The 274,097-nt window shown below is 41.2% G+C and overlaps 14 protein-coding genes and 1 long non-coding RNA gene across 24 annotated transcripts; 8 read left to right on the plus strand and 7 right to left on the minus strand.

Moving 5' to 3' along the window:
• Positions 1-8,705: 8,705 nt before the first annotated feature.
• On the minus strand, positions 8,706-34,368 carry LOC122772481 (WT1 interacting protein). Its single transcript, XM_044030577.1, has 8 exons — positions 32,263-34,368; positions 25,027-25,128; positions 18,278-18,345; positions 15,008-15,070; positions 14,586-14,716; positions 13,876-13,927; positions 13,307-13,375; positions 8,706-10,456 (listed from the first exon to the last, which is right to left on the minus strand). The coding sequence occupies exons 1-8, from the start codon at positions 33,773-33,775 to the stop codon at positions 10,304-10,306; spliced, it is 2,151 nt and encodes a 716-aa protein (XP_043886512.1). The 5' UTR covers positions 33,776-34,368; the 3' UTR covers positions 8,706-10,303.
• Positions 34,369-35,197: 829 nt separating this feature from the next.
• sdr42e1 (short chain dehydrogenase/reductase family 42E, member 1) lies at positions 35,198-37,659 on the minus strand. 2 transcript variants are annotated; one of them, XM_044031124.1, is made up of 3 exons: positions 37,550-37,659; positions 37,040-37,112; positions 35,198-36,742 (listed from the first exon to the last, which is right to left on the minus strand). In XM_044031124.1, the coding sequence occupies exons 2-3, from the start codon at positions 37,099-37,101 to the stop codon at positions 35,644-35,646; spliced, it is 1,161 nt and encodes a 386-aa protein (XP_043887059.1). In that variant the 5' UTR covers positions 37,102-37,112; positions 37,550-37,659; the 3' UTR covers positions 35,198-35,643. The 2 variants fall into 2 exon arrangements, with proteins under 2 accessions (XP_043887059.1, XP_043887058.1); XM_044031123.1 differs by having other exon boundaries at positions 37,515-37,659.
• A 1,412-nt stretch (positions 37,660-39,071) lies between these two features.
• On the plus strand, positions 39,072-42,026 carry si:dkey-78a14.4 (arylamine N-acetyltransferase, pineal gland isozyme NAT-10). The gene is made up of 2 exons (XM_044031125.1): positions 39,072-39,200; positions 40,689-42,026. The coding sequence occupies exon 2, from the start codon at positions 40,696-40,698 to the stop codon at positions 41,563-41,565; it is 870 nt and encodes a 289-aa protein (XP_043887060.1). The 5' UTR covers positions 39,072-39,200; positions 40,689-40,695; the 3' UTR covers positions 41,566-42,026.
• A 1,302-nt stretch (positions 42,027-43,328) lies between these two features.
• LOC122772329 (nuclear envelope phosphatase-regulatory subunit 1) lies at positions 43,329-47,889 on the plus strand. The gene is made up of 6 exons (XM_044030287.1): positions 43,329-43,409; positions 45,023-45,094; positions 45,848-45,921; positions 46,330-46,439; positions 47,399-47,453; positions 47,534-47,889. Exons 1-6 carry the CDS (start codon positions 43,385-43,387, stop codon positions 47,573-47,575), a joined length of 378 nt encoding a protein of 125 aa, XP_043886222.1. The 5' UTR covers positions 43,329-43,384; the 3' UTR covers positions 47,576-47,889.
• Positions 47,725-56,659, plus strand: heatr3 (HEAT repeat containing 3). 2 transcript variants are annotated; one of them, XM_044030285.1, is made up of 15 exons: positions 47,725-47,783; positions 49,628-49,800; positions 50,096-50,183; positions 50,302-50,402; positions 50,652-50,761; positions 51,612-51,752; positions 51,938-52,236; positions 52,402-52,492; positions 52,589-52,743; positions 53,654-53,736; positions 53,842-53,978; positions 54,389-54,477; positions 55,508-55,651; positions 55,733-55,909; positions 56,112-56,659. In XM_044030285.1, the coding sequence occupies exons 2-15, from the start codon at positions 49,748-49,750 to the stop codon at positions 56,223-56,225; spliced, it is 1,782 nt and encodes a 593-aa protein (XP_043886220.1). In that variant the 5' UTR covers positions 47,725-47,783; positions 49,628-49,747; the 3' UTR covers positions 56,226-56,659. The 2 variants fall into 2 exon arrangements, with proteins under 2 accessions (XP_043886220.1, XP_043886219.1); XM_044030284.1 differs by lacking the exon at positions 47,725-47,783 and adding an exon at positions 47,955-48,286.
• A 64-nt stretch (positions 56,660-56,723) lies between these two features.
• LOC122772327 (zinc-binding protein A33-like) lies at positions 56,724-60,068 on the plus strand. Its single transcript, XM_044030286.1, has 2 exons — positions 56,724-58,229; positions 58,322-60,068. Exon 2 carries the CDS (start codon positions 58,334-58,336, stop codon positions 59,975-59,977), a length of 1,644 nt encoding a protein of 547 aa, XP_043886221.1. The 5' UTR covers positions 56,724-58,229; positions 58,322-58,333; the 3' UTR covers positions 59,978-60,068.
• Positions 60,069-61,161: 1,093 nt separating this feature from the next.
• Positions 61,162-67,206, minus strand: LOC122771990 (adhesion G protein-coupled receptor G3-like). Of its 2 annotated transcripts, XM_044029596.1 has the most exons (13): positions 67,144-67,206; positions 66,987-67,046; positions 66,806-66,857; positions 66,508-66,598; positions 65,785-65,916; positions 64,920-65,093; positions 64,787-64,835; positions 64,602-64,693; positions 63,593-63,711; positions 62,530-62,810; positions 62,034-62,136; positions 61,506-61,810; positions 61,162-61,399 (listed from the first exon to the last, which is right to left on the minus strand). In XM_044029596.1, the coding sequence occupies exons 1-13, from the start codon at positions 67,193-67,195 to the stop codon at positions 61,281-61,283; spliced, it is 1,629 nt and encodes a 542-aa protein (XP_043885531.1). In that variant the 5' UTR covers positions 67,196-67,206; the 3' UTR covers positions 61,162-61,280. The 2 variants fall into 2 exon arrangements, with proteins under 2 accessions (XP_043885531.1, XP_043885532.1); XM_044029597.1 differs by lacking the exon at positions 67,144-67,206 and having other exon boundaries at positions 66,764-66,857; positions 66,987-67,009.
• Positions 67,207-71,032: 3,826 nt separating this feature from the next.
• LOC122772225 (multiple epidermal growth factor-like domains protein 11) lies at positions 71,033-156,342 on the plus strand. Of its 4 annotated transcripts, none has more exons than XM_044030026.1 (26): positions 71,033-71,227; positions 89,837-89,897; positions 92,148-92,253; positions 92,736-92,837; positions 94,932-95,032; positions 105,701-105,793; positions 125,794-126,040; positions 127,079-127,199; positions 127,521-127,657; positions 129,436-129,648; positions 130,344-130,518; positions 133,800-133,920; positions 134,779-134,942; positions 135,038-135,140; positions 138,858-139,004; positions 140,754-140,888; positions 146,319-146,447; positions 146,669-146,797; positions 148,365-148,493; positions 149,047-149,175; positions 150,400-150,633; positions 150,932-151,086; positions 151,391-151,460; positions 152,546-152,599; positions 154,820-155,038; positions 155,934-156,342. In XM_044030026.1, exons 3-26 carry the CDS (start codon positions 92,159-92,161, stop codon positions 156,122-156,124), a joined length of 3,393 nt encoding a protein of 1,130 aa, XP_043885961.1. In that variant the 5' UTR covers positions 71,033-71,227; positions 89,837-89,897; positions 92,148-92,158; the 3' UTR covers positions 156,125-156,342. The 4 variants fall into 4 exon arrangements, with proteins under 4 accessions (XP_043885961.1, XP_043885962.1, XP_043885965.1 ...); XM_044030027.1 differs by having other exon boundaries at positions 150,935-151,086; XM_044030030.1 differs by lacking the exons at positions 154,820-155,038; positions 155,934-156,342 and adding an exon at positions 153,828-154,788.
• Positions 156,343-158,850: 2,508 nt separating this feature from the next.
• On the minus strand, positions 158,851-164,303 carry rab11a (RAB11a, member RAS oncogene family). The gene is made up of 5 exons (XM_044030032.1): positions 164,146-164,303; positions 162,729-162,924; positions 162,397-162,590; positions 161,726-161,806; positions 158,851-161,111 (listed from the first exon to the last, which is right to left on the minus strand). The coding sequence occupies exons 1-5, from the start codon at positions 164,183-164,185 to the stop codon at positions 160,975-160,977; spliced, it is 648 nt and encodes a 215-aa protein (XP_043885967.1). The 5' UTR covers positions 164,186-164,303; the 3' UTR covers positions 158,851-160,974.
• A 1,549-nt stretch (positions 164,304-165,852) lies between these two features.
• sh2d7 (SH2 domain containing 7) lies at positions 165,853-168,350 on the minus strand. The gene is made up of 6 exons (XM_044030818.1): positions 168,199-168,350; positions 167,550-167,639; positions 167,290-167,455; positions 166,905-167,147; positions 165,999-166,562; positions 165,853-165,919 (listed from the first exon to the last, which is right to left on the minus strand). Exons 1-6 carry the CDS (start codon positions 168,348-168,350, stop codon positions 165,875-165,877), a joined length of 1,260 nt encoding a protein of 419 aa, XP_043886753.1. The 3' UTR covers positions 165,853-165,874.
• On the plus strand, positions 166,222-177,143 carry dapk2a (death-associated protein kinase 2a). Its single transcript, XM_044030031.1, has 10 exons — positions 166,222-166,266; positions 168,209-168,925; positions 169,088-169,175; positions 171,071-171,292; positions 172,285-172,423; positions 173,316-173,445; positions 174,263-174,338; positions 174,643-174,795; positions 174,900-174,945; positions 176,114-177,143. The coding sequence occupies exons 3-10, from the start codon at positions 169,114-169,116 to the stop codon at positions 176,768-176,770; spliced, it is 1,485 nt and encodes a 494-aa protein (XP_043885966.1). The 5' UTR covers positions 166,222-166,266; positions 168,209-168,925; positions 169,088-169,113; the 3' UTR covers positions 176,771-177,143.
• A 1,526-nt stretch (positions 177,144-178,669) lies between these two features.
• On the plus strand, positions 178,670-225,538 carry herc1 (HECT and RLD domain containing E3 ubiquitin protein ligase family member 1). Of its 4 annotated transcripts, none has more exons than XM_044030394.1 (79): positions 178,670-178,896; positions 182,876-183,852; positions 184,411-184,506; positions 184,600-184,794; positions 185,295-185,606; positions 185,728-185,824; positions 186,218-186,361; positions 186,479-186,606; positions 187,330-187,474; positions 187,964-188,135; positions 188,545-188,679; positions 188,803-188,968; positions 189,463-189,588; positions 190,054-190,275; positions 190,625-190,777; positions 191,663-191,795; positions 192,550-192,741; positions 192,830-193,054; positions 193,584-193,757; positions 193,838-193,952; positions 194,742-194,862; positions 194,945-195,116; positions 195,925-196,252; positions 196,620-196,740; positions 196,837-196,888; positions 198,324-198,595; positions 199,103-199,294; positions 199,457-199,577; positions 199,782-200,019; positions 200,119-200,291; positions 200,437-200,592; positions 200,686-200,792; positions 201,155-201,265; positions 201,340-201,510; positions 201,654-201,893; positions 202,087-202,170; positions 202,381-202,940; positions 203,764-204,394; positions 204,543-204,816; positions 205,443-205,653; positions 205,758-205,924; positions 206,135-206,251; positions 206,762-207,044; positions 207,331-207,452; positions 207,535-207,761; positions 208,453-208,721; positions 209,309-209,361; positions 209,643-209,843; positions 209,941-210,115; positions 210,706-210,973; positions 211,061-211,274; positions 212,208-212,416; positions 212,960-213,087; positions 213,747-213,883; positions 214,704-214,901; positions 214,984-215,114; positions 215,195-215,400; positions 215,786-215,906; positions 216,129-216,275; positions 216,382-216,483; positions 216,578-216,751; positions 216,991-217,290; positions 217,376-217,441; positions 217,548-217,673; positions 217,988-218,126; positions 218,575-218,756; positions 218,860-219,015; positions 219,310-219,432; positions 219,527-219,629; positions 219,838-220,007; positions 220,132-220,270; positions 220,534-220,703; positions 220,952-221,121; positions 221,732-221,897; positions 221,978-222,054; positions 222,745-222,997; positions 223,972-224,124; positions 224,334-224,639; positions 225,251-225,538. In XM_044030394.1, the coding sequence occupies exons 2-79, from the start codon at positions 182,902-182,904 to the stop codon at positions 225,434-225,436; spliced, it is 14,850 nt and encodes a 4,949-aa protein (XP_043886329.1). In that variant the 5' UTR covers positions 178,670-178,896; positions 182,876-182,901; the 3' UTR covers positions 225,437-225,538. The 4 variants fall into 4 exon arrangements, with proteins under 4 accessions (XP_043886329.1, XP_043886330.1, XP_043886331.1 ...); XM_044030395.1 differs by having other exon boundaries at positions 207,535-207,740; XM_044030396.1 differs by having other exon boundaries at positions 203,788-204,394.
• A 1,436-nt stretch (positions 225,539-226,974) lies between these two features.
• On the minus strand, positions 226,975-239,549 carry LOC122772388 (circadian-associated transcriptional repressor-like). The gene is made up of 6 exons (XM_044030398.1): positions 239,340-239,549; positions 237,010-237,450; positions 236,034-236,109; positions 234,099-234,177; positions 229,203-229,317; positions 226,975-228,085 (listed from the first exon to the last, which is right to left on the minus strand). The coding sequence occupies exons 2-6, from the start codon at positions 237,406-237,408 to the stop codon at positions 227,696-227,698; spliced, it is 1,059 nt and encodes a 352-aa protein (XP_043886333.1). The 5' UTR covers positions 237,409-237,450; positions 239,340-239,549; the 3' UTR covers positions 226,975-227,695.
• A 10,790-nt stretch (positions 239,550-250,339) lies between these two features.
• Positions 250,340-255,261, minus strand: LOC122772071 (tetraspanin-18-like). The gene is made up of 7 exons (XM_044029736.1): positions 255,137-255,261; positions 254,621-254,815; positions 254,269-254,343; positions 253,728-253,826; positions 253,468-253,635; positions 252,975-253,058; positions 250,340-252,340 (listed from the first exon to the last, which is right to left on the minus strand). The coding sequence occupies exons 1-7, from the start codon at positions 255,239-255,241 to the stop codon at positions 252,293-252,295; spliced, it is 774 nt and encodes a 257-aa protein (XP_043885671.1). The 5' UTR covers positions 255,242-255,261; the 3' UTR covers positions 250,340-252,292.
• On the plus strand, positions 253,567-254,694 carry LOC122772072. Its single transcript, XR_006360740.1, has 3 exons — positions 253,567-253,850; positions 254,424-254,489; positions 254,627-254,694. It is a non-coding gene; the product is annotated as an uncharacterized LOC122772072 (long non-coding RNA).
• Positions 255,262-274,097: the final 18,836 nt, after the last annotated feature.

Genomic DNA, 274,097 nt, shown 5'->3' on the forward strand with positions numbered 1-274,097 from the left:
TCTGGGAGCAAAAATCTACCATTTACTCAGGGGAACAAAGGATCAAAGGTCAACTTATCTGCACTGTTCCTAACCACAAATCCCCAGACTCTGCATCACCCATTTAGAGTGAAAAACAAACAGCTGGATGAAACAGAATGTGCACTGTCCTCATTGGCACTAACATTAAAATGCATCATTTAAATGAATTTCCTTGATGTTGAAGCAAACCTGGCCTGTGACCCACGGCCTGTTTTTCCCCCGTGAACATGAGGCTGAATGTAATGAGAGGGAACGGATCAGAGAGCACAACATGTGACAGTTGTTGTTCACGATGCACAGATCTATAACATACTCCACCATCGTGTCTGTGTACTCAGTGTTGGGTGAGGACAAAGGCAAAGTTAAGAAGAAGGAAAAAAAAAAATCCTAGACCCCCAGACACTGCTGGGTTTTCAATGCTGTTGCCAGGCAACAACTTTACTTCAAATCTAACTTGTTCTTTTCATCTCTTTGCTTGGAAACCAGACACAGAAAAAAAGTGAGAGAATAGAAAGCCTCCCCACTGTCTGGTCCTGGATTTCTTTTTATAAGTACAACCATCCAGAAAAACAAAACAAAAAAAAAGTCTTTCTCTTATCAGATTCGTTGCAAAGCCATCAATATTGACACATTTTTGCATCAACAAAAAAAACCTGGTTACACTGGTTACACGCCTACAATACGACACTTGATATGAAATAGAACCAATTCCAGAGTTATGTCTCTGCTCCTGCATTTGAAGCAGGTGCGTGAGGCTGAAATAAACACGCAGCAGGTCGGCAAGACGAGGACCCGCTTGGGTTCACTGGATTGCAGAATCTAACGGCAGCATGAAAGCATGAGCACGGCTCTGTATGCGTTCCTGAGATGTTTGTCGAACAATGGCATTGCATCCCCTCACATTCCACTTCATGCTTTATTGGCTGAGCCTGTCAGTCTTTTTTTTTTCTTCTCCTTCTTCTTTTTTTTCTCCACCTCTGGGCCTGTTGAAGAAGTGCCCCTCGGACTGAACCTCGGGGTCCCAACCTGTCCCAGTGCAGTGGTTGCTATGACAACCTCAGCCACCCCCCTGCCATTTCTTGACTGTGCAGTCACAAGTTCACGTCATGTAAGACTCAAGGTTAGAACAGGCGGGGTGGTTCTTTGGTACACTATGTTGTCCCCCCCCCACACACACACACATTCACCGCGCATGAGCCACAGCTCCGGAGGCCGTTCGAGGGTCAGCATCTCGTAAACAAGCTCAGGAACTGCCTTAAAGCAGGAGAGCAGAGTGTGGGTCTGCAGCCAGTTCTGATTCTGACTTGAACTTCACTTGAATGCTTGTATTGTGCATGCATCCAACAATCCTACTCTCCCTACAGACGCCGGAGCCTTCAAGGAACGTATAACTCCTCGGACTAAACATTAGCCATGCAAACACATGACCCCCGCACACACGACACACATACCACAATTCCCAATTTGTGGATGGGCCGTCCTGTGCTCCCAGTCCATTTTCTGGGGCTGCCATTCACAGCAGTGATACAGAAATCCTCCTAAAAAAAGCAAGAAAAAAAAAAGCCACCAAGTCAAGGCCAGCTTCATTTTTCCCATGACTACTGGAGTTATATAAAGATTAACTTAAGTACGTGGGCAGAGCTTGTTCTACTGCAGCATAGGAAGTCAGTAGTACTCCCTTGAGGCTGTAGGGGTCTCCAGCTGACCCCTGATGCTCAGGCTTCATGTTTTACTTTCAAAACAGATCCCTAATTGGTGCTTAAATCCTGAAACACATACAGTAGCTTTTGGGATTCATGTGGAAACAATAATAACTCATGCAAACATTCTATCCTATTAAAATACAAACACAATTCACAATATTTTTTGCAGGAAAACACATTTTTGATGATTTATTTTAGCAGTTTGTGACCAAAGCACCAAACAGCTGGACTTGTTGGTGCCCTTGTTCACTCACCTGGTTGTCAGTCTAGGTTTTTGAATACTGATCGTCCACTGTGGGTGTTTTTTTTTTTCCCTTCACAGCTTCTTCAGAATACACATAAGTACAGATATGCTGACAGACATCTGGCTCTCATTCAGCCTCACAATGTTAGAGACAAAAAAAAGAGAGTACTCCCACACTGATTTCAGCCTGTGTTGATACAGAATATCATAATATTCAGAGGGACAGTTACAGTTAAAATTATCTGCTGTTTCTGACTGTGACAGTGACATCTTTGGTGTTTTATCACCAGAACACATTTTCTGGAGGTGATTTAGTTGAAAACTAATTTTCCATGTCCTAAAGAACATTCATACTTTGGTTGTCTATCTCTTTATCCTGCACATGAGGTGTCGTGGGGGTGGATGGAGCCAATCCCAGCTGATGTAGGACGAAGGTAGTATACACCCCGGACTGTCCAACATATAGAGATTAACATTCACTCTCACATTCACCCCCCGAGTGTTTTTGGGACTGTGGGAGGAAGCCGGAGCACCGTGAGAGAACCCACATGTACACGGGGAGAACATGTAAACTACAGACAGAGCAGCACTCAGTTAAGCTGGGATTCCAACCGGTGAACTTCTGGCTGTAGAAGGCAACAATGGTAGCCACTGTTCTGCCATGTGGTCCCCTCAGGAGCCTTTCAATACTGTATTCCACCTTCCCGAAGTGAATGATTTGACTCTTCACATGCTTGATCTGGTCTGGAGACGTGAGAATGTCTTTCTTTGTTAAACCCTGTTGATCTGACAAAGCTGGGACAAGCGGAGAAACACAGACTTTTTATATTTCTACTGTCACAAGTCAAAATGTACCTAAAATCAATAGTTTTTGTTTTAAAAGAAAGAAGAACCTGATGGCAAAAACAACAAACTGAGAGAATAAACAAACTGCAGGAACTGAATGATGAGGGGAAACTAAACGCGACAGGGGTAATTGAACACAGGTGAGATTAATGAAGGCGGGGCATGTCATCAAGCTGATGGGAGAATGACAGTCAAGTAATCTGCAGCAAGAAACACAGAAAACATAAGTGGAAACAAGATTTTAAAAGTACCTGTCCATTGTCGGTGTGGTGATGTCATCAGAGTGCAGTGGAGCACTTTGCACCCTTGTGGCTTTGTTTTCAGCTGTGTTTAAAAATGTAAAATGATGATGCCTAAAAAAACAAATGTGCAAGTAAATGTCATTGAAACCCTTTTGCTAAATGACTCCTTTTAATCATTTACTAGCAACCAAACTGCTTCCCCCAGAGGAAACTGACGGAGGTCTATGAATTCAGAGGAGCATTGTTTCAGGTGAAACACTTTTGCTGTTGAGTTTTTATCAGCTGTATTTGAATTTCTTTCAACATTTTTACAACATGTTTTTTTTAAATGTCTCCAGTAGTAATGTTTTGTGAAGAGACTCATAACTAGTATGTTTGGGACAATAGCCTGGGCCCCAGGGTGAAAGGCAGCCCCCTGTAAACATTACTTACATTAGTCTACACTCTGCAGTTAGGATTATGTGAGAACCCCCTTCATTTCTATGACACAGACAGAAACCCCTTAATGAAGCCCATTAATGTCATGAGCTAGCTGCCAAAATTCAAAATGTCTTTGTTATTTCAAAACAACATGGTGGTGGATAAGATTGTGTAAGGTTGAATACAGTTGTCATGTCACACGATAGACTTGTAGCAGAAGAAAAATGTCTATTTAAATCGTAACCCCCTTACTTCTAAACTCTAAATGCACAGGCTGTTACTCCCAGGCTCCATATGTAAAAAGACAGATACACGACATGAAGAAGAAACAAAAATCTAATGTCTTGCACAGCAGAAGATTAAGAGCTCTCTCTCTCTGTAGGTCATGAAGTTGTAGATAGATTGCAGTTCTCTTGAAGACGTTTTACTCCTCGTTCAAGAGGCTCATGTCAAGTAGATACACTGGCAGTGGTTTAGTTACTTTATTTATTGCTCTGGATTCATCTGTGCATCTTTACGTCCTGTAAAAAGAAAAGAAAAAAAACATGGATAGAAAAAGCCTCATAATTATTATGTGACTTTTATGGGTGATTTTCAGCTCAGTCAGACAGGGAGAGCCAAACCAGAGGCTACAAGTTTTGTTGCACAAACTGTCAGTAACCAAAGACAGTGAGCGTATGAGGTAATCCTGTGGTGAGCATATTTCCACTCATTTCCTGGCAGCGCAGGAACCTGGGTGCTCCAGAGGGAAGGTGTTCTTTTGTGCACTGTAACAGAGCTCACCTCAAAGCAGGTCCCTGGGGGGCTCCACTACCTCTGCACACACACACACACTGCTCACTGAATCACAGGGTGGTACCCTCCCTCACATAAAGGATGCTTTGTGCCCCAACTCATGGAGCTGTCAACCAACACCAGCGAGCTCCTCACAGTGAACGCCACTATTCCGTCCACAGGAGTGCTCAGCCAGAGAGCCAGAAGACTGCACTTTCATGTACGCCCTCGCAAAATGCATCTCCTTTTTTTTAAACTCATCTCTGCACCGGTGACCTATAAGTACAGGTGCACTCAGTTATTGAAATTTGAGATTAGAATGGAGAAAAGGGCTTTTTTTTTTCTTCCCCCAGCCACTGTGAATGTCTCCTTATCTCCTCCTCCTCCTCCTCTCTTTTTATGACAGATATGGCCAACAGTCATACATCTAATTACCACGAGCCTGTCTATCAACCAAGTATTTCCTATAACTCATGAGACCGGGTGACTCGATGTCTCACCTGTTGTCTCCTGGGGACTGAGCCAAGTATCAGTCATTTAGAAAGCATGGGTTTCACTCACTCACCTGCAGAAACAACAGTGTGCTGCCTGTGGCATCTTCCTGTATTTACATCTGTGAACCAAAGTCACACACACACATTTGTTCGTTTGTTCTTTTCTTTTCCTCGTGTGTGTGTGTGTTTTATGTCTTGATTTGACAAAAGAATAAAAATAAGCAGAATAAAAGGTAAAGAAAACTGACATTTCTTTTTTGCAGTTAGCTACAAAACCACTTTATTGAAAAAGCAGATAATGTCATCTACAGTTAAACGATACGTCCCGATTTTTTTAATACATTAAATAACTTTAGACTTTTTTTCATGTTTAGATAAATAGATCTAGTTTCCTTTATGAACCATCTAGGTAATCAAAAACATTTAGAGATACAAAAGATGTGTGACAGGTGTTGAGATGTGCTTATTGGAACTAACAGTAGGATAAAACGTCTTCTCTCTCTCCAAGTGAAGTTCGACAGAAAAATAAAAGAAAAAAGAAAAACTAGCCTCTTTATGTACAGGGTAACTAGCTGTGTGCTATGCGATAGAAACTGAAGTAGTACTCTTAAAACAGGTGAATTAAGACATCTTTAAAAGTGATACACTCTGGTCTCGTATAGTTTTTGCTCTCAGGTGTCGATATATTGTTCAGTTAAGTCCAGAAAAATGCCTCATTCTTCATGTACAGCACACATGACATGACCAGAACCCTTGTACAAAGTTGAGGTAAAAAAAAAAAAAGAGGCAGTGTCGCACGAACAGTTTGCAGTCCTCGTCTTCCTTTTTCTGCTTTTACAAATATACAACCGAGAGGAGAACACACGCTAATCATTATTACATTCGAAACAATCTCATTACATCAGGTTATATTAAAAAAAAGCACTTTCTGCCTGTGGCGACCCCAGCATTCAGTCTCTGCTTCAGTCCCTGTCTTTGACACATTCAGTAGTATTTATTCACACCTGTGTCAATTACAGTATTACAATAAAAGAATAAGAGCTGGTTCCAGTGTTTGCACCTAACTGTTGGTGATTGCTTTGAGAACCAGACCAGGTGGAGTCTGCTACAAGTTGGGGGAAGGATACTTCATTTCTGAGCGACTGGAGCATTTGCTGCAACATGCGTGAACTTGGATGGATTGTATACGTTCAAACAAACACCAATAGTTAGGAGCAAATGTGTGGATCCAAGAACACGATGGAGAGACAGCGACGTCAAAACCATCACAGGAGTGGGACAGAGAGAGCAGGGGCCACTGTGTTGGATGCTGTGCTGTCCGGCAAACACAGTGAGGTGCATGTGCCACATGGCCCTGCCACTAAAACACACACACACACGTACACATACACACTTTTGACATTTACACATTTAGCACACATTGGTTGTGGTGTATCTGCATATATGTGCAGCAGCTCAGAGTTTTGCTAAGTGCAGGAATGACACAGTGTGTTCTTAAAACCCCCAGAAATTCCCGACATCGTCTTTTAATCTGGCTTAAAACTGTGAATGTTAATTATTAGTTATTGAGTCTCAATCGTATCAATCCCAGTTCAAACAGAAAGGGCTGAGACGACTCTTCCAGCACCACCACGGCTCAGAGTTTTTGTCTCATGTATGTGTTGTTTTACACACATACAAATGTGATTCTAACTGGAATATACAAGCACACACAAACACTCAAAGACGCACACAACAAGCAAAGGTAACACGGTGGTGGGTGGGGGCGACGACTTCTTGAAAACTTGGGTGGGACCAGCAGCTCCAGATTTTCAGGACCGTCCCCACAAAAAAAAAACACAACAGCAGACTTCATGTCAGACCAGAGGCCTGTGCCACACAGTGAAATTAGAGGGTTATACAGCTGTTTCCGGGATTAACTCAGGTTTACTGGCATCACAGAGCTTGTTGGCGTTAACAGGCCGACCTAGGCTCTAAGGCTAACTTCAGAGGATAAGATTAAAAACCGTCAAACAGCCTAATCCCAGCAAATCATCATTCCCACAGGATCCCAGCGTAGACAACTGTTTCCAGCAAATCCTTTGGCCGTTTCAGACAAACAAATAGAGTCCGCCGCCAAATAACTACACGACAGCTGACGTTAAACCATCTCTGCAGACAAGAATAACACGAGGAGACAGTGTGATGGTAAAAACTAAACCAGGTGTCATCTGTAATTAACATCTCTCAAACGTTTCCCACAGTGTCAATTTTAAAGTTATGCTGCTCAGCATCAGGACGTCTGATATCGGGCTCAGAGATTGCCGGATATATAAGCTGAATTCACTTCATGGTACAGGCCCCAGAGTGAGACAAACAAACATACCTGTTCTGTATTAAGTGGATGTTCCTCTTAGGAATGAACTGTTCTCAGTGCTCACGTGACAAAACCAGTAATTGGACAAAAACACACACACACACACACACACACACACCAGGAATCAGTGTCCAAAAGCAGACCCGAAACAAAAGGTATTTGCAAATTATGTAATGCTTCACTTCCACTTTGAGTACCACATTCGTGAAGTCTGAATTTCATTTTGTGAGTTAGAAGAAGAGTTTGATGATTTTTTGGACACATTCGTCTAAAGCAGGGGTGTCAAACATACGGCCCGGGGGCCAGAACCGGCCCGCCAGAGGGTCCAATCCGGCCCACAGGATGAATTTGTTAAAATTTCACACTAATCTAAACGTAACGTCAAATGCTCCAGATACCGTGACTAAATGTTTGTGCTTTTATAGATCCAGTGTGCTGTGTAAATAGTAAATTTAGGCATGTTATTGTTGAAATTGCACTTATATTTCTCAAGAAATTTCATGTTTTGTAAAATTATCCTTCATTAAATGTAAAACAAAGGAGAAAAAACAAAGGAGTTCTTGTTGCTCATAGGTTATTATTCTATTATTTTGCTATTTTTACTGGTCCGGCCCCCTTGAGATCAAAATGTGCTGTATGTGGCCCCTGAACAAAAATGAGTTTGACACCCCTGGTCTAAAGGATCAAAATAAGTTGTGAAAAATCTCCCCTCAGACCTGGTATTCATATTTGTCTCGAGTGATCCGATCATATTCAAGTCTGAATGCTGCCAATTCCACATGGATGTGGTTTTAAAAATGCATGTGGTCACATTCCCGGACGTCTATGAACACAATCCGTCCTCGGTTGACGTCATCTAATCATTTCACAGGATTTTCCGACGCGAGTGGAGCTCCGATTCCTTCAAACCTCTCCTGACTCTCCTCTCTCCTTCTGCATCTCTTGCACACAATACGCACACATACGCAGAGTCTCTCTCTCTCACACACGCACACACACAACTTACACATTTGTACAGTCAGATTCGTTAAAACATATCTTTGTTCTCACAAACAGTCATGACATCAGTGTATTTAAAATACAGGGCACGTGAAGCCTGAGTAAATCTCATGTGGTCACAGGAGACACATCCAGGATGCAAATGAATGCCAGGTGTGAACTCTTGGATCATTCAGGACAGATGTAAATACCAGGTGTGATCCAAAATGTGATGTGTATCTATAGTTAGAACGCTAATTAGTGTGTATGTTTAAGTCATCCTTCCAGATGACATAGCTACGTAGAGTGAAACAAATTTTTATTCACTCGTACTTTGCTTTTACTTATATTTTCAAACTTAGGACATTTACAATAAGTACAATGCTTAAGGTCCAAGCTCAAGCCTGTAATTTGTTAAAGCAATACTTCACTGATTTGCATTTAGCTCTGTATTACTAGAATAGGGGTAGTATTTTTGGAAAAGTGTGCTTCCCAACCTCCGTTTCCCCTGAGTTGAGAAATATCTTTATTATTTTCTTTGTTACGTGCTCACCAGTGACACAGTCCTGTTAGCCTAACTGTTAGCAAAGATGGCGGACACTGTTTACGTTCTGGGAATGAGGTCCCGTCCCCCTACGAGTGGGGGATGGTTAAAGTGGGCAACGCTAATTCCGCACTTTATTAGACCCACTCTTAGAATGTAAACCCTGTCCATCATCTTTGCTAACAGTTATGCTAGTAATACAAAGCTAAATGCAAGTTGGTGAAGTATTCCTTTAAGATGTCTGGGGAAGAACATTCCACATCTGTAGAATATTTATCTACATAATGTCACATACATAATGTCAGTAAAGCTGTTCTCACTGTTCTCCACTCTGCTTTGTTTTTTAAACACATTTTTAGAATAAAATTCAAGCTTCAAATATAAGCACTGAGAACTATTTGACAGTGTATGTTATAGCTGCCCACAGTCAAGAGAGGGAGGGATTATTCTGTGTGAAATGAATGATCTGTTGCCAAATTTGAGAAGTGACCATCACAAGTACTCAAAGTGGAATTAAACGAGTGCAGGCAAATACCATTTGAGCCAAGTCTGCTTTTAAAAAAGCCTGTGGATCTCTGACCCACTGACAGACACGAGGAGGCTTTGTGTCCCGGACAAGAAATGATACGAAAGACCAAAAGTCTTCAAAGACGGCGTGTTTCACCTCTGAACACATCCAGAGCGCAGCAACGACGACAACAACAACAAAAAAGAGACTCTACAACTAGGACCTTATGTGGAAAACATCTGCAAAATATATATTCATATATAAAAGACAATCTATGTGCATCTAAAAAAATTTCTTTTTCTGTCATAATATAATCATTAATTAAGACACTGCTTGTGAATCTCTCAAGGTCTTGTCTAAGATTTCTGAGTGGAATGTCAGTCGGTCCTTGAGCTTGTGCTGCTACGGTGCATCTGTTTTGTTGGGGTGGTGCAAGATTAGGAATGATGAGTCAACAGTCTTCATAGCTCTGTGTCAGGATGCTAGGTGTCCTTTGCATACTCTTTAGCCAGGCTACATGTCAGTGTTAAAGTTAGCTAATAGCTGCACCGGGGAGGGCCCCCCCTTCCCCCCGGCTCTGAAGGCACAGCATACCCATCTCCCTGGTGCCTGTCCTGTCCAGCCGGCAGTGGAATGTAGTGACTCGTTTCCCTGGCCTTTCCCGCCGCAGAGATCGGCAGCACTGGTGAATACACTGCGGTGAACTGCTTCAGTTGGAGCACAGGAATTGGGAAAAGAGGGAAGTGAGGAGAGAGGCCAGTTTGTGCTCTCTCCTCTGAATGCAAAAAAACAAAAACCCTCTCTTTGATGAATGTGCAGAGGTCAGAAGGTGTGACGTCACCAGGGGCCTCTGGATGAGCCGGCGTGTTGGCTTTCAGGGTTAGACACCCGAAGGGACGGGGGGGAGGAGAGGACCACAGATGGAGAAGGAGAAGGACCCTTTTTTCCCAGCCTTGTCATATGACAGCAGGACATGTAGTGGGAGCAGCACTAAGTGTGTTTGCCACGACCTGGCTGTCCAGTTAAGAACAGGAGCAGAAGCTCACATGGCCCACACAGGTGTGTCCCTGGAATTGCTGGAGGGGGCATGAGGGCTTTTTTTTTTTTTGCCCACTAATGCTGTCCCGGATCACCTGGGAGGTAGGGCTTGGTTGCTGCCCACCCTCCTCCCACTCACAGTTCAGTGACATGGAGGGGGTAGTTGGGGGGCGGGTGGGCCGGGACCTGCGACTGCAGTCGGTGGATGTGGCAGCTGTGGCAGAGCAGGTGTCCCTCCAGTGGATAACAGCGGTGGCCCTCCTCGTCGTTCAGCTTGAGACCACAGTCCTTTTAAAAGAGGGACATGAAGACGGAAACGTGAACAGGCCACAGAGACAATCAAACAATCAACAACCAAACCTGCATGTGTGCACGTGTATCATCATTTAAAGGATTAGTTTTCTTTGGACATTATGAAAACAAGTTAAGTCTGACTCGAGGATAAAAAGGCACCTTTAAAGCTATAGGGGGTAACTTTTAAAGTGTAACTAAAGCCCCTCTTCTGCAGCTAACTCTGCCCTGAGGGAGGGAGAGAGTGGAACAGTGAGGGTGATCTGTGCTTCACAAGGTGGAGGGGAGGAGTCTGGGACAACTAGCCCTGTGCTGATTGGACAAGAGGGTGAGAAAACAGTGACGAAAGCATGGACTAAAATAGTCAATGGTAAAATTTGAATGCAGTAGCTGGTGTTTGACCAGAGGGAGGCATTTTAGAGGAAGACTTTTATCCCAACATGTATAATTTCAATACTTTACACTAAACTGTGAAGATTTGAACCTGGATCAACAAAAAACATTACTAGATCACAAATACACTGGTTTTTACTCTTAAAATATGAACAAATATCCGAAACATTGAAACCACTGTGAAATGAGTACACAAAATGCTGATTAAACCGGTCACAAACACACGACCCTCTCTATGTTTCTCAGTATAACAGTGTTTCTGTCTTGTGGCTGTAGCAATATTCCAGCGTGACCCACAGAGTGATGCATTTAACGTTAAGACTGATGGACGCAAGGGAGAAGCATGAAGCGACCAATGCCATTGTGACAGGGAACAGTTCACATACATATTTATAAAGACTTATGAAGATGGATGGTTGGATGCTGAGCAGTTGGGATGCTAATGGGAGAGCATTTTACCAGATCACTAAAGATCCTGAGGATGGCAGAGGTGGATCACTGCCATAAAACACTCACACACAGACGTAGATGATGGAGTCATGGAAGCCCACAGGCAACAAATTCAAGAGTGATCATTTCCTATCAGGTGCTGTCGTGAATCATAACACTGAAGTTTGTATCCAGATTCACAGCAAAGCTCTGATACACGTAACTAAAATGACACTGTGGCATTTTCAGTCATTAAGAATGAAACCAGATTGGCGCAGCAATCCACAATCTTGACTTGTGGATTGTTTGGATTTTCATCCATGTGGAATTTTTTTGAGTACCTCTATTTAATGTCAGTGTCGGTTAGAGGAAAAACAGTATACATATTTCATGCCTTTATGAATGAATGGTAAGGAATTCTCGGCACGTCTGAGGGATGCAGCGACTTGACCACTGCGCTTCCACCATGACTCAGACCCACAGAAACTGCTGAAAATTCATACTGTATGTGAAATAAATTCTCAGGCTACACATGTGAATCTCACTGGATCTCCTGATCAGCAATGTACACTTTCCTCCTCCTCTGGAACAGATGTCCTTTACATTTTAAAACAAGCACATTAAGTTAAAGGCTTTACATCAAGACTAAAACTAACCTTTAAATTCCTTTAATTTGAATTAAATCATGATTACATTCTTTACTTTATGTTGGTATTTCTGCATTGTCAAATAAAATGGACTGATTGATGTGAAATGTTTCTGTTAACCATGTGATGGACCTTCTTCAGGATGATTAATCTCAGGACTTTGCCTTTCCTCTGTCCTGCAGAGGTTGGCTGAATCATTAACCCGCTGCTTACATAACAACATACCATCCACTTCCACGAAGTGGAGGAATGCAAGCCATCCTGAGAATTTCACAGGTGTTATTCCGCCTGTGTTGACAAAAGGGAATCACCCGTTTTCTGAACTCTTGTACTTACAACTCAGAAAAAGATACTCAGAATTGCTGAAGGGTGGCAAGAAATGTCAATCACACATGCGCCGTGTGATGACTGGGATCTCACAAGTCTGGTTTAAGCAACACGTCCCCAGCTGAGTCCAGCGCTCGATGCTGAAATGTGCTTTGTCAGTGAGTCACGGTGTTGTGCTTTAACCTTGAATTGTTATCTGTCTGCATGAGTGTGTTGTGTGTGTCTTTCATTCCACCAGAGAAGTGATTCACCCTCACGAGTACAAAGTCTAGTCCCATCACACCATTTGTAACTATTTCCCACTGTTCACTGTGCTTAAGGGAATGAGTGAATGTGTGTATACAGCACTTAACAAATGTATTAGACAACCACCAAAATAGCAGCAACTGGTAAAAATCAAAATCATCCTTTGTGTTTCGGTAATGCTCTTTAACCGAAATGATATTTTGAATGCTTAAATATAATTATTATTGTTATCCATGAGTTTTCAAATGTACACATTACTATTTCTTCATTAAGATGTCAAATTATAGTTATTTATATTTTGTTTGAGTGGTTGAATGTTAAGCTTGATTCATTTTCTGACTTCTCAGAGAAGCCCAGTGAGCCGGCTCAAATTTGGGTATAAAAAGGTGAATTCAGTTTCTTATTTGCCCTATAAATAACGAAAATATATTTAGTTTTAAACAAGCTTTGGAGAGATTTGGGTTTTCTCATTTTTATGAGAGGTGGTCTAATAAATTTGTCAAGCACTGGATGTCGGACACAACCTTAAGAGTTGAATCATAAGCATGAATCACGAACGTCAAAAGTCAAATTACAAACCTCAAGGCTTTAAAACAGGAGTTTGTTTTGCAACCATGAGACTATATCCATTCCATTTCCATTTCCATTTCACATGTACCATTTATGCATGTCTATATGTGAGCATGTTACACAAAGGGTTCTGGTTCTGACAAGTCTCCAAGAAATCCCCCTTTGTCATTATCAAGTCCACATGGTTGAGCTTTGACAACATGTGTACATGTAGAGTGGCAGAATGCAGACTCACCTCACAGTGGTAACACTCCACATGATAGTCCTTGTCCATAGAAACAACCCGGATGGTTTCCTCAGAGCCCTGGTGACACAAACACAGAGGAAGACCTTTACATTACATCAGTCCAGTGACTCAGTAAAGTGATGGTCCAATAACTGACAGGTCTCAGGTTTGATTCTTGTTTAACATGTTATTTTACATTTTTGTTTTATGTCAAGTTTCATGTCATGGTAAGCTTTCCTGCTGTTGAATCCATTTAGACACTTTACAAATAAGAGATATCACTAAATTGAATGTTTAAAATTGATAAAACTACTACTAATAATGAATAATTAATAAAAATGTGAGTGATCTTGGTGTGAGGCGCGTAATCCTCATTCATACCACCACCAAATGTCTTGACAGTTAACTGAAATTTAACTCTTTTGCTATTTTTTTTAACATTTAGGATTTTGACATTTAATTTTGGTGTCTAGTTCAATACATTGTCGTCTATTTGTTCCACCAGGATGGACTCATGTTTCATCGCTGATGACAGTCTTAAAGTATATGACATGTAGGCATCAAAACATTCTGCTGACCTGTGCTGGAAGAATAGGCTGGTTGCAGGAGGCACACTTGGGAGCGAAAACCCTGTCGTGAAAGAGACAACATAAGACAATTAAAATTTAAGAGATTGTAATTTGTTAAAATTATTATTATTATTATTATAAAATATCACAATACAAGGATTCTGCAATAAGCAATATATCGCAAGACAATCATGTAGCGATACATCACGATTTCGGTCTAACGGAAGACAACAACATTTTAAAATAGATTTCTCTATTTATTCACAACATAGAGAACAAAGTGCATAAAGTCTATGTATTGAACGTGAATGGGGCATCTCTTAGCGAAGCTTCCGCCAAAATTATTCCGCTGTAAACTCCCCCTTCTTCAGCCAGGTAACTTCCACCCACGTTTCCCTCATTCATTTGAACAATTGAGATATCGTTAATTATTAATTAACGATATATCACCAAATCGATATTTTGATCGTTGTGTGAAAATTGTGATACAAACCTAGAACTTAAAGACATTAACATCAGTGTCTGTGTGATGTAAATCACATTGTTATTCTACACGTTTATTTGCCAATTAAAATACTATTACTATACCAGTTCAAACAAAACAATTAAATAACAGCCACTGGAGCAGAAGGGAGCATCCTTCATTTTGTGTCTGTGCAGTTCCAAATCCTGCAGTATCACATTTTAATCAGTGCCGCAAGCGGAGACATTTTCCTTACGTGTGGTAGTCTTTTACACAGTAAATGTTGTTCTCCACGTCCACGGTGAAAGGCACTCCGTCCAGACCCTCTTTGCACACGACGCAGCGGAAACAGCCTGGATGATAGGACCTGCCCAGCGCCTGGAGGATCTGAACACCCACACAGGTGGAAAAACAACAGCAACAGTAAGACTTGAGAGAGAGAGTCACGTAGAATCACCCAATAAGCTACCATCAATCCTTGAATTCCACATTAAAAGATATGTGTCAAGATGAGCTTTGTTTTACACAGTAACTTGCGGTAACTTACACAGGAAAGAAGGAATATTCCAAAATATTATTTCTTTTATCCAGGATAATGCCTCTGCTTGTCCAGTTATATAATAGCAAACACACTCCTATCATGTGGACTCTCTTTCCTCCACGTGATAAAGCTCTTACCATCTCCATGATGAGGTGACCACACACAAAGCACTTCTCCGCCGTCTGCTGGAAACCAGAGTACTGTGGGTGAGACCAAAACACAGGATTCATTATCATGACCAGTAGCACATAAGCTGGCTCGGACTCATGAGTGTGATGCCTGCTTCACCCTCACAATCACCTATAGAGGGTGCTGCTGAGCTCTTTAAATGAACATCAACAGGTTTCCTTTGTCTCTCAGTTGTGTTGTCCCAGCATCATTGACCCACAGAGTCTCACTTAATACATTAATCCGTCCTAAAGTTAACTTCTGCTGACATACAGTTATATTGTTTTCATGGGCGGATTTGTCCGGTTTGGACATTACCACTGTGTTGCGTCTTCACTGGCTGTGAAGTGCCTTCTGTTTTCATTTGATGGCACTTAAAATGGTTACAGCGACACTGACCCGGCTCAATTAAAACTGGTTTACAGCAGGCTTTTGTTCTGCGGCACATTCAAATCAATACGGATTACAATAATACAGAATTAAAAACACAAACCAGAAGAAAGCAAAACATCAAAAACACAAACATAATATGCACACACTACAAAAAAGAGGACTCAAAATAAGCAAGAAATAGCCTTTATATTATAGTTTGAAGTGGACAACACAAGTACTTGCGCTACTGTGGTTACTTTTTTGCAGGAAGTAAGTAGAAGAAATGCAAGAGAAATTGATCGAGTGAAATAGGGCAGTGAGAGTTATTGTTGTGGATTTGAAAATAAAGGATAGATTATTTCTTTTGTTGTGGTAAGTCTGAGCACTGGAGTGTGGAAGAGCAGCGCAGCGATGAGTCCAAGGAGGAAGTTTGCTGCGAATTGTGTATGCTCCGTTACACAGCGTTATATAATGGCTCAGTGATGAAAGAATAATGGTTTTGAAACAGCACAAAGGGAGACATGGTCTGATCTGTTTTATGCATACAGGTTCTAGTCGAGTGTCTTATTAAACTGTAAATATGGTTTAGATAAGTGAGATGTAAATATAAGGTGGGTTTTTTACTATTTTATTTGTATCAAAATGTACCTTCGGTGGTGACATGACATGAGGTTCGGCACCACCTACTGCTTATCTTAAAAAAACTTAAATTTGTTTTATTTTAATTGGAAACCCTAGTCTATGTTACAGGAAACGAACAACCTGCTGATAACGCCTCTTCCTTAAACCTGGACTGCGAGCAGATAATGAAGGTGACCATGTGCAGCACATGTTGACCAGGTGCAGGTGGGAGGTAGCGTGATGGGCAGTCTGGTCCCTGACATCTCCACTTCAGATCTACCATCTGCCGTCAACCCCCCTCCATCACCACCCCTCAGACGCCCTGGGGTGACGGGCCAGACCAACCAAGTCTGAGCCCTAACAGCAACGCGGAGGAAGATTAGTCTCATCTGACCTCGAGCGTCAGTCTATCGCGGAGAGAGAGCCCCTGACTTGACTGTAAATAGCGAAACAGGAATTTCAGGATTTCCCAACAGATCAACGTGTTAAAAAACGAGGGGAAGCTGCCCATAAACAGGAAGCTCTGACAGCAGATTAGGGCATGAGGTTCTTGTTTTGATTATGACGCTGTTATTATAAAACAGTTACAGGAACTTTATTTTGCAAGCTACTTCCCCTCATGTTCACATGTGTGTCACATTTTATTCAAATGCTCTTGATCTATGTAACAACAATCCATACAGTTGCAGAGTATGAAACACTTTTTTTTTCTACGTTTATGTAAAGTTAAAATAATACAAATAATTGGTCTTTATAGCCTTACAATAAGTCATGATTGTGTACTTTAAGCAAGGTCCCTGCTTTAAGGAGGCGGCCAAAGGTATTTTCTTACACTGCCCCTTCAACCTGGAACACTTTACAACAAGATCTGAAGATGTCCAGTTTGATGTCCAGTTTGATTTTCAAGTGTTTGGGAACACTTGAAAAATCTCTGGAAACCTGTTCCTGCTCTTGCATTTTAATGTGATCGTCTTGGCACTTTGATTTTACCGTACTTCTCTATTTCTGTCTGTCCGTAACCAACTGTTGTATGTTTGTCTGAGACAGGTCTCCCTTGAGAATGAGATCTTGTGTCTCAATGAGATTACCTGTATAATTAAAAGTTAAAAAGAAGAAGACGAAGGAGAAGAAAACAGCATGTGAGGCAGTGTTTACATGCTTCCTGGACAGGTGAGGAGTCCTCCATTTGTTACAATCTCACTATTACACGTCCCTTAATTCATACACACCGGACCTTTAAACCTGAGTATGACAATATTCCCGACAGTGATCGTCGTGAGAGCAGGCCCCGCGTCTGCCCTGTTAACCTGGAGCAGATGGACCTGAGAGCTACAGCTGTCCAACACATCTCCTCCCACTCTTAATTGTAAGTGCTGGCAGGCAGCACGTGGGGGTAATTGAACTCCTTTGGGAAATTGGGGTAAATTAGTGTGGATTGGAGGCGTGGTGCTTTGCTTCTAATTGTAGCTGCAATGTCTGTTTCCTCTGGAGGGTTGCAGAATGCAGCGGGAGATCCTAATCTCTTGTTCTCTGCTGCGCCCGCTGCTCATTACCCCTCCACATGGTAATGACAGGGTGCTATCCGCTAATCTCTGGCTACAGAGATTTTCTATTTTGTTTTCCTTGGAAAATTGTGTGTTTCAGAGAGAAGACTGTCAGCAACATCCAGATAAGCAGTTCAGCTCAGCATCAGGAATAACCTGCATCTATACCAACACACATCCTAAAAATGGACTGTGTATCACATGGGCATCCAGGTACACTGGTCATGTGCGTGCCAGTCAGACTCCACCACTGTATAATTTCAGTCTATACGTCATCTCCTTCTACTTCTGGGTCAAAGACCAAAGAGTACATTTTGCTCCATGCACAGAACGCCAAGTCTGACTCCAGTCTGACTAAGTGTATGCACGCAAGAGTAATCGGACTATGAACCGCATTACCCAAGTATGTCATGTAAACATGTTAGTCCGACTAAAATCGTGCTAATCTTAGTCGGACTAACATGTTTACATAACATTAAGAAAACCAAATTATTGGATAGGAAGTGAATGTTGTTTACTCTGAATTTTCAAAAGAAAACAGAGCCAGCAGCATTGTCAAATGTCTGTTTTCCTGGTTTCCAAACACTGGAGTAGTGGCATGCATATCCAGAGTTGAATTTGTTTTTTGTTTTTTTTTTTAATGGGGTGATCTGCTCGTCACGCACCGAAAAACCAATAGCCGCTGATGCAGAGATGACTCACCAGGAAATCCTCCTCGCAGTAGACCTTCCCGTTGACATTGTAGAACGCTTTCCCTCGCAACCTCCTCCCTGGAAAGAAGGACATTCAAGAGTTCAGAGGACGTGCTGTTGCAGAGCTACTTCATGGCCACAAATGTGTGGACAAACACTGTGGCATGTGGTTGGAGATTACATTTTCACACAATGTACAAAACCAGTATCAATAAAAAGAAAGAAGAGCTAAGGACCTTTCCACAGTTCTGTGGACAAGTCTTATCACACTCTCACTACAGAGAATTGTTAATGCCAAGTTGTTGTTTTTGGCAAATTCAGTTGAGTCCAGTGCAAACAGAATGATAAATGGAATTAAGGGCAAACCAAGCTTAATCCACACAAAGTTTGGGACTGCAAACAGAACAGAGGGAAGAAAACCAATAGAAGCTGTTGTGATTTACTCGCTAGAAAATAGTGAGATATTTCACCAGCTATGGGGAGTTGAAACAGTTTAAAGGCAAAGTTTATGTGAAATTTTGACTTTAAAGTTCAGCATTTGTGATTAAAGTCATTTAACTTTCTCTTTAAAGGCAATAGTTTGGAAACTGAAGACTCAACGATCACAAATGTGCATAGTGCTTATACTGTATCACAAAACAAACGAAAAACACGTCTCCTAATTGTTGCTACACTTCTATGCTCTCATGGAGGTTTGTGTTTCTGCACAATAGTAAGTGCTTGTTCTAGAAATCATGGGAAAACGGACATGTGTCGTCATTAAAACAATCAATGTTGGAATACAGGATACTGTATACACCCCTCTCTTATATCTCTCATATGTTACGACTCGGTGCCGAGCAGATGGCTGGCCATACATTCTGCTCATTTAATTACTTGGAGCATTGATCCCAACAGGAATCCATTCACAACCCATACACAATCAATACAGCAGACTGCTTTCCAAACCCTAAAAGCCCCTCCACCGAATCTCTTCCCTATGCTGCCATTGTGCACTGCTCACAGACAGACCAACAATAGTTGAGTGGAAGGAGGATGTCCCAAACTTTGATACATGCACAATCACGAGCAGAGTTTAGACCATTGAAATGTATCAATGTAATGATTATCCAGTAAAACACAATCATTTATCAAGATGTGAGACTTGGTGAAACCTTGGCCACATGAAAGTGGGGTCCAGGCTCAATTCAGGCCTTGTTTCATCACAAACTGAATCAAATCTAAGCGGAACGTTTAGCCGTGAACAGGCTCCTGCAGCCCTCTGCCATGCATCCCTCACAGCATCGCATTTAACAGCAGCCCTGGCAGCGCGACGACGCTTCACCCGATGCAGACGAAGCACAAGGATCTCATAAATCTACTGGATTTGTCAGATTTAATTGTCGTACCCAACTACCATTTTATGGGTGTCCCAGCATGGGAAAGATGTGTGTCCCCACACCATGTCTTTTTAACACTGAAATTTATGTAATCCCTGTATGTCACACACAAACACTCTGTCACAATGCTGGGAGATGGCAATACATTAACACCCGCATAAATGGCTGGAGCGGCTGAGGAATGCTGTCCACACAATAGGTGCGACTTTTAAGAGTTTGAGACTGAGCGGCAATTAGCATTTTGGTAGCATGGAGCAAAGAGAAGGGGGGAACGAGAAAAAAAAAGCAGGACTGAGGAAGGAGCTCCGTGTGATGCAACTCTTAGGAGACACTGTTTTCAAAGCCGCGCGTTTGGAGAGGCCAAACTCGCACGAACAGTGAGACTCTGGTGAACAGTGCAGCAGCAGGGGCTGCGAGGTGTTGCTGTGTGCTCGTCTGTGGCCTCTGCTCTGGAGTTTAGGGTCTGAAAGGTGAGCACAAAGGCCTTGGCGCTGATGACTGTGTGGAGCGCTGCTAGGGGAGCGGGCCGACTGAGCAAACGGGGACATTCTTTCTGCCTGAGGTCACTAGCTGGTCCCATTCAACCCCCTGCACCTCTCCAACACCCGCTTCCCTCACCGAGGAAGGGAGGGGGAGGGCTCCCTGCCTGCCTGCCTGTCTCTCCTCTGGCCTTTTGTCACTGCACAACAAAAATGAACACAATCATTCTTATCACTCTCAGAACAGACTATTTTTCATTTTTTTTTTCAAACATTGAATAAAAGATCAAAAACAGACTGAATGGACGTAAATACGATGGAATAAGATGGTCCATTTTATTAGGTGCACAGATTAATGTTTTGCGCATGAAGAGATGGCCTTCGTCACACTGTTACTGTTGCCTTTCTGTCACTTTAAACCAGTCTGGCCATTCCCTGACCTTTGGCACCAAGAGGGTAATTTGGCCCAGATAACTGCTGCTAACTGGATATTTGACTCTTTTTTCAGACCATTCTCTGAAAACTGTAGTGATATTTGAGCTTGAAAATTCCAGCAGATCAGCAGTTTAACAACCATGCCACATTAAAAGTCACTCACATCACCTCTCAATCCCCGCCCTGACGCTCGGTTTGAAGTCTTCATGACTAAATGCATCGCGTTGCCTAATAAAGTGGTCGGTAAGTCAGCCGTCTCAGTGTGATTTGCAGCGATACACTACGATGACTCTCACCTCTCACTCTACTTGTTCACAGTACCGTGACTAAGGCTTTAAGACCTCGACCTCCGCACATCGTAAGTCTGTCTGTAGCCTCGTGTTTTTCGAGCTTGTCATGGAACTGTGTGTTGGGGTTTTTTTCTGAATAAACTAAACCTGATGTGTAGGAAGACGCTGCCCGATCGAAGAATTTATTTCAATGCATGTACATGCCATGCATTTAGGGATGGTAAACACCACCTGCTGAAATTCAATCAGAACGGGGAAGAAAGGTGATTTAGGTGACTGTGATGTTGGGGTTAGGCTAGTCCGAGTATTTCAGAAACTTAGAACCCTCCATCCCCTCAGTGCAGCCTCCCAACCTACTCACACAAATACACAGAGAGAGAGAGACTAAAGAAGCACCACTGTCTTCTGATGTGTGCTTCTACGATACTGTGGTAAGTTAGGTGATGTATAGGAAATTTCTAACATCTCAATATTTAACAGAGATTGTGATTGCAACCCTTTCTGCTGGTCGTGCAGGAAGTACTGAACGATCCTGTGAATAAATACAAATAAAACAGATTCTAATGATTACGATGAATACGACATCACAGCAGTTTTATGCAGCCGCGCGATGGCGACTCTGCCCACGATGAGGAGGTACTTTATAGTAATGGAAAACCAACCGACCTGTGTAGAGTCAAGCCATGTTGTGCCGAGACTGTGTGGTGGAAGAGCACATGTCAGGGGCAGAGTCAGGCTGCTGCTCAGGGAGCGCTTGATTGCCGTTGGTGGAGAACACGTATTGGGAAGACTGTGAACTCCTACTGAACATCCAGGTTTATTTTTTTAGCAGTTGGATGTGTTTGGTGTTTACAGCCACAGTGGTGCGTCTTTCGCTTTGCCTGCGCAGTCGTTAAGTGAGCGTGACGGGGAAATGTGTCACTCTGTGTCCTGCATGGGAATGTCGCCACAGACACAAAAACAATACATTGCTACACTGAAGGAGAGGGGGGGGGAAACGGTTTGAATGTAGCGGTTTACATTTAAAAGTTACACACTACAGCTTTAAAAAGACTAATTGCAAAGCTACATTATCACCTGTGACACCATCAAATTATTAACTACTATAATGCAATAAGGACTTAAACGTTTCTAACTTTTATGTATTGGAAATGGCATGTAACAGCGATCAAAAATCCAACAATTAAACTTTCAAATTTAGATTTTACGATTGCTTGCTCAGCCCTGGCTTTACTTTCATCCCACCACACAATGTCTGTGCAATGTAAAAAAAAAATGGAGACATTTTGCGTCCGTTTGTGTTTTGTATAAAGTATGCGTGACTGTAAATGCACTTCTCCGTGCATCTGCCGTTTAATGTGAGCCCATTACAGGCTTGCCCCCTCTGATAAGCAGGTCTGGTACACTTTGTGACTGTCTGATTGAGGTCCTCCAGGGAAGGCCGGCTGAAGTGGAGGGGGTAGTTTGCATTCTTGGCCACTGTATGAAAAAAAAGGGTGCAACCATGGGAGTAAGCCAAGAGGAGGGCTCAATTATGCATGGTTAAACAAAGCCCAAGGCTACCAGCGAGCAATGTCTCAGCAAACTCAGCCTCACTTTGGAGCTCCAGACTGCAGGAGGACCCTACTCAGGGGCACTGGAGGATAAAAAAAAAAAAAAGAAAAGAAGAAGAAAAAAACCCAAAACAAACAGGGACATAAGAACACATCCCCTGATAAATCACTGGAGTGTGTTATGACAAGTGCAGCCACATTGAAAGCTTAACTTCTCAGAGGCCTTCGAAACTGTGCTTAAAAGCAAACATTTCCACTCACATGAGGTCAAATGATACATCAGAGTTTACATTACTGATAAACCGTCTTGAGAGGCCAGATTGCCTGTGAAGCCAACAAAAAAAAGAAAGGGACTCAAAGCTCAGCGTGGATCTGTCCTTTTCTATTATTTGCGACAATATCAGTTTGGGAAGTCGACTGCTTTTTTAAAAATCTGGTATATACAGTATGTCAGTCCAAAAACACGCAGAGGTTAATTGGACAATCTAAACTGACCACACCGTAACCACCCCCCGCACCCACCCACCCCGCCTTTGACCCTGTTGCAGCTGGAATTGGCTCCAGCTCCCGGCGAACCCTCATAAAGCTGTCGACAATTAATGAATGAAGGGACAACAACTTTAAGAAAAAGAAGGACTTTTATCTGCGATGGGGAGCTTTGATCTCCGTTGAGGGACTTTGAGCGGTGTGGACGGACTGCACTGATATTGAACGACAAGAGAAAGACTTGAGGTGATGATAGATTTGAGAGAGAGAGAGGGAGAGGAAGAATCCAGAGGGATTAGGGAACAAGGATGAGGATAAAAGAATGAGGATGAGAGTGAAGGAGAACTTTGAAATGCGTTTGGGAGCTTAGGACTGCAATAAAGAAGGATGAGAAGAGGATGAGACTAAGGAGATGAGAAGAACTGTTATAAGAAGGTGATAAAGAACTTTGAACTGTGATTAAATACATCAAGCATTCGGTGTGCAGCCAGCCACAAATTATAAGAAGGAGCTGGATTAACAGTGTTTTTAAAACTCCACGTATGTCTTCTAATTTTGGTGTAAAAGAGGTATAACGGTGTTTAAATCCCACATTGGTATTTCATGATGGAAATGGTTAAAACTGTTTTTAGGCTGCCGAGCATAATCTGGTAATCTCGCAGATCCCATTTTGTAAACATCAGTGTGTTTACTTTTTTTTTTAGATGAAATCTACTTAGACCCTTGAAAACAAAAACACTTTGGATGACACAGATCAAGCACTGAAACACTGTGCATACATTTAACAATGTCAATTAGAACATAATTAAGGCCAAATCATACGTTCTGCATCCACAACACGTATGCAACACTTTGAAGACCCAGAACACAGAAAGTTAAGGAGAGGCCTTTTAGACATCCTGGAAAAAAAAAAGCCTGTTTCACCTTCCAAACAAATCAGAGGCTACTTTTCCACACCGCCCCAAACCCCTCACTCAACTCAAGCAACAGGACACTCAGCATCTGGCCCCACTTTCTTGCCACACAATAAATCAGAAAGTACGTGGCTTTGGTTACATGTAAATTATAGGCGCTCGTTCCAGAGCCTAGGGTGGGTGGAGTGGAGGATCAGTATCCATGCATAGCGCACCTATGAATGGAGTTACCTGGCTAAAAAGCTCTCTCTCCCTATCTTCCTCTGTTTCCCTTAGAAACAGGAGAGGAAGATTGGAGTCCGGTGACAACGACATCCTAACACACACACACACACACACACACACACACAAACACATAGAGCATGGTCTGGATTGGATGAGAATCAGTATTGATTCAGCTGGGGATGTTTCAGTTATCTGGCTTGAGCTAATGCACTTTCACAGGTGCTTCTGACCTGATACAGAAGGAGTGGCTCAGTGGTTAAGACCCTACCTCGTGTACCAAAGACATCATGGTCGCAAGTTCGATTCCACCCCTGGCTAATTGTACTTGATTCCATTGTAAGTCGCTTTGGATAAAAAGCGTCTGCTAAATGACATGTAATGTAATGTAATACAAATATAAATAAAATATGATGTTTATATCAGTGGCAGTGATGCACAATCTATGGAAGCAATGGACAAGTCCCTGTGAGACTAGAAAAGCCCAGAATCAAACAAACCACACAAAATATCCAAATATTTTCGAAGGAATAAACTGTCAATGTAATATTAGTTCAAACCTGACTTTTAAACACATATAAATCCATCTAGACAATATAAAATGTTCCTCTTAAACTCTTAAATGAACTTAAATGCGTCACATTTTTATTTTCTTCAGTATCAAAGTGAGTTAATGTGCTAAAAGCACATTGTAAACATGAAACACTGGGGGCTAATCAAGCATATTTGGAGCATGGGGTCTCACTGAGTGAATGACGTGAAGCAAAACAACAAATTGGGCAAAAAAATAAAACGGATGACCGACGTGCGGCTTTTGTATTTCGCTGAAACTGAAGACGTCAAACAAAGTCCGGCAACTGCGGGTAGTCAACAAGCGTCCGACAGACACAATTCATACAGGACGACAACACTGAAGCTGAAATACAACAAAGATGACCACACATCATTCACCCCTGGTAACTCACAATAAGATGCTTAAAGACAGTCTGTCTCTGACTCACCGCAGGAGCAACAGGTGAAGCAGTTCGTGTGGTACAGGTTCCCCATGGCCTGGCAGGCTTGGCTGGCTCCATACACCCCCTTCCCACATTTGACACAGATACCTGTGAAGACATAAGAGGACAATTATTTGACATTTGCTAATAAATACACTCTGTGTGTAGAAATAGAATAAGTATAAGATTGGAAAAGAGAAAACATCCTGTGGTGACAGAAAATCTGGGAACCATTGAAAGCGCTTCTGCCTTTGTGAGGCTTTTAACTTTGTCAGGTGTACACGATTCTCCGACTGTGGCACAAAGCACTGCAGCGATTTGACTACGCTTAATGCCAAATGTTATTAACTGCAGTATTTGAGACTGTGTGAATATTTAACTAACATGTGCTCCTGAGTGAAGAGACTGTTTGCTACAGTGCGTATGTGCGTCATAAAAATCAAACAATCACCAGACGTGCAGTCCTGGAGACACGCCGGAAAGCTGATAAAACAAAATGAGTCTAGCGAACCCTGTGTGCATTCCTGTAATTATGCGACAGTGAAATCAAATATGTAGCGATGGCATTTGAGCGACAATGAAATACAGAGATGTCAAAGCAAGTGCATCGACAAAGCAGAACATTTCAAACACAAAACATGAGGCAGGAGAAGTAAAAGATGCTCAACTGTGCCTTCAATTGTGAAAGCTAGGAATGTACGATGGCTTTCCAGGACTTGCTGATATTTATGGATGTATGGTGATGTCAGGAAGATCTTTATTTGGGTTTCCTTATAACCTGTATTCTTGTGTTGTAGTCAAGCCCACACGAACAAGAGTGAACTCCAAAAAAGATTTTGAGGGACAAGTTTAACAATTGTTTAAAAAAATATCCTGAATCCTGAGCCATGTCTGAATCCGCAAGAAAATTCTTTCTTGGGCCATAATCGACATCCAGTGAAAACCTTGAATCAAAATCAGCTCTTTACCAATTGACATATAAATAGACACACACACAGCCGAAGACATAACATCCTTGGAGGAGATACAAGGCCAACTAAAACTACAAAGTATGGAAGTATAAGTACTTCACAAAAACATAATTATCCTTAACATTATGAAAACACCATTTAAATAAAAACCCTGCAACATTTAACTAGGTAATTAACCGTGTTGGTCCCATTTCACTGACAGCATCACAAGCAAAAAACGGCACCACTGTAATCAGACACCGATTCAAAAGCTGCTAAAATAACCGGCCGAGGCGGAAAATGATTCATCCTGGTGATTATGGTAAATGGGTCACTGAGAAACCTGATGTGGGATTTTGTCGGGGCTTCATGGTGCCTGCTCCCACCTGTGCACAAATGTTTCCTCGCCCAAGTACAGTGAGTTGTCTGCGGTTGATGACGCCTGACAGGGGAGACTGTGTCATTGGGGATTGGAAATAAACTTTTATCAAGAATCAATGAAAGGCCTTTTACCATTAGACTGCCAGTCCGGAGGGATGTCTGACCTGACCAACTACACGGTGCTGTGACCTCTGATGAAGACACGAGATTGCGGGGCAGAGGCTAAAAAGTATTTGGACGGAGCAGACTAACAACCTCTAACTCTCACGCACAAGACGACCTCCACCGGGGTCACATTCCTGAGGGAGTGCAGGGTCAATGCCTGGGTGGGGTGAGTCCAGGGTCACAGTGACCACAGGACACCAGATCTCGCAACATCCCCAACATGGAGGCTGCACACCTCACACACGGCCTCAGCCCGATCGTTATCTGTACTTTTGTCATTTCTTTTAAAAAGACATAGACGTGCAATTCTGGAAACTGGGAGTTTTCTATGTGATGCAATTGTGAAACTCCTGGGATATCTGAGGCAGTCATTTCTCTTTCATAAATCCTCTGGTACAAACTCTGTAAAAGAACCGGCAGAGGAACAGGGGAACAGGAAAACAACCTAAGGGCGGCGAGTCTCCTCTTTGAACCAGGGGCCTTTATACAACTCAATTAAGCGGGATCAATATCAAATATTTGCATTTTCTGGTGTGACTTAATCTTGTGACTGTGCTTATGCAATAGGTTTCGTTATCTGATCACAATAGGGACTGAATAAGATCTTCATTAGTATGTACTTTTAGCAGACCAGCTGAACAAAGCCGCCAATGATAAATGAATCGTTTTCTGTCACACGTTCATTCTTAGACGTGTGACGGTACAATGTGAATAATTGTCGAATCAGCAAAATCGATGCAGTTAGTCATGTAGACTGAATGCGAATGATGAGCCACTGATGTTCCAACCAAGCATGAGAATGTGGAAGAAAGGGGGATTGAAGTGACTTTGAACATGGCATGGTTGTTGTTGGTCTGAGTTTTTCCAGAAACCGCTGATCAACTGGGATTTTCACACTCAATCATCTCTTCACCTATAAAAATCCCCCCCAAAAAAGGAGGAAATATCAAGTAAGCAGCAGTTCTATGGATTCCATACATGACCAGGCTGGTTTGGACACTATAAAACGGGACCAATAACTCGCAACAATAACTCAAATTCCCACTCGTTATGACCAAGCAACAGAAGACCAAACTGATACTGCCACATTATTAGGTGCCCTATATACAGTACAACACTATACTCTCTAAAACAGTTAATCAATATTTATCAAGTGTATCAACAGTCTCTGATTTCACAAGCACAAACCATTTCATGTTTATGTTTACAAAAGGCAAGACAAGCAAAACCTGAGCCAGAGTGAATTCCCTTTTTTCTTTTTTAAATAAAGGCCCGTGAGCATCGCTCTCCATTATCGCACCAGGTGTTTGTTGCTGTTCTGTTTCCACACTTCCCTTCCTCCCTGGGAATTTTTTCGATGACAGGAATAGACATGAGCGTCTTTTGATGCGGTAATATTGTGTTACTGCTAATTGTAGACGGGTGGAGGAAAATACAGTGCGATACGCATTCCTTCAGTATGAAATGTATATGATTCAGCCTTAAAGACAAGTCCCAGTCTGATTTTGGTGGTATGCCGTTTGTGTATTGATTTGGCCATTTGCAAGTGCTGTTTTTCGGCCACCTGTTGCAACAACACTAAGCACCGTGTGACCTTGACAAAAAAAGCTCTCCACAACTGCTTCAATGCAAATAAACAAAAGTATTTGACGCTTGCATTACAGACATTACATTAGATAATGGACCAGTATCATGACAGCGGTGTTTCTCAAAGTGGAACTTTGGGAGAGGAAGAGCCCAGCACGATTGGGGAACAAGAATGAGAATGAAGGAGAACTTTGACGGCCATAAAGAGACCAATTCTGTTTTTCCAATATACAGTTCGAGCACTAGTTTTTTTTTGCTTTTCCATAGTCACTGGAGGAGTCGTGAGCTCGACGTTCCAACCGGCATTTTTAAACACCGGCAAGAGTGTTACAGCGAGCAAACGTCGGCGAGGTGCAGACCTGTCCCGTGTTTAGTGGCTAATGAGATGATCCAGCTAAATCAACGTCGTGGCAGTTTCACACAGCCGTGTTGTGACGACTCCACCTACGTTTTGGAGGTACTATGAAGTAATGGAAACCGAAACCGAGTCGAGTTGAGTCAAGTAGTGCTAGAACTGGATCATGGTTGGAGAGCTTTGAACTGCAGTAAAGAGGGATTAGAAGAGGATGAGACTAAGGAGATGAGAGGATGAGAAGAACTGTGATAAAAGAACTTCGAACTGTAAACTGTGGAGGGCAGCATTGCATCTCTCTAAGTACAGCCTGTTGGAAATGACTTTTAAAAGAACTGCAGATTAAGAACTTCAAAGAGTGAAAAGAATGGAGGACGACTTCTGTATTTACAGACTCTGGGATCTTGGATGTGTGGAGGGCAGCATTGCACCTCTTAGTGTACAGTCTGCCAGAAATTATTGGAGAAGAAGAAGAGATGGCATGAGTTGTTTTTTAGGCCTAAAATCACCATATCGGTCCATTTGTATTCACTGTTATCATGTGTTATGATAAAAACAGCTGTATAATGACTGGATCCCTCCTTCCTTGTATTTCTAATACAGACTTGGCTCTTTTGCTTTGATTCTTTATCCAACAGTAAAATTAGGACTAATTTATCCAATTTCTTTAATTCACTCCGGGTTGAAACTACACTGGAGTTGTGCTGAGAAGACGCCGGCGTCGCGAGAAAACGACTGAAATCAACAGCAAAGAGACAATAATGTAATGATTTCCACACATGCTCGACGTCTCAAAGAGTCTCATGAGTGAGGATGTGGTTATTATTTTACAAGACAGCAAGAGCATTTCTGAAGTGCTCCCTGTTATTCATTTTAAACAGAATGCTGTCCTGTTTAATAACATGTCCATGTGGCCAGGACAGGAATGCATGTCTGTCCTGGTGTTGCAAGTGAAACAGCATCACTTGATGCACATAGTCTTGTTGCTTTTGAAATTAAACTGTTTTTATCAAAACCAGCCATTTCAAATAAATATATCAAGCTCTGATTGTGCAAAAAAAAACAACAGCCAACATTCTTACAGTCTGTGCTTAATGTGAAATAATGCACTAATGTGAAGGTCAAGGTTCCTGGATTTGATCAGATCAAAAATGGCCACACCGGTTGCTGCTGACAGGTTCTGACGCGTGTAAAAAATTATTCTTCAAAGTTCCAAAATTATAATATTTATTCCTTCCATTCTGTAAACTTAAACAATCCCATTAAATCAAACCGAAACCATTATATGCAGTCAAAAAACTGTATGCTTCTCCTCCTGATTGAGGAACAACCAACACTGCCATTAACCTGCGGTATATCACCTTTGCTTTCTAATTTTCATGTATTGAGTGACCCATTATGACTCAATATCAAACCAGCCTCTGAAGGTATGAGCGGGTTGTGTGAGCACCATCAGTCAAACAATCAGAAGAGTACATTTATAGATAGATTAAATGCAGATTACAGAGTGCCACTTCATGGTTTTTAAAATCCAAAAACATCAAAAACAAAAACATCTGCATGTCTTGAAGAAGTGATTGGAATACTGCAGGTTCAAATTTGCAACCAGCATCAAAGCCAGCTGTGCATAGTCTGAAACAAAGTGGGCTGCAATTTGTGCGTGCGCGTCAAATAGTGGGTGTAGTGCGACACACAGAGCAGGCCAGTGTGCTGCTGTACACAAGTCAGCATGTGTGCGTCAGGCATGTGCATATGACTACTGCCATTATAATTCTGGGCAGGTGATCAGACTTGACCCCCACCAACTATGTCTGGCTCGCCAGCCAAGATCGTGTGCCAAGTGTCTGGTGTTGCCCCCACTCCCCACTGGCTGGTTAATGAAGGGCTTCGCGGGGGAGTCGGGGCAGAATGGTGGTGGAGGTGGAGCGGGGATTGTGGGGGGTGGGCGTCACTCTGCCACTTTAATTCCAGGCCTGTTACTGGACCAGCTGTTGATTCACAGCTTCTTCGCCATCACAACAAACAGAGGCCACACAAGACAAGGGCTGGGCCGGCAGTGCACAGCCGGGCAGTGTAGGACTAGGACTATCCCACCCCAGCCCAAAAAAAAAGCGCGGCGATTAATTTCTCCACTGTTGCTACGGAAACAGAGCAGTCTCTATTGGACCTGGTGTGAGGAGTGTCGGACTGCATTCTTCTGTCTCCCTCTCTCCATTTCCATTTCCACTCTCTTCCTTCTTCCTCTATCACCCCCCCCACACACACACACCTCCTCCTCCCCTACCTCTCCTCTCCCTCCTGTCTTCCATCATCCTCCTCCTCCTCCTCCTCCTCTCACCTGCTTCTCTGGAACAAATCAACAGCTGTCTGAGCCTCACTCTGAGCAAGTGCACTGGCTATAAAACAAGCCACTGTTTTCTGGCTTCAGCCATTTGTCTGGCTGCTAATTCAAAGGTAGACAGCGACTTCCTCAGCACTTAACTGCTGCCGAGGCAAACATATTCCGTCTCAAACTCCCTCATCAAAGAAACACACCACAAAGTTCAGTTCTTGGCAACGCGACGTCTTTTAAACAAAAGAGGAAGACGAAAACCTCTGCCAGCAAATGTTTTCATTTTAAAACGCCTTTCTGTTGCCATAAAAGAGCAACCATTTTCAGTTCGGATGGACCCCAGTGTGGGATTCACATCCCCTACTGTAACTCTCAAATTGCACTTGACCACAGTCTTTACTCCATGCTCCAGAGGATAAATGCATTTTCCACAAACCCAGACCACACGGTTCTGGGTGTCTGCCCTGCAAGAACAGAGGACTCCATTCAGCGAGGTGCAGCACTGAGCAAATTTTACCTCTGCCAAGACAGAAATTAGTGCTGCCCTGCAAAAGCCACTCTTATCTGCCAAAGAGGGAGCGCTTGTGGTCATGTAGCATTTGCATGTAGCATACAGAGCCTGCAGAGGCAACACAACAAAAAAACACTCAAACGAATTTTTTTGTTGTGATTTTCAGTATTGTAACATGGAAAATGATGCATGATATTTAGATACCACAGAAAATAAATCAAAGTCAGTCAGTTACAATACAACAATATCGGGAAATGCTCCCTATATTAGTAGGGTTGGGCAATAATTCATTAACAGTAAATATTGCAAGTTTTTCTTCAATGTCAATGTGAGACAGAACATAATTTTTGTTCTTTTCTAAATGTTGTCAAAAGTTACCGTTTAAGTATCTGTTGTTTTTTGTCTTCAAATGTCAGGAGCAAAATTATTATAGTTTTATTGTATTTTATTTATTATTTCAACACTAGTTTGAGGCGGTTTTGTAAAAATCCACAGGTTTGTTTGTTTGTTTTTTTCTGTGGAGGAGACACTGCAGGGGTTTGATGTGTTTAGAAACACTGTGGGGATGGAGTCAGGACCAGACCATCAGCCAGCACCTTACCCCTCGGGCACATGTGATGAAAACTAAGCCAGGCAGACTTTTCAGTGAACCTTTGGGCTTTTTCCTTGTTTACATGTTGCTAGGGCTGCTTTTCATACCACTTCATACCTATAATTGTCATGATAGTTAAAGTTCTTGGGTGAAAAGTTGAGTAAGCTACTGAATATGATGACATGTATTATACCTGACTGTGTTTCTGCAATGCCTAAATATCATATATGTCTAGATAGAAGATCCCACACTGTATTGTTGTTGAATTGTTGCCCTTCCCTGCATGTTGCATATGTTTTGATGTCTTGTGTAACATCAAATATTGAAAGGTTTCCCTGAAACTGAATCAATCCTGTAATCATTATTACATACCAAAGTATTCCTTTTTCATGTGCATCTCTAACTCCTTCTCCAGCTCCAGGGTGAGCGCCTCCAGCCGCCTCTCCGCCTGGCTCGGCCCACTCTCCCGGCTGGGAGTCACCTGGTAGGGCAACTTAAACCTATGGCCCGAGGAAGTCGGTTTTGAGGACACGCCATAACTAAATGATGGTGATGAACCCGCAGTCATCTCAACACTCCCTCCAGTCTGCGGGGACTGATGCTGCTGATGCTGGGGCTCGGGCACCGCCGACAGCACCTGCAGGTGGATGCGAGTCTGGATCCCGTTGGAGTCTCCAAACTCCTGTAGTAGCGTGTCCTCGTGTAAACTGCTCCCCAGCATGGAGGACCTGGGTGAGGGCAGCTGCAGTTCGGGGTACGTGCTCATTGACCCCCTGGAGCTGCGGGAGCTTCTGGAGCTGTGGCTGGAGATGCTGGAGCGGGGACTGACCACGCAGTTCGCGGTGGTCCCCGGTCTTGCGCTCCCGTCCTGGCTGCAGATGCTCGAGCGGGGGCTCGCCAGCGGCGCTGCGTGTAAAATCGCACCCTCCATATCGTGGTTGACTACGGGCCCGTACCGTGAGTCGGAGTAGCTGGACCTGGGGCTGGTGGTGAAGGAGTACTGGCTGGCCGTGCTGGACCTGGGGCTGGCGTGCCTCTGGTCGTAGCCCATGCTGATCCCGCTGGTGCGGTTGCTGCTGGGTTTGCTGCAGCAGTCGCAGCTGTTGAGGCTGGCCCGCGGACTGGAGTGCTTACTCGTGTCGCTGGCGGTGCTTGCATAACTGGATCTGGGGCTGAGGGCACTGCTGCCCTCACAGTGGACCAAACTAGACCTGGGACTGGTGTACCTGTCCTGACCCGGCACCACCAGACTGGTCCGCGGGCTGCTGATGCTCGACCTCGGACTGGCATGCTTGCTCTGCTCCTGGGAGGACAGAGAAGATGCCAGGCTGGACCGAGGACTGGTGGCGTTGTACCTGCCGTCGTGGCTGCTCGTGATGCACACGCTGTTGCACCTGTTGCCGGGTAGAGCCGCCGGTTTATGGAGCGGCACGCCGTCGAAGGCGGAGCCGGTGCTGTACCTGTGGCCCTGCGCCTCCAGAGAGAACCTGCGGTGTCTCTCCTGTGACGGGCCCGTGTAGCACGGCAGAGCCACCTCGGACTTAGTGCAGCAGCTCTCCTCCCCGTAAACAGCGTCTCTTTGCGGGGTGCAGAAGTCCACGGGGACGGCCCGGTTGCAGTTCACGGGGCGCACTGGAGCCGCGTTGTACACTTTGTTTCCAGACGTGAAATTCTCCACTGTGTGATGCTGCTGGTGAAGCACAGAGGTGCCATTCATTGGCGTACTTTTATGCTCCGCCACCGCCGGAGCCGAAAAGTCTAAATCGGGGCTAATCACCAAGTCTCTCCTCGAGTTGTACATCCCGTCATTGTAGGCTTCGTACAGGGAAAGGTCCTCCATCAGTTTGCTGGCACGGAGTCCCAGTTCCTCCTGGTAGTGCTCCATGTTGTGCAGAAACAAGTTGAGATAGTGTAGCTCCGCTCCGCCAGCCAAACTAGCGAGCAGCGCCGCGGAGCACTAATTGCGTTTCACATGGAAATCAAAACAAAACGCTGCGCTACAGCCGACGCTCATTTACACAAAACCCACCGCGGACCCGCAAACCTCCACCGAGTGCCGCATCGTCTTTCCTCCTCGCTTTGCGCGCTCCGCCGAAAGAGAGAGAAAAAAACAAACTCTTTCTCACAGTTTCAGCCGACGGGGATACGTTTGTCAACTTCAGTTTTTGTTAAGTTGAAAGGTCTTTACAGTCAATGGCGCGCTGCGCGGAGGAATTTCCCCGTGTTGGATTTTCATCTAGATCTGTGTTGCTGCCTCTTTGCCGCGGATTAAAGTAGCCTGGATGATCGAGCACGCAGTAAATACCAGTTTTGTGCAATTCCGAGCACACCAAGCGAGCAATAATGTCAAATAAACGCCGTCTCACGCCGGGGACTCGTTCGCGTAAAGAGGAATGCGGGGATGTAGACAGGATGCGCTGCGCCTCTCTGGAATGTGGTTAATGCTGCAGAGAAACAATGATTGCGACCAACTCAGCAAGGGGCTGCCGGCTCTGAAAAGAGAGGAGTTTAGAGAAGAGAAGGGGACGACTGCATTCATCCCGGGCAGGCACACTCAAATACCACACAAAGGACGCCTCACCTGGTCCGACTTCATACTCTACACCAGGAATATCCTACAAGGAATTGTTAATGTGGAAGCAGAACTATTTAAAACCCAAGTTTATCCACAAGTGGTCTGATCTCTGAAGATAAAAAATAATAAGATTATGATCACGTTAGAAAATGTCCAATTTTGATGGAATGTTATACTTTTATATATCAGTGACAACAGCTGATTTTATTAGATGCCTCAGCAATAGAGGTATCTAATGAACCAAGATTAAGCATTCAGAGAAGGCTGCTCAGTTTCCCACAGCGTCAACACACTCAAGTGTCACTCTTGGTTTAACTTGAGCTATGGCTCAAGAGGTTTTATTTGAAAGCAGTAAGGCTGAAATTGTAAATAAAGGAGCAACTTTCAAAAGTTTTTTATGTGTTTTGTTTGTTCAGATCCAGAAATTGGCCCAAATTTAAACCAAACATGGACTTCATTGAAAAAAAAAAAATCAAGATAACCCACCCAAATAAAATAATTTCTTCCTTGAGCCTACAAAAATGTAACCAAAATGAGTTTATAGACAAACTGACAACATACATGGCCAAAAACATACCCCCTTGGTGGGGGGAATAATAATTATGAGGTCGTATTAAGTGGAATAAAACCCGTAACCTGTAATTCAGGAAGACTCAACACCACCAAACTGTAAATACAGGTTACACAATCTTTATCAAATGTCAATAACACAAACATTCGAGCCAGCCAAACTTGTTTTACTTGTAATGTTTTATTGATTACAATTGAGAAAACAATGTGTTCTTATTACAAAACATTAAAAACAATTACACGTTAAGTCATCATCAACTTTGATCCAAGAGATTGTCTTTCATGAGGCAAGTGTTGTGGAAAACAGAAGGCATTGATAAGTACATATATGTCACTGGATGGGCTTATAAGTTGCTTATATCTGCAATCCTGCAGATACAATGACCAGACTTAATACATTTATTGTTCAAATATTGTGTATTAAGAGTATAACAGCCAAACTACCTCCTTGATGTTCTTTCTCTGAGACCTTGTGTGCCTTTTGGTCTGAATCACCGGTCAGTAATGACACTTTAACAAGACTGGCTCATAAATACTGCATTGTGGTTTTATACAGTGCGTCAGCTGAAAATATCAGAGTGATGGTTTCCTTGTAGAGTGTAACCTCATCAACTGCCAACAACGGGAAGAAAAGACAGAACCATGGCAACAAAGGCAGCAGCAAACAGGATGTTGAGGAGAAACTGACCAAGGAAGGAGTTGTGCGATTGCTTCCCATGGCCTCTGCATTTGAACCACTGCACGACCTCGTTCAGGTTGTACTCCTGGGGTTCATAACCCAGCTCCACCTTGGCTTTCCCCATGCTGAAGTAATGTGTCACACCCGTTTTATACACCTCTGTGCGTGTCAGCAGTGGCTGGAAATTATAGAAGGGCCCGACGAGGTGGTGAATCATTTCAGTGAGAAAGGCGAAAAAGTAAATGAGAGAGATTGGCAGACGTAGTTTGGGGAAGGGATAGCCCAAGCCCTCAATCAGAGGTCTGAAGAATTCAAAATTATTGACAGGCTTGCCGTCTGAGATGAAGTAGGCCTGGCCGGCAGAGCGGCGCTGCTTCTCCGGGGTCAGAGCCTCCGCAGCCAACTCGTGAGCCAACACAAGGTTGTCCACGTGGACAAACTCGACGAGACTGCTGGATTTGCCATAAACAAACCTAAAGATCCCCCTCTCTATGTACCCAACTATCCGGGGTAGGTGCCTCTGTTCTCCAGGCCCATAGATCCCTGCCGGACGCAGTGCACAGGTCCTCAGCACCTCGGAGCTGTCCTTCAGTGCTGTGTCATTTGCTTTGAGCACGGCCATCTCAGCCAGGGACTTTGTTCTGGAGTAGTGGTCAGGGTGGAGATGGAGAGGCAGATAAGGGAGGCTTTCGTCACCATTCTCTATCACTTGTCCTCCGAACACCACGTTGAAGGTGCTGGTGTAAACCAGTCTGGACACTCTGTTCTCAACGCAGGCCTTCAGGACGTGATGTGTGCCTTGAACATTCACCGCCTCTATCAGGTGCCTGTTCAGCTGCTCCCGGCCCGACATGCCATAGGAAGCTATGTGGAATACACAATCCACACCTGCCAAGGCTTTCTCAACCTGGTCATAGTCACATATGTCCCCTTGCACAAACACAATGTCATCTGGTACTTCTTGGAGTGGAGGGACTGTGTCGAACAGAATGACTCGGGCTCCTTTTTTATACAGGGAGCAGGCCAGGCTGCAGGGGAACACAGTTATTGATGAAGGAATTAAACCACTGGGGAAACGAGTCAACCATTTATCAAAATAACATTATAAATATGACAAATGCAGCTCTTCTTTCATGCCTACCACAAGCTCTGTGGTAGACAAATAGCTCATTTGACAGAGATTATGACGCAATACCGCCACCTTGTGTTGGTAAAGTAGAGTGGCAGCATCAGATGACTGACAGGCAGACGGGATCACTGTCTGAACTACATTAAGATTTATGTTCTTCCTTTCTTTTTGAGGTATAAAGCAAACTGGTTCTTACCGATGGCCAAAATATCCACTCCCTCCAGTGATCAGAAACGTTTCTCTGGGTTTGTTTTCCATAGCAGGATAATCTGTGGGATTATGAAATAACAGTTACCTCAACAGATGTGTTTGAAAATACAGCAGCAGCAATGGAAATGTGAAAACTCCTTCAGAAGCAAAGCAAATTAGAATAATAGAAATGTGACACAACATAGGTGAGTTCACCAACAGTAGGATTCCGCTGTTAAATGTGTTTAAATTAATCAGATTAAGGCATTAGTTCTTATGTGCAAAAATGCATCTTGGCTGTGCACTCAGCTTTCATACCTCACCTATACTTTCCCTCTTAACATGTATGAAACGCGCCACGTTCTAAAAAAACATGCAACGTAGTGGAGTGGCGTGTTCTGACACGCGTGGACGGCGTTTAAGACGAATAATGCAAAGTCTGTGAGTCTAAATAATCGTATACATTCACAATGGGTACCGACCTCAACATACGATGTGTATAAAGTGAGTAAAATACCCTCAGGTTGTCCAAAATGTACAGAGGTAGTGATAAGACAACGACACAAGTATGAACTTCCTCAGTCCGGTGCGGTACGTGCTTTTCGTTACGCAATTTACGCAAACCGAGTAAGGCATTTCTTCTTCTTCTGATATAGGGTTTCGGCAGGCTGTACGTAAGATAGAGTAATGCTGCCCTCCGCAGGTGAGGGTAGACATTACCCTATATTCTAATATACACTCTAGACTAGATCTAGTATGTAAATATCTGATAGCTGCTCTCCCAACAGATCCAATGTTCTGCTTTGAACCAAAAATGGATTTAAAGGAAAGAAAAAACAGAAAGTCCAAGATCTGAAAGGTCCTTGAACAACTGTTGCCTTTCACTTTTATATTGGTTATATGAGGGGGAAACAAATGTCTACACTGCTTTATTTTTGCACACAAACATGGTGACAGTGAAGTCAACCTCTGCATTAAACCCATTTTACACCAGTAGAGAATGCACACAAAGAGCAGTGGTGCCTAGCTCAGAGAACCCCTGGTCTTTCCCAGGATTTGAACCCACAACCTTCCAGTTACAAGCACAAATTCCTTTCCTCTTGGCCACATGCTGTCCGTCCGCTGATCACATGCCTCCACAAAACCACATTCACATGTACTTTGTTAGTGTACTTAAGTACAAAATTCACATATCTGTACATTACTTTGTTATATATGCTTCTAGCAACTTGTACTTTTACTCCACTACATTTGCCCTAACTATCTTTATTACTCGTTACTACCAAATTAAATCAGAAGAGTTGAACTGCTTTACACTATAGTTTTCCATTCACTCATCTTTCATATTCATTCACATGCTACAATATGGGGTTAAGTGTCTTGCTCGAGGACACATATAGACTAGGAGGGCCACGAATTGAATCCCTTTATATCTACTAAGTAATTGCAGTAATTACTTACTGTAATTTTTGTAAGTAGTAAATGTACAACAAGTACAGTAAATGTCATATACTTTAAGACTTTAACATAAGTAACAAATTGACTTCAACTTCTACCAAAGTCATTTTCTGTTAAGATACTTGTACTTTTACTTAAGTATCTCATTTAGGTACTTTATACAAGACTGCATGGTCCATCTGGATGTTTCCAACAGGCTGCGAGACCACAGTGTCCCAGTCTCCGTCTAGTTGGGACAGCATCATGTTTTCACCCAGATTTAATAGTTAACCTTTTACTTGATGAAATAAAACCTGCCCTTCTGCTCCTCAGTCCACTCTTCCAGCCACTCATGTTCCACTTTTTCCTCAATGGGACACTCATTGTCCAGGAACTCCACGCAAAAGTAGGTCAAGTAAGTCTGACAACTAAGAAAAGCAACGTTACTTTCAACGTTTGAACTAAAAAATCGCCCTCAGTGTATTCATAATTTCAGTACATTGGTAACTTTTCTACTTAAGTGCACCATGTATTATGGACCGTGTCTTCTTCTTCTCTCGTTCGCATAGGAAAGACACGCCCCCTAAGGCGCGACGTCTCCACCTACTTCCCCCCTGATTTCGCAGTTCACTTTTTTCTTGTTTGCCTTATTTCACATTTCAGTTTTTCTCTCTCTGACACTTGGCCGAGCCGTGGAGACAGAAGGAAGACCGTCGTGTCATTGTTCTGAGGTAAAAGGTTTCTACTCTTGACATTAACCAGAGTCAGTCTACTCACAGGGAGAGTCCAACTCAACTCAAATGTTACATAATTATGGACTAGATTTAAAAACAACCGAAGTTGACCAAATTAAGTGCTGTGCAGAATGACGTCAATAAAAATCTGTGAAATAGATGCACATGAAAAAACAGAATATTATAGCGATACGGTGCATCATACAAGCAGATAAAAACAAACATAACTTCAACCTGAATTCAACACCAAGGTTTTTTTTGTTTTAGTTTTAGTTTTTTAAACCCTACCTTATTCCTACCTATATTCCTATGTGGTTCATATGTACAATTGTCTTTAAAAAGTAAGACATAAGCTTACATTGTTACCTAAAGGGGACTCTAGCAACTGCAAAGCTTCAACCCAGTTGAAATACAAACATTCAAACCTCTGGACAAGGTTCTCAGAACGTTCTCTTTTAGTTGTAAACCACGGGAGAACGTTTCAGTTTTTGGTTCCCTCAACGTTTAGGCAACGTGTTAGGCTTCTGCAGAACTCTGAGGAAACGTTCTCTAAATGTTAGTCTTTGGTTTGGTTCTAACTAAGCTGTGGAGAAACATGAACTAACGTTCTTTGAATGTTTTGAGTTAGTCTGCAAAGATCTCAAGTGTCTGGGAACAAAGGATTTCCCTCTCATATGGAAACATGGAAAGGTTATTGCTTTGTTTACACAATTAAACATATGCACCTTAGAAAACGGGCCTCGGTGATGGGTGCAGCTATGAATAAAAGGCACATATACATAAAATATTCATGAATAATCACTCTTTGAGATTTTTTGGTTTGTTGCCCTACAGGTAACTTTACTTGTTCCAGAAATGCCATCAAGCCTTTACGCCGAGAATGTAGTGTGTCTTGCAAATGCCCTACATTCGACACACCCTTAAGCTTTAAATTAAATGTTGCAGTTGGCTAATGGGAAATTAAAGTCCCTCTTTAAACAGAAAATAAATACATTTTATTGTGCTGCCCTATCAGATAATTAAGTACTTGACCAAAAACTCAACTCAACTCAAATGGGTTTATAGGGCACATTTAAAAACCAAAGTGCTATACAGAATGACATCGATAAAAAAATAAAAAGCATAAAAACATAAAACTTTTAAAAACGCTTAACAAAGCATAACATTTTTATAATTACTTCCAGCAACAATTATATTTGAGCTAAATGTAAGTGAATGAACCTATTGTTCATGCAATGCAATGTTTTACATTAAAAGTGAGGATGGTGATGATAATGATGATGATGGTGGATTTAACAATTCACAAGTTTAATGAACTAATAATGAAGTGTGTGTGTGTCACGACACTTTCACTACATGCCTTAGCTGTACTTGGGGAAAGCAGATTGAGAAGCAACAGTACTCTAAAAATCAAGTCCTTGTTTCGTGTCCTTGAGTGTTGTTTATTAGAATGTGACATTTCATGTAACGTTCTGTATTTTCCAGGAAAAAAATGGACTTGGAGGGGTACTTTGCAAGGATTGGTTTCATTGGCTCGTATGAAGAACTTGATCTTGCAACACTGAAGCAGATCCACAAGCAGCATGTCATGTCAATTCCATTTGAAAACCTCAGCATTCACAGTGGTGAGAGAAACATCATAGACCTAGAGGTCATTTATAATAAGATAGTGGTAAGCAATCGTGGAGGTTATTGCCTTGAAAACAACCTTTTGTTTGGCTGGGTGCTGAGAGAAATGGGCTACAACACAACAACGCTGAGCTCCAGAGTTTTCAACAGCGCCCTCAATGACTTTAACGTGCGTGAAAGCCATCTCATCAACAAGATTGTCATTGATGGAAAATCTTACATAGCAGATGTCAGCTTTGGGGTGTCTTCCCAAATACTGGAGCCTCTGGAGCTCATCTCTGGAGAGGAGCAACACGGGCCAACAGGGATCTTTCGTCTCATTGATGAGGAGGGTGTCTGGGTACTGGAGAAGACCTGTAGAAAGAAGGTTGTTCGTCCAGAGTTTGCTGAATCAACCTTGATCGACAGGAAGCAAACAAAGCAGATCTATTGCTTCGACTTGACACCTCGAGAGGCAGATTATTTCTTTGAGATAAACGACATACTTCAGACAGATCCTGATTCACTGTTCACCAATAAGTCCATCTGCTCTTTGCAAACACCCACAGGATTCAGAGCCCTAATAGGCCTCACCTACAGCGAGGTCACTTTCAAACCTGAGGAAGGGGTTGATGACGTGGACATGAGGGACATAGCAGAAGATGAGATAGAGAAAATTCTGAAGGAAAAGTTCAATGTGAAGTTGAAGAACAAACTGAAACCTGTAAGCAATACAGTGAACTACACACTCTGAAAAACAACAACATAGGGATAAGGATTCCATTTTATAAAAAGTGATATTGAAAGCTGCATTGCCATTTAACACTATGAGATTGTGATGCAAAACTCCAGTGGTGCTTAAAAACAGTTACACATACAAAAAAAACCACACAATAAATAAACAGACATGTCAGAAAGGTAAAACATTCAATACACAACAAAAACATGACTCCTTTTGATTCAAACCTATCTTTGTGAAGATATTTGGACTCAGTGAGGGCATTTTTGGCTGCACTTGATTTTTAAACATGTAGCAACCTTTAATCATTAAAATGTGAAGTGACACATTTCCCTGTGGAGTGTCAAAGTCTGAAAAGAATTATTACAGGCACTAAAGGTATGTCAGTTGTTGAGAGTACATTTTGACACTTTTATCCGCATTTAACCTCTGTAACCTCTGCGATTTGCTGAATAAATCTTTCATCTGATCTAGCATGATGGTGTGTGAGTTCTTTTTTTTTTATCATGAGAAATCCTTTTCCAGGCACAGTCCACTTTCCTAATTCATTTCCATATATCATAATTATCAATAAACAAAACAAAACAATCATGCTGAATTAATATAACCATATCAACAACTCAAGTAAATGTGTGAATGCCAGAACCGGAGCAAAGTAAATGTAAGCCATGAATATTTAATATGACTTGGGTTTTATTTGTACTGTATGCTTTGTTGCTGATTATGATGATTTCTATTCCTAGTGTTATATGACATATAACACTACAATACATTTGCTAATTAGCTCTTAACATTGTTCAATATCTGGTGTGCTATCTATGAACATTTTGCAACATCATAGAAAATAAACAGATCCAAACTCGACTAAGGCAGAAAAAACATCAATAACAACTCCAATGATCTGTGTCTGAAAAGAATATGTAGGAGGTCCGACTCCTACCCCCTCTTTATATTATGTTTTAAACTTGACTAATTTTCAAGCTTTCTGCTTTGGTTACAATATTCATATTCATAGTATTCAAGCAAATCAGAAAATAAAACAATTATAAAGGAGATTCAAAGTGCTCTATCATATGATATGGTATCTGTTTTATATGTTGTTTTTGGGCACTCATTTGAATCTATTCAGGGAAATGTGAACATGTTTTCAATTGATTGTTGAAATGATTACATAAATTTGATTGCTTTGCCTGTAATTTAATAATATTTTATGTTAGTTCTCACTCATTATGTGTGTCAAAAAGCCTCTGTCTCTTAGGTCATGTTGTTTTTCCCTCAGTTAAAGCAACGGTTGGGTGCTGTTAGGTTGGTTTTAAAATTTGTACTGTATTTGGGCAGCTTTGACATCAACCTGATTTTCAGACTTGAGTACATAGCTTAGTTGCTTAATGTACAATGATGTAATTTTTATGGCTAAAGATTGTATTTGTTTTGAAAGCTTCCCCACATTTCCACAGATTATGTGCGATATAAAAGTATGAAGTAAGACAAGATGAATAAATGTTTCTTTCTTTTTTAGTGATTTAGGTGGTTTTCAAAAGGAATTAAACCTATTATAATTGTTTTGTTATGGAAACTGTAAGTTGAAGGATACTGTAGGGACAATGGAGAATTCTGATTGAGTTCATGTAAGTTTGGTTGACTTCACGCTGTCCTTTAAGAAACAGTCCGGCGTCTGCTAATTAGCCAATGGGAAGCAGGGCTTCGGCTTTTTGTTCAGCCCATTTCTCATGTTAGGTCCAATCACGTTAGAGCATCTTTCACTGTGCCATAGAGGATTGGTTTGAACGGCCTGTCCATCAGTGCAGAGGAAGTAGTGGAACAGCCAGACAACATGAATTCTCTGGAACAAGCCGAAGGTAACTAACACTGACTACTAACTAGTTACATTAACGCATTTTAAATGTCCGGTGTTGTTTATAACTACATGGCTGCAATTAGCAAAAACACCTTACAATATACACATAAAGTGGGATTTCAAAGTTATACGCAACGTTGTCATAGGTGGTTAGTCTGCTCTCGATACATTAGCATGCTGGCTAGCTTATATGAATCGTTAGCAAACGTTTTGGTCATGTTTGGACACGTTCATGATTGACCGTAGTGATGGTCAGACGAAGCTTCATGGAGCTCTGAAGCGTTCCAGTCTAATGGTTCACAAAAAGGTTAATTTTACGAGGTTTCATATGCACGCAAACCCCCATGCTAGTCAAAGACTATTGGTAGTTTTATCATTTTCTAATACACTCAAGGTTGTCCTGCAACAGCGCAGCCACGGGCATGACTGTCAAGTCAAATATATGTATTCATCTTAATAAATGCATTTCATGTGTCATTCACATTATATAAGCAACAATTTATATTCGTGTTCAGTGTATTGTGTAGCGGTGGGAGTCACAGGGTACCTCAAGATACGATATATGGGATACATGGTCCACAATACCAATAATATCATGATACAACGATTCTGTGATAATGTATTGCAAAACAATCATATTGCCATACATCACTGTGGTGGAGATTTTGGATTTGTCAGGAGATGACCAATTATGAAGTCTCTGGAGTCTGTGATGACTGAAGTTGAAATACTTTATTGACAGTCACTCAGATCCAAGAAGAACAAAGACTATGTTCTCCTTGGATCTAAACAAGAACAATGAGATGTTAACAGCTAGGCATCTTCTTCAATTCTGCCAGCAATGTCCTGGGTCATAGAATACAACCCACACATCTTGAGACAGCTCCTCTTAGGATAAGATGTCGAGACGTCCCAAGGAAAGACAACATTGGGTTTCTTATCGTCCCCCTCTCTCTCTGCAGATTTACAAATAACAATGAATGAAACTCTTTATGAAAAGCAAGGTTACAGACCTTAAGTTAACTTACTAAGTTTTTAAGTAAGTTATGGCTGGTCAATAGTGGACACAGGATGTGAGTAATTAATCTTAAAGATAGCCGAAGATTAGTGTTTTCCCTTACAATCATGATATGTGTCTACTCAGTGGTTCTCTATTTTTTTCTGTCATTGCCCCCCCCCTCCCCCCCAGAGGAGGTGAGGTTTCAGGGGTGAGGTTGAGAAGTACTGATCTAACTGAAGAAAACAAACGTCTGAAAAGTTAACAGTGCAGGATTTCTCTATTTATTCACAACATAGAGAACAATGTTCATAAAGTCTAAGGGAGATCACTCGCCGTGAAAGACACAAGCGTCTTCACTAAACACTTCCAGGGTTTCTCAAAAGACACTCTGAATCATTGTGCAACCCATTACTAACTGACAGTAATCACTTAGTAACTAATTTGTGCTGAGCGTCAGAGCTGAGACAAACATCAGCCTACAACGTTATCACCAAATAATCTCATGAGTATGACGATTGTATCTCATACATTTTAGACGATGTTGCTCCATTATCTATTTTAAGATATAAAGTATAAAGTGTAGTGTACATTTAATCTGCCCATTTTTGTTTCAGACCTGAAGGCCTTTGAGAGAAGACTGACAGAGTATGTGTCCTGTTTGCAACCTGCAACAGGCAGGTGGAGAAGTAAGTAGTCATCCAGGTCATCGTTATCCAATACACAATGAGTCAGTCGCCACTGTCCAGTCAGGTCCTGTTCAGTCCACTCAGGAGTGTGAACTCCTTAGACCAGGAGTCGACTGTCTACTTGTGCAACCTGGGGCTCTACAACTACTGTAACAGACTGTCAGTGGCAGACTCTCTATCACACCTTTACAGTGAGCACTACCCACTTTTTTTTACAGAGGTTAAAATTTCTGGGTTTCTACCTACGCAGTTGCTACCTTTGCTACTCACTGTTTTGGATAATTGTTGGTGTTAACTTTTGAACCATGGCAGAGAACATGTGTATCTCCTGGTGTGGTTACGTCAAAATCTGTGTTATATGTATTTCTGTTACTTGATTTCAACAAGAGGTTTGGCGATCAAACTAGAGAAAGCGCTTTAAAGAGTACAAACCTCCTTCAAGGCTGCTAAATTTACCATAGTGTCATTACATCCCCCTATTCGACAAGATATAATCAAATTAAATAAGATCAAGTAACGTCTTACAGAAGTACAGACAAAAAAAGATTAAGATAATGAATACCAAATGTTCATTAGAATTAGAGTTTTGGAAGAAATAAAAAAAAAAGTACTTACAAGGTTTGTGTTTTTAAAGAATTCTAAATCTACAATTTAATTTTACACAAAAGTTGGTGCATGTGTAATTGCTGATAAACGGTTGCTATCAATGGTGTATGTGATTTCACAGTGTCTAAATTTTCTGTGATGTTTCAGTGATTCTAATAGTGGTGTCTGTCTGCACGGCTACTGGTGCTTGGAACTGGTTAATAGATCCTGACACACAAAAGGTATGTAAAGTGGAAAAGTGTCTCCTTAACAGACTGAATATACCTGTACATACTGTCACTATTGATCTACACAGCAGAGAGTAACGTCTGTTTTTACGAAGAAATGTCCTTGGAATTACAGCACAGAGACTTTGAATATTAGATGCTAGGTTTTGCCAAGTCCTTCCCAAGGTAGACTAACAACGTCGAAAATGAAAAGTGTAGAAGTGATCCTCCAAAAACATGTGTGCTCAGAGTCACCAATCACCAGTTTATCATCAGATTCAGCTGTTGATCATTTAATGTATTGCTGTAAGTACAGAGTGGTTGTTTTCTGTCTTAATATACTTAAATGTGAGTTCCATTGCTTACCGTAAATAAAATCCACAAACGGGAATGTATTTATATTGATGTCACTCTGTTCCTCAGGTCTCCTTCTTTTCGTCATTGTGGAATCATCCATTCTTCACGATCAGCTGCATCACTCTTATAGCTCTCTTCTTTGCCGGGATACACAAACGAGTTGTGGCACCGTCGATGTATCCTTTCTAATCCCATGTTGCACATGGGAAGTGAACTGTTTATGTCGAGACAAACTGATGCAATCGCAACTTTGCACTAGTAAAGCCAAACAGCTGCAAACCGGTTGTAGTATGACTGAGATCACAGAAAGTCTACAAAAACGTTCAGACGTGAATTGTACTGTACATTTTGAATGCATCTTAAAATGGACTGTTTTTAGCTTGTATTTTAGGAACACATTTCTGGAGTCCGAGTTTGTTGCTCTCCCTTGCATTTGACTCTCAAGACCAGTTATTTCAGAGCCAGACACCATGACTGCACACACTCTTAAGCCTTGTTTCCATCATGATACAGTTTGGTTTGCTACAGTACAGTATGGTATGGTTATCTATATTTGGTAGGCGGGGTGTGCACTTTGTCCGATGGCTGTGTCCGCAAGATGCATATCGTGACGTTGTATCTGTGCACAGGCAATGACATTGAACGTGACGTGATAGACTACAATGGAGGACATCCAGCAGTTAATTTTTTCCGCCCATTTTGTGGCTTTGTATGAGAATAGACTACAGATGTTAAAGAAACACCGGTCGCAAGGGAGTAGCACTTTTCTGTTGCCCAATCCAATGCAAAATTAATTTGGATGCCGTCTAATTAGATGCAGCCTCTATTTTCTCATCATTTGCATATGAACGTAATTACACCCTTTAAAATCAAAAGGGCTTTGCATCCCCTCATGGAGCTTTGGCCCCTCCCAATGGGGTTTAGGACTCCCCAGGTCGTGACCCTCTGCAGTAGATCATTCATTTTCTAAGAGGTTAAAAAAACAATGACTTGTGAATGTGTAATAGATTTGCAGGTTTAGGTTTTCAACACACCACACAATCATTATCAGCTGCTGAACCAAGAGTTTGGACAATGATTGTTGTTCATGTTTTAGCATTACTTGTTGCGATATCTTTGACCTTTGCCTCATCAGTATCGCTGCTCGCTGCCGGACAGTCCTAGCAGAGTACAACATGTCCTGTGATGATGTGAGTACTTTGTCATTTAATGCTGTTTATGCACTATTGACACAAATTGATTAAAATGTATATTTGGGTCTTTTTTACAGACGGGGAAACTTATTCTGAAACCCAGGCCGAACATCCAGTAGCCAGTGGCTTGTGTGGGCGGTTCAGACACTGTTCCTGGTCTTTGCCGATTGCTCGCTGACCTGCATCTACTTGGGCAGTCAGATGTTGTAGTCATGATGGGAATGCATTTGCAGGACTGAAGAAAATAAGTGATCAGGGTTTTAACAGTGTTGCCATGTTGACGTCACCATCGATGCTGCTGATTTACTCACATTTTATCCCGTCAGTGTGAGTTCAGATGTGTTGATTTCTGTTTATGAAGTTAAGCATGTATTTTATCTAAATGTTTCTATTTTTTAAAATTATTGACCTAATAAATTTTTCCAGGTGTGTACATGTCTCGGTTTATTTACATGTTAAGGCAAATGACTGTGGCTTTAAATTATAGTTTGTGCAGATTGTTGCGTTGAGGTTTTTGCGACAGCCGCTTTGCTTTCTGTTAGCAACGTCGTTTTACGGCAAGGAGCAATCTTCCACATGGCCTCGTCCAGTCAGGCTGTGGTCTGAGTGTTTAACGTTGTGTCACTAAATCTGAATGATCGCGAGAGATAAGTGGACGTTGCAATCATAGGTCACACCGAAATAAAGTTATGGGTAAAAGTAGAACCACTAAATTTAAACGTCCGAAGTTTGACGCGGTCGGTTTGACGGTGAACGCTATGAAAGAAGTGGACGATGTGGAGGAAGAACACGGGGATGACGACTCCCCTGCTGCGGAATTACTGGAGAAAGTTAGTAGGAACATTGTCAAGTGTCAAGTGAATGATTTACTGATGTATGTATGTGTGTGTCGTGCTTAATTCTACCTAAGATGGTCTTGAGTGGAGTGAGACATTAATTTAACTGTTGAGTGCGTGATTTCAATCATCAGCCTCCTCATACATGTATTAGTACATGATTTCAATTTGACAACAAGGCCTTCGTGAAGTGGCAGGGGATTGTTGCACAGACAACATGTTTACTTGCCAGAATATGAGACATGGTGCACAAATGACAGGCGATGGTGGTGTGGCACTAGGGGTGGGAATCGCCAGAGACACCAATGTCTTCGTGATTATTATCGCGATATTTAAGTCACAATACGATATTGTGATATAATGAGAATTTGCGACATCAAATATTGCTATATACTCGCACAACAGCTCTAGTGAGCACTTGGCACCATCTAGTGGACTGAAACGTCAATTGTTTTTATTGTAACATCAGTTTAAAAATTATATATTATAAATACATATTTTAATACAATGATTATATATAATAATAGTAAATACTTGGTATGGGGCGGGGGAGTCGTTACAGGGAAATATTGTGATATTTTGCGTGCTGATATCTAACTATTTAACTGATGTCACAGATAAACAAACATGTTGTGTATTAGCACAAAAATGGTGATGGTGCCAAGTGTCCACTCTCACTAGAGCTGGTGTGCGAGTATATCGCAATATTTGATTTCACAAATACTCGGTATATTGCAATATTGTGATAATATCGTATGGTGACTTAAACATGGGGAGAATACCGTGTTGGTGTCTCTTGTGATTCCCGCCCCTAATACTTGATGTTTGAAAAGCAATATAATATCACCACGCATATATAATATCCTGAATTTTTTGTATTATCGGTTATCAAAATAGTTGGCAATTAATTTAATATTAGAATAATACTAAATTACAAATTATGCACTGCAGCTTTAAGATGAACATTTAGTGAATGAGACGCAGCACAAGCAGCATGCATCCTTTCTACAATGGCTATAATTAAGTGACGGATACTTTAAACAATGAAGCTAAGAGCTGCAACCGAGCGTTCTGAAAGGGGCGGGTTTAGCAGGGTTATTGAACTGCTATGATGCTTCATCCTTATGGTATTTTGACCAAAGCATGTCACTGACATGTTCATTAGGACACCAGGGAACTATTTTAATGGGGGAAATAGGGTGTAATATGTCCACGTTAACTGACACTTGCATTACATCTAGGATGATGTTAACAAGTGCAGCAATGTCTTACACTTGCTGGGAGAGCTCCATCCATCAGCCCCCCAACATGCTACAATACTGTATTTCTCTACAGTTGCAGAGTCCGAGTGCAGACGTGCGAGAGTTTGCATGTGCCAGTATCTCAAGGGTGGTGCAGCAGAGCCAGACCATCCCTGGTTTCCTGCAGAGGGGCACAGTGAGGCGCCTGGGGCCCATGATGCTGGACGGCAGCTTGGCTGTCCGAGAAACGGCCACAGGAGCGCTCAGGTGAGTCAGTAGTGAGGCTGTTGCTGTTTTGAATTACAATTCTAAAATCATATATAAAAAAAAATATATACAACAACACATGATGTTTGTACTCGTGTCGTGTATTGATTACCTGGGTTTTACTGTTATTGTCTCATGATGTTCAGTTGTTTATATGTTTGCTCGTGTGAAAAAAGCAGATGACATTTGTGCATGTGTATTGCCTGTTAGGTGTTTTTAAATGTTTACCTCTTAAACACATTATCTCTGATAGCGAGTCTCCTCCGACTGAATGACGAGTATGTCTCCCTGACAGGAACCTGAGTACATGTGGTGGTCAGGAGGTGTGTGAGGACATGGTCAAAGACGACGTCATGACTCCTCTGACAGCGCTGCTTAGAGAGGTGAGAATTCACCACTGCACGTCCCTCACTCTATGTGTTTAGGCACTTGTGTGACCCTTTTAATTAAAATAAATAAATAAAATATACTTAATTCTTGACACTATTGTTTTCTCTTCAGTGCTGTGCTGGTTTTGAGAGTGCTGTTGTGCAGATGAAAGACCAGAAGAATCCAGTGGAGGAGGTAGCTAATGAAGCAGTGAACTTACTCTGGAATCTATGGTAAGACTCAAGCTTGTGTTTTGATGTTTTATTTCATTAGGTTTCTTTTTGCTGAGCGAGTACTTTACACCCATACCACTCACTAGTACGATGCTGTTGTGCCACTTTTCATAGCCAGTCCAGAAAACCACAAGTCCACCTTTTGTGTTTCGGTTCTTGCAAATGTTACCTTATAATAATTGACCCAAAGCTGCTTCAGCTTCATAGCTTTTCTTACATCCTCGTCATTTTCTGTATTTTCCTGTTCAGTGAAAGCAGCAGCCAGGCATTGTCCGTGTTCAACAAGGCGGGTCTTCTGGACCTGGTCGTCCAGTGTCTGGAGAGACATCCACACAATGTGGAACTGGCCATATCTGCCGGTAAGATAAATTAAAGTCGTTTTCACACCTGATAGTCCGCCAGACTTGGTACGATTCGGGACTCGGTTCAATTGGGGATGGAAGCATTCAGTCGGTCTGAGTTTGCTTTCATACTTTTACACTTAAGTACGAACCTTTTGAATAACGTATTCCCCTCCTCGCTTGATTGGCACTGCTGTTTGGACCTGTTACCATAAAATAGTTTGCCTTCAAACAGTTTTGATATTTAGATGTTTCTGCTAAACTCAAAACACTTTGCATGACCAAAATAAACTACTGCTTCAGTCTCTTTATGGCTTGGTTTTTAATGCATTCTACATATGTGGTGAGAGACTTTACACATTCCATTGTTCATACTTGCATGCTCCAGTACAGTACTGCCAATTTCTAACCTGGAAATCTGTATTTTCTGGTTGTATTGCATATTGTTTTGTTCTTTGAGCATATGAATAATACATTTGCGGGCACTGGTGGACCTGCACGTCTAAAATCTAGCAGGTTTACAAAGTTACTGTCTTCTCCGTTGAATCTTTTGTCCAAAACAAGAGTGCACTGCCAACAAGGGCTAGGGTTGAGGATGTCTGACTATCAGTTTGAAGATTTGAAGAAGGTTCTTTTTGTAAACAGTCCCACCTGTGTGTATTTTGCTTATTAAATATTGTTAATTTCAATCATGTATCCATTGCTGAAATGAAAGCTGTATCGACTGATTCAGAAGATATTAACATCCAAATTGCAGGAAAAATGTGTGCAAATGCCTTTAAAGGTTGTGATACACATAGCAGACAGCTTTGTAATGGTAACAAAAACACTATGGAAAATAGTCAAAATAGTCTTTGTCTTCCGCCAGGCCACTGTTTGCACACTGTGACTGAGGACAACCCAGAGCTGCTGTGCAGCATCAACAGCACTGTGCTCGGCGCCCTGGAGACCCTGCTGCTGTCATCTCAACCCAGCATGGCACACACTCTGCTCAGGACTCTGGCTGCAGGTACAATTTGTCTCCTTGTCGTCTCTTTGTTTTAAATTGTTCAAAAGTGTAACATTTAATGTGAGTCATGTTTGGACAGAAATTGTATACAAGTGTGAAGAACCAACACCGCAGTTGATAAATTGAGTGTGATGTTTATTAATACACAAAAATAAAATCATACCTCGGCCTGTTGCGTCACTCAGGGACCCTGTGGAACTTGAAGGGTAATCTGCCTGCTGCTCGTCAGGCCCAGGCTCTTAACGCTGTGGTGGCCACCTTGTCCCAATGCCTGGGTCTTGACACCTGCACGCTCATCCTTGAACTGAGGCAAGCGGAAGAGGTTCGTCACACAAACGAGCCGGCTACGGCAGACAGGGATGAACAAGCTACTGGGGAACTCGCTGTGGAGGAGATGAACGAGGAGGAAGAGGAGGAGGAGGCACCTCAACAGAGGAATGGGAAAGCAGGAAAGGGTGATAAAGATTTCTCCGACCTCCTGCCTGTAAGTGGTACTGATAGTTCTCTGCTGTACGTGCATTGCTGGTCCTTGTTGTGCGTACAGTGAGCGTGTACACTAAACCTAGTGCTGTAAAGTCTCCTTTTCGTCTTTAAAATGTCTTAAAAGAAAAGAAATTGACTCGCATTGCTTCTTGTTTTTTTTGTCCAGAGGTGCAGGGAGGAGCTGAGGGAGGCTACGGCCTTGTTGACAGCCCAGCAGACGTCCTTAGAGATCATCGTCAACATGTGCTGCTCTGACGGTGAGTGTTGTGGACGCGTACAGCAGCACTGGCCCCAGGGCTACTGCCTATGTGTTTATCAGAAATGAATCTCATCATTTCTTTGTGCCTGTTAAGACCCATCTGATGACGAGTGGGAGGAGGAGTCGAGCAGCGACGAAAGCGACGTGTGTCCAGACGGTCTTCATGACGGAGAGTCCAGTCTAATGTCTCCACTGTGTTTGTCAGCGGAGGTTCACGGTGCACTAATCAACCACAGCGTCCCTGAAAAGGTAAACACCCCACGACAGACACCCTCACACCACAGTATCAGACTCAATACAAACATGTGTAATTTGACTGTACAATTAAAATAGAATTGTGATCATTCATTCAGAGTGGGGAAAGATTTAGACATCATTTTTTTTCCCCCCAGAGTTGTGATATTTCTGCCAACTTGATGAACAGAAACAGCTTAAAGTAGCAGTTGCCAATTTACCAAAGTTGTGTGATCTGCAATCCATGGTTTTAAAGACATTTGTCATTTGACAAGTGTCCTGTTTTAAGAGGCTCGGTTCTATTTTTGCCCAGGATTTTATTTTATTTATTTACAGCACTAGCTACGTGAACACTCAAAAATGGTGGAAAAAAAAGAAATGAAAACTAAATGAAAAACACTATATTTTCTACTTGGCCTGATTTGTGTTTATCAGTTGACACAAAAACATGTACCACTGCCCCATTTAAGTTCTATAAATGTCAGACTATCTGATTGATATGATCTGATTTTGCAGCCTGGTTTAGCCCAACACAAGGTCCACTACCAGTCCCAGACCTCTTAGTTACACACCTGTACAGTTCAGGTAAGACGAGGCAATTTATATGTGTAGTACATTTCAGGTAGTGAGGCAATCCAAAGTGCAAAAAATGATGAATGAAAAAAGTTTTAAACTGAGCAGCGATAATGCAGCTGAAAAGGTCTCAACCCATACAAGGACAGTTGAGGCAGTTAAATTGTTTATAAAATGTTCCACACAAAAAAATAAATAAATAAGTATAACTCATAAAATGTATTCACATTAAAATACATTCACCGTTCTCTGGGGATCAAAGTTTCAAGACCCGATTTAAAAAGATTGAGAGGTAGAAGCAGACCTTTCATTCTACGACATATACCGTATATTTGTTCTCTCTTGATTTCAGATCCTCAAAAAAACAGAGTTCCCCACAAAGGAGGCCACAGATGTGTGCCATCAGAGTGCGTCTTGGAGAGGCCTGATAAAAAAGTAATCTAAATAGTCGTCCTCGGCTTCACTCTCTGACAATGATAATGATAATGTGTTCAAGAGTCTCCGCGTTGTCCACTGAGCATACAAACTGTGTTGCTGTAGGATGCGGCGCGTACAGTCCCGGGCTCTGACATGCCTCCACAGCCTCCTCTCCACCATGGACGCGGAGTCTCTGGGAGGACCAGCAGCCCTGCAGGGAGCGGCACAGCACCTGTCCACCTTGGTTTTTGGAGCAGCAGGTCAGCTCACTTTTCCGCTATTCAGTACCAGCACGGCTCAGGCTCGGCTCGACTCAGTTTGGCATCATATACGTCGTTTTCCATTACTATAGCACCTCCTCAACGTGGACAGGGTCGTCGTAGCACGGCTGCTCGAAACCGCCATGGCGTTGTTTTATACGCGACACAAACGCATAAACTAGTTGTTTTCAGTGTACTGACTCATGGTACTGAAACATTTTAGTATCGGCTCAGTCCGCTGGGAACTTCACCCGAGCAGGTACTAGAGTCGAGCTGAGCGGACACAGAAATGGTCAGAGGAGTGACGGCCATGGTTGCATTTGTAGACAGATCACTTGCAGCAGCACAGAGTGTACACTATTGCATCATCTAAATCATTGGCTCACATTTTTGTTTTGTTTTTTTCTCAGAGATATCCAAAGACGAGGAGTTCCTTGAGGCCGTCATCAGTGCCATGCGATCTCTTTTACAGATGATTGTCTCTAAAAATATCCCCCAGGTACAAAACACACTTTCATTTGCATTTAGGGGAGAATTCACACGATTACACCACTGGGTTTGTATTGCACTCAAAGTTGTGTATCTGTCAAGAAAGAGATTTTAAAAGGGTATGATTAATAGTGATATGTAATCTAAAATGCTGGCTCTTACAGTACTGTGCAAATGTCTCCACCAAGTTTTTTGTTTTTACATCTGTCCACTTCTGTGACCATTGGTGTTTGGATTGGAATAATGTCACTGATATGTTAACAAACTCCTACAAACACGTGTATGTGATACTCAAGCATGTCATGAATAATCCTGGTGTAATGGACCTTTTTCACAGCAGATATTTGTCAACACAAAATGGAAGGATAACCACGTTTCATCTATAATATTAATTAAGTTTCCACTCCAGGTGTAACGGAGCGCAGAGGGTTGTGTTATTGTTCACGGTAGATCACACTGAATTCTAGCTGCTGACCAGGAAGCATGTTCACACCTTTCGAAACAGCTACAGGTTGTGAAAATGGAAAAGCACATGTTGCACAGGGTTGCCTTTTTTGTCATTTTCCATATACATTCACTCTTATGTAAATGAATGTAGGTTACAATAAGGTGGAGGTAAATGTCTGTCTTCATTAGACGCACATAGTGTGCACACACACACACACACTCATTAAATGGTGACATTTCTTTGCTGGTTAGATCAACACAGAACACACATTAAACATAATTAATGGCAAGGCAGACTTTATTCAATGATTAATAACTAACTCTGTTGAAATTGTGAAACTATTGTACTATATAATGAACGCTGCTATACTTTTACTGTGGTCGTGCGGCGAGAGTAATGGATAATAAACGGGGAGGGAGGGTGATGGGGTGAGTGTGATTTCATGTGAGCAGCTCGCCCCACGTGCTGTTTTTGTGACCCTTTTATTTCTCCTTGAACGTCTTATATATGTCTTTGTACCACACCATTTTCTGCATCTCATGCTTTGTATTCATATCAAAAAAAATATCTGTGTTGTGTTGTGTTTCTTTAGTGTATGACCCCCCAGCAGCTGATGAGCCTGAGCGAAGCGGCCACCCGCTGTGACGTCGTCAGCGTGAGGGTCAACGCGGTCGCCATCCTGGGCATCACGGGCAGCACTTTAGCCAAAGAGAAAGGCACTGCTGAAACTCTTCAGGTATAATCCTGTCTCTGTTTTTCTTTTATGGGGGAGTATTTATTTTTTTCCTTCCTCTCACGCACTCCGCTCCCGCCGCAGATGATTGGAAACGCCTTACTTCAAGTTGCCACGAGGGACACCGACCTCGTTGTGAACGGAGAAGCCCTCGACGCCCTGTTTGATGTTTTTGCCGATGGCGATGAGGCGGAGACGGCCGCTGCAAACATTCAGTTACTACCTGCACTTAAAGCACTTCAACCTGTCTTTAAGGCCAAGGTACCAGTGATTCATTTCTTCTTACTGAACACCGTGTTTCCAGGCTGCTCAAATGTTTTATGAACATAACCTCTTCTGCACGGTTGTTTTTCTGCTTTATAGCTCCTTACAACTTTCTTTCATGTTTTGTTTCCATCCGTTCATGGATCATTTTCCACGTGTTTAATCATTAAACTAAAACGTGCTCTTGTTTTCCTCCTAGATCCGCAAAGAGGGCAGAGGAAAGTACAGCCCTCAGCAGCTGTGCGTGTTGGACAACATCAAAGTCAACCTGAGGAGATTCATTGGTTATCTGGAGAAGGTGGTGAAAAAATGAGAGCTTTTCATCGATGCATTACTTCCCATGCATTGCTTGGATGCATACAGTACTTCATGCTAGCACAAGCATTGAAACAGAAGATGGTTGTGAACCTGAATGGTATTTATTTTCTTTCTAGTAAACCAAATGCCAAATCTTGGTTTCAGTGTTTATATTCTCTAAATAACGATTTACTTTTGTGAAAAAACAGAAGACTGAATGATGAGTTCTCAGTCACTTTTGAATAGAGGAGATGTGGGGAGCTGAGCTGATGGCATGTTTTGACATTGGTATCCTTATTTTAGCCCCATATTTCTTCTGTGGGATTAACATGTGATGTTTTGCATTTACAGCAGAACGGAGTGTTATTGGTATCAGCTTAACGACTATATGTAAAGAGTTTGCTTCATGGAATCATTGTTTTGTTGAATAAATAAATAGTTTAAACACAATACCTGTCAGTATTCAATCAGACAGTTTAGCCTCTGTGTCACACTAGCTGTGTCTCAATCCTCTCAAGGGTGAAGTTGTCATCTGGATGTTGTCAAAAATGTGTCGACAAATGCGGGCCACGTTTGCCGACCACATCCCTGAAGTTTTTATTTGTCTTTAAGCAATTATAAAAAGTTTTCTAAACCTTTATCACAACAACAGGCTTGATGGAGACGGGGTAAGTGTAAACCAAGCACAAATCTAAAAGAATAAACATAAAATAACCTAAGAACGAAGATACAATTATATCATTTTGAAGCTTACTTAAGTAATTTCAACTTCTCAATTTACATATGTGGATTAAAGATTTGGAGCGAAAAAAGCCTGGTTTATTTGACCTGGTCAAGCCTGCGTTTGTTGTTATACTTAATGGCAAAAATAATCTGCTGTGAATAATTAATATTTAGAGGGTTGACTGCATCGGTTGAATAGTTAACTTACATATATGATGTTCGTAGAAATAGAAAACACTGTCGAAATAGTATTTTATCTCTGTACAAATTGTCTCTCAGCCTGAGATGCATCACATGCCAGGAAAAAAAATGTAAATGATGAGTTTTAATGTTGAAACATGTTTTTTATTGGATGTCAACTCCTCAGCTTTGAGGAGTACTGATAAAAACTATTTCGAAGGTGCATTTGACTGGTACGCGAGCTTCCTCTGGTGGTACTTGGAGGAAAATCAGAAATGGTGTTCTACGGAATATACCAGTATTCATTCATTCATTCATTGTGTACCCCTCTATGAGGGTCACTGGAGGCGCTCTCAGCTGACACAGTGTCCACACTGTGGTGAATTGGACTGCTCTGTATCACAACATGAGATTTTTTTTTCAGAATTATTATTAAGATCCTAAATTTCATGTAACTGCAGCGTGAGTTGGATGATTCTTTTCCATGGTTGCTCGTGAAAGTACAAAGATGAAAGGCAAGTGAGCCCTTTTTTTTTTTTTTAAGGGATTCAAAGTCATCAAAGGCAAAAATCTTTTGTCAAAGGATGGCAAGTGACATCATCAAAGGCAGTTGTGGTTGTTGTCCATTTAAATAGACTGAGTGTAATTGAGTGTTCACTTTGCCAGAGAAAAGCCACGTGAACACAGTTAGAACATGCAAAAACCCCACACAGAAAGGACCTTGTTTTGACCGCGAACCAGAGTCTTCTAGCTGTGCAAGGCAAAGAAGTTTTTTGAAATGTATCAAATGAATTTAGTGGCAATGTTTTCATTGTAATATATTCCTCTACTTCTGCTGAGACTCATTCCGTCCGTTCCTCTTTGCAGTACAACTTGATCCGAGTTCAGTTGCAAATCTGGTCAGTCTTGCCGATCAACTCCTTAAGAAGGCTTAAGAAGTGGACATTATAATGACGCCCTCCCATAGAGGCAGTTAGAGGAGGTGGAGCTACACTGAAAAGAGAAGTCACATCCCCCGATGACAGCTGGGCTACAGTCGGTGTAAGACATTGTTCCTGCAGAGAGCAACTGGGATAAGGTTTGAGACACAGCAGAACAGTCCTCTATATATAAACTGGTGAGTACACAGTTCTTGGTTCTATATATATTTACTCAAACCACTGTGTTGACATTTTCCCTCATCTGTCCCTCCGTTTGACCCTCTGTCAGTGTGTGTTCAACATGACACTTGCTGCCTGTCCGCTGTCTGAGGCGCAGTTTCTGTGCTCCATCTGCCTGGACGTGTTCACCTGTCCCGTCACCATACCGTGTGGACACAACTTCTGCAAAAGCTGTATCACCATGAACTGGAGGATCAGCAGGAAGATCCAGTGTCCCGTGTGCAAGAGGCTTTTCGACACGAGCCTCGAGCTGCACGTCAACTATTTCATATCTGAGATGGTTGATCAGTGGAGAGAGTGGTGCACGAGGGAAACCTCAGAAGATACTGAGAGAGGCAGGGTCCTCTGTGACATCTGCACCGGGACCAAATCAAAGGCTCTCAAGTCCTGCCTGGTGTGTCTGGCCTCGTACTGTGGGGTTCACCTGGAGCGACATCACCGAGTGTTGGCTTTAAAGAAACACAAGCTTATTGACCCGCTCAGTAACCTAGAGGGCAGAATGTGTACAAAGCACAATGAGTTCATGGATCTGTTCTGCAAGACTGACCAGACGAGCGTGTGTCAGTTTTGCAAGGAGACAGACCATCAGTCACATGATGTTCTGCCCCTGGAAGTGGAGTACAAAGGAAAGAAGAGCGAGCTGGGGAAGATGGACGTTGTGTTTCAGCACATGATCCAGAAGAGACAGCTGAAGATGCAGGAGATTCAGCAGGTGACAACGCTCACCCAGGCAGCAGCAGACAAAGAATCAGCAGATGGTTTGCTTGTCTTCGATCTACTGAAGCAGCTTGTGGAGACGGGCCAGGATGAGCTCCTTGGACACATTAAAGAGAAAGAGGACATGACCACAAAAAGAGCTGAGGTCTTCATTAAAGAGATGGATTTAGAGATCTGTCAGCTGATGAAGACAAACTGTGACGCTAAGCTGCTCTCACTTTCTGACGACCACCTCTACCTGCTCCAGAACTTCTCGTCCCTGAGCGCCCTCCCACCCACTAAGGACTGGGAAAGCGTCAGCCTCCATCAGCCAGCTTTTGAGGGAACAGTGGCCAGAGCCGTGGTTCACCTCAGGGAGACGCTCAACAACGAGATCATGAAGCTGCTTCGGGCCGAACTGGAAAGGGTGCAGCAGTATGCGGTGGATGTGACGTTAGACCCTGACACGGCACATCCCAAACTCATCTTGTCTGATGATGGAAAACAAGTGAGTCTCAGTGACACAGAGAAGAATCTTCCCAGCAATCCAGAGAGGTTTTCATACTGTGTTATGATCATGGGGAAGCAGAGCTTCTCCTCTGGTAGATTCTACTATGAGGTTGAGGTTAAGGGGAAAACTAAGTGGGACTTGGGGGTGGCCAGTGAGTCGGCAAACAGAAAGGGAAAAGTCGTCTCCTGCCCGCAGGGCGGCTACTGGGCTCTGCAGCTGAGGAACAGAAATGAGTACGTGGCTCTTGCTGATCCAGACATCGCGCTCCCCCTGAAACTGCAGCCTCAGAAAGTGGGCGTGTTTGTGGATTACGAGGACGGCTTGGTCTCCTTTTATGACGTCGATGCTGCAGAAATGATCTACTCTTTCACCAGCTGCTCCTTCACCAACAAACTCCAACCGTTCTTCAGTCCATGTTTAAGTGACGGCGGAGAAAACTCTGCCCCTCTCAGGATCTCTGATGTTCAGAGAACTACTTTGAATCAGTATGTGATGTAAAAGTTGGCACAATGACTTGATCACTACGGATGTTATGGTTTTGTTTAGGATTTTTTTATTTGTTTTTCAATCTTTGTGTCTGTTTTTTAGCTAACTTTTTTAAAGTGACAGTACAGTTGAACAAACAGAAATGTTCTGTTAATGTTCTGTTTAATTTGATGTGGATATTTGGAGGATGGTGCTCATGTAGCTTGATACAGCTTATTTTAATCAGGAAAGATTTTTTACATCAACTGATACACCACAAGACCATCTGCCATGCTGATGAAATTAGAGATGAGGTTAGGATATGGATGGACTAATGGATGAATTAATTAACTTGTCTTGTTTACAGGTTCAGGTAATGTTTTTAAAGCAGTAGATGAGGTTTACTAATTTTCCAAAATTCAATAAAATACATGTAAAATGTAGAAGGAAATGACGAAACAGGATTTGCTGCAATGTGCATTCTCCTCTCAATACTCGCAAAAAAAGTCTGTTTGAAATGGAAGTGTGCGGGCAAAATGAGCTTCTCACTGGATTCATAACATCAATAAACGTTTTCCCATGAAGTCAGTCATCTCAGTCACTACTTCCAGGTCTTCTTAAATAAGACGTTGTGTCAATGTTGTTCCCATTTAGACGATGATTATGTAAGTATGGCACATATGACTGACCGGTCAGTTTCAGGTTCATTCATTCATCATTCTGCTGCTTTATCCTGCACATGAGGGTCGCTGGAGCCAATCCCAACTGACATAGGGGTGACGTAGTCCATCACAGGGCCACATAGAGACTCAAACAACCATCCACTCTCGCAATTACGGTCAATTTAGAGTTTCCTATGTGCCTAATCCCTAAATCTGCATGTTTTTGGACCGTGGGAGAAAGTGGAGAACCCGGAGAAATCCCACGCACACACGGGGGAGAACATGCAAACTCCATGCAGAAAGACCCTTAAGTATAGTGTATAGTGCTAACCACTAGACCAACCGTTTGCCGAACGTCAACATATGGCACCCACCGAATCGTGAATCTTGGGGCTGTTTCACATGAGTTCACATTCTTGCGGGGGACGCCTCAACCGGTTTCCACCTTAAAATACTCAATTTGAATACCTTTTTTTTGTGTGCAGCTCGTAAACCCGAACACATGTTTCATCATAGCCACCTTAAATACAAAGTTGTCAAGACAGTTACAGTAAGTGATGCATAGTCCTCTAATCTTTACTGAAAAACAAAACAAAACAGAAAGATAGTTATCCAAGATATAGACAGACCTAATATAGGCTATGGATCTATATGCTGTACATATAAGTTGAATATCAATTATTGAAACTAGTAGTCATCATTTTCTGAGAGGAGGACGGGTCTTTGATGGAAGAGTTGTGGTCAGATCGAGACTTGCAGAGCAAAGCAACAGACCACAGGAACATAAATACACCTGGGAAGAGAAAATAATAAGATCAAATAAAGGCAGTGAGTTCTTCGTGTCATAAAAAAGCACAGTGCACACGAGCGAGTTCATGGAGGATCTTGTCCTTACTGACCCTGCAGGGAGTTAAGTATCGTGAACAGGTAGATCCCAGGGAGAGACATGTAGGTGCTGCCTGCTAAGCCCCAGGGCAACCCCAGCACACAGCTGAGGCCCAGCACTGTGGCGCAATCCTTCCATAACCTCGCCCTCTTCTCTCCCTTCTCCTGCTTCCAGCCAGTGTCTCCTCTTACGTGCCAGAGCTTAAACAGCACCAGTCCCATCATACAGGAATTGCAAAGCACCACCAGGCACGGAAAGGCCACGGTCGTGATGAAGCTGACGACAAGCCTCTGAGGGAAGTCTTTGCTCATCCAGCATCTATGAGTTAATGAAACCAATTTAAACAGAAAAAATGGCCGAGAGTCAAAGTTAGAGCTGTAGTTTGCAAACCTTGCAATAATCACATGGATTATGTCCATTACAGTCAAACCATTGACAAATGAGTTCACACGGTGCTGCTCAAAAATAGAGGCAGAATAACATCAGCATCATCATGAAGCGTTAAAGGTTGCCCACTGCATATTGACAAGCCATTACTTACATCTGTGATGTTGAGTTCTGGTTGCCTGAATCCTTGTGTTGCAGACTGTCCTTTCCATAAACACCTGCAATCCCACAAACCACTGCAATCAGGGTGGGAAGACCTGCAGGAAGACAGGAAGGTTGTCACTGAATTGTGCCATTTGATCCAAAAAAGACAGAAATGAAGAGTCAAATGTGTGAACGTTTTGATTTGATAGTGATTTGTTTCTGTTGTATTCTGAGTCTCCCTTTCCTTGAAAGGTGATATACAAATTTAACTTTATTGTTATTATTATTATTGTTGTTGACTACAACTACTCTATACACAGGTCCTTTTCAGTGCTGTAGTAATTACTAACACTTCCTATGCAGCAATGAAACCTAAAGAAAAAGGAAAGAATCAAAGAGAGTCAGACAATATAAACATATAAAACATGATTTAATATCAGGATTTATTCGCCTATAAGCCTAAATGGCAAAAAAAAAAAACTCCATTATTTGTTTACTACACTCACCCCATCCCACCAGGCTGAGTTTGAGCACGTATCTCCTGACGTAGATGTTGAAGACTTGGACGAGGAGAAGATAGAGGTGGAATCCCTCCACGGCCGTCCAGCACAAGGTGGCCAGCAGGGACCAGTGCAAAAAGAAGCCCAGGAAGCGGCAAACCCAGCCCTCTTCAGTCTCACTCAGGTGCCACACCCAGAAGCTGCACAGCAGGAAGCTGAGATGGAGGCACAGCAGTGCCCCGGTCAGCTGCATATGTACACTGATGGCCTTCTCTGGACGCCGCCGTCTGAGAGAGAGAGACAATCACCAGACATGGTGTTATCTGCAATTGCCTGTTCTCAGTCATTCTTCATCATGAAATCATTGGATTTAATTAGTAATTAGTAGTGACAAATACCAAATATGTTGCCCTGTCCTTAGTCTTTAAGCTTCAATTTATGTTATTTCCTTTTAGTCCACTTTGTTAAAACAAACTTCAACCAAATCACTTTGACTGTTCATCCCACATAATCCTATATAACTATGAGACCTTGTATGAAATGCCTGTTATTGAGGTGTTTTGTAAGTAAGTGTAAGCCTAGAGCTAAGGGGACATGTATGTACGTATTATTTTCTTAGAGGGAAAATAATACAATATTCACAAATGATCTGCAACTGTGGGTTCCATATTTGCGGATTCATTCCCACACTTTCATGTGGATTTATAGAATTTAAATTTCATGTCCCAGTGTTTATTACGACCTGTCTTAAATTATCCACACAGATGTTTTTACTCAGTTATTAAAATACCCACATCTTAGGCTTCAACTAACTCGGTGCACGATATACCTGTCACATTTCTGACACACTACACACACTGGTGCGCTTAATAAGTCACCTGCCAATGTTTGAAGCCTCTCAATCAGACTGCAATTAACAGATGGACAGACAAGTGTTCCTTGAATTAAGTGTGTGTGTGAGAATGAATGGTTGTTTGTCTCTATGTGGCCTTTTGCCTTTCACCCTATGTCATCTGGGATTGGCACACATTTTATAATGATTCATTGCACACACACAAATAAAACTCACTGTAGACATAGGTAGATGATCAAGCTGATGACTGTGAAAAAGACGGAGAGTGCTGATCCAATGTAGGTGATATAGGAAAGATTTGTAGAATTAGCTTCATCCACTGACAGCACAGGGTTCTGTCAAAGCAAATAAGAGGATACAGTATAATAACAATTCAACTCGTAATTAAAGTCAGAATTGTGGAGGGCGTACCTCTATTATCTATTACCTTTTTCATTCTGCATATAAAAATGGAGTGGTAACATTCTGGTGCACTCATTTGTAATACATTTTATGAATTTAAGAACATTTAGTTCAAGTGTTTGTTGTTGTTGTTTTTTTTTTTACATTTTTATGCTCTCAGTAACAAAAAGTACCTTTAAAGGTGATAAAAGTTCTGTATTAAGACATAAAATGATCATGATGTGTCATCAGAGATTACATGGTAAACTGAAATGCTGGCATCACTGAAAACATTTTCATTTGCAGACCGCACTATGTTCGTGTTTGGTTTTAGGTCTGTTGCTCCACACTTATCACTCGTGACAGTAAACACTTGGTTTACTGACACACATGTTCATCTGTGGAGGGCCGACAAAAGAGAGGAAGTTAATAGTGACGGCTACCATGGCTACTTCAATATTTTAGGGAAACAAAACTAAACTCTTTCTCTTTGTCAATAGATATTAAACATAAACAGCATTTTAACGGTCTAATGATTCTCAGCTGCTGCACACATTTAATTTGGTAGCACACAAATCTATCTATACAATCATAGAAACTGAGAAAAAGGAAAGAAAATAAAGGTAATTATTATTAAAAACACCAAAATGCAAGATTGGCATTTTGAGATTTTCTCAAAATGAAGCTGGTTTTCAAATAAAATAGTGTTTCAAAAACACCAATAAGATCTACTTTAACTACTTTAGCACTACTCGTTTTCACGTAGACAGGCCTTTATACTTGACCTTGCTGTACATATTTTAAATGGTAATGAAAATGTGTGTAGAGCTAATTATTATTTTACCACAAGCACTGCAAAGAAACTGAGGTGGTTGCAGTTGCAAACAAATGTGTCCCCACTCTCACTGGTGTCACAGCCATCTGTGATCCATTGACCTACAACACACACAAATACAGTTTGAAAATGATCGTTGTACTTTAAGAGAGGCAGAGTACTGTAGGCTGATATATGTACAGTGTGTGGCCCACCTGTTCTGTTCTGTAACTCCTGCCAGGACACACAAATCCCACTTTTCGCCTGAAACATAATCAAAAGTGAAGTAAAAAATTAAGAGAAAGGCAGATCACATTTCCTGCATGTTTACTTGCAGTCATTTCTTACCTGTCTGTCATGTTGAAAGGTTAGTTTGATGGGTTGTGAGAGGTCTTTGACAGGATGGCTCCCTGCCCTCACGAATAGGACTAACCCTCCCAGAGGACTGCCCTGACTGTGGACTGGCAGGTTGGGAGTGAACCCTGATCTTGATCTGGATCTTTTTCTTTGACTGGGACTCAGCTGCAGAGACAATTCAGAAATGGTTTCAGGTGATGAGATTTTAACAATACTGGCTGCAGGTTATTCGGACCTCAGGTTAATGGTACACAGTGGCTGATTATGAGTGTACAAACGCTGGCGCCAATCCCAGTGGACATAGGGCGGAAAGGCGAGGTCCACCCTGGACAGGTCGTCAGTCCATCACATAGAGACAACCAACCATCCATTCTCACACTCACACCTACAGTTCATTTAGAGTGTCCAATTGACATAATCCCCAAATCTGTGGGAGGAAACCAGACAACCCGGACAAGTAAGTAGAGGGCAGTTCTAAACTTAACATAAGAAATTTCTTCTTCATTTGAACTTTTGGAGTCTACCCCTCACATGATATTTAACGTCAGTAAGACAGTCTCCATTGCTAGTTTCACTTCTTCAATGGCATGTGATGACAGTTTTGTAAGCAATGTCGCCATGTAGAGGAAAATAGACAATAAAGTACGGTACAGCACCCGTCTGCAATACAGACCTATACACCTCCACAGCATTACCGCTCATCTATAATCAACTTTTTAAAAGTCATTTTGAATATATGAGAAACATTTTTCTTCAGAGTCAAATGTCCTAAAACTGAAACCTGCATGCACCTCTGTATCCTCATGTGTACTGTGGTGAGTGGATGGTGTTATTTTAGACCTGAATAGCTACTGACCATAAAGTATGTGCTCTTGAACACTGTGGTCACCAGCACCACCTCCTCCTCCTGAGAGCCACCTCCTTTACTCTTCTGCAAAGCTGAGGATGGTATGTGAACCCTGTGCATTTCAGTGGGACTCTCGTCAGCCTAAAAGTTACAAGAACAAACAAAATCATGCAGTTTATGATTATGTATCTCACCAGCCACATTATTAGGCCTAATACAGTGACTGGAGAGGAACCTGATGTGGTCTTTTGCTCTTGTAGTCTACTGTAAGGTTTGAAGATGGTCTTCTGCAGACCCTGGTTGTAACTGCTGCTCATTGCATATTTTTTACTTTTCCATAATATTTTCTGTAAAATCCCAGTAGATAGGCACTTTCTGAAATACCCAACAACCATGAGACGTTCAAATTCCCTTAAATCACCTTTCTTCTCCATATTGATGGTTGATTTGAATGTCAGCACATCGTCTTGACGCGTGTCTACATGTCTAAACACGCTCAGGTGCTGCAGTGATGAGATATTTGAATAAACAGGCAGATGAATGAAATGTATCTGAATGAAGGAGCTGTGAAGTTTGTTTAAAATGATTCGAAAAATGAATGGAAATCAAATTTGTGGACGTGACGATTCAAATCCCATGAGAGTGCAGTGATAAAATGGTTGAAATTCACAACAAAAATGATTATTTCAATTGCTCTGGATTGCTCTCCAGTTACCCAAATCATGTCCTCACCTGTTCAGATACCTTCACACGCCGATGAATGAAGTTCGGCATGAAAAAGCGTCCTTTTCTATCACAAGTTGAAATTAGTTTCTCGTAACAGCTGCCAAAACACACACCACATAATATACTATTTAAGCAAAGTATAACAAAAATGTTGCTATTCATAGGTAACAATATGTTGTCTTATAATAATTCATTATCACATCATTGATTTAGACAGCAAGGAACACATATCTTAAATGGCGTAAGGAAAAAGAGATATTACCCTTCCCTACAGTGTCAGCTTAGCTTCCGCTATATGAGTTACCTGGTCCAGTTGATACTTTGATAGCATTCGTTGAAGACATTTTGACATAAATCTGTCAGTGACAGACAGAAAAAGTCAATAAAAGGTGTAATATAATGGTAGGTATACAAATAAATGATAGAAGTTGAGATCTGACGTGTAAGTGACAGATGACACTTGACACAGAAGGCTAGCTGCTTACGTCGTGTGGGTTTTTCTGTTGCCCCATCTTTATCATTCTCTTTGCCTGACGATCCACGACCTTGAAAGTTGAAAATGTGAAGTTAAAAAGCACACAACCACAAACTTATGCAGCCAAAATGTTGAACAAAAAAAAAAACACCCACCCAACAACTTACCACCACCATGAATTACAGAAAGACAGGAAAGGGTGATGAAAACAATCCGCATTGTGGCGTCTCACTGTGATAACCAGCTCATGCACTGGGTTGTTCTTCGTGTCAATGAGGTCAGTGGAGAGTTTCACATCTCCATCACATGGACGTGCCAGGGCGGACGGGGGGGGAAACAGGAAATGATCAGATGGTTTTCTGTAAGAGAGAAAGAAACAAAGAAAGACACTTGTCGTTAAGATAAAGGATTTCCCCTATGACAAAATGTTCAACATTAAACTTTGCCTTGAGCAAAGAGGAAGTTTCCAAAGGTTAACGTTTTCCTTTACACGCAAGAAAATCATCGAGCACTGACAATGAACAGCTGTGTAGGAAGCAAAACTGTGGCCTGTCTCACAGAGCTGAATGGTCTCCAAATAATGGAGTTAACCCCTTCATTCACTCTGATCTTAACAAGAAAATATGCTACAAAATATGGCTAACATACTTTCCCCATGGCAACAGTTGGGTGACAACCAACGGAATCCATTGAGAGCTTCTTAATTTAATAATTTCATTAATACATAATCAGTCTCCCTTGGTGAAGAATTTAAAAAAAGAAGCACAACATTCCGGAGTAAGATGGAAACGGACACTATTAAAATGTATTCAAGATTTTCAACCTATTTTTGGCAGGGATATATGCAGATTAACAGCGTTATTAGCAATTATAGACTATAATCTATAGATTTTGTCATCCAGAATGATGACCATGATGACCATGATGATGATCAGATTTGACTCCTGAAGTCTTCACAGGCGTTGAAGTCATCCTGTCCTCCATGTTACATCCAAACCATAATTAAATGAGTTCACACAATCCTGGATACGTCTGTATACGTCTCTCTGTGTTTCTCAGTGTAGAAGGTTTTTGTTTTCATGTGCACAGAGCGACACAGGGCAAAGAAGCAGACAGTGTGGGTAAAGTAACTTAAAATAAAAATAACTTTGCTGTTTTGTCTCTGCAAACATGTCTCACTACTGCAAACTGGGCTGGCTGTCACTAACTGTTACCACGGTGACACATTATGAACCAATAATCAAAGGTGTTAGTTTTAAGCATTTTACAAACAATTGCTTTACAAGCTCCTTTACATAATACAGTCACTGACAGAAGTCTTGTTGCATCTTCATATATATATTATTTTATTGTCCTCTGTACATACATTCATATTTTTAATTTTTGCATGCATTTGATCTTGTTTTCTCTTTATCACTACACAATTCTGTTTTATTTTTACACTTGCCCTGGTAACCGTTTGTTTCCCATGTCAATAAAGACCTTTGAATGTTAAATTGAGAGAGTGAGAGAGATCTTTGAATGATGAGCTGAGTTTGAGCTGAACTCCAGACAAAACCATGCAACGCATGCAAACGTCATGTAACGAGTAACCTGACTGTGTCATGTCAGTATTTGTTGACATATACAACACATTTATTAAGTGTTTATAAATGTGTGACTCTTAGAACCTTCAGTTTTCTGAACAGTGGAGATGAGGTCTCATTATAATTCTAAGCAGTTTCCAATCTTACAAATCGTTTTTGCAGCAGAAAAACTTTATGAAGATTATATTTGCCCAAACAATATCACAATATTCTTCTTGCTGTCAACACTTTAGTTGTTACCTAAATGTATTCTTTTGTTGAAAGTTGTCTAGTTCTACTGTTCTAGTGAGACAACTTAATATCCCTCCTTGTCCAAATTGATTCATTTGAGCTGTTCCTCCATCTAGTGGTAGCACCAAGAATGACGCTGAAGAGCCAGCCAGGGGGCGCCACAAATGGGGGAAGAAGAAAAAAAGTGTAATTTTCACTATTATACTAAAACTAGTTAGTACTATTACGGAGAAAGCAAGACACCATTAATTTAACTGCATAGAACACCTATTAAATAATAATACTAATAATGATAAAAAATACTTTCTTAAGTTTCCCGACCCCCTCTCCTCCGGCTGATTAGACTGTACCTGCTCTGTGGGCGGAGTTTTCTGACGTCACCCCAGAGAGAAAGCGTTACCGACCTAAACTAATATCTAAATGACGCAAACTCTCTGGTTCCAACGGAAGGTAAAAAATAAAAAAGAGGAGGAAAGACGTGACAAAGACAGAGGTTAATGAAAGAGCATGTGATGACTTTATTTGTCTGTTAACTAGCAGAGAGTGTAGTGTTAACCTTAACTTGCTAACTTGAACGGTAGTAGCATTTTTACATGGTTTGCTAATCAATAAATAGCTAGTTTTAACGTCAGTTAATGTGACGTTATGGAGGAGGGGCCTAAGCCCTAAATAGTAAAAGTAGGTTACTTTCCCACATTACATTCCTCAGGGGAATTTGTAAAGATTAGATCTATTCAGCAGGTGTTTTGTCTACATTTTTATTGACATCTGGTTATCTAACGTTTGACCTGTATGTAATAGTCAGTTAAAATGTTAACTATATCTTTTCCACCCCTTTCATATATCATAGTTGTAAGCCTAGTGTGTGTTTATAGTGTTAAATTTACATCAGCGTTAAAGTGCATAACATTCATTTTAATCTCCATAAATTAGATTAGATTAGACTTTATTAATCCCACATTGGGGATATTCTCTTCTTACTGCAGCAAGAATGAGCAGGGTTAGACACGTGACAGAATACAATACTATAACTGAAAACTGAAAAGCTATAATAGTGGTTTTATTTTATTTACACTTGCATGTACAAATTAAAATGGGCTATATCGCTGCGCAAATAACACACAATGACCAGCTATTTGTCTACAGACTTCCCTTGCAAAAATTCACACATCCACAATCCAATTATTACCACCAAATTGGCTAGACTGATTGTTATTTTATTTTTATTTTGGCACCATATACCTATGCCTATACTGGCAACCAATGGTGGCTGGTGAATTTTTTTTTGGTGGAGGAATCGTCTAGTCAGTTTACATGGGCTATATAACCACCCACTGGTGATATGCAGTTACCGCATATCTCCACTTGGACACGCCAAAGCACAACAGAAGTTGTGCAAGCTTCTCTATCACTCTTTTGTTCGCATGACATTGTCCATATGTTTGTGTTTTTTGCTCTTTCAGAGAAATGTCTGAATCCAGGCTTGTTCGGTGTCCGGCATCTGAAAGAGGAGGCAGGGGAAACAAAACATGGCCCTGACTTTCGTTTGTCGCTTTATGGCGACGTTCGGCTGGTCGGGTCAGGGTTCTGTAAGCCAAAGCTTTTCTTCTATGAAAGGTCTTATGTTGGAGCAAGAGAAAGGTGTTTGGTGCTTCTTTTTCCATGATGAAACTGGCAATTAAGTGCTGGTAAAGTTACTTACATAGAAGTAAGCGCCCCCTACGACCCTCATGTGATGGATAAAGCGGTAGAACTTTACTTTATGCAAGGGCCTTGCTTTATGGAGGCAATCCTAGCAGCCTGACTGGACAAACTATCCAAAGTGTGTGTTTGATGTTCTGAAGCAGACATTTACTACACAAACAAAGAAGAGTTACATTATCACTTTCATTATTAAGGTTTGGGAAAAGGGAGGGATGAGAGTGCATGTTCATTACAATCTGCAGACTCACCATTAGTTAGTGAATTCTTAGTTCTTACATATTGGACCTTTAAATTGGACTCCCTTATAGAAATTTTGATTATAAATAAAAAAGAAAGAAGAAAAGAAAAAAAGGGTTTTTTTTATGGCACAGAAAAAAAAACACTTTTTCATCTGGAGACATCACGCAAGCCGGATGTGCGGCCATAGTGTTTTTTTTTCCCTCCGCCCCCCTCACAGCGAAGACGGCGGTGTGGTGGGGGTGAGTCCTCTCGCTGCCCTCGCTGCTCTTTGGCTGCGCTGCAGTAGCAGAAAGAGGACGCGCTCAGCTCAAGTTGGCGGAGACAGACTCGCTGCTGAGCGGACTGTGCTGCTGCTCCTGAGCCGTCACCGACGCCGACACCTGCCGCTGTGCTGCGCTGGTCCCAGGTTCACGTCAGTCTGCTCCAACAGACCCTTCAGTCGCACAAAGGCCCAGAGGAGCAACTTTGTTCCGGACGCGTCCTCCGGCAGGTGAGCTTCACACTGCCTCACACACACACACATGCTCATGTGGGACGTGTTTTAACATTAGTGTTGTTTTTCTGAACATTTGTCTCTAAGCTGCTTAAATTCGTCATCATAACTCGAGAAACGTTAAAATCCAACTGCTTAAGAAAGGAATCAAATTTTGGGAATGTAGTAATAATTAATATGAATGGATTTCTGCTGTAAGTTTTTATTTTAGGTGTTTAATTGTTTTTTTCCTTCGTTTTACCCGACATTTTATTTATTTTAAATTAAATAGATAATGTCAGCTTCATAATATACAGGAAAATTAGCTTTTTCTCCTGAGCGTCCTGTTGTTTTTTCTTTTCTTCCTCGCATCTATCCTCAACTGATCAATTGTGATTAAAATAAATACATTTGATGTTAATGAGATGGGTCAGGTTGATCATGGCTGTTTTATTATTATCTATTGATCTCCTGCCCTGGGGCAGGTACTATACACAGGCAGGAGCGTATTGTAAGCACTAGATGGCGATGTTGAGCAGGGCACATGGGCATTTGCAGCCGGGTCTGATTTCTCTTTTAGACGTTGTCCGTTAGTTTGTCTCAGTTTTTAATAGATATTGTATGAATAACAATTGCGTGTATGGACCTGAGCATGCTAATTTTAAGCTGCTGAGTGGAAGTGTTGTTCAATTTAATCAACAATTGAATCGATTATTGATTGTTTGCTAAATTAGTTGCTCACTCTTTTGATAATGGATGAATCAGTTTGAGTGGTTCCCTGATTTCAGCTTCTTAAATGTGAATTATTTGCTTCTCATTGTCGGTAAACTGAATGTGTTTGGTTTTGGAAACACAGATCAACATTTTCTGACATTTATTAAGCAAATTAACTAGATTAAAGATTATTGTCATGCACTAAGTATCAATGCAACATTATTACCAGGAATGAAATTCTTTGTGGTCAGTGTCTGCTCAACTTTACAAAAGGAAAATGGCAATAAAAAACAAAATTTAAATAAATAAAAATTAAGATCTAGAAATGAATAAATTAATTAATGAAGAAAATAATAATCAGATGAATCGATAGTGGATAAAACCTTTTGTTGTTGCAGCACTAGTTCCGTTTATGTTCTCCCCACTGCTCTGCTTCAAACTGTGCTGTTCAACGTGTCACAGAGACATTTGTCACAAACGTGCCCTCTCAATAATAGTAATGCAGCCTCTGACGACTCCTGAGCTCTTACGCTAATTAAATCAGTTTTACTTTTTAAGATGATGCTGTGTGGGTGGCTGAGGTGGTGTGTGTGCGTGTGCGCGCGCGTGTGTGTAAAATCCTGAGGTTGCCAGTGAAGTGTGCCGGGCAAGACAGGCTGCACTGAGCTTATTTGGAGAACAATGTCATGTGATCCAAAAGTTAAAGGGATAGTTGGTTGGTTTTCACTATGAAAATGGCTACATTCACACTGCTCTATTTTTTTATTATTATTTATTAAACACATGTACTCTGCCCTTGATTTGCTGGCTAATTTTTTTTTTCATTGAGACTGCAGTTCTGCTGAGGTTGGAACGATTGTTTCTTGTTAGTAGTAAGATCAACCAAGCAAACAACTGTTGAGGAGGAAATCAGAGGAGGTCTCTTAGTATGGATTATTTTTGATATGGAGCTTAAGTGCTTGTGTGGACACACATTTTTTTGTTTGAAAAATAAATGTAACTTAAAAAAATGTCATAGATGTAACCAGTGGAATTTAATTCGGGGGAGTGAGTGATTTACAAAGCTACATAAACAGCAACATAAAGCAGAGAACATATCTGCAGGTTAGCATACGCTTAAGCTTACATAGATTTTTATCTTTTATCTTTTGTTATTTTGTTGCAGCCATGTGTCTGCTGCTTCTCTGCACTGGAAACTAGGACTATGTCAAAATGGCAGAAGAATGCAATTAGCAAAGCGTGTTAATTATACATTTGTTTAGTTTTGAACAAAAATAATTGCGATTAACAATATTATTGCAATGACTCAAAAAACATGTTTTAATATAATAGGATACATATTTTTTTGGTAAAAAACAATTTAATAAGATCATAGAATAATATAATGAATTAATAAATAGTAAGTCACAAGGAAATATGCAGCTCCCTATAGGCACATTTAGAAAAAGATCTTAAGCACTATATGCTTGAAAGTTGGACTGGATTTTCAAGTCATGATTAACACGATGATAGAAATTCACCACAGTTAACATTGTGAGTGCTTAAATCCCAGTAACCAACAGTATCCAATATATATTGTCCCATCACTAATACACACTCTCAATGTCTGCCAGAAAAATTGCATTTAGATATTTTGGTCCTACAGGACCAAATAAGTGCTTCATACAACCACACTTCAAAAACCTGAACTGCCCCTTTAAGCTTCAGACACCCTCAGTATTTATACTATGACTGCAGTTACATAGTTGTCCTCTCCACACTTTGTTGTGCCGTTATGATTCAGCCTTTTAACACTTAACACAATTCAAAGACTAACCAGCCATCGAGTGTTGAAGTGTGTCGGCAGCAGAAAGCAGTTTCTCCGGGCCACAGTCCTGCTGCAGCTGCTACAAAGCCATGCAACACCTGATTTGGTTCAGAATAGATGAGGACCATACAACGTTCTGTGGGCCACAGTGTAGTTTTGTCTTTGTCCCTGAAATTCAATCATGCATGTGCCATAAGGTTGTTTATCAGTCGACAAACACCTTTCACTGGACTTCCTATTTCCGTCCCCATTTCATTCAAACAGGGTTTTCATATTCATGAAAAAGTCGGGAGCAGGTTGAATTGAAAGAAATGTAAAACTCAGCTGTAAATTGTTTTTCACTGATGCATCAGTCTCTTGTTATTTTGTGTGTGTTTATCGTGAAGGTTAAATTTAGATTTTGTATTTTGGCATGGAAAGGTGTGCAACGTTCTGCATTTTAAGATATCAGGAAAAAATATTACCCATGTAAATATATAGTACGCTCACCAGCCCCCTCTCTTTTAAATATGTGTCTAATAAAATGTCTGGTGTGGTCGTCTGCTGCTGTAGACCATCTGCTTCAAGATTTGACATGTTGTGAGTTCAGAGATGGTGCTCTGTATAACTAGGAATGAGTGGTTATTTGAGTTACTGTTGCCTTGCTGTTATCTCGTCGAGCCTTCGAATGAGTCGGGCCATTTTCATCTGAACTCTCACATCAACGCAGATTTTTTTGCCCAGAGAACTGATGCTCCCTTCATTCTTTTACTTTTTTAGACCATTCTTTGCAAACCTTAGCGATGGCTGTCTGTGAAAATCCCAGTCCAAAAGCAGTTTCTGAAATACTCAGTTCAAAGCAAAAATTCAAAGTAGGCCTACAACTGACATTTACTTTCATAATCGATTCATCTGTCGATTAGTTTCTCGATTCCTTCAGTAATAGTTTGGTCCATAAAATAAATGTTGATCACTGTTTTATTAAACCTGGAAGTTATGATATTCTGAAATGTCTTGTTTTATCCACACACCAAGATTATTCAGTTTTAATTATTTCTTTGTTAAATGTACAAACAAAACAGAAGATATTCATATTTAAAAAGCTTTAATTATTTTAAAAAAAGAACACTCAAACAGAATAATTGATCATCAAAATAGTTGACGATTAATCGAGTAATTGTTTCAGCCCTAGTTCAAACTTCCTGCTTTACAGGGCTAGTAAAGCAGGATGGCCACAACACATGATTGTAGTGTGGTTGGAAGCACCAAGAGGTACCAATGAAAAGAAATAGAGTCGACCTGGATGTTCAGCAGTTTGACAGGATAAACAATTATTGCAACAATACCACAGGGGTGACAGAAGTTACGCACTGGTGCTTTAATAACTAACTACTGTCTGTGGAGCAGGTCCCGGGTAACTACTTTTACCTGAAAAACAAACAGAAAAATAGAGTGTTGAATATATGGTAGGATGGTTTGAGAGATGGAGAAAGATGCTCAGTATATTATCCATCTGCAAGAAAGTAGAAAGAACAACAGTTGAAAAAAATACATTAAAAAATCAAAGTGAAAGACTGTTATTCTGCCTGATGGAGTGGAGAGGGGATGATGGAGCTGACCATTACAGTGCATCATGAAAGCTCTCCTCAAGGCAAAAATAGAAGTAAGGCACATTAGGCGGCCGCTGTAGCATGTGGAGAGAGGGTTGTGGTTACAGCACTGGTGTCATAGCATTGCATGAGGGGATTGATCACTGAGCTTTCAGGACCGTTGACAGGTCAGATGAATGTGTTGGTGGACAGAGCGACGGTGTAGTATTACCTGGTAAAGCCGAGCTGGTTATCATTTTGGTACCAGTGGTTCGACTTAAAGACTTACTACAAAACGATACACATTATTATTACCACTAAGAAAAACACTCATGACACTACCACACTTATTCTTACTATTACTATTATTTTTTATTAGCTCCAGTGCACATTCAAAGCAGTTTGATAACATGACACTTTTACTCTATTGTATGTGTCAGCCTTAATATTGCGGCAGCAGCTGAGCCTTTTTCAAAAAAGCCGTTGAAGAAACTGTATTTATTTATTCCAGAACAAAATATCCTCCTCCTACATAGAGCTGTAGAGAAACAGATGAGTGTCCTCCTGGATTTTCAAATCTGTAAAAGCTGAAAAATTAAAGTCTTGGTTGTTGGATACGTCGTCTGACTGTGAGCACTGTCGGGTCCCTGGACTATAAATCAGGCTGCATATGTGATCAGAGAGTAATGACGACAGCTGGGAGTTTGTGAGATTTTTGGTTGTTTTTTATGGCTTATTTCATTTAATTTAACTGAAGATGAACAGTGGGAATCATCATATTGCTGGGAATAAGTCATGGTCAGAGTTTAATGCTACTGCTTGTTTCTCATTCAGCTGTCAGAGACAGAAACATGTCAGATTGGCGATGTCTAACTGAAACACCTCTGGATGATGAGCTGGGAGCTTTGATTCCCTCACAGATGCTGGATGCATCAAAATGGATTATCCCGAGTCCACAGCAGAACTGTGATGCTCACACTTGCCTGTCCATCATCTGCAGAGTCGGTGTGACCAAACTGTGACAGCTGCTAAACAAAGAGACACGCTATTGCACCGACACTGCAAAAAGTGTGAATTATAAAGATGCAAGATGCAACATTTAGATTTTGAATATGTAATGATCTGTACACAAAACTTGTCAGTCTTTCATGCACTGTCAGGTGGGATTTGTGCATCACATGACATGTGGCATCTGTTATTAAACATGCAGTGTTCTATTTCTCAAAGAAAGGGAATGTCCCAGGTAGATGTGACTGTAGGTACTAAAATTTGGTGGTATCAATTTAGATACCTAACCCTAATTACTGTTTGGATTTAAGATCAATCTTGTGGTCCAATGTGTAGAATTTGGCACTTATTAACGGGAATTAAATACAATATTTAGAATTATCCATCCATCCATCTTCTACCTCTTTATCCTCCACATGAGGGTCTCGGGGGGCGGGGTCACCCGTCCATCACAGGGCCACGTAGAGACAAACAACCATCCACTCTCAAACTCACACTAGAGTATCCAATTTTCCTAATCTGCATGTTTTTGGACTGTGGGATTAAACCCAGAGAAAAACCCACGCACACACTGGGGAGAACATGCAAACTCCAACGCAGAAAGGACCTGGTTCCTATTTAGAATTACGTTTTCATAGATTTACTACGACATGAACCCTTTATATTACAACATATTGGACCCTCTTCTATAGACTCTCTCATGTTGTTGCTGCTTTGTTTGTTAACAAGTTGCAACTTAACCCCTTTATGCCACTAAGTCCTACACACTGGCACTGCAAATATATCATTTGTAGATGTTGAGCGGTAACACATTTATGGCTACGTCTACTTATACTTTCCAAAAGCGAAATGCACAAATTACATCTGAGCCCCTGGATAAAAAGGTTAACCTGAGCAAACAGGGTTTAATCGGCTGTCTCGTGATTAACACAGCTACATAACCAAACTCTAAAACCTCTATATAATGAATGTGTTGCTGTGACCGCTGCGAACATTAAAGCTTAAGAAAGCATTTTTTTTTTTTACTTACCTTAGATATTCACTTTAGAATTCACCTCAGAGCATGTGAAGGTAGTTCCAGCTGCAATCAGCACATTGCTTGATTAGCAGAGTGAAGGTCATCTGTTGGCGTTTGATAGCAAACACTTCAGCAGATTTTCAAATGAAATCAGGATCAGCAGTGTCACAAAGATATGACGGTGAAAAAACATGAAGACGAAGGGGGCGGGGTTACTTAGGTGTTAGTGTGTACAGTACACCACGTAGCTGTGTAGTATACAGTTACTACAACTGCACAGTTAATACAGTATACGTAATCTATACCCAAAGTAGTTATTTATAACAAACTGACACTGTCTGAGGCAGAGGACAGAGCAGGTCACTGCCCTGGGCCACAGACGCACAGCTGTGTTTGATCAATGGATCAATTAAAAATCTGTTTGGAGATTTGTGCCAATAACACATACACACACAGCAAAAAAACGTTCTAATTAATTACTGAAGATTGTTCTTCACTACAAATTACTTTTCGTCTTGTTTTAAAACACTCAATGACAGTTTTCCCTCCGTGTGTGTGTGTGCACAAAATCCGATCATCGGTCATTGCGCTTGGCTCAAATTTATAGGCACATTTTGTCAAAGTAAAAGTTGAAGAAAACTTTTCAACTAAATAAATGTAGGAATAAATAAAAAGCTTCAGATGTTCCATCATAAAATTACTAAGGCTACACTTCCCGAAATTACTACTTGGTCTTTGTTGCCCTGAACATGTGGTGTCAGTCGGTTGCATAGATCCATTTACTCGCTGTCACTGATTCCTGATTTGGCATTTTCAGCTGCATCAGAGGCATTTCTTGTCCTGGTGTCAGGACATCTTAATTAAGACCAATTTAATTATGTGATGTGATATCTGACACTTTATTTTTCTTTTCTTTTTCTTATCTGTTTGAAACTGATAGAAAACCTTCAGTTAAACACTGATGTCAATAGCTGAGCCGAACCTCAGTACATTCCTACCTGCACTCAACTGACTCCAGCTTTCTTCCCTCATTCTTATGTCATTAGCCAGTATGTCTTAGAGGAAGTAGTCTACCCTCTGCAGGGCTGTGTGTGTGACTTTTTACAAATAGTGCTGATGTCTCTTCTTGTGTGTGCCAGCTCACCCAGGAGACTGTTACCACCACAGAAGCATGGCCTCCTGGCTTAACCTCTTTGTGTCTGTCAGTGGACGCAGGGGAGCGATGGCCATGGCAGCTCACATTCGAGTGTGAAGCAGCAGCTGCCAGCGGCTTTGACTTCAGTCATTTCAAACTTACAATGCGAGAAACGAGATGGACTTACTGTGTGTCCATGTGAAGGGAATTCAGAGTTGTCAGTATACGCTTTTTCATCCATTGGCCATAAAAATGGCTAAATTTTCCACTGGAGCCACCACTAAAGGCTAAGCTCCATCTCCTTTGGTCACAAACAATTCACACAAGAGTCATTACGGTAGCTGGGAACAGCAGGGTTTTGGTCTTAAACGTTGTTTCAGTTTTGTCTGATGTTAATGTGATGTTTGGTCATACAATTTAATAAATCCACAGTTGAACTCTGTGGACTCAGTTCTTTCATATAGTATTGGCTGTAGCTTGTAGCTAAAGTGGTATTTGTGCCTTGGTCACTGGCTTGTGCACAATATGGGTGTTTTTATGAAGTACTGACTAAGGCCTTGTTTAGACTGCAGCCCAAATTGGATTTTTAAGAATATCCAGATTGTATCTAGCTGGATTTTCTTTGGCAGTCTGGACACCTGAAAAGCCTAAGCTGATTCAAACCACATACAGAGGTGGTTTTAAATGCGATTCTGATCAGATTTTTACAGAACCGTTTCAATCTAAAAGTCTCGGTCACTCAGATAGGATTTCAGTGTCTTCTGCGTCAATTGCAGCGCGACTCGAACAACAAAAAATGACAGTAGATCCAGAGAGATGGAAGTTAATTGGAGGCGCATAAGACGATCGACACAGTGGTAGACAGTAGTTTTAAAATCAGACGAAAGTTTGTGGCTCCACACAAGAATATGGGACAGAAAGAGGCACAGGTTTGCCTACTTCCTTTTCCAGGAGTGTGGCCTGTGGACACACACAGATGTGGTCACTTAGGCCTTGTTTAGACTGTAGCACAAATCGGATTTGTAAGTGATCAGATCTGATCTGCATTTATCCATATTGACATTGTCGAATGTTCGAAACCACCTCCTTATGTGGTTTGACGCTACAACCCACAGTTGTTTGTATTTATTTATTTATTCATTCATTCATTTATTCATTTTTTTTATTTTTTATTTATTCATTTATTCATTCATTCATTTTTTATTTAATTAATTAAATTCATGCTTTTCTTGTGTTTCAGACCTTTTGAGGAACAATTAATAGCTTAACTAATGTCCAACTATTTTGTTAATGGATCAATTAGCCCAGTGTTTCTGTGATTTCAGTTTCTTAATGTTCTGGTGTCATCTTTGCTCATCTACGGATGACTGCAAACTGAAAGACTTTGTTTACAGACCCCACCTTAAGCTGTGGGCAACGCTGGTCTCTTTTTGTCACTTATTTCATGACATTTTATGGTCAGTATTTGCTCGAGCAGTTTACCACGCGCACCATCTCAGTTTGATCTGTGAATGCAGTAGATACAAAGAACCACAGAAGATCATGGGAAATGTCATTTTTAAAGCCTGGCCAAGTGTATGACACATGATGAGTCTCATGTTCTCTGTATCTGATTTGTGTTTGGTTGTGGTGGATGTGCAGAGTTCAAACGTCCCTGCAGTCACAGACAAATGTTTCCACAGCATAATATTCAACTCTGCGCAAAATCCATACATGGGATTTGTTCCTGATTGAACCTTGTTAAATCTTTGTGCTTCGTCAGCAACTTACTGAGGCTGCTAATCAATGTACAGGAGGATGGGTGTGGGGGATGGAGAGTGTGTGTGACATATTACACGGAGTGAGTTGTGGGTCAGAAACACCACAGTGCCTGCTTCGTCTGACAGCAGTCACTCATGAATCTTGCTGATGACATCACAGTGCTCTCCAGAGAAAACTTCCTGCTGAGATGTGGAGAGTTAGCACAGTTATTCTTTCTGCTCATTGCCTTCCCCTCCTCCTCCCCTCCTCCTCTGTGGCGTTAACATAAGACGGCCTTTGATGCTTGACAGAGGCACCGTGTCCGTCCACTGTCAACGCGTCACTAAAATGCTCATGTGCGTTTCATTTCATTTAACCTTTATTTAAGATATAAAGCAAACTTAAAAAAGAAAACGGTAACAATAGAAACAAAGATTATGCTTTGCAGAACATTCTTTAAGACTGCTGCCTACAAACCTTACATCACCCAACTCTTGTGGGTCGGACTGATATCGGGGCCTATTTGTGCATGCGTCAAGTTGCACTTGACAAGTTACTTTTATTTGAATTCTGAGAAGGCACGTTTTAAAAAAAATCAACGCATGACAAAACCTCAAAACCTGTCACTCCATTCCTTTTATAAAAGGAGGAGTACGGCTGCAGCTACCCACACCACCCACGCCAGTTTGGGTACCACTGTCCCACGATAACGAATAATAGCAGTTCACTATAATCTTGCTGTAAACATCTTCTTTTTCAGCCACTTAAGTTTATTAGTTAAGTGGCTGGAGTGTTGATGGGGAGTCAAACTGATGACGATATACTGCTGTATCTGTATTTTGTCCCACCTCTAGTTTTTTTTAAATATAATCTGGAAAAGACCACATCTTAAAGCCAAATTTCAACACCTGTGTTATCCGTAAATGTTTGTGTTGTTGCAGTGTAACAGGCCCCTTTCACTCCCCTTAATAATTGTACAGGAGTTTAAACTGGGGTAGCCATGTTTCTGAAGATTGTTATTGTGTTTGTGTGTGTGTGTGTGTGTGTGTGTGTGAGACTTGGGTCACATCAAGTATTAATGCTGGGCAGACCACAGCAGTCATTACAGAGCTTGTACTCATTCCGCAGCATTGTACATTGATCCTCTCTTCATTTGCAGGACGTGGGACTGTTTTATATTAATTAACAGTGTGAGATAGTTGGAGGTTTTTTTTTAAGTAATGCAGTGAGGAGCTCAATACATCATCTACCAAAGCAGGTCTATTCTTACGGGGGATTATGTTTCTCATCATGTTGGATGGATCTGTGGTTTTAAACTGGGATTACCATAGCTGAGCAGGAATTCAAACTGATAGTAATGTTTGATTGTACATTTGTTTGTCGCTATAGAAACTTGGAGAACGTGGACACTATAAAAACTGTGTATATGTGTGGAAATGTGCTGCCTTTTAGTACATATCAACCAGCTGTCAGATGCTACAGTACAACCGAGGCTGTAGAGCTGCACAATGTATCATTTTAAGCATCACACTGGCCCTCAAATATTTTTTTGTGTTCAAAAAACCAGGACAGATCTGGGCGGTGAGATTATCATGAGGCAAGGTCCACGTGTGATTCATGTAATGTTCACATCGTCATCGTGTGGTGGATGAAAATGATCGTCATTTAAAGATGCCTCGCCCCCGGATTTTATGACGTGGAGAAATGTAATCTGGCTAAGAAGATACATTTCTCATATCTGTTGAAGCTCTTAGATCAGGAGGCACTTGACAAAGACTTGGCACTAAATACACACACAAGTAACCGTGTGTCTTTGTGATGTTTAAGTTTTGATTTCTAAAGAGCTCAGTTTTATGAAGCAATGTGTTAATCATTAGTCATTGTGTCCATGTCCAGCTTGATTTTAGTGTTCAAGAAAAAATACCTGTGATGGACATACACCAGCTGTGAATTGTCTTCATTCTGCTTAAAATGTACAGCTTTCCTGTTTACATTGACATTGATACATAGAGTTATGCATGTGGTTCAAGCACACAGCCACTGATCTTATCTGGTAACTGCTGGTTAGTAATTTATTTATTTTTATTTATTTTTATGCATAACATGAATGGCTTAATGGGAACATTAATACATAACAGGAGGAAGACTGCACCGCTGTGTCAGATCCTTGAATCCAAATATCAACATCCTGCTCCTCTGTGTACCTCGTGAGACATCAATCATGTACATGTACCACTCACAAACACTTAACCCCAAGTTCCTCCTGATTGTTGTTATAGTGAGGGCTGCATGTACTGTAGGTGAACTCTTTAAGTGGCCATCACTATGAGAAAAGCACAATAGAAATACAGACCATTTCATGGACTGTGGGAGAAGAACCTTGGTATAGTGAGTGTTTGGCAGCGTTTTGGTTAAATGAGACCTTCAGAAAACTGAACAGTAAAATGAGCCGTGGACATGCAGGATTACTATAACTAAGGACTCTGAGGGGGGTTGTAGTCGAGCTGTGATTTGCAAACTGTTGCTTGCAAACTTTGCGTTCAACTTTTTTGCCGCCCGCTATTTTTATAAACTGCTGCCACACTGCCGATGTCGTTGACATGAATGTTAGAGGAGGACTGACTGTCGCCTAAAATGAAATGCTCAAAATTAAATAAAATCACCGGACTTTAATCTATCTGTCTCCAGTGGGTTGGGCTAATCCAAAATACTTAAAACAAGGGGGGCATTCTCTGAAGACACGCTGTTACCTGTGAAACAGGGGTGCTATGAAAGCACCCCCATTAGCACTTGGTACATTCCTCCAGATGAAACCACATTAACCATAGACTGTATGAAATGAAGACACCAAAAAGCCGACCAATCAGAATTTGAGTCGAGCCAGAACGTATCGACTCATAAATCGACCAGTCGAGTGGGGCTTTACAGCCCTACTAAGGACAGAGTGGAGAGATGCATCCTTCTTACTAAGAATGACAGAGAGAGCAGAGTAACATAAAGGCTTAGAGGCGGAGCCATTATACCCTGAAGTGCCACTGTATATCAGTCGCACAGTTGTTGGACATCCATTAGTTCCTGTTGTTGACATCAGTGTAAGTGAAGAAGAGGAGCAGCAGCTCGGCTCAGCAAAACTGCCGCATCAGCAGAGTCATGTCTTTAAGTGAGATGCAGGGGTCCACACTTTGAGATGAGATTTGTGTGTAATTTAAAAGACTGTGTAGCATGTTTACATGGATGATGGATGCGCTTTGCTCGCCAAGCCATCCTCGCATGGCTCGTGTGTGCGGCCAGGCAGAAATGCTTTCTCAGCTGTGTTCCTCTAGGAAGTGCTCTTCATCCATTGTCCTTGATACAAAGAGGAAGCTGCACAACAATATAATGTCTGGTTTTCCTCGGGCTAATTGTACATTAAGTTTGAGTGAATTGGCTCGCGGAGCTGACGTCTGTGTAGCAGCCTCAGTTCTGCCTTTAGTCTGGCGTTTCAGTGAATTTTATTCATTAATATTTTAGCCTGGATTTTTAGCCTGGATTAGTGTTTATGACAGACATTTTTCATTTCATTTGTTTATTATTTTCTCTTTTTATCGTTTTATTCTGCGTATTTGTAAAATTTTCTGGAGTTTGCTGTGGGCAACTTGAGTTAAGTCCAGTCAAATTCACTATTGTATCAATCATATCTTGGAGTGTGTTCACACCAAATTAGGCCTGAACAATTAATCTCTATCTAAATGAAATCACAATGTGAAACATTGCAGTCAGCAAACCACAAAGGCTACAGTTTAATCATTATATTTTGGATTACTCTATGCCAATTAAAGAAGGATAATAAGTATAATGTATGTTGGAAATAAGTCTGGTGTCAATACCAGCTGACATAGGGCAAAGGATTTCTGGATGTCTTTAATGGTTGGTTAGATTGGAGCGAAAGATTACTGATTCTCAAGTTTGAAACATAACTTTCTCTGATAAGAAGAGCCAGTTTTCCACATAGGAGACAGGCCTGTGTGTGTGTGTGTGTGTGTGTGTGTGTGTGTGGTTACCGTGGATAAACCATGATGCAATGCTGTGATTTATGATGACTGTGATCACCGTACAGACAGACAGACAGTATCATTTCATCATCTCCAGTGTCGCGGTAGAAACAGCCGATCTTTTATTACTGAACAAAATGCCAAAGACATCTATCAGATTGCACATTCAACAGCATCTTGGTGAGGACGTCCTCTGCTGTTACACCTGACCCTTATCTGAAGGTCTGCATTCATTTTAACTACAAAGCTTCTGTATTTTTCCTGTTGACTGAAAAAAATCAATAGAATTACAACGAAGGGGCAAATGTCCCTCAAAAGACTAACTTTTTTTATTTTCACTAAGAATTAAAAAAAACTGATGATGGACGTGTGTGTGTACTTGTATTTCTATCTTGTCTTAGTAAGTGTCCTCACTAAGATATACAGAGAGATGTGTGTGTGTGTGTGTGTGTGTGTGTGTGTGTGTGTGTGCATGCATGCATACATAAACTCTAGAATTTCAGAGTTGTTAAACAGACCTTCCTTCACTTGCTGCCCAGGCTCCATGTCACTTTTTTGTCAACTAATGTAACAAACTCTTTCTGAAAAGTCAATGGCAAAATGTAAGGAACCAGAGATGCTCTAAAAGTGGGCTGTTAGAGTCTATTCTGACTGTGGTGCACAACATTCAATCTGAGTAGTTATCTGACATGTGCAGTGTTATTCATTGCAAATGTTCTCCGTTTTGACTCAGATTTATGATCGTCGAAACACTGTGCTGGTCTTTAAATGGGATCTGTAATGATCAGATTTATCTCCCAGTTTAGGAAAGAAAATGTTTGATCACAGTGTGTGTGTGTGTGTGTGTGTGTGAGCTGTGAGCTGTGAGCTCATATTTGAAAACCATCTGCAGGCAATTGCGAGAAGTTCTTAATCAACAGAAGTAACACATCTCAAAGACAGAAGGGACTTAAGTGATTGATTTATTGACGTGGGGCTCCATGATCATCGATACCTTCCCTCCGTCGTGTACTCCCTATCTCCCATAGGTGACCATTGATCACAGCGAGATGAATGGTAAATGGACGGATTAGGGTGATTTCACAGATTGGTGCTTTGTCAATTGAGCGGAGCAGTTAGAGAAAGAGAGATATGGGGTTTTAGTGGGGTTACAGTGCACTAACTCCACCATTAAAATAACAGCTGCTCATTCAGAGGGCTTTTTTAACCAAAGTGTCTCAGTGTTGGTGAGTCAGCCGATGTTTGGACCTGACAATAGCGCTAAAACCATGTGGTTGGTAGCTGCAAGTGTTTGTGCTGGTTCTTTAAAGAATCATTCAAGATTTGTGGAGTGTGAATTGTGGTTGTATGAGGCACTTAATAGACGCGCAGTGTGTTACATACACGTCCGGGGTCAGCGGGTGCAAGCTCTTTGAAAACATGTTTGTCAATAAATACAAAGGGAGTTTAATACCCAGTTGATAGCACAAGAGTATTGAAGTTTGATTTCCAGCCTTACCTGTGACGTACAGATACAGCAGCCATCGTTCAAGATTCAGAGTGTTTATTGTCGTGTGTCAAAAAAAACAGATAAACAGTGAAAATAACAATAATAGAAAACCATAGTCAAATCAAATCAAATCAAATGTGTATCACATTAACATGTCCAACAGGTACAAAACATACAGAACCACAGCATGATCCATCTCACTGTCCATCTCAATGGAGGCGGAGTCAGACGTACACGGCCAATAAATTGATTTTATCCTCTGCATGTGTAGTCTGACTCGGCAAGTTATCCGACTGCCTGCCTTAGTTGGACTACGGCCTTAGCTTGATTAAACTATGCATGTAAACATACTACTGTCTGAAGTATTGTGTGACGCTACAACCACCAACTTTTCTCTCCTTTCTTTTGACAACTATAAACGTCCACTGTGTAAAATGTAGGTAAAATCATTTTAATTTTGAAAGGAATTAAAGACAGAAAAATATATATGTAATGAGCCGTTTATATTTATGAAAGGAGCTGTGTCAACTTTATGAAGACTGCTATTCTGGACCACCATGTTTTTACACAGTGGACAAACTAAACTTCTTTTAATTTTTGATGCTAATTTTCCAAAACACTGGGAAGGAGTGTTTGTTTCACAGATATCAGTAAATTAAGAGGATTTCTACAAACAAGATTAACAAATTAGATGTTACTGATTTTGCCCAACTCCTCTCACATTAACAAGTGAAGATCACACCTGAGTGTGTAGCAGCAGTTTCTTTTGTGTCACGCACACACACAGACACACTGACCTGTGAGCTGCTGAGCTCGGATCACTACAGATCCCTCAGAGATATCTGTGCAGATCGACCGCTCTCTTTCTAGAGTCAGCAAAGCTGTACCTCTGCAGTGGAGCTTAGTGTTGACCCCAGGGGAGCATTACTCGTCGATGAAGCTTTGAGTCTCATATTAAACGTCCATGTGGTTGCACTGTGTTTGGCTTTATTTATCCACTGTAATTTGAAGACCAGAACCCGTGAAAGCACCCAGGACAGACATTTGCTAATTAAACTGTTCGGGGAGAGGACCTTTGCTCGACGTTTGTTATTAGCATATTTGCTTTATGTTATGCTGTCATTTGTTGGTCTGTATCGAGTTGAGTAAATGAAAATGGGACCCCGAGTGTTTTTGATGGAGTGATTTGTGTTTCGGCCTCATAGGTGCAATATCCAACATTGTATATCCCCACAAGATATCAGGAAACAAATCTCAAGTATACTTGAACTTCAAGCTGGCCAATAAATCAATTTTATCTATTCATTTACAAATGTAGTATAGGAGGATTTGTTTTTAATGAAAATTGGTTTTCTCCTTGATTTCCACTGCCAATCCTCCCCGTGGGCTCCTGTAGTTAAGATAAGATCCCTGGAAGTTGGGACGTTCTTTTGAAAAAGCTTGCAGAAACTATATTTTTGCCATTCTGTTCACATACCTGTTTTTAAGGGGAAACTTTGGGAAGGAAAATTCAGAAAAAATAAAAAGCTTGTTCTGAATAATTTCTTTATTTGTAGTGTGTTTTTTAAGAAGGAAAGAAAAATCTATTGAAATCGTAAGTCGAGTGTGAGAAAATCATAGATTTTATTTTAAAGCCATATTGACCAGCCCTACTTGAACAGCATTTGTTTTTGCTGTTGAGCACAGTGTGACAACTAACTCCAGGACGCTGTAAAGGCCTATTCAAACCAGTGTCAGAAGAAAACACGTATGTAACAGATAAAGTAATTTACGAGTGCAGTAAGAGAAGTGCTTGCTCTTTGTCTTTCTGGAGCTTTGGATGAATTACTGTCTGCCACTACTGAGTGGCTCGTTACTTGTTCAAGCTAAGTGGCAACCGGATGTGTCAATCACAGTGTTGTCCTATCGTGTGTCATAATTTACCAACTATGTTTCTCCAAATGGGAATACTAATTAAAAAAACAGACATTATGTGCTATTGAAGAAGACCCCAAACCAGTGACTGAGTCCATTAACTCCTCAAGAAAATGTTGCATAGTTGCCCCCTGATGGTTATTTAATATAGTTTTACTTCAGCATTGGTGTCCTTGAGTGAACCAGATATCTATGTCCACTTTTTAATTAATATTCTATGGTTCAAGCTGAACTTGTGAACTCATAACTTATAGTTAATAGGTTGTGAATGTGAAAAATGTTCTGATCATTTTAAAATGCATTTGTTTGAATGTGATTCATGTTTTAGTGCCGCAAATGTAGCCCTTTTAAATTTTATGTTGGTTGTTGTTCTGTGGGGCTGGTTCTCTGGAATGCAACACTCATTTTGTCCATTAAAAGAAGAGGTGCGTAAACACTGATTCAATCCTCCGTGAATGTTCTTCTTCAAAAGTGAATGCTACATTTTGTTGGATAGACTAATATCAGTAAACTGACTTATCAAACTAATGCGTAGCTCCACATAGTAATTGGCAGTAATAAGCATCGTCAGTATGAGTGTACTGATAACACACCGTGTGTCATATCAGTATAATAATGTAATTTATATTATTATGAATTTGACACATCATTTACAGCTGAGGCCTCCACGGTGAAAAACAAAAACACTTTATTTAATGATGGAAAAGTGACCTTCTTTGTTCAAAAATGATGTCTGTGCTGGAGTACAGTATATTATTTCAACTCATTTGAAAAATTTGCATGACTGCAAGCTGATAATTGAAGTGTGTTCACATTATTTGTGAAAGAATATGACCTGAGTATCCATCTCTAAAAGGCTCTACCCAGTAGGCAGTTGTTTAATTGTGTTTAATTCTGGCTCATATCCTTTTATAGGTTGTTCGCAGCCTAGGCAGTTGTTGCCAATGCTGGAATAGAGACTTTTCCACTGAAGGGACGTGTTTGTGCAGCTGTTTTGTAGAACATCCAGTGGGCTGTGCCATCTCTCTCTCTGAGCCGCTCCATTATTGGCCAGTCTCTCGTCAGGGGCCAGATTTCTCCAAAGCAAGAAACGGAGCCTAGTGGGGGTGCAGAAGTCTAGTTTTCGCTCACATATTTTCATTTAAATTAAGTTATTATTGAATTATTGATCAGTAACCACAAATATATGTGGACTACCCCAAGGACATTGGCTAAGGTCACTGTCTCAGGAATGCCTTTGTGGGAAACTGGACAGATTGGCACAGCTGCTGACTTGCATTCAGGAATGAATTTTGTTAGTTTTTTGTGGCTTAATGTCACCATGGTTGATCCATTATGCTGAGGTGACTGATGTTGAAGTGGGCGGTGGGGTTTTGATTTAGTTGTAATTTTTAGTTGTAATTTTATTGGAATTTTAATAAAATAGTTGGTTATTTCATAATGTGTGTGTGTATGTATGTTCTTGTATTTGTGGAGTTGTGAGACCCAAAACTCGTATAAACCGGATTGAGGACATTTCTTTGGTTAAGGGTTAAGACCTGGTTTTAGGGTTAGGGTTAGAATTGGTTTTAGGTTAGGATTAGGGTCAAGGTTAGGATTGGGAATGGTTAATGTTAGGTTAAGGGGCTAGGAATGCATTATGTCTATGAGTATCCTCACTATGAATGAAGCACAAACGTGTGTGTGTGTGTGTGTGTGCGCACACACCTCATGTCTGAGCTCAGTGTCACTCTGCTTTGATAATGTTAAATTGGGCCATGGGAAAAATTGTTTGACAAACAATAACTGTGTTTCTATTGATCTGCTGCCGCTTTGAGGAGCTGCTTATGCACACACACACACACACACACACACACACACACACACACACATTATATATTCTGTCGTCTTTTCACTTTTCATTAGCTGCAGTGATAAAATATGGCAGGGCGCAGATAAAACCACAGAATTAACTCTTGCTTTCATCTGAGGTAAAACCACCGTTTGTGCTGAAACTGAACAAATGTGAGGAAGAGGATCCTCTGCACTTTTTCTGTCCTTAGGTGAATTGAACTAAAATCTGATGATGATGAAGATGTTCCAGTGGGAATAATTGGAAACAGCTTGATTTTTTTTTACTTAACAGTGCAAATAAAACATGGTTTTATTTCAGAAGCTGTAAAAGCATTGTGTGTAAATGACAGGTGTATCTGCTCATCTTTAGGTGTCCTGAGCTCTGTCGCCGCCTTCGTCAGATCTCAACTCATCCTGCTCCTGTGCTGAAGGTAAGAGTCAGAGTATAATTTTATACTATTCTCTTTATATGAGATGAGTCTTTGGTTTAAACTGAAAAGGACAACATGCTCGTGTGAGACTGCTTTTAAGGGGACAGATGAGTTTTTTGTGTTGTAATATGACATACCTAGACACTGTAGTGAATACAGGCGACTGCATTGCAGAGAAGCAGCTGGGTCAGCTGAGACATTAAAAAAAACAGTGTTTTTAACTCGGTTTTTGAACACGGAAGTCACAAAATAACACATATAAACTTATCGCTACATTTGAATTGGAGAAATGAATGGATGTGTGTTAAAGGACGATATGACAAGCCAGTGATCAGTGATGAGATTCTTCCACCGTCCCAAAATGAGACCAGTGGAAGAAGGAGAGGGCCAGGCAGAAAGTAAGTGGAGAAGATGGACTTCCTGCTAACTACTGTGTTAATTGATTCAAGCTATTTTCAGCAGTAGTCACCAGTTGTTTTTGTTGTGTGTTCTCTGTTAATCATGCGAGTAAACATAAATTACCCAGCGACCACATGTGTGCGATGTGGAAAATTGCTTTCACATTCAGTGTGAATGCACGTTAATCCGACAGCAGTGTCATTGTCATCACACTTTGGTGGACGGTGCTGTTGTTTATGTCAGACATGTTGTTCAGAGGCCGCTCTCGCCGAATTAATCATAAATATAAATGTCTGCAGTCTGTCGCCACCTGTATGAAAACCAATATCCATCCAAACTTGACGTTTCCGCTCACCTAATGAGAACATGCCACCAGTCGTCCACCGGAGAACCTCATCATGTCAGTCCTTCACGGGACGGCGTGGGTGGAAGACTTTGGCTCGTACCACCTCTGTCACTCAGGGGTTTATTCATCATCACCGTGATCCTTGAGGCTTGTCATTGTGAGCACAGCTGAAATGTCCTGACAACCTGAAGAAGTCTTGTGTCACAGCTGCTGCCACACAACACTCTCAGCAAACATCCTTTGTGTAAACACCAGTGAAGACACGGTAATAATTTTGTTAAATTTCCGTCTGTGATTCTCTGAGTGTTTCTGCTCCAGTTTTGTACTTTGACAGTTTTGGTTGAGACTCATGTTTTCCCACCTCGGCCTCTACTGTTGCACCTGATATTTATGTAAAGCAGAGATTGTTGTGTCAGACACCCTGCATTGAGTCACTGCTCACAGACTATTCCCTTTTGAGGCATCCTCAGAAAAATGTTCATGATTTGCTGTTTTTATTTTGCATAAAGTTACAGAAGGTTTGAACATTTCAGTGCCGTTTCCTCCCGACATCCATTCACTGCTGCTCACAACAAAGAAATAACAGTGGATCACGTGTTTCATTACTTTGTGAACCTGATCTCATTCAGAAATCTCTATATTTTCAGCCTGGCTACTTTCTGTGTTCTCACATTGACTTGTTGTTTTTGTATCAGTTTTATCTCACTGATTATTTTGTGTCGATGGTCACACCCACTTTCATCTCCACCACCTGCAGCTGACAGTGATTTAACGTGAAAGCATTACTCTGTTTCAGCATCTTTTGATTTTTGCTGCTGTGTATCGAGCAGCTCGTCAGTACAGTGGAAAAGACTGCAGCGACGGAGGAGGACACCTCTTCAAGTTTCTTTTAAACATTAATAATTTTTTTTTCCTTTCATGAATTACTGCTAAAATAGGACTTTGTAACTTGTTTTAATCACGCTCACGGTTTTGACTCGCAAATGACATTGAAATGGCAATCAAGAGCTCCCTGAACAATTGAAAAAGACTGGCACAACTGACTGTATGTACCAATCATAACTGCTGCTTTTTCCTTTACCATGCAGCTCCACATTTCTTGGTTAGATCGTTTTTACTTCAGTATTAAGGAGAAAATATAAACTTAGAAGCAGAAGCTCTTTTGGAAAGTCTATTGACCTTGATGAATGATAATCTACACATACCTTTATACATGGGTACCATGATTTTTACACTTCCTTCAATGCATCTGTAGCACATATTTGATATTTAAACTTTTTTACCTTTTGTATGTATTTTATTTTTGCATATTGATAAGCAGTGATGCATATTGATGATAAGCAGTGATGTGTTTTGTTGTCTCTCATTCATTGTTTACTGCAGATTTGTTTATAAGGGCACTGGTGTTCTTTTTTTCCCCCCTGATTCATGAACTCCTCATCGTCGCCGTCAAATGCTGTTAATAGGTCATCACACATCTCTCATGATCTCTCTACTTTCCTCAGCAACGAGGACGATGTGGTCACTGCTGCGTCTCAGCCTGTTCGGCTTCATCTCAATGGCATCGCCGCTCAACCCTGACGACCCCAATGTGTGCAGCCACTGGGAGAGGTCAGTGTTCACATTGAAATCCACGGCCACACATGTGGTCCGAGTTGATGTGGTCGATGAGCTCTCCCTGTCTTCATGGTTTCATCTGTCACAGATTTCCATATAAAGGGAACACTCCGCTCAGGTGGGAACACACTGACTACATCTCAGTGTCACAGCTCAGAACAACAGGTGGACATTAATCAAAGTAAAAACCCTGAAAGTTTAAAAGAAAATCAAACTCACGAGTTCAGCCAAAGAATTGATCTCTATGTAGTTTCCTGGCTCTTCACCCCTGGATCAATTCTCCTCATCTTGATGATTCGTCTTTAAGAGCAAACGGTATTGACAGTGGCATCACGACAAATTTTTGAAATATTGACAGATTGGAGAATATTCTGTTGCTCCATCACTGTGGCGCTGTCTTTGCGGTCCTGCCTGTGAATGTGATTATGAGGAAACTGTAGTGACCGATCTGACCTTTCCTGTTTCTGTCCTTGTAGCTATGCAGTGACTGTGCAGGAGTCTTACGCTCATCCGTTTGACCAGGTCTACTACACCCGCTGCACCGACATCCTCAACTGGTTCAAGTGCACAAGACACAGGTATGAAAAGTGTTCTACACATTCCTACTTCTTTTTGTTTTCAGTTAAATTGAAAACTTTGATTTGTCCCCAGCGAACACTTCAAGTGTTCACAGGGCAGTCATAAAAAACACTGTTTATATTTAACATTGCATCCTGGTGTAGGTTTTCCTTTTCTTTCTGTGTGTTTAAATGTGTGCAAATAGTAATCATAGTTTGATTGCATATCATCAGCATCTCAAATGCCCAATACAAATGGTGGAAAATAAAATTATGACATTGTATTTATGAAAAACAGGGAGCAATGCAACAGTGTTCAAATTAAGGTCAGAGAAAAATAATCATGATTAAAAAATAATGACACAGAGATGCATATAAACAGACAATATTACATATTTACATGGCTTGGATGTGCATAAACAAGACATTTGATGAATGTAATAATCATAAAGAATAAATTAAATATTAGCAGGCATTAATATTAAGACATAAACAAGGCATGTACTGTACCCCCACACCACCATGGTCATTCTGATGAGTGTCTGTTGTGTCGACTTTAATGACCCCATTAAGCTTTATAGCCGCCAGTTTAGCTCCCGCGTCTCCGAGCTGAGTCATTGATCCTGATGTGAAATGTCAGAAAACATCAGTGTCCTTGAATGAGTCCCCGAGACGCTTGAGTTATGATCGTCTTTCAGAGGTGGTGGTTTGAACAGATAGGGAGCAGCATGTCCACGACTGGTTCATCAATTATTTAATATGAATGTACTTTCACTGGAAAGTAGATGTGAATTTAAAAAAGTCATACTCTTTGTTGTGATTTACAAAATGATTTCCACTGTAACAGTCTCACTTTCCATTTATTTTCATAAACGGAAAAAAGTTTGCAACTCTTGAAACAAAATAAACTGGAAAAATGTAATTTCTCAAGTTTCGAAGAATTTTTATTTTATACTGATGCGTGCCTGTTATTCATAGCTATTCGTAATCTAGCAGCCCTGTTCTTCAGAGGACGTGTGGCCTTTCACTACAGCGATATGTTGGACCATAGCATCGATGTGTGACCATTCACATAACATAGGGCACATTGCGTACTGTAAATGGGCAACATATATTGTGCTTCCTTCACTTTCCCAGAAAGCAACAGTTTCGTAACAGTGGAATTCAGGGATCTCAAACTCTAGTCTGGTCAATTTATAGATTCACAGTCAAGTGAAAAAAAAGTATAGAAATAACGATATTCATGATGATATTTCACATAAATAGTTCACAATGTAAACATATTTATTATACAAAAACAATCTATTCGAGAAATAACATTATAACTTGACATTAAGTGGCAGGCCACATGAAACTGATTGGGGGCCTGTGAGTTTGAGAACTCCGGTGTAATCATCTCCAAACTTCTGTTTCTGCCTGTCCACACAAAAAGCACTGAAAAGACTTTCCAACAAATGTAGCCAGCCGTGTTTCCAAACTTGTCCAAAACTCTAGTTTCAGTAGCAATGCAACTAATGACTAATTTGATACATCGACTAGTCATCAATTATTGAAATGATTAATAGAATAATCATATGTATAAAGCATGCATTTATTCAATGGCTCCATTTAGTTACTAGTTTTTAAATTTTAGTTTGATTACATCGTTGCCACACTTCATTTAAGGTACAGTTTGTAAGATTTTGTGACACCTAGTGGTAGTTTAGTAGATAACGACCTCGAGATTTGTGCAAAAACAGTGTAGGACACACGATTGTGTCTGGGCCTAGTCCCTGTGGACAAACATGTTCCTGAAAACATTCAGAGGGGCTCCATGTAAGCTATGAGTGCAAATGTCCACACCAGGAAGTTCTCCTGTCATCTCAGTAGTCAAATTTTGAGTGAGTCCATGTGTCTCCTGCAGCTTGAACCAGTTGTCAGTGTTTGTTTCCTGGATGTTCCAGTCATTCTGCTGCTGCTGCTATGAACACGTCTGACCCAGACGATCTCCCGCTTTGTCAGGTTTATCACATTTGTCATAGGTGAATGGCAAAATCTGGAGATCGTTTGGATTGTGGGTTCACGTCCAACAACTATGTGTCTAACAAACATGGTTGTGTGTGTGTGTGTTTGTAGGATCAGCTATAAGACAGCCTACAGAAAAGGTGTGAGGACCATGTACCGACGACGCTCTCAGTGCTGTCCAGGATTCTACGAGATTGGAGATCTCTGTGTCCGTAAGTTGTGTTGACATTTTCTTTTCACTTTGGGTGTAGTAAGATAAAAATCATTCCATACCGAACTGAACCGTACCACTCGGTGGAAACACAGCTAAAAACTGTGTGCAAGTGTACCTAAAACAATTGATGGAATTCTATTAGTGAAAGCGTTCCTAATTTACTATCGTTTACATTATAGTCTGAGCTTGTATATTGTTGTGTTGTTGTTAGTAGTATTGTATCTCCATGGTCTCTTACAAAAAAGTTCCTTTTTGATCAAGTATCAATATAAAAACCAACAAGCAGAAGTTTCTCCAGCTGCAGATGAAATATTTTTATCTATTTTCTGTGTAACAGTTATTTTCTTGTCACCTGTTTTTTTTCTTTTTTTTCCTTTTTCTTTTCCACCTCATACACAAAGTGTCCATGTTTGTGGAAATTGCTCCGTGTTGCTGCATCTCAGTCATTATCTTTTCACTGGCACCAGGCAGTGTTCTGTATCTGCATCAGATCAGTGCAGCTCTGTTACACAGTCGATGAGTTTCGGCTTCAACTTTGACCTCAGCTAGCTCTGAAATCACAGTAAACAGGAGGAAACCAAAACATGAGATGAGACGAGCAGAGAACCACAGTGTGTCTGGTAAAGTAGCGTAGAGTATAATTACATTTTTTTAACTGATTAAATGTGTTGGCACATACAGGTTTATAAATGTAGGTTTCTGGCAAATCACACATTCAGTTTTCTGAATTTCCTTCAGGCAGGCTTTATATGGAAAACAAATGTTGAACCAAACATTTTGAGCTGTCATTTATCCCAACTTTTAATTTTAATCTGTTCTTTACTTTTTTTGGGGTTGGTGCAATATAAGTTTTTGTTAGGGCAGGTGCAATACTGATCTTTCTCGAGCTGAAGCTTTCGTATAATTCTGTGAATTATCTGTCCTTCTGTTTGTCATCTTTGTTGTGCTGTGTAATGTTCCGCAGCTGTTGCTGCACAACATTTTATTTGGGGAAATAAAGGATGTTTGATTTGATCTGATTTTGAAAACTTAAAAAAACCCAGAAAATATTTCTCTTAAATTAGCTTTTTATATATTTTATGAGACTGCAACATTGGATTTGTGGTCAATGGCAAAAAACAACAACATTGCAGGTAGTTCAGCTCACTGTCCCTAATACTGACCATTGATTGTAAGTGCTGTTAGAAATGTTCAGTGAATTTGTGCTTGATGCTCATCCCTGGAAGCAATAGCTTTAATTGAGAGAAGTAGGGGGTTGTTCGTTTTCTCAGTTTTTTCTCGCTGTTATTTAATGGTCTTCTTATACGTCAGTGTTGAGAAATGCCTGATGGTTAAAAAAAAGACTGAGAGTGTAGTCGGTAAACATCTGCTGCTGTTTGTTGACATAAAGATCTATCTTCTTCCCAAGGAAAATCTTTTTTCTTTCTTTCTTTTTTTCTTTTTAAACAGTTTGTCCAATGTACAGAGAAAGTGAGACATTGACAGTGGACAGAGAGTTTAAAACTGACAGGAGGAAGAAGAAGAATGTCTCTAATCTTCATCTTAATCTCAGACTAATGCTTTGCCCTCCTGCTTCTGCTGAACACGTCAATTATCCAGCCTACATGGTAAACTCTATAGAGCAGCACTGCTTTTTCTCATGGTACAGAAGAAGTCAATGGCTCTGCCTCGGGGGGGATGGGGAGTGTGCCATTGTGTGTCTTTAGTTATACATCTGCTTGTAAGATGACTTTATTAGATTGTCCCGGGGATGGAGGCACACTCTATTGTATGACATCGCTCACATTGGCCAAGGAGTTTAAACGCTTGCAGCGACCAGTGATGGTTCGCTGATGCTAACAACCACCGACAGGTCTTTTGTTGTGTGATATGCACAGCGTGAGGTAAATAAAAGGATTCCCTCTTTCCCTCTGGATCAGAGGGAGGTCACGGGGGAAGGGGGAAGGAGTGGGATGTTTCCCTGCGTTTGTTTCCTGGCTGCTTTGTTTATGTTCCAGTTTTGATTTATCAGGTAGTATAACGTGTTTACCTTTTTAGAGGAAAGTGCAGTTTGGGTTGCCTTTTTTTCTGTCTGAACCTGACCTAAGCTCCTTGACATGCAGTTGTTACCATGGTTACCACTTGTTTCCCCAGTTTACAGAGTCGTAAAGAGCAAATGACCATCGAGGCACATATGAATATGAAATATTTCCAGTATAGCATTAGCAGTATCTGGGTGAAAGTCAGTTTAAGAGGATTCAGTGCATCGCTTCATGTTATACTTGCAGATGTTATGGTCTGGCATGTTTTTTGAAAAATACTGGACGGAATGGAACTATTATTAGATAAAGTGAAATCATCAGATGCACTTTTCTGTTTCTTTGATGTTTCTGTTTCTGAGATGAGTGGATTGTGGGTGGTTGATGTTTGGAGGAACTTCCTGGTTATAAATGCACTTCTCTGTTTTGTTTCTCAGGTTTTTATAAAAATATTTATTTGGTCTCACATAAATGTCAAGCACTTATCTACCTATGATGATTTTCTGTGAAAAAAAGTTGAAAAAAAAAAAAAATTCATGAATGTTTTTGGAGTGTGAAATAGAAAGTACATAAAAACACACAAACAAAGAGAACAGTGTCCAAAAAGGAGCAGGCTGAAGTAAAATGTATATTCTCTATTCAAACATTCAGATCACCAGTTCATCGCAGAATTGACAAAGAACCATCCACTCTCACACTCCCACCACAGAGGACAAGGAGAACATGCACATTTCACACAGGAAGTATTTTCAATTAGCATAAATCCACAAGTTACTCATCAACAACTGATGTTTAACCCAAACTAAGTATATAAACAGTTAATCCAAATTCACAATCCAAATATAGACAATCCAAAATAAAAATAACAGTGAAGAGAGAAAGAAAATGTCTTTTTGTATCTCCTAAACTTCACAAACTGAAGTGCTCATGCTCTTCTGTGTGAAACGAGCTCATCTATGTATGAGCTCAAAGTCTTTTATTGTATTTCAGCTTTTATGGATTTGGTGTACATTTAAGTGTTTTCATTTTTATTTGAGGGACAGTGTTTAGGCTTACCTCAACTTTCTCCTCCAGGCATGTGGGAAAGCCTACAGCCTTCCTAGCCTTCAGTTACTGTATCATTAAAACTCAAAAGGTGTTTAGTTCGTCCATTTAAAAATATGATGGTCCATGAGATAGCGGTGAAGAGACGCCACTGAGGAGAAGTGTTGGTCGCTGCTTACGTCAGCTCTCGCTCTCCAGCGTCGGGAGCTTGAAGGGCACTGAGGACGGCTTCAGCATGCTGAGACAATAGCTGGAATTAGGTAGTGATTATTTATTTTGATATCTATTCATCTTGTTGCTGATGTAATCCACCAGTAGCTGTTCCTGGATGAAAGGATTATTCGTGTGTTTAAAAATTCATCAGGATTCTGTGTCTCTGGCTCTCTGGGGTTTCTGCCTGAAAGTGTCAAACAGAACCCAAGTTTTTCAAGCGGTTTACTTGGTGCGTCACATTTACTTATTTTAATGCTTTATGACCATATTTCCATTTTTTTTTTTTCTTTTTCCTAGAGTGAGGAAGGAATGTGTCACCTCACGGCAGTTAAATGTCGTCCTCCACAGCAGCTGGAGATAAAAACCTTTAAAAGCCTTTTTATAGCCGCACACAGGTGACAGCCAGAGGCTGGAGGCGTCGTGTTTTCAGGTCGTCCGTCCCTCCCGTTCCTGTGAACGTGACATCTCAAGAACGTCTTGAGGGAATCCTTTCAAACTTGGCACAAGCGTTCACTTAATCTCAAGGATGAACTGCAAATATTTTGGTGGTCACTCTGACAAGTCTTTTTTCTTTTTTTTGCGTTGTGAACGTGATTCTTCGGGAGAAACTGAAGTGATTGTGACCTTCAGAGGTCAAGGTCTAATATTTTTATGAATTTGATATATTAAAGATGCTATTTGCATGAAATGCACCATGGCATGCCATCAGAGATTACAGGAAATATGTTATATTGACATAATGGTGTTTTGGTGTTTGACTCTGTTAAGCCACCCACTGCCACGCACACAATAATACAGCTCACAGCACTTACCAACAGGATCAAAATCATCTCAACCAAAGGAGAAGAAAAAATAGGTCCTGTAGTGGAGATGTGTGCAGATAAAGACAGCTGAGAGTGGAGAGAAAGTAACTGACAAAAATGCCGGTGTGGATAATGTTGTCCCTCATTCTTATTGACTTGGTTGGTGGATATTTAGCATATTTACAGTCGGTTATTGTTGTTTCCTCTCATCATGTGATAATGCTCTGCTGCTGCTGCAGACACGCTTTCAATCGCTGTTGCTGATACACTTACATTTACCAAGTAGCTTAAATGTTTATTTCAATAAGATGGTGATGTGTGTGTGTGTGTGTGTGTGTGTGCGCGCACATGAATGATGGGTGCAAGTGTGTCGCTGTATTAGTGAATTACGTCACTACGCTCCTGCAATGTTTTGAACTGGGGAAAGGTTGCTGTTGTACATATTTATCACCTTTAAGAGCACTCATACCCACACATTCACCTGGACACATGGATGACCTTAGTAGATTAGGGTGGTCAAAGGTCACCGCATTGTCCCAAAACATGCTTGATGTTGTGAACACATTGTTCCGGGAACACTTCAAGGCGTTTAATTTCAAACTTAGTAGATGAACAAGGTATATCTGTGGGAAGTTTCATAACATAAGTGATCATAATTAAACAATTGCACAACAACAACAACAAAAAGACAGAAAAAAAATAATAATACAAAGTGCAGAGTAATGAATATAGCAATCAAGGCAGCAACAATAAAATCATATACAAGATAAGATAATAAAATTATGATCACAAATACATGAAGCCTCCAACCTTTTGATCAAAAGTTAACAAAACTCTCTCTTTGAACTAATATTTTTTATTTATTGATTTGGTTTACTAATTTAACTTTTTTTTCCATATTCATTTAGGTTTCTTTTTGACCCATTCAAACATTCTAAAGATTATAGATAAACAAACATATCAAACAGCGGGACAGATGCTGAGAGTAACAGGAAGTTCATTCATGTATGTTAATGACACAACAAGCTGTCACCTGTTCACAACACATTATAAATGACCTTATTATCTTTTGTTGGAGTGAGTAAAATTATACAGTGAATTAAAATCAGGCCCTATAAACGTATAGTAAATGAAATGGCTTTATTTGCATGAAGTGATATACTGTTTACACTGATATTTTCCATATCACTAATTCCCCGTTTTTACACCGCATGTGTCACATATATACGTTAGTTGGATGCACACAGTGTAACGTGGTGTTCTTACAGAGACTCAGACTGTGGCAGCTGGAGCAGCTGCTGTCCCTTCAGTGAGCACAATCCTTAGTTTCTTTTCTATTCTGGGTTTAACACCAGGACGTTTGGTATTTTCTTTGACATTTCTTTGGAGAATGACCCTCTTAGCGAGTAGAATTTCTCACAGTGAAGGAGGAAGTGCATCTCCATTGCCACCTTCACACACCCAGCTGTGTTTTATTTGGAGCCTGCCTCTTTCTATTGTGAGCTGGTGGCCAGTGAGTCTTTGTCTGGTCACAATCAAACTCTTGTTTTTCTGTTTTAACTTGAATAATAATTTAGTTGACTCCAGGATTCAGTTCAGTTTTTCCCAGTGTTCTAAATTTATAATGAGTTTGATTTTGTTGTGGCGTTTGCAGTCGCTGTCTTTTTGGTTAGTTTAATCAGGGTTTGTCAGGGCTGCGTGTATTTTACACTTGAATATATATATCTCTTTTATTTCAATGCCAAATTCCTTTGACTGCCTGAACAAAATGAGTCAAATCTCAGATGTTGTAATATTGAACACTTTGTAATCAGTCAGTGACATTAACATACAGCAGCTTTGCTCACTGTTAATGTGCAGCAACAACTCTGTATCAGGCTCATGGTGTTTGGAGCCAAGTGTGTGTGTGTGTGTGTGTGTGTGGCTGACGGTTCTTAATGCAGGAGGGGGGGGAAAGCTATAAAACATTAACACAGTGCTGCTGTAAATTTAGAGACTGTGACCTGTCTGTGGCTAAAACACCATAAAACTCATATTGGCGGGTTTTCCTGTGCTGCAGCACCTCGTTTCACTGCTCTTCTTTTCTTTTTCATCTCATTTTAAATAGCAGCCTCTAAAATGAACACACACCGGTAGCCCTCTCTCCCTCTCTCACTCTGTGTGTGTGTGTGTGTGTGTGTCATTTATGAGATCTTCATCTGTGCCTCTGCCTATATTTATGCACATCAGGCCACCTGGTTCTGTTAAAGGAGGAATCATCTGCACAAACATACAGTAGCTTGAGCTGCTGCTGTAGCTGCTAAAGTCTCGGAGCTGTCAGTCCGACGTCTTCCGCTCGTCCTGATGTAAGATTCGCTGTCATACTCGGATCCACAGAAACTGAGCTGCACAGAGGAAGCGAGATAAAACTCCGACTTATGACACATGCTATAATTAAAAGAGCTGGGTCTTCGTTTTAACTCTACTAAACATCTTCATGCTCCATAGGTGTGTAATGTGTTTGTGCTCTCACTAACGGAATATTTACTGTGCTTCTCATTGTTTTCCCAGCATCAGACACACATCCATGCTGACTTTACACTCTGACAGTTGTTTAATAATGTTGCTGTAACAAACGTGACACCGCATGGAAAAGTCAAAATTTAAATACATTTTTGGGAAATTCTCATCGTGCAAGATCGCTTCAGAAGAAAACCATGAAATGAAGCCTTAAGATAATCCGCGATGTGACCCACAATGGGGAAATGTGCAACCGTTAGTTGATAGTGATACACTCCAGCTATAATCAGCTGACAGCCTGCTGTCCTCAATTTATTAATCACGCTCTAATCACAGCCAATCTCTCACCAAGGCGGTCTATTTAAATAACAATTTGTGCTCACTCATTTCTCGCCAACCTCAAGCCACTGCCACTGGCAAAGCTTTGCTGCCTCCACTCTTCTAGATGAGAAAACGCAGCATCTACCCGGAGGCTGTACGACCGGTCAACTCCATGCCTTATTTGGCACTGTTCTGCCCTGCTTTGCTGCTATGTTTTTCAAACGTGCTGCTCCGTTTTTAATTGCTGCACCAGTTATTTATTACAAATATACTTTTTAGTTAGTTTAGTCAGGTTTTTTTTCAAAATTACTTTTCTTGCTATTCATTATTAGTATTTGTTGTAGGAGTAGCTGCTGGTCCTGAGGCAGTGGCATAATGTAGTAACGACGGGCCCCAGTGCAAGCTTGTACACACAAGTTACTAATAATTAGCACACACATACACACACTGTAAACAGTGTTTATTAAACAATTATATGGATTTTACTATGGCTATTGTATTGGAAAAGTAGAGGGGAGAGGTCAAAGGGGAAGCTATCAGAACCATGGACAGCGCTTAGTTAAGAGTGCTCAGAGGTGAAAACAACACGTGAGTCAGAGCAGAGGAGCTGTTCAATGTCTTTGTGGTGCTGAAATGAGCACTGACTGACAAAACAGGCATTTTTTTGTGCAATAACTTCACAGCAGCACTTCTTTAATAAATAAATAAATACACAAGATAAATACACAATCATACAATAATATAAAGTGTGTAGACCACAATGAGACTAAAGTGAGCTGCAATAATTAAAAAAAAAAAAAAGCACCAGCACAACATACACAAACTGATCTGATAGACAATCTGCATAAATCACATCAAATGATTTTACTGCAGAGGACAGCCTTATTTTTGTCATATATACACAGTGCTCAACAAATTTATCAGACCACCTGTCATAAAAATGAGAAATCATAAATAGTTTAGAAGTCTTTCAAAAATGTTGTTATTTATTTGGCAAATTACAAAGTGAATTCACCTTTTTATACCCAAATTTGAGCCGACTCACTGGGCTTCTTCTGTGAAAATTAATCAAGCGTAACGTTCAACCACTAAAACAAATTTTTCTGATCAGGAATGCAAGCAAATAACTAAAATTTGACTTCTTAATCAATTAGAAATAATGTGCTTCACTATGTTTTCAGTTTCTTTGTGAAAATTCATGGATAACAATAATTAGATAATTAGTAATTAATAATTAGAATATAGAATTTCTAAAAAAGAAAAATTTCAGTTAAAGAGCTTCTACATACTGATGTGTCCATTACAGAAAAATATACAATGATTTTGATAATTAACAATGTTGTTCATTTAGGGCAGCTGTGTCTAATACATTTGTTATATGCTGTCGGTCAAACACACAGAATTAGAACTTGCTAAGTAACATGTCGCACATGACACAGCAGCCCGCCACCATAATCCATAACCACTGACAAAAATGGTGCTTGGTTTATTTCAGTTGTGATGTCCTGCTGAACACGCTGTAACTACATGTATATAAGCTTGTTCACTCCCTTCGCCCATGTATTATTATAGAGGTGTGGAACACAAACTACGTAGCACAGCATAATTTATAAACCCCAGGCCCGCATCTGCACAGGCACCTGCTGCACCACCTATAGCTATGCCATTGTCCTGAGGACAAATTGCATTTCCATGTGCAAACTTGTAAATGAAAATAAAGGAACCTTGAACCTTGAGTCTAACAGGCTAACCCTTTTTCAATTCCTTGCTTGGGCTTTTTTTGTACAAGTTTCCTGCATTTTATTCCCTGTTTGGCTTAGTAAGCTGCTCGGCCAATCCATGGAGCATTTAAAGAGCAGAGGCATCAGCGCCAAGTGTAACTGTATTTCGTGTTGTTGCAATGGATGGTTTAATTATGGTGAGAGTGTTCCTGACTAAACTTCACTTGCAGTGTTGGACTCAATCCGTCTCAGTGGCTTCATGTCTCGTTGTGGACAGAACTCTTTCGTTGTGTCTGTGCTTGGACTTGTCAGATGCCATTCCAAATATGCTTTGTAATACCGTCTAGCGTGCCTAACTCTGCAATCCTCCGTACGCAGTGGAAGCTTCTACTGAAATGCTGCTCATTCTGTGTCTTGTGAACGCATTGCTTCACTCCGCACGCATCGCATGTGGCAGAACTCGAGTAATTTTCATCTTTCTAAGTGTCGGTACCAAGTGCTGGCCAAATCAAACCCAAACCCAAATCAAAGTCATGCAATTATTCCAGCACAGACACCAGCCAATCAAGTTATGTGTATGCGTTAAATCTCAAACAGTATGTACACCGTCCAAACAGAGCTCTTGGACAAGGCTGTTCTCCCCGCTGCAGGAGGCTTTGTCATAAAAAGTACATGCACCAACAGTCGACATTACATCACCATCACTTTAGCAAACTCTTGCTATCCTATAAGGTGTCAATGCAAATAGACATTGGCTAGTTTGGCTCATCATTTAACGACAACATTGTTACCAATGCTTTATGTTTATATGCAGTCTATATTGAAAACACACTGTTAAGGATTTAAGAAGAAATTCTACAATCGATCATCTGGTTGACAGCTAGGCTGAGGATGAAAAGAGGCTCGGAGACAAATCACTTTTTACCCCTTGCACACAAGCGGACTGAGCATTTTAGCCCTGAGTATTCTCAGGGCTGTCCCCTCTGAGAGACTCAGAGGGGACACCTGCAGGACACTGTATTTTTGTTTTTGGAGACAACAGATTTTTAGATGAAATAAAAGAGTGGATGCTATTGTCTCTGAGCTTAAGACACATTTTAAATGAGTTTGTGTATAAAGTTTTGAACCGGTGTTTCACAGTTCCAGTTGTTTGTGCTTTGACAGATTAATATATTCCACAGAGACACGGATGAATCTATCAACACTTGCTGTATGTGTTTATGAATGTACAGACTCAGTTCAGATGCGATGAGATGCTTCCTGATAGCAGCGTGCTTGCCACATTATCAGCTGTGTACAGCGAGCAGATAAGAACGTCCATGACTTCATTTTTCGCCTTGAACTTTTCCAGCTGCTGTAATATTTCACCATGGCTCCACCTTACATTTGGGATCTGTCAGACTCTATCTGCACGTTCAAAACAAATGACTCTATCACTTCATAATAAACGATGCTGGGTTTTTATGGCGCCGTCCACCCACACTCTGTCATTATCCCCCATGGCGATTAGCTGAGAGGCCAGAGGCCACGGCAAGGAGATGTGAGGGAGGACGAGCAGAGGAGAAAGCGTAAAGAAAGAGGGAGAAAATATAAAAGACTTGCGGACAGAGAGAGACAGAGCAATAAATACATCTACTACAAGAGCACTCAGAGGGAGCAGACCTCTGCCAAGGCTTATACACTTCATCATTAAATTTGTACGTTTTGATCCACTGGATCCAGAAGACTTTCTGGATCTGGATCGAACTTTAAGATGCTACCGAGAAATACACATCCGAACTTGTTAAATGGGACTTTTGCCATGGGTGGGTAGATTCTCCAAAATATAAAGGTAGCATTCCTAGGTCATCACTGGCCCATCACAAAAAAGTCACATTGATCCTTAAAATACTGTAGAGAGGAAGTTTTTCTTCTTCTTCTTCAATAAGTTGCACACTGAACGAACTGAAGACATCTGGCTCAAAGATGTTCTTGTCTTAACACCTGTCTTCATGTCATATTTAGACATGTTAATGGTAACACAGTGTCTCCTCCCTCTCTCTTCTAGCTCTGTGTACGGAGGAGTGCGCCCATGGTCGCTGCATCTCTCCAGACACATGTCAGTGTGAGCCCGGCTGGGGAGGACTGGACTGCTCCAGTGGTGAGTTCACTGCCCCTCAGTCACGGCAGCGTCCAAACATGGACGTTTTGTTAGATGTACCAAGATTGTACGAGACACTACATCATGTCCATTATAATGTTACATAAAAACACTTAGGTTTGATTTGATTGCTTTCAGTAAACAATGGCGGGTGTCAGACGTCAGATACTCATCATCTACATACAAACTTAAATAATTAAGTGTAAAATAACAGTTTTTCAAACAGAAAAAAGGGAGAGATTTTATAGTGCCCTCTGGTGGACAACCTATCTGTCTTCGTCTGTGGTGATTCTACACACTGAGCGCTGGTTTTTACTTGGTAAAATTCTGTTTTTGATTGTTGAATCTTTGAATATAGTGGAACATGTATTAGCCCTCAGCCTCTTGCTGTAATTGGTACAATCCAACCCACACAGTGTTTGTCCTGTTTTATTACTGTTCAAAAGAGACTGAGGTCAACCTTAGTGTGCACATCTGCTTTACTGAGATGAGGGAAGGACATGTTGACAGATCAGTGATCCATTCAATCCGGTCTTTGTCAGTCTTTATCCTGGTCTATTTCATCTTTGTCTCTGTGACTCTGTCTCCCTGTGTCCGTCTGTTTGTGTTTTTGTCTCAGACTCTCTTAATCCCTGTCTCTGTTCACCTCCATCTCTGTTTCTTTCGGTCTCCGTCTCCATCTCTCTGCATCTCTGTCCCTGTCATTCTCTCTTTTTCTGTCTATATCTGGCTGTCTCTGTGAGGAAGAGCACAGGTAAAGTTGAACTCTGTCCACTGGTGTCAGGTTTGTTCCGTTCTTCTTCAATCTCTTGTCGTCTCTTCTTCTTTTTTCCTCTCGTTTATTTCAGTGAAGGACACAGACTTTATTTGCAGCGGCGTCACACAGCTGAACGTTGAGACTGAAAATGATTTTTTTTTTTTTTAATGTTTCTGTTAGATTGATCCATGTCAGTGTGAGGACTGAATCCTCTTATCACTATATCTGTCCTGTAATGTGTTGAAGAGACGTTGCACACTGAGACGGAGTCCTGCGGGTTATTGAGCGCAACTTCACACAAACATGACACACATGCATACACTCGCTGTGTTTTATTTTATGCACACTCTCGAACCTGGTTGGAGGAGATTGATCCTGCCGTCTGTTTCTCTAACAACAGCTCGCAGTGATGTCGTGGTTTTGTAAATAACCATCGTTAAGCTCTGGCGGCACGTTGGAACGAATTTAAGGACTCGACGTGTTGCACGGGATCGTGATTGGCAGACAACACCTGCTCCTCTACATCTATCGAGCATAATAATCAGAGGCAGCTGGTACATTTCTATCCAAGCAGGGCATTAAACCAAAGTCCAGAATGCAGGTAAACACGCTTTAAGTTTTATTGCAGTGTGTAATTTAATTTAATTTAATTTAATTTAATTTAATTTAATTTAATTTAAAGGCTTTTATTTGTATTAAGGTCTGACATGCAATCAAATGTCACCCTAATAAATAATAAATATATAGAATAATAATGTCTTGAGCAGAGCGTGACTTCTGAGTGAATGGAGACATTATTGTGAACAGCAGCTCTTTCTGACACTGAGCATCTCCTCAAATAGTTTTCTGTCTGATGTTTAGATTTAGATTGTTTTACTCCCCTAGCCTCCATAGGAATCAGAACATTAGTATTTCTGTAACCTGGTAACCAGCTACAGCTACTTTGCAGCTCTGTAGAGCATGAATGAATCCATCATTTGCTTTCCTTTTAGCTCATTTTTTTAGTTTCGACCTGAGAAAAAAAAACATCTGCTGGCTGTTTAACTGCTGTTTGGTGCTAACATGGGTAACATCAAAGCAGTTCAAAACTGCTCAAAAAGTGAAAAACATGTTGGAGCTGAAGGGACAATGGACGTGATGAGGATAATTTACTTGTTTCCATTGAGTGAGCACATTTAACGCAGAACTCCACTTGAGTTCCCGTCTTCCTTTGTTTTCCAACCCATGGTGAATTCTAAAAAACAAAAGGACACAGTTAGCAGGAGATGACACCAGACACAGGACTGTCCTCTGCAGCATCTCCTGTCCTCTGCAGCATGACCTGCTGCAGATGAGCAGATTATCCTCAGTCCGTCCACACTCCACACAGCTGAACGACTGATGCTCTGCCAGGAGAAAGACGTGGTGGCGATGACAAAAGAGGAGGAAAGAGAAGAGACTTTAATGAAGAGGAAGCAGAACAAGTGGAAGATAAGGAGTGATGATGATTACAGTTATCTTGTGAAGATAAAATGATGATGAAGAAAGATTGTCAAGACCGAGAAGGATGAGATGAACGGAAAAAAAAACATTGAAGCACGGAGTTTAATGTGATAATTGCTTCGCTGATTTAATTCATCTTCAGACTTTTTCATGAATGTCAGACGTGACAAAGTTTATTAGTTCAATTAATAATTTCTTTTAGTTACACTTTGTGAAGAAACATCGTGTCCATATTCAGGAAAAAAAACAGAACTCAAAGAAAGACTCTCCATTTGTTGCCGTAGAAACAGTGAAAACTTTTTTTTTATTTAATGAATGAACTATGTCTTTCAGTTACGATAGGATAAGGTGAAATCACTTGGTTCAAATCAGGACGGTTTATCTGAGGGAGACCGACGTTCATCCTGGTTCATCTCATCTTTTTAACTGATCATACTGCTTTTAAATCTGTAAACTTTTAAATCTACAAATTATCTCATCACTGGATTAAAACTTAAATAAAACTGGAATGAACCTGGATGAAACCCCATACTAAACTGCAAACAAAATGGACTACATGCGGATTAAAACAGGACTAGTACAGCAATAAACCTTGATTAAATCAGAAATGGAACAGATTTGCAACAGGAATAAAACCGGATTCAAACTGCAGTAAGACAAATTTAAGAGAAAGTTTTAATTTCTACTGAAGTGGAGGTTTCTGAGACAAAACCGCCATTTAAAATGAATAATTTTATTCTGCAGTTGCACAGAGAAAATAATTTGAAAACAAATAAAAAAATAGATTTGTTTCACATATTCAGTTTGTCGAGGTCAAGTTCAGTGTGAATGTGCGCTCACTACTGTGCCTGAACTATCAAAAACACTCACAGGTTCACACAGTTATTTATTGAGGATACTGCATTTACTTCCATTTCCATTTTCCATTGGTTATTCCTAACTCTAACCCATATGCAGTTCATGACTAATCCTAACCATAACCTAACCACAATTCAAATCTTGGTCCTTAACCAGTTCCTCAGAAATTAGGTTCTGTCTCATTAGGACAATGTTTTGGTCTCCATGACTACTGACAAGGTCAGTGTTTATGTCAGAAAGAAAAGGTCCTAAAGAGGTAACAAATACAAGTGTATACAGTGCACTGGGCAAAGGTCTTAGGCCACTATTAGATTTGCTGTTTTTACAGTGCTATAATGACTATACATTGTAAATATTTCTCTATCGCATCCAGAAAATACAGTTTTAATATAAAATTTTAGAAAACTGGTTAAATTATCAAGTATTTAGTGCAACCTACCCTTAAACCTGAACAATGGCAGGGCCCTCGCGCTCTTTGACTTGGAGTAGAACCTGTAAAACCCGCGTTTGTCGTTCTATTTCATGTCCAAATGTCTGCTCTGAAAAAGGTCTTACATTTACAACACACATGTGTAAGATTACAACAAAATTAAACAAAGTAAAGACATAAAATAACAAAGCTTGTTGTGCTCTAAAACTTTTGCACGGTGCCGTATACACACACAGTCTGGTTTCCATTACTGCAGAGGACAATACATTGACTTTCATTCATTTCCTGGAGATTTATTCTAACCTTTGCCATAACTACTCCTGTTGTAACCCTAACCTTAACCTAACCCAAACCTTCCACAATGTGACTAATGTGTGTAAACAGAGTTAGATTCCAACACCAGCAGTAAAAACTGGGACACACATACACACACACTTGCCTGCAGTGGCATTTTTGCAGCTTTTCCCTCATGAGCCACATTTCTCACGGGGGTTTTTATGTTGGTGTCCTTGCAACATTAAAGTGTGTGGAGGTGTGCGACCACACGGTGTAGCGGCCTGTCTCATGCTGACACTCATCAGAGTCCGCTCACACATCCAGCACTGTAAAAGTAGCCCAAAATGACCCCCTGCGTGAGTGTGTGTTTCATGCCAGGTTTAATACTCAGCAACTTAATTCATCATGACCTTTTTTTCACTGTTTTCCACTTTGATACAATTTACCCACAGAAGGATAATCTGTATCAAACAAGCCAATTTTATCTTTATAGTTTTAATACACATAAAAATAGAGGCACACCAAACACCAGAGTTAAATAATTTGAATAGCCTGATAATAAATTATAATAATGAGCCACAGAATTAAAATAGATAAATAGAAATAGAAATATAATCACTAATCACACAAATTAGACGACTCACTGATTCCCAGCTGCCCCCTTTTCTAAAAGGCAAGAAAAAAAAGCAATCAGTGTATCAGGGTACAGAAATATGACAAAAGAATCAAATAAAATAAAATAAAAGCAATCAAATAAGGATTTGTAAAATCAATGTCAAGGAAGCCCTTACAATAAAAGCATTCAGTTGTGAAGCAGCATTCAAATGCCAAGTCTTGAGAAAGCACCCTGGAGCTCTCCAGACGCGTGAGACAGTGCCCTAACCGGAAAAAAACCCGGTCATCGTTGAAATGTCAACTTACTTTTGAAAGGCAAGCAGATCTTCTGCCCCGACTTTGACTGCAGGGCTTGTGTGGTGTTTGTGTTAGAATGGGCCATAAAGTCAATTATAAAATCTAAATTATTTTGTAAATTGAACCGGAAGCTAACATAAGAGGAGGCTCTTGTCGGGGTGTTGTGTTGATCATTAATTTATTCTAAACACATCATTGATATTTGCAGCTTTGAGTGTCAGTTTATCCTCAGTGTGACTGGAGGCGAAAACAACAATTATACCAAAGTTTAATTGTGCGATTCAAATTGTCTCTATTAACGTGCACTGAACTGTCACTTTACACATGTCACTGAGGTGTGTGTGGAATTGTTACCTAGCAACAAACAGTGAGGTGATAGTGATGCAGTGACACCAAGCTGCAACTGCTGGCCGGTTAAATAGAAGATCAATCACAAAATGATCAAGATGAAACTCAACGGAATTTAATCTGTGACGTTTAACAATTTAGGACCTTTTCTGGAACATACACTGACCTTGTCAGGATCAGTTTGGAAACCAGAACCTAATTTCTGAGGAACTGGTTGAATTTAGGCCGAAGATACTGTGTTTTCTTAGGTTAAGGGGTTAGGGTTAGCATTATTGGGTTTTGGTTAATGCTTTAGTTACGTTTTACAAAAGAATGCAAGTGAGTGAGAGTCCTTAAAGGTTTAACTGCGTGTGTGAGTGTGTGTCCTCGGTATTACTCATGTTGTGGGGACCTAAATATGTGTACACATTATGGGGTCTTCATCATGAGAACAAAAAAAACAAACAACTCCCCATAACATAAAAGATTACATTAATAGTTATGGTTATGGGTAGTCTCCAGGAAATTAATATAGGTCAATGTAATGTCCTCTGAAGTCAAGGAAACCAGACTGTGTGTGTGTGTTACATGATTCCTCCATTGTTTCCAATTATCAGCACGTACATCATTGATCTATACCATTACACTTGGTCACACATACACACACGTGTGCTCAAACACTGTAGTTTGTCTCTGTCCTATTGCCCCACATGGTCATTACAGCAATAAACATGGATCAATCCACAGCTGAAAATAGACCCCAACAAACAAGCATGCCGTTTCCTCCTGTTTGTTTGAACAGCGTCAAGCAGCTTAACTTGCTTTCCGTATATCGTTTTGTGGCGGTGCAGAAGTCAAGTTCCTTTATCCTAAAGAACTCTTTTAACAAGTGTAACAGGATTCGGTGTATGTTTCTAAATCTTTCAGCGAGAGTCTTTCAACATTTTCTTATATGTGCTGGTTTAATGGTACAGAAAAAAAGTTTAAATTATCTCTGGGTGTGTGGGGAATGTAAAATAAAGCCTTCAGGTTATTTTGTTTTATAGCTCCACCCACAACAACGAACCGCCTGAAGTGTTTGAAGCACTGAAACAGAGTGGGAAAAATCTCAAAACACCAACCTACCCTACAACCAAGACGCTATTTCGGAAAAACGATTGTTATAGTCCCAGCTCTCTCCTGCTCTGGCATTTGCTGTTGCAATCTTCGTTATCATTGTTGCCGTCTTCCTCTTGTGTTTGGAGATCATTTGGTGTGTTCTTTTGGTGCAGGCTCATGTGCAAGCTTTATGCACTCAACTTCTTCTTCTCTGTCTTTGGTGTAGCATTGTTACAGCACCACTTACAGGCCTGGCATATGTACTACAGCGTTGTACTAGAGTCGTTTTTGGCCATTTTATGTGGACGAAGACATTTCCAGAAATACGGAAAACTTTTCATTCTCTTTTCATGTGGATAGGGCCCAAGATTGGAAGGAGAGGACGGGACAGGACAGCTTTTTGTCTTCAGGTGTTCCGCTTTTTGTTTGTTTGAACTTTATACCGAAGCTCAGCACTCCCTAGCTTATTCTTGAGAAAAATCCCCAGAGATCCCAGTGTAAAGTCAGAAATGTTTGCTCACTGAACATGGTGACTTCCATCACTTTGTTAGTTTGTGACTTGTAAAACAACTTGATAAGAGAAAATGACAAGAGGAGATTAGAGTCTTTGTGAGCAGAGATGAAGGAGGTGTGAGGTTTTTGGGGTGAGGGAAAGGTACAGCAGGGACGAACGTGACTTGTTTCTTGAGGAGATGAGTTTTCACCCCCCCAATGACTGTACAGAGCTGAATGGGATAAAGGTCGTCCTTCCTGTGGGAGACAAGAGGGAACAAAGTCACCAAGTTAAGCTCCGGTATGAGCTGATCGGCTGCTGTAGAGTCTGAAAGCCCTCGGGAACAGCATACTGACTGTGTGGCCTTTCATGGAGATTACTTTAGCACCATCACACTCTGGGGCTCACTCACCTGTTATTTATTGTCTCTCGCATCTGCAGGGGTGTTTGAGTTCAAGGAGACAACATCCCCACGGAATGTAAAAGTCCACAGGACATTAATGTGTGTAATGTTTGAACTTAAACTGAAATGAAACAAGAAATTGGATGAAGTAAGAGGGAACATTGCCTTCAGCAAACATTAGCAGAGTTAATTATGAGGGGAGAGAAGATCCCTGTCTTTATCGTCACTGTTTTAGAACCAGATAGATGGTCAGGTCCAAACAGCTAAATCTGGGTGAACCATCTCCATCCAAACTAGATCTCAAACAAGGTCCTAACCAGACCTAAACTGGATTCAGAACCAGACTCTACTATAACTATACACAAATGCAAACAAACCATCCCCAAAATGGACCTACAACAGACCAAAACCAGTCTTAAACCTGTTCTCTCTGTTCTCCTTAACTTATTCCACTCATATTATCGGATTACAACTCTGTACATTATGTGTTGACAGGTCATAAAAGTGCCTTGGCAACATGCTTTGCTGCTGCTTTTGCCAGTTAGCATCAGGGGCACTCTTCAGATGAGTTTGACCTCTGCCACACTGCTGTCTGACACACACACACTCTGCTCGGTCTTCTCTGGTCTGGTTATTACACATAATGTGAAACAGACTTGGGACCCGTGATTCTAGAACACATAATAACCCACAATGCAAACTGTAAACTACTGTAATTACACTGGTTCAAAATAATCTTTACATTATAAGGAAGAACACGCATTTGACTTTGTTTGAACTTGTCAGGGGAAAAATCTTTTCATATATTATTAATGCTCCCTCTGGTGATTGCTCTTAAGACAACAAGCTTCCTCTAAATGTCGTCAGATATGTACTGTGTTGTATTCACATTTCACTACTAAACTTGAACTAGAATACGATTAGAATGTGTCTCTAGCTAGATCAGAATCAGCTGTTTATCACAGATTACGTGATTTCATTATTCCTGTAGCAGCCTCTGCATTAAAACGACTTGAAGTTCAGCTTCAACTTTTCTCTATGGTAAGACACTGTATAGGTTTTTTCACTGCAGTGAGCTCAGTGGTGTTTGGACAGTTGTGGCAAAAGCATCACTTCCACGGAAGCTCAGCTTCTCTTAGTCAATGTAGCAGTGGGTGGGCGCGGATACTGGGCTTTTGCATGATGATGGAACTGTCTGAAAGGTGGAACCAGTTCTTGATTGACCGCGTTGCAGAAACATACTTGACAGCTGAGCCTTTTCTGCCTCAGTCCTGTGTAGATTTTGCGAGGGAAGTTTGTCAACAAATAGCTGGTTGTTGTGTGTTATTTGCTTGGCGATATAGCCCATTTTTTTTGTCCACTGTAAATAAAAATGCTATTATAGCATTTCAGTTTTTTAATTATGTAAAAATGGTTTTAGTTGTTAATTTGTAGAATGTATGTATAAATAACTGGACCTGAAATGAGCTTCCCCTGTTCCAAAGACCAGCAACCACCACTGGTGAATAGAGAGGGAAGAAGAATAAGCAAAAGAGAGAGAAGAAGGCAGTAATGCATTATTACAGATGCCGACTGCCATAAAACACAGAGAACATGAGAACAAGAAACATCCATCACCACAGCCAGACAAGTTTTGAGTCCCAAATATATTTTTTGGTGATGTCCTCCCAAAAGCAACAGGTACTAACACAGACAGGAGACGGCAATCATCTGCATTGTGATAACTCACAGTGCTGTCGCTGCTGTTGGTGTTGTTTACTTATTTGCGCCTTGGATTCCTCATTGTCGTCTTCATGTTGCTGCAATTACTCAGCTTACAGAGTTGTAGAGTTGATAAGAAAAGCATTTATTTGTGAGGTGCCAATGTGAAGGAATCTGCTGCTTTTCGTCATGTGTGTAAAACTGATGACGCGGCAACAGGACCTTGAGGAGTGAATCTCTTACATCTTACAACTACACAATTTCTGTCTCGGGTGTAAAGATGTTGCTGCTCTGAAGGTTGTCACGGTTTTCGCCGCATGACAGCACTGCTTAGCTACTAAGCTAAGCTGCAATTAACCTGTGGCTAAGCTCCTCCTCCTTGGCTCACGACAGAAATGATTTACTGTACGTTGGTGTTTGAAGTGGATATTGTTGCTTTGGCTGCGGATATGGTGACATTTAATTACACATTTAAACTCTGTGGACTCTGGGCTTCTACAGTATGTACTGTAGGCTAGAGCAAAGTTTATTATTATTCATTAAACCTGAAGTAATGTAGCCAGAAAAACACAACGGAAGTCTAATATATAGTTTTAGAACCATTGCTGAGTGGCAGCTGTTTGTATCTCACTCTTCTTGTACTTTGTTCGTCATTCGTGATTACCCTTGTCCTTCTGAACTGTGAGCCCACCGCTCCTCCACCACATCAGCTACTCAGTACTGTGGACACTAGTCCAAATCACCTGAGCTCTGCAAGGCAACGAACTCCTGCTGCTCTTCATTAGCATCAAGCTCATTAGGCAGCTAATACCTGTTGTCCCCATCGGAGGGGGTGGGGTCAGCAGCCATTAGCCTGTCTGTCCTCTGGGCAATTCCTGCTCTGAACCTTTCAGGAGAAAACAAAGAGCGCCGTCCATTACCAGCGTGTGTGTGCGTGCGTGAGTGTGTGTATGGTGTGCATGTAAGAGAAGGAATACCAGAGATGTCTCACAGACTTGAAAGAGGCTCAACATAGGAAACACAAATGGTATGTGTTTGTTTTCATTCTGACACTTGAGCGATAATACACATGGTCAGACATTGATTAACCTGCTCATCACAAACACAGCTTCAACACACACACACATACACAGAAAGTGGACACTGCCAGGTCCAATTAGTGGCTGCAGCAGCATCAGCATGCCCCATGTGTTTGGACTAAATTAATATAACAACAAACTTTTTAATCAAGTTTCACCACGGCGCTGCAAGTTGATCGAGTGTTTGGAGCTGTGACGAGGCGCCGCAATTCAGAAACATGATCCGTCAGCGTTTTCTAAGGTTTGTTTCATTAGTCTCTGTGTGTTTGTGTGTGTGTGTGTGTGTGTGTGTGTGTTTGTAGTAATCTGGCTGCTCATTTGTATTAGGACTTCAAAATAGCACATTCCAGAAAAAAAGTGACATTAAAATGTATTTTTGACTTATCAGATTATAATAATGTAACAGCTCTGGTGTAAATGCACCTCGGGCATGATGACGATGGATTGTGATCCACACTTTGTCAGCCAACATGCAACAAAGAACAAAGAAAGAAGAAGAAGTAGAACAAGAAATTGTAACCTGAGGGTCACTGGTTCAAATCCTGGGACCCAGGCACCCAAACCTCAATGTTTCCCCGGGTGCAGAAAAGTGCTGCTCACTGCTCCTTTGCCTGACTTTGTGTGTGTGTTCACGACTGGTGTGTAAAAAGGACGGGTTAAATGTATGAGGTCAAATTTACTATCACTTATTTGTGTGTGTGTGTAAAAATAATTAATTCTACTTCTAGGAAATAATAACATGACTGTTCAAATCACTGCTGAGTCAATGCAGCAGTGATTTGATCTGCTTAAACCGAGGTGGTGGGGTTTATGCCCTATATCAGACAGCTAAACTAATATTTACACACGACATCCGTGCATTTTGAGTAGAAAAGTCATAAGAACACAGTTGCTCTGCAACGGCAGATATCTTCAGGCAATATTAACGTAATGCACGTAAAGAAAAAAAAAGGATTCCAGTAGTTGAAAATGTGAACATTTGCATCACAACTCGTGAACTCAGCATTTTCAGAAACTTTCCACTTACAATGTTGTGAATACGACATTAGGGGGCCGTTCACCTGGACTCTTCTCGTAAAGTGTAAGCATTATGCTATTTGAGGGCACTATGTTTCATAACAGGGAAGTAACAGCAGAATGTATAATGGACGGTACGAGGAAATGGACATTACCTTACCTCCTGCACTTTCCGATTTCCCACTTTCCTTCTAATGCCATGTGAACCCACGCTGGATGAACTTCACCACAGATGAGCCATTAATCACCACACACCCCTCTCTCTCTCTCTCTCTGTCTTTCAGTCTCTCTCCCCCACGTGCACTCTGATTAATTTCCAGACTAACTTGTTTATTGCTCACTGCCTTTCACCTGCACAATAGCTGCTTTTTCTCCCCACACGGCTGACTTCGCTTTGACTTTGAAAATGGCCTGGAATTATTCATTTGCCGTCTTCCTCCACTTTACATTTGCTCCAAGGAGAGCGGCAAAATCGCAGCCTCTCCACTCTCTTTAAATCCTCATCCATTTCTTCCTCAGTTATTTTGCACTTCAAGCCATTTTGACCTTTCTCAAAGGAGCTTGTGATGCAGGGAGGCAGGGGGAGACGGAAGGTCGGTCCGTTGATTCCTAAACGATCCCATGAAGCCAGTCTGCTCTTGAGGCCGGTGTATGGGCTGAATGAGAGCACATTCAGGTCTTATAGGATATGATGACACTTTACTGTGACTTTATGGAAGTACTGTCTTCCAGGACACACAGCACTCCAAAAAAACTGAGACAACAAGGTGCCAACAAAGTGAAACATAAATTTTGTGCACACACATATACACTGCATAGTCTTTATCCTTACACCCTCTTACCTTTTTATGACATCAATATTATTTATTTTATTGTTTGTCCTTCCACCCTTCCTCCCTCTCCATATATTACCATCCATGCATCAAAGCTGTGCACCCATAGAAGCCAGATTTTATTATTTTACACCTCTATATCATCTTGGCCTGTTTTCTGCCCATGTTATTGTCCATGTCTCTCCTCTCAAAAAACTGTACAATGTTTACAATCTTACCCTCACTTGTCTTGTAACCACTAAATTCCACAATAAAGAGGGTTTATTATTTGGGATGAAATGTGTTATACAAATAAATTTGCCTCGCTTTTGCCCTTTTAAACTCAATAAATAAATAAAGCAAGTAATGAAGACCGATATAACGTAGACAGAGCTAGGTGGAGCTCTGAGAATCATTCCACTTTTGATGTCATGAATAGGACATGAGAGAAGAATCTGAAGGCACTATAAATGCTGCCATGCTAAGGTTTAGTAAAGTAGAATGATGTTACCATGTACACCATCTCGTTCACAGTATTAGGATGCAAACATCGATATAGTTTTTGTGATGTCATCCATTGGTTTGTGAATTCTCTTTTTGAGCCTCCACTTAAACGTTTTGTCCAACACCATCTTGTTTATTTTGCACGAACGGAGATCTTTGCTGATGGACCTTATTCAGACATGAAAGAATACACACGTGAAAAGTCTGATTCACTGACTTTTGCATCGATTCACGCAGTGTGGATTCTCCTGTCGTATTATCTGGACACGGAGATCACACACACACACAGCCACAGAGTATGTCAGAGTTAATTGACACTTGAAACTATGTCATCCATCTCGTCTGCACTAACCCCCACACACACACACACACACACACACACACACAAACACACACACACCTCATTGACCCTGACAGCCCAACAGCCTGAAATATGCTGCCACTAATTAGAATAATTAATTGAAAATAGGAAATCAATGTATCTGAATTAAACATGTGTGTTTTTGTGTTGTGTTGGGTGTGTGTACATCACATACACAACCATACTAATACACACATAGTGTCCTTTGGTATCTGCAACTTTCATCGCCTTGTGTTGGAGGTTAAAAACAAACAGCAACTGTTTTTCTACTTCTGGATTGCTCAGTTGTTTGTCAGAGCCGTGCTCGCCGCTGTCTGATGCCGGGCTGATGGAAACAGTTTTGCTCACTCCGGCGTTGTGGCCATGAATAAAGTGGTATAAAACATGGAAGCTAGGGAATCTGAAAGAAGTGCATAGTTTGAGTCTGAGTTTCTGTGATTTAAAGGAAATATAACTGTATTGTTTTACCGCATGATAATGACTCGGCTATATTCTGCTGCATCACAACTTATTGTCTTTGTTTGCATGGAAGCAACGGCAGCCATTTGTTTGGAATAAATTTAAATGAAATGTTTTTAATAATAGATAAAGTTAACCCAGCGCTGCAGTAAATGCAAAACACCAGAGCCACGATGGTCAAAGTCACGAAAACAGTTTGTCTTTGTGTACGAGTGTGTGCGTAGATTTGTATTTGTCATGTTTTCCTTTCAAAAGATGAATATGTAAAAGCCACGTTGGTTTTAACTATTAACTGGTAATCAATTAGTTATATTGAAACTCTAAAGAACAGCTATTAGTATTAAAAATAATGTTTGGGTTGCCAAGCTGTGAGGTTTATCCTCGTTCTCAGTGACATTACATATGCAGGACTGTAAAGGCTCAGTGCGTGTAGTTTAAATAAAAGTTTGTAGGCATCAATGTAGAATGTACCTCATTATTCTCTGGGCTTCTTTTGTTTCACACATCTGCGGTTATAAATGATGTGTTGTTTTGCTCCAGATTCTCTGGATTCTTCATCAAGATCAGAAATCTGATCCAAATGATTTGATATAATGAGATTTTAATGATAAGAAAAAAAATGAATCAAACTCACTTTGATACACAAAATGTGAAGAGCTGGGTTGAAATAGTGTGTGTTAAAGACCAAGTCCATAGTGTCAGTTAAACATCCCTGTGTGAAGCCGGCCAGCGATGACATCTCCTTAAGTGTATCCACTAAATTAAAGTAGCCGTATGTTATTTGGAAGATGTATCTAGGAAGGTACAGTGTGTGGTCAGTTGGTGCGTGTGAAGAATCACACTGATACTTATACTCTATACTCTATACTATACTCAGAGTTTCCCACAAAAGTTGATCTGTCATGCATTATTCAATAATTTATTAAGCATTAATATAGCCATTAGTTGGAACTTGTTTTTTTAAGAATAATTAAAGTAGTTTTTTAAGGAAGTGCCAAGAACAAAAAAGTTTGAGTGTGGCTGCTGCTCTGATTTTCGACCGCCCGTCCCTCAGCTCCACTTATTGGCAGGTTGCTTCTTGTCGCTCCTGTCCAATCAGGCTGCTAGCCGATCACTCTCTCACTGGCAGCACCGTTAATTTCCTCATCACTTTAGAGCTGATGAGTCCAAGTCAGTCTGAGTTTTTAAATTGATTACTTAGGTCTGTTTGCAGCTCTAAAGTCTGGATGTGTTCCTGAAATCACCCGGAGGTGCCGTATGTGAGAACACAAATGTTTTGCAAACGGCACTCTAGACATTCTCCGGAACTTTTCCTTTCAGCTCCCTAGTCCAATTTTAGGATAATGTGAAAGTGAGAGCACAGCAGGAAAACCTCATAGTGTAAATGAAGGCATCTGGTCCAGACAATCCCCTGCTGTGTTGTGTGGGTAGAGTGAGATGTGTTTAAACTCAAAGGTTGTGTGTTCGGTTCCCGGCTCTGCTGATATGTCCTTGGTCAAGTTGGTCCTGATGGCTATGTTGGCAGCGTGTGAATGAGTATAGGTGATGAATGATAGGCTGCACATAGATGTGCTTTATGAAAGCGCACAAAACTGTAAATGTAAAGCATCCTTTAGTGGTGATCACAACTAGAAAAGTGCTTTATAAATACAGACCTTATTTGAACAGCAAACTATCTGGAACTCATTTTCTAGACATTTGCCCCAAGTTTATGTCTCAAAACACCGAAAGTGGTATCTGCACCGTGTTCAGACAAAAGAAAAAACAGACAAAACACTTCTTCATCCACATCTTTAAATCTGATTGAGCTGGAAATCAACACACAGTTTGGAGCTGCAGCTAATTTATTTCCTCTGTTTGTGAACCAACACTTCAGACAGTTAGTCACACCCTCATCACTGTCACCGAACTGACTGTTAAACACAAGCAGCTTTGATTAATGAACAACACTTCATGCTGATGTCAGCGGTTGGTCACATGTTTTAATATTAATTTAATGCTTAAGAGGTTTTTGTGTTTTTTCAACCCCAGCAGATTTGATCATTATTCTCCATGTTTTTCCTCCTCACTCATGTTACGTCCCACATGACTTCTTTTTTATTTTAAAATACATCACTATTGCCACGGTTGCACCCGTCATCCACACTACCCCAGAGTTTTGGAGCCCCTAAAACAGATCAAGCATGGGAAATTTTTTGGCCACATTTTTGTTTTAGTAGGGCTGCAGTGGACGGGTGGGAAAAAGAAATGTTTAGAACCAATAACACAGTTATCCACAGTCGCTTCCTTATGTGGCTTATATCAGTCACAGCTCCCCGATAAGGTGTAAAAGCTTTTCACATTTAGCTACATCCATGCAACTGACTAAAATGGCATTTTTGTTCACAGCTGATTGTTCAGTTATTGGCAAGAAAAAACAATCAGGAAGTTCTTTGTTTCTGCCTCTCCTGACAAAACTGCAGCCCTGGGCTTCTCAAACAAAAAGGGAGACAGCAGCATTTTCAAACTTTTCAAAACTGTTTTCAGGGCTCTAAAATGCTCGGGTAGGTTAAACGACTGGTGCATCTGAAGCAGACTGTTTGTGTTTTCAAATGAAAATGGAGTCTTGTGGATGTGGTCTTACTTTCAGTTTCAGGTTTGAAGGGAAGCATCCCCTGCTTTATTGTCGATTTGACTCAAATTCACAAAATGGACATCATTCTGATATTAGAACAGAAGCTGAAACGAAACTGATACCATTAACTTCTCAGAAATTATAAATTTGGTGAGAACTAAGCTCATTTTCTTATAAACTTAAATCCAACCCACTGGAGTCACCCCCTGGTGGACAATTGAAGAGATACCAGTTTTCAGGCACATCCACACAAGCATAGCATTTGCTTGTGTCATAAAACCATGAGATTTTGTTACAAACAAGTGGAGACAAGACACACACCCAGCATTTTAAGTAGTAGCTTTTGATTTTATGATAATTTAAATCAGCCATGCAAATGGTGCATGTGTGTGTGTGTGTCGTAAAACAGGAAATGTTTTTATGCGTGCCATAATCTCATCGTGTTCTTCTAACACTGTAGCAAAGTTAATTTTTCTCCGATGTTTTTTTAATGCTCCTCTATCACAGTATGTTACAGCATCATTGTGCTGCCTTGGCGACTTCTCGCTGCTCTGCTCTAATAAGTTAAAGGCAATGAAGCAGCTGCAAAATAATAGAAATATACAACATCATCAGCGGCGAGTAGCCGAAAGTGGTTATTGTCAATACTTCTGTTTGTAACAATGTGTGAAATGAGGGTGTGAATCATGAGCAGAATCTGCAGCTTGACTGAGTTTTATAGTTCCAGCTCAGGGTTTATCAGAACATACACACACATGAATGTGTACACACGTGCACACACATGTTTGCACAGCTATTGTTTTTAGTACACTGCATTGACTTCTATTCATTTATCTTACCTTTACCTTAACCACTTGCTGTCCAGCCTCGTTCCAAATGAGACCCACTGGTCCTGACTGAGCGTTTACACCAGAAAATGTCCTAAATAGATAATAAAAATATATATGTATATATATATATATATATATATAGTTTGATATACATATATATATATATATATATGTATATATGTACACACATGCGTATATATATATCAAACCATTATGAAGTGAGAGGCTCCCTCCACCCGAAACCAAACCTTCTGCATTATTTCAAATTTTACTTTTAAAGAGAGACTCAACTACAGACAGTCAGGAGCTCTTCTGCCACAGTTTATTACTCTGCTGTTAATTTAGTGCAAAAAGTTCTGCTCACTGCCAGTGAGCTGCTCCTGATCAAAGTCATTAGTCACTCGATTTGGACTCTTTGGTGCTGAATAATTGAGGCTGTGAGAGGATAAAGGATTTGACTCACTAGTTAAGAAAAATAAAGAGACGAGGACGAGCGAGAAGAGATAGAGAAAGAGAGCGAGAGACAAGGGAGAGAACAAGAGGAGACATGGAAGGAGACAAGTAAATTAAAGAGTGATTGAGAGGGAGAAAGTGTGATGCATGCTCACAGCTCTGTCCACCACACAACATATGAGGAACGGTAACAATGTGTCTGTGAGACCGCGTCCACGTGTGAAAAGAAATGCTCCTTTCTCCACCTCCTCTGAATTCGCTGCCACCTCCAATGTGTCAACTGTCAGCGGCACCCACTTTCTTCAAGGTGGCACTTTTACTCAAAAATGAACACTGGATCATAAAAGTCAAAGGTTGATATGACCTTACAAACACATTTTTTTTTTTAATAATGACAAATCAAGGGAGGCTCTTTGCATTCCAAAGTGTCTGACTGTTACATCATAGTCTTTGTCAGAACCACATTTCTGGACGTTAATCATTGCATATTGTGATCATGAACTGGTGTCCATCTTGAAACTGATAATGAAAATAATGACGACGATGTCAAAGATCTTTTGTGCGGTGAAGACATTTGTGAAGTGTAGGACCAACAGCTTGAATAAAGTAACACATTAATAAGAAGTTGCAGAGCAGTCAAAGTTCCTTCCTCACTCTTTAATGCTGCATTCACACCAAATGTTTCTTTCGTGCCACTGGATCACTGCATTTTTGTGCAAGTCCAACTGTTGGCGTCATTGGCCGGTCCACCTTGATTGCCTTACAAGCGGTTGTAGCGTTGTTTGCACAATTGGCACGAAATCCAGATCTACTGGCGTCTGCGTTGTGCCACACAGAAGCAGCAACAGTAAGAGCGGAGAACCTCTGTGCTGATTGGCTTTCACAACATTACTGATTTTTCACTTTTCCGGTTTTTAATATATCAATTTAATTGTCTGAAGCTAACCTTTTTGTTTTCCTGCCTCTTTGCATTAACTTTATTTAATCTGAAAGTGCTGAAAAAAACGTGTGGCATTTGATGTGAACGCACCATCAGAAATTTCACTGTCAGAAATGCTACAGAATATACCATCCTTCCATCAGCACTTGGGTCAAAACCTTTCCCCAAAACACAGGCACTCATTGTCTGTGATGGAACAGTGGATGTTGGCTGCACATTCTTTGCCATTTACCTTTGACCTGCTCACTAACTTCTGGTGGTGGGTTATTTGGCTGTGTGCCTCTTTGAATTGTGAAAACTGTCAGCACTCGGCCTCTGGGTGCAGAACTTTGTGTGTGTGTGAGGTGAAGCTCAGCCCAAAGTTCTGAAATTCTGAAAGTTCAAAAATGAACATTAAATGTCCTTCTTTTATTCTTGTCCTCAGATCATTTCCAACCCTGAAGTAATTAACCATGTATGTGTACAAAAGATGGGAAACGTGATAGAAAACCAACCCCACAATCATCCATTAGTAGTTTATATGCTGTCAGACAACTACAAAAACCGTAATAATCCATTTGTTTATTCTAATTTCACATTGTTATGTTATCGTAATGCTAATTGGGGAATTTTCTCGCTGTGTCAGCATGACAACCTGACCACGTGGCATCCCGCATCCATCACGCCACGTGTCACCTCAGCAGGCTGTGTTTTTGTTCAGCGACATTTTAATGTCTCGTCGGGATAAATGAGTGTGAATGTAATTCTGAGATGTGGGACGTTTAAAATAAACTGCTTTGTGTTCGCTGTGTCTCTTCTGGATCACTGCGCTCGGGACTGGGTTGAAAAGCGATATCACATCCTCCTCTTGGCTGCCTCCCATTCACTCCTCCAGTCGGCCTCCAAAAATGTTTTGCTCTGTCTGTCGTTACAGCAGGACGGATATAAGGAAACGAGGTGAAGACTGTACACTTACTGTCCACGTGAAGAGAAGCTGAGTAGGTTAAAGAACGAGTAAAAGAAGTGTTAGATTTAATCATTTTATTTGAATCTATCTTCATTCGCCGCCATCTCCGTGCAAGACCACTGTGACCATTTTCCTCTCTCTCTCGCCGTAATAAGAAAACCCACTGAGGCTTTTAATGTCACAGTATTATTTACGGAGCATGTCATTGAAATATTTCTTGAGTAATTTGTCTGTGATTATAGTTGACCATACAGTATGTGCAGGGTCAGCAATGAGGAAAAAATGTCAGGTAGACAAAGAGGTCTGTGTTAATCAGAGTTTTGATTAACGGGATAGTTCATAGTCTCCCTCCTCGGCTGTGTTTGTGCCTGTGTGGCTTCTGCACATTTCAGGTGAAGGGAGTGCACAGCACAGTCAGCTGCACGTTTCACACCGACCACGGCCATTTTTAGACACAAACTCTGGGGTTATGTAATGTCCAGACGTTCTCCGGAGTTTGCTGTTCACGTATGACGAATGCAGCAAGAGACTGTCTGCGTGAGACACATCCACAACAGCAGGATAATCACCCTTTCACCGACATCAGGACCCACAGCACCACAGAATCTTGGACTGTTGTGATTTGAGAATTGCCACTTCTGCCCCTGAGTATGATAAATGAAAATTTGTTTGCTGTTTTATGAGACTTAACAATATGGCAGATTTGAATCCTTGCCGCTGATTGATCAGTAATGGCTGTGGAAAAGGGAGTTGCCGGGATATTGATGGTTTAATCTCCCTGGGAATTATCTATCTCTCTGCAAAACATTGAGCCTCAAATCACACAAATCTGTGTGTGTGTGCGTGATATGAATGTTCAGTGGTAGCTGTGGTTGTCTCAGTAAACACACATATGATGTTGGGGTCAAAGGTCACTGTGGCCTCCTCCCTTGTGCGTTTTGTTCCAGGGTTGCTTCAGTTGGTCCAATCTAGTTTCAGCAACATTGTGCTAAAAAAAAACAACTCACAAACACATTGTAATGTTAGTTAAATACTGTGGACAGGCATGAACTGTACCCATATGACTGGTGGATGGAGGAGTACAACTGTGACATCACCTCACCATTCTCTCGTTTCTCAAACATTAACCCTCTCTCACACTGATCAGCGATCGATGGATCACTCTCGAGATCCAGTGCCACATGCAGATACAGGTGATAACACAGCTTTCAATCACACGTTGACTCGCATGCTTTTCCCCGTGTCCAGAATGTGAGAGCGACTTCTGGGGGCCTCACTGCACCAACCGCTGTCAGTGCCGCAATGGCGCCAAATGTAACCCCATCACTGGAGCCTGCGTCTGCACCGACGGCTACCAGGGCTGGCGCTGTGAGGAGCCCTGCGACACCGGCTTCTATGGCAAAGACTGCCTGATGGAGTGCCAGTGCCTCAATGGCGCCACCTGTCACCATGAGACCGGCGAGTGCCTGTGTGCTCCTGGATACACCGGAGCATTGTGAGTCTCGAATGTGCCAATTATTACATTATTACACTGGTGGAAACAAAAGATCCAAACACCAATGCAAAATATAAGCAGTGTTTACAGCCCAAAAAGGACAATTTATTTTGGGAACATACTATCTGTACCATTTTTTTTATCAATGGAGCATAATTTTCAATTTAACATGTTTCTTTAATCTCTCATGACACATCATGGCCATTTACTGTCTTAATATAGTAAGTTTCTTTAAGTGGACACTATCTAAAGAATATGGTCACTACAATTCCTTGCTGTTTGGCAGACTTTACAGGAAAATATAGCCAAGTCTGAGAGCTAGGGCAGTCAACTCGAGCTGCATGTGCCTCCCGTCCACATCCTTCCAATGTGGTGGTCTCTTTAAACCGTATTACTTCCACCTCCACCTCTCTCTGCCTGTCATTCAATGTGTCACCTTGTTCCAGCATCACTGCCTAGTTTCATAAGTAATGTCATTTACTGTATCTGCCCAGAGTGACGAGATTGGAGCCCAGACGCCAATCTCAAATATGTTTTCCTGCAGCAATAAACATTTTTAACTTTAGTTGTCTGAATGAACTGAAGTTTATGTCATTCGGTAGACGAAACACTCCCCCTGAAAAAAAAAAAATGTTTAGCTCACAGGAACACAGGAATTGTTGGACTACTGCTGCCTTTATCAGTAAATTTGTGTAAAACTTCAAACAGCACGAGTGGATCAACTACTTCTGTGTGCTGTGATATAAAATCCATGATTTTTCTCTGTGGACTTTGGTGCAGAGTGTGAGCAGTTAACAAAGTGACACAAACTGTTCTGCTGGGAAAGGCCGTACTCTTAAACTGATATACATTTTATTAGGTGAGCTTTATGGTAAGTGGCCTTGTTGTTTTGTCTCAACTCAGTGAGTGTTTTCACCTGTATGTAACACACCGACTCCCTCCTGCAAAATACTGAACCATCCCGGCAATGCAAACCCTTCTACCTGTGTCAGTGATCTCAGACATCACCTCTTCCTTCTCTCTGTCCGTCTCCTCCAGCTGTGAGGAGATGTGTCCTCCAGGGAAACATGGCTCGCTGTGTGAACAGCGCTGTCCCTGTCAGAATGGAGGGACGTGTCATCATGTGACTGGACAGTGCTCCTGTCCCGCCGGTTGGATGGTACGACCCACACTATGTTCACTAAACTCACTAGGAAATGATTTAGCTTAGCTACGGGGAATTATTTGTGGTTTGTGTTTGGCAATGAGGATTTAAATCTTCTACACACATTTGATGTCAATTTCCTTTGAATCACAAACAAAAACTCTAACTTTAGATTGAACAGCACAACAAAGCAAAACACCTTGGAAGGCAGGACCTTCCAAACATAAAGAAAACACACATACATTTACTCCACACACTGAACAAACTAAACACTCTGTCCACATGTGTGATGCTGTGTCACTTTGTCACTTTTAACCTTTTTTTCCTCTTTCTCAGGGCCCGGTGTGTGCGCAGCCGTGCCCATTTGGATCTTTCGGCATCAACTGCTCTCAGGAGTGCACGTGTCGTAACAGTGGCCTGTGCGACCACATCAGCGGTCAGTGCCAGTGCACGTCAGGCTACATCGGAGAGAGGTGCGTTAGCACAATACATTAAGCTCTTACGCTAAGTTTTTAATACAGTCCTGACAAACAGGAACATGAATGATGCTTTTTCTGTATACCTTCTGTTTTTTTCTGTCCAGTAATTTCCTCCATGCACGCTGAAAAAATGTAATTGTTGCATTGCATTTGGGATAGTTAATTCAGGTGTTGTTGATAGTCAAAGTGTGCAATGGAATAATTCAATATAAACTTGTTCTCTCACTTTAACACATTGGGGTTTTCAGAAGTCTTATTTTACAAAAATAAATGATCAAAGTTAAATAAATGTGAGAGGTCTTTATAACATTCACATAGCCTTACATTCATTCATCTGTACGTATAAATCAATAGATAAATTGATAATAATGTAATCAAATTAACAAAGTGCTCATAGCATAATTAGAAAATATAAGATACGGAAAGACACCAATTTATTGAAGCGGATATGATGGTAACTTTAAACCGACTAGGTGCGATAAAGGATTCAAACAGTGGAAAACCAAAGTAATCACAGCATACGTAACTGCAACTTGGAGATTACTTTATGCAAATTATGAAAAAAATTATATGTTTCTTTATAACACCCAAGGTCAAGAGTAAACAATCAAACAAAATTGTACCCTGTTGGAGTATTGGTTGCAGGTCACAGTGATAAAAACACGATTTTGGAAAATGTTATATTATCCCCATGTCTTGTACAGTACTGTATCTGTGTCACTTAAATGAAGAGATTATGCAATCAAAGGACAGATTAAAAACAAAAACATGTACAAAGAAATGGGAAAAAGAGGACCCCTCTACCCAGGATCATTGGCCGCAGATCGTAGAGGGAATTTATATACTACACTACATATACTACACTACACAGGAAGCTCGGCTCCAATGAAAAATTGATTAAATGGACACTATTCAAGACGGAATGGTGACAAAGACCACAGGAAAGACAGTTGATTGAGTAGAAGTAAATGTTTTACACTTATATTAAATAAAAACTTTCAATAAAATAACTGAAGTGACACAAACAGCGTTAACTGAATACTTGAATACAAATTCTGCATAGAACAACAATGTGGGCTGGAGTTTTACAACACATCAGAAATGACAGAGCATAAGCGCAAGACAGAGCTGCGTGGAAACAAGGCGTTATCCAACTTTATCCAGCCCTCCGTTTCCTCTGCTATCACCCTCTTTGTGTCTCTCTCTCTTCATTATTATTCTCCATTGAGCTAAATTATGTCCGTTTGTTTGGGCCAAGAAAGATGAATTAGCCGACATGGATTGAGTTCTCTCCCACTCGTCCACGCTCTAATGGAATTATACGAGTGCGGAGGAAGTGACGCTGAACATAAGTCCCAGCAAAGACGTTTTCATTGACTGATTTGTCTGTTTCTTAATAAACGTACTACGTGTAGAGAATGATGCAGAGACCTGCTCATTATAATCCACATCACCGCTCTGTGACCTTAAAGCTCCACTCAGGTCTGAGTATAATGTGGTTGACCTCATGATGGGGTCGGTGTGCGTGATGTCGCAGTGTGTGTGTGAGGAAATTACGTGCACTAGGGAAAATCTGTGTTGTGATGCTGCAGCAGCAGTGTCACTGGTTCTTTTCATTCATTTTTTTTTTTTTCTGATAATTGACCTTTAAGACGCTGATGTTTTATTCTGTGTCTAAATTTGAAGACTGCAGCTTCTCTGTTTCATGAAACGATTTTTATCCAACACACCTGAGATGACTTCCTCTCACTTCTCCATCGTTACTGCTTCAGGTGTCAGGATGAATGTGCGGTGGGCACCTATGGGCCACAGTGCGCCCACAAGTGTGACTGTCAGAACGGCGCAAAGTGTTACCACATCAACGGGGCATGTCTGTGTAACGAGGGCTTCAAAGGTCCGAGCTGCCAGGACCGGTTCTGCCCCAGTGGACTGTATGGGCTTATGTGTGATAAACACTGTCCCTGTACAGCTTCACACACACTCAGGTACTGACACACACACACACTCTCTCTCTCTCTCTCTCTCTTCCAGACATGCACATGCAGGTTCTGGCACAAAACACAAACACACACATTGAGCTGTGGATGGTCTTTGGAGCACAGTGTGAACAGAAGAAAATTGAGGGGGGAAAGTCTGAGGCTCCATCCACATTTTTTTTTCTTACAAAATGTATAAATTCTGCTCCCGATATGCCTGCTGCCCTCACCACCCTCGTGTTTGTGAGCGCCGAAAAAGAAGACATTTAAAATTGCAGAGGCTCCATTTTAGTTTGAAAAATAAATATAGAATTTTTGTCCGAGTGCGCAGAAATGTATACATTTGAAAACGATGAAGCAGTTACCCACATTCACTATCTAGCCTGGTTCTTATCAGCTCCAACCCGACTATCAGCTGTGAGTGAAATGCTTCATCGTCATTGGCTCCCATCCATTTTCACCAAGATTCAAGATTCTTCTCTAAAACTGAAGAAATAAACTTCCTGTTTACAGTCTGGTGTATGCCCAGTGTACCTGGATGGTTATGTGATACACATTTTCTGTGGAAAGGTTTTTTTTTTTGTGGTGTGAGTTCCTTACCTTACCCAAGGCTCTAACACATAGAGGATGAACTGATTGTAAAGCCCACCAAGGCAAACTGTATTCTGTGCATATGTGTCTTTCATGTCCTTTCTCCCTCTCAGCTGTCACCCTCTGTCGGGGGAGTGCACATGCGTCGCAGGATGGACGGGCCTCTACTGCAACGATACCTGTCCGGCAGGTTACTACGGCATTGGCTGCAGGGAACTCTGTGCCTGCGCCAACGGAGCCGACTGTGACGGCACCACCGGAGCCTGTGTGTGCGCGCCGGGATTTATTGTGAGTTCAGAAAAGCCCACAGTCACAAATGTTGCTGAGCTCTCTGATTTAAAGGCATCATGACATGGCCTCTGCGTGTTTACCTGCTTCCGGTTAAAAGTGAGCTGCAAAGGAGTATCTTGTTGCCATATTGCAACATAGCATGACGACATTGGTCAATCTATGTTTCTGAGGAAGAAGATGATGAGGAGGACACTTCTAGATTGAGAATATATATATGTGATCCAATAAGTGAGGAGAGACCAGAGAAACACAGGCACATCCCCATGAATTGATGTCTGAATAGTAAATCACATCAGGTGAGGGCGAAGCATTGAAAGGATCATACGGTGCCTGATTGGATAAACATTAGTATAGTATAAGTCCTCAAAAATCCATAGCAGCATCTTTTGATATTATGAGGTTACAGGCACCCATGTGACATTTCAAGCAACTGAAATGTTTATTTTTATGGGGTGTGTGTTATGTTAAGTGAATATAAAGTTCTCCAAAAATGTGTCTGTGAGAACCGTAAGCAGTCGTGTTGTCAGGTCGTTCTTCCTTCCATCCCCCTCTCATCAGTATCTCAGGAGGAAGAGCAGTTAATCAGGAACTTGAAGTCAAATGCACAGCATGAAGTCAAATACCTGCAGAATGTCTGCGTGATGAAGAAGAGTTGGAGCTCCCTATCCTGCTCACATGTGATGGTAATAACACGTGGTGGCATTGTTGCAGCAGCAGAACCTGCTGACTCATCCACTAGTATCGACTCGTCAGCTGCTGTTGAGTCGGCACGTTTAGATCACGTGATCAAAGTGCAAACTGCAGGTGCAGAGCTCTAATATAGGTCAGCCAATGTCAGCACTGTGTGTGTGTGTGTGTGTTTGTCATATGTTATCATATTTTCCCCTGGTCAATAGTCAGCATATTTTTAAAAAAAAAATTAAAGCTGAGGTAGGGGATGTATGTTTGAGTTTATTGATAAACACAACATAAATAACTGTTCAGCTCCATGTAGATCAAGTGATTTTCTTTGTCATTAAAACATCTGAGCCGAGGTTTGAAATCTTCGAGATATACTGTAGATGAAGAGATGGTTACTATGGAAACCGTCACTATGTCTGTTACAGTTTGTTATGACAGTGACAAGTGACAGTGTCCTCAGCTTCCACTGAAAAATAAACACTGAAAAATATTTCTATAATTACTGCTGTAGTCAACATACTGAGTTTATCATCACAAACTGTAAATTAATTCTTGTGGGCTGACAAGTGTCTAAAATTATATTTATTATAATTATTTACAAAAAAACAAACAAACGTGATTTTAGTCACTTATGAAAAGGCTCACTTCAACATCAGCTTCAGTGTAAGCCATCTTAAGAACATTGTCACTGCTGTACCCAGCCTTTTCAAACAGAAAACAATAATACGATTAATAATTGTAATAATAGTAATAAATAATAATAATTAAGTGATGGCCACACCACATGGTGATGTAGTGGCTTACACTGTCGCATGTTCTCTCCCTGTGTGTGAGTTTTCTCTGGGTTCCTCTGGTTTCCTCCCACAGTCTAAGGCGTAAATGTGAGAGTGAATGGTTGTCTGGCTCCCTGCAGCCCCGTGAACCCTCATGTGGAGCATAAAGCGGTAGACAATTCATGAATTAATAATGAAGTGTATTAACTGCTTTAAGAACACACGTGTTTCTACAATTTCTTATGACGCTGAAGTATTTTCTACCATCTGAGTGACCATGTGTTTTCGTATTTGTCATGCCAGTAAAATGTAGATCACAAACCCTTTAAAAACATTGTTGAAATGTAAATCTCATCGTGGTTTTTATCAAGAAAAAAAAAGTCACTGTAAAGTCAATGGATTTTTATGTTGGTCTTTCCTGGAACCTGCGTGGCAGCCCTGTATATGACTCAGGGTCCACATAGACATAACGCATGTTTATGGTCAAAATGGAGTAAGTCAATTAAACTAAATATTCATACACTATCATCAAATCTCAACTTAAAAACAGGACTGCAAAGCCTTAGTCATTCAATTTAAGGTCACATAATAATCTGCTGGTTTTTCTTATTGGTCTCACACATTATTTTTAACAAAAAAGTCTTTCATGCTCCAACTATTTAATAAGACCTCTCTCCCTCTCTCTCTCTCTCTCTCTCTCTCTCTCTCTCTCTCTGTCGCTGTCTCTCTCTCTCTCTTTCTATCATTATTACTCTCTCTCTCTCCCTCCCTCACTCTGCCTTTGTGAATATTAGATTAATAAAGGAGCAGGTTGGAAGCAGCACATTTAATTAGCACATTTATATGTTGAAGGTCCTGATCAATGCAGCAGCAGGGTTTGTGGAGCTCACTTTCCCCAAAAGTGCAGCATTAGCTGAGACTGTTCCACTAATGTCAATCTGTCCATCGCGCTTCTCTGACCATGTCCACTTTTGATTGGACGAGCTGTAACATGATATTCCTCAGTGGTGGGACACACACACTCACACATCCATCAGTGACCATTGTCTCGCTCCTCCATAATACATGTGCTTGTTTGTTGCATCTTGCCGTCATTTTTAATGCAGCGCTGGAGTCATAATGAATTTAAAGATGAACTGTGAAGGAGACGCTGGGGAAAACTGTCAGTCACAGCGATGGCTAAGCAGCGGCGGCGCTCTATCCATGAATATGAAGAATGAACAAGTCTCAATCAAGGAGGGACAGAGGCTCACTGCAAACAAACAAAACGTCCTTGCCTTCCTAAATAAATGGAGCAACAAGTGTCATTTACTCATCCGATGACACCTCTCACCCTCTTCATGACCCTGTGAGCCCATACACAAAATATAATATATACATATGTGTATAAAATAGTTAGGTCATATATACTGTATGTGATAGTAATAATATACTATATCACCAAATAGGAGACATAGCTAATAAGGCAATATCATTCTCCGTATAAATGGTGGGAGGACCTGAAGACTTCTGCAGCCACAGAGTAGAGCCATAGTCTGGCATGAGCTACAGAAAATGTCTGGTTTTGTGTTCTCAACTGAGCTCACTTGGACATTATGGGGAGATGGTATAATAAGTTCTGGAGAATGTTCCGAATGGCTTTTACAGGCCTTTGTGACAGTACATTGTAAAATTCCCTCAACCACACAATGACCGGTCACAGCAAGTATCATCTTGACAATATACTAGAACATTCTAATCTGAGATCTGACCTTGAAATGACCTTATGATTCCAGCGTTGAATGCTTGTTATTTATTTGTCTCCATGTTGTGTTTGTGTCCCAGGGTGATGACTGCTACATCAGCTGTCCCTCAGGTCTGTACGGGACCAACTGCTCCTCGTCGTGCTCCTGCCACAACGAGATTTCCTGCTCGCACATTGACGGCTCCTGCACCTGCGGAGAAGGTTCTTTCCCTTTTTCACTCAGCCAGAATGATCAGCAGCTCTGCTTTACATCCCTCTTTATCTATACCTGGTGGTTGGAAAAGCAAAAACACAGAGATGGTGATATTTGAATTGGGTGTAAACCTTGAAACGAGGCAACCGTATAAACCACCACACTGCTGTTTCCACTCACTTAGTATCAGCATCTTTACATTATTTATGTCCCACCGACCCTTGTGGGGAACATGGGTAATTAAAGTGGAGACACATCAGAGGCCGAGCACAGAATCAGAGGCCCGAGAGGTTTGAGCTTCAGGCTGTAAACTCTGATTTCTGTCGAGCAAATATGTGATGACTCTGACACCCAGGGATCATCATGGGTCTGACCATGAAGCTTTGCCTTCAACGTCTTAGAGAACAGCAGAGAGATGAGTGAGATCCCTGTTTGCATCAGGTCAGGGTTAGGATTAGAGCATACAGGGTCTACTGTTATTGACAGGACTCAAATGCAACTGTCAGTCTGACTATCAAAATAGAGGTTGGCTAACAATACACAGAGAAACCAGTGTGACATCAGTCTTTATGAGAGTACTTTATTGTATATTTTGTTTTGCTACAAATTTACAAATATTATAGTTTGAGTTTTGAGCTGCAAAAATGATTTACCAAAGAAAATTCACCACATTGAGTACCTCATCTAAATGAAGGGCTTTAGTTCATGCTGACAAACTGACAGTGGAATTCATGATAGCCAATATATCAATATGGATCCATCCATTCCTGCAGACTGATGGTTCGCCTCTTTCTCCCTCTCCATCTTTATCTCCGACCATGTCTTGGCCTCCATCTTTGTCTGCGTCTCCACCTCTGTGTCTCCAGGTTGGCAGGGCGTGGACTGCTCCATCCCCTGCTCCAGCGGTTCTTGGGGACTGAACTGTAATCAGACGTGTCTGTGTGCCAACGGAGCAGCGTGCGACCCCGTCAACGGCACGTGCACCTGCTCGTCGGGCTGGAGGGGCGAATATTGTGACGAGACGTGTTTTGTGAGTGGTCGTCTGTCATGAGTGTCCCGGGAGTTCGTTCATAGCGATGGGTATTAAAGAAGATCCTGTCTGTTGTGTTGTTGTTGGTACTGTAGGAGGGGTCATATGGACTGGACTGCACAGAGCGATGTGACTGTGTCCACTCCGACGGCTGTGATCCAGTGTCCGGTCTCTGTCACTGTCTCGCCGGTTGGACAGGTAAGTGCAAAAGTCAAAGAAGTGTGGGGGGAGGGTTTTGTGTGTTAAAACAACTTTCATCCTTTTTGAAAGATGAAAGTTGTTTGAAAGTGAAACTTTTTCAACGTGCTCGGACACGTCAACATCTCAACATCTTACAACAATTCACACAGTCTCTTGGGTGTAAGTATCTATGTGACATCAGTGACAAGCAGCTGGAGGTTGAGTCAACATGTACATTCATGTATGGTTTGATCCAAACACTCAGTCACACAAACGAGCGGCAAAGTCAGGTTAAAAACTGCTGTAACTGATGACGTGCATGATTCTTCTTCTTCTGTTGGGGTTTATTGGCGGTTCTAATCCACTTTATTTATATAGCACGAGTTTAAACAAACACATGGTTTTGGATTGGATTGGATTGGATTGGATTGCATTTATTAGCGGTTGACCTAACCAGCTTATGGGTGTGTGTGACCCAGGACTGACCTATGGTACTGACCGTCGTCAAATGCTTCCAGTTCTGAGCTGAAGTTGATAAAAAACAAACAAATTCAACATAAAACTTGTGCTCCCGTTCTTCATTGTAGATTGTTTGCCTCAAGCTTGCTCATGTTTTCCACAGTATGTAGACCAGCTACTTTAGGACTGTCAGTCATGAGCTACATCCAGTTCTGAACAGTTTTGTAGTTGAAGCACTGATGAGGAACACCTGACATTCTGTAACTGAGAATAGTAAAGAATGTGAGGGCAGATTTAGGTGATGACACCATGACATAGATAGAGAAGACAAGTATACCACAAACTACAACAAAGTGCAACCTATAGTGCTGGAAGCTGACTCACATATACATTTATACAAATCAATTGAAAGACAAGTCAATGTCAGTCAATGTGCACCCAACAATGGTGGACATGGCAAAACATCAAACATCACATCAGCATTAGTTTTGCAAAATTAGCGACTCCAGCACCGAGCATCAGACCCGCCTACCGTCCAGCATTAAAGTGACGGACTGTGTTTGACAGGAGAGTCTTTTAGGGGTGGGAAAAACCCGCCTTCTGTCAGCCCTCAAAACACTGGCAGTCCTGTTTTGCAACCCCAAATGGACTTGCTTGAGTTTTCTTGAAGACATTTCACCTCTCTTCTAAGAGGCTTCTTCAGTTCTGAAACCTCTTTTTTTTTTTAACTAATGCCAACTCGGAGAGTTGTTATGTTCGAGTATAGAACTGAACTTGGGTGCAGCAGTGAACAGTAAAATCTGGACTGAAATACGAGCATCATATGACTGAAACTAAACTGGGTCATGTTTGAATATTTTTTTTTTTAGTGACTTGACAGTGAATTGTTTCTTGGATGTTCACTTCACAGCACACTCCATCTGTCTCCACCTCTCTCCACCTCCCTTTGTTTTAACTTCCCATAACATAATGAATAAGCCTCAGATTCTCACTCACTTTATAGCTCAGAGGGGTTTTATTAATTGAGCTATAAAATCTGCCTGCCCACTCTCATATTCTCTTATGCTCTGTGTCGATGGAAGTTTCTAATGAGCTGCAGATATAAAACACAGAGCGAGGGAAGACTATAGGCCCATTTATACTCTATGCAAAAGACGCAGATGGAAGGACCCTTTCGTCCACACTTTGCATTAATTTCCTCTGTTATAATGCGCCTCGCCGGGGAGCTTCAATGATGGATGAAATGGAGCAACACCACCAGAAATCGTGGGGGCAGTATAGAGTCAATGGTCCAACCAGTCAGGAAAACAAGAAAGAATATCATTGCCAGAGTTTACTGGCTTATGCCTGCAGCCAGAAAATGGCGGGTGACTGCCAAGCGTACGGCTTTACTTAGTGACACGCTGTGGGACGTGGCATGTTAAATTCTCGGGGCTATCCGGAGAAGCAAGTTGTCGAAAGTCATGGCGGAAAAATGCCATCATCAGTAATATTCCCCATTCATGGGACAACTTACATTCGGTGGTCTTACATTTCACTGCCGCAAAATCTGCTTGCATTTCTGTCTTTGGATCAAGCACAGTAAAATAACCTCTTCAGGACCTTCCTCAACTGCCTAACTCTCTGACAGACGTCCTTAAACCTGACATGGAGCAGTGAAGTGGTTAAGTTTAGGCTCCTGAAAGTTTTCAGGTCTGTTTTATTCTAATAAGTAAAATGCCTGAGCTCCTACTCATTATCGCTAGATGCTGACTCCACCTGTTTCTCCCTGTGGTGCCATTTTTTTTATGTTCCTTATGATTTAGTCTCTTAATCACATCAGAGAAAAGTTAGGGCTGGTCAAAATTCACCTCTGAGTTATTTTCAGGTTCATGACTTGCGTTCACATTGCCGTTGATGTGCAAAAACAGCCTTTTCACTTCATTACGCTTCATTGTCCCAGATAATAAAAAAACATAAAAACTAAACAGCCATCTGTGTTAAATTTGAAAATATGTTGGTAGTCCCTCCCCTTATGATATAGCACCAAGATCACTCATGTTATGGGGACCTAAATCTGTTTATACATTACTTGTCTTCCTGATGGACAAAAGGCAAGTCCCCATAATGTAAATTATTACATTTGAAGGAGAAGACATGTTGTATGCTTAGGATGAGTTTAGAGTTAAGCGTATTTGTGTTTGAGGTCCAAAAAACATAAAAAACCTAACTTACTTTTTTCAGGGTTAGAGCTGGTTTTAGGGTTGGGATTAGATACTTAGTTGTGTTAGTTAAGGTAGGGGTAAGGTACTAGGAATGCATTATCTCAATCTCAATCCTCACTAAGATATAAGAACAGGTTTGTGTGTGTGTCTGTCTTATGAGCGCTGAGGACTCAACCGGCGTATGTGTCAAGAGTCTCTGTCTCTGGACACACGCACACATGCAAGGCTGATGAAAGAGCGAGACACTTCAGCAAATGATTAAAGGGCAAAATGTCTCAAGCTGTTATGGTTTTTCACTTTACTTCATACAAACTGATGTTTGTTCTGTGACATCATCACCGTTATGATATCATCATTTACTCGCGCCGACTCAGAACGAACAAAAACAAAGAGAAATATAAACTTATATATTTATAAACAACTTGTCAAGAAAATAAATGTCCTTCATCTGTTTTCTGTGTTTAACTGGAAAAACACAAAGTTTCTCTCACTCATTGAATTAATGAGGCCGAACTTCAGCATAAATCTCACGTTCAGTAAATGTAAATAAAATCACATTTTCACAGCATCAAAACTTAACCTTGATGGTGTATTTTACATATAACGATAGGAGTTGGTATCAGTCCGATACTGGATATTGGACAGATAAAAATGAAACAATGCAAACAATCCTATATATTATCACATGCTTCACCATGAACAAAAATGTGAATAAAAATCAACAAAAGCATTTTAGCGGGGACATGTTTGGGCTTTTGTGTCTTTTTTTTTGGAGAACAATATTTGTTACACAGTTGGAGAATTATGTCTTCGAAATGTTCATTATCTGACTAATATTGTTATCGGAAGAAAGTCATGAATCCTGCTGTGATGTGAACATTTTTTTATACGTTTAGATTAGAAAATATTTGCTGGACATTGTGTGAAAACAAGTGAGTGGAGCACCTGCTTTTCACCACCACACATCTGCTGACCACCAGCTCTGGAGGAGAGAGGCAGGGCCAGAGTCAGACCCAGGTCAGACACACTTCATCATAGTGTAAACCTGTGTGTGTGTGTGTGTGTTGTGCAGGTGTCCACTGTGGCAGCGTGTGTAAGGAGGGACGCTGGGGACCCAACTGCTCCTACAGCTGCACCTGTGAGAATGGAGGCTCCTGCTCCCCAGAGGACGGGACCTGCATGTGTCCTCCTGGCTACCGCGGCAACAACTGCAGACGAAGTATGTACGCGCACATCCTCTTAACACAACACAAATCACATTGTCTGTTAAGAGCCTCACACTCTGATTATCGACCTCACAGTGAAACTGCAAACTGTTGATGATCGTCGCCTCTGGGTCCAGAGGATTGAAGCCTTGAATGTCCATCTGTGTTGTATACACAGGTCTCTAAGAAAAATAGACTAATTATCTCTTGGTTCTATTTGTGAACATTTATTTCAGAGCATTGTCGAATTAGTCTTTCCTTCATCACTGCACACACCCATTACTTTACCATTTTACTGTATATTTGAAAACCCATGTTACATGTTCGCAAATCTTACAAACTCACCCAGGGCTTTTCCAAATACTGCTCTCTTCTGGTTAATAAATAAATAAATAAAATAATTTTTTTTTGGTTGGAAACAAAGAATGACATTCAAAATCAAATGTGAAAATTTACCCCAAACATAAAAGACAAGATTTCAAGTTCCAAAGAAATTCAAGTGTCAAGTTAACACACAGTAAATTCCTCTGTGTGTGGAGGTTTGTTCTTGACCTTGAGAACACAAGTACCTGCTAACGGAAAAGTGGTCCTCAGTGAATCAGACTTCTGTCTTCTGGACTCATTTGAATGATGCAAAATAAAAACTCAAGTGGCTCCACCAGTTCTACATTTTTTAAAGCACTTGAGTGGAGTGCACACAACACGCTGTGCCTCAACTAGTGTGTCTCATTTCAAGGTTTACAAGGTTTAATGTATTTACAAGTCCTATTGTGTTTTTGATGTTGTTAGACATTTTGTTTTTCTTCCTCCTCTGTGATGAATCAGTGGTTCACTCATGTTGGAATGTTGATCCCCGGTCCTGATCACTCATTCGCTGACATTGGCTCGAGTTGTTTTAAACTCCACGTGTGAATCAGATTAGAGTCTGTGGCGCGATGGCAAGCCTTTTTAATTGCCTCCTGAAAAAGTTCACACAGAGTGATTGGAGATTGCTTGCTGATATGATCAGGGAGAGGATCTGTTCAAGACTTTTTGCACCTGAAAATCATGGTGTGTGAATCAGGCTTTAGACAGAATAGACTGACTCCAGGATGTAAAACCAAAGTTGCACATTTCTTACAAAAAAGTCCATCTGATATCACTGGAGTTCTATTTAACTCCAGTTAAAATTCTTTCTTTGATTACAACAATTTGAATGTGCAAATAACCACCCATCACATTGTTTGTAATTTTACAACATTGTGCAGCCCTCCTCCAGATCAGAGCACATTGCAGGAGAATTTGAAAATGGATCTTCTGGTTTTTACCCACTGAGACCTTCTTCTGCTCCTGAGAAATCTGAACAAACACGTTGTACAGTGTAATGACCTGAAGCAGCTGCAGCTGTGTGGCGTCCAAGTCCATAACAGACAGACACGAAGAAGCCACTATATGTGTGTTCATGTCTGGCGGTGGACTGTCTGACACTGTTGTTGATGCAGGGATACAACTCACACCACGTCTTCTGTGCTTCTTCCCATCTCTCTGCTCAGTCCCTCTGCAGCTATCTTAATTAGGGAAATCATGTTTGTGAGGCAATGTGATCACACCACCTACACTGAAATCAATTAAAGCCAATTAAAGGCCGAGTTAAAGGAGGAAAAAGGAGTGAGGAGAAAAGAAAAAAGGGATAGAGCCAACAAGTTGATCTCTGACTCACTCACACACACACACACACACACACACACGCTGCTAACCCCTACCTCTGCTTTTGTCCTCTGCAGCCTGCTCTCCTGGTTCCTATGGACACCGCTGCAGTCAGTCCTGTCCTCAGTGTGTCCACAGTGACGGGGCATGCCATCATGTGACCGGTCACTGTGATTGTCTCTCTGGCTACTTTGGCTCCCTCTGTAACCAAGGTCAGTGTCAGCATTTACTTCCTCTTCCCCAAGTCAATGTGGACAATGTGTTTATCGCATGAACACATGACAACAACACGCCTCTGTCACGGTCTGCTGTGACCTGCTGCCTCAGACGACACAGTACAGCGTCTCTGACTGTGACACAGCTCACACATTGGGACACTTTGTAAACATTGCTGTTGTCCCACTGTCCCCCTGTGTTCTCTGAGGAGCAGGTTGTTATCAAACTCTGCATGTTTGCAGTGAAATGGTTACTGTCATGTCTCCACATAATGATATGATATGTTTTCTATGTTGGTGTGTGAGCACATCCACCACAGTTCATGTGTACTAACATATTTTACATAAATTGTCATAATATAAATGATCAAATATGTCCTGTTGTATTTACATTTCATTACTAAACGTTTGATCAACCTTGATCAACTTGTTCATTCAGGATCAGCAAATATATACATTACATACCCCATATGTGCATACATATGGATTCAATCCAATCCAACTTTATTTGTAAAGCACAACAACCACAGTGGATCAATGTGCTGTACAACATAATAAATAGAAGACACAATAAATAAAAGGCATAAAAGCTCACACGAGGCAATAAGATGCATCTAAAACAACAAAAATAAATGAAGAGACTTAAAACGTGGATGAACGTTACAGCCAAACTATAAACCACAAGAAAAAATGGGTCAAATTAGATAAATAAAAACTAAATATAAATATGTACATACAGTATGCATGTATGATCTTGAAATTTTACAATGTTTTTTAACTTGTTTGACCAAAGTTAGTGCAGTAAAAGCAAATCTTGCAGTAAAAGTTGTTTCTATTGACTATCATGCAGACGTGTACATTTTCTTATCTTAGGAGAAAAACACACCTAAAAATGTATGTAGAATGTAAATGTGTGAAGAAAAACATACAGTGTAATCTGATATTGTTTAACAGTTTAGGTAAACAGTTCAAAAACAATTAAAAATGGATCAAAAAGATGTTATGTAAAAAAAAAGAAATACAGAATGCACAAAAGGGGGGAGAGAGGAAAAAAAAAAGTAGACAAATTATTACACAGTCGCATAATAGGCAGGAAAAGTAATCTCCTCTAACCTTTGGTAAGGCATCCCACATCCACAGATGACAAGAAGAGGCTGAGTTCCAATTCAGCAAAATAAGTCATCGAGCTAGGAGAGCAATAAGTGCAAAAGTCGGGCTTTGTAGAGGTTTTTATTTGATATTTTCTGGAATTACGCCATATAAGGCGTAAATTGGACAGGTTTAGTGCAAAACCAAATTGTATCAGAGTCTGGAAAGATTTTGCTTTGTCTTATCCTGGACCAGATTGTGTGACCTAGTGCTTGGAGTCGATTGATGAGGAATGAATTCTACCTTCTCCCAAAGAATTGTGGTCTTCTGTTGTGAATAAAAATAATTACTTTGTTACAGATTATTTTAGATGCCATATTGTCACACTTTATTCCTACATATGCTATTTATCTTCAGGTGTCCTCAGGCAAGTGTGACCACAATCACATGATCTGCCCTTTGTTCTGGGAGCTCTGCAAACACATCTTCAACTCATGACTTTTTCAACAAGCCAAAGGTGTTCACATTATTTATATCACAGACTTATATTTACATAGTTAGAAGGGGAGCCCGCTGCACAAAGCAAATGCCTTGATTTTCTATGTTTCTTTACAAAATGGTGAGAATGGAAAAAATGTGAACCTTGAGCGTCTTCTATGCTCTTTAGTGTCGCCCTCCTCTTCATTCATTCAAAACATCTTCCTGGTGATTCCTCTGTACATCAGTGATTCAGTATGTTTGAACTCCACAGGTTGAAGACACAGTTTGGGTTGGCTTGTTTTGTTTGTTCATCGCAGTTGAACAGTGAAATAAAGAGGCAAACATATTCATACAGTGTACACTTCAATTGGCATAGACTTTATCATGGGAGCATTTGGACAGATTCTGCACTAGTTAGGGACAGTTGGTATGGCTAGTTGGCACAGAATCTGTTAGTGTGTGAGAGTAACAGACCCAACACAACCCCAGTCGCAGTCGAATATCAAAACAATGATAGTTGACTGTGGAAGTTGTGCAGTGTGTTCCCAGCTTCAGATGCTAACTGTGTGTCAGTATTTCGCGCAACCACACTTCAAAAAACCTTCAGCCATCTTCCTGTTACCTCAGTGTTTCCATGCCGTTTAGATCTGCAGGTGTTCATTCTCTCACGGAGATGGTCAGCGAGGTTTGTGCCAAGACGAATTCTAATAGAGACTGTGCAGGAGAATGAAGTAAAATATTCATTGTCGTTAAACAAGAAGACGGCCTTAGTTTTGCCCTGTTTTGCATTAGCCATTCTGCTAGTCACTGCAGCTTTGTGGAGGGCCTCAGATAACTGGATGATAAATCAGACGTCCAGTGCAGAAGCTTGTAGTCTGTGCCTGTTCCCTTGATGCTGGAAACACTTTTGTACAAGCTAATGAGATTATTGACTGGTAAACTCCTAAGGGTCTGTTTCATCTCTGAAGAAAACATCTAATTGTGTGTGTGTGTGTGTGTGTGCATGTTTTTAAGAGCTAATTGTTCAATGAGCTAGAAATGTTTGTGGAAGCTGTCCACCGCTGTGAAATAGACACTTTTCATCTTAAACTTATCATTTGGATGTTAAAACTGATTGCACAGTGTAATGGTGATAGAAAAATGACACCATCCACAGTTGTATTGATCCCCTTCAGTCCACCATCCACATTTGTATTGATCCCCGATAAGTCTCTTTCACTATGTCATTTATGGCTCAAAAGAACTGCATTATCCCATGAATTCCAATACAATGACACCATAGTAGCTTTGTCCTTACCGGTATTTGTATGTAACAATGTAACCGAAACAATTTCTATACTCGCCAACAAGGGTTGCCAACTGTTCCGCAAAATAAGTATTTGTTCCATATTTGAAAGATAAAAGACGTGCTTGATACGGAACGCACGTTGTTCCTTATTCTTGATAATCGAGTTTGTGGAAAAACATGACAGAAAGGATTTGTACGAGGCAAAATGAAATCCTCCTGCTGCTGTCAGACCCTCTCCATCTGTCTGTCATTCATTACTATCCAAGAGAAAATGGCCTTTTAATTTTAATAACTTTAATTGGTCGTCCGATTCACTGTGAGTGCTGTGAATCATGGCAACAGAGACATAAAATTGGGACATAAAATTGGAGACAACTCGGGCGGAAAAAAAGATTTCAAAAATAAAATAAAATAATTTTATCAAGGCCACACGGTTGGTGTAGCGGTTAGTGCTCTTGTCTTTGCAGCAAGAAGAACTGGGTTCAAGAGTCTTTCTGCATAGAGTTTGCATGTTCTTCCCGTGTGTGCATGGGCTTCCTCCCACAGTCCAAAAACCTGCCATATGGGGATTATGGGGACTCTAAATTGACCGTAGGTGTGAATATGAGAGTGAATGGCTGTTTGACTCTATGTGTGGCCCTGTGATAGACTGGCGAACTGTCCAGGGTGTACACCGCCTATCGCCCTATGTCAGCTGCGACCCTCTGGAGGATAAAGCAGTAGATAATGGACGGATGGAATTATTCTAGCAGTTTTTGAACTCATTTGCTTGACAGAAACTTACATAGAACATAGTATTTCTAAATTGTGTGGTATAGTGCCATACTGCCAGTCCAGTGGTAAATCTCCCATAGCACGTTTTAAAAAAAAAAAACCACAAGAATTTACTATATGGACATGTGTACCACATAAAGTATCATGAAGTAGTAGTACCACAGAAATTCTATTGTATTATATGATTGTGGATGAACTCTCAGTTGGAGAGGTGGAACTTTTAATCTAATTCCAGAGTATCATCAATATTGTCATGTTTAATCCTCTGAGGAGCATTGTAGTTGTGATATTTCACGACTGAGTGATCGGACTACAAAGCCAGATTCACTGCTAGGGATGATAATTAAGAGCCGATCAGGGAACACGGTCCCTGTCCTGCTCATTATTTCTGCTAAATTCTCCTCTTTTCGGTCAATATGTCCTGAACAAGCTGTTTATTACTTTGATCCCAATTTTGTTCGATACTACTCATACTCTGGTAACTGTTACATAAGTGGAGGGACTTCATTGAACCTTAACAATGAACTGCGTTGTAGTTTTATTTACAGTAGATAATCTCCCTCCGGCTCTGCAGGGCAGGATAATGGCTGCCACAAGCGCATACCATATTAATAAAGGCGATAAATTTAATGTAAGAGGTGAAAAATGCAATTAAATGCAAATCAGTGCAAAAGAGTGAAAAGTGATGATCTATACAGCTCATGTGATGTGCATCCCATATAATTTCAGCCTTTACAAGAAATCACCCGTTCATAAAATGTTTTATGAAGGTGACTTTGATCTCGATTATGCAATTATTATACCCAAACATTTTAGTATGTTTTGCATCATGAGTTAAATTCAAGTCAAGTTTTTCTGTCTGGTGGCAAATTCTAAGCACTCTTTTAACTTCATTTGCTCACAAATCTGAGATGAACCTGTACACAACACAGAGATTATTACACACATTAGTAGCAATGTGTCGTGTTAATGGGCAATAATCAAAAATCCCCAGAGCACATAAAATATCATCAGGCCTGTCAGACGCCAAGTTAACTACATTTGGTAAAATAAATAAAAAAAGAAGAGTTATTACATCCTTAAGCTATAGGATGTGTTTCTCTAAAATGAAACAAAATGTTGAAAGTGGCTTCTCCATCTTTCTCTGGACAGCAAACTATGAACAGTGTCTTTTCTCTCTTGTGTACTCCCTTAAGATCAGTAAAGACAGCTTTGTACGTCACAGACCTGTCAATCAAATCAAATTAATTTTGATTTTCCAGTAACATCTCTCCGTAACAAATAAAGACATCCTATCTGACCAAGGCCATCGATGCGGACATATTCATTAACATATGGGTAATCTTAATGTGCTTTTTTTAAAGAAATTAAATCATGGATTATGATGTCATTGTTTGGTTTTTCCAGTGTGCTTTTATGGTTTGGGTCAGTATGTCAGGGTTTTGGGATGAATAGTTTCTTTGTCACATTTTGTGATTAAAATGTGATCAAATACACACAGACATCTGTGAGTTCAGTAGCTGTGGCTGTGGTCACAGCAGTTTGGTGCATAGTATCCATCATATGTCAGCTGGTAATTAAATGTGTAATAATATTCATTAAAATATGGGTAACTTTAATGTGCTTTTATAGACGATAAGTTATGACTTGTGGATCATGACCTCACAGGAAACCATCATGGCTTTTATGTGCAGACAGAAGTTCACTCGACCCAAAACATTGCTTTAATGCTTGTTAATAGGTTTGTGTTTGTGTAAAATGTAAACATGCGACTGACTGACTCACGCTTTCCGTAGTGTGTCCCTCTGGGAAGTTCGGTAAGGCCTGTGCCGAGACGTGTCTGTGCACCAACAACGGCACCTGTAACCCCATCGACGGCTCGTGTCAGTGCTACCCCGGATGGATTGGCGAGGACTGCTCCAAACGTAAGACAGAGCTCTTCTCTCACTTATCGAGCAGTCGAGTAAAGGCCACTACTCCATTGGCTCTGACATTAATTATCCATCTAACACTGAGCAGAGCTCCCACAATCACTCAGTCACTGGTGACTAATGGAGACTCAGACTGTCCAGATCCCTGTCACGACCTGTCCTCTGGCTGATGACGTACTGTGGTGTGTGTGTGTGTGTGTATGTTTTATTGGCAGCGTGTCCTCAGGGCTCGTGGGGACCAGACTGCATCCACACATGTAACTGTCACAACGGAGCCCTGTGCAGCGCCACAGATGGAGAGTGTGACTGCAGCCAGGGCTGGACGGGACTCTTCTGCACTCAGCGTAGGACACACACACACACACACATATATATATACACACACCCATCCTTTAATTGCCACAAATACCTTACCTACACTTCCATCTGGTGGCAAATACTAAAACTACATCCCTGAATATACCCTTTCCTGTCTTTTCTGTGACCTGGTACCATTTGATTGTTGCAGCTTCCAGCTTTCTTTGTACAAATCCTCATTACAGAGGCCGAAAGAGAAAGAAAATCCTATAGTTTATTTTTATTCAAAAACTGCCTTCGTGTTTGAACCTGATCCAAATTTGAATACATCAATGGGCCTGATTTAAACAATCTATTGTGTATGGTTCAAAGTATATGGCAGGAGCATATTAGAGTGTGTTCTGGATGTTACACCAATTAAGCCAATCAGTTTTCCCTTAAATGTTGAAAGGAGTGATGGGAGGTGAAGGCGTGCGAGCAGATCCTCTACTACATATTGTACATTTACTGAGGGATAGGCATATGGTCCTTTGCCAGTGGACCGTCTGCCTCATCCGTCTACCGATCCTCTGTCCCAACAACAACTCAATTGAACCGCAGAGGATACGGAATTATTCATTCCGTAATTATTAATTCAACCTGTATTTCACTGATGAGGAGGAGGAGTGCTGAAGCGTGTTTAACCAACAAAATTGACCACCATTGTGTAAAGTCGGTAGCAATGAGACAACAGTGCGCCCGGCCACACCTCAATTTAAGCCCCACACACCCAGGGGTGCACCGATGGACGCAGCATTTGCTACCTACACAATGTGAGCACTAAATGTGAAAATGTCCATTGTGTAAGTTGCTGTGTTCTGCTTTGTGCCACGTGTAACATAGATTCTCATGTATTGTTGTCTGACGAGTGTTGCATTCACTAAGTGTTTCATGTAAATAATGTCGCTTTGAATAGAGCAACTTAGACAAAAAAAAAGGAATCCGTTTAATTTATTAACGCACAATGTCAAGTATCCTAGAACAGCCAACCTGACCTAACTTGAACTGGACCCTAGTAACCTAACTTGGCGCACCCTGTCTTGTACTGTCATGTCCTCACAGGCTCAGGTGTGGAAGGTGTTGGCATTATATTGATGGTTCATGTGTTTAACAGAATTCTTTTCAGTCTTAATTCTGGTCATTATGGTCTTGTTTCCCAAACAGGGGACAACATGACCTCACTGAAACAGACAGAGTAACAATATACAGTATGTACAGTGTGCTAAATAAAACGTTTCAAACTGATTGAGTTTCAAACTGAATGTCAATAAAAATAAACTGTACATCTCTGGGTTTGTCTGTACGTGTACATTTAACTTTCCTGAATGCTGTTTCTGCAACAAGAGGAGAATTTAAAAACAACTGCTTCACACAGCATTTCAGTTCAGCTCAACGTGTTTAAATCTGATGAGTTGTTCCCCACTGTGACAGAGCAGATTAGCCAATCCCTGAAAAAGCTGCTTCCACATGTTCCACATTTCCAGGATTAGTCCAAGTTTTTTGAACAAGAAGTGGAGTTTGTCCTCTTTTTAGACATCAGAGGTGTCTAAACCAGTGTTGTGTCGTCCTCCATAGGTTGTCCCACGGGCTTCTATGGTGCTCAGTGTGCTGAGGTGTGTCGCTGTCAAAACGGAGCGGACTGCGACCACATCACTGGACAGTGTTCATGTAGGACGGGATTCATCGGACACAGCTGTGAACTCAGTGAGTGTGTGTGTGTTCTCATGTCCTAATTAGGCAGAACCTAATTTCTGAGGAGCTGCTTAAGTTTAGGGCTAAGATTTGAATTGTGTTAGGGTTATGCACTCACTGGTTTTGGTTAAAGGAATACTTCATTGATTTGCATTTAGCTTTGTATTACTAGAATAGGGGTAGTATTTTTGAATAAAATGTGCTTCCCAACCTCAGTTTCCCCTAAGTTGAGAAATATCTTCATTCTTTTTTCTGTTACGTGCCCACCATGACACTTGGTCCTGTTAGCGTAACTGTTAGCAAAGATGGCGGACACTGTTTACATTCTGGGAATGAAGTCAGAACCTCATGCAACCACACTTCTGAGCTGTCTCTGTTAACATCCATTTCTTGGCGTTCACAGAGTAATTGGAAGAAACAATAACCCTCGCCTTACAGTTTCAGGAAATGATTGTATTCCCTGGACATAAATATTAAGCCAATGTTTTGTTGAAACAAATGCAGCAGTTGAATGAATCCACCAGTGGGGGTGTGAGTTTAACAAAGTGTCCTGCTTTGTGTGCAGAGTGTCCTGCGGGGACGTTCGGTTATGGCTGCCAGCAACTGTGCGAGTGTATGAATAACGCCACCTGTGACTACGTGACAGGAACCTGCTACTGCAGCATCGGCTTCAAAGGCATCCGCTGTGACCAGGGTGAGCGTTAATGGCTGCTTGTGTGTGGGGGGGAAGTGTCTCAGATGTGAGAGAGTTGGCTTCTTCAGATAAGGCTTCAAATGAATCACTGAAAAGAGTTTTCCTTTTTTTTCTTTCTCTTTTTTTTAGAGTTTAAAAAGCAGTAAGACAAAATTAAAAAAATATGCACAAGATAACGAAAGTGTTTCTATAAAGATGAAGGGACAGAGTTGTGTTTGTTCTACATTTTGAAGCTGAACTTTCTTTTTTCTTTTTGGGCCTTAATTTGATAGAAACAGTGAACCCTCAGCTTTCAGGACACCCTTTTTTTGTGCGTTTGTTTGGATCCTGTTGTTTCTCATGATGTTGCATGTTATCAGTGAGTTCTTCAGAAGCCGTTGCACTGTCCTGTGGATCAACACATTAAGTCAGCGACACACTTCTTCTCTTTAAAAAAACATGGACAAAGTCTGATTGCACCCAAGACCTAAATATCCTCATTTGCCATGTGCAAAAGTAGTACAGGTCGACTGGAATTTGTGTGCGTGTTAAAGGTGTCAGTTTAATTTACCACCCTTTTAAGTCACAAAAATGCCCACTGTGATAAAAACATTGAAATGAATATACTTATTTTTGCGGGTTTTTTTAAACGTAGCAGTGTTGTCGAGAAAAAGCAGTGGTACTGAAGTTTCCTTTTTTCCTGAATTCACTGGCTATTGTCACGTCAGTTCAAGTCAGCTCGGTCATTCCCAGACTTAAGAACGCCATGGCCCAATTTAAAGTCTGAATATATTCTGTGGCGCACCAGAACATTAAATCACAACTTGCATCAGCACTCAAGTTCCATACATATTTATTTCATATTTAATGCATAAAATACCGTTTGAACTTGGCTACAAAATACTCCATAAATTATCCATAATAATTTGTTCCCAAGCACAAAGCAATCTGCAAAGCAACTCTTACAAAAACAACAACAATACAAGTGCCATTCGTAATATAGGGGCCAAGCCTAATCCGGTGGTTCCCAAACTTTTTTTTTGCAGTGATTGGATTTATCCTGCAACTGCTATTATTAAGGTTTTAAATGCACTCTTGACTTGCTGGATATGTACAATAAAGTGAATAAACAAAGTGAATGTTCTATCTATAGACTTATTTCAGCCTAAATGAGTGGTTGATGTTATACCTGTAGTGCTTTTTTTACAAAAACATTGGTTTCTCTTGTTCACACATTTCCCTCAGCTGCTTTAATGATGGAGGAACTCAACCCCTACACCAAGATCAGCCCGGCACAGGCGTCAGAGCGGCAGTCAGCCGGCGCCGTCCTAGGCATCATCTTCCTGCTGCTGCTCATCATGGCCATGCTCGGCCTGGTCATCTGGTTCCGCTATCGACAGAGAGAGAAGGGCCACCACGTTCCAAATGTCACCTACACCCCTGCCCTGCATGTCACCTCCACTGACTATTCACTCTCAGGTGAGATGTTCTCATCTTTATTTGTTTTCCTTTTACTTGCAGGATTCATACTTCCAGGGCGACCTGAGCCACAGCAGCTGCCTCAGATTGATTTTTCTTATTGTGAAGGTTTAATAATCAATGACATTAATCTGTCTTGTCATAATGAAAAGCATCTGCTCCTATACTGACACTGAGTAATCGAAGTATTTGATGTTCCACATTACTTCTCCACTGTCACTCCTCTGGCTCACAGCTGGAGCTTTGAAGTATTTGTGCGCATGTGTTAATGTGTGTTAACATGTTGGCGTGGTGGCAGCAGGGCTACAGTGCGCAGGCCTTCTCTCCTCTGCTGACTCCTCCCCCAGCAACAGCTCTGTCGGACACTGCTTCTCTAACCCAAGTTACCGCACTCTGGGGCCGTGCGGCTATGCTGCACACTACGCCAAGACAGACAAGAAGGGCTCCACCAGGGTGAGTGTCCAACAACGTTAATCCTCCCCTCCAATATTTTTCAGTTCAGACTCATTATGTGACCAGAAAGTCAGTGAAATGTCAACTGTGCGGACTCATTTTAAGATTAGAGATGGATTTTAACTCAGTCACGTTGTGTTACGCCATCAGCACAACTTTGTTATTAACACCTTAGTTATTCAAAGGATAGAAAAAGACTGAATCAGACCAATGAGAATCAGTAGATACTCAAGGTTCTGATATTGGTGTCAGACCAGGTTAAGTGGTGTGTAGTCGCCCCTAACGGCCTCTGTGTATTTTCCAGATGAAGATGAAGAAGCGGCACAGGAACAGCGCTCCAGAGTGGGGAGCTTACTGTAACCTCAGTGAACTCGGTCAGTCTCCTGCCTCCACCTCCACATGCAAACGTTTCTGTCAACCTTCTGTTTTTTTTTTATTATCAGTGGTGGAGATTGAATCTTCAGTTTTCATTTATTCAAGGCTTACGGGGATAGTTAAGGATATTTTAAGTTGTTATACCAGGTAATGGCCAGTGTTACGTTTAGATCACTGCATTCTGTGCACTCACCTAATGAAATCTAATGACAGCCTTCTCCAACAAGAAACTGAGGTTTGTGTCATTTTGTGAACAGTTTATTCCCCCAGGCACCAACATTCATAGAGATAATAGTCGTTTATCCACTGCTTCTTCTGTCAGTAAGTGAAAATGTGTTATTTTCAGTCTTAGATGATTGAAACCCTTCCTTCAGGTATGCATACAGTAAGTGGCACAAACTTACTGAGAGAGGCTAGAGAAGACTAACATCTCCCATGTACCAACTAGCTAAAATCATCTCTTTATACTACAGTGAGGGTGAGTGAGGGGTTTGCAGACTCCAATTTCCAGTAGGAAAGGGGCTTTTGTATTGTGACATAAGGCAGCAAACATATTCTTAAAATACTGTCACCTGATGTCGAAGACATATTTTTCTGTGTGTTTGTTTCTGAAGCTGGTTCCCTCAAAAGTGGGGAACACTTGAGCTCTGTTTATGTGTCCATGCAGCCATGTTTTCACTGAGCATCTGCCTGCCAATGCTGGCTGCTTCTCAGCAAAGGGAGTGCACAGAGTGCAGTCAGCTGTCAACTCACTGACTATAAACCTCTCACACGCACACAAAAACACAGTCTTCATAAAACCTGAATTATCACTTAATGGTGAGTCATTCCACCCCTTTTGCTGCTCCAGAGCAGTGGTGTTCGTCTGTGAGCTCAAATAAACATAAACTTTCCTCCTGTAAACAACACAAGCCTCAAATATCACTAAATCGCACTAAAAAAGTGAGCAACATACAGTATACGACTCCATCACTGACAACACCAGAAAAAAAAATCCCCTTAGCAGTTTTTCACTGTGTGGAATTATCATTTAATGTCAAATCTGTTGTTGTAATGTGCCTTTTCTGTTCTCGTCTCTGTGCAGGTGTTTACTGCATTGATCGTCGTTACAGCTACCACCTGGAGCCGCGCTACAGAGGTAACAGTGTGAGGTGGACTGACTCCACCCACCCAGACAGTTCCCAGCCAATGAACTCTGACCCTGCAAGCTTCATGTTTCATTTTTCCCGTGTTTAGAGTTCGAGGTCGCTGCATGTTCCCCAAGACATGACATGTAAGACGCGATGTCAGACAAGGTGTAATAACCTGTGACACACAGTTCTGTCACTGATGAGGACAGAAAGAAAATCCCCAAGAAAACATGTGTTTTTCCATTATACAGTTTGAGCACTACTTGGCTGTACTCGGTTTGGAATCAGGCACGTCATTATTTCGTAGTACCTATTCAATGTGGGCGGGGTCGTCATAGTGCGGCTGCACGAAACTGCCGTGACATTGTTTTATACGCGACACAAACACTTCAACTAGTGACGAGCAAAGCAGTTGAATCATTAAAATCAGTTAATTAAAAAGATAAGTTCAGTACTTCCTGTATGACAGGAGCACAGACTCCATCTGACACAGTCACTGAACTAAAATATTGTTGTGATTTGGCTCACGATCACCGGCTTTTGGCAGTGCTGTCGCAAAATATACCAGACTCCTCAGTTTAATATTGACATTTTAGAAAAGTTCTTGGTAAATTAACACGTTTTCAGGATTTTTAAGTCTTTTTAACTGATCTACAGCTTCAGCATTGTTCGGTGTGACGTCGGGTGACTCTTGACTCTTCCATCGTGCTAGAACTGTATAATGGAAAAGCACCATAAGTTAACTCAAAGTGTTTCAAGATCCTGTGAAACAAATTTAGCATTCGACATCTGAAATTCCTAAAGATGAGTAGAATGAAGTAGAGAAGAACAGGAAGAGGAGCAGAGTCCTGCTGTGAGGCTGCAGGTGCTGCTGATGAAGCGGAAGAAGGAGAGAGGGTGGAGGACTGCAGCTAAGCTAGCTCTGTTTATGTTGTTATGCTACCACTGAAATAGTCTGTAACTGCTGGGAAAGTCTTTTTAAAACTTTAAAAAGGACTACTGATCAAGACCAACATACAGACAATTATAATCATTTAAACGAAAGGTAATAAGTGCATGAATCACCCTCTCGAAATCCTGCATATGGAGATAGGCCTTCACCTTGACAATGAGTCTTGCCATCAGACGTTTGAAAACCTCAGGTCTGCACCTTAGCGCTTCATTCCCTTGTCATGACATGTGATCAGTGATTGATTGTATTGATCTGCATCAGTCTGTGTGTTTGTGTCTCTGCAGGATGAACAGACTCCTCCCCCTCCCTCTGTGCCTTCCCTCCGCTGAGATCATTCACCTGTTGGTCTCAATGAAGAGTCAATCCTGCACTTTTACCTTAACACCAAGTGTCACCTCCTTTTTTTTTTACCTCAATGCTGAGTTGTTTGTCACCTCCTGTTCTTTTACCTGAACACTGGATGACTTCCTCTTTTTCTTACCTGAAAACTGTGTTTATGTCACTTCCTGATTGTTTAACCTGAGCTGCTGATGTTTACCTTTAACCCTGATGTTTTTATTCTAACGTGTTTATTTCTTTCAGGACAAGTCTGTTGTTTTATTTTCCATGTTTTTAAACAAACCTTATGAAAAAAACAAAAAAAACAACAACAGTAAAGGCAAAGTACATGATAATTATAAACTGGTGTTTTAAAACACAGCAGAGGCAAAGTTGGCCCCTCCTCCCCTGCTCACTACCAGTAACACAGAGTCTCTGCTAAGAAATGTACTAACACCTGGGCCACACTGGCTGCATACACACCATGAAACAATGCCTGGAACAGTTTTTTGTAGTCGGTTTTGTAAACAGATTAGGTCGGTCACACTTCCTTAGACCCAGATTATAGTTTGCATTGACTGAAGTAGTGGCTTGTATGACTCAAAGCTCAAACTCAGGATTAGAGATATCCGGAGTTAGTTTGTCAGAACCTACACTTATAAGCAGTAGTTCCCAGTATGTACACTACATACACTGTAATCTACACTGTTGTGGTAACATTTCTTAGGAGTTAGGTCGCCATTAAGCACACCCTCTGATACCTGTCTGGCTGAAATCTGACTAGAAAACAGTAGAATCTCTGCAGATGACAATACCACCACAAATGGGATGAGTGATTACTCCTGGATTAAATTATGCATTCACAGATTTTTCTCATGAGTGTCAGTGCAGTGTCTCAGTGTGAAATAACCCCTGTGTGTGTGTGTGTCTCTCTCTCTCTCTCTCTCTCTGTGTGTAGACTACATGAAGGGCTCTCTGTCCAGCACCTGCTCCCTGAACAGTGAGAACCCGTACGCCACCATCACAGACCACCCCGCTCTGTGCAAACACTCGGAGAGCAGCTACGTGGAGATGAAGTCACCCGCTCGCCACGAGCACATGACACACTGCTGCTCTGCCACTGCTGCTGCCGTCATCACCACCACCACAGCTCCGGCCAAAAACGTTTACGACATGGGTAAATTATGACACAGGGTGTATGAAAAGTGCCATAAATCTCTTTAAAAGTATCTGAAAATAGTTGAAGATAAAAGTAAAATTTCTGAATTAAAATATCTAAAAATGACAGTACTTACAGTATGTTATATACAGTATTTTGTTGAGTTGTGTACATATATGTTTTCAATTCTGTTATGAAACACATATGTGGAAGGACATATTCAGTACTGCTAATGATAGTAATGATAGCCTCACAACTGGATCTGGATCCTGCAGCCCAGGGGTCACCTGCAAGATGAGGACAGAGAGAGCGAGGATGGAAGGTAAAGGCACAAACTAGGGAGAGAAAGAACAAATAAAGAAGGTCAATAGCAGCAAAACTATAGAGATCGTTCTGTTTTCCCTGAGCCAGCCCAAGTCATACACCTTATCAAAAAGGAAGGTTTTAAGTCTAACTTTAAATACAGTGGGTGTCTGCCTCCTGAACTGACCCTGGGAGCTGGTTCCACAGGAGAGGAGTCTGGTAACTGAAGGCTCTACCTCACATTCTGCTCTTACAGACTCTGGGAACCACAAGTAAGCTTGTATTTTGGGACCAAATTGGATGATAAGGTAAAACTAGTTCTTTCAGGTATGATGGGGCCTGAGCATTAAGTGCTTTGTACGTGAGGGGGAGGATTTTAATAGGATTCTAAACTATACGGAGAGCCAGTGTAGAGCAGATAACCCTGGAGTGATGTGGTCTCTCTTTCTAGTTCCTGCCAGAGCTCGTGCTGCTGCATTTTTAATTAACTGGAGGGAATAACGAGTTGCAGTAATCCAATTTATGCAGCTGATAAAATTACCCAAGCTGGAACCAGATTCACCAATCATCTTTCCCTGTGCCTCTGTCTTTCTCTCTCTCTCCCTCTCAGAACCAACCATCAGTATTATTCAAGGCACAGGTGCAGCCGGCATAGTCGTTCCCAGTTACTCTCAGAACCCGTACGACCTGCCAAGGAACAGCCACATTCCCAGCCACTACGACATACTGCCCATACGGCCGAGCCCTTCTCACAGTCACAGCCCGCCGCTGCCTGAAAGCCCCACCAGCTCGCTCCTCTAAACCCCGGGTCCCTCTCTCCCTCCCTCCCTCCTTCCTTCCTTGCTTCCTTACTTCCTCCTGATCGATGGAGCAGAACTCCCATTTCATGCAGAACCAGGGAGCTGTGACGAAACAGCAAATAATCAGCAGTGATTTTTTTTGATTGGTGAGTGAAGACGGACATTCAGAGGACTGTGTGTGTGTGTTTGTGAGTGAGTGTCTGTGTACTTGTATTTATATCTTTGTGAGGACCAAAAACATTTAAAACAATATCTTTGTGGGGACATTTTGTCCGTGCACCACAACTTTAAAGGGCTTTTTCAGGGGTAAGACCTGGTTCTAGGGTTAGAGTTAGGCACTTGGTTGTGATGGTTAAGGTCAGGGTAAGGGGTCTGCAACCTTTAGTATGAAAAGAGCCACTTTTGTCCCCTCTCCACTCAAATAAAATTAATCTGGAGCCACAAACTCTATTTGACCCATACAATTAAGATAATTACGTGTATGAATGAGAATTTACAAAAAGAAAACTTTTGACATTTTATTGTGGTTTATGCCAGTGGAGAAAAAATAAAACAGAATTATGTTGACCTTGTCCTTCCATTGTTTCAACATCACATTTGATGTAGACATTGTTTGTGACGCACAGAATATTAAAACACTATCGCTAAAAAATAAATGAAAATAATCATTTGTTTGAGGGGTTTTTTCAAAGCTAAAGGGAGACACTGGTTCTAGAGCCGCAGGTTGCAGACCCCTGGCCTAGGAAATGCATATTGACTATGATGTGTCTCACTAAGATATAAAAACAAGCGTGTGTGTGATTTATCACTGTATTTGGAGCATTTCTCGCGTCGTACTGTAAATTCTCACTAGTAACACATAAACAGAGGGATTGTGGAATATATACATATGCTGTATGCACACAGGCGTACCTACTGTACCTGTTGGTATGCTAACAGGTAGAAGCTACCCATTGTCATCCATTTTGACTCAAACTGGTCGGACAATGTAAAGAAAAGCAAGGGAAAAAAAAGAGAAGAAAAACAGTTTCTCAAAAGTATTTCATCAGACTTTTCTAAAAGCTGAGCACTGATCGTTTTAAACAATTCTCTGTGACTCGCATACACAGAAACGTGCAGTCGCTCAGATTCACGCAACTTCGTATATTTCTAAATATTTTTAAACATTGTTATTTACTGTTTACATATTTAAAATGGTCCCGCAGCGGAGGATCGATATTTTCTCTTTTTGTATGTACTGTAGACAAAGTGGTGTATTATTGTGATTCTCTTTTGTTGTGGGCGAGCTTACTTCAAATGCATGCCAAAGGCTATTCGAGATATAATATTTAATTAACCAGACAAAGACCCTCTGAATGACTTTCTCAGCACGGTGTCATCACTGCAGCAAGGTCAGAGGTGAATGCTCGACCGATGGCGACACAGAAGGCCACTGCAGATACAAACGCGTCTCTGTTATTACATCTATTTATTCCATTCAAAATGAATTAAGTTATAACACAGAAAATCCTGCTCCTGCCACTTATATTGATAACTTAATCTAGCAATAATCAATAATAACAGGACATTTTGACAATCAGACTTAAACAGCTTTGTTTTCCCAAATTTGTTTCTTTACTATTCTTCCCTCTTTCCTTTTTTTTTTTAACTTTATCCTGTGTCTTATCTTCCTCTTTGGTCAACACTGTAGTTTCTTCACTGTAGAGATCTCTCTCTTGATCTTTCATGTGATGCTTTTTTTAATTTATTTATTTATTTATCTTGTCTGTTTCCAACCTGTGACTCAATAAAGTTGTCATAGCTCAGGGGAGTGGTGTGTTTTCTCATTACTCCACAGATGACAACTTTGCGCCTGTATACAAATGTAAATAAATACACGTCACAACATATATGCAATGTTATCTGCCCAATGATAAGTCGTTCACTCAAAGTTTCCCTGAAGTTCAATACATTTTTAGTTTTAGGTTGCAGAGAGCATGTTTAAAAAAAAAAAGGGAGCCTTGAACTATTCCTTGAGGAACCCCGTAATCAACGCCGAGTGAATGTTATAGAAAACTACAGAGATTAACAAAGTATGTCGTGATCCATCTCCTTTGTTTATATTTGATAATAAGCATTCATAATCTTCCGAGGCTGATATAGCTGATTCCAATGGGGTGGACAAAATAATAAAAACAGCCATCAATATAATAAGTGAGTTTAAGAGAATGTTTTGTGACCTGAGGTTGAAGCCTGGCACATACAGTTAATTTGAATTGAATAACTTGAACAAACTTTTAAAATTAAAATGTCTTATTATTGCCACTTCATATAGGGACTCTCCTATGACACACAGCTGGTTTTAATCTGTGTATATGTATATGTATATATATATAGATATATACATATACATATACATATGTATATATCTACATATATATTCAGTAAAGGAGTAAATTAACCATTTCCTTCTGTACAATTGGAAACTGATTCTTGAGACAATGTGTCATCATAAAGATTAATATGAAACACACCTGCCCACTTGACACAAAAAGCAATTAGGAATTTAAATTAATAATCTTCAAAAATAAAGAATTTTTGATAATAGTGGCTTATGGGTTCAAAAACCATTGAACCCATATGTGTCACAACACAAAATAGTTACCTGTTTTAATGTTGCACCTGATCAGTGTATAGATCCCACTAAGTGTTGGTTAGCTGTAACAATGTAATAACTCCAGAAAGATGTAAAGGTTTATGACTGGTGCGCTTTAATAAGATGAACTGATAACTTAAGATATAGACATAAATTGTACAATTTATCAATCTGTACAAAACATAAAACCATTGGTAATGACCCCCCTCACATGGAACCCTCCAGATTCACTGACATGACATATCACACACTGGAATTTACACTGGACTTACAGTCACTTTAAGAATAAAGTAAAAAAAAAGAAAATCAAACAATTTAAAAAAACACACACACACGGAACGACAAAGGAGCATGAAACAGGACCAGAAGAAAACGAGTCTGGATGGGCTCGGCTGGCAGTGCCGTCTGTTCCAAGAAACGCCATTGCCACTGCCAGCCACGCTCACACACTCCATCCTCAGCATCTTCGCACGCACACACACACACACACACACGCGGCTGCGTCCTGCGTCTTCTACAGAACAAGCTCCAGGGTTCAGTTAGTGGGTCGTTGATGAGAGGGGTGTTAACACATGACGGTCAGCTTGTTGAGCACATGTTAGCGAACCCCGGCTAACCCATGGACAGTAATGGCAATGTTAGATACATAAGGCGATGCAACGCGGAGTTGCAGTCGTACAGAAAGCCATGCACTGGGTTGAAGTCAGAGGCAGCTCGGTGTTGGTAGGCTTCATGTGACGGGACAACGCGGCACTCTGTCTCCAGCAACAGACGGGTCACTGGTTAGTGGTTGAGGGGGTTAGTGGTTAAGGAGGAGGCAAGTATGACCTGGTCACAGGTGAATGAGGTGTGTGTTTTCTGACACAGATGAAGGAGGCACTGTGACCGGAATCGAATCAGAACGAGGCTCATTCTCAAAAATGTCCTCAAAATCTTTTACTTCTCAGGAAACAGATTAACCTCAGCCTCTGCAGCGTTTAACATTTAACTGTTTTTTGGTTCTAAACAGTTGCACCATCTTTAAAACGCAGTTCATCTAACGTGATGTGAGGTGCAGATTCACTAAAATACATGTTACAAGGTTCAGTGCAACGTTTTTCGACACAACTTCATCCATTTCCCGTTTCTTCTGTGTTGCAACTACGTGTTTGGTTACATGCAGAGCTCAGTTTGCACGACTTACAGGAGACGAGTGATTATAACATTATTGGAATATGATGGGAATGTAAATGAAAGGATACCTTTGCTGTCTTTTTATTCCTTCATGAGCTATAAAGTGGGGACAAAAACAATCCAAACAGCTTGTTTGTGCATAGTTGTAGTTTAAAACAAATCAAACTGTTTTTCCTAAAGTCTGGTGGTCTACAACCACAACATGGCGCCACTTAGAGCGGGACAACATTAACATGAGTGGACATGCAACGCAGCAGGGTGCCATGCAAAGCTGGTCCGAACCCAGCGACCGTTGTTGACACGGCGACCACAGGGTTTACAAGGCTGCGCACTGTGTACACACTCAACTGACGTTTCCATGGCGCGAACTTAAAACTCACAAAACAATTCACCGGCGTAATATTCACAGCAATCAGATGCAATTTTAACTACGAGAGCATGGACACACACATTTACGTTGTGCTCCATACATCCACATGGTTTCCAACAGTACATTGCACTAAAGAGGAGGGGGCAGGGCCTAAAATGACAGGATATATATATATATATATGTAGGAAAAACACAGCAACCTTGATGTGCTTTAAATTCATATACAGCTGCAGTCGATATATGATACAAGACAGAGACAATAAAAAAGTGGAGAAGAAGAAGAAAAACTCATCACATTCATATATTAAGACGTTTGTGTCAGCGCTTCTACACTAATGAAATCTAACATGATATGAAATGCTCACTGCCTACTGTCCTGCTGGGGGCACCCACTCAGCGACTTCTTCTTATACTGGGATATATTCACCTAGGGCGGGGGGGCGGGGGGGCGGGGAGAAAGGGCAGGAGGGGGAGGCAGGTACAGGTGGGTGCAGAGGTGAGTTCACAGCTTTGAAGCCGTGAGTCGTCCCTCCCTCACCACACAGTACGCAAGGCAGTCTATTCTCTGAGGCGGAGGGGGGAGTGGAGTAGTGAGCCAGGAAATGGGGAGAGAGGGAGAAGGGAGGGGAAGAGGAGGAGGAGGGGAGTAGCAGCAGACCGGCGGTGGACGGGGCTAGATGTTCTGACAGCACTGCATCTTTGGTTTGTTCTCAGTGGGCTGCACCTGGATGTTGACCACGTTGTTGCTCGGGGACATGTCGCTCTCCTGACGCTCTGACATCTGCTTCTGAGAGACGATGCGGTAGATCTCTGAGGAGGGACGGAGGGGGACAGTGTCATTTAGGGTTCACTAGAGGTTTCAATACACAAAACTAAATGTTGACGGTGACTTTGACTCTATCTTGGACTTCACTGCCGTGTGTCTGTATCTTTAACAGAGATTTTGCTGTGGTATTGATGGATCAATATAGAACAATTTTGTTTTTAATACTTTATTACACTTTATCATCATGTGGTCTTATCTTTTGAGGCGTGTCTAATGATGAACCTTGATGATGAGAGTCATGATCAAGGTTAGACACGCCTCAAAAGATAAGACCACATGATAATAAAGTGTAATAAAGTATGATTAAGTGTGAGCGTGAGTGTATCCAGACTTCACTTCCACTGTAATGTAGATGCTGCACATTTTTGAATCTGGTTCTGTCAGAGATTTCTTTAAATTAAAAGGGAGTTTTTTTTCTCTCCACTGATGCCTAGTGTTTGCTCATTGTGTGAACTGTTGGATTTCTCCTCTCTCCTATGATATTTTCTGATGATTGGTTTCTGCCTTACTATATGTACAGTGCCTTGAGATAATGTATATATACATACATACATACATACATACATACATACTGTATGTATGTATACCCAGTACACACCTGTCAGAATGGTCTGGAAGGCTGTCTCTACGTTGGTTGAGTCCAGAGCTGACGTCTCCAGGAAAGATAAACCGTTTTTCTCTGCAGGTCAAAGTCAAACATATATATTACGTATGCAGTATATAAAGTTAGCACACCCATCATTATACTGTTGTATATGTGTCATATAGTGTCAGCACAAATCCATCCATTATCTACCGGGGGGCGCTGTGCCAATCTCAGCTGTCAGCGCAACATGATGACATTAGGTGAGAGTGCAAACATCTGATTAACATGTTAAACCTGCTGGAATCTGATTGAATCACTGCTGTAAATTCATGTTAATCTCATTTTATTATTGATTTGAACAGTGGTAGAAATTTGTTTGAAACATATGTTATGTATATACATATACACACACATATATATACACATATACACACACACATATATATATATATATATATATATATATATATACATACATATATATATATACATATATATATACTATTATACTCGTTTATTATAGACCTCTGTTTCTTTGTATGATGTGTTATCTAATTTTCTGTATTGTTGTCTCTGTCTTTTTAACCACTTTGTGAATGCAAAGGCAAATGTCCACAAAATAGATTATCCACAATGAAGATTATTATAACATTTCTGTAATGTCATTTAAAATTATATTTTACCAGCGAAGGCACGGGCCTCATCAGTGGGGACAGCACGAAGGTGACGCAGGTCGCTCTTGTTGCCCACCAGCATGATGACAATGTTGCTGTCCGCGTGATCTCTCAGTTCCTTCAGCCAGCGCTCCACATTTTCATAGGTGAGATGCTTGGCAATGTCGTAGACTAGGAGAGCGCCCACCGCCCCGCGGTAGTACCTGCAGCAGAGCCACGCACCCAGGTAAGACAACCATCATCAGAGCGGAGTAGAAGTAAGTGTGTGTAACAAACTCAACAAAGCACTGATCTTGTTATTTATGCGTTTCACAGCTACATGTCCTGATCGCTGCACTCACGCTGATGTGATGGCACGATAGCGTTCCTGACCAGCTGTGTCCCAGATCTGCGCCTTCACCGTTTTGCCGTCGACCTGAATGCTACGCGTGGCAAACTCAACTCCGATGGTGCTCTTACTCTCCAGGTTGAACTCGTTGCGGGTGAACCGGGACAGCAGGTTACTCTTCCCCACGCCAGAGTCTCCAATAAGGACGACTATAAAAATAATGCATATGAAATTGGAGACAGGTAATGAACTTCCATTCACAATACAAACACCTTTCCAACTCATGTTATTATGTTATTCCTCACTGCCTGTGTTGCATTGTTTTAATTCCCCTTAAAATAAAAATACATTTTCATTTTTAATCTCTCAGATTTCAGCCTTTACAAAATCTAAAAGATTTGCATTTAGTGACATTTAACTGGAAACTGAAATTCACTTAAAGCCCAGTGATGTTCTTAATACCCTTCCAGTTTTGTTTTCTTCCAAAGTTATAGGAACAAAGTGCATAGTTTATTACATGTATATATCCTCAAGCAATATCCTCTAAACTCACGTCTTCCTTTCCTACAATCTTGTGGTTGTTGTTGTTATTACTATTAGTGTAGTGATAATTTGTGGAAAAACACATTTAACAAATATTTAAAAATGTTATCTTTCGGTGCCTTGTTTCGATTCATCTTATATCAACCCCTGATTATTTACCGTAATCGATTTATCAGCTCTCAATTATTCAGCAGCAGATTTATAACAGTGTGGCTATTTGGTGTTATGTTGATGAGCATGTGCTGAGCATCATCGCCATACATAAAACATGACATCACTACAATACAGAATGTGTTGTTTTAGTCTGCTCTTAAATTATTTAAACGTCTTCATAATTATTACATGATTTGAGTAAACACGACATTATTGACACGGACGCGGTTTGTTTAATTGTTCGTCTAACGGAGCTTTTTCCCACAGAAACCAGCTAACCTTCAGGCTAACCAGTTAGCACATTGTTCTGCTATAAACGGCTTACAAGTGTGACTTTTACGGGTCCGGGCGCCTCCGCTCTGGCTGACTCACGCTCCTCATGTGGATAATGTGATAACGGTTAACTAACGTTAGGTGTGTCCGCGCCCACCGACGGTAGCAGCTAAAAAGCGGGCTAACAGCTAACGTCGGAGCCGCCCTGTCAGTTGCTGGGTTGAGGACACAACGAGGCGGATCCACGAGTGGTTTCACACACGGGGTTCAGAAGAGTAGCTCTGTGTCTGTCAGTGGGTGATAGTCACTGACATGTCACGGGCAACTCACTGAAACACGATCACAGCACAAAGGTTGGTGGCGGCGGTGGCGGCTACGTTAGCCTGGCAGCCAGTCAGCTGGCCTGGTTAGCCTCTCAACTAACATACCAACATAAGTAATATGAAAATATTCAGTTTTACCTTTGAACAAATAGTCATATTCGTCATCTCTGGTGCCCATTGTCTTTAGGGGGGAATGTCAGTCCGAGGTTTGATTAGTTTTTATGTGAACAACAGGGGCCGCGGTGTTTTACTCTTCCAACGGGAATCTATTTGGGAGTCCCACTTCCGCAGTTTCTTCTTCTCCCCAGGCAGCGTCACAGTGCCCCAAAATACGAGCTTGACATCTAGTGGTTAAGAGCGGAGCTGCACCGCACTTTTTCCAAAGAGTGGAATTAACATAACCACAATAAAAGCACTTACTTAAAACGACCACAGACAAGGGAATCACAACTGACAAACACAAAGAGACAGAGACAACCACAAAACACACAAACAACCTCTATGACAGAGAGAACAACTTCAAAGACTCAAATCAACTTTGAACTACGTTTAGGAGCATGAGCAGACAGAATTATTTTCCTCCGTACTGCAGCATGGCGCCTCATGTTATTAGATTATTGGAAGAAGAGGAATTTTGATCTGATTTAAAGGCGTTTGGACTGGGATTAAGAACTTTGAACTGTAGCAGTAGTTGTGGTAGGAGTAGTAGTAGAATTAGAAGTAGTAGTAGTACAATACAAAATAACTTAGACTTAGACAGACTTTACTGTCTAAATATACTCAGTATTACCGAATAAAAGTTTGTTGCACATGCCTCAGCAGTACTGTAGCAGCTGTAGGCAAGTAAATATATATATAAAAACAGAAAATTTGAATATGTATACAAATAAATACGGTGTACAGGTTAAATAGGGTTACCACAGTAGCGGTAACCAAATTGACGGTGCTGAAGTGAAAGTTTCTGTTCATTCATTCAACAGTCTGGTGGCCTGGGGGAAAAGGGCCAGGGGTCCTGCACCTGATGCACCCGAACCACTTCCCAGAGGCCAGAGGGGTAAACAGTCCATGGTGGGGGTGTGAGGTATCGTGGGTGCTGTTTCTGGCTCGGGACACACAGCGCTCCTGAATAAGGGGAAGAGAAGTTTCTTTCTCCTTGATCTTTCTGCTGTCCTCACCACCGTCTTCACACTCTTCCAGTCAGTAGTAGTGGGTGATGGCTCAAATGTGTGCTGTGGTGGTAGTGTAAATAACGACACACAGACACAACACAATAATAGAGGAAAAGCATTTTCAAAGAAACATAAAGCGGTAGAAGAATGAATGTGTTTTGTTTTTTGTTCTTTTTGGTTTTGGTTTTATGTTTCTTTGAAAATGTGACTACATGAGGGTCATGTACACATGGGACAATATAACAATATTAAATGTGTGGAATATGTATGGAATAATAATAATATGGAATAAACTGGAATAAAAAAACAAACTTTCGTTAGCAGTTTGACAGTGTTTGAAAGGACGGCGCATTTCTTCAACCTTCTGTGCAAAGAAGTTTAATATAAACCTGTGTTTTCCAGAAATTAAAGGTGAACTGTTCAGTGACAGACACAAATACACAGTTCAGTATTATTACCTCAAAAGTCATCACAGCCACAAAATATCACTACCACCACCAGCAACAACAACAACAACATTAATCCATTCTCCAAAAATAATTTCATGCAACAGAAAACATGAAAATGAAGTGAATATGCCATAAAGTTCTATTGTGAACATTCTATGCTTTCATACTTAAAATACAAATATAGCATTATACTAATTTATTTTATTTCTGCAGCAGAATCATCCTTGTGCTGAGTCCTGTTTCTCACCTTTATTTCTTCTTGTATTCAGGAAGGAATTTCTTCCATGTCATGTTCTGGAAAAAAAAAGATGATAAGACAAGATGTGAGGACGGTTCTGTACCAACATCTCAGTGGTCACAGTGTCTCACTCACATTTTTCCCCCAGGTGGATTTAGACTTCTTCATATCATCCAGAGACGCGTAGGTGTTGCTGTGGACAGTGGCAGAGGCCTTTCCAGGGATCTGCTCATAGGTGTCATCAGGTAGGCCGGCAGGTGTTGGTCTTGTGAGGACCTCGGCGTACAAGCCCTTAACCTGCTGAGCTGAACTCTCAACGGGCGCCTCAGACGTCTCGTACAAGGGGTTGGACCTTAGTGTTCCCAGATCATCGCACGGCTTATGGAGGGAGTAGTTGTCGCAGGTGACTGTCTTTAGAGGTGTGGGAGAAAAAATGGCTCCTGATGTTGTGAATTGCAGCTTGTTAGAGTACTCCTCCTCTTCCTCCTCCATTTTGTCGTTGTCCAGCTGTGGGAGAGACTGCAAAGACATGCTCCTGCTCTCAGCCTGTGTCAGGTCAGAGCAGGTTCTTCCAGGTGGACACAGATCCCCTAGAAATGAGCTGGTGCTTCCTCGCTGTCGTACTGATGTTTTGTCTGGTAAAGATTCCCTCAGAGACAAGCCCAGAGTAACACCCCTCTTTGGTAGTGGAGGTGCACCCTGAAAAACACCACACCAACACAGAACTCACTTTTAGTCAGCAGTGTGTACTGCTTGGATTGCATGTGTAAGTGCAGCGGCAGTTACCATCACTTCCTGTGTCACCTCAGGCTAAAACTTCCAATGACTCATTCATTCATTCATTCATCATTTACCGCTTAATCCTCCACATGAAATAAATAACGTAACCTTTCCCATCACTTGCAGAAAAGAGAAAAGTATAAGAACAATATTTTCTCCTGAAAAACCATGCTGCATTAGCACAGGTCATTTGACCCTGGTGACCTGGTCATGTGGTCCCCATGTTATGTCATCTGTCTTTCGTTTTGATGAAAGTCCTACCTGAGTGAGGGACACTGCACCCATGGACACTGTCCCAGTCAATTTTCTGTTGTTAGATTTTAGAAGCAGAGCAGGTAGCTGTGCTACAGACGAGCTGTTCGGCTGCTGAGTACTGTGGTGATGACCCGAGTCCCTCTGATGGTGTTTCTTCTGGTCCCACAGAGCCCGCAGAGCCTGGACACTCACCCCTGACTTCCCTTTGGAAGTGTAGTTCACCACATCATACAGTTCACCTGTGCTCTCCTAAAAAAATTAGACAGTGTTATTAATGTTGACAGAGTTGCCGCCCATTTTGTCCTTTCACTCTCTGCCCCCATTCTGCAGGTGTTTTATAAATAAAGTTGGATGATGGAGAAGTGGGGGTTCACGGCTCCACCCTCCTCACCTGAGAACAGCTGGAAGTCAGGTGTTCTCCAAATGGCTGAATTGGGCTGACCCTGTAGTGCTCGATCACCTCTGTAACACTGTGGTACGACTGGCAGTCTCCTGATATGACGAAGTGGCCGTCCTGCTTCTGGGTGATGACAAAATGGCGGCACCTGTCAAGGCCCCTTTGGAAATGCAAATCAATGACAACAGTGAGGCGCATCACAGACGCAGCAGAAACGATTTTTATCACTGATCGGGAACCATTGTTTATCTCACCTGTAGGACAGGATATAACCGATGGCTTTGTCGCTGAGGCGAACGAGAAAACAGCCCAGAGCTTTATCTCTCAGCAAGTCCTCTGCTTCCCTGACCGTGAGAGAGTGAGTGAGAGATTTACAGGTTCACAAAAGACCAACTCCCATTCTCCCATGACACCGCTGTCCACAGTGAGACAAAGTTCTGCTGACCCTTTTAAATCCTGTTACGACCAGAATCATCAATCCTATCAAATGTGTTGATTATCCAAACAAGAAGCAAGTGCAGTCCTTACAAATCAAACTATTAAAAACACTGTCAGCGGTGGATTTGCAGACACAGCTTTATGTGGTTATTGATCGATAATGCCATTATAACCTTTCAGCATAGTGTAAATCAAGTTCTAGAGTGACCTCTCTCGCTGAAATGACCAACGATTGGTCAGATGTTCAGATTTCTTATAAAGTCTCGAAAAAGTGCAGAAGTTGAATTCTTTTTCATAACATTTTATAGAGTGACATTGTGCTAAAAGGTTATTATGGAATTATCAGTAACCACACAGAAAAGGCAGATAAAACTTGAAACAATAGTCTATTAAAAGCTCACAAGGCCAAAACAAAAAAGGAAATGAATACATTTCTCACACTCCTCTCTTCTCTGTGTTTCTTACTTTCTCGCAGCAAAGCCATGAAACCAGTCCGGGAAGTTTCCGTTGTTGAGGATGAGAGCCTGGGTCTGCGTCTCAATGAACCACCTGAGCACCAGCTCCTTCAAGCCACCCTCATTCTCTGGCTGCAGGTCGACAGACACCTTCTTCTCCATCCTGCCGCTGTGTTCGGGAGCTCACTAACTCTACTCTCTGCTGTGTGAGGGATGACGACGCACCTCATTTGACTGACTCCTTTCCACTGTGCTGAGTGTTGCCATTGTTTCAACTGACTCACCTGTGACTCTCCTATCAGCTTCATTTTACTATCCCACATCCTGCTCCCATAATCATCACACAGTTGATTTCACTGTGGGTTTGCTTTTTTATTTTAGTTGTTGATTATAGGGAGCCACATGTTTATGTTTGGGTTCAAGACAAGATACTCACACCACCGCGTCTTAAAAATGAACCTTTCAGAGGCAAATAATTAAAACAAACACAACATAAAAGTCAGCATGCCAGTGCCTCTTGCTAAATGTGTTGTTTTTTGAATGGGGTTCTGCACACTGCTGTCTCCTATTGTATTTGTGGTTTTCTGAATTAAGTTCTGCATGTGCATGCTGGACAGCACTGCCCCCTGATGGTTGGGGTTAGGCATGAGACTCTGTTGTTGTCAACACACACACACATCACAGAGACAGAGCAGGACCAGGGGGAGGACATGAAGCACATGGAAACATCTAATGTGGTAATAATCTATTCACTCAACTTGTTGTGTTTTTTATATATATATATATATATTTTATGATATTAACACATTTTCTAGTGTTTAGCCTGACTAACTAATTCTCTCATCAGTTACGTTTTACAGTGATAGTGACAGTAGCAGTAAGTGTGTCTGTTGTTGCAGGTTAACAGTCACTGACCTTCGCTGACATGGATTTATTCAAACAACAGAAAGTGGAGGATTTCTATGAAATCGGCGAAGAGTTGGGAAGGTACAGATCTCTTTCTCAGTATTCTCAGTATTATATGGGATGGTAATCATGATAAAGAAACACCTACAGCACTTACTGTACTTTCATTAATATTTATTTGTTTGACTGGCTTTGTGTCATACAGCTCTCTTTTTATGTAACATATTGATAAAAGGCACCGTCATGCAAATGAGAGGTTAGATAGTAACTAGTATGTAGGTCACTTGTTATCAGACTATTATGAAAATGCCTTTAAATCACTAACTAGTGCTCCTGCGTCAGTAAAATGTTTGTTTAAGCAGTGCGACAGAGCATCTCCTGTGACTGATCATCAATATTTGAGGTTTCTATACGATATAAGGAGAAGTAAAAAACCAGGCTGTAGTTTAGAGGACTAGAGGTATGGTGACAACTGTCGAGCTGCTTTTTTAAGACTCGTCTATTTTTAGCTGTGCCAGGACCAGGAAGTAGAGTATTAGTTTACAAACCAGAAATAAAATGTATGGAGTCTGATAATGTTTGACTTTTTTATGTTATTAAGTAAAAGGACTTCATTTTTTTCAAAATTCCTCACGCTGTTCATCCAACCGAGCAAATATCTTTTGAACATTTCATTCAAACCATAGACTAATTCACAACCATCTAATTCTGTCACAGTGAGGCACACACACACACACGCATCCTAAAAACGCTTTACACACTGCATATTGAAAATAGCCTCCTCAAACCACTGCTGCTGCTGTCATGGCCATGCACTCATTGAAGAAGCATCTGGACAGAGTTTATCTCTGGTTTCTGTGGCGTGCGCTGATGTAAGGGTGATTCCATCCATCACATCCTGCCCCCGCCCACTGAAATTGATCATCTCTCCTCCACATGACAGTTTATTAGAAAACAAGCCATTAAACAGACTATGCAAATATGTACTATATATGTATATATATATATATATGTAGTATAGTAGTATTAGTCCATATTAAAATAACTAAAAAAAAACTGGACTTTTGTTTCACATTTTTGTCAACTTTTATATATTTTGATTATCCTTAACATTTCCAACTATGATTTACACTTAAAGCACACAGTCCATTTTATTTGGTGTCCTGTTATTACGCTTCCTCCAGGACACAAATGTGGCAAGAAGTCAGTGAATATAACTGAACTTGTTGACCAGGGGTCTGCACACATTAGTATGAAAATATCCCATTCGACTCATAAAATGAAGATAATAATGTATAAAGTTTTTTATACAGGTAAACTATAAATAATAGTTTGTTGCATTTCTGAAATTTAAGGACTATAAAAAGAACCTCTTATAAAGTGGAGAGAAAAACTACCTTGAAATAAAACAGTATTATGTTGACCTCGTCCTTCCATTGTTTGTCGAAATTAATCAAATCAAAAGATTTATGTAGTTTAAGTTTGAGGAAAAAGTACTTATGCTTGGCCTAAGTATGTGGATCCACATACAGAGATCCACGCAAGATTGTCAAGGTTTTTAATATCGCATTTGACTTAGACACTGAATGTGACACACAGAAGGAGCCACTGCAGAGTGGTCTTAAGAGCCACATGTGGCTCTCGAGCCGCAGGTTGCAGATCCCTCCTCCAGACATTAGAAACAAAACGATTATTCTGGGCCATAATAATGAATATTGGACAGACAACCTAGAAGTGCCGGTAACTAATATTGCGATTAAGAAGCCCACGTTCAAGTTAGCGATTCCACTTATCTCATCACCACTTTCTAATTGTGTCTGTACATGAAACATAATTTTGTCACAGGGAAATTCATTACTCTAAGAAAACAAACATCAAGGACTGGGTTTGCAGTAAACTTGGATGATCAAATAATCTGATCTGTGTGTTCATGTTAACATGTGTAATTTGAGTGTTTGTTTGCTCTCCTCCATCAGTGGTCAGTTTGCTATTGTAAAGCAATGCACAGAGAAGAGCACAGGACTGCAGTTTGCCGCCAAGTTCATCAAGAAGCGCCAGAGCATGGCCAGCTCTCGGGGAGTGCGGCGGGAGGAAATTGAGCGGGAGGTGAACATCCTGCAGCAGATTCAACACGCCAACATCGTCACGCTTCACGATGTCTACGAGAATCGCACAGATGTGGTTCTGATCCTGGAGCTGTGAGTGTCTGTAACACATACAAATGGCATACAGTAGTTTGATCCCACTGTTGTTAGGATATAAAATCATACAATTAATGGCTTCACAATTGCATATTTTACTATTCACCCCCCCATTACCCTCTGGTCATAATTTTATTTTGCTGGTTTTCCTGTGCATGGCAGTGTTTTCTCAATGAATGAGCAAAATAATGTTCAACATTAACAAAAAAAACACCCCAGCAACATTATAGACATTTTACACTGTATAAAGATTAATCATAAAAACATTATATTCTTGTTAACCCTCAAAAGGAAATTTTATCATAGACAAAATAATTATTTGTTATTAAGTAAACTATAACATTTATTTTAAATGACTAAAATACAAAAAGTTAACGCATATTTGGTATAGTGATCAGAATGATTGTTGGTTAAAAACCTTAATTAATGTGAAAGTGAAAAACAACAATATTAATTATTATTAATATTAGAGACACTTTTAACCGGTAGATGATAAATAGTCTGAATTTATATAGCACTTTTCTAGTCTTGATGACCACTCAAAGCTGCATTACACTACAGTTTTGTCATTCACCCATTCACTCACACACATCACTATCTGGACACATCTTTCATACACAGTCACACGCTGTCGACACAGCTGCCCGGAGCAACTTGGAGTTTACCAGGGACACACTGGCATGTAGACTAGCAAATGTGGGAATTATAATTCCCTTGACCTTTAGGTTTAAAAGCATCTTGCTCTACCACTGGGTCACTGTTGCCCCCTCTTCATCAGACAGCTATAATACTCACTGTGTCATGCCTTCATGTCGTGGGATTATAAAGTTGTGATGACGAAAGCTATTTCAGTGTGTTTTGGCTCAGAGTGTGCAGCGTGAGCAGCCCTCCCTACAGTCATATCGCCACATGCTTCTCGGCTGATTTGTCATGTCGGAGTGTCGAAGTGTGACCGCGCCAAGATAATATGATCCGTGTCTGTGTTTCAGGGTTTCAGGTGGTGAGCTGTTTGACTTCCTGGCACAAAAGGAGTCACTGAGCGAGGAAGAGGCCACACAGTTCATCAAGCAGATCCTCGAGGGCGTCAACTACCTCCACGCAAGAAAAATAGCCCACTTTGACCTCAAGGTTTGTGTGAACCAGACATGTCACCAGCAGCAGCCTCGTCATGAGCTGACTGAAGCATGACATTTCATTAGAGCTTTAAAAGCTTGTTTTCTTGCTCACTATGACTCAGCAGAGCTCAGCACTTCATGATAATATACAATATTTGTATCTTTATATTACACTTAAAAAGAGATAAAAACCCATCACACATGGCGTGGACTTCCTGCCTCCACACTTCACGGTGGTTTTAATGTAAACAAATGCCAGTAAACAACAACAACAACAACAACAACAACAGCAGCAGACAGTCCTGTAAATTACATAATCCGTGTTGTTTTCCTGAGGTTCTTTCAGTTGATGATGAGCAGCTGCCAAACATGTGACACACTTTCAACAGTGGCTGTGACCACAGATTATCACCACAGGGTCCATTTAGTACAAGTTCTGGAGCAGCAGCTTTCAGGTGGAGAAAAATGTGTGCGCGTTGCAAGGTTATTTTAGTTCACGAAAACTAAAGAAATAACAAAAACTAAAATTGAAATAACTGAAATAACTTTTGTTAACTGAAATAAAAATTGTATCAAAAATGTGCTTAGGTTTCGTCTTTGTAAATTTATCTTTGTAGTTATGTATTATTACCGTGGCAATTTACCAAGGGTTAAAACTGCATCTATCGTTGGGTTTTTAATGACACAAAACTTATTATGACCTTTTTGAATCTTGCACATGGCAAATACTCCATATCACAAAAAAACAACTAAAATAAAACTAAGCATTTATAAAAAGCTAAAACTAATACAAACTAGCAAACCCTCTCTAAAAACGTGTGTTGATCCGGTTTTGGTTGCAGTAGAAAAGTTTAACAAAGGTAAAGGAAACAGTGTAACAGTTCTTGTTTCTCTCTTGCCTCCAGCCTGAGAACATTATGCTCCTGGACAAGAACGTCCCACTGCCCAGAATCAAACTCATTGACTTCGGTCTGGCTCACAAGATTGAAGCTGGGGTTGAGTTCAAAAACATCTTCGGGACACCTGAGTTTGTAGGTAAGATGTTTGTACTGCCAGGTGAGAGCCAGTCGACAGACAGTTACGTGTCTGTCTCAAGATATTGTGTTCAAAACAATGTACATTCTTGATGACTGCTTACACTGTAGTTTGGCCTTTCACATTCACTTTGCTATTCACTCATACATTCATACATGCTTTCATTCTGTACAGTACATGTTCTACCATCTATCTGTCATGCCCATTATAAGTGGTACTGGTGATACTTGGAGGACAATCATAAATGCTGTTCTACTGTATATACAAGGGTATGTGATCGGAGTAAATTATAAAATTAAATTATAGTAATTAGAGTCACCTTATCTCTTGCTTCATCTTAATCTAATTTCACTACATGTGAGGAAGAGGGGGATGATGAGAGAGCAAATGATCTTATTGGGAATAAATCTGCCTCCAAAGTGGACTTCGCTTGACCTATTTACACCTCTGTATCTTAACTTTGGCGATAATGGTGTTAGTTGGAGAGCTCAATATTTTCTCAGGTGGTACTTGGTATAAAAAGTTTCAGAACCATTGATTTAAGTCAATAATTGTTCAACAATTGTTTTTATTCTCTTGAACACTAAATTCCTTTTAAGTGCACGTTGTACGAGCAGTTATGTGCGTCTCCGAGAAGGCAAACAACTACTATAGCACCTCTAGTAACATGCATGTTCACCCACTGATGCTAAAGCTGCTGCTAAAAAGTGATAATAGATGACTCAGGCAGACATCACAGATGCCTGTGTGTGTGTGTGTGTGTGTGTGTGTGTGTGTGTGTGTGTGTCTGTCCACTAATGTTCATTTTCTTCTTTAGCTCCAGAGATTGTCAACTACGAGCCACTGGGACTCGAAGCAGACATGTGGAGCATCGGGGTCATCACCTACATCCTGTAACTTGAAACACAATCAGCACAGATCCCGTTCAGACCTGGCACTAACATCTGTCTGAGTGATCAGTTCAGAGTTCAGGTGTGAACATGCTGAAAGCATCTTCAAATCCGATTCACTGATTTGCACATAATCTCCTTTTTCTAACCGTTAAAACGTCATTTCACGTTACAACAGAGCAACAACACTGTGATCAGATCCGTCAGGATGGATTTTAATGTCAGGACTGAAAGGGGACGTTATTTATAGCTTCCTTCAAACAGGAGGACAAACTGATGATCCTCCCAATTTTCTCTCGTCCTCCAGGCTGAGCGGTGCCTCACCTTTTCTGGGGGAGACCAAACAGGACACCCTGGCAAACATTTCAGCCGTAAATTATGAGTTTGATGAAGAGTTTTTTTGTCACACCAGTGCTCTGGCCAAGAGGTTCATCAGCCAGCTGCTGGAGAAAGATATAAGGTGAAGGGGTTGAAGGAGGTTAAACTCTGTTGTTTTACTTCTTTAATGGTTCACGTAACAACTCTGTGCAGAGTCAAGTCAATTATTTTCTTTTTCTTTAACAGGAAAAGATTGACGATTCAAGATGCTCTGAATCATCCGTGGATCAAGGTAAAATGAACATTATTTTATAATCATGTTGTAAAAGATAGATATATTCAGATGTTTCATTTTGGCCCTGTTCACACCAGACATTGGTCATACTGTCCCATAAAGCAAGTCAAGCGATCTATTTACAGGCTCAGTCTCCAGCCTTAGGCAAGGCAAGGCAAGTTTATGAAGCACACAACAAGGCATTTTAAAGTGCTTTACAATAAAAAAAGGAAGAGAAATACTGCAGCAGTAGCAGCATTAAAGATGTAAAAGGCATAATAGAACACAATAAAACCTTTCAATAGAGAGGTAAAAGAATGAGGGAGAAAATTAATTTAAAGTAACTAAAAACTAAAAGTTATGGCTGAGGTGCAGCAGTGATATCCTTTTGATTTTATTTAAAAGCAATTTAAAGATTTTCTAGACGCAGGCTAGATTTAATAGAATGAATTGAATTTAGCAGACTAAAAAAGCAGCTACCCCATGTTTAGCCCTGGTTCTGGGGACACAGCACAAACTTGACCCAGATGACCTTAGTGAGCCAGCAGGTCAGAAATGTATTTTGGGGCGAAATCGTTCAGTGCTTTATAGACGAACAGCAATATTTTGGGAAGCCAGTGTAATGATCATTAGGAAAATGTGGTCAGTGATAGAGACTTCTACCAATCACAGGACAGTTCAGAGTGAGAGAGGCTACTCTACTGTGTACTCATCCCTTTAGTGGAAAGGTCACTATTACTTATTATTATTATTAAAAGAGAGTTAGACAATGAATGCATTAAAATGTGTCAGTGTGCCTGAAGCCTTTCAGAGATAGAGAGATATTCTCGGACTACCTGTGCCTTTGAAGCATGTGTGTCTGTCCAATCTCATGTGGTGGGAGGAGACCCTGATGACCCCACCCTCTCTTTCCCCATCTGGTTTGCTTGTTGTGTGCTCATACTGTAATAATAACTTTGTCGTCCATTTCTGATAAAATGTTGAGTTGAAATCTTTCAATCCGCGAAACTGAGGACAAGAAAGCAAATGTTGCATCTTTGCATGAGTGACACGACATTTTACTACTCACATCTTTGAATTTACCTTATGTAATCAAAAGTCTGTGTTATGTTCAGTATAAATGTACTGTCTGCGAGAGTTCTTCTTGTCTGACAAAAATCCTTTTCTGTTTTTCAAAACTCTAAAGTCCAATGAGCACAAGGAGGAAAATAAAACCCTGGAGCCAAAGAAACGGGAGCGGCGCCAGCTGAAGACCAAGCGCCTGCGAGAGTACACCATCAAGTCCCACTCCAGCATGCCCCCGAACAACACTTATGTAAACTTTGAGCGCTTTGCTCAGGTGGTGGAGGACATTGACCAGATGGAGAGCTCCTTCACTGACCTGGCATCAGCACATGACACCCTGCAGGAAGATATCGATGCCATGGTCTCCATATACAATGACAAGGAGGCCTGGTACAAGGAGGAGAGTGAAGGCGTGCGCCATGAGCTCTCGCAAATCCGCTATGAGTTCCGCAAGGTTGAGGCCTTGAAGAGGGGCCTGCAGGACGACATGCAGGCCTTCAGTTGCAGCCTCACTGCCATCAGCAGCCGTTACAATGAGAGGCTGAACAACTTTGACGCACTGCGCCTGGAGCTCAGCAACGAGCTGAAATGGGTGCAGGAAGTGATGGCTTCGTTTCCCATGGACGGAGGCAGTGGCGGGTATCCCAACTGCAACTTCTCCACTGTCTTCAATAATGATGTGAATGAAGCGCTCAAAGAGCTTTTGAACCGCTCCTGTGGTGGAGAGCTGCTGTCTGGGATTAACCTGGACTTTACTGAACCTGGACAGCAACGATAAATATGTAGAACTGCACAAATGAATTAAAAATACCTTTTTTTTGTATGTTTTCATGCTGTAATTATTATGAGTACTTTCTTACACATCTTAATGTATTGATTCGTTTTTTTTTAACGTGGAGTCGATGGAGTAGATATGAGGTAAATACATATAATGTGTGCCATGTGCTCCCTTTGAACTTGCAGGTGAGAGGCAGGTAAAACCATATTTTTTAACGACTGAACAAAAGGCTCACACACAAAACATCCTAGGTCTGTTGATACATTCTCTTAAGAATAGTGTATGTTCACTGCTTTCAGTCTTCTTCAATAGAAAACTGAAGTTTGTGTTGCTTTGAAACTCCAGAGCAGATAGAGATGGATGTAGAAAATCCGTATTTTTAACTTGTGGGGACATAGAAGTTGTGTGGTCTTCTGCTGCCTCATTTGGTAAGTTTGCATCATTTTGAACACCAACAAGTCACAAAATAACACATTTGAATTTACCGAAGGAAGCAGCTGTGGATCAACAGCTCTTAAAACCAAATAAAAATGAGCCTCTCAGATAGTGTCCAGGAGGAGTTCCTCTGTGTCTGGATAAGCAAGATAACAACAAAAGCCACACACAATTGCATCACATCATGTCCCCACAAGTCCTTTGCTTAGTGGGTGATTAATTTGGTTGTCAATTACTTATTTTAGCTCTCTGTGAGTGTTGTATTCTTATATCATTAATTTGCCATTAGAGATGAATGCATGGGATAAATTCAAGAACTACAAAGTTTTATGTATTAATAAAAATAATTTTTCAATACAAACAGAGCCGAACTCAGCCTCAATGTGCAATATTAGAAATTATAACAGTTTGTACAAACATGACAACACCTTTGCAGTCAGGTGGCATTGTTGGTCACATACATTTAAAGTCTTAAAATATTTTTGTATATAATTAATGTACATTACTAATATTGCGGTGAATCCTTACATTACAATGCATTTTATTCTTCAAGGCTAATCAATCATGCAGTCATGCAGAGGTCTTAATTGCCAATTTAATTTTTTTTTTTTAAAAGTTTATCCAACCGTTTTCTCTTTTTCAATTTTCAATGTAAATTAAATTAGATTAATTGTTGCAGCTCTACTTAAGAAAGAAACATTCTTGTCAAGGTCTCAGTGTCACAAATTAAAGCTGCCATATGCAACCCTTAGATATAAATAAATGCATGATGATAATCTGAATATGCATGTGTCCAGCTGACTCCGCCTCCATAGGTGGCGCTATATCTCTCTATAAGGTAGTGCATATTGAACCATTTTCCTGTTGACGTTTCTCGTCCCTTCGTCAGACCAAAAGTGGGTCTTCTCCGTAGCTTTCACTCTCGCTGATGTCATTGTGTTGTTTGTTCTTTTCAGGCAACAGTACTGCAGTTTATACGCTGTCTCATTCTACTTCCAGGTCAAAGACTGGGAATGATATACTCAGCATATACGTGCAGAAGTAATCGGACTATGAATCTATGATTCAGAACTGTCTTGTCTAAACCTATAACCCAATACAACTGTTATGTATTTGCTCATGGTCTCTCTTTTCTGTCTCTACCTCGCCTCCCTCTTTTCCCTTTTCTCTCCCCCACCATATATAGTTTAATGTGAATAACAACTAACTTAAGTTAATAACTGACAGCCAATGATAAATTGCAGCCCTAATATGATAAGTTAATGACTCCAAAAGTGTGCGTGCTATCAGCATACAGGATGATTCACTCATTATGTTGGATACAACTACAAGCACTGTATCAACAACATATTGTGGAGTCTTTTGTTTGCGAGGCTCACTGTGTATCGCTCAAGCAGACGTACAGACAGATGGACAGATAGGTATGTCGGTCATAGCAGCGTCACAGGCCGGGGCTGGGGCTCACTGAGGGGCTGGACTCAACAGACCACCGCCCGGACTCACAGAGAGAGGGAGAGAGGCGGGCCGAGGCATGGAGTTGCATGCACTGCACTGTCTCCTTTCACGGTAACGTTGGCAGAGCACGGATTGGACTGGACTGGTCGTGTTTATGCAAGGGAGCAAAACTGGAGTCCTGTGTGAAGACGTGAAGAAGAGGAAGAGGAGCGAGAGGAGGAGGAGGCCTTCTGCTGGTGAGCGAGCTTTTATCGTAGCTAGCGTCAGGAAATTGGAGCTAGCAAGCTAACGTGCTATGATACAGCAGATAAACAGGTGTGGTTTACAGTGGGGGAAAACAAACAAACAGCAGCGTCAGTTTGGAGTCGGCCTTTGTGAATATTCTGATCTGCCACAATGTAGCATGTTTGCTGTCCGCCTGTCATGTGTACAGGTATGGACAGAGACGTTAATGTTCGTTGGGTGACCAGAGGAAAAGTTAGCTAATGGTAGCTAATGTAAAAAAGCCGCCCTGGTCAGTCTTATTCTTCCTTCTTGTGTTTGTTTGATAGATATTATATACCATAAACAGCAGCCTCGTGAATGCCCCGGGTGATTGTGACATACAATTAACTGCCGATCACTGACATCACTCCTGAGAAAGCAGCAGACAGGTTAGCATCTCTCTCTGGCTCAGGCCACCGCTGTTAGAATAAATACAAGAAATGCAGACACTGCTCCAGTTTCACCTGCCGTGCTAACCTAACTATAACCGATTTTAGTGTGAACCGTGTTAAATGCTTTGACCACCAACCTCAAATCAGTGCAGACTCATTTAACTCAAATGTCTACAGAGAACATGTTCCCTGCTTTCGATAATGAACATAGTCAGTTTACAGCAACATTCCATATATTGGTATGAGACACCATAGTGTCGACATGGTCGTGCAGATGACAGACAAAATTGGACAGCACTTAAGGTTCTGTCACTCCATTCTGCACTTTGTGTCTGCACTGCAATGCAATTATGTATTTAAAATAGATACTGAATGGTTTCTGAGAATAAAAATGAATTAACTTGCATAAATGATATTTGGAGGATTAAATAATAATGGACTAATACTGATTGAAAATGGCATAAATTGAAAGCCAATTCATTGGGCTACCCAAAACACAATACATGTCCCACAGTAATGGTAATATCGTGATACAGTTATTCAGCAATAGTTAGTACATTACAAGACAATTATATAATGATAACATGATAGTACCTGTCTCTTTGCAGAATACAAAATGCCCCCTAAAAAAGTACAATGAAGGATTTGGAATAACATTCTTTTTAATGCTGTTTATGGGGCTGTCATGTTATGTTACAGATTTTCTTTCTCCGTGGTCAGATTTGTCATACTACTGCTGTGTCAACTGCCAGACAGTTAATATAAACTGCTTGGTCACTGCTCCTTTTCCTAGGCATGCTCAGAATAAATGACAGTATATACACATAGATACAATATTTTAAAGTGCAGCCAATGTGACCGAACCCAACCCTAAACATTTAAAAAGGAGCATGTTTCCCTCCTGTGATCAGCTGTTCTGACTGTGCAGGTAGAGAGAAAAAAGTTCAGATCACATCATGTTACGAAAGCCTTGTGTCCCCTTAATATGAGAAAGTACACGTAATGGGGTGAAATGTACTTGTGGTACAGCAAGTTTGGAGGTCACAACTACCAGGGCTGGGTATTGATTAGAAAATGTTGGTACTACAATATTAACACCTGGACTTTGTTACCGGTTCCTTTTTTGATACAAAGTAAATCAATTTAAACAATTCATTTTACACTTAGAACGCCAAGATTAAAAGCAAGTAAACATAAAACAAGTGACTGCCCAGTGCCCAGTGGCACTTTTGGCACCCTGTAATTTTTCCCTTTTCTGCCAGTGTATTTAATTACCTCCTCTTAACATCAGGGTTGGTATAGGCTGATGTCAAGAGAAAAAAGCAATAACTAGGCAGGTAAGCCAGCCAATCCTATAAATAAGCAAATATTAAGACAGCTTTATATTGATTCAGGGTTGATAAGTTATTGCTGATCATGCATATAAACCTTTAGCTAACTATCTGCATGCAACTCAAAAGTTTAGATATAGGACATTGGACTTTCTTTAATATAGTTAAAATAGTTTCACCTCTTAGCCAAGAGGCTGTCTGGTGGAAAACTCCAGGCTGATTACCAGTTCAGAGAGACATTGCGTAAAACACTGCTACTACTACGCTATCATCCCACTAATAGCACCAAGGATATTTGTGGCTCCCATAATCTGATTGTTATCAGCTGACCACCTGGAATTTTTTTGTGTTCTGTTCAGTGTTAAATCTTTCTTCATTTCAATTTCCTTTGGCTGGGCTTGCATAGGTGCTGATAATCTTGTACCTCTTGTGATATTGCCCTGTATTGTTGTGAAATATGTTACATTACAATCTCCCTTGTCAGCTGTATTGTCTTTGGGAATGTGAGCTATCACAGTAAAATAAATAGCTGTCGTTGGTGAGTCAACATTGTTGGTGAATCCTGTGGACCTCATTGACAAGTGTATATCTCGCTTTGTTGCTCAGGTAGATTTTTTGTAAAGCCTTAAAATAAACAAACAAAAGCACACATACACACTCGGCACAGGCTGTAACCGTATGAAATATTCCTGTATCCTGTATGTTCAGTTGAACTTGGAGGCACAGCCATATATTGATTCTTGAAAGAAAAGTGTGTACTATGTACTCTCATGCAAAAGTCAGCATGTGTGCAGTGTTGACAATATGGTGAATTCCAGTAAGTCCATGGAATTATGTCCATACCTCGAATGGTAATGAATAGGTTTATAACATTTGTCAAACTGACTTTCAACAAAATTGTTTATTTCTCATTCTCAGTTTCATTCCAAAATGTTTTTGCCGTGGTACAGCCTAGTACGAGTTAGCACTTGATGAAGAACGAGAATTTCTTCTACATGAAATAACTCAAAAAACATGTTTTAGCAAATGTAACCATCTATAGTTAGCGCAAACCTCATTAACTTGAATGCCATTTTACAGCAAACCTTATTAACTTGACCACCATGTTAAAAGACGATGTAATTTTTGATAAGTTTTGCTCTGCTTCTAATACACTGAACAGCAAACAAAACTGTTATATAGGTGATGCAAGAGCAATATAATCATTGTTATCAGTAAATGCCTTCAGCTTATAAGTAACTAAATAATTCAGCAGTCAGAGGAAATGATGTACACCATCTGTTAACTTGTGTTCATATCCTGGTCAAATGATATTATATATACTGTATAAACTCCTTTATGGTGCACATTAACATTGGTTTTACATCGGAGTAAACATGTGTTGTATTTGATAAGGTTTGTAAAGAACAGGGACAAATTATTCATAAGGTTATATATCATCATCTGTCTTAAGTGATGTGGTTATGATGCCCTTGTTCTCAGCAGTATGACCAAAAATGTAGATTGCGGTATTTTTCATACTTTCAATGGTTTCATCATGTGTACAGCCATATTTTTTCTTTTTTATGCATGAGTGTGAGTGAGTGCTCCAGCGAGTGGTCGTATTGAGCGAGTGGTCGATCGAGAGAGGGAGTGGCACACCTGATTGTGTGTGTGTGTGTGTGTGTGCGTGTGTGTGTGTGTGCTCATATTGAGTGAGTGGACAAGCGAGAGAGAGAGGTAGCAGTGCAGTTGTGTGTCTTTTATTTTAACTGCATACATTCTTTGTACTGTCAGACGTGTTTTTTGCTAAGGCAGTCGAGTAATTGCACATTCCTGCATTTACTACCATGGTTACTTCTTCAGCTAAGCATGTGTGTTGCAGCGCTGAAAAGGGTTTCACAGCTTTCAGTTTTCACTTTCAGTCTTGTGGTTAAAAAAAAGAAATACGAGGTTTCGCTATGAACCAGTATACCGCCCCGCACCAAATATTGGTATTTACTTGCATAACATACTGAAATCGAAGTGCAGCTTAAAAACTGAATGTGAACTGAATGTGAACAGAAATAAACATTTTGTATTTTTCAGTTGGACAGTTATTGAGATTAGGTTTCTATACCCAGTTTAAAATGTACTTTGAGGAAAGATTTGGTATATACGTTTGATTCAACTTAAGTGTTTGATGAGAAAGTTTCAACAATAATTTATTTGATTTGTCATATTTGATCATTTTTGCTGATTGATTTCAGGACTGATGGCTCCAGAGTGACATGCCATGGCTTTAATGATCCCCCCGGTGAAGCTCAAATGGCTGGAGCACCTGAACAGCTCATGGATATCCGAGGACAGCGAGTCGATAGCCACACGGGAGGGAGTCTCGGTGCTCTACTCAAAACTGCTAGCCAACAAGGAGGTTGTGCTGCTGCCTCAGCAGGTGCTATGTCTGAAGGGCCCCCAGCTTCCTGACTTTGAGCGGGAATCCCTCTCCAGCGATGAGCAGGAACACTACCTGGACGCCTTGCTCAGCAGCCAATTGGCTCTGGCCAAGATGGTCTGCTCTGACTCACCCTTTGCTGCTGCACTGCGCAAACGTGTGCTGGTGCTCCAGCGCATCTTCTATGCACTTTCTAACAAGTACCATGACAAAGGAAAGGTCAAGCAGCAGCCACATTCTCCAGAGAACAACTCGGGCTCGGCTGATCTGCACTCCGTCAGTGAGCGGCCACGCTCCAGCACTGATGCCCTCATTGAGATGGGTGTTCGCACGGGCCTCAGTCTTCTCTTTGCTCTCCTGCGCCAGAGCTGGATGATGCCTCCTCCACCCAGTCCTAGTGGAGTACCTGGGGGCAACATAAACTTGTGTAATGATGTCATTCACACAGCCATTGATGTGGTTAGCTCTCTGCCGCCACTCTCTTTGGCTAATGAGAGTAAGATCCCGCCAATGGGCCTGGATTGCCTGGCCCAGGTCACCACCTTCCTTAAGGGGGTGACCATGCCAAACTCTGGGGCAGATATTCTGGGGCGACGCCTTGCCTCAGAGCTTTTGTTAGGGCTGGCCTCTCAGAGAGGATCCCTGCGCTACTTGTTGGAGTGGATTGAGATGGCTCTGGCCGCTGCAGCTGTGGTCAGTACCATGGAACAGAACAAGGTGCTACAGAACCAGGAGGGCCTCATTGGCTATGATTGTTTCATGAACATCCTCATGCAAATGAGACGGTCTCTGGTAAGTCAACATCTGATGAATGGACAGCTTTTCTTAACGTGGAGCTTACAAATAGGCCTTAAATGCCATGCTTCATCAATTTGCTTGTTTTTAAAGAGCTGGATTGTTCATCAGAAAAGTGTAGCTGGACAACTAAAGACTGGATACAAATTAGAATTGCACTCTAAACCAGTTCAGTGCAGATCAATTACTTGAGTCTTGAAGATCTTGGGATCCTTTTAAATCTGTTTTGTTTTGGGTGACCATGAGGAAACACACACACACGTGTTCCGTGAGAGATAAACAGAGAAATGTAGAAACATAATTTATCTAGCTTGTAGATAAGGGGGTAACAGTGCCTTTGCCTATACACATCCCTTCCCAACATGTAATGGAAATCCTTTAGGAAGATTTACTGTAATACTGCTAAAAACAAATAAACAAGCAGATTGGTATGGGTAAAAGAATAATTACTACATGTGAAAAATCAGTTTCTGTTTTCAAGAACGTAATGTGGAACTTTTTTGGTCCTGTCAAATTTAAATGTGTTATTTAAGTTTATTTTACTTTTTGTCTCAGGGCTCCTCAGCTGATCGCAGCCAGTGGCGGGAACCCACACGGACACCTGATGGCCTGTGCTCACTGTATGAGGCAGCACTCTGCCTATTTGAAGAAGTAAGATATGAAAACGGTTAATATAGATATGTGAGGGTGACCTCAAGTTTCTTTTGTATTCAAATTACTGGGTTAATTTTAAAAAAATTCCAGGTTTGTAGAATGGCGTCGGACTACTCTCGCACCTGTGTGAGTCCTGACAACATACAGACGGGCGAGGCACCAGTGGTGTCTGAGACCTGCGAGGTGTATGTGTGGGGCAGCAATAGCAGCCATCAGCTCGTGGAAGGAACACAGGAGAAGATCTTGCAGCCGAAGCTGGCTGCCAGCTTTGCTGATGCACAGACAGTAAGTTCATGCACGTGTCGCTTATTTTTCTATAGGATGTCCCCACAGCCGCGGGGTGTGTTTCACGCACGCGGCCTCTGCTGCAGCACAGCTGTGTTATCCGTTTTTACATTTTGAGAAGCATTCTTAACCTGAAATAACTCTCACTCCATGCATCCAGGTGTGCTACGATAGATGCAAATTACTGCTGATATAGCGTTGAAACACCTTGATGCAAATCTTTTTCATAGTAGGGAGTAGCAAGGAGACTTGCACACTTGTGTGAATTTGCAAGACTATTACTGCAGCTTTTTGTTGTTAGCCTTTGAATGTTATGAAACATACTTTTAAATTATCTAAATACTCCGTGGTTCTCAACTAGAATATTTTAGGGCATTTGTTGGAACCTCATACAATCACACCTGTCGTCAGCTCGTCCTCTCTTCTCCAAAAAGGTGTTATTTTTAAGTAATTCAATACAAAATTTTTTTTAGTTTTAATGAAGTGTCAATACTCTGCAGATTGAGGCGGGTCAGTACTGCACATTTGTGATCTCCTCTGATGGCTCCGTCCGGGCCTGTGGAAAAGGCAGCTATGGCCGCTTGGGCCTTGGGGACTCCAACAATCAGTCAACCCTCAAGAAGCTGACCTTTGAACCCCACCGTGCCATCAAGAAGGTGTCGTCGTCCAAGGGCTCAGATGGCCACACACTGGCTTTCACGACGGAGGGTGAGGTGTTCAGCTGGGGTGACGGTGATTATGGCAAACTGGGTCACGGGAACAGCTCAACACAAAAATACCCCAAACTTATCCAGGGTCCACTGCAGGGGAAGGTAGGGTTCCATCCAGTGTCCAAGGCTGACACATGGCATATCATTTGCATGATTCACATTCTTATTTTTTCACTGGGTTTATCTTGTTGTGAACCTTTGTGTTTCTGTTTTTTCTTGTCAGGTGGTTGTCTGTGTGTCTGCTGGCTACAGACACAGTGCTGCAGTCAGTGAGGATGGAGAGCTCTACACATGGGGTGAAGGGGATTTTGGAAGATTGGGTAAGTTTCTGAATTGAGCAAAACTCGGTCTTTAATTATCTGAGATTTATTGCGATTGTTATCGATCAACTGAAATTAACATTTTGACCTGGAGGATGTTGGATTAGCATCAGGGTGTTCAGGGATGTGCACTAAGACCTCAACACTGGACACCACAGGGACCTTCAGAGGTCTTATAGCATCATGAGATTAAATAAAAAGACAGCTTAATTTGCTTGAGTTGAAATATTAGAAATAAATTATGTAATTATATAAAATTGTGGACCAGTCTCCCTGTTAACTTCTGAAAATATGTGTGTCACTTGATTCAAGCAGTCATTGATTCAATGACTATGTAGCTTCTCATTTTTGTGTCCATTTAAAAACAATGTAATGATCTTTATGTTAATACAGGTCATGGTGACAGCAACAGCCGAAACATTCCTACGCTAGTTAAAGACATCAGCAACGTTGGAGAGGTTTCATGTGGTAGCTCCCATACGATTGCACTGTCGAAGGATGGAAGGACTGTTTGGTCATTTGGAGGTGGAGACAACGGTAATGTAAACCCTAAATGTGAACATAGTTGGCCCTTTAATATCTATCTATCACTAAAAGGTGAATTTGTGCCACTGAAAGTTCATAAAATTAAATCCATGTGTGTCTTTTCCACAGGAAAACTAGGTCATGGTGACACTAATCGGGTTTACAAGCCAAAAGTAGTGGAGGCCCTGCAGGGGATGTTTATCAGGAAAGTGTGTGCAGGAAGCCAGTCGTCTCTCGCCTTAACCTCCACTGGACAGGTAGGATCTGTGTTGTTAGTGCTGGGCGGTTCGACCAAAAACTTTGTGTATGCTCTTCTTTGTTTCTTCTTCAATGTGTCCCCCAAATATTATAAAGCTTTTATAAAGTTTGTGCGTTCCTACTGAATAATAAACTAATACATTTTAATGTAATTGGAGGTGGGTCAAAATATTGAAACATCAATACATCTTCATCCTGACTCATAAGATCTGATTATGAAGAAGCTGTCACCTGATGTCTAAATTAATTCAGGACAAATACAGAATTCTAAACCGATTTCACAACAATTTCACTCACGAGCATCAAGACTTAATGTCAACTTTATAAGGTTAACATGAACCAAAGTAAACTGGCCGAAATTATGATGCAATTCTTCATTTTGTATTCTTAAGTGAGGTTAAATTCATGATGTATTATTAAGATTGTCTAGACCTATATTGACTATCACAGAAGCACTGTATTGTGATACTGTCATTGTGTGCCATAAAGTGTATTGTATTTAAATGATTGGCAATGTCATTTTAGAAAAGACATGATAAACATTTACCACATTGCTTGTATGGTATTGTTATTTACCCTGTGATTCCTCAAGTCTAGTTCTTCTTTTCATGGCTTCACCTAAAAGATTTACTCTGCTCCTCATCAGTGTTGTTTTTGTCTGTAGAAAGAAGAAAAACATTTTGCAGCCTGAAAAATAAATCCAACTTACTCATCTATTTTAGGTGTATGCCTGGGGCTGTGGTGCCTGCCTCGGATGTGGGTCTTCTGAGGCCACAGCCCTCAGACCCAAACTAATCGAGGAGCTGGCTACCACCAGGGTGGTGGACATCTCTATAGGGGACAGTCACTGCCTGGCCCTCTCACATGGTATGTTCTTGCCCTCTGTCTCTCTTGTCTATGAAATCCCTCTCTGGCAATATTCAACATTCACAGCTGCTACTGTATCAACTGAAACACACTTGTGACAGGGCGACTGCAACTTAGTGGTACAGCGAGTTGTCTTTCAACTTTAATGTGGTGGGTTTGATTCCCAGCTCATCAAGACCACTCCAAGGATATCTGTATTCCACTGCCACTGAAAGTGGAGGGGGTTCTTTTTGACCTTTTGGATGTCTTAAAAAAATATTCTAAAGTTTATGAAGCACAAAGGCAGGTTAAAGAAGAAAACTGATTTTTTGTCTTGCTCACCCGATCTGGTATTCTCACCAGCATCAGTGGCTTTTTTGACACTATTGGTAAGACCATGTTTGTCATAATTTAGGTCAGGGCAGTACAATATCTACCTTATTATTTAGGTAGTACGAATGATCATCCCTGCCATTTCTATAATGATCTGTCTTCTACTCAACCATGTAGACAATGAAGTATATGCATGGGGCAACAACTCAATGGGCCAGTGTGGTCAGGGGAACTCCACCGGGCCCATCACAAAGCCCAAGAAGGTCGTTGGCCTGGACGGAGTTGCCATTCAGCAGATCTCAGCTGGCACGTCTCATAGCCTGGCCTGGACAGCGCTTCCTAGGGATAGGTCAGTATCCTGCAGAGCAATCACACAAGCCTCAGGACAGGAGACAATGACCAGAGTCTGGGTTTATCTGAAAATGTTGACATGGTAGGGAGGTTGTAATAAGAGTGCAGATGTCAGCATGTTCATGATCTGATTGTGTAATGTTAGTGAGAGGTAAGTAAATCCATGATAAATGGGAGTTAGAGCTGTTTGGATCACTCTGCCACTGTGCTGACTCTCACAGTATAGTTACACATACTTTGTTCATTATTTATAATAATACAGATAAAACAGATGAACCAAGAGTTTTGAGTAAAGCAAATATTAAAAAAATAAAATTTGAAGTTGTAACACTTGCTCTGGACTTTTTCACGTGCACCTTCTGAATCACCAGAACGTTCATCAACATTTCCTCATTGTGGCTCTTCAGGCAGGTGGTGGCGTGGCACAGACCGTACTGTGTTGACCTTGAAGAAAGCACCTTTTCCCACCTGCGCTCTTTCCTCGAGCGCTATTGTGATGGCATCAACAGTGAAGTTCCCCCTCTTCCCTTCCCCTCCTCCAGGTGAGAACACAGACTGTTACAGAAGGAAGATCTACAAGAACTGGTTTTCTATTAGAAATGTGTACTGTGTAAACAGAAGTGGTATAGAACAGCTTAGCAATGATAGGGTTTTATGTATTGCAGGGAGCATCATAACTTTCTCAAGCTGTGCCTTCGACTCTTGTCCAATCACCTGGCTTTGGCTCTGGCCGGGGGCGTGGCCACCAGTATCTTAGGTCGGCAGGCAAGGCCACTGAGGAACCTGCTCTTCAGACTGATGGACTCTTCTGTGCCAGATGAGATTCAGGAAGTAAGGGATGAGTTAAAATTTTAAAACTAAAATGTGCACTGGGCACAGTGTGAAGGTACTGTTTGAACAAAATACAATGAAACGATAGAAAGTGTTTGAAAACCTTTACATGCAGTGGAATGATGACATAAAAGAGCACATTTTATTGGGTATGCTCATTTGAAACATGCAAAACTGTAAATGTGAAAATTTGAAAATAACTGGTGGTGAACATTCTGCAGGAAGAGTCGAGGCTCCTTAATATTTGTATCATGTCAGGTTCTCTGTTAGTTGACTCCACACACACAAAAACTGCAGAGTCATCCACCACATTTTTCTTGCAAGCTGAGATATGCTTGTAATCAGTGTGGAATTGTTTTAATATTCTGGCCACGCTGTGTTTTTCATGTCACCAGGATAACTTTCCCCTTGAGGACACATACTCACACGGTTGTTAATCTTTAGATTTAAGTCACATAGCATGAAGTAGTGACTGTGTGTTTGTGTCCCCTCAGGCTGTGATTGAGACTCTGTCCGTGGGGGCGACCATGCTGCTGCCTCCTCTGAGAGAGAGGATGGAGCTGCTTCACTCCCTGCTGCCTCAGGGACCTGACAGATGGGAGAGTCTCTCTAAAGGACAGGTGCTGCCTCTTACCTGCCAGCACTTATCACATTCATAGTATACAGTATACTGCCTACCTTTCACATTAAATAGATGTTTATCACAACCTTATTTAACAAGGAAAATCTCATTAAAAGGGTCTTGACCAATACCAGCAGCAGCAGGTTTTGAGCAGTCAAATTATCTACAGTACAGTTTACGGAATCATAAGACATGGCAGATAGCATTTTCATAGGGCAGTGTGTATCAGTCAAATCATCTTGATCTAGATTTGCCTCCCTTTATGTTTTGCAGAAATATTTGAAGTTAATCCAGCAAGACATAGTTGTGTGATGTGTTTGTGATGTGACCTCAGTTGTGGACAAATCATTTTGAAATGGCCTTCTGTCCCTGATGACTGACCTGCTATTGAACTCCGTATGAACCCATAGTACACTGCAGGGCAGTGTGTGTGATGAAAATTGTGTGTGTGTCTGTGCCACAGAGGATGCAGCTTGACATCATCCTGACCAGTCTACAGGACCACACCCACGTGGCCTCGCTCCTGGGTTACAGCTCTCCTGCTGACGGCCCCGAGGTTCTGTCCTCTGGTGTTGGTTTCACAGCTTCCCCAGATTCCACCTTCAGCACCACAGCGGGACATCCAGACACACACCTGGCTGAGATCCTCATGAAGACTCTACTCAGGAACCTGGGCTTTTATACTGTGAGTTGGCACCGCTCTCTCATTCTGTGTGTGAGTCAGCATTCACATACAATCACACACTTGTCCTGGAATTTAAATCAGTGACACTTTAACAGTGGCCCCTGTAGAATAGTCACAGGTTGTGTTTACTTTTACTGGTTCTCACAGGAGTACATTCATAAATGGAACAAAGAAATCCTCAGGAAAATGTTTTTTTATTATCATCCTTATTGAAAACACATCTCATTGTGGAGATGATGAGTATGAACATTGTCAGAAAAATATTTTTTGGTCATGAAACAGTTTCACACCCATGTTTGGGTCAATAGATTTACCATCCAGCTCAGGTGTGTGTGTTTGCATTGAACAGGACCAAGCGTTTGGTGAGCTGGAGAAGAACAGTGATAAACTGCAGCAGGGCATGTCCTCCTCTGACAGCAGTCAGCCAGCTCACCTTCACCAGCTTCTCTGCTCCTTGCAGAAGCAGCTGCTGGCATACTGCCACATTAACTCAGTCACTGAGGTACGTACACCCAGCTTCTTCATTGCCTTTTTCCTACATCAGCCATTCCCAGTTTTATGAACACTGCGGCCCAGTTCTGCCAGGCCAAAAAAATGTCACACAAATTATACTTTGTGCTTATCATAGAAGCAGGTGGGGGCAGTGTTATGAGCTGAGGTTGCTTTAGGTCACCAACATTATGTGCTCAAAAAATGAGGCCAGCTGAGTATCTTAATATACTGAATATACTACGTTCTTTTTAGGCATTTTCCAAAATGACAATACCACGTGGTCATCGGGCTTAAACTGTGACAGAGTGGTTCAGAGAGCGTTAGTCCTCATTTTCACACATGAATTGACCTCCACAGAGTCCTGACTTTGACCCAACTGAGAATCATTGGGATAAGCTGAAGAAGACTTTACACAGTTGTCCAACACCATCTTAAGTACATGATCTGATGATACAGGAAATGTGTAATGTAATATGTAATGTAATCAAAGCTTAATGCAGTCCAAAAAAAGTGTATGACTTTTTCTTGGTCGTGTGTAGTGCAGTGTAGGTGAAGCTGCTCAAAAGATGACCCCTTTTCTATCACGATTAGTTGTAAAGTAACCTGCCCACAAACTATTTGTTTTTCAGCAAATGATAAGCTGAAGTTATGTCAGTGTGTTTATGAGGCTTTTTTAAATAGTTGGCCTTTTTTGTTTCATACACATCACAATAATATCAATTACTGCAGTAATTTTGGTCAAGATAATTGTGAAGTGACATTTTTGGATCTGAACAGTATTTCCTTTCAAAAAAGAATCAATAGTTTGTATAAATGTCAACCAAAAAATTAATAAATAGAATAGAATGGCTTGATTACTTTGGCACAACCTCATGATCTGTGTGTTTTTCTGCAGAGCTCGAGCAGCGTGGCTTTACTCCACAAACATCTGCAGCTGCTGCTGCCTCATGCCACAGATATCTTCTCCCGCTCTGCAACGCTGATAAAGGAAAGCTCCTGGAATGGCAGTATACGAGAAAAACTTCAAGGTGTAAATTACTTTTATCTATGAAGTCTGCCTTTTCTTGTGAAGTGTTTCAAAGTAACACTATGTCAGTGACAGTTCGGTCCTTATGTGAAAAGTATTTAAACCCCACTTATATAATTAGTAATTAAAGAGAGATACAACACAAAATAAATTGTAAAAATATCATTGTATAAAAATATTCCTGTACAATAAGGTCATTATCACATTACTTTTATTAGAAAGTTCAATTTTTAAAGGAATGCCTAGATTTTTCTGCTTTCACAAGGTACTGACATATTATGAGCTGTGTGCATGCCCACTGCTGACCCCTTGCTGACCCCTGCATGCCAGAAACAACCTGAGACATACTGTAGAGGCTTGCTGTCCCTTAACAAACGTGTCACTTGATATAATCTTTAGAAATCACTCACTCCCCACACCACAGTCCATAGACGAAATCATAATCCTTGTTGATCCATATTCAAATATGTTTTTTTCTGGCTTAGACCTAATATTTACTTCGGTAACACAGACTTACTAAACCATGCAGCAGTAGACCAGCAACTCGTTGTTATTGTTATTACTTATTTATTTTACTGTCCAGAACCTTAATAAAGTTAAGTTATTTCTCTCTGTTTGCATTATGGTTAAAAAGCAGGAATACAAATCTTTCCCTTTTTGTTTCCTTTTCTCAAGCAAAATCGGAATATAATCTTCTTCCTTCTGATCTTTGAATGTTGTTAAACATAATCTTCATTTATCTGTACCGTCTCCAGATGTGATCTTCGTCTCTGCAGCAGGCAGCATGCTTTGTCAGATCATCAACTCTTTGCTGCTGCTTCCTGTGTCAGTGGCGAGACCACTGTTGAACCACCTGTTGGACCTGCTCCCTCCCCTGGACCGACTTAACAGACTGCTGCCTGCTGCTTCTCCTCTGGAGGACCAGGAGCTGCAGTGGCCTCTTCATGGTGAGCTTTAAAAATATTTCTGCAAATCCTTAATTTTAATTTCCATGCAGTGGGATTTATGTGATTAAATCCCTCTTTAACTTTCCAGGGACGTCCGACTATGCTGAGCCAGCCTCAGGTATGTCCCTGCCTCAGCCAGCATTGTCCTGGGTATGGCTGGTGGACCTGGAGAGGACAGTTGCTCTTCTGGTTGGCCGATGCCTTGGTGGGATGCTGCAGGGAGCCACCACCTCACTGGAAGAACAGGACACGGCTTACTGGCTCAGAACACCGCTCTTCAGCAACGGCTTGGAGATGGACATCCCTCTGCTTGGTAGGGAGAGAGTAAATGTCCAACACTGTGACGGAATATGTGTCTTTTTTGAAATGTCCATGACTGTAAATGACTAACAGCAGAAGCAGCAGTTTGTTTTGCATTGAAGTGAAGGGTGCCTTTAAATGGGGTCAGGCTTACCGTGTTTCTGAAAGGTCCAGGTTTATGGGTTGTAATGTTCTTGCTTTTCAAAAATAGCTTAACCCCCAGAAATTAATTTTAGGTGGATGGTAAGTTAAGATAATAGTCATGCCTTCATCATCCATATGTTTTTGGCTTCGCTGTCACCAAGCAATGGTGTTCTCATGACTTTACCGTTTGAATGCAAAGCATATCTTGTTCAAAATGTCCATGTTGTAAAAAGAGTGTACGAGTCCTATTTAAAGGCATTATTACTTCCAGTTTTCTAAACTGCGGTTTGTTGATTTGTGTCCTTCAGACCTTTTATTTCCTTTGTGATGACTCTTTATTATGGACTTGAGTCTTTTGACTTGTTGAAGTGATGACTCTGTTGACTCGTGTCCCTCAGACTCGTCCATCAGCTCCCTGTTGGAGGCAGCTCTGTGTGGAAATGAGGAGCAGAAGCCGTTCGACTGCACGTTGTGTCCTGACCTGAGCGTCCTGGTGGACCTGGCTCTGGGTTCATCTAAAGAACCTGCCAACAGCCTGTGGATCAACATGCAGGACTACGCCATGAGCAAAGGTGTGTCCATGCTCCACGTGTATTATATCTTGCTGTCTCTGCATCTGAATGGGTATTGATAAATGTACCTTCTGTTGCAGACTGGGACAATGCGTCTCTCAGTAACGAGTCTCTGTTGGACACTGTATCCAGGTTTGCATTGGCAGCCTTATTAAAGCACACTGGGCTGCTGGGCCAGGCCTGTGGGGATGGCAGGTACTGTACTCTGATCTGATGTATGGAATGAAAGGGAGGACTGCTCCAATCAGTTTTTATGCCATCAATGTTGATTGCTGATATTCACATGAGGAGTATCTGCCCATCCAATCTTATTTTTTTTGTTTTTATAGCCATTTATTTTCTGCAGCTGAGTGGCAGTTTAACCCTGGCTAGCCAATTCTCAAATTGTGACTCTTAATGTTTGAATTCCTTGATTTTTCTGATGATTACCTCTGCCTGACCACTGACAGAGGCACATCAGGTTGCTTTGCAGTGTGGGTAGTTGTTACATTACGGGAATAGAAACCTTTCCACTGGAGGTACATGTTCATGCAATTACTTTCTTTCTGAACTGCCCTGTGATTGGTCACAGCAAGTCTCCCGTCATGTGCCCAATTTCTCTGAGGCTAGAAACAGAGACTGATGTAGAGGAGATACCAAAAGCCTGCCTGCTGTAGCTTTAACTTCCTTTTCAAATGTGTTGTGTGGCAACCCCCATGAGATACTGTATTTTGTCCTCCGTGTCATAGAGAAAAAAACAGTTTCAAACCAGTGATTTGTTTTCTTAGTGTTTGGATTAGTAAACATGTACAGTTCCAGCAGTTGTTGCTCAGCCACTTGCACAAAAATGAGGTGAAGGAGGTGTAAAGGTATGAATGCCTCTTTGCCCATCACCTGAAGAGCAGTGAATACCGTCAGTCGAATCAGTGGCCAGTCAATTAGAGCATGTTTTAACACTGCCCTAAAACATCACATTTTACATGTATGTTTTTATTTTACCGTCAGATACCAACCATCTAAGTCTCTGGCTGAGATTTATCGCTGTGTTTACAAAGTACGAAACCGCCTGCTGGCGTGTAAGAACATAGATTTCATCCAGACACGGTCTTCTTCACGCGAGAGGAGGGTGAGTGCTTGCACACTGCTTTGACTATGAAAAGGAAATAATTCCCCAGTCACTTGTCGACTCATAGATCGTTTGCTTTCAGATCTCTGACAATCAGGACTCTCTGGACATGGACCCTCAAGAGCACTCATTCACACGCACTATTGATGAGGAGGCGGAGCTGGAAGAGAGGGCGGACCGCGAGAGAGAAGAGGGTCACCAGGAACAAGATGATGAAGAGGAGGACCATGAACATGAAGTGATGACAGCTGGAAGTATGTACATCTGCCTGGAGTCTGTGTGTTTGTGTGTGAGATGAGCAGAAACGGAAAATATTGTCTGTGTTAACTCGGCAGTGGAATAATAGAAAGAGCTTCTTTTATTGAATGTGAATAAATGACACCTTCAGACCAGTTTTTTTTTTTAACATCCAACCTGATTGACCTGAACACATGGACAGTGCTGAAGAACAGTTTTAAATGCTCTTAATGTGGCTCAAAACCCACATTCATAGGTGTATGATGATGACACATGTGGTCACATTCTTTAATTGCAGTCCCTCCTCAGGAACTCATTAGAGACCACGTCCTTTGCTTCTACACCTTTTACAAATTTTACACTTTTTAGCACCTATATATGTTAATTTATCTTTATATTGACACTGAACAATGAATGATTACTTTTTTGTAATGGTTAAAATCCTATATCATGTTAAAGCTGCATAGAGCGTTGATTTATTCAGCTCCTCTCTTCTCTTTTTTTTCTCCCACTAACTACACACCCACTCCGATACACACAGGCATAGTGGACACATCTGTATTGTCACAGACATTAAAAACACATTTGATGTCAAAAACAGACTGTTTTATCATACAGCATAGGGAGGTGAGATCAGATCACAGGATCAGGATGTGTATCATTGCCAAGTGTCATCAGTCATAGCTGTCCACTTGTGATTGGTTTTCCCCAGGACAGATGTTAATACTAGGTCTGAAAGAGGCTTCTGTCATGTGGCTGCTGCTTGTCCTCTAACCCAGCAATTTGTGTGTTTTGTGTGTTTTATGTGCACATTGCACAACACAGAAATCTTTCAATGTTTCCTCTCAGCGCGGGAAGTCGCTCGCAGTCGGGACAGAGAACGGACCAGCAGCAGCGCAGGCCTGGGCTCTGGCTCGAGGAGTGGAGGCAGAGAGGAGGACGTCATTCTGTCTCAGGAGGGCAGGTTGGGCAGCGCGGGTCTCCCAGAGGGCCAGGACCTGTACACGGCAACCTGTAACTCAGTGATCCACCGCTGTGCCCTGCTGCTGCTGGGCTTGAGCCCCATGTTTGGAGAGATTAGCAAACAGCACCAGGAGGAGGGTCAGACCCAGTCCACTACAGGGACACATGAGTCTCTGAGCTTCATGACCAGGTCAGAACACCAGTTCCTTGGGGTGGCGGGGGTTAAATAAATTGGCCTGCGCTTACTCAAGCTTTAAAACAATTAGTGAAAAGCAGCATGACAACACACACCTCGTGAGCCGTTTAGTAGATCCAGAAAGTTGTTTTAAAGTTTTCTGCTGAAGGTAATTCCTTGTTTTACTTTGCCTGGAATTGTCAGTAAATTAATGCATTTGTGTTTTCCTGTTGGCATGGCTGACACACACACACACACACACACACACACACACACACACACATGTGCAGCCTCCCATTCTGACACTCAGGTTTGCTTAAAGTGGTTGCATTGTCACTGACACAGATGTGTAATCAGCTCCTGTAATGTGTTAATGTTGTAGGAGTGAGAGTCTGAGCGCAGAGAGCCGCTCAGTGCAGGGCAGCCCGAGTTACAGACTGATCAAGTCCAGGAGCGAGTCTGATCTGTCCCAGCCCGAGTCGGATGAAGAGGGTTACACTCTGGTACAGCAGACATTCTCATATATACTCGCTACATTATCTGCGTTTAATGTGTGAGTATCAGGTTTGGTCTGAGTCTCTCTTTTTTCTTTGTTTTAGAGTGGAAGGAGAAACGTTGACCTGGACTTGGCGTTTTCTCACAAAAAAAGAGGTAAAGATGATCAAATGTATGTGATGTTGAGTGAGGATGTTCAGGTTTGTCTTTCATATGATGCTCTTGTCTCTCTGTCCTATGATTTCTTTTTGTCTGTGTGGATAGTTTATTTGCTTCTTTTGGGGCAGTTGAGCCCCAAACACAAGAGGAGCTCCAAGCAAGTAACCAATGGCATGTTTCTTCCCGTTGATAGCTCATCTCTCCATGACTGGGTTGCCCCTTTTCCTTTTCATCTTTCATGATGAGCTCAGTCAATTCACAGTCTCCTCTCTGTGTGTAATGAGCTGTTACATAAACAGTGCCTGTTGCACAGTAAACAGTTCATTCTGTTTCTTGGAATGTTTGTGACTTTGCTCAGTTAATTCTTACTTTGTCTGGAAAATGTGATCAGTCACACTGAGAGGGGCTGTCACAATCACGACATTAAGCTGAGAGTTCATTGTTATACTATTAGTCATGTTTAAAATTGTTAATTCACATGCAATCTGTTCATTTATGCCATTTACGGTACGAGAGCTCCAGGAAATTCAGATCAGTTGCATGTGTCGTAAATTATCATGTGACCCCAATTCAGATAAGATCAGCTAAGGCCTCATCCACACGAAAACAGAACTTTCCCTTTTAAGATGTTTTTCTTTTTCATTCTTGAAGAGTTTTCCATAAACATGGCATTGTTTCAAGAAATTTCTTCATGATCACAAAACCCCCTAAAGGACTTTAATGGCTGTATGTCATGTCTGTATGTGGCACTTTAATGCTGCCACAGAAATACATCCAAAACAGAAGTGGAACATGCACATAAAGCTTAAGAGGGGGGACCATGACATCATTGTCTTCCCAAAGTTGCGTCTTGGTTGTGTACATGAAAACACAAGGTTGGGTCACTCTGGGAAACCATTTTCCATAAATAGTGTTTAGGGCTCTCAGAAAATGTGTTCTGCGTGTTTAAAAAGCTGATATGTTCCAAACGTTTGTGGTTTTTCTTAATCCTGTTATGTATTCAAGCCCTGATTCCAATCATAAGTGAGAGAGAGAGAGAGACAAGGGGACAAAGATTAGATGGAGTAAATTAACTTACCTAAACATTATTTCTGTAAGAATAAAGTTATTGATTTGTAAAAAAAAAAAAACCATCAGTTCTGATGCTTTGAGTTAAGTGCTTTCAGAAAGAAAAGCCCTTATCACCATCCATGTCTCAGCTGCAGCATTTCCCTCAATGGGCACTGAAAGCTCTGTTCCCATTATAGATACTTATATTGGCTGTGCCTGCATGAGGAATCAGCATTATTCCATTTGATAAACTTTTCTGGAGTAATAATGCATTGGTCTTCACAGCTCTTACTGTTAGTGCTCATAAGCTCCATTGTCCATCCATCAGAGGAGTTTTTCCCGAGTGCTGTTGTGTCTGAAAGCTCCTCCTCCTTTCCATTAGGTTTACTTCACAGCTCCCCAGACTCTGTGGCTGAGTCTTGGTTCAGAGCCAAACTGAGCCGCCAGCGCAGCTACGGCTCGGCACACTCGTACGAAGAGTCAGACTTGGACCTGAGCCGCTCGCTGGGCATCCACGCTCTCATTGACAACATGGTCAGTTTCATCAGTGGTGATGTGGGCCTTGTGCCTGCCTTCAAGGAGCCAGAGGAGGGTATGTCAACTAGCCCTCAGGCTATTATCCTGGCTATGGAACAACAGCAGAGCAGAGCAGAGGTGAGAGAAACAATTTGCTGTGTTTTGATCTTGACTCGATGTGATTTTACCAGGAAATCACAAGCAATCAGTTATTCTGATCACAAATTATGTATACCGTGTTTTTATACTGTATTTAATGTACTCTCTAATGATTCCCGATTTCTCATCCTACAAAACCTTTCAGAACGCTATTGACAATTATTGTATTTGTATGTTCTGGAATAACCTTTTGTCAACAGAAAATTTTGCATTTTCACAACAGATATTTTTTGACATGACATAGTGGTAAAAACACAGCTTTTACCAATAACACGGATAAAGTTTTAATTCTAGGTTGAAGAGAGCCAGGGCTGTGCTAATGTTCAGTTGTAAGAGTAGTTAATTAGCACTTGACACTTTTATTGTGACATATTTGCTTGACCAGTGGATGCAAGGTTCATACTGAAGATGCATAGATGTTTTTATGCACTACATCCACATTCAGTGATGTGTAGTCTTGTTTGAGTATTGTCCTTTTCTCTTCAGTTGCGACTTGAGGCGCTCCACCAGATTGTGGTGCTGATCTCTGGTATGGAGGAGAAGGGCAGTCAGCCCGGCTTTCAGTCCTCCTCCCTACTCACCTCTGTCAGGCTGCAGTTCCTGGCGGGGTGTTTTGGCCTCGGTACCGTTGGCACTGGAGGCTTAAAGAGAGAGAGTGTGCAGCTGCATCACTACCAGGTGACATATGGCTCCTAATGAGCTGATATTCAACACATATACTGTAGTTTGCATTAAGGCTCCATGTAATAGGTGGTATTTAATGTTACTGACAAACAGTTACTGTATGTTTACCACATAGTCTACCTGTGTTTACACATGAATGCATAACATTTTTTGCAGGATGGTGTAAAAGCAGCTAAGAGGAGCCTCCAGCTTGAAATCCAGACAGCTGTTCATAAGATCTATCAGCAGCTGTCTGTCACACTTGAAAGAGCACTGCAGGCCAATAAGCACCACGTAGGTAAGAAACAGACTTGCTTATAGACGTGTTCTGAAACTGCTCCTGATGACTGAACTTTGCATAATGACGGATACTGATCTGGAACCAGTGCTTTTTTAAAAAAAAGCAAATCAATTTCAACAGCTGTATACCACTAACTCTGTATGAAGTGGTGATTGGTATCATAGCAACACTCTACCTGATTCTCTTTTTTTCCCATTTTAGAAGCACAGCAGCGCCTCCTACTGGTGACTGTATTTGCACTGAGCGTTCGATATCAGCCTGTGGACGTTTCCTTGGCCATCTCAAGCGGGCTGCTTAATGTGCTGTCTCAGCTCTGTGGCACAGAGACCATGTTGGGGCAGCCACTACAACTCCTCCAGAAACCTGGTGTGTCCCAGCTCAGCACAGCACTGAAGATGGCGTCCACTCGCCTGCTGCAGATACTTGCCATCAGCACGGGGTTAGACATTCTACTCTACTCTATTCTACATTTAAAGCTCTTTGTAAACAAAAACAGATTTCCTTAACAGCTGTGTGTGTTTTTTCCTGGGTTTTCCAGAACGTACGCAGACAAGTTGAGTCCAAAGGTGGTGCAGTCGCTTCTGGACCTTCTGTGTAGTCAGCTGAAGAACCTTCTGTCTCAGGCAGGAGTCGGTGTTCTGTCTTCAGGGAAAGACCAAGAGGACAACAAGCATGAGGATGGTGCCGACACAGAGAAGAAAGACCTGAGAGGTTGATGATATTCTAGTCTATGATGTTATTCATCAACACAAACACTTTTTCCATCATAAGAAAACACCAACGCTAGGGATAAGATGACACATACATACATTCCACTGCTGGGCAGTGATTCTAGTTTCTTATTTCTTTTTGTTAGCTCTGCTTCGTAAGCAGCATACTGCAGAGCTACACCTGGGAGACTTCCTTGTCTTTCTCCGGAGGGTCGTGTCCTCCAAGGCCATCCAGTCCAAAATGGCGTCCCCCAAATGGACCGAAGTTCTTCTCAACATTGCTGCCCAGAAATGCTGCTCAGGTACAACCAGCTCATGGAACAACAACACAACAATAGTGTGTTTACTGTTATATTCGGAAACACAGCTGAGATGTGACCTTATTTTGACTCCAGGGGTCCCTCTGGTGGGAAACCTGAGAACTCGGCTCCTGGCTCTTCACGTCCTGGAGGCTGTGCTGCCTGCGTGTGAGGCCAATATGGAGGATGACCAGATGACACAGGTACAACTTTTGAGCTGCTCTCAGACCTGCACTGAAGTCCACACTGAATTTGTCTGGAGGGACTGTATGTGAGACACAAACTGTTTAAGTCACTCTGGCATTAAGTTAGTTTTAGTACAGTGACATATTCAAACAATTATATTATTCAAGACTGTTTTAAAAGGTAAATCTCAGCCAGCTTTGTTTTTATGTCTATCAAATACTGAGATCTTGAGCATTTGGGATGGAATAATTTGATTGGAAGCTGGTTTCATATATTAGCAAAAATAATAACCAAGTGCTTTAATATCTTTATATTGTCATTTATAAGTTATTTGATTAATTCATCAGACTGTTTGCTCATATAATATGTTGTCTTTCAGGTGGTGGAGCATCTGTTCTCTCTGCTGTCTGACTGCATGTGGGAAGCTCCCATTGCTCAAGCGAAGCATCTAACCCAGATTAAAGAAAAAGTCCAAGAACTGAAACTACAGGTGTGTGTCCGTTCTCCACTGTGTCTACCATACCATCCTCTGTTTGGATGACTGACCGCTTCTGTCATCTTAAGGGGGAGGCAGAGGAGGAGGATGAGAATCTTCCCATCCAGGAAGTGTCCTTTGACCCAGAGAAGGCTCAGTGTTGTGTGGTTGAGAATGGCCAGGGCCTGACACATGGCAGTGGGGGAAAAGGCTACGGCTTGGCCTCCACGGGGATCTCCTCTGGATGTTATCAGTGGAAGGTAAAAAAAAAAACTGTGGCGTTATAGTTGAATAGGTGGAACAAAATGTTGTAGTCCACAGTTGTGTGTTTGTTATAGCATTTTGTTTTCAACACTGCCGGATTTATACACAGCAGAGATGAGTTCATTTGTCTCTTTTGCAGTTTTATATTGTGAAAGAAAACCGAGGCAATGAGGGCACGTGTGTCGGTGTCTCTCGATGGCCCGTGCATGACTTTAACCACCGCACAACTTCGGATATGTGGCTGTACCGGGCGTACAGCGGAAACCTCTATCACAATGGTGAACAAACGCTGACACTGAGCAGCTTCACTCAGGGAGACTTCATCACCTGCGTTCTGGACATGGAGGCCCGAACCATCTCATTTGGCAAGAACGGAGAGGTGAGACATGGAAGGGGTGACTTGGGGGGGGGGAATTGTGTACCCCATCAAATAGCATCGGAAAAGGCAGAAACAACATCTTGTCATCTTGACATTTTCACAACAAAGAGAATATATGAATTTAAACAGCGTAGAAAAAAATCACCTCAGGCCTCTGTGTTCCGTTTCCAACTACTACTGTCTTGTTGTACAGGAGCCAAAGTTGGCGTTTGAGGATGTTGATGCCACAGAGCTTTATCCCTGTGTGATGTTCTACAGCAGTAACCCTGGAGAGAAGGTACAAGATGTGATGTCACTGTAGTGTCATAGAGGGCCCTGTTGATGCTGCTTGCAGTTGAAATGTATGTCTATGTTTGTAGTATTTTAACCAAGCTCCTCCTTTTGTTGGGTTCATTGTTGTCTTTTCATTAATTTACTGTACATATCATCTATAATATTTATATGACTACAGTATATGCATGTACATGTTGTATTTTAATGGCTCTAGGTTAAGATCTGTGACATGCAAATGAGGGGAACGCCTCGAGACCTCCTACCTGGCGACCCGGTCTGCAGCCCCATGGCCACAGTTTTGGCTGAGGCCACGACTCAGCTGATTCGCATCCTACATCGCACCGACCACTGGACCCATCGCATCAACAAAACAATGATTGATCGACTTCACAAAATCAAACCTTGCTTCAGAGAGTTAGCTGGTGCATCTGGAAGCGGCGGGGGACAACGGCTGAAAAAGAGCCGCTCAGTGCAGAGCCGCGAGGAGCATGATGCCCAGAGAGAAAGCCAAGAAATGCCCATGAGAACAGAAGAGGAGAGAGGACGCCACGGACGGCAGCACGGCTTGGGGGAGTTGTCGGAACTCCATCTTAGAACGCTGTGCACAGAGGTGTGGCCAGTCTTGGCAGTGATTGGGGGTGCAGACACGGGCTTGCGTGTTGGTGGCCGATGTGTACACAAACAGACTGGGCGCCACGCTACTCTGCTTGGTGTGGTGAAGGAAGGCAGCACTTCAGCTAAGGTGCAGTGGGACGAAGCTGAGATCACCATCAGGTTTGTTTGTGGAAATGTTCAATTTTTTGGTTCTATTTTGTGTTGTGGGGTTTTTTTTGCCAAAGTTTAGCCATGTCAACCTTTTGATTGTCACAACCGTCACTGATGTTGGTGAAAATAGGCTGCATGACCTCCAGGTTTTTGAACAGTGTAGGAAAGCCTTAAAGGGATAGTTCAGAGGGCTAGTTATGATGTTTTGACATTCAGACAGACAGAAAACAATTCTGGTGTAATGGGAAACTGGAAAAGCTTGCAGTGACAGGCCAGACTACAACCAGAACAACCTAAACCACCCCTCCTGTCTGCTGTCTTGTCAGTGCTCCACCCTCAAAACACACAAAACACACTGCTTCAATCAAAGCTGTGTAGGACAGCTCTGAAGACAGCTTGTTGACTGACAACATGTCAGAATCACCTTTAAAGAAAACACAAAATATTATCTCAGTGAACCACACAGGTAGGCAGGTCGGTGAAATACTCATGACCTGATGTGTAGTTTAAGAACCTCTGGTTTTGGCATGTTTCACCAGCTGATTGTGATTTGTGGGTGTTTGTTTACCACCTCTCTCCATGCTCCTCTCATGCTTTCTCTATTCACCTGTGGATTTTTAATCACTTCTCCATTCTCCTTACTCTGTCTCACAGTTTTTACGTTTCTGCCGCCCACTCACTTTGCATTATTATTTTTGCGCTTGTTTCCAAACATCCAAACCCACATGTCCATCTTAGTGTGTCTTGCATGCTGTGCTCTGTCTCCTACCCTCTCCCTTACGTTGTGTTTCCTTCCCTTGTCTCCTTCACTATCCACCTCCTTCTGTTAAAGCTTCCCAACTTTTTGGTCACCTAGTGACACTCCACTGTACAACCTGGAGCCCTGCGAGCCGCTGCCGTTTGACGTGATGCGTTTCCGTGGCCTCACTGCTTCACTTCTGTTGGACCTCACCTACCTTACCAGCATCCATGAAGAAACGGCTGCTAAGCTCAGTGCGCGGCGTCATGACAAGAAGCATCGCAACGCAGCATCAACTGGGCATGAGCCAACCACTAATGAAGATAAAGCGGACAATGAGAGACACAACCGTAACGAACAACATGATGCTGTCGGAGACTCTGGAGCAGCTCCAAACACTGTTACCTCTGAACTGCGTGTGTCCCACAGCCTAGACGAGGTGAAGGCGCACGTAGCACCCAACTCAAAGTCAGAGAGTGAGATCTCCTCTGTGGTCGGTGGGAATGAGACGCTTTTCACAGCAGCTCCTCACACTCCTGCCGGTGGCAACAGGAAGAAATGCCACGAGCATGGCTCCCGCGGTCATGAGCCTCCTTCCTCCTCCATCCCCACACAGTCGGAGATTCACGCTGTTCAGCTGTCCTACCTCTACCTGGGAGCCATGAAGACTCTGAGTTCCCTGCTGAGCTGCAGCAAATATGCTGAGCTACTGCTCATTCCGAAGGTAAAACAGCTTATAAATCAGTTGTCACAAATATTGCAGTTATTTCATTCCTAGCAATTATGTTTTTCAGGATATAAAATAAAAAGAGTTAAAATGTTAATTTTTTGAAAAATGTTAGTGCTAAACTCTTGTCTCCTCTGACATCCAGGTAATACCAGAAGCAGCACCCAGTGGGCACAACGCTGATCTAAATGCTAGTACCAGTGGAAGCGCAGCTACCACTTCACCAGTCTGTCAGGAAGAGGTAGAGATGCGCGCAGCGTTGCAGTTTCTCATGCGTCACATGGTGAAGCGGGCAGTGATGCGCTCCCCCATCAAACGGGCATTGGGCCTGGCAGACCTGGAGAGGGCGCAGGCTGTGATCTACAAGCTCGTCGTGAGTGGGCTGCTGGAGGAGCCCAGTGTTGGAAAAGTCAAGCCTGGTGAGGATATGAATATTTTTTAAAAGAGTCGTATAAACTCTCAGATCTCATGATGACACAAAACTGCTCAAGGGGAGTAATTTCAAAGTGAAAAATAAATTAGTAGCACTGATTCATAATTAAAGTATAGTGGAATGTTTTTGAAATGTGGATGTGGTTGCACCCAGTGGTGATTAATGTTGTGTTTTCTTATTTATTTGCTAGTTTGCTCATTTATTTTATGTATTTAATTTATTTGGGGGGGTTTATACCATTTGTCTTTATTTCTTCTGGTTTTATTGCTTAATCTAACTGAATTGTATTTCTAATATTATTATTACTGTAGATGTTTTTTTTCCCTTGAATTTACATTTTTTCACACACTGTTCTCTTCTACTCATATCCAGTAATACATATGAATGTTCATATACTGTATTACTGTTTAAGACATTGAAAAAATATATAGAAAATATATAGAAAAAACATACTAACCGCTTAACGCTAAGCTTGTCTGCCTGCCACTGGCTGCTTCTCAGTACAGGGAGCGCAGAGAATGCAGTCATAAGTAATCCTGAGCTATCCCTTTGTTTCTTGGCTAATTACTATATAGCACTCTGTCAGCTCCATCTGTGTTATTTATGTCTCAGGAGTGAGGATTGAACCGGAGGGTGAGGGGGAAGGTATAGAGGGTGAGCAGTTGGCACAGACTCCAGTCACCACCAGCCCCTCTGCCTCCAGCACTACCTCCTTCATGAGCTCATCACTGGAGGACACCACCACCGCCACAACACCGGTCACAGACACAGAGACCGCCCCCGCCTCAGAGTCGCCGGGGGTCATGCCTCTCAGCCTCCTAAGGTTAGAACAGATGGCAGTACATGGCCCCAGTCAGCTGGTGTTCATGAATTACCTTGATTTGTATGTTTGATAATTATTTTTAATGCTTCTCTTTGTCACTGCAGGCAAATGTTCTCCAGCTACCCGACCACCACCATGGTTCCAACACGCCGAGCTCAGACTCCTCCAGTGTCATCTCTGCCGACCTCTCCCTCTGATGATGTTGGCCGTAGGCAGAGTCTCACCTCCCCTGACTCCCAGCCCACCAGACCACAGAACAGAACAGGCACCTGTAAGTATGACACAGCACCTTGCATAGAGACAACACAAATGTTGACATTCAGATTATGAAAGGAAAGTTGAGAATTGTATTGCCCATAATACTTACTGAGACTGGCACACTTTCACTAAAAACATGGCAGGGACAACAGATAGAAACACATATTAGTCTCTTAAAAAAGGCTCACTTGACTTGACTTATGCTGGCTGATATTTGCTGCAGCTCTGTCAGACCCTAGCAGCAGGCTGTCAACGTCTCCCCCTCCTCCTGCCATCGCTGTGCCCCTGCTGGAAATGGGCTTCTCCTTGCGCCAGATCACCAAAGCACTGGAGGCTACAGGTCAGTCTCACTCCACATCATTCATGTAGATAATAGGCTTGGGCCAACATTTCTATCTTGCAGCTAAGAAGCTAAGAGAGGAGTCAGTTTTCAGATAAAGGAAATACAATCCAACGTGCAATGGTCCTGCTCACAAAGACCAAACACTGAGCCAGGATCTGTCACTCACTCTAGATGTTCTGTGAGTGCGTCTGACCCAAACACTCTCCTGCTAGCAAACTCCAGACAATGTCCGGACTCAAGTTCTTGTCTGAAAACGGCTATAAAAAAGAGACTGACTGTACATATTTATGCAAGTGACATTCTCTAATCACTAAGGCTTCCAATTGCACTTGACAGGTTATTTATTATTAGAGATGAACAGCTGAATTAAAGTGTTCACACTGGATGAGATTTCTTGTGACTACCCAGAGTTAACATAACGGCATAGAATAAGAGCAGAGCAGTGTCTACATTAAAAGTAGACAATCACTTTAGTGTATATTAAGTGTGTCGCTCTTCTGTCCCTAGGTGCTCGAGGTGAGGCTGACGCTCAGAACATCACAGTACTGGCCATGTGGATGATAGAACATCCAGGTACAGAGGATGAGCCAGACGAGCCTCACCAGAGAGGCGGTGGTGGTGGTGGCGGCGTCGGTGGCGGCGGCGGCAGCACTGACAGGTCTGAACCCTCTTGTCGAGGGGCAACAGCTTCTTCTGGTGGCAAATGTCAAGACAGGAGTTCATACCTGTGCTCACCTGGAGACATCGCTAGTGCAGATGCCTCAGAGATGGAAGAGGGTTTCAGCGACAGGTGAGATGTCTCGTGTAGTTTACCCACAATCCTCGTGGATTGTAGAGACCAATATGTCTCTATTAGCTCTTTTTAACTTAACTTTGTTTTACCGCCCCACTTCACACTATCACAGCCTCCCTACCCCATCAAATCATTTTAGACTGGGAGGGATGTGTTGGTGAAAAACCTCACTCTGGTGACAAAGAACTGGGGATTATGTTAAATAACCAATCGTTTCATCCTCGTAAATGTTTTTTATCAGTAGAATTTACATATTAATAAAATTGATTTGTTTTTGCTGCAGTCCTGAGGGTCTTGAACAGGACAATGCATCAGCCACCAGTGGCTCCGCTCTTAGAGGACGCTCTGCTGCCGGCAGGAAACACCGCTTCGACCTGGCTGCACGAACACTGTTAGCCCGTGCTGGTGAGATTTTTCTTCATGTTTGTTTGAAAATAATTTTCCTTTCACTCCATCGTCTGACATCAAATGTTGTTCTCCGCATCAGCCGGACTGTACCGCTCAGTGCAGGCGCACCACAGTCAATCGCGCCGTGAGGTCTCATCCCTCCAGCAGCAGCAGGACCCAGCCACTCTCTATGACTTTAATCTGGATGAGGAGCTGGAGATGGACCTGGATGAGGAGACCATGGAGGCCATGTTCGGCCAGGACCTCGCTAGTGACACCGACATTCTGGGAATGTGGATCCCGGAGGTACTGGACTGGCCAACATGGGTGTGTGTGACTTTATGCTCTGCTCAGAGGGCTGCCATCACATTTCCACTCCTTTTGAAGTGATTAAGTTCAGGTTTCTTGAAGTGTGGTTGTTTGCAGTACTGACACATGGGCTGTGCTGTGTTGTGCTCGCCCCCTGTGTCGAGAACCAGCAGGCATGCTCTCAGGGAAAACATGGCTGACAAGTGGGAACGTCAGGAAAACAGACTTCAGGGTTTGAAATTCTCTGTTCATAATGACTTAAGTAACACAGACGTACCAAACAACGAAGTCAGGGTAGCCATGTTTTCTCTGAGAGCATGCCTGCCTGTTTCTTACTTTCTATAGGCACAAGGTGTGCTCACAGTGCAGTCAGTGCTTAAAATGAGTCAGTACCTCATACAACCTTGAATCAAAGAAAACTGAACAATCCCCTTTACCGCCCTGCATTACACCTCCCCCACATGTGCACATTGAAATTTCACTTAACTTCTGCTTGATTAATGCTCTTGCGCATGAAATCGAAGACTGATGGATTTTCTTTGAATGCTGCTCGGGAAAACACAATTTGCTGACTCATATTTCTACCTCCACACTTTGCATGAATGTGTCACTGCTGTGCTGAAGCCTAACAACATTGTCTTAGTGTGTTTTGTCTTAATGAATGTTTGTGTGTATGTTTGTGTCTCTGTAATTGGACCACACCTCGTAGCATGTGTGTGAGACAGACGATCGAGATGAGGTGGTGGTGTGCGAGCTGTGCGAGGCCAACGTGGCCAACTTCAATCAGCACATGAAGAAGAGCCACCCAGGCTGCGGCCGCAGTGCCAACCGCCAAGGTTACCGCAGCAACGGCTCTTATGTGGACGGCTGGTTTGGGGGAGAGTGTGGCAGCGGGAATCCCTACTACCTGCTGTGTGGAACGTGCAGGGAGAAATACCTGGCCATCAAGAGCAAGGCCAAAGTACCTATAGTAGAGAGGTAAGTAAACATGAGGTGGGTTGCCAGTGTTTAAAGTTCCAGTATGTAACATTTAGGAGGAATTGTTGGCAGAAATCAAATAAACCACCCAAAAATGCTTTTATCGGTGTAAAATCAGACTAAGATAATAATTTTTTAGTTTTTGTAGTTTTAGAATAAGCCTTTTTTTGTACTTGCCACCATCTTGTGCTGCCATCTTTCTACTGCAGCCCAAACAGACAAACTATCCACAGTGTGCATTTTATGTTTTCAGGAGGAAGCTTGCTATGCTAACAAAAATGGCTGACATCTTTTCTGGTAGTGAAGGCCACTGTAGTTCCCACTGCTTTGCCCTTAGGACTACTACAGTCTCACCAATAGATGACACTTATTCTTACAAACTGGACCCTTAAGCACCTGCAGCATTTTGAAAATTTGCACTGGTATTGGAAATAAACCAAATGACACCTAGCCCTTCTCTTAAATTGAGGATCTTAGTTTTTTTCCTACCTCTGAATGTGCATTAGGTATTGTGTTCTGTTTGTTTATTATTGTTATTATCTTATTATCATTTAAAATGTGACTCATTCTTACGTTATTTTACTCAGGTATAAGGGACAAGCTCCAGACCTCCTGGGAAAACAGGACAGTGCCTATGAAGGTAAGGTCTGATGTTTTTTTTGTTTGAAAATGATCCCACTCGTACATTCATGTTTGAAATAAAAAATGTATGTAAAATGTAAAATTTAGTAACATTAACTGGAGAAGTATCATGGTGCAGCTGCATATCCCTTATCTTACTTTCCCTTCCCTTCCAAGTGTGTAGGAGAATCTGTGTAGCTTTGGCAGCTATTTGTGCTCTCTGTGTACTATCGCTAGTTACAAATGTGTGTAATTAACCATCACCGTGTATCTGTTTAATGGTTGTGTGTGGGGCTGCAGAGGACTGGGACATGCTAGATGTTGATGAGGATGAGAAGCTGACAGGGGAGGAAGAGTTTGAGCTCTTGGCCGGACCGTTGGGTCTGAGTGAGCGAAGGATCGTCCCCGAGGCTGTTCAGTTCCCTGACAGCGACCCACTTGGAGCTTCTGTTGCCATGGTGACCGCCACCAACAGCATGGAGGAGACCTTGCTGCAGATAGGTGAGGAGAATGGGGAGACATTTCAATATCAATCAGAAGGATGTATTGATTTTGTGTTGATGTGGCGCTGATCAGATGAGTGTGTGCTTATGTTCAGGCTGTCAGACCTCAGTGGACAAGAGTTCATCAGGCAGGGTGACACTGGGCGAGCAGGCCACCGCCCTGCAAAACCCACATGACCGAGTGATGGCACTGAGGAGGGTGACAGCTGCAGCTCAAGTGCTGCTGGCCAGGACCATGGTGATGAGAGCGCTGTCGCTGCTTTCAGTTAGGTATGCCTTGTGATGGACACTTGAGCCTGTCTCTGGTTATATGACAATAATTGTAACAGCTCATGCATGTGGAATTCGGAACTACTGGAGTTCAGGGCTTTCCACAAGGGCATAGTTAGCCAGTTGGAAAAAGTTGTCCTTTTTCCAACTGGAAAAAGCCCAAATTTCAATGATTGCTACCAAGAAAAAAAAAAAAATTCTAGCCTCTTAAAAAGGCTCACTTGATGCAATCTACACCTGATTCTACACTACGTAAATGAAATGACATTTTTGCCAATTTTTTTGATCACCCACAAAATCCTGAATGAAAATCTGCAATTTGACATCAATACACATTTTAAAAAAATTAACAGTAGTAGTAGACCTGTAACTCACTTGTTTTGCTTGCTACATTTGCTAAATATCTTCATGGATTTTGAGGCAGGAGAGTGACACAAAGTTACATAAAAACTGTCTAAGAGCAAGAGTTAAAGCAGACAACATATTCTTAGGCTGCCATGGATTTTTATAAAATTAGTCTTTTGTTAAGTGGTTAAATTTATATTAGAATTTAAGTTATGAGTGCATAATTTCCCTCCCTCCCCTCTCAGTGGTTCAAGCTGCAGCCTTGCAGCAGGTCTGGAGTCTCTCGGTTTGACTGACATTAGGACTTTGGTCAGACTGATGTGCCTGGCAGCGGCAGGCCGAGCCGGGCTTTCCACCAGTCCTACAGCGGGCTCTGGCCACACTGAAAGGCCCCGCGGGGCCACCAAGGCGAGCAAACCCATCTCGTGTCTGGCTTACCTCAGCACAGCAGTGGGTTGCCTGGCATCCAATAGTCCCAACGCCGCCAAGCTGCTTGTGCAGCTTTGCACTCAGGTACACACAGTACGACCAGCCTTGTCCAGAGTGTATTGACGTTGATTTCTGATCTGACTCATCATTTGCTGGTTTTGTTTTGTCTAGAACTTGATCTCTGCAGCTACTGGCATGAATCTGACAACAGTAGATGACCCCATCCAGAGGAAGTTTCTGCCCAGCTTCCTCCGTGGTGTCGCTGAGGAGAACAAGCTCATTACTTCCCCGAACTTTGTGGTGACACAGGCGCTGGTGGCTCTGCTGGCAGATAAAGGGGCACGACTCAGACCCGCATATGACAAGACTGATGTGGAGAAAAGAGGTTTGTAGACACAGTTGAGCATAAAGACAATAGTCCATTAGTCCATGTATTTTTGTCATAATAGCTCAGAATATTTCATGTTTGGGTTTGATGGCCTAGAAACCCACTGTGAGTAAAATTATTGTTTTATGCTGTGGTTCTTTTGGACACTCATAAAAGTTGGTTCAGGACCGCAAGTCAAAGCAAGACTTTTTGGCCTTTCATATGCCATACATCTGTGTGAACAAATGCCCTTCAAGGCACTCGTCCTGGTATTTCAACAGTATTTTGTCAGTGTGATTGGCCCTCAGTAAATATTGCTGCTGCTTGTGCATGCTATTACTTTGGTTTTCTTTCCCCAAATGTTCAAATGTTTTATATAAGATAAATAAATATGAAATTAGAAGTGATAATTTACTTTAAATCTTTAAAATGTAATTTTATACTCGTTCACAGCAACACTTATTTTGCTCTGTTTAAAGGTATAGTTCATATTTTTGTTGTTTGTTTGCAGTAATAACACATCACACTGATTTTGTGCCTGCCTGACTCATTCTAGGCACGGGGAGTGCATAGCACACTCAGCGTTCTTAAAACCACACTTCAAAACCTGAACTATCCCTTAAACAGCAGTTTACTGTAATGTTGTGTGTTGCAGTGAATAATTGTTATTGGCCTACTTGTGAATCATTTCATCATTATTATCATGCATTATTCATGAGGTAATGGTGAACTCTGTTATTGTCTGTGGAGCTTCCCTGCAGACATTGCTCATGCTTGTTTCACACTGTTATTCTCTGTTCACATTTTGCTTATTTATTTTGTGTTGGTGTTTTCACATTTGTCTTTTTCATTTGTGCTCCTCCTCTCACTCAACTGGCCACCTCGTCATCTTGTTTTCCACGTCGAGCAGGTCTAATTGCGCCTTTGTATCCCATAATCCTTCCGCTGTAGGCCCTCTGGAGCTGGCCAATGCACTGGCAGCTTGCTGCCTGTCATCAAGGCTGTCCTCACAGCACCGCCAGTGGGCTGCCCAGCAGCTGGTCCGCACACTGGCCGCCCATGACCGTGACAACAACCAGAGCCGGCCACAGACCTTTGCTGACATGGCAGGGGACCTGCGGAAGTGCTCCTTCATCAAGCTTGAGGCTCACCAGAGCAGGGTCAGCTGCTTTCTTCTCTTGTTTAAAGTGTAAATGGTTTTGAAACTGAGACAGCCCTCAGAAATATACTGTAAATAAGACAGGATCAAAAAGCTACAGGGAGAATTACCTTGTTTACTGTTTTACCTATGACATTTCAGAAAATATAAATGTTTTTTCACATTACCATTATTATCAGATTAGATGTTTTTTTTAACAAGCTCAAAAAGAGGAATGCAGGATAAAAAGTCTTTACCGATTTGTAATTTAATTAAATTCTGACGCTTGATTTTGTACCACATCTTGTTTTCTCAGAAGTCTGTAAAGTGGTCACATGACTGACTCAGGGTCAGTGGTTTTGAGTGAGTTGAGTGGTTAATTGTTAAAGAATGGGGCTGGTTTACCATGTGAAACCTTGGTCATATATAATATTTAAAAAGATTAAGCATTCAAATATTGATGTGGATATTGATTGCTCAGTTAACAGGTGTACTTTGATATTTTGGGTGGGCCATGCCTTTTGTGTTGTGTATTTCATTAAGCCTCTATGTGTGTTTGACTCAGGTCATCATGTGTGGATGGTGCAGTAAGAAAGGCCTGTTGGCCACGAGTGGCAACGACGGCACAGTCAGAGTGTGGAATGTGACCAAGAGCCAGTACACACTCCAACAGACGTGCATCTTTAATAAAGAGTAAGATTTCCTCCGACAACACAGACCGTTTATGTCCTTGCATCTCACAGCAGAGAATGTCAGGGTGCACTGTCTTCTGTCTAGACTGACTTTATCTGTCTGCTACATGCATTATGACTGTTCAAGCTACACCAATCAACATTTTTGTACAAATGATGGATCCATTATTTATTCTTTGCCCTGTCTCGCTTGTGAGGCAACTGTAGCTCTGTCCTCCGTAACCAATGTTACATCATCCAACACTTTTGACAATTCTTGCAGAAAAAACTTTAAAGAGTCGCATACATTTTTAATTTATGACAGTTACTACCAATCACATTGATGCAGTCTGTGATTTCAGGAAGTAAAACAAACCCTAAAAAAGTTCCTCAGAAGGTAAATGTTACTGAATGCCCACATTTCCTCCAGCACATTTTAATTAATTGTTTTATTGTATTGACCCCATTTGACAAAACCATCTCTGGTGAAAAGGGTGTTTATTAAAACAGTCTAAAAATAAATGCTTTCTTAAATGTTTTCATTTCAACTACAGAAGCTGATCATATTCCACTGGTCATGTTAACAGCTTGATCCACTGCTTCAAGTGATCAAATGAATAAATCAATAACTGAGCTTTAACTAGGTCTCATTATTATTTTTGTTATGTTGTGTTCTATCAGTGATGGCTCCTCAGAAGAGGGCGTGTCCAGCCTCGGATCTCCCAGTGACATGTGTCTGTCTCCTTTGGCATGGAGTGTAACCGGGAAATATTTGGCCTCCGCCATTGAGAAAATGGTCAACATCTGGCAAGTTAATGGTAATGACTCATCGCTTGTTTTTGTGTTTATATCACAGTTGGTGGTTGATGGTTGGTGTGTGAGGGCCTCTGAATATGAAGATTGTGTAGCTACCATTAAAAATGAATGTGCCAGGAAACTGGATATGGTACAGTCATCACTTCCTGCCTCCCTCTGTCTTTGCATCCTGCAGTGTGCACCATCTGTCCTTGGCTTCAAGGATGAGAGTCCAGTTATATTCATGTTCACTTTCATCAGCACACGTTGATGTGCTGTTGACATGTGACTGAAACCCAGCACGCGTTTAGCCTTCTTCTGTTTCTATTGTTGTTTAATTAACAAACCAACAAAGTAACTTTTATGGTCCAGTATATAACATTTTGCCTGACAAGATTTCAGGAAGTAAATATTAGAAATGTGAGTATTGTATGTAGTTTGTTCATATCTATGAATTGGTAAAGTCTAGTGTGGATCCAGATAATGATCAGGATTTTGGAAATCAAGAAATCTGAGACTACAGGTGCAGCATAAATACAGATTGTATAGTGGATGGGAGAGAGAGAGGGGGGTGATTTGTCATCTAGAGTTAGAATTAGAATCTGACCATTTCTGTCATTTTCAAAACATTTAATAGACTAACATAATAGATTTGTTTCAAAACCATTGCAGGTAATCATGATGGCATGATTGATTTACATGGGCACTGAATCAGGTCGGCTCCAAAAGTTAATGGGTTCTCACATTGCACATCGAGTTTGGTGGATATCTAGTTAAAAAGACACACAGGAAGACAATTAAAAAGATAACCATGGTAACTGTGATCTCCTTCCCTCTCTTTAGGTGGTAAAGGTCTCCTGGATGTGCAGCCTCACTGGGTTTCAGCTCTAGCATGGCCTAAAGAGGAAGAGTCTTTATGGTGTGGTGAACCCAAGGACATGCTGCTGGTGGGTCGGATGGACGGATCTCTGGGCCTCATTGAGGTGCTGGACACGGCCACAATGCACCGCACAGAGCTGGAGCATTGCTACAGGAAAGATGGTATAATTTTCCTCTTTGTGGTTCTTCTGCTTGATAACGGGAGTCTGAATATTAAATGTGTTCACACTTGCTCTTCTTTCAGTGGCAGTGATGCACATTGCCTGGTACAGTGAGGACAAGCCTTTTGCTGTGGGCTACGCAGATGGCAAGCTACTTATTGGATCCAAAGAGCCCTTAGAAAAGGGCGCCATTGTGGTTATCGACGCACACAAGGTAAATAACAACAGATAACTGTTAGTCACAAATAGACCAGATGATTTGTATGTTTACAGATAAACATTCTCTCATCTCAGGAGTCCATCAGCTGTATGAAATGGAGCCCCACTGGTCAGATCCTGCTCACCTGTGCCAAAGAGGAGACAGTGAAGCTTTGGGCGAGCCACGACCTTCGCTCCAGCTGGCGCTGCCTGCAAAGTCTCAGACACCCTTCCGTGGTTAACAGTGTAGCCTGGTGTGGCCTGCCTGGATGTGGGCAAAAGCCCCTCAACATGTTGGCCATGTACGTTATTTCACTTCTTTTTAAGAGATACAGGGTTTTGTTTTTGTTCAAATGTAAGGGTTACAGGGCTGCACACTACCATTGATTGCTCTGGTATGCCTAACTTATTAACCAAATAATGCACCCAGATATTTTAACGTATCTCCTTCAGTACCACAAAGATTTTTAAAGGTTGTCTTTTTGTCAGTTCCCATATACAATCATACTTGTGTAAATAACTTTTAACAAGAATAAGGTGTGGGAAAATGTCTTAATTTAAATAGACAAATCTCATGTTGACTTTTGCACAGTATTTGATGTGCGTTTATCAGATAATGCACAATATTTGAAATGTTAAGTCACTTTTGACTATAAATTAAATGTATTTATTTATTGTCTTTTTCAGATGCTGCCAGAACGGTCTGGTTTCAGTTTGGACTGTTCCTCAGGATGTTTCCCACTTTGCAGAATCCTGCTCACCTGACTCAGAGGGATGGTGGGAGAATGAAGCAAAACCTAAAATGATGGTACTTTTACAACATCAGTTTTAATGAAAGTGTAATGTTACTTAATTCTATGCAGACATGCAGTACATATACATGCTCCCTTTTATTTTGAAATTCCTGGACATTTGTGTATGTGGAAGAGAATTTCACATTCACCTATGGAAATATCTGACTGTACTGTAGATTGCGTGTGTACATCATTCTGATTCATCCATGATGAAGTAAAGTGTCGTTGTGTTGCAGTCCTCCCGGTGTTCAGTAGATGGAGCAACATGTGTTTTCCAGCTAAAGGGTCACATCACTCCGGTCAGAACATTGGCCTTCAGCCCTGATGGTCTAGCTCTGGCATCTGGAGGAGTAGGAGGCCTCATGAACATCTGGTCCCTGCGGGTACGAACAATCTACACAAACACACACACAAACATATACAGGATGAACGTGCTGTTTACAGTGACGCTGAATACCTCTCTACTGGTGTGTTTGTCCACATTCACAGGATGGGTCGGTCCTCCAGACGGTCGTAGCTGGGTCGGGGGCAATTCAGAACATCGTCTGGATTTCAGATGTGGGTGTAGCTGTCTGCTCCAACAGGTCAAAGGTGAGGACTCCTTACCTTCATACATTTTTCTCATGTAAATTCACTAAAATTGTTTCGGCTCTGCTTCATCTGTATTATATGACTTCATTTCCAGGACGTGCTTGTCGTCAACTGCTCCAAAGAGTTCATGGTGTCCAACCATGTGCTAGCCACGTGCCGCACAGCTCTGAAGAAGCAGGGTGTGGTGGGACTTAACATGGCGCCCTGCATGAGGGCCTTCCTGGAGAGACTGCCTGTCATGCTGCAGGAGCAATATGCCTACGAGAAGGTAGAGAACACTTAATGTCTGTCAGTTACTAGCGGTCACTGTGACCTCAATTGCTTTCCAGCAGTCAACAGGTTTAACAACCAGCAACTAAGTTCATTAACTCATTTTACGAACTAATGGTTCATAATTAAACTCATTTATTTCTATGTTTTTTTGTAATTTAATACATGATACATTATTATTCATACACCACTTCATCTGGACACATGAATAAAAATAAATGTAAACTCTCCCTCCAGCCTCACGTTGTCTGTGGCGAGCAGCTCGTGCACAGCCCCTACATGCAGTGCTTGGCCTCCCTGGCCGTGGGTCTCCACTTGGACCAGCTCATGTGTCGCCCACCTGTGCCACCTCACCTGCGACACTGCCCGCCAGAGTCTGGCACTGCCATCTGGAGCATCAGCGAGTGGGCATGGTTGGACTGCTTTTCTACAACAGTCAAAGCAGCGGAGGCTCTCGCTCGTGGCGCCACCTTCCCCGAGTCCTTCTCTGTTCCGGACATGGAGCCTGTACCCAAAGATGAAATGGTTCTGCTCATGGTGAGGGAGGAAATCATGCTGTATGATGTAATTAATACCTATGCAGCTCAAAATAATACAAACATACAACAACTTGTGTTTATAGGACAACAGTAAATGGTCACCTGGAATGGATGAACAGATCATGTCCTGGGCTACGTCGAGACCAGAGGTACCTTCATCCATAGATTAACTTTAATAACACACTTGTCTGCGGTTAAGCTAGCTCCTGGTCTAACCCATTTATCTTCCTTGCGTGTGTGTGTGTGGGTGTCTAGGACTGGCACCTCGGAGGGAAGTGTGATTGTTTTCTGTGGGGTGCAGGGCGACACGGTCAGCTAGCAGAGGCTGGCAGAAACATACTGGTGCCGACCACAGCTCCGTCTTTCTCTCAAGCACAACAGGTAAACGGATATCAAACCTCAAACTCCCACTACTAAAGTCTCTCCACGCTCCATAACTTGACCTTTAATGGTGGGACATTAAAACTACTAATATGTTCTCATCAGTCATGCATGATAAAATAAAAAACTAAACAAAGCACTAATAAAGGTCGGTGACTTTGTTTTATTTTTTACCACGGGGTGTTCTACTATGCATGCACAAGGTTTTTCATGATTATTTATGCAAATGACATAGAAAGCATGTTGTGTACAAGTGACACCTGACACCTGACGTGTTCACTTAGTATGTGTTCGGCATGTGTCTTGTCCTCTAGGTGGTGTGTGGTCAGAATTGCACCTTTGTGATCCAGCCTAATGGGACAGTGTTGGCGTGCGGTGAGGGAAGCTACGGTCGCCTGGGACAAGGCAACTCTGACGACCTGCATGTACTCACCGTCATTTCAGCTCTTCAAGGTCTGTTGTTTTTAGAGAGCAAACTAGTCTTTTTATGTGTTTGGAATGATGGTGAGTTTAACATGTGCATTTTCTTCTGAGGCTGCAGTGATCGAAAACTAATGGATTACTTAATCACCAACCATTCTTATAGTTAGTTAGAGTGTTTACATTAATAACCACAAGTTCTCTGATTTTTGAGAATCTTAGATGTAAATATTTTCTGGTCTCTTTGTTCCAAATCACAGAGAAACCAGAAAGACCAAATATGTATCTAATAGTTTAGAATTTTGTCCTTTTACACCATTTCCACCGTTTTTTATGAACAACAAGTTGATTAATTGAGAAAATAATTGATGGATGTGTGTGTAAATAACCATTCAGCGGAGCAAATATGGTAGAAACCAACATCATGCAGGTTAATTTTCTACATATACATAGGTGTTAAAAAGCACCATTCTCTCTTCAGGATTTGTTGTGACACAACTGGTGACCTCGTGTGGCAGTGACGGTCACTCCATGGCACTGACGGAGAGCGGCGAGGTGTTCAGCTGGGGGGACGGGGACTATGGTAAGCTGGGCCATGGAAACAGTGACCGCCAACGCAGACCCAGACAAATAGAAGCTCTGCAAGGAGAGGAGGTGGTACAGGTGAGGGTTTTTTTATACTCAATTATTACTCACATTTGTAGGCCTTTATTTTTGCTAATTTGCGTTATTTTTGCTAATTTGCATTATTTTTTTTTCTCACCAGATGTCATGTGGGTTCAAACATTCAGCGGTGGTCACAGCTGACGGGAAACTCTTCACCTTTGGTAATGGGGATTATGGCCGACTGGGACTGGGAAACACCTCCAACAAGAAACTGCCAGAGAAGGTCATGGCTCTGGAGGGTTACCAGGTCGGACAGGTAAGATGCAACAATACTATGAAGATGGCGGGTCACTGGTTGAAATCTCAACCAGGTCAAAAGGGCTGGGGTACCCCTGAGCAAGGTACCCAACCCCCATTGCTCTCCGTGCACTACTCAGTGTGGCAGCCCACTGCTCCTAATCCTAGGATGGGTCAAATGCAGAGAAATTATTTCCCTAAGGGGAATAATGAAGTATAAGATTTAGATTTAGATTTTAGATTTCATAAAGATGTGTAGTTTGTTTGTATGTGTGTGGCAGCTCTGTGCTGATGGTGACATGTCTCCCCTCAGGTGGCATGTGGTCTTAACCATACTTTGGTCATCTCTGCTGATGGAATGATGGTTTGGGCTTTTGGTGACGGTGACTATGGAAAACTGGGACTCGGTAATTCCACAGCCAAGTCATCGCCTCAGGTAGAAGCTGAACCTGAAAAACCTGAAAAATGTCATGTCTCACAACTGTTGTTAGAGTGAAAATACAAATAAAGTTTTATTTTCAATTCCTCAGAAGGTGGATGTGCTCTGTGGCATCGGAATCAAGAAAGTGGCGTGTGGCACGCAGTTCTCCGTGACTTTGACCAAAGACGGAAAGGTTTTCACATTTGGCCAAGGTACCCTTTATTTTTGTTTAATTAAAGATTAGTGCAGCTGTGATTGAGATAATTTATTTCCATTGCTGCGTCCATCAGTAAAATGTGTTATTTTGTCACTTTTGGTGTTTGAAATCATTCAGATTTACCTAATTGACAGAAAAGTTGGCCAAAATGTTAGATTTTTACCTATGGCTCCATTTATAATGTTCTTGTCACATTGTCACAGACCGTCTCATTGGTCTCCCTGAGGGCCGGGCCAGGAACCACAACCGTCCCCAGCAAGTCCCGGCTCTGTCGGGGATCCACATCCAGGACATCGCTGTCGGAGCAGAGCACACTTTGGTGCTTTCCTCCACAGGAGATGTTTACACCTGGGGCAGCAACTCGGAGGGACAGGTAATCTGCAGACTGACAATCATCACTGTCAATAATAATTTCAGTTATATAGAAATGAGCTCTGGTATGTTGTTGACCATTGATATTCAGTTTGTGGTCATTTTGTGTAAACCTTGCTGTGTAGCTGGGTCTTGGTCACACCAACCACGTCCGGGAGCCCACGCTTGCGACGGCGCTGCAGGGCAAGAACATTCACCAGATTTCTGCTGGACGATGCCACAGTGCAGCATGGACGGCTCCCTCTGTGCCGCCACGAGCGCCAGGTTAGACAGACTAGGCACTTGTCAGACTTGTCAGGCAGATGTCCTGCAGTGCTGTAGAAACATGTAGTAAATACAGCATATTGCTTATTGTCACAACAGGCACTACTAGTTTTTGGTGAACAACATTGAGGAATGTCATGTGTTTGATAAAAATTATTGTTTTTTTTTGTCCCTCTGGTCTCTTCTGTGTTGCATCCTGCCCGGTCTTGTGTCCTTCTCCATCCACTCCCTCATGGTTGTTGCATCTTGCGCTTCCTCCTCAGGCTCATCAGTTCCCCTGCAGCTGGGTCTGCCTGTGGTGGTGCCTCCTCAGTACAGTTGCCTGAAGGAAGTGAGTATCGAGTCAGTCAGAGCTCGCCTCCGCCTCCTCTACCACTTCTCCGACCTCATGTACTCATCATGGAGACTGCTCAACCTCAGTCCTAACAACCAGGTAGAACCATGACACAAACATTTAAGATTAAGATTTCACCGTCAGGCATTTTGATGTTTTGTGGGGAAAAACATGTGTCTTAAAAAGATTTTTAAAAAAAAAGCTGAAAGATTAAAGGAAAAACAGTTTGTAGGCAGTAAAAGCTGCTCACAGGTCTGATTTGAGGGAGGGTACATCTCAATGCTGCTGAGCACCTTAGTCTCGAGCATCGTTCAGGTTGTGTTGTGACTGTATTTGTTACCTTGCAGAGCTGTGCCTCCCATTACAACCCTGGCACCTGGGGGATTGTCCAGGGCCAGCTGAGGTCACTGTTGGCTCCCAGAGTGTACACTCTGCCCATGGTGCGCTCTATCGGCAAAACTATGGTGCAGGGAAAGAACTACGGTCCCCAGATCACTGTCAAACGCATCTCTACTCGGTAAGAGCTGCCATGGAGTCCATCTTCCTCTCACATTAAAGCAGCAAACAGGTCTCGTGTTGACACAGACTCCTGGGAAAACACAACCACAACCAAAGCTGCATAGAAAGACTTGTCTGTTCCCAGTAGCAGGAGATAATGAGTCCAAAGTGCATTTGTAAATATGAATGCCTCATTTCCACACAGCAAGTCATGCCTATGGTCACCTTTGTTCAGTCCAGAATTTCTGTCCACCTGTTGAAGATTTTTACTTTGAACTGACCAAATGCATTTTGTGTCACCAGACCAGACATTACATATAAAAGCTATTTAGATAAAAAAGACACTTGATATATTGTTATATAGTCAACCTAAACAATTTGCTTTCATCAAAAAACTTCAATCAGTACAGATCAATTTTGTCACGCGTATTTGACAAAGCTATACAGTGAACATAGTCTCTCATGGCCACAGTGGCATCTCTCATCTGTATAAAAAGGCTTTTCCATGTATTGAACACTCGAGTCAGTTAAAAGAAACAGAATTGCAAACAAAACTCTGTGGGAATTCGATGTTAATGACGTCTTGTTTTAATTAAATATGTAATTTGTGGGACTGTGACTCTCTGCAGGGGGCGGAAGTGTAAGCCAATCTTCGTGCAGATCGCTCGCCAGGTCGTAAAGCTCAACGCCTCTGACCTCCGACTGCCGTCGAGGGCTTGGAAGGTGAAGCTGGTGGGAGAAGGGGCGGACGATGCAGGCGGCGTCTTTGATGACACCATCACAGAGATGTGCCAGGTGTGAACAGATTTAGATTTTGGATCATCACAGTTATAATAGTAAATGATTGTTCAATTTGTATTTGTTTTTGTTTGCAGGAGCTGGAGACAGGGGTGGTGGACCTGCTCATCCCTTCCCCCAACGCTACAGCAGAGGTCGGCTACAACAGAGACAGGTGAGGAAGACGATCAGGAAACCTGTCTGTGTGTTGTCTTTGATCCTGACTCATAGACCGTTGATGAGAATTGTTGACAGACTGTTGATATAGCATGTTGAATCAGTGGAGAAGTAAATAGGAAATCAGCCTGAAGAAAAAAACGGAAAAGAAAGAAAAGGAGCTTTTTTACAAGGATACAAGGCCCCTACTCCCTCGTATCTGAGACTCTTATGATTATACCATTACAAGCAAAAACATGCAGTTTTTTTGTTGTCAGTTGTAGTGACAAATATAGCATACTCCCTCTGACACAGACACAGACTACTTTCTGCACAAACTTTGCAAAGTGTTGCCAAATTGGTGTCTGAGTTGCGTCCAATCCTTCATCTGAGATGGATGTGACCACATTCTTTTACATGCGTGAACTTTAATTTTACCCACCAGGGTGCACTAAAGCCCTTCTACTCAGCTGACGACACAGTTTCAAAGTGAACTGAAGTGTTTTTACACAATTTATCATACTCAGACAGTGTCTTTGCTGTATGTCTGTATAGCCTACCTCTAGTGTTAATTGTATTAATTTATTAGGCTCCATGATTTTCTGTTAGTGCAACTAGAAATATTTGAAAAGGTCAAAGTGTGTATTTGTTTGGAGTGTTATCTTTGTCCCACCATTTGAAATAATCTGTGACCTTTAATCCTCCTCAGGTTCCTCCTGAGCCCGTCAGCCTGCCATGATGAGCACATGCTGCAGTTTAAATTTCTGGGCATCCTGATGGGCGTGGCCATCCGCACTAAAAAGCCCCTTGACCTGCACCTGGCTCCGCTGGTGTGGAAGCAGCTTTGCTGCATACCGCTGCTCCTGGAGGACCTGGAGGAGGTCGACCTCCTCTACGTGCAGACGCTGAAAAGCATTCTTCACATTGAAGACAGCGGCATCACAGAGGATAATTTCCATGAGGTGAGGAGGGATTCTGCCTCTAGTGCAAACGGATCCGCCAATAGGTGTCGTGTGTACAGAGCAGAAAAACAAATAGCGCGTACTATAGAAAAGGTTTTCTGCAGCAAGTTGGTGTAGATAAACGCACTAAACACAAGACTTATGTCTATCTTGCTGTTAAATGTAAACGTAGAGTGTAAATACAATTTTGTATTAACATTGAATTGGTGCTCCTCCTGAAGATTCTGCATTAAACTGTGTTCAGGCTTTAATGACAGCAACATTGATATTTGAGTAACCACAGATTAACAGAGGCACTGATGGTTGTTTTGATCCTCCTCGTCGTCAGAATCACTCACATGCTGTTTTCAACCTTAATGAGTTCAATGAGTGTTCAGTCAGTTAGCCATCACAACAACAAAACAAAGTTCAGATGATGCCATATACGGCGGTGCTGCCACACCCTCTGACAGTGACGAGCCGACAGTGACCACAGTGAGAGGCTGTTTATTGAGCTGATGGTTAATAAACTCAGTGTGGCTCTGAGTCTGAACAGGCTGATCTGATACACACTGTTCCTTTCCCAGCACTGATAACATCTCAGCATGTGTATGGATCAGACCGCTACTAACACAGACCAGCCTCAGCTACAGAGAAGCTGTAGAACAGCAAAGTTTCCCTCACACACGCACACACCAGGGAATCTGTTGATGTAGCACATCCTGCCCAGTGGAGGCTTGGCCCCGCTCCCAGCCAGAGGAGGGGGTGGCTAATAGCCACAGCAGTGCGCCGGTCACTTTCTCAAATGTTCTATGAAAGGAATAAGTGAAAAAGAGAAATAATCTTTCTTTTTTTTTTTGAAGCTGTCACACGTCACCACATGATTTAAAAACTCTGTGTAACCGATCTTGAATCTTGAATCTATTACTGTTAAAAATGTGATTATATTAACACCATCCATGTCAAACTGATGATACTATGTGGTCATTTTTCAGATGATTCCTCTGGATTCCTTTGTGGGGCAGAGTGCAGATGGTAAGATGGTGCCCATCATCCCAGGAGGAAACAGCATTCCTCTCACGTTCTCCAACAGGAAGGAGTATGTGGAGCGAGCTATTGAGTACAGGCTACATGAACTTGATCGGCAGGTAAGAAGATCCAAAGGGAAACCATTTCTTTATTTGTCCAGTCAGACTGCTTTTTTAATTTTTAGTTTCAGAAAAAAAGACTCTGGAAACTTCTGTTTTTGTTCATGCTACACTTTGACCCTTCGGTCAAACTGAGGCTGTGAGTTGTGTTTATGTGGCTTTAACCTGTATATCAAACACAAACGCTCATACGTCCATCACCGTTTTAGGTGGCGGCAGTTCGTGAAGGCATGTCGTGGATCGTCCCCGTGCCATTGCTGTCGCTGCTGACGGCCAAACAGCTGGAGCAGATGGTGTGCGGTATGCCCGAGATCTGCTGCGACGTGCTGAAGAAGGTGGTGCGGTATCGGGAGGTGGACGAACAGCACTCGCTGGTGCAGTGGTTCTGGCAGACTCTGGAGGAGTTTTCCAACGAGGAGCGTGTCCTCTTCATGCGCTTCGTCTCCGGACGCTCGAGGCTGCCGGCGAACACGGCTGACATCTCTCAGAGGTTTCAGATCATGAAGGTGGACCGGGTGAGTGACGTACCGTGTTTATACATCACAGGGTACGACAGGGTTGTTACTAGAGCCCCAATTTTAGACCATAGCTATCAACAAATCTATCCACCGATCAATATTTGTAGAACTCAATGGATCTGTGTCTGTCTCTACTGACGCAACAGGCTTAGCCTTTGTTTTAGTCTGGACAAAAAAGCTTGTGTTTTAGTGTGGATGAACAGAAGCAGATGCTTTTATTTGGAAAACTACAACTACAAGGTGTGTGTTTTAGTCTGGACTAAGAGGGGAGACTTTTATTTTGAAAACGGTAGAGCTGTGTTTCATTGTGGATGTAGAGAAGCAGACACCTTCATTTTAATAACTACATGCCTGTGTTTTTAAGTTTTAGTTAATGAAAAGGAGATACTTTTATTTTGAAACCTGCAGGGCTGTGTTTCAGTATGGATGAACAGAGACTGAGATTTTTTCATCATGTGAACTGATTTTGTGTGTGTTATTTTGTATAATTGTGAGAAGAACTTTAGGATAATGAAGCAGTGAACTGGCCCTTTAATGTGATGCATTCAGATGTTGATGAGATGCAGGAAGTTTGAGTGACGTTGACTCTTTCTCTCTGTCCTCCACAGCCATACGACAGCCTGCCCACCTCTCAAACCTGTTTCTTCCAGCTGCGACTGCCACCGTACTCGAGTCAGGCTGTCATGGCGGAGAGGCTGCGCTACGCCATCAACAACTGCCGCTCCATCGACATGGACAATTACATGCTCTCCCGTAATGTGGACAACGCAGAGGGCTCCGACACCGACTACTGACGAAGGCACTTCACACACGTCCACATAAATAAATCATAAGCTTCCCGGCAATGACTGGGAACAGACTAATGTATCTGAAGTCACTAGGCAAAAACGCGCGTGCACACACACACACACACACACACCCCCAGAGATGTGACGTCATCACTGCATCAGTCGTGGGAAACTCTGCAGCATTTTACATCATTTTATGTCTTTAAACAGCAGCTTCTCTTTTCTTCTGTGGTTCATTCTCAGTTTTTAAACGATACAAAAATCCACACGGGGAGCGATTTTAGTTGAATCAGTTTCAGGGTTTCTGCATGGAGCTTTGTTTATGTTTGAAATGTGTATAGATTGTTCAGATGAGTGGAGGGCGGGGGGGGAATAATTGTACATTGTGTAAAATGCTCCATTTGGAAAATGTTTTGCACAATATCCCTATTTATTGTTTTCATTGCTGTGCCGAGTTTCCCAAAGCAAACAAAGAACAACAATAAATGCTGCATAACGGATGTGTTCTTCTGAGATTTGATATTTGAAGATGGGGGGGAACAATATTCAGAAAGTCATCACATTTATTTCAGAATATAAAATATCACAAAGGCCATGTTTCCATCTGAGCAGATGAAATAAAATCACACACAACGGAAAAAACATCTACATCTATTAAAGAACAGTTTTGGATTTTTATGCTCGCCACATATTTAGTTATTTATTGATGTCTGTCAAAGGCTGAGCAGTGAATGCAGCACGCTAAAACACCAGCGTCGGTCACAACCACACCTCGTTTCCACCGTTTTAGTTCTTGTAATAATTCTGTTTCATTTACAGATTCTGCCTCCCCGTGATCAATGCTGCGAAAATCAGTCCATCACAGGGCCACATGGAGACGAACAGTGTCCAATTTGCTTAATCTCCAAATCTGCATGTTTTTGCTTCGAGAAAACTACTACTACTAATTATTTAATATTATTCAATCTTGAAAGGACTCTCGTATGGACAGAACTAATGGAAACTAGGCGTCAGTGTGTCGACACACGATGTGTTCAAATACAAGTTAACATTAAACCGTTTAAACAGAGTTCCCATAAGTCATTGAAAATTTGGACATGTGAATTTGGGAAAAAAAAAAAAAAAATCAAAGCCCTTGGAGGTTTTTTGAAAATTGGATCATTGAAAGTGCTTGAATTTTGTGCAAGAAAGAATTTACCGTAAGTTGATAATGTCTTGTGTCATAGTTACTATCAGTGTTGTGGACTCTGTCCTCTCTCTGTCTCTCTCCGCCATTGACATGAGATTCCATGCAGAACAATGAGTGAGTAACGTTAAGCGAGAAAGAGACAAATTACGTGATAGCTGGGAAATGCTAATTCCAAGATCTTGCTTAAGATCATTTATCCAGATGCAGAGTGTGCTGCCAATCTATAAAAGTGGACGTCATGGGCGAAGCGGCTCTTACAAGTTGTCCTTCCATCTTAAACTGTGTCTGCACATTCAGTCCTTGAATTTGAGGACATTTGTCCTGGAAAGTCCTTGAATTTGATGTCAACCAAGGTGTGGGAACCCTGTTTAAATATAATAAAACATTTTTTTTTTTTAAATCTAAAACTGTCTTCTAGCAGATTGTAGTTAAAGTCTGAAAGTCGCATGATCTGCTGACGAAGGAAGATAAAAAAAAGGGAAGAAAACTGACCAGTTATTGAAACACAGAACTTTACCAAGTTCTCATCACAGAGCGGCGAGTCTCACGTCCCACTTTATATTTGGAAGCTAAGGAATTAAATATTATATGTAATAGCACATGGTGATGATATGGATTAATATTGGTAAAATATTAAATCAAAGGTTGAGGAGTGGTGTTTGTTGGAACAGTGTGTCTGAGGTAGAGGAATCATCAAACAGGCGGAGGAGTCCCATCAGACAAAATGTGACGAGTTTTCATTCAGATTTGGGTCAAACGACATTATATTCTATACAGCTTTTTTTGGTGTGTTCTGGCCTTTCATACACACTAAAACTGTGGCTGAGGATGAAGATTTTAACAGGAAAATCTGATTTTTCTGGCTTTTACCATCACACGGTGCACCCGTGTCTCCTCTGTTTGACATCATCGTGCTTGTTTACACCAGATGAGTTGTGTAGCCAAACATGTGACTATAATAACTCGGTGTGTGTGTGTGTGTGGAGAGGATTACTTTTGAAACCGGAGAAGGTCCTATTGTGGACTGAGTTGCAAAGAAAAAGACCAGAGGTCAGCCACAGCACGTATGGCACTGCTTACGACAGCCAGTCTTCATCTCCCACAGTCCTGGGAGTGATGATGCTGTCCTTTGTCTGCAGGAGTCTTTTGAGACAAGGCGAGCTGATTGTGAAGGGCGTCAGTCCCTGGCTGTGGACAGGCTGGGCGCTGAGGTGGTGCTGTGATCTTGTGTGTGAGTCCGTGCTGGAGGAGACAACGTTGTCCTGGGTCACTTCCTGTCTGTAGCGAGCGGGCAGGAGTAGAGCGGCGGTGGCGGCTGGGCTGTGCGCCGACTCTGTCGTCTTTAGTGAGCAGATGGGTGATGAGGTGTGACACCATTTGAGGAGACAGGAGGAGAATGAGGCCGTCACCTTTATGTCTGACGAGCAGTGAGATGCTGCGGGGGAGGAGGAGGAGGAGGAGTGACGCTGCAGGAGGAAGAAAAAGAGCATCATCAGTATCACTGCCGCATGATTCTGTTTGATGCTGTTTTTATTTGAAAGTGCAGAGCATAAGCTTTGATTTTAGCTGAAAAGAAACGATAAAAAATGAAGATGTTTAATGGCTGCTGGGTGCCAACCAAGTTGAGCGTAGTAGATGGAGTCATGGAAGCCCTCAAGTAATGTCCACTTGTAGAGTGATCTGATATCTGACGTTTGTGATTGTAGTGTTTTTACACTTCTTACTGATGTTAAAGTGCATTTACGTAAAAGCCCAACTGTAGTTTGAGACACACTATCTTGCACCTCCAAATCTTGAGGCCATAGCTCTCAGCTGGAAAGGTTTGGATTGCCCACTGCGGGCTGGGGGAGAGGTCCTGCCTCGAGTGTATCTCTGGGTATCTTGTTCAAGAGTGAGGGACGGTTCAACCAGTCTGTTGAGGTGAAGAGGAAGCTAAGCCAAAAGGCGAAGCTCTCAATTTACCGGCCGATATACGTTCCAACCGTCACCTATGGTTATGAGCTTTGGCTAATGACCGAAAGAACGAGATCACTATTCAGTTATCTCTCGGCTGGCATGGGAACACCTTGGGATCCCCCTGGAGGAGCTGTGGAGAGGGCTGTCTTGGCTTCTTTCCTACATCTGCTGCCTCCACCACCCAGACCCGGGTAAGTGGAAGACGACGACTGTGACATTAAGAAAACATCTAATCTATTTGACAATAATCTGGGTTAAGTTTTTGCTGAAGCTTTCCCTCAACTAGTATGGAACCAATCACAGCCCAGATATGAAACTAATGCTGCATTCAAGACAACTCGACAAAAAGCCACATTCCCAGGAACTTCTTTATTTATTAGTTATTAATCCACCGATCACTTTATAGACAGTGTCTCATCAATGTGTGATAATCATCCGTCAAAGATTCCTGGAGCTGAAAAAGATGTTTTTCATAGAACCACATCGTCTAAAGACTTGTTCTAAAGGAAAGTAATCTAATTTCAGAAACTGCACTCATAAATGTCCATCACATGACTGACTGATTATCACAGCTGTCACAGTAACTGACTGTAACTGATGGAGTGTTGTGTTTGTTTTTGTTTTTACCTTTTGCTTCTTGGGTGGTGCGTCATCAAACATCTGCTGCAGATTTGGTTTGATTTGCGGAAACCAACTCCGAAGCATTTCTTCTATTTTCAGAATGATTCTGAGGAAACGCCCGCTGCAACACACACAAACGCACACGGTTGTAACAGCGTGAAATTGTTCAGCGCACTTACAAGCTTCGTTAAAAGTCAAGAGAGAACACTGCTGTATAGACCCTGTGAAGCTGTGAAGACAATAATGCGTTAGTGTTCATGTGGTAAACATGATTAAGAAACGGTTCAGGTTTTTAAGTGTGGCTGTACGCGAGCTTCTTCTGGTGGTACTTCGAGGAAAATCAGAAATACTCTTCTACTGTGTATACCGAGTATGTGATCGGAGTGGAGCTGAGGAATCTTGTGTGTAGAAAAGTAAACAATTAAATAAAACTTTGCTCGGCCTATTTACACCACTGTGTTTTAATATTGGTGTTACTTCGACAGGTGGAACCGCTCTCTTAAGGCTTTCCTAATAAGTTCCACATCAGTTTAATGGCGATCCTTCTTTATACAGCTCTAGCACTACTCGGCTCGGCTCTACTCTGTTTGGTACCAGGCACGTCGTTTTCCATTACTTCATAGTACCTACTCAATGTGGGCGGGGTCGTAATAGAACGGCTCCACGTAACACGACGTCGTTTCATATTGAGATTTTAGAAATGTCCTTGCTAAATGTTGGAGATGAACACCTGTTTTTAAGATTTTCAAGTCTTTTTAACTGATCTACAGTTCGCCATTGTTCGGTTCAGATTCTTGTGTCGGACGTCGCGTTCATGACTCTTCCAATGACGACATTCTTTGCCAGTCAGTGGCCAGCAGATGATATTATCGCCTCAGCTCGTACCAGGTACTCGAGATGAGTCGAGCTAGAACTGTATAAAGGAAAAGTCTTAGATGTCTCTAGATATGTTCTCTTCTTTATCGCACTGTTCACACATTCTTTTCCAATGGGTAACAGGACTTTGTACTCACTCTCCTGCACTAAAGTCTATAGAGAAAATAAGCATTTTTATTTTTACTGGGAACAAAAGAGCTGCTGGTCTACTGTTGTCTCGTTTAGTAAGTTTGTGTAAATCTGAATTCTGAAATCAGAACACAATAGCTGTCTTCCTGTCACACACACTGGCTGCAGGCACATTTGTACAGTCCAATTAAAAAAAACAAAAAACATGGTGTCCTTTGCAAAAAGAAATGACGCATGTGTTTATTAGCATAAAGGGAGAGCCAATCACAAGCCAGATGTGAACAGTCGTACTTAGTTGTGTCCACATGTGATTCAATAAATCAGTCACAGAACACAGCTTTGCATGGTGAACGTGATATTTCTACAGAATCAAAGTACAAACGTTGACTCAGTCACGCTACATTTCTTCTCATCTAACAAACTCATGGTTTGTTAGATGTAGAACTGAAGCTGAAATTCAAAGGAGGCAAACAAACAATGTTTTTCAAAACTGTAGCTGGTGAATTTACAACACGATGAAGTAAAAAGTGAATGTAGAGAAGTTCTCAAAGTAGTAGTGGACAGAACAAAGAGACGTGCTGCGAGCTGTCATGGGGGGAGTGGCCAGCCTGCAGTTCAGATGCTCAGGAACGTCTCGCCAGTAAATGTTATATAATCCTTATAAAGCCTCTGCCAACACAGTCAGCAGCAGCTTTATCTGATTGGTGGACAACATGCTGAATAAATATGTGTACTTGTATGTGTTAACTCTTTAGGGCCTTTTCTGGTTCAGTCCTAAACCTGGTCCTAATGAGGCAGAATCTCATTTCTAAGGGACTGGTTAAGTTTAGGACAAATATTTGAATTGTAGTTAGGTTAAGGTTAGGCATTAACTGGTTATGATTAGTTAGGGATATAATGCATTGTTTAGGCTCAGTGTAGAGTCCTAAAACCTGTGTGTGTGAGAGGAATGTGACCATGTGACCACACACACACACACACACACACACACGTGTGTGGACTGCAGCATGTCCACACGTGGCAGCAGGGGAGGGCTCTTGTTCATTCACAAACTATAAATAGAGCATTAAGCCCCATTTAGCGGCCAAGGCTCCACCCACCCCCTCAGCCATGACGTGAAGACAGAATAAAGGACTGACGACAGAACAGCATCCCACACACTCCGCCCCTTATTGTCACACCCGCGTGACAAAAATAAACATATACACATAAACGTGCCTTCCAACAATTGTGGAGTAAAGAATGAAATCTTCCGTTCAGGATCTTTGAGGGCGTCTAAAAAGATAAGTTGATGACCCATAGCTGCATATTTGGCATAACTCCTCTTCAAACACTGGATCAGTGTTTCCCAGCCCTGGTCCTCAGGGAACACTGCCCTGCATGTTTTAGATGTTGCCCTGCTCCAACACACCTGATTCAGATGAACAGCTCGTTATCAGGCTTCTGCAGCGCTTGATGACCATTTGAATCAGGTGTGTTGGAGCAGGGCAACATCTAAAACATGCAGGGGCAGCGGACTGGATTACACATTCACCTGCTCCTACACGAGCTAGCTGAGATGCATTTGTCCCTCGTGTGTGTGCTATTTTATTTAAAATTCCTGAAGATGAGGAAAGATGAGGGACTGTACCTACACAAGCTCAGTGTTTACATTAAGTATGTCACCAAACTGTGACCAAAATGGTAAAAATGTGACTTATCTACACGTCTGTTAAAGCAGAGTTGTGATAGCAGAGCATTTACATATATTTAAGTTTATTTATTATGGTGTGGGCTGTATTAGCAGGAAAGTTTTTAGCATTAGCATCGCTATGACGATGAAAATGTCAAACTTATTCAAACCTGCACAAAATGAAAATAATTTCTGTTAACATAGCAGATGCTAAGATGCAAAAGCAACGTTGACTTTACTGCTGTAAATATGTTTTAAAAGGCCTCTCAGCTGCCATTTGAGTAAAACGGCCGAGCCTGTTCACACTGTGAACTGTTATTTATGTTCGATCTAAAGTAACTGAGACAAATTCAACGCCACCTACGCCGCAGCGCTGCATGTGTGGTCCAGCTCACATTTCACAGCCCACGTGTCAAGTTTTAATTTTTAAACTATAAAAAATTTAGTCTGAGACCACAAACTAAACTCAGCAACACCCTGATGACGCATGTGAAACCTGGTCCACGTCATATAGTGACTGACCTGATCTGCTTGAATTTCTGTCTCAACCTATACTTCTGCACCAGCCACAGCTGGAGGCACAATGTTTGCAGGTTGTGATTATATGTACTGTGTATGTCTGTCTCCAACTGCTGGACAGGGGACACAGCTGGGGAGCTCATTTCAGTTCTGTGATTGATTCTTCTTCACTGTCACTTTTCATGTGAACCACCAAATGGAACATTGAGTTTAGAGAATTATTCACATCAAGTCTTCAAAACACGGAGTAATCGGAGAAATGTCAGTGGGGTCAAAATCTATATCTGTAGTTCATAGGAGTGAATCACTGTAAACCAAAAGAGGTTATTAAACAACAGGAACTGAACTTCCGTTCTACATTGTTTTACATTCGATTATAAATTACGAAAAGCTTCAGTATTAAGATGAAAAGAGGTGATTAATCACAGTGAATTCTTTGATCAAATTGTAAGTTATATTTAATGATTTGACAGCCCTATTGTTTTAAAATTCAGAGAGAAACAAATGGGATAGTAAAAGCATGAGCCGGATTATGTGCTCCATGTTTTACAAGAGAAACTACGTCCAGATCTGGCACTTTTCATGATGATGGATTTCCTCATGTCACAGGTTCTTTGTTAAAACGCGCACACCGTAAACGGCGTCTGTTCACTCTGATACAGTCGTGTTAGATGAACATCACAGGAAAGTGCAGCCATAAAATGACCTGCAGACTTTTTCCTGTGATTGTCAAACAAACCATCGCGACAGGCTCCGCCCATCTACCAAACACTGAGACGATGATGGGAAGCAGCCGCACAGGCGTCGGCCTGTTTGAAGTTATATTTTATGACAGTGACATTAATGGGGTTGTAGAGAGTCCAGCGGTAATAAATTATACAGAGGCAGTCTGAGAGCACGACGCCTCAGTGAGGCCTAATAGTGCTTATTATGATACAGTTCTAGCACGACTCGGCTCTACTCGGTTTGGTATCAGTTTGGAATTTCCATTTCTATAGTACCTCCTCAACATGGGCGGGGTCGTCGTTTTAATTGCGACACGAACACACTTACTGGTGAGGTGCAAAGCAGTTGTTTTCAGTGTACTGAATCAGATGTTCCACTTAGTAAAATGTCTGAACAAAAATTGAGTTTTCCAGGTGCCTTGGACGTAGGGAACGATGTGAATGATGTCTAAGCTGAGTTGAATGTATCCTACTTTTCACAGAACTTGGTTAGTCAGGTTATTTAGGGGTTCATGTTAGTATTCGCTAATTCACAAGTTTATCTGGTCCTTTAGAGGAGCACATTGAAGCGTATTTCATGCAAAACAATACCGTAACAAAAATTACACACAAACACACTCAGTTGATGCTGTGAGCAGCCATCTTGACTTCATCAAATACTATTGGAATAAAATATGATTGATTAATATCGCTGGTTATAGGCATTGAGTAAGTCAGCCTGTGAGTCCACATTTGCGAACAATGGCTTTAACTGATATTTATTGCTTCTCATCCACTAAACCAAAACTAATTTATCTACCATACATTCCTGACTGTGTCCAATTGTCCCTCTGATGGTTTTAACTGCTGCTTTTATCTGACATGTGGTCGCTATCTCAGTGTCTGATCAAACTAGAGCAACAACAAGGAACAGGGAGGAAGAGAAGGAGGAAGGTTTCTAGCTGCTGTGTACTGACAAACACTCATGGTGAAGGTATTTACCCCATGTTTGGGTTCTGAAGGACTCCCAGTATTCTCTGAATACGGTCCATAGCAATGCTCTCCTGGAAACTGCTGAGACCTGCAGGAGGAAGAGAGAAACCATGAGGACAGAGACGCGTGGCTTTTCATGCTGTCTGGTTATGACTTCATCATTTTTATTCACTGAAACCACAACCGTCAGCATTATCTTTGCAAAGGAGGTTTGTTTGTCTGTGGGCAACACAACTCAAAAGATTTGGATTAAATTATTTGGGGGTATATGTTATGGCTGAAGGAAGACATGATTACATTTTGGTTGTGGACCAGATAAAGACGCTGAGCAGTCTTGGTGAGGATTTGAACTCTCTCTTATCTAGTTACAGCAGACCTCTGTGAGCAGGTAGCTGCTGTGTGTGATCACACTCCACAGATGCAGTGTTTGAGAGAGCAGCTTCAGTCTCCATTCCACAACATGAAGTCACATGTCCCTCCTTTGATCTCTGAGGTGGTCTGAGTTTGAATGGATGTTTAATGACTTGTGATGCTTATCCTTTATTCTTTTGTTCCAACATTGAAGTTTTCTGAATGAGCTGTTCCTGTCTGACCTGACTGCCCTCTGTTGACGTCAAATTTTATGGCGCTTTTCCACCACACAGTTCCGGCTTGGCTCTACTCGGCACATTTTGGGGTTTTTTGCTTTTCCATTAGGGATAGTACCTGGTACTTTTTTGATACTGTATGTGATGTATCTGATTGGTCAGTGTTGTCACTGGAAGAATCACGAGCTTGATGTCCGACTCAAGAATCTAACCTAACAAAGCCGAACTGTAGTTCAGTAAAACAGACTTAAAAATCCTCAAGACATGCGTTAATCTCCAACATTTAGCATGGACATGTCTAAAATCTCAACATTTAACAGAGGAGTCTGGTGTATTTAGTGTTGCTATCGGCAGTGCAAGCCACATCACAACCACCTCCGCCGTATTTTCTGTATTTTTGTCATGCAAATCTTTTTAATTAACTGATTCTAATGATTCAGTACAAAACAACTGCTTTACTAGTCACTAGTTTGTCGCATGTAAAATAAAGTCACAGCAGTTTCATGCAGCCGTGCTATGATGACTGCGCCCAGGTTGGGGAGGTTCTATAGAAACTATAATAACCAAACCAAACCGCGTAGAGTCGAGCTGTGCCATGCTGGAACTGTATAGTAGAAAAGCGCCATTATAGTATTAACTCAGTCCGCTACTAAAAAAAGCACCAGGTAACAGGTAATAGCCCTAAAGGAAAAGTCGAGTCGAGCTGAGCCGAGCCGAGTCATGCTTGAAATTCTCCAATATCCCACAACGAATTAGGCAAAACTGAAGCCAATAGTCAACATCACTGACAGCAGCTTTAATTAACACATAGGCTATTGTTTAATTGTGACATAACCTGATATAAAAGATAGTTTGAGACTTTTGGGGAGTTACTGGACATACGGTTATAATTTACAGGATATTAAAACAAGCTAAACCATGTCAAAGAAAACGCTAAACACAGTGGTTTCCCCCTACTCCCAGTCTTTACGCTAAGCTAAGCTAAGCTAACAACAACCTGGCTTACATGAGAGCTGGAACAGTTACTCAGCATGTTGTGACCAAAGTGCCGCACAATTTCTTTTCCAATCTCTTTTTCCAAGAACAGCTGAAGCTGAGTAAATTAACTAAGATTTAGCATAATCATGATCCACATTAGCAGTCCTCACTTTTTCTGCTGAGGAACCACACAATTCTTTAGATTTGTTGTCTCTGGACCATTAAGGTCAGCTCAACGAGCAAGTCGTCTGCTGCCTTCAAATGTTTATTGTGCTAGTGAGAAAGGGGCAGGAGGGGACAAATGACAGGAGGGGACAAATGACAGGAGGAGACCAGAGTGGATGGGACCAGACACTGAGACCTGAGGTTGCACACTTACGTTCAGAGTACCTCCCTGATTTCAGGCTCCGCAGGATGGAGGACAGAGGCTGGATATAGCACTGCAGCTCCAAGCACTGTGTGGATACATAAGCAGGAAAGCATTCGTGTTAACAGTGATTCTTCTCCACATAGAGTACTTTTAACAGCTGGAATAAACAAGAGGTATCATATAAACAAAGAGCAGTGCTGACTGCTACCCAATGATTTAATACAGGGTTATATAAGTGTATGTGTATGTTATTGATTAACAGCTTAGCGACATTTTACCCATTAACTGTCACTCTACTCTGATGCCATTAGCCGTGTGCTAATGTCCTCAGGCATTAAATGTCTCATTATTTGTTCCTAGGCTCTTCAAAAGCCGGCTGCCATTAACAGCCGACAGAAACAAAAGGAAAAACGGATAGTAATCGTCAACCTCACACGTGGCTTGTCGAGCTGCTTCCGTCCCCAAGCAAGAATCTGTGCTGTGTGACACAGCAACTAAAACAAAGATGGACATCCCTGTTTTTATTGGTACTGTATAGGTGTCTTCATGCCCAGTGAGGGTGACGCTGCTATAGTCCAGAGATTGTTTCTAAAACACCTTTTATTTTATTTGTCGTGAAAGCTTCCGCACTTGCTTGCACTTGCCAACATGACCCACAGAGGGCGCCAGAGGCTTGTTGTGTGAATGATTGCCTTGTTTTGGTTCTATTCCTAATGGAAACGCAAAAAAATACGTACAAACCCCTCCACTCAGTGGAAACACCGCAGTGGAAACACCACAGAGAAAACAGGTTAGTTTTCAGGGTCTTTAATGTGCATTTTTGATTGAACACAAAAAAAGTCGGCTTAAAAGTTAATAGAGAATTAAGAGGAAGCAAACTCAGCAAATGAAGAATGACATTTAGAAACCATGTGACTAAAAATGTCTTCATATATTGGTACAATATCAACATTATTATCCTCTTTAACCATTATTAACCTCTTACCTTGTGTGAGAATAGCTCATTTTCAGTGTCTGCTTGATTCTTTTCACAGAGTCCATCCAAACCAGCACTGTTTGCTCTCTTCCTGGTTGAACGATGCTGCGACTCCACAGGAAGAGTCTGCTGCAAACAAACAGACGTGGATCCCTGAGGCAGGCTGAAGGCCGGCGTCTGCAGAACAGCCTGGGCTCTGACGTCTGCGCAGTTGCGTGATTTGCTCATCCTCCTCTGGTTCGCTCCAGAGTGGACGCAGCTGGTAGGAGATTCCCTTGATGATGAAGAAGAAGATGATGAAGACGATGACTCCACTGTGCACCGGGGACTGAGTGTCTTTGGGCTCTCATAGTCTTCCTCATCGCTGGCAAGCCAGTCAATAGAGTAATCAGAGTCTGAAGTTGACATGGTGGGGTTACACTCTCAGCCAGTAGAGAGCATCACCACCTGCTGCACACACACACACACACACACACACACACACACATACACTTAACTCCACTGAACTGAAGATGGGTAAGTCATTATGTTATTATCAGTAAACCATCACAATGAATTCTGGGAAATGTGAATAATATTATGAGCATGACATGTGGACTAAACAGTTTTCATTAGAAGAGTGAAGTCGGGGTAGGCAATAGGGCTTGAATAAATATGAAATTAAGATTATTTTGACAGGAATTGAGATTGCAATATGATTCGTGATATCAGAGGGAATGGTAATTTTTTTACATATCATATCATCAAAAACATATTTCAAATGATTACTTGGATCATTTGATCTGTGAGAAACAAAGGCGTTATCTTCAGTCTGTAGAATAAGATGTGTATAGACAATAATTAATTTAAAATGATATTTTGTATATTATTTGAAATTTGAAACTTGCAGAAGGCCGCATTGTGATTTAGATAAAATTTCAATTAATTGTTCTATTAATCGTCTAGACCCACCTACTCTTTTTCATTGGCTGTTGCAGCATGTGTTTGCAGTTGGGTCAGTAATCGGCACACACTACGCGATTGCGTCCAGAGTTGACTCCGACTGAGGTTGGGTCAGATCTGTTACCCTGGCACACCAACAGATTTCTGTGCCAACTAGCCATGCCGACATTTTCCCCAACTAGTGCAGACTGGTGCAGACTCTGGCTGACTGAATCATGGGTAAAATTGGGTAAAGCTGTCCCCAGCTATAAGGGAAGATGGCATCAAGGACGTCATGTCCTCAGCCCTGATGAGTTTACGTGACGGAGATTCCAGCTGATTATGATTCTGTTTATACACAGTTATTTTTAGAAGACCGCTCTGAAACATTAATGACAAACTAACACTGATCATAAACACACTCACATCTCGACATGTGTTCAAGACGACAGTTTTAACAGCAGTGTTCCACACCTACACAACACTTAATCAGTAACAGAGGCAGACAGACAGAAACAGAGAGACAGACAAGCAAACAGAAAGAGACAGAAACAGATAAATGCAGACAGAGACGGACAGACAGACAAGCAAACAGAGAAAGACAGACAGACAGAAACGCAGAGAAAGAGGACAGAGAGAGAGCAAGCAAACAGAGAAGACAGAAACATGGAATGGAAACAAATTTAACAAAATGCATACATTTGTTTAAATAATTCTCTACAGGCTTTCTGACAGGTGCATGTCATTATTAACTGAACAATCATCATCTGACATGTAACAACGACGATGTTAGTAGTTGGCTGTTGACTTATAAAAAGTAGACATTTATTATTTACAAAGGCTTAGAAAAGATGGGAGGCATGTTTTATTCTGTGAAATGACTGAAAAGTCATGAAACTGTAGGAACTGTAGGTTATGTAAGTTAAAGAACTGTGATTCAAAGGATCCGGTGTGTTCGTCACAACACGGTTAACACCAGACTTGACTGAATTTAATTTTTAAAGTTACGATGAGATCAGTGTCTCCTTTACTGTCACGTGCTGAATGTATCTCGTGGATCAGTGAGAGCAGCAGCAGCAGAACACAGCAGAGGATTAAATAACCTGCTGTATCTGCAACTCGTCCAACATTATGTAACAACACACACACACACACACACACACACACACACAGACTAAAATCTCGCAAATTTCGAATGTAGCTGAATAAAATGTGAAATGAAACAGCGAGTGAGAGAAATGGAAGTGAGCTGCGGCGCCCGAGTCCCCAATGATTACCATACAATCTATTTATGACAACAATAATAATAAGAACACTATTTGTTCTTGTTATTCTTCTTCTTATTATAATAATAAATAATGCAGGTGAGGTGCGGTGAATGGCAGCAGCAGAGAGTGGAGAATGAGACCAACACTTACCGACCAGTAGAGTGTCCTGCTCGGTGAAATGAGGACAAGAGTCTGACGTAGAGAGTTAATGATGGAGAGAGAGAGACAGAGAACATGAATGCAGCAGCAGCAGCGGTAAAGAGACGTCCACTCATCAGTTACATCCAGCCCGTGCAGCCTCTCCCTGGGCAACGTGTCCGGGAGGGGGCGGGGTTACAAACGTCTCTGCTCCGCCGGTCTGACTCTGCTGTCACACACACACAAACACGCACGCGCGCCCACACACACACACGGGAGAAATACTAGAGAACTAACACGTGATCACGCCGTGACGACACGACGCACTGCGTCACCGTCTTCAATTAAACTCTGATTGGATCAGAGTTAATGCAGCACGTGACCAGCGAAAATATAACTAATGGTGCATTAAAGGGCCATCGGAATTTTTGATTGGAAACATTACCTACCTAAAATGTTATTTTACTGTGTTTGTTTGTTTGTCTTTGTGTTTGTTTTGTATGTGTTTGTCTGTGTGTTTGACGTTATGTCTGTATTTGTTTGTATATTTGTCTTTGTGTTTGTTTGCTTGTCTTTGTTTGACTTTGTCTGTTTGTCAATCTGTTTTTTCCCCTGTCTGTTTGTCTTTAAGTTTGTCCGTTTCTGTGCTTATCTGTTCTGATTCTAGCAACAATCTAGCTTGGAATATAATATTTTCTATTTTTATTTAACCTTTATTTATACAGAGAAGTTCTTTGAGAACAAACTATTATTTGCAAGGATGTCCTGTTACAGTTTTGGGAAAAATAAACAAAAAGAATGAAAACATACATACAAAATAAAATAATAAAATAAAGCAGTAGATGATGATTGAATGTTCATGAGTCTAAATGCAAAGCACTTGCAGTGGTTTCTACATTTTTCATGCTGCTTATTGTTGATACTTGAGCATTTTGTGCAGAGTTCTCTCATTTAATGCAGAACACTTAGCTCTGACACATTTGTCTGTGAAACCTCTAAAAGTGCCATGTATTTAAAATTCTTTCCCCAACATGATAAAAATGACTAAATCCTCAGATCCTCTAGAGATTTCCCTGCTGTTGTGGAAGCCTCTCACCCAGACAGTGTCTCACTGCATTTGTCATTGACAACCGACAAACTCTGCACTTACTGTGCCAGATATTACTCAGAGTTAATGTATGAAAACAACAACAGACTTGTACAGAAACAAAGCCAGTAAACTGAGGTGAGGCAGCTTCAGTCTAAGACTTTTGAAACCCTTTTTTGCTGAAGCACTGGTTGTGTTCAGGTGTTCTAAATACCTCTAAATTCCTCTATGCCCTTTGCTTCCTATCTACACTCATTTTACTCCTTAAGACACTCAGGGCCATGTGGATTGGGCTTAATCCTATACCTCATACCCACCCACCCCCACCCCGATCCCCCACAATGACTTGCACTTCCACCCAGCTTAAAAGCCCTGAACTGCTGGAGTGTGTCATATCCTGTTAGTGATAACATTATACTGGATCAGAGAGGGTAAAAGGAAATCTTGATCCATTTGCACATATTTTTTAACAATGGCTCTTTACATTCACTGGAGTATAATAAACAATGGCTCCATTTTATTAAGGTGGCTTTTTTGTTTTTTTTTAGTTGTTAGTTGTTGCAGACAGGGCTGATCATGTGACCTGTGCACTCATGGAGAAGATTCACTGTGGAAACAGAAACGTCAGTGTTTTTACACATTTAATTCCAGGAGTCAGGTGCTGTGATCTGCACATTGTTGTTGTTAGTGGTGGATATTTATGTTCGGCCGAGTCACCTCACCAAATGAGTCAGAAGAAAGTGAGGAAGTACCCGACCACTAAAGTGCTGCTGCTTATGTTAAGGACAATCTGGTGCAACATTTTCCGTGTCTCATGCTTTGATTTGGTTCATCATATGTTGAAAGATGAAATGAAGAGATTGAGATGGATGTTTGTGTGTGCGCATGTGCACGTGTGTGTGTGTGTGTACCTGGTGTACCTACCTAACCCTGACATTATGGGGACTTGTCTTCCTTTTGGGGACATAAATCAAGTTCAGTATTAGTTCTGCTGCAATAGTAGTTATTTCAAGTATTAACAGTATCAGTCATAGCTGCAGTCGTAGCGCTATCTATTAACAGTAGCAACAACATCAGCGTGCCAGTAGTTACAGTAGAAGTATTCGTTTACTTTCACTCTGATGTCCACTGTCTTCTTCACATGGCTTAAAAGAGAGAGTCTTTAAGTGTGTGTGAGTGTGTGTGTGAGAGAGAGAGAGAGAGAAAGAGAGAGTGTGTGTGTGTAGGCCTTCATTCTGAACACGTGACTACAGATATATTTCAACACAGTTACATAACCATTATACCCCCCTTCTCGCTCCGTCTCTCTCTCTCTCTCTCTCTCTCCCTCCCTCTCTCTCTATGTCATTCAGTAAGTGTTTACATATGACATGATCTTAATAACGTCTTGTTGCATAATTTTGGGAATGGCTGAAAGGTGCTCACTTGTTTTCTCAGTGTTTTAAACTTTCATTCAATCAATAGATTTTTATACTTTCCCTGTGATTTTCAAGTCCTTTTCTTATTTAGTTTGTGCTTGTTTTGCAGCATAGTCAGCAGTTCCCAATGCTGGAATTTAAATGTTTCTACTGGAAAACATCAAACATTTAAATGTAGCTGATTAGTAAAACAACCTATAGGAGGCCCCTATTAAGTCTCCGGTCTTGGGCCAGATTAACCCAAGTCTCTAAAGGAGTGTGATGGTTTAGATTATTTCTACAATGACAACCAGTCACTCCTCAGTTATTGCACAACCTAGACAATCTGATTTTAAGAAACATTTAAAAAATCACCAAATATATAAACACATGAGCGAAAAGTACGACAAAAATCTAATTTTTTTTAAAGCCTGAATATGTAACACACACACCCAGGATGTCCATATAAGGCGTCATGTTTCATTCCCACGGCAAAGTTACCATGGGTGCTCCCGAGTACTAAGGGTTAAATAAATGTATGTGTTACAGCGGAGCAACAACAGCAGCAGCAGCTCTGTGTCAACATCAAAGCTTCTGCATGTTGTTTTCATGTATCAATCCCTGACAGGTCTGAAGGAAAGCTTCACTGTTCCTCCTGTTCATTAGTTACTATTGTTAGCTGAGGCACTTCGACGGGGAAGGAGGGAGAGCTGATGGTGAACTAACATCAAGGCTGAATGAAGGGAAAGAAAAATCGATGCAGTTGGATGAGCTGATGTGAAAACCCCCGCTACATCCCAATGCATGCAAGACAATGAGAAAAAGAAAACTGGAATATATTTAAAGGTGATGTATGTAAACATGTGTACAGTACATCAACTTTTAGCGTTCAAAACAGTAACTGTAGACACTGTAGTCTCAAGTTAGACACATTGCATGAGCGTGGTTCAAGTACTGTAGGTTGCCAGATTTGCCATGTTACACTGTGATCATTCCCAGCTATGCTAGTTTACATGCTTGGGCAACGTAACCCCACGTTGCTCCGGACGGCTGTGTCGGCAGCATGTATGAAAGACGAGTGAATGGGTGAATGGCAAAACTGTAGTGTAAAGCAACTTTTTAGAGGTCATCAAGACTATGTTGGCTATATAAATACAGAACATTTACCATTACATAATGGCTGCGTTCTGACATGCTGCACTGGATTAGTATGAATGTGAAATTTAAATGATGAGTTCAAGTTTCTGTCTGAATGTTTAGAAAGATGTTGAACCTATTGCGTGTTTCTGAAATCTGAATGCATCTATTAGAGCTGCTGAAAATGAAATACCGTGATACGAATGAAGCTGTTGCAGAGGAGCAACTGCACATGACATTGTTTCAGCTGGACTGGATCCAGCAGAAACAATGTCCACTGCACCGGTGGCTAAACAAGTGTTGTATCGTTAAGAGCACCAGTATGTGACAAGCTGACGTGCTCTGTGACTGTTGCCCTATGTCTACCACTGGAACTACTGTGACCAATCTACTGGAAATACACACATCATGTTTAATTCATTCCCTCACAGTCTTTTAGTGACACTCTCACTAACTCACTGTGTTGTATGTTTTGGTACGCTCCATCTAAGGGAGGCCCAGGCATAACATAAAAATACTCAACTTCCCCAAGACTCAAAAATAGCCACAGAACCACTGAACCAATTAAGTTTGTTTTATTTACAATTAATGACAAAAAAGAGGACCAAATGGCTTCAGGATGGGCGAAGGCCACAAGAACAGACAAACACGTCTTACGTGACAATTCTCAAAGTCAAAGTACAACAAATTACCTCCCTAACTAATTATAACAGGAGAAAGTGGATTAAAAAAAGGAACTGGCTTCCCATCCAAAAGTCCAGAGAACAAACAGAGAATTTTAACAAGAGTAAAACTAACGTGGCCCGTTGGGTCTGGTGGAAGTGGAGTGATTTCTCTCCCTTGTGTCCAGCACTCGCTCTATCTTGCTGGATTATAAGGAAGACACCATCATAGAAGCAAAGCAATCAGCAGCAGGACAGTTGCAGCGTCCCAATTGAGTCCTTGCGCTGACACACCTATTTACATACGCACACGCACCCGACGTTCATCACACCACTCATTCATACAGAAGAGAGAAAAAAAGAAACAAACCCATACACAAAATATGACGGCAGTCACAACAGTATATTTACATATGTTGTTGTACTAAGCCTAGTGGACTTGGATAACCCTTCTCTGAGTGGACCTGGATAACCCTGTACTGCTAAGTGAAGGAGAATGGAGTAAAAAAAAAACCTTGTAACACATAATCAATAATGTCCTAAATGAGCTGAACACTGTGTGTGTGTTTACCTGTGTGCAGTCTAACCTACTGATCTGTATGGCACCTTAAGTTAATGGTTACTATAGTGATGGCAGCTCCAGAGATAGAGCAGGTCCGTTCAAAATACAGAGCTGACAACTGACACTCAGCTCAACTCAACTCAACTTAACACAAGTCAGATTTATTCATAGAGCACATTTAAAAAGACAACCGAGGTTGACCAAAGTGCTGTACATAATGACGCCAACAAAAAATAAAAGCAGTAAAAATAGAAAGCATAAAAACTAAGGTATTACAGAGCATCGTAAAAACACATAAAAGCAAAAACAAAGGGTGTCCAGATGTTATCTTCTCTAAAAGTGAACATTCTGAACAATTTCTGAAATAAGCTGAAAATTCCCCGCTTTTTTTAACTGTAACTGTGAAAAATCAGTCATGAAAGAGTTAAATTGAGAAATGAAAGCTCCACTTTTTGTCAATGTTTTGAAGTTTGAATAAAGTATCATGTGTAAATAAATAGGAGAAAATAAGGGAGTCAGAAGTTTGAATGAGTTGTTTAAATATGTAAATATTCCAAAATTCTGAATGGACTAAATTATGTCCTAATTGAGCTTTTTGAAGTTTGATTGAACTATCTATGTATGAAGTATGTGGGACTACTTAACGGAAAGGAAAAAAAAAAACCCAGCAGAATAAGAAGCCACAGAAACCAAATTTAACTGTGTAAACTTCATTAACATAACAGGTTTATGTTGGTTTTTTTGCTAATCTTTCCACATTAATTCAAACAAAGGAATGAATTTATCTGTAAATCTGCAGATTATCTTGTCTTCAGCTCTTTGAGCTGAAAGGTGAAACCTGACACCATCTATACATCCAGTGCTGTACACTTGAGTTCATGTGAGGCCACACAGTGTCTCTCTCTCCAAATTACAGCTCACTCAAACCAGAAAAGTGACTCCAGGACAGAAAATGTCTTGACTCTCCTCATCTGACCCAGAGGCGTGCAGCCAGCTGTGCCATAGATGTGAGCTGAGCACACAAGTCCAACAGGCCGCTCACGTGTCACACTGAACTGCACTGTATATATAACATCAGGTTTCATTTACAGCGCTGGCAGGCTCCACACATCACATCCTGTTGTTTACACAAGGCGTCCGCGGTGCATTCGAGGACACGCCGTCAGCACAGGATTTGTTGATGCAAATAAAATGAAGTATAGGAGCTTCATCTAACGGGAACAGTGGGGGGTGTGGAATACAGGAAACCACCTCAGAGTTTACGTAACTCACCAGAAAAATAGACTTATGTAGAAGTTAAAGTCCACTATTAGAATTGCACTTGTATTGCAAGTATTGAAGTAGATCAATTTTACAATATGCATTTGCATATTTACAGTCTTCTATAAAGTACTTTAAAGGGATACTCGAGTAAAAGTACAAGTATCTCACCAAAAAATGACTTTGGTAGAAGTTGCATATAAGAAGTTGTTTTATAATATTACTTAAGTAAAAAGTTTAAACGTATATGACATTTACTGTACTTAAGTATCAAAAGTAATTTTCTGATATAAAATGTACTTAAGTTAAAGAAGTAAAAATATTTTTTAAAAAAGTGAGGCATAAGGATTCAGCCATTGGAGCTCAGTGGTAAGGCAACTTTCAACTGGAAGGTTGTGGGTCCAATTCCTGGCTCTGCTACTCTATACGTGTCCTTGAGCAAGACACTTAACCCCATGTTGCAGGGTGTGAATGGGTATGAAAGATGTGTGAATGGGTGAATGGTAAAAGTGTAGTGCAAAGCAATTCAACAAGACTAGAAAAGTTCTGTACAAACACAGACCATTACCAACTCTTCTTCTTCTGATTTTATTCGGTAGTAACGAGTGACAAAGATAGTTAGAGGAAATGTAGCGGAGGAAAAGTAAGGGTTGCTACAAATATAAAGTACATACATACGTGAATGATGTACTTAATTACAGCAACAAACTATTGTCACATATTTTACACTGTAACATATATGTGGCTTATCTGTAACTGTTGCTGCCCCATATTATGTCGCCACCAAGTGGACAATATCTGCATCACACGTATTATCAATTTTGGGATTTGAGGTGAATTTCAGTGGATGTTTAAAAAAAAAAAAAATACAGTTTACAAATAAACTGGAAAGTACAAACTCATACTTTACATAACATGTGTGTAAGAATGAACTTTCACCTCAAATTACATTATGCACAGGATTTTAATCACTATTTGTGTGTGTGTGTTTCTTGTATTTGTAGCTTTGTGAAGACCAACAATTATAAACCATATGTAGTGAGGACATTATGGAAAAGTAAGGACATTTTGGCCGGTCCTCACATCTTTAAAGGGATTTTTGAGGGTTAAGACCTGGTTTTAGGGTTAGGGTAAGCGTACTCTCTCTCTGTAACTCACACACACAATGAATCATATAACCAACACATCACATATGATAACAGGTTTATTTTTATCTACTTAAAATGACAGTTTTCTTAACTTTGAAGTGAAATGTCTGTTTCTATCACTTTGTTACATCCACTGAACAATGTCTCTCTCTCTCTCTCTCTCTCTCTCTCTCCCTCTCTCTTACAGGTAAACAATCAGTGACAAAGTCAATAGAAGGAAAAGTGTCCATGTTTGACCTGAAAGACAAAATCACGTGTTAATTACTTAATTTTGCATTTCCATAGACATAATAAATAAAATACTACTTAATCATAATCATAATATGTTCAGAAGGACAAGCGACACCAGCTGTTATATGCAGTATATTAAAGGACATCTGTCTTGACACAACAAACATCTCCTTCTAAAAATGAAAACATTTAATATGATATTAAATCAGAAAGATGTGTGATGTAAACCTGAAAATCGTCCCCATCAAACACATGAAGTATCGCAGTCATGGCTGATGAAACCTACATTTTATAAACTAAATCTACAATTGTGGCTGTTTTTCTAATCTCTTGAGTTATGGTTCTAAGTAGTGAGATACGTCGATATGTAAGATCAACTGATAGATGACTGTATGATTTAAAAAAGAAAAAGAAATTTAAAGGCAGCATGTGACCTCTCGCTGTGAAACTTACCCAACTGATTCCCGCGAGCCTTCGGCTCTGACGTAACAAACCCTACAGACAGAATTGTGTCCCGTTAGATCACATGACCTTTAAATGCCCCCACCTCCTCCCACCTTTCAAACTCACCTGACACCCTGACCACCTCGATGCTGGAGTCAGCGAACTCGTGTCTTTTTCCCACTGAGCAAACATGGACACCAAAGTCATTGGTGTTGAGCTGCCGGATGGTGAGCGTGATGTTGCCAGGCGTGTAGACGATGGTGTAGCCTGAGCTGCAGTTCTGGAAAGCTTTGTGCTTGATGTAGTGACACAACAGCTCGTTGTTTGGGCTCCTCCACTGCACGGACAGCTGAGAGACGTGGCCGTGGTCCTCATAGTGGTATGGACACGGCAGATTGACCTGCTCACCGGGGCGACACTGCACAGTCACAACACTGCCTGGAGACAAAAGACGCCACCGTCAGAGTCACAGCACTAAGCTGTGTTTGAAAATTAAAGCTGCAGTGTGTAACTTGTGTTGTTGTTGTTGATGTAGCCCTTCACCTGAAAACAAAACTATCAGAACTGACTGAGGGACCGTTTTGGCACCTTTCCATTGTATCAGTGATCCCAAAACTGGGGTACTCAAACCCCTAGGGGTACAGGAAATGACCTAGGGAGCCAACCAACCAACCTACCGCGACTTGGCTCGGCTCAGCTCACCTTGTTTTGTTTTTTTGCTTTTTCATTAGTGATAGTACCAGGTACCTGGTGCTTTATTTCAGTACCTGATCTCGTGAGGTTTCAAGCGAGCTGAGCCGATACTAAAATGTGAAATGCTGCCCACTGATTGGTCAGAGAGTGTCATCACTGGAAGCTTCATGGGCACGTCTGACACAGGAATCAAACTGAACAATGCCAATGCTTTAGATTAGTTACAAATACTTAATAATCATTTAGCAAGGACATTTCTAAAATCTCAATATTTAACAGAGGAGTCTGGTGTATTTAGTAACAGCACTGCTGTAAGCCAGCAGTTGTGAGCTGAATCACAACCCGTTGAACTATGTTTTAGCTCAGTATCTGTGTCTGATATTAAACCAAGTAGAGTTGAGCCAAGCCAAGTTGTGCTAGAATTGTATCATGGAAAAGCACTATTCGTGTGTATAAAGGAACACAAAGGAAACCACTTCCTGTGTGCAGCACGGGAATGTCACCCAGCAACATGTGATCGAAACACTGGTGTACTGACAAAAACACAGAGAGCACTGTGTAAACTCATCTGACAGCGGTTTGAATGTGACGCACTTTATTTAATATTTACAAGCCAACACAGTACAGCTTTAATTACATGTTGATTATAAGTGTGGCATCATTTACATCTTTTTTTAAGGCGTTTCAGCTTCAGCTCCTGCTTAAAATTACAAAAATAAAATAAAATAAAATAATAAATAGAAAACACTCTATCTAGAACCTCCCCCAACAGAATAGCTTGGACATCTTCATCCATACTTATGTGTTTTAGAATATATATAGTTTAATTGCTTTTTTTTTTATATAGGTTGCCATACGGTTTACTGAAAGGTTCAGTATTACAACAATGTAAAACAGAAATTACATGATGAAGTTACTACTTTTATCTGAGTGGAAATAAGTGAAACTTACATGTTCAGGAACAATTTATTCTCATACATACTCACCTTCTGTAAACAAATGTGACAGGACCAGTCCAAAGCAGAGTGCAGCCGTCCCACTCCACTCAACTCGTGTCCTCATCCACATTTGGTGACAATTAACAATTAACTCCACAGGTTCAAATATTTTCTATTATACGATAATATTTCTGGAGGATGGAGCTCAGAGACGCTGTCGGCCTCACATCGCTGTTCTTTTCACAGTGTTTCACTTTACAAGTCTAAACAGAACCGGGAGAGTCACTGTAACGTGATGCCACAGAGTCAGAGAGAGAAAAAAAAAACTGAAGTAGAAAAACAGCTTCAGTCAGTTGCATAGTGGAAACATTAGATGTTTAATCCATTGTTTGTCAAACTTTTTATCGCGCTTTTTACCTGTTACAGTTGTTTCCTGTCTTCCCAACAATGGTGATATTTGCAATCTGTGATATTAGACTTTTTCTGACGCACTTTGGTTTCAAAAATATTCTGACAGTGTAGCTGAATCTGTCCAAACCAGAGGTGGGGACTTGAGTCACATGACTTGACTTGAGTCACACATTTGAGGACTTGAGACTTACTTGAAAAAGTAAAATTACTTTTTGTTTTATGGAATATTTACATTTTAATCATAGTTAATGTAACAATTTGTTTTGAAACACAGGTGTTTGCTTTTGTGGGCTTCCGTACAAACCTGGCAACCGAGCGACACCAAAACTACTATGTGAAATTTCATTGGACACTTTGAATCCCACAGAGGAAGGTAGGACAGGTCAGAAGTCAGATGGTTGCTATTTTAACCCTAGTTAACGTCTTGGTGGATTTAGCCTAATATTTTTAATGAATTCCCATGGTTTAATGTAATTCTTTACATTTTGGGCTATATTATTTTATTTATTTGTATTTAATTCATTCTCTTACTTTCAGTTGTGTCTTTTTTTAGCATATTTAAATGTGGAATATGTGGGAAATCACCTTCATCTTCTATATTCATACAACTCGAATTTAGGGACTCCACTTGACTTGCTTGATTCTTGTAAGAAAGACTTGAGACATGCTTGAGACTTGAAGGTTCAGACTAGAACCTTGTGACTGGCATATGTGTGATTTACTCTTTGGTCAAAACCATAGTCCCAGAACCCAACTATGATCACTGTGCCACACTCGTCCTGCTGCTAGATGTCAGCAAAGACCCAGTGCATCATGTCACAAGTGGGAGGTTTGGAAACAACTCAGACCAAAGCCAGATGGAAAAATGCTCAGCAGATGGTGCTCAAGTGTTGCTTTACCTCAGCTGACAGGGACTGGCGGAGCTGCTGAAAGCCTGTCCTGTTAGCATGTGCTTGGGTTAGTGTGGCAATTAAGTAAATCACAAAAAAACACATTTGTTCATATTTTATTCATAAATATTCAGTTTTATAAACAGGCAGCACAACAGTATAATAACAACAACAGCAAAAAATAAATAATAAGCCTTACAGGATTGAAGGAAAAGAGCAGGGGCATTAAAACATAATGCACAAAAAGTGAAAAGGTAAAAAGAATCTGGTCACAAATGAATATAAACGAACCAGCATCAGCAACTGATTACATATCTACATATCTATAATATAACTATAATATCATAACCAAAGCTGTTTTATGCAATAGATACAACACACTGTCTTTACTCCTAATGCTCACATACATTAAATATTATAGTTTCATCTCTTTTCAATGCCACTTTAAAAAATAAAAAATGCCACTTTTTATCAGAAACTGCAGAGCTAAGACACTAAAACACTATGCAGGAATCCTCATTGGTACCAGTCATCTATACTGAATTGTCTCATGCTGTAAGTTGGGTAGAGCTTGTAGTGTAAGGGTCCTGTATAATTTAGCAGTAAAATATATATGTTTGCTACAAGAATAGAGCAGATTTTAAAGTATGTATTTTAAATATTTTAAATAAATACCTGATGCCTGGAGTTTTACGGAGCTGTTGTGAATGACTTTAAGATAAGTTTCCAAGGTGTCATTTTCCCAGGCCTTCTTTAAATGTTGGATTGAAACTGGATTACAAGATGTAAAAATGACAATCAAACTGTGGTACAAATCTTTTTTGACTCTGGGGCCTGAATCATAGTATATACAGTTTTATTCGTGCAGGAAGGCAGTTGAAATGCGGGATGTGTTTGTGAACATAATCGTTGACCTGGAGGTAGTGTAAGAAATGTTTTATATGGTAGTGTATGCCTGTAAATGTACAGAGGAGGCAATAGATGAGGTAGGGATGACATGGTAATGGCAAACAAAAAAAAGGGCAGGGTTTTCAGTGAGGTCCTGCTTAACAGAGATCGATGAAGAGGTGGACATGGTCATTTTGCCAGTGTGTTAGTGCCCACAGAGATACAATTAGCTTCAAATGCCCATACAACTGCTAAAATAATAGGAACTAGTTAGCTTCAAAACATCTTGTGTATAAGAATAGGTAGGTTTTGAAATATGAAGCCTGGGAATAGTCGCTGCAGTCTCCATGATTCACCACGCAAATTCATTTGGAATCTTTTTGTTAAAACATTTTATAACACTATGAAAAGGTACATTTTTAAGGACTTTAAAAACCAGTTCTCCCCTCAGAGACGGGAATAAATGTTTTCTTGATATGAGGTATAACCAGTGTTCCCCAGAATATTTTAAAAGCTGTAGCAGAGCGGATTCATCCACGTAAAGTGAAATGCTATAATTCACATTGACTTAGACAATGATTCCCAAACTTTTTCTGCATGGCCTTCCTTTGGTAGGAACTAAAAATGCAAATAGCTCATTTAGAATATTTTCTCCACTCCATAAACCATTTCTCCACTTACAAATACTTCAATACTGACCAATAAAGAGCGGGTGCTAAGTTAGAGAGATTTTTTCTAAAGCTACAAAAAAACAAATTTGTATATATTAAAATTTTTGCCAATAAAGCGTCCAAAATGTTAAATGTTAAAAATCAATGCCAGTGTCGGTGTAACTGTGACTCTCTGTTCATGGTACAGTAGACACCCTAAAGAATGACCAATCATCAAATCAAAGATATAAATCAGATGTGGTCCATTTTACTGCATTGGAAAACCTTGAATCGCTGGTGTTTGACCATCTCTCACTGTGGACAGCACTTAAACGTAATCCGCAGGTCGCAGGTCACGGATTACTTCCTGTGTGTGTGTGTGTTTGTCTACTGTGCCCTGAAGCAGCAGGACCTCAAACACCTCGCTGCTGTTGTGAAGAACAAAACGACTCCACGAAATCAATGACACACGCAAACGATCACTGTACAAACACGTTTCACATTTCACAGCTGTGTTTTTCCCTCCTGTCGGTGCCTTCTCTCTGACGATGGACGTGCACGCGGTGGTTACTGGATACCTCTGAATAGACACATCGCAAACACCATGGCAAAGAGCTGAAAAAGAAAATTACATTCATTTAAAAGATGACAAGTTCAACAACTGAATCACATTATTTTAAATACAAAGCATGAAGAATCAGAATTGTACCTTAACGTAATACTTTAGTAATAGTACTTTGGTAGAAGTTGAAGTCACTTTTTATAAAGTGAAGTAAAAGTCTTGACATTTACTGTACAAAAGTCATTTTCTGATATAAAATGTACTCAAGTTTTGAAAGTATTCAAAAAGTGATCAGTAATGATTGAGCCATGTGGTAGTGCGAGTTGTCTTTCAACTGGGAGGTTGTGGGTTTAATTCCTGGCTCTACTAGTCTCTGTGTCCTTGAGCAAGACACCTAACCCCATGTTACATTACATTACATTACATGTCATGTTGCAGCGTAGTGTAGCGTAAAGCAGCTCATTAAGTCTAGAAAAGCTCTATTTAAATACAGACTCTTCTTCTTCTGATTTTATTTGGTAGTAACGAGTAACAAAGACAGTTAGATGTAGTGAAGTAAAAGTAAAAGTTGCTAGAAATATTAATAACAAAGTATAGTACAGATACGTGAATATTGTACGCAAGTTCAGTAAAAAAGTATTTGTACTCTGTTACATGACAACACTGTTAAGAAGACATAGCACTTACTTCAATTGTCAGCACCGCGATGGCCAGAGCTCCTGCTGAGTAGATGTACATCTCAAAATAATTCACGGTTGCTGAGTAACAGCCCTGCAACAAAACGCACAAGTGGATTTACTACATTATGTGTATGTTTATCCACAAAATCACCGCCGTCCTCTCCTCTAAGTGCTTGTGGTTGTGTTAAGTATTGACACATAGTCTGCGATAACTGCGCTGTATGTGACTCCATCAACTCTATAACACAAGGCTCACAGAATTACTCTATTTTACAGACACGCTTAATATTATTTTCTTGCCGTTAAAGAGCACTCTCTTCTTTTACAAAAAAAACTTCTTTTACACCATGGCACAATGTCTGTTGATCCTCTACAGCCGCCATTAATTAATCCAGTTGTTTTGTTTTCTGACGTTTGTATTTTAAATATGTTTGGATTTACCAAAGTGACACAAACTGAGTATTGCATTTTGAATTTAAGTGTGTTGTTCCTTTAGCAACCTTGTTGTGCCTGAAGGCCACCCTTCCACTCATGCACTGCTCCGCGCTGACGTCTCCATGGTAACTGTTCCTCTGGCAACAGGCCTCGGGAACCATGTGACCGGGGCTGAGGAGCCTGAAGAGGCTCTCCTGGAAGTCCTCAGGACCGCTAACGCCGCAGCAGTGGAACTGAAGGGAGAAGCGCGATGATGAGAGCAACAGCACACAAGAGACTGAGCGGATTAACAGCCGGCCTAAAGAAATCTGAAGTGATGTGTCACCGTGGTCATGATGCCGTTCCACATGGATGTGAAGACGTCCGAGTTGTTGTGACCTTGATAGTGACGTTTCAGCTCCCTGGTGAAATAGTCTCTGTTTAACTGCAGACACACAAACACAGTCAGGTCAGTCAGTTATGTCAAGCTCATTCTTACATTATCATATATGAGAATAACATGTTTTGTGAGGACACCGTGACCTTGACCTTTCACCATCGAAATCTAAAGTCTGATGGTGCCTTCACACTCAATGCAGTGCAAAGTTTTTTTGCACAAAATTCACACCATTCTCTTCAGACGCTGAAGTTAAGATATTTGAATATTTGACATTCTACTGGGAAAATGAACAAAGAAGTTGTATTGCTTGGTAACTTCTGTTTAGATATAAACCTAATGTTTCTTACTTCATTCCAGCTGTTACCGTTTACAGTTAATAGACCTGTGTCAAATCTGACACTGACTTTAATCTGCTGTTTTAAAGCAGTCAGTCAGTAACATTCAGCATAATCCAGATACCAAACCACTGTTCTCGAGACACACTCACATGATCCCTGAAGAGGAAGGCCAGTATGGCTGCTGCCAACTCTGCCAGGAAGATGAAGAGGATGAGCATGGAGAACTGAGAAGAGACAAACAACATTTAGTTATTGTCTCTTATTATTCTGCACTTTAATCTCTAATATCTGATGTTCTGTGTAGTTTAGGCATTGGCCAGCCAAGGGACTGAAGATGGAAAGAGCTTTGACTATAATGCATATTTATACGGTATGTTATTAATGTTGCTTGGAGTTAGCAAAATGCAGCCAAAAACCTAACCTCCTTGATGGAGGATCAGTTAAAAAATAATACTAAATATCATATTACATGTTTAGTGACTGTGACATAAACACACTCACAAACAGCAGCAGACACTTGTTCTCCCTGATGGCGCCGCAGCAGCCCAGGAAGCCGAGCAGGAACAGCATGCTGCCCATGGCCAGAACGACGTACACGCCCGGGAACAGCAGCGGGTTCACCGCCATGATCTCCCTAAAGCCCAGCGGGTCAACCAGCACCCACATGCTGACACCAAGCAGGAGGAAGCCACCCAGCTGTGAGAGGGAGGGATAGTTACATGTTAAAAAGAGAGGTAAAAGTCATATAAAATGTCCATAGGAATGATTAGAAAGTCATCTAAGATGATAAAACTTGGCACTCTCTGGAGCCACCATGTGGTGACATACAGTATGTTAATATAAGCACAGCTCAAAGGTGAAACAAGTCACACAGTATAATAATCCACTATCACAATTAGTGTAAATTTGATTTTAACAAAGGTATATGCACTTTGTTACTTTACAGCACTGAGGACAGTGACAGAAGAAGAAGAAGAAGAGCAGCAAAAAAACAAACAAAAAACGTTTTGAACGCACAAAGATGAAGAAGTTGAAGATGAACATCAGGTACTTCATACAGCTGAGACAGTCGCCCTCCATGGCTGAGACCTGCCCCTGCACACACACACACACACAAAACATAGGTTATTTTGAAGAAAATAATAATGCTATTTTGTATGGTTTTGTTTTATTTATCACCCTGCCGTCGTTCAAACTAATTTACATTACAGTACTATAACAACGCAGTAATGCTAAAACAATCATTTTGTAAAATGGAGGTAGAATAATCTTATTCCTTTTCTCTCTTTTTTGCCTTTATTGAACAGGTCATGCTGTGGTAATAAGTATATAATATTGCAGTCATTTCATGTTATTTCCAAAATAATATTCAGGTCATAGCTTTGTATTGAGATTTACTTACATTGACTTGAAATGTTCATGAATCAAAATTGATAATTACCATTATTTTAAATATGAACTTGATACTCCCTCATGTCCTTCACACTCAATAAAAATGAGATGGTACTACCACCCATATTACACTCCCTTTATTACCATACAATTACCATATTGTTCGTGTAGTGTTACCAACAATAATTCACAACCTGATGAGAATCACACAGTGCAGCAACAGTGTGCTGCATTCAGCGGCTGAGGAACTCTCTGGTTCATTTCCACTTGAAATGAGCAGAAAACGCACGCGACACATGGACACAAACAGTTTTGCGCAGTGTGGCGGTGAAACTTTGTCCCCGTGGGATCGCATGACTCATGGAAGGACGTTTGGCTGGAGCTGAGGCTGACATGTTGAAGTGAGCAGGGCCGTCAGTGGGGGGTGTGAACAGGACCAACTGTGCACTGAGGCCCTGATGGTGTTTACCAGTTAAAGCCAACATGCAGCCACCTGTCGCAACACAGGGGAGGAGGGAAGTTTGGCTTCATATCGGCATTGACTCCTGTTCACCTTTTTTCTATTTTGTCATTTCAGCTTTTTTAAACGAGAACGTTGGATTAAAAAGGGGCAGATGCACATGTTTGCGGTCATTTCACAAACTGCAGTGTGAACTTGAAACCCCCATATATGCAGCCTGCAGGAGCACAGAGAGGCAAGCTGTGCTTTCCCCACTCATACATAAGGGAAAGTGGAAGATGTCTAAAGAGAAACTGGTTATGTATTCAGTTATGTGTGTGTGTGTGTGTGGAAACTGCAGGTGACAGCACAGTGAACATTCTCTGCCACTGTATAATCAAGTATAATCCAGGTGCTTGTTTGATTATAAGAAACATGTAGTGAGAATGGCAGCAGTCATCACGATGATTTCCTCCTCACTGAATTTCTGTTTTCTTGTCCTGGAAGGTGGTAACTCTACTATTGTGTCATATGCATGGATGAGTGGTAAATTATGACCTCTTGGGATTCTATAGAATCTCCGTCTTTGCTCTGGCGTATGTTTGTCCAGTATAGGATAAATGTTTTTGACAAAAACACAAGATTACATTTTGACTGCATTTTGCCAGGTCAGGCGTAACATTTGTGAGGGTTTACTGCAAAAACTTACTATACCACCTGTGAGTATGTAAGTATATAATCGCTTAAAAATAATATCTAATGTCTTTCAAACATACTGTAGCAAACATCTGGTGTGTGTCTGAGCTTGAACCTACTTTACTCAGCCTCTTGGGGGCAGCACACACTGAAAGCAACTCATAAGAAGTTGAAAGCTTGGTCTTCTCTTCTTCTCTTTGTTTATTCCAGCTAAATTCCTAAATTCCTAATATAGCTGTTACTGTAACTACAGCTCGCAGAAAACCAAAGGTTTATCAAGTAATTGCCTTCAGTTGCATTGGTTGGTTATTTCATCAGTGACAACTGAGCCATAAATTATCTCATAAAACCCTTTTTGCATCAGATTCCTAAATTAAAAACAATTATTTGACACAAAACATTGATTTAGAAATGATTGTTGTGCTTTCATTTAATGAAAAAATCCTCCAGGTTATACAATTTTAGAACTGCGACCATGGTTTTAGATCCAGTAATGTCAGAAATCACAATCTATTATCTGGGGACAATGGCCAGTATTTTTTTATTCACTGTTTATTGTTTAAAATTAAAATGTTTGTTATACTACATTTTGCTATAGCATCCACAAGGTTCAAAGTAACAGGAAATAGTCATTGAATTCAAATAAAATATCATCAAACAGGAGGCTACAGGGAGGAAGAGGATTAGAATCAGAATTCTGAGAAAGTCAGAAAGAAATATTTATCAGACTTTAATCTTTATATCCTGATTAATGTCACAATCCTGACTTTTTTTTTAATCTTTCTTTCTATTTTCTTTTGTTTCCCCATAAGAAATTCCACATGTGGCCCTAATAATCCTCTTCTCTACTAGAACCATAAAATGCAAAAACTTCAGTCATACAAATGTTGTAATGAAATCATAAATATGACAATATTTATGACAATATTGTGTGATATATAACAGAGCAGTCAGAGCGCTGCTTTAATGAATGATGGCGCTTTAATTTATTTATTTCCTGCTTTATCTTAAGACCATAAATCCACTGATGTGAAGGATCCCCATGTTTGTTGTACAACGCGTTTCTCTGTGACTGAGTCTCCACTGTCTTACTTCATAAATGACATGTTAAAATCATGAGTGACGATGACGTTGGAAATAACTGACAGGGAAAAAATGTGACGAACAGTCCATCGTTTACCATCTGCCACAGTAACACACTGTAACACATCCAAATGCATGTGGGCATGACCACATGTGAATGTGTGCTTTGATCTGTGCAGCACACACATAAACACGTCAATAAACAAGAAGATGCTCCTCAACACCAAAGTAATTTAGTTTATCAGATTTAAATTGATCAGGTCCGTCAGTCTGATTTCAGTAAACAAGACACAGGTTTATATCTGTGAGTAGCAATAAATGAAATTGGTAAATATAAAAAAGGTTGTTGTGTATGTCACCTGTAAAATACTGGATAATTTCACCTTCCTCATTATATTTTTTTTATAATGTTTTGTTTTGTTTTCTTCAGTTAGATCAGGTCTCAAACTTGACACTTAATATCAAGTTATACTGACTTATTTCTGCATGTTTTTTTTGTAATACATTCATTTTGCATTATAAAAACCTTTATATTGTAAAATATATCAGTCCATATCAACAAAGAAACTTTTTATTTCGAAATGCTACACAAACCACTACTTCTGAACAGTTGCTTTTTCCAAAAAAATTTAGATTTCTTTTTTCCAATTGACCGGCCTCCCTACTGGCCACACTAGACACTCGTTGGTCCCCAGAGCCCCGAGTTAAAAATCGCTGGAGTATATTCTCAAAAACATTTTCTAGCGTTCATATCTGAAAATAGCTTTTGTCTGATCGCACTCCGCAGATACAGTATACAACTGCGGACAGGAAGTAAAGACATATTTTCATTTGTAGTCATCACAAAACAACAACAACTCTAGATGGCCACTGTTCTCACAATCAAACAGTTGTCATCACAACGCGCTGATGACGTAACATGAACAAACCATGGAAACGACCAACGTGCAGTGAAGGTGTCGTACCATATGTACCTGTTTAAAGGCTCCTGCTCCAGGTGAATGTGAGAGAATCAGTCCTTACCCTTTGACCTCTTGCAGCTTCACATCAGCTGTGGAGAAGAAGAAAAAGGAGTTAGTTTGGACCTGACTGAAGGACCGTTTCTGTGTATACCCAAGCAGCGCAGGACAGGCAGGGGCAAGAAGCATTTATCCCATCAAACTGCTGAACATTGAGCAGTAGGATTCACTCTTTTCAGTCACACGCAACCTCCATCTGACATTTGTGGGAGATCTAACCACCACTGTACGTAGAAGTCTTAGTCATTGTTGTGGGAACTCATTTAACAATAGTTTAAATATAGCAGACATTTGTTTATATTTAAAAGTCACATACTACTTTTTTTTTAGACCAACAATATGAAGACAAAAGATCAGTTCCCATCATGAAGACAGATCTGTGTGTATGTATATTCTGCACCTGTAGTTAAATAATAACACATGCTTGTTAGGATAGGTATATAATATTTTTATGTTGTTGTCACTGGTTGCTGCTGCCGGCAGCTGTGGTGATGATGGAGCAGCAGCGTGTCAAACAGAAGCAGCTTGTGACTCACTGATGGAGTCATCCATCCAGAGTGACTGACAGCAGCTCCACCCACACATCACCACAGTCCTTGCTCTTTTTATTAATTTCATAAATGTGAAATGGGGGGGGACAAATACATACAGAATATGTGCGGCTGACATGAACATTGTCAGACACAATGTTTGCCTTTTTCTGTCCGCATCAATACACCCACAGATGACATCATCGCCATCGCACTCTGGATATTTAATACTCTTCTGTAAAGACAAACTGATGTTATAACTAAATTATATTTAAAAGGAGCAACACAATCATCTATTTTCTTTGTCCAAACCTGAGCTTTTGTCCTTATATGACACAATCAGTACAATTAAAATACCTGCATAAATTTATGGTATCTTAGAATTTGTGGTTTGAGTCACTTCAGAAATTGCTCACTCCCCAACACAAAAGTCCATGGAGAAAATCAGTGATTTTACACCAGTGCAAACAGGAATTGCTGTTTTGGTTAGATTTTGATTGAAGTGACACAGACCAGTAAATGTGACAGTAGAGCAGTAGCCCCATGTGTCCTTTGATAGACTTTTGTATGTGGTAGTGATCTGTGTAGCTACTGGCTGCTGATTGTCGGTGTCAGCCTCAGGCAAAATATAAGAAATGAAATAACCCCCTAGTGGTTGGGGGGAAACTCGCAATTATGACATGGCTCCTACAATCAGACATGATTGATGATGGTGAGTCTTTTTTTCTTTCGTTTTTTAAATCCACATCCTTCTCACCACTTGTTCACTCTGCTGTCCTCCGGAAAACGGTTTGGGTCAATAAAGACACGTGCATGTATCACAAGTCACTCTTTATTATGTCACAAGCCACTTAATATTGTTATTACGGTATTTGTTTGCTCGGGGGAGTGTAAATGTATGAGAATTTTTACAGGTCTTTTAAGGAGAGATACTGTTATTTTGTTGTATGTGGTACATGCAATGCCAATACAGGTGATTCTGATTTAAGTGGTTAAAATGAGTTTTCCCTGGTGTCCACACTAGTGGCATCCATGTTTTTACCAGAGCATGTGTCTGCTTGTCTCATGTGTGCAAAGAGACACTGTCTATGTGTCATGAGTCCATACTCTGTCATATGGTGTGCAGCACACCAAGAACAGAGAAATATTCGACATACTATACTATGACGTTTTTTACCCATTTTGGACGATATACTATGCTACGACAATTTTGAGTGATTTTGGACGAAATGCTATACTATGACATTTTTTAGGTATTTTGGACGACATACTAAACAATGACGTTTTTGACCGATTTTGGACCAAATACTATACTATGACATTTTTGACCCATTTTAGAAGACATAGGATACTATGACGTTTTTGACCCATTTTGGATACATAATTATACTATGACCTTTTTGACCCATTTTGACCACATACTATACTATGACTTTTTGACCATTTTGACATACTATACTATGACTTTTTGACCCATTTTGGACCACATACCATACTATGCGCTTTTTTGAATTTGGACCATATACTATACTATGGAACCTATTTTACCTATACTATGACGCTTTTTGACATTTTACCACATACTATACTAAGGACGATTTTGCACCACATATATACTATGACTTTTTGACCCATTTTGGACCACATACTATACTATGACGTTTTTGACCCATTTTGGACCACATACTATACTATGACTTTTTTGACCGATTTTGCACCACATACTATACTATGACGTTTTTGACCGATTTTGGACCACATACTATACTATGACGTTTTTGACCCATTTTGGACGACATACATTCCCTGGCGTCCACACTAGTGGCATCCATGTTTTTACCAGAGCATGTGTCTGCTTGTCTCATGTGTGCAAAGAGACACTGTCTATGTGTCATGAGTCCATACTCTGTCATATGGTGTGCAGCACACACCAAGAACAGAGAAATATTCCTGACAACACCTGAGGCACCAATGGTTCCCGGTGAGAGCTGAACCAGTTGAGGACAAACCAAAACAGAAAAGTTATACATTCCAGCTGCAGAAGGTGGAGAGTGAGGAGTCCACCATCCGCACAGTCCGTGCCGCTGTTAGTCCACCAGGTGTGAGATACCAGTTGTTTATTCCGCTTCTTCTTATTCCTATTCCACCCAAAGTTTGCCACGTAACTCCTCCCACAGTTTTGAGAAAACCCTCACACATCCTATGTCATCAGGAATGGTGTACTCTGAGAGTGGACATCTTACGAAACAGCGACTTTTTTGTCACATTTTGGACGACATACTAAAGTATGACTTTTTTGACCTATTTTGGACGACATATTATACTATGACATTTTTGACCGATTTTGGAGCACGTACTATACTATGACATTTTTGACCGATTTTGGAGCACGTACTATACTATGACATTTTTGATTTTGATCTGACATACTATACTATGAAAATTTTGACCCGTTTTTGGGCCGAAATGCTATAATATGATGTTTTTGACCCATTTTGGTCTACATACTATACTATGACTTTTGACCCTTTTAAACAACATACTATAATATGACATTTTGACCGATTCTGGACCACATACTATAAGTACTATGACGTTTTGACCCATTTTGGATGACATACTATACTATGATGTTTTTGACCCATTTTGGACCACATACTATACTATGTCATTTTTGAGTGATTTTGAGACGAGAAATACTATACTATGAGCTTTTTGACCGATTTTTGGATGACATACTATACTATGACATTGTTGACCGATTTTGGACCACATTCTATACTATGATGTTTTTGACCCATTTTTGGATCTACTATACTATGACATTTTTGGCCAATTTTGGAGGGCATACTATACTATGACTTTTTTGACCGATTTTGGATGACACACTATACTATGACGTTTTTGACCCATTTTGGACGACATACTATACTATGACATTTTTAAACCATTTTGGACGCCATACTATACTATGTCATTTTTGAGTGATTTTGGACGAAATACTATACTATGACTTTTTTGACCGATTTTGGATGACATACTATACTATGACATTGTTGACCGATTTTGGACCACATTCTATACTATGATGTTTTTGACCCATTTTGGACGACATACTATACTATGACATTTTTGACAGATTTTGGACCACATTCTATACTATGACATTTTTGACCGATTTTGGACCACATACTATACTATGACGTTTTTGACCCATTTTGGACGACATAATACAAATCTCAGCCACAAAGTTGGCGTAGTGGTAATCCTCTTGCCTTTCACCAAGAAGACCCGGGTTCAAGCCCTGGTTGGAACAAGTGCTCTCTGAAACCCTGAAAGGTGAAGGTGTGGTGTTGGAACACATACTATACTGTGACTATTTTGGACGACATACTATACTATGACTTTTTTGACCAATTTTGGACGCCATACTATACTATGACTTTTTTGACGCGATTTTGGACGACATACTATACTATGACGTTTTTGGCCATTTTTGGACCACATACTATACTATGACGTTTGTTGACCCATTTTAGAAGACATACTATACTATGACATTTTTGATCGATTTTGGACCACATACTATACTATGGCCCATTTGGGACCATACTATATTGTGGCGTTTTGACGTTTTGGACCACATACTATACTATGGCGTTTTTGACCCATTTTGGACGACATACTATACTACCGGCATTTTGATCGATTTTGGAGCCGAAATGCTATGCACTATGACTTATTTTACAAATTTTTAGACTGACAAGCTATACTATGACATTTTTGACCGATTTTTGAATGAAATGCTATACTCTGACTTTTTGACCGATTTTTTGACCATACTATAATATGACTTTTTGACGATTTTGGAGGAGACATACTATACTATGGCGTTTTTAATTTTGGAGGGGTATACTATACCGACATCTTTGACCCGATTTTTGGACAACTTATACTATACTATGACCTTTTGACTGATTTTGGACGACATACTATACTATGACATTTTGACCGTTTTTGGACGAGAAATGCTATAATATATTTTTGACCCATTTTAGTGCGACATACTATATATGAGCTTTTTGACCACGATTTTAAACAACATACCTATAATATGACATTTTTGACCCGATTCACAAGACCCTTACTATACTATGACGTTTTGACCATTTTGGGCGACATACTATACTATGACTTTTTGACCGATTTTGGGCCGCCATACTATACTATGGCGTTTTTGGCCAATTTGGACACCATACTATACTATGACGTTTTTGACTAATTTTGGACGACATACAAACCTATGACTTTTTTGATTGATTTTGGACCGCATACTAACCTATGACTTTTTTGACTGATTTTGGACCACATACTAACCTATGAGTTTTTTGACTGATTTTGGACCACATACTATACTATGACGTTTTTGACCCATTTTGGACGACATAATACAAATCTCAGCCACAAGGTTGGCGTAGTGGTAATCCTCTTGCCTTTCACCAAGAAGTCCCGGGTTCAAGCCCTGGTTGGAACAAGTGCTCTCTGAAGCCCTGAAAGGTGAAGGTCTGGTGTTGGAACACATACTATACTGTGACTATTTTGGACGACATACTATACTATGACTTTTTTGACCAATTTTGTTTGACCTATTATTACCAAAAGACTTTTTGTCACATTTTGACTACATACTAAAAGTATGACTTTTTTGTCACATTTTGGATGACACACCAAAGTATGACTTTTTTGTCACATTTTGGACGACATACTAAAGTATGACTTTTTTGTCACATTTTGGATGACATACTAACATATGAATATTTTGTCACATTTTGGATGACACACCAAAGTATGAATATTTTGTCATATTTTGGACGACATACTAACCTATGATTTTTGTCAATTTTTGTAAGACATACTAAACTATGACATTTTGGTGACTTTTTTGGGCAACATCCTAAACTGAGTTTTTTGTCAGTTTTTGGATGACATACTAAACTATGTATTTTTGGAGACTTTTGGATGACATACTCAACTGAATTTTTGGTGACCTGTGGACGACATATTAAACTATATACATCAAATAATTCACACCTTTTCTATACCTTTCAAGCGCACACACTATATTTTTGCATGAAAAAAATAGTAGAGAAAACACTGGACATTAGTGTAATATGTGTGAAGCACAGCACCTGTGCAGTCCGACAGGAGGATCCATGTTCACAGAGAGGAAAAGCAAACGATAAGATAAATCAAAGTCACGGACTGTGTATTGAATTACTGGACTGCAGGTTTCCCTTGGTCTGCCACCTGAAAACCTGCAGTGTTTTAAACACTGGTTCATAGGGAAATCAACAGTCATGATATGGATTTTGGAAGTACAGTCGACCTGCCACCGTTTCCAATATTCTGCAACATTCTGCAGAGCAGTGAGAGGAGAGACAAATATCTCTGCACCTGCAACGACCTCAGCTTATGCTGGAACAATGACAGAAAGCCTCATATACAGTAAACATGTGTAGGAGGATAAATGCACTTTTCAGCAGCACATGTGTCAATGAACCTGCAGATATTCTCTCTCCGGCTCGCCTGATCTGCCTCTGATCTGAACACATCTCACTTTGAAGGCATAGTGCCCAGAGGCTGGGCAAGGCCAAACTGACTCTACAGTCTTCCGCCAGTCTTTTTTTCTCTCGACAAGTAGGTCAGCCCTGAAGCAACCTTGGTTCCAGGCGCCTGATTCCTTCTGTCTCCAACCCATATACGTCAGAGATCCGCTCTACAGCAGGTGGGCTCTGTCTGACAGACACAAGACCACATCTTAACCACATCTTTAAAAGTCTCATTTCCAGTCTTTCTTGTGATTGTTTGACATTTAAATCCAATGTCAACTAATGAGCAGAATTATAACTGCAAACATTATAGCAGGTGTGGCCTCACTGGGAAACAATCCACTGTCCACTTGAGAAAGAAAGGATGTAGATGTACTTTTTCACATCACATCTTGGCAAATCTCAATTCCAACATCATCTTCATCCTCCAAACAGTGGGATCTGTTAACCTGATCAGGAAAAGCTGAGAAAGTAGGAAGACAGAGCACATGATTTTCATGGGTCTGGGAAATATATTAGTCAGCTCAGCCAGGTATGCACAGTATGTCCTATGATTGCTCCCTTCAAGCAATGTTTTTGACTGAAGACGGCAGGAGTGGAGCGAGGAGAGTTGATAGATAAAGCAGGCCGGGAAGGGATTTGGATGGGGAGGGGCAGGGTGTGGCTGAGGGAGGCTGCTGCTTCTATTTGCTTCTGCAGAAGCAAATATAAAATAGTTATTATACACATGAGGTCTCCTTCCATTTGCCATCCTGAAACAACTGCACAGGTATCATACAGATGTTTTATTTCAACCAGACTCTAAAGCAGCTGAGGTCAGTGATTAGTTTCCCATCCCATTAATGCAGCTGTGTACTGTGGATGTGAGGAACAAACACACAAGCTTGTGTCTGCTTGCTCTGGTCTGATGACATGTTGGTTATGAACAAGAACAAGCCTTGATATTTCAGGGATACACATCTGGATGGCAAGATCAACCTGCAGTAAATAATTTATATTTCATTAAACTAAAGAACTACCTTTCCATGAATATCTTAAATCAACCACTTGTTCACAGAGGTTTGCATATTGTTGTACAATAAAATCAATCTGTATGGTAGCATGTCCCTTCAAATCTCACTTGACTTGTACTATTACGATTCACAGAACAAAGTCACGTCAGAGGTTGAAGAGGAAAAGCAGGTTAATGTGAACTGGGGAATAAATCTGTAGTTTCATTGGAAATGTCTGGAATTGACTAAATTGTAACAAAAAGCAGACATTACTCCAAAGCATATAATTGTCTTAAGCATTACAATATGGGTTTGTCCTAAAAAAAATAAAAATAAAAAAAATACAAGAACAATGAACAATAAAAACTTCATTCTTTCATTCAGTCGGGGTTGACAGCAGACACAGACTGTGGCCTGTAAAGACTCCAAGCCCCATTAGCTGCTCAACAGACTCGATCTCGACAAGAGGCTTTTGTGAAACACAAAACTGCAACTGACCAACAAGACACGGAGCAAACAGAGCAGACCTGCACCTACAGGATGCTTTTTAGTGTGTGAAGTCGTTAGACGCCGTCAGATAAGAATCTAATTTACAATGGGTAGACTCTAAATCGGCAGATTTTCTTTATTGTTGGCACACACTCGTGGCAAAAGGGTTATGCACACACCCACACAAATACCGTATACATATATATCTATACATATATTTACTGTACAGATATTCTTCTACTTACAGCTACAAGACAGACACACGCTCAAACCTAAATTACTTGTCTTATTCTCAAACAACCATAAATTCCTGGCACCCAACAGAGAGCGGTGACCACACATCGAGGGCTCCAGATCTCTGACATTCCAGGGGAAACCGATGAGGCACCCAGATAGCAGCCAGTCACTGTCAACAGCCGTCTGTCCGAGTAAAGACCTGTGTGACCAGTGAGCGCTAAAAATACGACCTCGTATCTGTGTAGTATACGCCCTCGTAAATCTGTCCCGCTGGCTGGACACTGACCGGGCAACTCGCTGCACTCAAACTGCTGTATGTGGACTCAGCCACCTCGCACACTAAGCATCAGCTGTCGCCATCATCAGCAGACATCATCTGCTTAGTCCCAACACAAAACCACACACACTCAACGCTAGAGTGTCAAAAAAACATCTTATTTCATTGAGGTGGAAAGAGTACTGAAATATTCTACTCATGTAAAAGTACCACTATTTTTGATAACATTTTTACTTAAGTACAAGTAAAAGTATTCTTCTAAACATGTGCTCAAGTTAAAGGAAAAATGTAGCTTGTTACTTACTGTAGTTACTTTTTTCTTGTGTCGTGCAAAAATGACAAGGGGGCACAAAGCTCACATTAATTGTTTTTGATTAATAAAGTAAAGTGCTGACAAAATAAAACATGTAAAGACAAAATGCATCACTCAAAATGGGTCATTCACCTGTCCTCATTCACCTATACTCATCATTCACCTGTCCTCATTCACCTATACTCATCATTCACCTGTCCTCATTCCCCTATACTCATCATTCACCTGTCCTCATTCACCTATACTCATCATTCACCTGTCCTCAGCATTCGCTGACATTCGCATTCCGGTGCATGAATTTTGTTTAAATTCAGGCCAATATTTTTTTTTTTACTCAGTAACAGGTGTGATGTGCGGTACTTCCAAAAAAACATACTAAATTAAAAGTAAAAAACGTTTTATTTTAAATTAGAAAAGTACACAAATAACCTACTTAATTACAGTAATGCGAGTAAAGGTAATTCTTTACTTTCCACCTCATCATCTGCCATTTTCAAACAAAAAAAAACATCACATCACATTAATCAGATAACAGTTGTGATAACTTGTCACACAACCTATAAGAAAACAAAATGCCAAAAATCCTTCCACAATGGACTTGTTTTTTACTTACTTACTCAAAATGTGCCTGCCAAAATATTTCTTAAAGCCAAAAATGTATGAAAAATGAACATTTTAGATGAAATATTGTCGTGATCTGTGCACCATCATATTCTACAGACTGAAGAAAACATCATTGTTTCTCACAGATCTGCACAAATATCACATGGTAATCATTTTAAAATATGTTATTCAAATGAAAGAGAATAATTATGTAAAAATGTCCATTCCCCCCTCATATCGTGCATCATATCGTACTGTTTGCTGTGGACCACATTCTACTGTGCTCTTGACTCCAGTGATGGTATTTTTTTTTTGTGAGTTTTTGAATAAAGACCAGAAGGAAAACTGCATGGATCTGATTAAGCCTTTTTTTTTTTGCCGACATCAAAATGTGAAGGTGCTGACCCAGTTGTTGTGCTGAGCTGTGGGAAAATTACCAGAAAATGGAAGTTCACCTCAGAGCCGAGCATGGCCTCGACTTTGACTCATAATGTGGTCGTATAAAAAAAGCTGCACCAATTTATACTCCTTTTACATTTTTGTTGCAAGCAAGTAAATATATTAGGGGTGACAAAGGGCAGAACTGAGGACACAACACGCACACACACACATGCATTACTTTGAGGAAATTCATGGGGCACATATAAAAACACAGGATATGAACAGTGAAGCCACCAAATGAGACAAATGGGACATGCAGACGCGATGCTTTTCGCGGCTTGTCGGAGGCCCACACTTACAAGGTTAAACGCTCCCCTGTCTCCTGAAGAAAGACTTTATGAGCTGCAGCAGAGCAAAGCAGACGAGTGGAGGATTAACAAGTGTCTCATCCTCAAACCCAGAGTGAGTGCTCAAGCCTCCCAGAAACTGACTGCAGTGTTTTCCACAGAGCTATGTAGGGGTGGTCTCTCTTAAATTAATTCACAAAATGATTAGATGGGGACCCCACTTCTGAAAAATGACAAGCCATGAACCCATTTCACTATAAATAATGATTTTTCTCACATAGTTCAACACAGTTCTCAGAATATTTATGGCCATTTCTGTGATCGGTAAACCAGATTTTCCAAAGAGATAGATGTTTGATTTGATTGTAAGCAAACATAAACACATAAATCGTGCGTAAAACGGTGGATCCTGATCCAGTCTCTGAGAAATCACACGCACACACATGTAGCATGCTCAGATGTGCCTCTAAAATGAGGGCTACAGGACCACCCTGTGCTTCAGGGGGCCAACATTAGCCAGTGACTACAGTGACCTAAGTGTGCTGAGTGAATCACTGCACTGCACATAACTCTAAAATAAAATGTACTTTTACCCAATCATGTAAAGTAAAATAGTACAAGGAACGGCTAATCGAAACAATCCATGGCCATAAATGTTGCTATTTTGGCAAATAAATCAATGCACCAGAGAGTCAGTAAGTGCTGAGATGGGCCAGGGGGGAACAGTCAGGGGGACACAAGCCCCATCAAGATCCTGGAAGCATAGGCCAAACAAAAACATCAATCTGTCATGTCCTTAACATCTTAAATTCTCAGCCACCATTTGTCTTGCATGTCCTCCAACTGCAACTCTCATATTGAAGTGCCCTGACAAGTGTCATTAAGGTGGATACTGTATCACGGCGGGTTCCAGAGCTGCTGCTCTACAGCTGAACCTGAACTTTGACTCTCCGTGAAGGGAAATTAGATGAAACTATATCTCTGGTCGAAGGTTAGACTGAGCATTGGAAAATGAATCCCATACAGTAAGTGAAACCTGCACTCTGATCAAGTCTTGATCTATCCGTCTTGGACTGAAGACTGAAGGCCTTCACACGGGAAAGTGTTTTTTTCTTCTTCTTCTTCCATATGTTTTATTCACTCCAGTCCAGCTTTACCATCAATGATGGAATTTCACTGAGCGATATTGGGGCTTTTATTTGTTCAGGCATACCTAAATATGCACATGTGCACAGTTGGGACTTAAGTGGTTGACTAAAACCCCTTAAACCAATTAAGCTCTCCCATGTTGTTCTGTCTTGGACCTACCAAGGTATTTCTTTGTAGCCCTGGTGTCGCTAAGCGATATTCCCACTCTGCACACAGGAAGTGATAATTGTTTTATGTCAAGACAGGCGGCGCTAACCGCAACGTTGTGCTAGTAAAGGAAGACGGCTGCATAGTGATGGTTGGAGTTCCGAAGTGAAGTGACAGCATTTCTTTGCAGATGAATGACGCAGAATACAAGTGCTGTTACATTGTTTCTGTTCATGAAGACCGAGCAGAAGTCAGTTTATTTCTACGGAACATTTCAAAACAACTTCAGTTGCCCAAAGTGCTGTACAAGCAATAAAAATACTAATAAAAACAACTAATAAAAGAAATAGAAATAAATATGCACTCAGTTAAACAATAAAAACATTGTCCGAATCAAAAATTTGCTATGCATGAACAAAACAACCAACTCGGTCAAGTGAGTGTTTTTTATGGTCTAAAACAAAGTATCCTTGTTTAAGACGAATAAAATAAATGTGTAATGTATTTGCCAACTAATTCCTCAGAGATTTGTGTGTTTGCACAACTAGCGCTCTGCTATACTCTGTAAGCAGGGGGTGTGCCCTATGGCTTGTATTAGGAGTAGCCTTGCTGGGCAGTGCACTCTGGGTGTTGTTGTCCTTCATTTGCATGAGCCAAAAAAACATTTTCTGCCTTTCTTGGCCAAGAAGGCACTTACTTAAAATATTATTTCACATGTCTACTACATAGATGACCCAGCTTTAACAAAAACATCTCTTTGCAGCGGTAAAATATCAGAATCAAACCCACAACCTTCGATCCACCACTGAACTATGAAAGAATCCAAAGTATCAACCCACACTGCCATTACTATAGCAACAGGAGACTCATAGACCACTATGACCTGGCCTGCACGATACAAGCATTAATTATAAAAGACAGTATTATTATTCAACAAAACATGCAATAAAGTCTCTGCTGACATGAATCCATACCAGTGTGCAGTGGGTAATGATGTGGAACACGCTGTGAGCCTACAGCTGGAGCTCATCATGACAGATATGTGATCGAATTCTCCCGGCCAGTGTGTGTGTGCCAGCCAGGCTGTATATCAGAGGACTCATCCCCCTTTTAACGGCTCTGCCTGTCCACTACAGCAGGTAATGCATAAAGCAGATGCAGCTGTCAGAAACAAGAAGTGAGGAGTGGCCTTGGCCGCTGCCGTTTGATGAGTCTGGGCCCGGGCCACACTCGGCATGCTGGGAAACACAGCAGCACTGAGCGGACAACTGTGGCCGGGACCCAACCTCATTCTATCTGTCATCATTATCAGGAGACAACAGTGTGGAATCCGTTCGGCCAATGCCGCGCCGCCTGTCAGCATTAATGCTAACAGAAAGTGAATGTAAACATTTTACAGGCTAATAGAAAATTTGGCCAGTTGGTCATCCACATAAATCATAGAGATATAAACAGAATTTCTTGTTATTTCATCACCGTCTCCTACCTATGCGGAAGAAGTGCAAACCACGTACTGGGACTAACAAGTCCAGGCAAATTTTTTACCCTCAGCTGGGCCCAAGTGTGTGGTCAGTGATCGCCCTTTAAAAATACACACACCCTTCTCAAATGCACTTCCTTGGTATAAAAGGAGAGAAGTGGCAGCTGAATGGAATTCCCACCATAAAGGGACCTTTCTTTCTTTCACTGCTCGTCTGAAATGAGTGACCACAGTCATCGGAGTCCCGGTTCCCTCAGAGATGGACTTGTCAAGTGCTCGTGTTGCATGTGCAAGTCCTGAGAAATGTTCAGTGATTCCACTTAACAACGAATATAAGATACATGAGGTAGTGTTTTCTTTAACGCACAAAGAACAACATGTATGCTAAACATGTGTAGTTCTTGTTTGCCACAAGAGAATATCATATTTACAAGATATCAGAGGAAGTTCAGCTATTTAATGCACTTCTTCTACAACATAAGAGCTGTAATACAAGTACTAATTTACTCCTGAGCCACATTTCACTTCAGTTTATCGTTGCACATTCAATTTAAAGCTGCGCTGTGAGACATTTAGTGAATTTTCTTGTGGTTGTTGTTGTTGATGATGTTAATATTCTGCCTCTAGTTGGTTTTCATGGACCGTGCATTGTAACATTATTTGTATTCTGCATTATTTATCTGATAACAGGCGACATCAAGCAATAATATCCCACCTGGCTAAGAGAGAGCGTCTATGTGTATACACGCGGTGGAGTAGTGGCTAGAGTAGTTGCATGTTGGGTTTCCTCCCACCGTCCAATAACATTCTCCAACCCGGGATCAATAATGTGTTCATATATTAATATGATAATGTCTCACGCGGGCTGGGGTTGCCACAGTGGACGAAATGATTTGTTCAAAGAGTGAATGCATATGAAGAGGAAGCGCATGTTAAACATGAAGTATGTCATTTAAGACACTGACGCACATTTTCGTTTCAACCGTTGCCTGCTGAGCCGCTCCATCGGGAGCGCGGTGCTCCGCAGCACTTTTTAAGTATCTCCATGGAGCCACCTGAGACGGGACAAATCATGAAGGAGAGCAAAGCTCCAGCAGCACACATAAAGCAAGCTGAGTGCCTGTAACAATGAGTAACTGTTTGCTTTGGCCTACACTCGAGAAACCAGGGGGGGAAAGAGAGAAGAAAAGCATTAAAGTAACACAATGTAGGATTTGGTCGTAAAATACGTAACGTGCATTTGTTGACAGGCCAGTCGTACTGATGAACCCTGGAGCAGGAAAACAACCATGTCTTCAGAGGTACAACAGCATATGTTACAGCATTTCATACAAAGGTGATAAGAGTGTATTATTTTTTCAAGATATTACAAATGAAAACTAAACCTGAGGGAAAAAATGACAAAAGAACACTAGTGCTTTAGTTTGTGTAGTGTGTGTTTACAACCTACTGCTCATTGTTTGAAATGTATAAATTCAGATAATGCCGTCTGATGTAGTCATGTTGGGAGAGAGGACTTCACTGACGAGGGTGTCAAACGTATGGCCCGCGGGCCAGAACCGGCACACCACAGCGTCCAATCCGGCCCACAGCATGAATTTGTGATGAATTAGAATCTAATTACAATGTAAAATACGATCTTTTTCACTTCCTGATACCTGTGACTAAATGTTTGTACCTTTATAGATCCACTGTGATGTGTAAATGGTAAACGTAGGCATAATATTGTTGAAATTGCATATTTTAGTCAAGAAATGTCAACTTTTGTAAACAGATACTTCATTAAATGTAAAACAAAAGGGAAAAAAATGTGGCGTTCTTGTTGTTCATACGTTATTATGCTATTATTTTACTGATCCGGCCCACTTGAGATCAAATTGTGCTGTCTGTCTGTGACCCCTGAACTAAAGTAAGTTTGACACCCCTGCTATAGATGGTAAACTATTATATTTACTAGTCCAAAGCTCTTATTCTATCACTCTCTTTAACCCTCTTTGGTTTCTGTGCTGCCTTTGCCATGACATCCACTCAATGAATAGTTCTACCTGTGTTACTTTGTTGCTCGATGCAGGTGATGTGGGCCCACTCAAGCTTTGCCATTCACGCCTAATTTTATTGCTTTAGAAATTAAAAACTTGGCTTGCCATTTGAAAAAAAATCTTCCTTCTGTTCAAACTGCTAACAAGTACAACAAAAACAAACCAATAACTTTCCAATAAAGTTGACAGTGGTATTTAATAATCCATGCACTGAGGGTGACATAACGGTGAAATGAAAAACAAAGATCTGTCCTGGCAGACAGATGAAATCACTGCGAAATACAGAGTATGAGACCTTGATCTGTCTCGTTAGTTTTGGTCGTAAGAGTTGATAGTCGGGAGTTTCTGACTCTGACAAACCAATCTGACGGTGACACAGCATCAGATTCAGAAATATGAGACGGAGGCCAGCAAAGGCACCACAGGGGCCAAAGGTCAAATGGACAGGTTGTCATTCATACCACATAAAAGGTGTCAGGGAGCAGAATCAGGAACCACACGAGCGGATACGTTTCCTATAATCATGCAATCAACAGAAGACGCGTCACCACAGCAACCACACAGCCTCATGTTTGGTTTCTATGGAAAGTTAAAATGACAGCATAATTGAGAATTCTGATTCTCTTCGAACACAACAGGAACAGTCTAAATGTTTACATTTCATCTTTCACTACGGTGGTTAAGTGTGTAAAAATCTATTCACTGCTTCAGCCTGGATAATGGAACTAGATTGGAAATGATATTAAAGCCAGAACT

This window comes from Solea senegalensis, linkage group LG7, assembly GCF_019176455.1.
Source record: "Solea senegalensis isolate Sse05_10M linkage group LG7, IFAPA_SoseM_1, whole genome shotgun sequence".
Lineage (NCBI taxonomy): Eukaryota > Metazoa > Chordata > Actinopteri > Pleuronectiformes > Soleidae > Solea > Solea senegalensis.

Bases quoted from the DNA above. Each gene is read 5' to 3' on its own strand.
- LOC122772481 (XM_044030577.1), bottom strand. From the start codon at position 33,775: ATGGAGCACTACCAGGAGGAACTGGGACTCCGTGCCAGCAAACTGATG. The intron at 25,129-32,262 runs GTATGTAATAAT...ATGTCTTCACAG, and splicing joins CATGAAAAAGGAATACTTTG to GTATCTGTGTCAAATGTGGG. The intron at 15,071-18,277 runs GTGAGTCATCTC...TCTCACCCACAG, and splicing joins ACTGCGAGGAGGATTTCCTG to TACTCTGGTTTCCAGCAGAC.
- sdr42e1 (XM_044031124.1), bottom strand. From the start codon at position 37,101: ATGGAAAACAAACCCAGAGAAACGTTTCTGATCACTGGAGGGAGTGGA. The intron at 36,743-37,039 runs GTAAGAACCAGT...GTTCCCCTGCAG, and splicing joins AGTGGATATTTTGGCCATCG to CCTGGCCTGCTCCCTGTATA.
- si:dkey-78a14.4 (XM_044031125.1), top strand. From the start codon at position 40,696: ATGGACTTGGAGGGGTACTTTGCAAGGATTGGTTTCATTGGCTCGTAT.
- LOC122772329 (XM_044030287.1), top strand. From the start codon at position 43,385: ATGAATTCTCTGGAACAAGCCGAAG. The intron at 45,095-45,847 runs GTAAGTAGTCAT...GTGATGTTTCAG, and splicing joins TGCAACAGGCAGGTGGAGAA to TGATTCTAATAGTGGTGTCT. The intron at 46,440-47,398 runs GTATCCTTTCTA...TTGCCTCATCAG, and splicing joins CGAGTTGTGGCACCGTCGAT to TATCGCTGCTCGCTGCCGGA.
- heatr3 (XM_044030284.1), top strand. From the start codon at position 48,146: ATGGGTAAAAGTAGAACCACTAAATTTAAACGTCCGAAGTTTGACGCG. The intron at 53,737-53,841 runs GTAATCTAAATA...GTGTTGCTGTAG, and splicing joins TGGAGAGGCCTGATAAAAAA to GATGCGGCGCGTACAGTCCC. The intron at 55,910-56,111 runs GTACCAGTGATT...TTTTCCTCCTAG, and splicing joins AACCTGTCTTTAAGGCCAAG to ATCCGCAAAGAGGGCAGAGG.
- LOC122772327 (XM_044030286.1), top strand. From the start codon at position 58,334: ATGACACTTGCTGCCTGTCCGCTGTCTGAGGCGCAGTTTCTGTGCTCC.
- LOC122771990 (XM_044029596.1), bottom strand. From the start codon at position 67,195: ATGCGGATTGTTTTCATCACCCTTTCCTGTCTTTCTGTAATTCATGGT. The intron at 66,858-66,986 runs GTAAGCAGCTAG...TGTCACTGACAG, and splicing joins AACAGAAAAACCCACACGAC to ATTTATGTCAAAATGTCTTC. The intron at 65,917-66,507 runs GTGAGGACATGA...TGTAACTTTTAG, and splicing joins GTGTGAAGGTATCTGAACAG to GCTGACGAGAGTCCCACTGA.
- LOC122772225 (XM_044030026.1), top strand. From the start codon at position 92,159: ATGTGGTCACTGCTGCGTCTCAGCCTGTTCGGCTTCATCTCAATGGCA. The intron at 127,200-127,520 runs GTACGACCCACA...CCTCTTTCTCAG, and splicing joins CCTGTCCCGCCGGTTGGATG to GGCCCGGTGTGTGCGCAGCC. The intron at 150,634-150,931 runs GTGAGATGTTCT...GCGTGGTGGCAG, and splicing joins CACTGACTATTCACTCTCAG to CAGGGCTACAGTGCGCAGGC.
- rab11a (XM_044030032.1), bottom strand. From the start codon at position 164,185: ATGGGCACCAGAGATGACGAATATGACTATTTGTTCAAAG. The intron at 161,807-162,396 runs GTAAAATATAAT...TTTGACCTGCAG, and splicing joins TGAGGCCCGTGCCTTCGCTG to AGAAAAACGGTTTATCTTTC. The intron at 161,112-161,725 runs GTGTGTACTGGG...GTCCCTCCTCAG, and splicing joins CTTCCAGACCATTCTGACAG to AGATCTACCGCATCGTCTCT.
- sh2d7 (XM_044030818.1), bottom strand. From the start codon at position 168,350: ATGGAGAAGAAGGTGTCTGTCGACCTGCAGCCAGAGAATGAGGGTGGC. The intron at 167,148-167,289 runs GTGAGGAGGGTG...TAATTTTTTTAG, and splicing joins TGACTTCCAGCTGTTCTCAG to GAGAGCACAGGTGAACTGTA. The intron at 166,563-166,904 runs GTAGGACTTTCA...GGTGTTTTTCAG, and splicing joins GTGCAGTGTCCCTCACTCAG to GGTGCACCTCCACTACCAAA.
- dapk2a (XM_044030031.1), top strand. From the start codon at position 169,114: ATGGATTTATTCAAACAACAGAAAGTGGAGGATTTCTATGAAATCGGC. The intron at 173,446-174,262 runs GTAAGATGTTTG...TTTCTTCTTTAG, and splicing joins CGGGACACCTGAGTTTGTAG to CTCCAGAGATTGTCAACTAC. The intron at 174,796-174,899 runs GTGAAGGGGTTG...TTTCTTTAACAG, and splicing joins CTGCTGGAGAAAGATATAAG to GAAAAGATTGACGATTCAAG.
- herc1 (XM_044030394.1), top strand. From the start codon at position 182,902: ATGGCTTTAATGATCCCCCCGGTGAAGCTCAAATGGCTGGAGCACCTG. The intron at 204,395-204,542 runs GTAAAACAGCTT...TCTGACATCCAG, and splicing joins AGCTACTGCTCATTCCGAAG to GTAATACCAGAAGCAGCACC. The intron at 215,115-215,194 runs GTAAATAACAAC...CTCTCATCTCAG, and splicing joins TGGTTATCGACGCACACAAG to GAGTCCATCAGCTGTATGAA.
- LOC122772388 (XM_044030398.1), bottom strand. From the start codon at position 237,408: ATGTCAACTTCAGACTCTGATTACTCTATTGACTGGCTTGCCAGCGAT. The intron at 229,318-234,098 runs GTAAATACCTTC...TGTGTGTTGCAG, and splicing joins CTTCAGAACCCAAACATGGG to CGGGCGTTTCCTCAGAATCA. The intron at 228,086-229,202 runs GTAAAAACAAAA...TTCCTCCTGCAG, and splicing joins CACCACCCAAGAAGCAAAAG to CGTCACTCCTCCTCCTCCTC.
- LOC122772071 (XM_044029736.1), bottom strand. From the start codon at position 255,241: ATGTTTTGTGTGTGTGTGTGTGTGCAGGGGCAGGTCTCAGCCATGGAG. The intron at 253,636-253,727 runs GTGACACATCAC...TTCTCCCTTCAG, and splicing joins GGAACGGCATCATGACCACG to TTCCACTGCTGCGGCGTTAG. The intron at 252,341-252,974 runs GTAAGTGCTATG...TTTCTTTTTCAG, and splicing joins TCGCGGTGCTGACAATTGAA to CTCTTTGCCATGGTGTTTGC.